The sequence below is a fragment of the Indicator indicator genome, chromosome 3 (genome assembly GCF_027791375.1).
Source record: "Indicator indicator isolate 239-I01 chromosome 3, UM_Iind_1.1, whole genome shotgun sequence".
Classification (NCBI taxonomy): Eukaryota; Metazoa; Chordata; class Aves; order Piciformes; family Indicatoridae; genus Indicator; species Indicator indicator.
The window spans coordinates 6,714,753-6,965,712 of NC_072012.1; the positions used below are offsets into that span (position 1 = coordinate 6,714,753).

Consider the following 250,960-nt stretch of genomic DNA (forward strand, 5'->3'; position numbering starts at 1 on the left):
CACCTCCCCACATGCATGTACTCTTGCTCTGTTCAGAAATGTTGCCTGGGAAGCTTTTTGAATCTTTGCCCCCCCAAATTATAGTGGTTTAGAGGTGCACATGCACAGATCCACCCACTAAGTGACACATGCTCCCTTGGTCCCATCTGTACTGTGCTCACTGATCCTGTAAGTATGTTCCTGGAATGTGTCAGACTTGGAGGTCACAGTGCCCATGAACATGCCTGTATCCAGGAGAAATGCTCCCTTTTGTGGCAGTCTTAACAAATGTCCCTTTCTCACATATCAAGAGAGGCAAATTTTGCAAACCAAAGGGATGATATTCTGGGCATTGTAGGTACATCTGATAACAACCAGGGACTGTCTGACCCACTGATTTTTGCATGGTTGGCCTTGTCATGTCCTTGAGTGCTGACTCTAAAGTCTGTCCTACAGGAATTATATGATACTTAGCCAGAGGTGAGGATGCTCCCACAGAGATGCACTATTGATAGGGAGATGGAATGACTTAGCTGAAATCATTCCTTTATCTTTCCAGTAAGTTGTGTCCTGATTTAGTAACATATTCCATTTGTGGATCATACTGTCTCCAGTGAGTCTGCATTACACAGCAATGCAAACAAATTCTTGATTTGCTTTCATCAAAGATCTGTCCCTGGTATCCTTTGATTTACTTCTTGAGATCTCCTCTGGCATGAACTGGATGGAAGCAATATTTTCTCCCCTTCAAAACTGAGCTGAGCTCAAGTACCTCTGAGAATATATAAGCTCTGCCTTCAGAGCTGGCTTCAGGCATTCAGGAGATTGACTGTCCTCCCTTTAATATATAACAGGTTGAAGATAGCTGTATGTCTTCATTTCAGTGAAATTGCTTTTTTCCCCTGCATTTCCTGGGAATCCATGAGGTGGTGCTCTCTATGTCCTGAACCAATATCAAAATGAAAAAAACTTGCTGTTTTTTCTTACTGTTAGACAAAGGGAGATACAGAGGTAGACGTTCTCCTTGTTTTTCAGCACCCAGACAGATCTCATTTGCCTGCAGGGACAGATTCTTACATTTTGCAATTTTTGTAATTGCATCGCAGACATCAGGGATGAGAACAACCTACTAATTACCCTTCACACCACTCCCCTCTCCACAACACCACTCCAAGCCTGTTGAAGATGGTTCTCTACAGCAGGAGGTGTGGTTTCCAGTGCATGGTTTGATATGGAAAAAAAAAATTGTAATGGGTAAAGAACTGATTTCATTGGCACCAGTATAGACTCTTGTTTGTTTGTTTGCTTGGTTTATTTTTAATCTTTTACAGAATCATTTTCTGCCCAAAATGCTGGGATTAAGAAGATGAGCACTTGAAGTTCCACTTCAACATGAGGAGGAACTTCTTCCCAGGGAGGGCCACAGAGCACTGGAACAGGCTCTCCAGAGAGGTTGTGAAGTCTCTTTCTCTGAAGACTTTCAAGGCCCATCTGGATGCATTCCTGTGTGACCTGTGCTGGATTCTATGGTCCTGCTCTGGCAGTGGGGTTGGACTCGATGATCTCCAGAGGTCCCTTCCAACCCTTAGCATCCTGTGATCCTGTGAAGTATCATGGTGCCAGCATGGTGGTAGTCAAAAGAAAATATTACAAATTGTATATTGAGAACAAAAGAAAATGCTCTTAAAGATGAGTGTATTGGATGATGGGAAATTCAAAATAGCTGCTCATCAGCAAGACAGGTAAAATAGGGTGTGCAATAGCATCAACCACTTCTATCTTATCCCATGTACAATCACTTGTGAGGTTCATACACTGCCAGGTTGCAAGACACTACTGGTTTGCCTAGGCTTCTGCCTGCTAAATTGTCAGCCATTAGGTTTAGCCAGCCCTACTGAAAGGACTGCTGCTAGGCTCTGTGAAGGAAGGAAAGCTTGAGGTTGGCTGAGCTTCTCAATGTCTTTGATATAAACCCTACATTTTTCATGTCAGGAATTTAGACAGTCTCTGGGCCAGGGAGGCACTGGTATTCCACTGGGCAGATTTTGCTTTCGCAGCTGTCCCATGGACTTTAAGGAGCAAGTCTGTCTGTGGCCCTCAGCCAGCAAAGCACTTAAATGGGAGCTCTCAGTCCATGAATCAGCCTGCTGATGAAGGAAGCAATGTACTTTGCTGGGCTGGGTCCAGTGTCTCTCTCATGTCCCCAGTTTGCATAAAGCTCTGTCACATCCTGTGAAGCTGTATTAATGTGCTGGATGGATGCTGCCTGGGACTACACTCCTTGCTTGAGTCATAACCACACTTTCAAAAAGGAATGAGTATATTTTGCTTAAAGTTAGCTACCACTGTTCTTTCAGATTGCAAACAGTGTGAGCATTATGAAAAGGAAAGGAGTACCTATGCGCTGTTCTGGTGATAAACACATGTAGTCTTCTTTACTCCCTGCATAATAAGACTTTGAGCTCAAAGTTGGCTGGAGTGGATCAGCACATAGCTAAAAACAGCAGGTGGGAGCAGAGGAAGAAATGGTTTGTACCCTTTTTGTTATAGATGGATCCCAGACCCCTAAAGGTGGCACTGCATGAGCAGCTTCAGTGAGCATGGCAGGATTAGTCAAGTGGAAACGTCCAGACTGAAGGTCTTACGGAGATGACAGAGACCAGCATAAGTATCAGCACTGGTGAACCCTAAATGTTGCAGAATAATAAAAGCATTTAATCTTTCTTTTCTTTGTGTGAAGTGAATTTCCCCATTCTCTGGCCAGTGTCAAAGCTGTGTGACCTGGGAGCATGGCACAAATCCCACCTGCCTCCCTGCTGTGCAAAGGCACATCCAGGGGTTTCCATCCCTTGTACTCAGCTCTGGTGAGGCTACACCTTGAGTATTGTGTTCAGTTTTGGGCACCTCAATACAAGAGAAAGTTGAGATGCTGGAGCGAGTGCAGAGGAGGTCAAGGAAGCTGCTGAAGGGCCTGGAGAATAAATCTTTATGAAGAGTGACTGAAGAAGCTGGGGCTGGTTAGTTTGGAGAAGAGGAGGCTGAGGGGAGACCTCATTGCTGTCTACAACTACCTGAAAGGACATTGCAGAGAGGCTGGTGCTGGTCTCTCCTCACAGGTAATTAGTGATAGAACAAAAGGGAATGGCATCAAGATGTGACTGGGTAGGTTTAGACTGGACATTAGGAAGAAGTTTTTCTCAGCAAGAATGGTCAGGCATTGGAACGTGCTGTCCAGGGAGGTGGGTGGAGTCACCAACCCTGGATGTGTTTAAAGGTGGTTTGGATGTGGTGCTTGGGGATGTGGTTTAGGGATGAACCTTGCAGAGTAGCATTGTTGGTTGGACTTGGTGATCCTAAGGGTCTTTTCCAAGCTGAATGTTTCTGTGATTCTGTGATTCTGATGAGGGCATGCCTAGCTCTGTGATGCAGAGAATATCTAAACACAGGGAACGAAGGAAAACAAACAGCAGGCAAGTGAACCAGACAGTGATCATTTCCCAGAGCACTGCCTTTTGCTGAATGGTGCTCTTGTGCAGATGAGCGGCTGGCAGTAGCTGTGTCGACAGATTCACGACCATCCAGTGTCACTGAGGAGCTGCCTGGGGAGTGCAGAGGGTGTAATGGTAAATCCCAAGGCATGTGTTCCTGTTACTGAAAGATGGCTGAGATGAGCCACCTGGGAGACATGTTGGAAACAGTCTTCTGACATGGTCAGATATGTGTGTGGCTGGAAGGCTGAATGAAATTGTTGAATGCCATTTTGATCAGTGCTTGCGATCTGTGAATAATTTGCTGAAGTTTTGACCTTCACGTGAGGGGCAAAGAACTCATGCTGTAGGTCGTGAGAAAACTTATCATGTCATTTGCTCAGAATTACATAACTGGAGAGGGTAACTGTTGCAGGACTTGCTGAAGGATAGATGCTCTTGGGCTCAAACAGGAAGCCAGCTGAGACAACAGAGTTTGCAGAGGAACACATGAAAGCATGATCTAGTGGGCCACAATGGCTGGCTCTGTGGACACCCCTGGAGTTGGCTGAGTATGTAATATTGGCTTGTTCTTATACTAGCAGGCAGGAGCTAACAGGAGCAATGTGTGGGGGATTTACACCCTTGTGTGTATGCATGCAAGAGAGAGATGGTGACATTCAACAGCATGCAGTGGTTCTTCAGGTCTGCAGTCTCTCACCAGCGAATTTCTGTCCTGATGTCTGCCACTTAGGCATGTGTGCAGCTGAGGCTGTTAAGATCATTTAAAATAACATAATAATAAAAAAACACAGCAGAAGAGAATTTCAGGTAGCCATGCAGACCTCTCCTTATCCCAAGGTAAGCTAATTGCACCAGTGTCACTTCTGATGTGTTTGAATAATTTTTCCATAAGGCTCTCCAACACCGGAAGCTCATGGTAGCTTTAAGGAGCTGTTTTCTCTGCTTCACTCTCCATGCTGCTGAAAAGGCAGTGGGATTTTTGTTCCTCATCTCTGATTTGAATATTTCTGGAATGTAAAACATGGTTGCAGGTACTATGATCCACAAATGGGCACTGAAAACCAAAAAGACTCACTCTCACTTATGGACTGCTCCCTCATACTCATTAAATAAGACAGCTGAGTTGGAGACATCCCTGCCATGCAGTGGGAAAACCAGGCTTGTTCCAGGGGCATTGGGCTGGCACAGAAATCAAAGATCAGTGTGAAACACCTAGACTGTAAGAATGAATAGGCTGCAACTTTGCATGACCCAGTAGTTGTTTGCCAGGTGTCTGAGAGACGGCTAGATGCACAAACCCTGTAAAACTGGAGTCAGAGAATTGAAAGGAGGGAGGCGGCAGCCAGGGGAAGTTGCCTAAATCAGGGAATCTGAACTACGAGTAATAATTTTGTGGCAGTTTTAAGCTGATGCCTAGGAAAATTTTCCACAGATTGAGTAGAAAATTGGTAGAATGTAAACAAATTGCCACTGGATGTAAAGGGAAAATAATGATAAGGTCTAAATAATGCCATTGGTCAGATAACTAACATAAAGTTAGTTGTCTAAACTAACTTTCTCTTTTTGGCTTCTTGGCTCTAGCTGATACTAGCTAGTTGCTTCTGCTGGTTTGCTGACCTTGGCTGTGTTTCTTTGTGGCAGCTAATTACTAACAAGCTACTCTCTGCTTTTACTCTCTCTCTTTTATCTTGTACAGGGGGGAAGGGAGTGGAGAAGGGGAAGCTGTTGGTAACCCCCTGCTTTTGTCCAGGGGGGTTCTTCTGTTGTTTATAAATTGTAAATATATGTAAATATTGTATTTTTTGTACATATTCATTGCATTCTATATTTCTAGATTTTAGTGTGCTTGTAAATATAGCTTCATTTGCTTTCCAACTGAGCTGGTCTGGCAAATTTTATTTTGGGGGTATTTTCTCCAAATTAGTTTGGGGGTAATTTTCAACCCATCACAAATTTATGTGAAAGAAATGGGAGCAAAAATGCTTAATTAGGTGCTTTGGGAAGACAGACTATTTCTCATCACAGTGGCACACAGCAGCAAGACTCAAAAGGCAAATTCAGGATCCTCAAGCGGTGCTCAAGACAGATCTGTGCAACAGGTCTTGCTCCTAGAGAAGAATGGTCTGTGGGACATCCAGTTACAACTATGGGTAGGTGTTAGCTGTTGTTTTGTTCTGCTGTGCAGGATGATGGACTGTGGGAGGAGGTGGGAGGTTGTGGCGTGGCCCTGCTCCGTGTGCGTTGCACAGCTCCAGCTTCCCTAAGGAGGCACATTTCCTGGTTAAGTGAAGGGGCTGAGCTGTAGAAGCAGGTGGGAACAGAGATCTATAGCACTCCGGTCTCAGGGCCTCGGTTAAGTCTCAGAGAGTCTGACTGCTAGCTGGGGCTCATCAAAGAGAAGGAGGCAGAGAAATCACACACCTGTTATAGACTCCCTTTCTTTTCTGCTACACATCCCCAGGACTAACTGTGTTTGAAAATACAGCTTGCAGGCTTCTTTCGCAATGATTTAAAAAGGTAATTTTACCTCTGTAGAGACTTCAGTTTTCCAGCCCTATTTTTCCCTAACTTTGAGTTCACCATTGATGTTAATTAGGAGTTTCTTGGCCTCGTTAGCCTGGTGTTCTCCTTTGTTACAGAGAACAATGAGGGTGACCTTGCTTGCCGGGTGGATTTTCTCAGCTCTGACAGTCTAATCATTAATGTCTTAGGAACAGAGGTAGTGATCTTACAGGGGAAACTTAAGTCGAGCTATAACAGCATCACACAGACAGCTGTCAGTGTCAGCTGGCATAGCTCCAGTAAGTCAAAAGTAGATATGTTTCTCATAAGCCATCCTGTTCTCACACAGCACATGCTCTAAGTCCACATGTATTTCATGTATTGGGTGCAATGGAGTGAAGTAATACTTTTGTTGCACGATAAGGAAATACAACAAATGACTACCTGTGTAGCTAAGCTGCAAGTGGAGAACTGGGTATACCAGAAGTAATAACCAGCGTTTGATAACCTCCATTTTATTATCCAGAAAAGTGGAACAGTGACCAGTGCACTGACCCCCAGTGATCTGGTTTCAAATAACAGCTGACAGCATAGTCAAAGTTATATTGGTGGCTTCATTCTACTCCCTATTCACACAGTCATGAAATTGAAAAATCATTGACAACTGTAAGTAGGAAGGGACTTTTGGAGGTCAAAAACCTGGAGGTTTTTAAGGCCAGGCTGGATGGGGCTCTGAGCAACCTGATCTAGTGTGAGGTGTCCCTGCCCCTGCCAAAGGTCCCTGCCCATGGCAGGGAGCTTGGAACCAGATGATCTTTGAAGTCCCTTCCAACCCTGACAATTCTATGATTCTATGTATTCCAGTTCCCTGCTCAAAGTAGGTCCAATCAGAGCAGGTTGCTCAGGGTAATACCCAGTCAAGTTCTGAATCTCTCCAAGGATGAAGAAGACATTACCTTGCTGGGCAACCTGGTCAATATTTGACCATCCTCATGACAAAAAATCCCACCACAGTGTGCTTAAAATACAAGCAGCATTCCAAGGGCAACAGAAACCCAGGTAGAGAATAATAGTTCTGTGTCTCAATACCAGAAAGCACCAGAAGACCCGTGTGGGTCAGTCTGCTTCAGGATGCTGTGACTGGTCTCACCTTCACCAGCATTACACACACTAAGATTTACAGAACTCTATAAACACAGGAGAATGGTGAATTTGCCCACAGTATTTTTTTAACAGAGTGCTGTGAAAACAACATTTTAAATTCCAGCATGTTATTTGGCACACCAAGCAGGAGTCTGACAACAGAGGAGTCGCCATGGAGCATTCATGTTGCAAAGGCACAGATGTGGGCAGCAGAACCATACGCAGCAGCCAGCCGCAGTAGCAGCAGGCTTCTAGAAAAGGCAGGCCAGGAGCTGCTGCTTTTTACTGGCAAGCACAACAAAAAGTATTGATGTTGTTTCCAACCATTTCGATCGCACACTTCAACTTTTTTTCTGCAGTAGATTTCTAAATAGCTATATCCTTGTAGGTACTTCTGAGCGTTACTTAGGAATAATGTATACACACTGCAGATTTGCCACTAGCAGCAGCCACGAGCCACAGAAGGCAGCAGATTATTAAGAATACACAATACCAAAGCTGTGACTCTAAATATCAGACAAAATGCTTACATGTTGCTGAACATGCTGCCTAACATCAGAAACATGAGACAACAGCAGAAAGCCATGCAATGCATTTTGGCAGAAGCACGCAAACAGTTTGTAGCTTTGTCCCCTGAATGCCATGCTCACACTTACATTATTCTGTGTCATACTACCTTAACTTGTTTTAAGCATTTCCATCATCTGTGAGGTAGGGAGGGAAAAACAGAATAGTTAAGATACAATAACTTGTAAACAATCTCATGTGTGAATGGTTGAGACTTCTGCCTCAATTTATCTAGGCAGGGAAATATAGTAAAGCCAGGTGAATGATTTAATGGGTTACTGAGGAGCTAGATGAAAAAAACCCCTAGGATTAACAGAGGAGAAATAGTGACAGAAAATAAAACAAAACAAAACCCAAACCAACCCATACACATAAAAAGCAAAGATTTTTTGTGCCTTACTGCATTTTCTTTTTCTGTCATCAAAACATCAGCAATACCTTTTGATCAGTAGGCAATTTAAAATACTGTGTTAGTCTGTCTACTTTAAAAATGCTGGAATAAAGTTGCAAAACTAATGAACAAGCAAGAACAAATCAGAACAAGGAATTTGATCAAAGTGTATCAGTTATCATCTCAGTATGTACAGGTCCACAGAGCTCTTTCTCCTAGATGAGAAATTACAGTAATAAAATAAAAACAGTACATCTAGACTATATTGATACATTGCTCATATTTCTTGATTATATTTCCAAAATCATAGGTAACATTTGAAAGACATCAAATCTTCCTCCAAATGGCTTAGATTTTAAGGTCAGATATGCCTTGTGCCTTTAACTCTGCACCCACAAAAGATCTTGAACCCATGGTGACCTGAGAAAGCCAGGGAAACCTAAAAAATATTTTGAATCTCAAATGTTTGTATCTTCAGTCACCTACTCCTTTAATTTATTGTGAATTTTCAGTACTTTGCCTAAGTGTATAAAACTTTCAGGTCTGATGAGGACAGATACTAAAAGTCACTCACAAGATGAAGGAATTGTATCAAGGAAAAATGTGTCCTTGCATACCTACGTTGTGCCACTGAACAACTACAAAACTGTAACAAGCATGGAAGAAACAAGAGTCTCTCCTGAGGGAGGAGTGGCAGAATAATCAATTGGCCTGAACTTCTGTTATTTGAGAGGAGCCTTCCATTTGGTTTAGCTGAGCTGGAGTTAATTCTCCCCAGAGCATCTTTCCAGTGCTGAGTTGTGCAGTGCTGTAGCTGGGTGTTGATAACACAGCAGTGTTTTGGCTACTGCTGAACCGAGCACCTGGGCTGTGCTTTTCCAACGTTTCCCCACCCCAAAAGTATGCTGAGGGGTAGGCAAGATCTTGGGAGGGTACACAGCCAGGCCAGCTGACCCAAACTGACCAAAGGGGTGCTCCATGCCATATGACATCAGCTCAGATATATAAGCTAAGTGAAAGAAGGAAATGTGGGGACACTTGTTGGTGGCATCTGTCCTCTAGAGTAACCGCTCCATGTGTCAGACCCTGCTTCTGGGAGTGACCCAACACCGTCTGCTGATGGGCAGTAGAGAATAACATCTCTGTTTGCTTTGCTTCCACATGTGGCCTTTGCTTTTACTTTTCATTATTAAAATTGCTTCTATCTTTTTCCAGGCCTTTTGTTATATTTTCCCTTCTCCCCCGTCCAGCTAAGAAGGGGAGTGATAGAGTGGTTTTGGTGGGCATTTCGTCCTCGGCCAGGGCTGAACCACCACAAGCCTCAAAGGAGATGCTAAAATAGATTGAATTTGAGACACTATCTTAAAGCAATCATTTCTTAACTAAGAATATCGACCAATGGTTCCACTATTGTTTGAAAACTGTTTTTAAAAGAATTTAAGAACTTTAAAGTGGATCTGACATATAAATCACCATATAAAATATCAGAAGTGTATTTTCTAGCTGGGTCTAATGCAGAAGAATTTTAAAATACAGAAGATAAATTAGAGTAGCTGGAAATATCTAAATGCATTGATGAAACGATCAGCATGTGCCTGGTGAAAATAAGCAGTATATCAACTTTTCTAAAGATTACAGGATCACAGGATCACAGGATGTTAGGGGTTGGAAGAGACCTCAGGAGATCATCGAGTCCAACCCCCCTGAAAGAGCAGGACCATAGAATCTAGTGCAGGTCGCACAGGAATGCATCCAGACAGATCTTGAAAGTGTCCAGAGAAGGATACTCCACAAGCTCTCTGGGGAGTCTGTTCCAGTGCTCTGTGAACCTCACAGTGAAGAAGATTCACAGTAGGCAGTAAGAAAAAGAAAAAAAAAAAAGAAGTAGCTGTATGAGTGTGTGAATATATATATTAAACAGAATTTGCTGGATTTCTGTCTTTCTTGGAAGCTGTGACTGTACACTGGTACTGGATTGCCTCCATTGCCTTATCTCCCACCACTGTTTAGGCAATGAAACTGAGCAGAGAAGGATGCACACACTGGTTGAGCACAGAGATACAGAGCACAGTGGTTGTCTCCTTTCTAGCACTGGAAAACGAAATGAGGTAAAATAGCTTATTAAGAAAGTGATACTGACATAAATTTACTTTCCCCCCTATTTTACTTTGATCTTTCTTCATTGTGAGAACAAATAATCAGGAATTTGTCGCAACATCATTGTGCTTGGCTCCCTGCCTCCCTCTGGCACATCCCAGTTAAGTGGAACTGATGCAATTTCATGCAGATTAGGTGGCAGTCATTACAGTTTAGCAGCATTCCACAATTGGATACACTTGGGAAATATCCTAGGAAAACTGAGACCTGATGAAGGCTCCCACACTGTCCATGCTCTGCCTTTCCCCAGACACTTGAGCTTTCCCTAGGATTGCCCAAGGATGTCCCTGTCTGTCCAAGCCGCCTGGGGCACATCGACCATGCATCTGCCAAGGGACGTGAGCCATGCAGTCCCACCCCTGGGATGCTGTGGAGAAGACCCAGGGGAGCTTGAGTGCTTATTGCCTGTCCCATGGGCTTGGTTTAGGCTTGCCATCCCCAGGGAGATGAAGGCTTAGTTATCACCCAATAAGCATAAACCATACATAAGTAGAACCAATCTCACCACTCAAGTCTCCTGGAAGATCTGCACAATTTTATTGTCCTAGGCAACATCTCCTCTCTGCAGGAGTCTCTCCTGCCACCCACTTAGGTTAAGGACTGTTTCCCTTCTATATGTACGTAAGTATCGTGTAGCCATAACAGGATTTATTTCTGGCCCTTATCTGGTTAATAAATAATGTTTTCCTTTGATCAGAGAAAAAGCTCTTGTCCTTCCTTGTGCTCCTCCTTGGCATCTTTCACTGAGGAATGTATCTTTCACTGAGCTTTACTTTCTACATCAGTGTCTGCCCCAGAAGGTACATACAATATAGCTTTTTAAGCAGGTTAGGAGGTGGCCCTATCTTGAGCAAGTCTAGTTGTGGGAATGATCCAGCACTTGGTGGTGAACTAGGAAGACCAATCTCCAATTTATTTTCTTTGTTAAACCATGACAATACTCATGAGATATTGGCAGGCTTGGGGCCATCTGGGAATGTACCCACATCCATGTTTCAGCTGGAATCAAAGCAGCATTTCTGAGGGGAATTTCCCATTTACTGTTCTGCCCATCTGATAATGGGCAACCATGGGGTTGTCCTGGTTTCAGCTGGCATAGGGTTAATTTTCTTCCTAGTAGCTGGTACAGTGATGTGGCTTGGATTTAGTCTGATAATAATATCAATAATGCTCTGATGTTTTAGTTTATGATGAGCAGTGCTTACAAGAAGTCAACCTCTCACACTGCCCTGCTAGCAAGGAGAAGGGGGGTGCAGAAGTTGGGAAAGGATGCAGCCTCTCCCAAAGGGATATTGCATACCTCATGCTGAACAACAAAACTGCAGGGAGTTGGCCAGGGTGGTGGCTGGCTTGAGGACTGGCTGGGCATCAGTCAGCAGGTGGTGAGCAATTGCATTGCACATCATTTGTTCAGTATATCCTTTCATCATTATTTTCCTTTCTTTCTTTTCCTTCTTTCTATCTCTTATTATTTATTATTTTATTTCAACCCAGGAGTTTTAACTTTTTCCAGATTGCCTCCTCCACCTCACTTGCAGGGAATACGAGGCTGTGGGGTGCTTAGTTGCCTGCCAGATTAAACTACCACAAGCATCAAGCAGGAGCTCAGCTTGAATAAAGTCTTCTCTCCTCCATGCCACTGGCACAGATATCAGGTCTCCAGCACAAGCCATTTCACCCTGCAGTGCTGCTCCTACTGCTAACACAGATGCTGCCTGAGTGAATCCTGTTGACTTGATTGATCCTGCTTAAATCAATATGAGTGTTTGTATGAGCAAAGCCAATATATCTGGCCCTAAGTGGCATGTACTCCACCACATTATTTGGGATATAAATCAGCTGTTTGGGGCAGCAGTAACTGTTCTGTTACCACTGTGAGTTTTTGAAAAATCTATTAAACCCACTGAAGAAAGTCCATATTTACAGTGAAATAACTGATGTTAGCACCTGACTGGTTTTATTTTGATGTGTAGAATCACAGAATCACAGAAACGTTCAGGTTGGAAAAGGCCCCAGGATCACCAAGTCCCACTCTACAAAGTTCACTCCTAAACCGTATCTCCAAGCACCACATCCAAACCACCTTTAAACACATCCAGGGTCAGTGACTCAACCACCTCTTTGGGCAGCACATTCCAATGCCTGACCACTCTTTCCCTGAAAAGTTTTTTTCCCAATGTCCATTCTAAACCTACCCAGTCATAGCTTGAGGCCATTCCCTCTTGTTCTATTGCTAATTACCTGTGAGAAGAGACCAGCACCAACCTCTCTGCAATGTCCTTTCAGGTAGTTGCAGACAGCAATGAGGTCTCCCCTCAGCCTCCTCTTTTTCAAACTAAACAGCCCCAGCTCCTTCAGTTGCTCCTCATCAAATTTATTTATTCTCCAGGCCCTTCCTCAGCCTTGCTACTCTCCTCTGCACTTGCTTCAGCACCTCCACATCTCTCCTCTATCGAGGTGCCCAGAACTGTACACAATACTCGAGGTGTGGCCTCACCAGAGCTGAGCACCCTTGCTCTGAAGCTATTATAATGGGAATCTTCTGTCTTTTGGGATCCTTGAGTTTAGGGTTATAGGAATAAGTAATCAAGATCATTATAATCCCTTTCTTCCAAATATTGTGTATATGTGTGAATTATGCTCATAGTTACATAGCTGTATGCCTGCATATCATTGTTTGTACCCAATGACACAATATTCTTTTAGCTCTTTTAATGGTTAGTGTAAAATTCTCCATGATGTATACTACAAGTAGTAATTTTCACCTAGAAATGTTGATGGCATCTTGCCTATGGCAATGAACAGGTTTTAATAGAACAATAAAGCATGTCCTGTCTTCCTAATTAGTCTCCATTGATTAAATGTGCAGATTATTTACAAAAATCCTAACACAATGGAAAGGAAGAATAACTAATGCAATGGCTATGTTCCCAGGATCCCATGTAATTCATCTTTACTAAGCTAACTGAGCCTCTATAATCTCAAGACATTTATGAAGTAATAGGGAGAAAGCTTTAGGTTAAGTATATTTAATATAAAAATTACTTGCTTAATTTGTTTCTTAAGATGATTTTCCCTTATTCTTGAGGCAAAAAGAAAGTGCTCGCTGACTTAAAGCCACAGACATCTTGCAATATGATGTAAGACTCCTTGTCAGATCACTAATGGAAACAATCCTGATGATGCTGAGATTTTGTATCTTATAATTAAATATCACAGTCCAGCCCTTCTACTACCCATTAATGATTTTCCAAGTAGGCAATGATGAGATCTCAACAAGAAACCTGCGAGCAATGAAGAAAGACTTCAGGGCTCTGGGATGAACAGTGAAGGGATCAGGAGCACAAGTACTATTTGCCTCTATCCCACCATTAGCTGTGTTTATGACGGCACAAACGGGAAAAGCCAGCAGATGAATGCCTGGCTGTGGGACCGCTGTCATCGGCAGGACTTTGGGTTCTTTGATCACAGGCTACTTTACAAGACCCCAGGCCTGCTGACTACAGATAGGAAACGCTTGTCTCAAAGGGGAAAAAGAATCCTGGGGCAAGAGCTAGCAGGGCTGGTTGAAAGGTCTTTAAACTAGATACAAAGGGGGATGGGGACAGAATGAGACTGTGCAGAGAGAATACCAACGTACACAGCATGAGCAGTGAACAGGGGAAACTGGAGGCCACACCAGACAATAAGCCAGCTTCACTGGCCAACCCAAGTAGTGTTACATGTGCATCAGCTGTTTCCCCAAAGGAGAATCAAAAGATCAGTCTCCTAAAGTGTCTATATAATAATGCACACAGACTGGAAAACCAGCAGGAGGAACTAGAGCTCAGTGTCCAGTCAGAAAGTTATGATATCAAAGGAATGATTGAAACATGGTGGCCCAACTCACATGACTGGGGGATTGCTATTGATGGATACAGGCTATTTTGTAAGGACAGACAGGGTAGAAGAGGAGGAGGACTTGTGCTCTACATCAAGGAGAACCTTGAATGCATACAAGTCAACTATGGTAACCTGTGGAAGCCCTCTTGAATGCCTCTGGGTTAAAACCAAGAGGGTTGTCTCCAAGGGACATCTTACAGTAGGCATCTGCTATAGACCTCCTAACCAAGACAACTGAGACCAGCAGGAACTGTATGAAGTTTAATGAGGCCAAGTGTAGGGTCTTGCACCTGGGAACACACCACCCAGGAATGTAGCTCAGATTAGGAGCCACCTGGCTTGAAAGCAGCACTGGGGAGAGGGACCTGCTAGACAAAAGGCTCAACATGAGAGAACATAGTGCTTCAGTGGCAAAGAAATACAACAGGATGCTGAGTTGTGTTAATCAAAGTATCACCAGCAGGGATAAAGATGTCATTCTCCCACTCTACTCAGCATTGGTCAGGCTGCACCTTGAGCACTGTGTGCAGTTTTGGTCCCTGCTGTACAAAGGGGATGCAGACAGGCTGGAAAGGGTCCTGAGAAGGGCCACAAGAATGGTCGGAGGACTGTCCTATGAAGGAAGGCTGAGAAAACAGGGTTTGTTCAGCCTTGAGAAGAGAAGGCTTAGGGGAGACCTCATAACCATGTTCAGGTACATAAAGGGCAGCTATCATGAGGAGGGAGACTCCCTTTGTTTTGTACAAAGAGTCAATGGTAAAGACAAAGAGTGATGGGCACAAGCTGCTACTGGGGAGATTCGGACTCTATGCCAGAACAATTTTTTTGTCATTCAAACTATTAGCATAAACTCCCAAGGAAGGTGATGAATTCTCCTACATTAGGCAGTTTCAAGGCCCAGATTGACAGGGTGCTGGGCCCTCTCATTTTAACTATATTCCTACTCTGAAAGGTTAGGACTAGATGACCCTTGAGGTCCCTTCCAACCTGGTATTCTATGAATCTATGAATCCCTGAATCCTCACGTGCTCTATCTTACCCATCACAGCAATTAGTGAACTACATATCATATAGTTAAATGAAGGCTTTCCCTTTGGAGCTGGTGATGTAATGACTCAGCAAGGCATCATCAGAAGGCACTTGCCAGTGCTAAGGTTTTTGCACACCTCTGTGGGGATAGGCTTGCCAGATTAATACAAGGTGCTATTTTTATAACATCCAGAAAGTTTCTGTGGTATATCAGAGTGCCCTAGCTGCTTATTTTAGATGACAGCAATTCATATATTTTTCTTTAGCACTTTTTGTGTATGTGCATATTCTAAAATGAAACTTTCCTGTGAAGCATTTTATAGAAGAAGGGCTCCCAAACTGAGATCATCAGAGACATTTTTATCAGGCACTTCAAGCATACCTGTGAATTAACAGTCCCCATACCAAAGCTAAGTAGCAGCCACAGCAACAGGCTGCCTGGGTATCAGGGAGTGCTCTTAGTGTGTAATTTGGGGCAAAATGAACACCCAGATTTGTGCCCTGTTCTCTTCTACCCAGTTGGGGTTCAGCCCTGAGCAGTGTCAAGGGCCTCTGGAAGGAGACTGTGCTCTTAATTTGATATGGTCTTTTAGTTATCATGGTCATTTTTTTCCTCCCACTATGGGAAATCTCACCCTTTCCCCTCTCCACTCAGTCATTTTCATTCTTGGAAAGAACTTGTCCAAAAGACAAAGTGCTGATACTGGATCACATGAATGTGACTTGCAAAGCCTGCCACTGGCAGAGGGGCTGTGTCTTCCATTCTCTTGGCTCTCCTTAGATCTGACCATGGTGTTTGGAGGGTTAGCCTGAGCCCATGAACTGAGCATTTCACCCTGCCTCATGTCTCCTTCCATGTTCCTGATCTGATGGGGCAGATCCTGACTACAAACATGTGAAGCAGTGGAAGACAAGGTCAGAATCAAGGATGTTGAACAATTTCTAGAGGGAGAATGGAAATTACCACCAAAGCCAGGCAATTTCACCAAAGATGTCATGGTTAACACTTGGCTTTCACAACATACTCTTTGCACTTGTGAATCTCAGAAGGATACTGTCAAGGAGGGTGCACTGAAGTAACTTGGAAAAGATGACATTGGAGCCAACAAAGCCACTGAAATAGATGTGGGTTTTTCTGAATCAGCTGAATCAGCTGACTCTCAGCCCTCCTTGCCACTAGAGCTGCCCTCCCTCTCTCCCGTTCTCTCTTGTCCTGCCCTCTCTCTCTCCCATTCCCTATCACCCTTCTGTGGTCCCGTATCAGATGCCCATCCCTGCTCACCAAAGCACTTACCAAAGTGCCTTAACTGGCATATAGTCCCAGGTATCACTCAGCAAAATGTAGCTGCATCTGCACTTTTCTAAATGGGGATGGATTAATTGGATGCTTAAAAGCTTTTCTGGATGGAGACCTGCACTTTAGAGCCAGATCTACCTTCATTGCTGGAGCCTGTAGGGAGGAGAAGGCAGCATTTTTCTCCTTGTCCCATGCTGACTGGAAAAGAGATAGGCAAAAGAAGCAGAGAGAACATTGACTTGGTTTCTGCCTCAGAGCAGGCAACACACCCCTGTCAGGAAAGCAGGAACTGGAGCATGAAGCTCTGAGCATCTGCCTGGATACTGGAGCACCCTAACAGCAAGGCTGAGCTGAGCAGTGTTTTGGAGAAAAGGTTGCCCTATTGACTTTGGAAAAGAAGAAACACCTAAAAACTCAACATCTTTTATGCAGACAGCTATTAATAGTATTGGTAATATTAGTTGTAACTAGGATAACCTGCATAAAAAGCATTGTTAGGTTTTTAGTAGGAACTTAATATTAGTAGCTTTTTTGTGTGCAAAACACGTCAGTTGCGCAATGCAGGTGTGCTGGGATCTCCACTGCTTAAGCTATTAAACATCCTTTATACTATGGAACAAAAGCAGCACCTTGTGCTTGTTATTATATAATAAGATCACAGCACCCTACTGAAAAGAAAAACGTCTTATATGTTTTCCCGAATGAAGCTTATTTCTGTTGTCTTCTCAGAAAAACAACAAAGTTTGAACTTAGTTCAATCACATCTTCAGTTTTCACCCCTTCATGTTATTATAGTCAATGCATGATTTAAAAAAGATCTGCTCCTAAAGTTATTTCTCCCATCAAAAGGTTTGGTTTTGTTTCTGAGATGTATGTCTTACATGGTAAACTCAGGTTTGTTATTAAGGACAGAGATCTCTTTACTGAACCACTACAGTCAACAGGAATGTCAATATTTATCTCTGTGGCAGTTGGATGAGGTCCCTTTTAGTTTCTTTCCCTTCTAAGTTGCTGCTTTTGTTTTGTGTTTCCCTAGATTCCCAGCATCACTCATAGCAATGTTGAGTGGAGGGTTCTCACCATGGCAGCTGTACAATCGTTTTTTTTTTTTCAGCTGCAGAACCAGGAAAAAAAAATTCTATCAACCTTCTAGAATGCAATCCTGAAAAAAAATAATTTTACAACAGCAAATAACACAATATGAGGGACACAGTATAAAAGCAGAGGAAAAATGTCTGTCATTACAAAGGGGAAGAGTCAGATACCACAGCTATACTTCCCTGAGCCAGCGCTCAAAGGAAATGTTCACTGAGGTCAAAACCATACTGCCACATGCAGGGTTTTGAGCCAAAGCCCTTCTCTTACCTGTTCCCTAGCTCCAGCCAGAGGTCACCCAAAATAAGATGTTCTCCAGCTCTCCTGCTATGACTATTTTACTTTTCCTTGCAATTGTACAAAGGCTCAGCAGCTGGGAGAGGAAAAGCTGTGTCTGAGTGACTGCAGCCTGGTACAGCCTTTGGTTGAGGCAGCACCATCGGGTTTTAGCTTGGTTGCAATAACCATTGAAGCCATTTACACCATATTGAAAGAAAATATTTCAGATACATTCCCCCAAAATTCCGGGCGGTGTGATGGACGAATGGTGGCTGCCCTGACAGAGGGTAGTAGTGGTGGTTTCTCTCTCTCCCAGGGAAGGGACAGGTGGAGCCAGATGTCCTGTACCATCATCAGTACACCTGAGAGGGAAGAGGGAAACTACCACCTAAGTCCAAACTATTTATCAGATAAAACAGTTGCTAAATTTGACCCAAATTATTGAAGATTTGTCATGATCTCAAATTGCATGTTTTAGTTAATAACAGAACTAAAAAAATATGCTGCTAAATGCTTCTCACCACCTCTCAACATCAGCCATGAACACTGAAATCACCACTTGCCAAGACAGATCAGGACTGGGAACTCTACACATGCACACAAGAGGGCTACTGGGGCATCCGTCAGCTCCACCAGCATGGTGGGCACGACACCATGATGGTATCAGCTGCCTCCCTACAATCCCTTCACAACTCTGTGAGCCATGCACAACCTGAAGGATGTGCTCATCGATGCTATTTCACTAACCTCACTGGTTTAGGTTACAAAGTCCCAAGGCTGTATGTTAGCTTTGTTGTACACATTATTATTTTTTTATCTAAATCTTCTTTAAATATTGGGCAGACTTTTCTCATAGATGAGTAGTCATTTCAGCCAGCCTGGGAGCTGATTTACAGTTTGCACTTTGTATACTTTCTGTTATGAGAAGCGACTGAGGGAGTTGGGGCTATTCAGTTTGGAAAAGAGGAGGCTGAGGGGAGACCTCATTGCTCTCTACAACTGCCTGAAAGGACGTTGTAGAGAATCTGGTGCTGGTCTCTTCTCACAGGTCATTAGTGACAGAACAAGAGGGAATGGCCTCAAGCTTGGGAAAAATTGGGAAAAAAACTTTTCAGGGAAAGAGTGATCAGGCATTGGAATGTGCTGCCCAGGAAGGTGGTGGAGTCACCAACTCTGGATGTGTTGAAAGGTGGTTTGAATGAGGTGCTTGGGGCTATGGTTTAGGGGTGAACCTTGTACAGTAATCAGTTGGACTTGGTGATCCCGGGGTCTTTTCCAACCTGAATGTTTCTGTGATTCTGTGATAAAACTGAAAGGCTTATGTCAAATACCATGGGGGTAGCGTGATGCTGGAATGGGTTGTCCAGAGAAGTTGTGGATGCTTCATCCCTGGAAGTCTTAAAAACCAGGCTGCATGAAGCTTTGAGCAACATGGTCCAGTGGGATCTGTACCCCTGTCCATGGCAGGGGGATTGGAACTAGATGATCTTTGAGGTTCCTTCCAACTCAAGCCATTCTGTGATTCCGTGTGTGTGTGAAATTCATTCGTACAGGGGCTTGTTCAAGAACAAATTGATTTTAAAGCATTTACAGGGTATATAATGTTTCTATGTCATGCATTTCCAAATCTATAAATTAGTTTACAACACAAAGGCTCCTTCAGAAGCCATCTAAACAGAACAGATAACAGAGTACTTTCAATCTCCTTGTTACACTCTCTCAGATAACTGCAATTCAGATATGATAGGGATTGTGAGTAATCCATTTCTAAAGGAAAATTATTATACAAGGAGAGGCTCTCAGTGCAATGTTCTCCTGCAAGGCCAAGCTATTCTATGACAAATGAAGTTTTCTAACCATCAGTATGCATCACACTAGATAAGGGGTCAGATTCAGGTCTCATACTAGTATAAATGAGGAATCACAGCTATGCAGGACCAGAATAAACTCACGTTGATGAATATTGCATAAATGCCACAGGTAACTGTAATGCTATGGCCATTGTAATTAACTTAAGAGAGTTTCCACCCCATCAGAACAGATGGCTTCCAGATGACATTTCTGATGTCGTCCTTCTCCTCTGGATGGCCTGGCCAACAGAGGGTTTTTCTGCACAGGGACAGAGCTTTCCCTGTGCCATCTGAGCACAGATTCTTTGAATATGCTCCCAGCACTTTGTGTTTTGGAGAGCTACCATCTTTCTGCTTTCTTCAGTAGGAGCTAGGAACTGCCAGCACTGCTCAATGCTAGCCTCTCACTGCACAGGGCCTGGGCAACAAAGCTGGTGAAGGGTCTAGAGAATAAACCTTTTGAGGAGTGGCTGAGGGAACAGGGATTGTTTGGTCTGGAGAAGAGGAGGTTGAGGGGAGACCTTATTGCTCTCTACAACTACCTGAAAGGAGGTGGCAGTGAGGTGGAGGTTGGTTTCTTCTCCCTAGTATCACGTGACAGAGTGAGAGGAAACAGCCTGAAACTGTGCCAGGGGAGGTTTAGACTGGATATTAGGAAAGACTTCTTTACAAAAAGAGCAGTCAGGCATTGGAATAGGCTGCCCAGGAAGGCAGTCCTTGGAAGTGTTCAAAAACATGTGGACATGGCACTTTGGGACACAGTATAATGGTCGTGGGGGTGTTAGGTTGACAGACTTGATGATCTTTAAGGTCTTTTCCAACCGGAACATTTTTATGATTCTAAGATTCTATGATTCTTTGACCCAGAAACCATGTGGATCACCTCTCTTTGGTCAAAGCCAAGCCCTTTCTCCACTTGCAGCAACATCATGCCTGCAAATTCCCCCAAACTGAGCACTTAACCATTACCAAATGTAGTAGGCAATCATTGAAAATGTTCAAAGATAAGTAATGCAACCCTGGGATAAGCATCTAAGTTCCCCTGGAATTGCAGGCTGGTGTGGATGTGAAGGAGTGCTGAGTCTAACGAACTGACAGCCAGCTGGCGTGTCACAGCTACTCCTGTTCCCTGCTGGCATCCCTGTGTCTGCATTTTTTTCTGTGGCATTCCTGCGCTCTCTGCAAGCAGCAATTTAATATGCTAACAGTACGAGGTGTAAAATATAGAGCAATGGCTGTGAACTGCTGCCCTGCTCTTCTTCCCACTATTCATCCCACTTGGCTTGCCTGCGGCACCTGGGTAGCTAACTCTGTAATTTGGACACTGGTAGCATATTTCCTCATCTCAGGAGAAACAGAGACATAATCAGAATTTAGAGTGACTTCTAAAAGGCGCATATTTCAAAGGCAAAACTGCAACATAAAGCGTTCAGAGACACTATAACCCAAGTACCACCTCTATGCAGAAGGGGGAAGGGAAAAACCATTCTTCTTAACAGCCAGTGGCTTCAGACCAAAGGGTCTAACTCAAAGCAGCCTTTCCAACTCCTCGTATCAGAGGGAGGAAGACCTAGTTTCTGTTCCCCCATGCAGTGAGCTCTGAGATATTTATAGGAAGTGGAATGCCCTCCACAGTGTAGGGCAAGGAAGGTCACCCCAGCACAACTGGGGAGGTGCTACGCTTCGGACCGCTCCCTGTATCAGGTAACCAGCCAGGACGGCACAGCCACAGTCACAACAACCCACAGAGAAATTCTGGCTGTGGGATGATGGGGTTGTCCTTCAACACAGGTACACATGCCAGAGGATCAGTTTGGGGCTGGGTGGATGGTGGCACAGCATAGAAGAGCTGTGTCTTGCCCTTCTCTTTTACTTTATGCTGGGACCAGTCTTCTCAAAAGTACCTGACAATATTGGGTGCATTAAACTTCTCAGCACAGGAGCTGATTTTGTTAGACATTCACTTTCTGAAGGTCAATGAAAAGTGGGTTCCCCTAAAGCCCTTTTGAAAAGGTTAACTACCACCAGCCTTTTGCACTGTTTTCTTCTTCAAAGTACCAGAGCAGCAGCATCATTGATGACATGTGTGAAGGGAGAAAAGTCCTTATCCCAGCAAGAAAGGGTGAAAAAAAGGAGAACTATTAGCCCAAAATTCTGGAATGAAAGAGGAGGGAGATTTCAAAGCAACCCAAAGAAAACTTGCATCCAGCTCAGCGGAAATGCCTTAGGTCTAAACTTCACCTATTTCTCTGCAAAAGGCAAGTTAGTGCGGCAACTTAAAAAGTGCTTTAAACAAAGGGACTCCTAAAACTTGCTTTGTCATCAGAAAGTGATGAATGGCAGCCAGGAAGCACAGGAAGCAGTGGTGTGCTGGAGGAGTCCCCCTGGCAGAGCCCCATTACTACCACTGCCCCAGTGCAGCATGGAGGCAGTTGTACCAAGGGCCATGCTCTGCTGTTTGCCAAGTGTTTTGCACACTCCTGGTTGCAACGGCTAATAAATAACCCCAAAGTCTGGACTTGAATTTTCTGTGACTTCTTTCTGCCTCAGGTTGCATTTCTTTCTTTAAAGTTTCAGCATAGCAGTTCAGCAGTTTTTGAGAACCTGTATTGTTGCCTAAGGAGTTTCTGACTCTGAGAGGAGACAAAATTCATCATCTTTCCTGTGGCTGTCACAGTAGTACTCAAATATTAAATAAATGGTATTTGGATGGAATTTTTCTGAATTTTGATTGTGAAAATCACTCATAAAGAACTTGACAACAAAATACCAGTGTAGACCTATCCCAACATGGCTGTGCTGATGCAAAGCACTCTGGGGTCATAGTGTCATGCCATGATGCTGTAGTACCCCCCTTTCAGGGATCTAAACCTCCCCAAAGCATTCACAAAGCAGGACGTAATAGGTAGGCAGTTTGCAGCTTGAGGTGAGAGATGGGAAAGCCAATATAACGCAGAAGGACCATCCACAGAAAATGTGATGACCAGGATGTATCTGAAATGCAAGCCTGCTAAACTCTGCACAGAATGTAGAGGAAATGCTCAGCTCTTTCTGGCTGTTGGAGAGCTACTTTTACTCAAGAGCGTTTCTATAGACTCCTGATGTTTTCTACCCTTGTGTTCCAGGCAGACAGTTATTGTTCCTCCTCCCTTCTGCTGGGCTGAATCTCCCCAGGTGGCTATCACAATGAAAAGTCTGCTGGGACATCACAGAGTCAGGAGGGAACCAAGCCTTGGTCCCTGGCTGCAGTACTCATTCCTAGTCAAGGCTGAGTCCTTTGGCCATATGGTTCTTCACATCTGTAGTGTGCTGTTTGGGCTTTTGGGTATAATTTCACTCCCTAGAGATTGCCAAGTCTCCCTTCCATGTCTAAATAAAAATCTCCTACAGGTAGGTCTTCCCTCTGCATGGGCAAGAGAATCATCGAGGAAATTCCTGTGTTTGCCCAGAAAAATGCTTATTAACAGATTATATTTGTTTCTTTTTAACACTGTCATAACTTGCTCAGTGAACTGATGTGAAGAAGTTCTTCTCTTGAACTGGCTCTTTAACTGTGCTGCTAACAAGGTAGGTAGGGTGCCAGGGTAAATAAGCACATTCAGGGCTCTCTGCTCTTACAGCTGGAGTTTGCCTCCAGCTGCCAAACTAACACAGCCACAGTGAAGCCTGCAATGTAGACAAACATTTTGCTACTGACCTAGATTTCAAGTCAGCTTATAAAAAAATGTGGACTTATGCAATATAAAAGACTTTCTGATGTGTTTGACTTGATATTGCAGGGTATAACATCAGCACTATGCAGGTTTAATAAAGCACATAGGAAACAAAAGATGAAGAACTGCTTTCCCTGAGCACCATTTGACAACAAGCCACCACCATTAACCAGGGTTGTTCCTAGAGGGGATGTATAGTGATTCTTCCTAAAAGAATCTAAACCTAAAACTGTTCATCAGCAGATGCTACATTAGATCATGGCTGACAAAATCTGTAGCTTGCACAAGAATCAATGTTAGGTTCAGATGATGAAGAGAAGGCAGCCATATGAGATCTGTTGCTTGGTTAGGTGGCTCTGCTGTTTTTAGGCACTCTAAACAGTGTCAAACTCCACAGAAGAAGAAACAATGGCTGCTCTAGGTAAGTGCTATTTCTCCTCTGAAGGATTTAGAGGCCAAACAAGATGGATGAAACCTCAAGTTACAGAATCACACAATCAACCAGGTTGGAAAAGACCTCCAAGATCATCAAATCCAACCAATCACCTAACTCTGCCTAATCAACTAGACCATGGCACTAAGTGCCTCATCCAGGCTTTTCTTAAACACCTCCAGGGATGCTGACCCCACCACCTCCCTGGGCAGCCCATTCCAATGGCCAATCTCTCTTTCTGGGAAGAACTTCCTTCTAAGATCAAGCCTAAACCTTCCCTGGCACAGCTTGAGACTGTGTCCTCTTGTTCTGTTGCTGGTTGCCTGGGAGAAGAGACCAACCCCCTCCTGGCTACAACCTCCCTTCAGGTAGTTGTAGACTGCAATAAGATCTCCCTGAGCCTCCTCTTCTCCAGGCTAAAAGTTCTGAATTCTAATATCTGAGAAGGTTAATGAGACCTTGGACAGCTAAACAAGGGTTGCTGAGGTGGATGCCGGAGTGGAGGGTGATAGTTGTGTGCTATCTGCAGTCTTAGTATCCACATATCACTGAGGACCTTGAAAACTGGGAAAGATGCAAAGAAAAGGTGTAAAGTCCACTGCAAAGTGGACACCTCATGGGGACAGATTCAAAATGCACTATTTTTCTAGCTTATAGAAAAGAAGACTGAAAGGTCTTGACTAGAGTGAATCAGGGAGAAAAGTATTCTTTAATCTGGTAGAAAAGGATGAATGGTTGAAAGCTGAAACCAGATACATCCGAAGAGGAAATTAGGCAAAACATGTTAATAGCAAGGCTTGGAAACAAGCTGCTAAGGGAAAGAAAGCAGTCTGCAGCACTTGATGAGGATGTCAAGATGATTTTTGAGAGAGAAAATTTTCCTGTACATGTGCTATGTTTCAACCAATCCCAATATGGGCACAACTGGGTGAGATTTTAAGAGCTGTGATAAAATCTAGCTGTATCTTCCAGCTTCAAGCTCCAGGACTCTGTACAAGCCATCTGGGACTAGGCAGGACATCTGGAGGCATGCCAGCTGGGAGTCTGTGCAGGCAGAAGAGGCTCCTGTTTTCCTTCTCTCGCCATCCGACAGGATAGCTATGCCAGGAACCAGTGCTGGGATTTACACCAGCCTAGCAGGGCAAGCAACTCTGGACACTGAGCCAGACTGACATGACTCAAAGTGGGCGATGCCTTCCTTGAGGAACATGCCTCCTCATTCTGAGAGAGCTGTCTACAGTTTTTCTTAACTGAAATATGTTTTGTTCTCCTGCCTCTCTCTTCCATCTCCCCATCTTCCACAGAAATAAATAATGATTTTGTACCCAGTGGTGCAACAACATCCTTCAAACGCCTATCAGAGAGCTTCACCCACACTCAGTTGGTGAGGTGAGCTGTGCATGCTCTGTCTGTGTCAGCCCTGCAACCTGGACTAGCCATGCTGTGCTGCAGCTGTGCCTTTGCATCTAGCAAATGGTTTACAATATCATAGTAATATTTTCAATTGGTGGCAGGATTGAGCTCAGCAGCACTAAAAGGCATAAAATAAGATGGATATGATGTCACCCATGGCAAAACAATAATCTCCACCTTCTTTGAAGCTGACTGCTGCTATTTTTCAATCCTTTAAGTTGTCAGTCTCATGGCAAGATGCTGGCAAAAATTAACTCCCACACTTGGCCATGCATGGAATGATGCACAAAATGCATCTCTTTGGGAAGAGGAGAGCCAGGCTGGAAATAAGCAGGAAATGCTAATAGCTTATCATGGTGCTTCTAGATGTTTTCAGAATAGAGAGTCCTTTACTCAGCATTTAAAGAAATTATCAAAATCTCCATACTTACTATATAAGAGCAAAATTCTGAACAGTGATGGTAGAATAGCCCTTGGAGAAAAAAAAGACCGTGGTGGAATTTGCAGTGCTTTGCATTATTCCAGGCTGCATGTTTGGGACCCTTCAGGATTCAACTGTCCTCCAGCTCATGAATTGTTCCCAAGGAGTAATCTGCACTGACAAACTGCAGATCACCCATGGATGCTCATATGGCAATTGTCTGGTGTCACAATGACAAACTTAAGATCCTTCTGTCTTTCCAGCCCACATTCTCTCTTCTGGGATCCCTCTCATATATTGTTTTTTCTATGACTTTCCAGGGAAATCAGCTAGTGTAGCTGCTCCTGGTATGCAAAAGTTACAAACAGAAGAGCTATTCCTTGAGCAATATCACTTACCAATGTGTGGTAAGCACAGAAATACTTCCTGATTTTAATTTTTTTTTTGAAGAATTTTTTTTTTAGAGAAGGGTAATGAGTGGTAAAACTAATGAGTAAGTTATGTGTTTTCACAAAGGATGGAGAATGAGTTACTTGATGGAAATGGAAAAGCTTGATTACAGTCTCTGTCATGAGCCCCTACCACCTTGGCTATGATATACTCCATTGACTTCTCTATAATTGTCCTAATTAAACAATTAGAAGTGAAGGGCAAATAAAATCACAGGAATCACAGGATTGTTTCAGTTGGAAAAGACCTCTAAGATCATTGAGTCCAACCATCAACCTAAGACCACCAGGGCCACTAAACCATGGCCCCAAGTGCCATGTCTGCTTGTTTTTTTAACATCCCCAGGGCCAGTGACACCCAAAGGCCATATTTGCAGGCAGTTAAAAGCATAGCATTTTGGCTGGTAGAGATGAGCACTTACATCTCCTGAATTAACAACAATTAAACAAAACCTTGCTGACCTGTAAAATAAAGAAATCAATAGAGACATCAGGATAAAATACCTGAAATTGACAAAGAAAAATGGAAAGTGGAAATTAATGACAACTACAAAAAACATCCAAACCCCAATGGTTTTCATAGCCTTCCAGGACAACCAGGAAAACAAAACTTATGAAGACATTATTCAAGCTACAATTGAAAATAAAATTAGATGCTTCAGGGCACAGAGATGACAGGTAGAATATCTGTGGCAATAAGGGATGATGGAAATCACGCAGAGAGAAATAAAACAAAGGATGCATGAGGCAAGGATGCAAGAACTGCAGAATACCTACTCCAACAATACAGTCTTTTGCTCTCACTAAAAGAGAAAATCAATAAACTCTGTGTAGGAAGAAAAGCTTATTAAATCACTGACTGTCCAAATGGATATTCCTGTTGGCAAACACATTGCTCTGTGTGACAGATGGACACCAGAGTCAAGAGGTCATTCACTGAAGTGATCAGGCTTCATAAAATCTAGATTTGTGAATGTGGGGCGTTGGAGCCCCAGTGAAGTTAGTGCTGTCAGGTGATTTCTGCTCCCTGCAACACTGCAAGCTCATTCACTGAGCATTGAGAGCGTTGCAGCTGAGAGAGATGTGGGAGGGAATCTTGCAGCTCTTGCCCACATGACAAATCTGCACATGCCCATGACCAGCCACCTTCCAGCATCTGCCCCTGGAACAGTGATAGCTGGTGGCCACGGTGGTCTGCTCTGTGTCACCAGTGCTGGTGGTTCACTCACTCACCCTGTTCTCCCAACATGGAGCCTGGCAGTACAAGTGGGATGAAACCACAGAATTACAGAATCAATCAGGTTGGAAAAGACCTCCAAGATCATCAAGTCCAACCAGTCACCTAACCCTAACTAATCAGCTAGACCATGGCACTCACTAACTGCCTCATCCAGGCTTTTCTTAAACACCTCCAGGGACATAGACCCCACCACCTCCCTGGGCAGTCCATTCCAATGGGCAATCTTTCTTTCTGTGTAGAACTTCTTTCTAAGATCAAGCCTAAACTTTACCCTACACAGTTTGATACTGTGTCCTCTTGTTCTGTCACTGGTTGCCTGGGAGAAGAGACCAACCCCCACCCGTATACAACCACCAGCAAAGGACTTCTGGACCCTGGAGTCATAAAGGGTTGGAAGGGTCCTACAAGGACCAACTAGTCCAACTCTGCTGCTGTGGGCAGGGACATCTTTCACTAAGTTATACTGCTGAAGGTCACTCCTCATTTGGCACATACCAAAAGCAACAACAAAACATCTAATTTGGAGATTCTGTGTTTCTCCCCTTGTCAGGCAACAAGGTGTAGCTTAATTCAGGTTTTGCTCTCCCTGTTAGCTATGTTACTGACAGGTCCCTGGTCCCATCAGCATTAGCCCACTGCTTCCCTGTGCTCTCTGCCCCATCACCTCCCCAGGAATTCCCCATGGGTAAGTAGCTTCTCCTTTCCTCTGCACTGTAGCTGACTCTTTTTTGCAAGATAAAATGCAGAGCTTACTTGCTCACCTGGTGAGCATGAGAGGGAAAGGAAAGGGGCTTTCCATGGAGAGTGGTGGACTATAACACTTCAGGAATGTGGATGTCATCCTTACCTGTGCATCTGAGTAGACAAGCCTGAGGCACAAAGAAACCAAGTCCCACAGGACCATGTCACAAACCCAGTGCCCCAGCCTCCTGTATACTATGGCACCTTCTACTAAACCAAGGGAGCTCAAACATGTTTTCATGGACCTGCAGCCCCCTCACTTCATGACGTGCACAGCGGGGTGGAGTTTGTTGAGATCTAGAGAGGGCAGCCATGGAAATGCCACTTCCCACAGCCAGGCCCTTCTGCAGCTCTCCTGCTCCCCTGTTTCTTTGCCAGCAAAGCTCACACTGGCAGTAAGATTTCTGTGTCAACCCAATGCAGAGCATCTGCATTTTGTTAAGTACTTCTCACGTTAAATAACGCCTCATTCTGATTACCTTTTTAGGGTAGATATTTATTTACTTTTTAAAGCACACTGATTTTTTTTTTTTTCATTTGGGGTGGGGACACAGCATTGCTCTGCCCCTAAAGGGCAAGGCTGAGATCCTGGATGCTTATGGAGAAGTAGCCTTTGAGGACTGGCTGTCAGTGTCTGGACATCCCCACCTCTCACATGCCACAAGTCTACTTCTATGGATTGAGATCTACTCAATTTGGTCTCAAGGAGCAAAATGTTTTTCTGCTCTTTTTTTAGAGTTTTGGGTTGGAGAAAGCAACCTGGGATACAAAGTGCTTTTCCCGGGATACAAAGTGCTGGATCAGGTTTATGAATACTTGAGGCTACTTGCGCTTCACTTCAGACTGAGGAATGACAGGGGATCAAACTGAACACTGGATCTTTGGTTGTTAAAAATATATTTAGAGATGCCTCCTCCTTCCCAAATTGATATGGAGAAAATCTTGTTGCTTGTTGCCTGCAAAATGTGGAGAATTTTTATGTTCCTGCACATTTTCTCCTGAATGCTGACACATTAGAAGAAAATAAAAATGTACATTAATAACAGAATGCACATGCAAAGATAAAATTGAGGTTCCCAAACTTGATGCAGATTCCTTTAGATGGCTGTTAACTTTTGGATGTGAATGGATTAAAACCAAGAAAAATATTGTGAACTGTATTTCAATGCAAATATTTTTGTTTAAAAAAGAAAAATAATTTGTGTCTGTAAGTCAGTTGTGATTTGTAAGCAGTCTTTGTTCTCCACCATCAAAAATAATATTTATATCTGCAAGAAATGCATTTCCACATTAAATAGTTGATAATAAATTATTAAAATTATTTAGAGCTTAGCAAAATTCTCTTTCTTCCTGAAGTCATAAATTATTTGTTTTCCTAACAGAAAGTAAAGATTGATTTTATTTTGCTGTACTCACACAGCATCATCCCCTTGATATTGCTCATTTAGAAAAAGAAATAGAAGTTGTTGGATTTTGTTTGTTTTTTTCTCCCCAGAAAAATATTTATTTGGGGAAAAGTGGAAATTAACAATGCTTGTATCAGGATTGGCAGGACTCCAATCAGGAACAGGAGGTCTCTATTTATAATTTTTTAAATTTATATTGCAGTTTCAGTTTTGTGTTTGAAAGCAATGCTAGCTATGATCTGTGCATACGACACACTTACTGAACCATGAAAAACAGTAGAAAGCAAAAAGTTCAGGATGGGCTGTCTCCTGTGTCAGCCAGCTTTGCTGATGTCTGCTGTGCAATTTAATGACCTGCTTGCTCAAGTACCAAATACCATTTGAAGCTTTCTACAAGAGTTGCACACTGAGAAAACAGAAGGCCAGTGGCAGCCTGGGCTGCACCAAAAGCAGCCTGGCCAGCAGATCGAGTGAGGTGATTCGACCACTCTACTCTGCTCTGGTGAGACCTGCATCCAGCTCTGGAACTCTCAATACAGGAAGGACATGGACCTGACAGAGCAGGTCCAGAGGAGGGCCACAAAAATGATCAGGGGTTGGAGCAGCTCTGCTGCAAGGACAGGCTGAGGGAGCTGGGGTTGTTCAGCCTGGAGAAAGAAAGGCTCCAGGGAGACCTAACAGCAGCTTTCCAGTTCCTGAAGGGGGCTACAGGATGGATGGAGACAGACTGTTTACAAAGGCCTGCAGTGATAGGATTGAGGGGCAATGGCTTCAAACTAGAGGAACAAATTCTGCACCATGAGGGTAGTGGAACACTGGAACAGGTTGCTCAGGAAGGTAGTTGTGGCCCCATCCCTGGAGGTACTCAAGGAGAGGCTCAATACGGCTCTGCAACTTGATCTAGTGGCCCCTGCTCACTGCAGAGGGGGTTGGCCTAGATGACTTTTGGAGGTCCCTTCCAACCCAGACCATTCTAAGATTCTGTGAAAACACATTGCATGCAGTGGAGTGGCAGGGAACCTTGCCTGAGGTAACTCGTCAAAACCAAACTCAAGAGCCATACACGTGGTTTGGGGATTCCAAATTTACTCATGTAACTGACATGCAAAAAAAATTATTCATAAGTTATTCAGGTGCCAGAACTTTTCATATTATTTGCCTACTGACACAGAATAAATCAGTTTGGGCTGTATTAAATCACCTTAGTTAGTAAGTTAAATATATCATGGGATGATTTCTCTGGAATTTGAGTGACATGATGCCTGAGAGGAAGTTTGCTGTATAAAGTTACAAAAGGCTCGACTGTTCAGCCTGCTCTGCAGTCCAGTTATAGATACAGAATATTTATACAAAATGGCACAACCCAGCCTTTGAAGAAATTGTCTTGAGATGCTCAAGAACTAAAAAGACGGCAACAACCTGGTTTTAATGAAATCAGTGAGTCAGACAGACAGATCTGGTCTGGTCTGAGCCTGGTGTGGTCACTGCCACTATACAGCAGAACCAAGGAGTACAAGAAGTCAGTGGAGAAAGAAATCTTTCTGACATATTCTGTGCAGAAATACTGTATTAAAATAGTTTGAGCTACCATTTTCAGAATGACAGATAAATCTAATTTTAGGGGAAAAGCAGAACTGACACTGATGGATGAACAGATGGCAGGAGGGATTGAGTGGGTGTTAATCCTATTGCTGTATCTGAGCTGAGAGCGGACCTCATCCTCCAGCACTGATGACTCAGCAGAGGGCAGATATTTAAGGAAATGTCCTGCTCTGTTTACTTAAAGAATTTGCTCTAGACATTTAGTTTAGGTGAAAGACGCAGGATCGAGTGCTTGATTACAGCTACAAGGTGTTAGGAGGTCCCCTGCTCCCTCTCCTGCCCCTGAGGAAAACCCCACAGCAAACAGGAATCCCTCCAACGAAGCACTGCATTTCCCATTTGAGGAACTGCTATTTGGAATCCATCATTTTTCAGTTTCTCTTGGCAGTAATGTCTTACCAGATATATTTGATGCCTAATTTAACTTGGTGTTCACATGTCCTTATGTTTATGAAATGTCTTTGTCTCTCAACAGGGCAGATGCAACCACAAAATCTTGCTCTTTGGCTTAATTTCTAAATACATTTTTCTCAATCCAGGCCAGCCTACAAAACTTATGTAGTAATTTACAGTTTTCAGTACCTATTGTCCTTGCCCTAAAGGGTAACTGTTTTCTCTAGCTCATTGGAAGCCCTGCTGAGGAAAACACTCTGAAAACTGCAAAGGTCAAGAAGAATTTCAGATTAAGGTTATGTTGTGCTGTTATTTAAGTAAACAAAGGTAAATTCCAACAGGAAGGATGAATTTAGACCCCATGCCATGTGTATTTACTGCGATGAGGTAGAGCTGGAATGGAAAACTTCTCTTCTCATTGACAGGAGGGACTGTGCAGGAGTGATTCAAGAGGATGTGGAAGAAGATTTACCAGAGGGTGCTGGGATGGGTAATTAAACAGCAGAGACAGCAGGAAAAGCCCTAAGAGCAGAGACTACTGAAGTGTATGGAACATTCACACAGCCTGCCAGAGCAGGTCTTTGTTCTGCCTACATCAGCATATGAGAACAGGACACATCCTCCTCTCTAGTCCTGAGGCAAGTGGCACAGCATGATGTGCATCCATCCTCATCTCCCTAGCCCTGCCTCCCTCCAGTTCCCTTCATCCAAAATTATCTCCTCACTAGCACCTCCCGACTCTGGGCCATGCTCTTTTCCAAACCTTGTCCTATGGATAACTGTCCAGAACAAGTCCGAACTGGAGCAACAACTGCACCAACAGTACACTAACAGCCTGGACAACTAGGGACAGCACTTCAGCCCCTCTTCATGCACAGCTTATTAACATAGTTGATCACATCCTGGGCTGCGATGCCAAGAGAAGCACAGCCAGCAGGTCGAGGGAGGTGATCCCCCCCCCACTTCACTCTGGTGAGATGCCACCTGGAGTACAGGAAGGATCTGGATGTGTTGGAACATGTCCAGGAAGGGCCACAAGGATGATCAGAGGGCTGGAGTTCCTCTCCTATGAGGACAGACTGAAAGAGTTGGGGCTGTTCAGTCTGGAGAAGAGAAGGCTGCGAGGAGACCTCATTGTGTCCTTCTAATATCTGAAGGAGATCTACCAGAAAGCTGGTGAGGGACTTTTTTAGGGTGTCAGGTAATGATAGAACAGGGAATGGAGCAAAACTAGAAATGGGTAGATTCAGATTGGATGTTAGGAAGAAGTTTTGCACCATGAGGGTGGTGAGACACTGGTGGTGGACGCTGCCCAGGTGGAAGCCTCATCCCTGGAGGTTTTTAAGGCCAGGCTGGATGTGGCTCTGGGCAACCTGATTTAGTGTGAGGTGTCCCTGCCCATGGCAGGGGAGCTGGAACTAGATGCTCCTTGAGGTCCCTTCCAACCCTAACAATTCTATGATTCTATAGTTGTAGCCAGGCAGCTCACGTCAATGCGGAAGATGAGACAGGTTCACCCTTCTCTGATGGATGAGTTGGGTGACATGCTTTTGTATTTCAGGAATCTAATCAAAATTAATCCTCCTGGCCCCTTTAAAAGCCATTGGATGAAAATAAGTATTTCTAGAGGATACTTAATCCTCAGACCATTGTGGATATTTCATGCCCACTCAGGAATCTCACATGGCAGTGGGCACCTCCTGCACATCCAACAAAGCATGAGTTGTCTGCACTCTACTCTCCATTGAAAAGTCCTGACTACATCTCCCTTGACACAAGAGCTCAGGTACCTCACACTTGTAGACATCTACATGCAGCTGGCTTCTTCTGGATCTGAATCCCACCTGAACTGTGGCTGTGTCATCATTTGCCACACTATTGCAGAAGAGGCATACTGAGGATGCAGGGCAAAATCAGATGAAGATATGTCTCTATTGCAACTATCTGGTAATGTGATTGAAGCTTGTATTCAAGGATAAACAAGGATAGCTTTGGCCCTTCTGCTACACAGTGAGATTTACAGAAGTGGCATTTACAGAAGTGGCAGGTGCAATGATGTAGATATCATTCACCAGTACTGTCCAGCATCCAGATGCATTTATTTATGGATACAATTAACCTGTGCTACTACTTTTCCTTTACTGTGCCTGTACAAGCTAGCCTGAAGCTAGGTCTGACCCTTCTGTGTGCATTTTGCTTCCATTTCTGTTGAAACAGGGAGCCAAGCAGAGCTAACCATGCTGGATATGTGAAGTGCTGGCCAAGAGAAATAGAGCTGTAATCACCTCACTGGTGTGATGTACTTGTAACCAGCATATGGACTCCAGATCTACACCAGACTGTCTGAGCCTTGCCTGAACTTAGGCACTGTCAGAAAAACACAAGAGCATCTTCTAAAGTTTATTAAAATGTGATTGAACTGTGAGAAATGAAGAGGAAAAAGGAATGGCTTCTTTCACAAAGCAGCTCTGCTGTTCAGGAAAGTAAAAATAAAGCCCAGAATGGAGTGGGAGATACATAGAGCGAGACACTAATAGGGATATTTTAAAATAACCCTGTGGAATGAATGGAGGATGAAACCGCAACATGAACTGCAAAGAGAACAAATTCACACGGAGATGAACAAAACCAGGGAAGTTAGGCTCACTATCTTTACCTTGTGTGAAGGTTTTATTATGCCTACAGGATAAAAAGGAGCTTGAAAGGGTTATATATCTCATGAAACACATCTGCTAAGCTTCTAAGGGTTATGCTGCAGGTAGAAGATATTGTTTATCAAAGCCTAAATAATGTTCTCACTTTCACATATAAAGAGGAACCGTAAAGTCTGGGAGTGAGATTCCCCAGAGGAGACTCCTGACACATGAACCTCATTCACTGCTGGCAGGGCTGGGAGCCTATGCCGAATTCTGCATCAGTTCGGCTACTGACGTTAATCTATACTCCAAGTCCTGTCAGAGCATAGATATCCCTTAGTGCTTAGACAGAAATAAAGCAAAATATAGACAAACCAAATAAATGATTGCTTTCTATGCATTGTCTGTACTAGTGATTATAATGAGACTGTTCCTCTCAAGGGCTGGGATAAATGAGCCACATTCCCTTTCATTCTGGAAATGTCCTAGGGCTTAGAACGTTCTCAGCTTAGTGCTTACAGAAAAATATTACACTGATAGATTTGAGAATTTAGGTCTTTGTTTCCAAACAGCAGAAGAAATCATAGAAACAGGTTTCTCTGCAGTTTCCCACCAACAGACCTCCAAATGTTCTCTGGAAAATAAGATTTTCCATGAAACACTCAGCTGCTGTGTCTCTTGGTAACAGCAGATAGGACATCTTCTGCAGACCCTCCTCAATAGAGGAAGATGTCAGCCATGTTCCTCATTGTAAGGTACCCAGGAGCCCCATGACAGAGCAGATTTATCAGTCATAGAATCGTAGCATCATTTCATTTGGAAAAGACCACCACTGCCATTAAGCCATGTCCTGAAGTGCCATGTCTGCAAGTTTTTTTAACACCTCCAGGGGTGGTGACTCCACCACCTCCCTGGGCAGCCTGTTCCAATGCCTGACCAGTCTTTCCATAAATATTTTTTTACTAATATCAAATCTAAACCTCCCCATGTGAAATTTCAGGTGATTTCCTCTCGTTGCATTGCTTAGTAGGTACTAGGGAGAAGAGACTGACCCCCACCTCACTACAACCTCCTTTGAGGCAGTTGTAGAGGACAATGTGGTCTCCCCTCAGCCTCCTCTTCTACAGACTAAACAATCCCTGTTCCCTCAGCCACTCCTCATAAGACTTGTTCTCCAGACTCTTCACCAGCTTTGTTGCCCTTCTCAAGGGATACGTGCACAGGTGTGTGCATACCTGTGCTCCTACTCTCTTGCCTGAGTAACGACCTCCAGCATCTTTGCCTGGTAAAGCTGACTGCAGTGGAGCTGCCATTTGGCATTCCAGCCCAGTCTTCCCCATCTTCCCTGGTGGCACTGAATCCCACAGGCTGCCTTTTGGTAGAGCACTGTTCTGTAATCTCCCTGCTCTCTGTTCACAACCATCCTCTTTAGTTCCAGCACGTGACAGGGCTGGATTCAATCCAGTGAATCGAAAGCTTGACTTGCCATTAAGAACACACCTTATTCAGGTTCTGGAAACGCCAGCACTAGGTCTTGGATATAAACCTTTTGCTATAGAACAACCACCCTTGAACGTGTTACAAAATCCTCCTCCAGGTACATGGAGCACAAAATGGTTCTTTCAAGCAGTTCCTTGTGATGTTCCACACTCTCATTCATCTGCACTACAGCAAACAGCACTAAGGGGTTTCTCACAGGACCCAATGGGGTGTCACACCATGTATTTGGAAGGTTTGTCTGCAAGCCCTCAATATTTATTTATTTTTTTTGTTAGTCTGTTGCCTCAGTGGGTTTATAAGTATTTTAATTGATTCAAATACATTCACAATATTTCTGGATTAGGTTTTAATTTTGTAATTAGTGTAAATACATATAATCATGTAATTAGGCTGTGTAATTACAATGTGTAATAATAGTGTAGTGCTGTTATATGCCTCCTTTTTAAACACAGAAAGGGAAAAAAGCATGCCTATAGCTCCAGAACATAACTGCAGGTCTCAGAGTGTCTGTAAATATTTCTTTACAGATCTTCCTATTTTCCTTGTGCAATCATGTAAGTTTACATACAGGAATATACACTATTGTGAGGCTGCCAACACAAAATGGTTGTGCTCAAGTGCACATATCTAAAGGCAGATGTTGAGGAAAGATGAGGGATTTTAGCTGAAGATGTCATTACAAAGCTCATGGATGCCCTCTCTGCAAAGATCATGCTGCTTTTATCATATGGCCTAGCTCTCCCTTTTTTTTGGTGGAACTAGATGCTAGCTTGATCCAGGTCTCCTCAAGGTCGGTGAAAAAGCTTCCAGTGGCTTTGGCAGGGTAGACTCACACTCCCTGTGAAGGTGATCCCACTCTGTGAAAGGCTTTAAAGCTCCTTGTATTCATGGGAAATTGGTCTCTTGTTTTGTGCCCTCACCCCTCCTCTGGTAAAGTCAGATTAGTTAGATTCAGGGGTGTAAGGCATTAGATTCATGTACTTTTCTAGGACAGAGCAATGTGTCTCAAAAAGACAGGGTTCGTGGATCCCAAATGGATCAGACAATCTGTTCCACGATGCTGAAGAGTACAATTCACAGAATTAAATGGGATTAGTAGTTAGTGACTGACTCACTTTGAAGAGTTAGAGGAACGCCTCCAATGTTCATCTACATTTTCCTCTTCTGAAGAAATCCCTAAACCAGGCAAATGTTGCAGGTCTGCCTATGAGACACCCTTCAGTCTCAGCTGTGGAAACAATCCCCTGTCTGTCACTGGCTTCGTACAGTTAATGAACAGTTTGCAAAACATATCCCATCCTTGAGAGCTGACAGACTTGTTAATAATGCCTTATTTAGATTTGCAGAAGCATGACCCAGTTTCATTCAAACATGGGCACTGCAGTTAACAATGATTAATGCGAACAGGTGCCAATGCTGGAAGGCTTCTGAGCAGTTACCTGAGTGGAGACCCCTTCCTGAACAGTGCTTCACAAGAAATCATGCAGCTGGCTCATACCTTCCTTGCAATATGCATGGATCACTTCAAGCATGTAACAGTCTTTCCTAAGGCTCTGAGATGTTTCTATGGTCAACAAGCAGCCACACCAATGTAACAGCTTGTAGCCATCAAGAGAGAATTTGGCTCTCCTTTCCTCCTCTCCCTCTGGAACCCACAGAGCATATATTATGCAACAAGGAAAGCAAATGTCACTCTAGTCTTCAAAATGGGCAAGAAGGAGGACCTGGGTAACTACAGACAGATCAGCCTCACCTCCATCCATGGAAAGGTGATGGAACATCTTATCCTTGGCACCGTCTCTAGGCATATCGAGGAGAAGGTGGTCATTAGCAGCAGTCAGCATGGTTTTCCCAAGGGGAAGTCATGGCTGACCAACCTGATAGCCTTTTATGAGGACATAACCAAGTGGATAGATGATGGTAGAGCAGTGTATGTGGTTTATCCTGATTTCAGTAAAGCGTTTGACACTGTCTCCCACAGCGTCCTTGCAGCAAGACTGAGAAAGTGTGGTCTGGGTGATCAGGTAGTGAGGTGGATGGGAACTGGCTGAAGGAAAGAAGTCAGAGTTGTGGTCAATGGGATGTAGTCCAGTTGGAGGTCTGTAACTAGCAGAGTCCCTCAAGGGTCAGTACTGGGACCAGAACTATTCAATATATTCATCAATGACCTAGATGAGGGCATTGAGTACACTGTTGGCAAGTTTGCTGATGACACCAAATTAGGTGGATTTGCTGATATACCAGAGGGTTGTGATGCCATTCAGTGAGACCTGGACAGGCTGGAGAGTTGGGCAGGGAGAAATTGAATGAAATTCACAAGGGCAAGTGTAGAGTCTTGCACTTGGGAAAGAACAACCCCATGGACCAGTATAGGTTGGGGACTGACCTGTTAGAGGGAAGGTGAAAGGGACCTGGGGATCCTGGTGGACAGGATGACCACCAGCCAGCAATGTGTTCTTTTGGCCAAGAAAGCCGATGGCATCCTGGGGTGTATTAGAAAGGCTGTGGTCAGTAGGTCCAGAGAGGTTCTCTTCCCACTCTACTCTGCCCTGGTGAGGCCACATCTGGAATATTGTGTCCCGCAGTTCAAGAAGGACAGGGAACTGCTTGAATGAGTCTGGCACAGAGCCATAAAGATGGGAGTGGCACACCTCCATTATAAGGAAAGGCTGGGCCTCTATAGCTTGGAGAAGAGGAGCCTGAGGGGTGACCTCATTCATGTTTAGAAAGATGTGAAGGCCAGTGTTGGGAGGACAAAGTGAGGCTCTTCTCAGGGATGTCCAATGATAGGGCAAGAGGCAACAGGTGTAAGCTAGAGCATAGGAGGTTCTGTGTAAACATAAGGAAAAACTTTTTCATTGTGAGGGTGACAGAGCCCTTGAGCAGGCTGCCCTCAGAGGTTGTGGAGTCTCCTTCTCTGGAGACATTCAAAACCTGCCTGGATGCATTCCTGTGTGACCTGCTGTAGGTGATCCTGCTCTGGCCTGGGGGTTGGACTGGATGATCCTTTGACGTTCCTTCCAGCCCCTAACATTCTGTGATTCTGTGTGTTTCTGTGAGCTGACGTCCTCACTAAGACAACAGGAATGTTCAGGTTTTTTTGCTCTGTGAGCTCCAACATGCAGCCCAGCAGCCATGAGGCAGGAGGATGGAGCCCACACCTGGGGGAATGGTCAAAATATGGAAGGCAACTGGACCTCCTTCATGTAGTGGTGATGAGCTGTTGGATCAACTCCCATACACTGCACATCATTAGTAAGAGCATCCAGGAGAACAGCCAAAGCACCCTCCTGTGCCACAACACATTTGTTGCTAATGGATACTATACAGTCTTAAGGAGAATAGAAGTGCACACAAAACATAGACTTACAACTTAATATTCCCATTTTCAGTCACTAGAATAAAAACCTTACTTTTGTGCTGCTATTGTGTTAGGAAAAAGCCTCTTCACCTCTTCCCAGAGTGAAAATAATTGTGGTTTGGACAAAAATCTGCACTTCTGTGCGCTGAAAACTATTAGTTTCTAACCAATTAATACTTGTTTTGTTACTTAAGAAGATGTGGATAGAATGATACATATTAATATGTTCTTTTAGACTCTTAAAGCTTGAGGTTTCCAATACTACTAAAATGTTAGACATGCAGACAGCCTACAGTGACATCCAGAGAATTAAGTTCAGAGCGAACTCTATTAGCAAAAAGCAGGTGTCCATCAGCTGACAGAGCATGAGAACCACCAGGGCTGCAGGCACCTCCTGAGGGAAATGGCAGCATTTTGTTTAGAATGTGCCTTATAATGGTCAGTGAATTTCCTTTATCATGATAGCCTCCCAATCACAGAAAGACACAAGTGGCTTTTCCTGCTCCTGGCCAAAGTAATCTGGACAGTACCAGGGTGGTAGATGTCGGTGCAGCAGCACTTTGCAACGGATCCCTAACTGATCCAGAGGCAGAAACAGCTGCTTGTAGAGAAACCCACTAATTTCTCTGCTTGCCAAACTGTTCTCCTGCTGTCTTGGACCAAACATCTCCTGAAAAACTGCATGGAAACCACTTAATATGTGGATTGGGAGAATGGGGAAAAGTTCTCCAAGCAATTTTTTTAATGAATTGGCTTCAGTTCCACGATTTCTGTTGGTTTCTGCAGTAATGGGGTTTGATTTCTGCACATTTGCTGTTCACAGCTCAACCTGCTTGTTCTGTTTGGGCTATTCTGAGCAGCTCCATCTTCTGCTTGCTTCTCTTGCTCAGAGGATGGTTCCTAATTTCATGTGGTATGTTTTATTTCTTCCTGATCAAATATCCAAAACTTTTGGAGAAAGGAGGAAAAAAAAAATCAAAGATTTCTCACTAATGAGGTGAAGCCACACAGAGAAAACCTCCATGTGACATGCAACATTTTTGGTTGGATTTTCTCTTTCTTGGAATTTGCTGTGAGTTAGCCTTTCACAGATATAAACACTTGCAGCAAACAAAGACTGAGACACTGGAACAGGTTGCCCAGGGAGGTGGTTGAAGCCCCACCCCTGGAGGTTTTTAAGGCCAGGCTGGATGTGGCTCTGGGCAACCTGATGTAGTGTGAAGTGCCCCTGGCAGGGGGGTTGGAACTGGATGATCCTTGGGGTCCCTTCCAACCCTTACAATTCTACGATTCTATGATATCGCTGCATGAGTTTTATTTGTATGTATCTTGGTGAATGCTTCTTACTGATGATCTCCATCAGCTCAGCCAGAACAGTTGCTATAGCAGCTGAAGTTTCCGATTCCAATGGCAATCCCTCAATGTGAATGGGTCCTTCGGAAAATGCTGGTCAGTGAGACACAGCTTTTTCTCTCTAGAGTACAGATTCTAGGGCTGCTGCTTGCATAAGTGAAAAACTAATATTCCTGAGCTGACCAGAGTGGAAAGGAGCCAAGTGCAGCATTAATGAGAACACAGCACTAATGAGAGCAGCGCTCAGCCCTGGCTGATTCCTGCCTGGCAGCTGGGAGCAAGGCAGCCACCTGCCAAGACACTCAGCACCATGAGGAGCAGGTGTCACCTTGGCCCTCCCGGCACTTGTGTGCTCCCACCATGTCCTGCCTTGCTATATATAGACACACCTTATCCCCTGCATTTGCTAGAGAAACGTGTTGGTTTGGGATGTACAGCCACGTGCAGACACAAGTTCTGCAATGCTGCTTGCCCTCACCTCTCTGAGCAGGATGGGATGAGATTGGTGCTGTTCCCTCTCTGACGCTCTCTTACGCTATCTGAACAAAACATCACCTCTTTCAACTTCCTCAGTTTGATGAGAGTTAATTTTACAAATGGTCTTTACAGCAATGTGCACTTTTACTGTATATTCCTTATGAGGAACTCCAACCATTTCAGAAGTGTTAACTGAAAACTCCTTACAGAATATTGCTGGAGGCAACCAAATAGTGCTGGAGCCCCAAGGGAAACAGTCTTTTGACTGCCTGCTCCTCCACTCTGGCCTTGAGGTGAGGACTCAATCTCTGATAGAATACCCAGTTCTTCCTGCCCTGGTGAGACCACACCTGGAATCTGTGTCCAGTTTTGGGCTCTGCAATTCAAGAGAGACAGGGATCTGCTGGAGAGAGTCCAACGGAGAGCTACAAGGACAACTGTGGGACTTGAACATCTCTCCTGTGAAAAATCACTGAGAGCCCTGGAGCTGTTTAGTCTTGAGAAGGCTGAGAGGGGATCTTATCAACGTCTATAAATATCTGAGGTGTGGGTGTCAAGATGAAGATGCCAGTCTCTTTTCAGTGGTGCCTAGAGATAGGACAAGGAACAACAGGTACAAGCTAGAACACAGGACATTCCACCTCCATATGAGGGGAAACTTCTTTACCATGAGGATGACAGAGCACTGGAACAGGCTGCCCAGAGGGGCTGTGGAGTCTCCTTCTCAGGAGAGTTTCAAAACCCACTTAGATGCATTCTTGTGCAGCCTGGTCTAGGTGATCCTGCTTTGGCAGGGGGGTTGGACTGGATGTTCTCCAGAGGTCCCTTCCAACCTCTACCATTCTGTGATTCTGTGATTCTGTGACTGATTCCATTCTCCTCCTGTTCTGCTTTTCAGACGCTTTTGAGCAAAAATCCAATGTTCACTTTGAATCTAGGGAACTGTAGTTATTCCAGCACTGAATTGCTTCTCCCTTTCTTGCACCTAACTGCACTTCTTTTGATTGCAGAGGGCTAGACAAGCTCTCAATGCTGTGGACAGCATTGATGCTGGAGGACACTTGGTGCTTGTTCATCATGCAAAATAACACAACTCAGAGGACCCTGAGAAGCTGCCTATGTCTGAAAGGGAGGATGCAGTCATGACAGGGGTTTAATTCTCCTCTCAAGCCCATAAATCCTGCAGTCTCATCTCAGTCAGTCTTCAGTAACACAGTTACAAGGCTGTGAAGACCTGTTCTGCCCAGTGTCTGTGTGGGCCACAGTGAGCTTAGCAGATCTGTGCACCATGCTTTGTTAGGTGATACACACAAGGCCAGAGACAAAAATAACCCAAATCCTCTTTCCTTGATGAAAACACCGTCTCAAAAGCATCCAGAGGAGGGAAATGACACAGAAATTGAAATGCAGAGACCAAGCCAGCAGCTCAAAGCACATTCACTTGGCACAAGGTGCTCTGTGGATATTAGCTGAGTCCTAAACCAAATATGTCTGTGTCAGCAAAACACTGTGCTGAGGCACATCACTTCAAGGCTTGGTGCTGGCACAGAGCCACGCTGTTGTAGCTGCCTCCAGACCTGGAGCAAGCAGCACCCCTCAAGGGCCAGCATCTCCAAACCCCTATCACATCACCACAGCACTACTGTGACCTCCTTCTTGCAAGCTCAGGGAGGCACGTGCATGGAAGAATATGCTGCCACAGGCTAAGTTCAGATGTACCTAATGCTCTCTTGAAACTGTCTCAGCACATCATGAAGTAATAGAATGAAGAAGATTTTTCCATTGCACCAACAACTTTGCATTCTGCCTTTTTTTTTTTTTTTAGGTACTTTGAACTGGGAGTTATCTATCTCTTGATGTAGTCGACCTCTAAATTTAGTCAACTGGACAGATTATAAGTGAGGCTTCAGGAGAGGAAAACCATCTTCACAGTTATGTTAGAACGAAGATTACAGGCTTGATTCAGATCTTGATCACACTGCTGTGGGCACTGAAGTAGTTTGTTGCAGGTATAGCACACATCAGGTGATGGGGATTTATCCTGGGTGCTCACTCCGCTGGCAAAATCCACTCAGACCTCATGGTGTCTGCTGGAGGTGCTGGATGTGGGTTCAACCTAAAAGGTGACTGAAGCATGGATGGAGCTTTCAGACAGACCAGTCCAGGGATGCAGCAGTGGCAAGGCTGCATGCCATGGCATTTACTCTTATCCCATGTTCTCCTCAGCCTTAAGATGAGAAAAGCTGCATCTTCAAAATGCTGAATTTCCTAGACAAGCTCTTCACTGCCTTTTTCTCTTTAAAGGAAACTTCTGCAAAGTGTTGAGTGATGATATTTGTGAATACAGCTTTTTGCTTATCTGCAAAGCACTTGAACTCTTGCACACTGCTCATTAGAAAAAGTATCTATTTCCTAGAAGCTAAAAGAAGTTGCCCAGGCATGGCCAGTAGCCCATTTAGTTTGCCAGCTGCATCATGACTTGTGAACCTCATCTCACAACCTGGTAGCACAGGCTCTGGTAGCATTTGACACATTCAAGTTGTGATCTGTAGATGAGAATTGATTATTTTGTACACATCCACCTTCAGAAAAGTTTCTTACAGCAAGTGCTGAAATGATAGTATTGCCTATGAAGACTACAATCAGTAGAGGGTTCTACCTTGTTTATCTTTGGTTGAACATGGGAAAAAATTCTCGAAAGCACAGCCTGAGATCCTATCAGCCAGAACTTAATAGGCAGTGCCAGTTCCCCTGCATGTTTTGTGAGCTCCCCTCACAGCAAAGCTCTGAGTGATAGGTACTGGCTGTGTCTGTGTTGCAAAAATGTTTAAATATAACTGCCAGGTATACAATTTTTCAGGTCAATGGCTGAAACAAGCAGTGTTAAAAATAGTTTGGGGCTGAACTGAAACAGAATGTTTACAGTTTATTTTGAAAAGGGGATTCCCACTACTTCCTACTGTATTGTTTTCTTTAAACTGAAATCCTTCATCAAATACCTTGTGAATTATTTAGATACTTAAATAACCTTTTTATTGCTCCTTTTTAAATGAGATGAATGTTGCATGAGTGGTACAAGGAATCAGTGATGAGTAGGTTTCATTGAACAGAATGTGTTCTCCTCCTGCATGGCCAGAGTGTAATAACCCAGCTCCTTTGCCAGAGCCCCATGACACCCACATAGCAATACACTGTTTCTCTTATACCCATGCACCTTCTGTCCACGATACCCATCTTTCTCAGATCCTCAGATCCTTCACTAGTACTTCACTCTCAGGACCTTCCCAAACTCCCACACTTTCCACATGCCTCTTACAGCCTCTCTCCTATGTGACTTTTGGTTTCATATAAATATATATCTACACATGCATATACAGAAATACTTGCTGTGTTTCCAGTGTACGCTTAACTAACTAGATTTAGCATGACAGATTGTCATGGATTGAATTGAACCTGCTGCTGTTACCCATACCATGCCACAGACATGCCAGCTTCAAAAATGAAAGTGCTAACTGGAGCAAAGTATGATGAGGCTTGAAATTCAGATTGCAACATGGGAGGCTTCCTGTTCTGGTTGCTGTTTCTGGGTTCTGGCTTCTTGGGATGGGTCTCTTTTCTGCAGGCATGGCAGCGGAATGGGTGGGAATCAGGTAGCTGTGGGGTTTGGCTTTCTGTTCATGATGTTTTGTTGTTCCTCCATTTCACTGTGCTGCTTCTGCAAGTAGGCCAAGCCAAGGTAATCATGCACTGTATTATTAGATTATTAGCTAAGGTAATTACGCATTGTGCTTATGATATCTTATGTTACATTAACCTCTTATTTCTTTATCTCAGCCCTGCTACTCTTCCCCTCACTTTCATGTTGGGAGAGCAGGCAGTTTAGCCTAAACCATTACACAGATGAGCAAGAAACAGCAGGCAAACCAAAAATGAGATTTGTGCTGACTTGATCAGCCAGAGTGCTGTTCAATGCTGAATTTCTTGGCTTTGCCTTAGTGGGATCACTAGCTAATGCTCTCTAGTTTTATCCAGTCATTAGTCTTCAAACACTTCTGGGAGTTTGGTATTTCTAGGATGTGAATCAGCTCTTTCTTAAACTTTATAGAATCATAGAATTGTTAGGGTTGGAAGGGACCTCAAGCATCATCTAGTTCCAATCCCCCTGCCATGGGCAGGGACACCTTTGATGAAATTTGACAGAGGGTTTAAAAGTTACTGGGCAGTGGGGTAGGGAGGGATTGGTAAACAGGTGGGGCAGCTAAGTGGTGCAGTTACACAAAGGAATTATTTTAATGGGAAAATAAGAAAATTTTGCATTCAGATATCAAAATGAAATGTAGTGGCAAAAAAAAGAGAGAAAAAATCCAACTAAAGCTAAGGATTGCATTCAACAGACATTCATTAAAAGGCTTTGCTTGTCAAAAATAGCTTCAGAATTGGGTTTGTCTGGTTTAAGAGCCAACTGGCACACATCGTGCCACAAGGAATCATGGTAACACTACTGGAAACTAAAGTCAAATTTTGGAATATATTGATATTCGTTGAAAAATCATTCCTTTTCCTAGAGGACAGGGAAGTACAACAACCACAAATGTCATCCTTGCTACTGGTCTGAAAGTATGTGAATTTAACTCCAGAATTTGGACATGTTGCAAATCTAAACAGGGAGCTACAGTTACTTGACTGTGTTATCCAAACATGTAGTGCAGCATATGAGCGTATGATCTGTCACTGTAGTGCCAAGGCACAAATTCTTTCTTTAGATGAGAATACAAGTTAAAGAGGGGAGCAGAGAAGGAGGACTGTTTTTATCTTAAATTGCCATTCCAACTGGGAATTGGAAGCTAATCTGTCATTAGAAAACAGCAGATAAAGCAAAATCATAATCACTGAGAACTAAGTTTCTTGGAAACTTGGGGAAAGAAGGGTCAAATACTAAGCTAATTCACTTTGCTAATTCAATAGGATTCAAATGCTGAGCTGGAAAGGGAATGAAAAGAGACTGCTGTATTTTCAAGGCACACATCAGCCAGCAAAAGTTGACCTCTGGCTCTATCACACAGCCATGCCAAAATGCATCAGCTGTCATGGCACCCATATCCAAAGCATACCCAATCTGCAGGGACAGTCTTGTCAAGAGCAAGCCACTATCATGCTTCAGAAGAGACCTCACTTTTTGGGTGTGTGATATTCACAGAAGCATAGAAAACATCCGGTTGGAAGAGACCTCAGAGATCATCCAGTCCAACCTTCAGCCCAGCACTGAAGGGTCAACACTAAACCCTGTTCCTAAGTGCCAGGTCCATACACTGCTTAAACACCCCCAGGCATGGTGACTCCACCACTGCCCTGGGCAGACCATTCCAATGTTTGAGAACCCTCTCTGTGAAGAAATATTTCCTAACATCCAGCCTGAACCTCCCCTGGGGCAGCTTGAAACCATTTCCTCTGGTCCTGTCACTTGCTACCAAGGAGAATAGGCTCCCCCCTCCTCACTCCATCCTGCCTTCAAGTAGTTGTAGAGTGATGAGGTCTCCCCTCAGCCTCCTCTTCTCCAGACTGAACATCCCCAGCTCCCTCAGACACTCCTCATAAGCCATGTGCTCCAGGCCCTTCATCAGCCTCATTGCCCTTCTCTGGACGTGCTCCAGCATCTCAATGTCCCTCTTGTAGTGAGGGGCCCAGACCTGAACGCAACACTCAGGATGTGGCCTCCCCAGTGCTGAGCACAGGGGGATGATCACCTCCCTGTCCCTGCTGGCCACAGTGTTTCTAATCCAAGCCAGGATGCCATTGGCTTTCTTGGCCACCTGGGCACACTGCTGACTCATGATCAGTCGACTGTCAACCAGAACTCCCAGGTCGCTCTCCGAGGGATTTGATACTGACAACCTGATTTTCAGAGATGCGTGATGACAACCTGATTTTCAGAGAGGCATGCCTAGGAAAATGCCAATTCTGAAAATACTTATTAGATAGCTAAAGTTAGGAGTCCAATGATGAAGGCATCCCAAGTTAGGTATATTCTTCATACACTTCTGAGTCTTCCTAGTTAGAATTTTTTTTAATACAGGGTTAAGATATATGGAGGTTTTTTGGTTATTGGCATCTGTCCCCTCTCAGCTGAGTCAAAACCAACTTTTTTTTTTCACATACTTCAGCCATCAGTCAACCTCCTGATTCAACTCTCAGTCATTTTTCATCCAATATGTGCTATACTTGAGTCAATGATCTAGAAATGAAAAGTACCAATTACCTCAAGCTGTCAAAGCTAGCCATTTCACAAATTCCATTCCTAGAAAAAAGGCACAAAGCATTAACTAGACTGGACAAGTGATGAATTGCCACATTCTTCCCCTGTTAAAAAAATGAAATTGGTCAATGCAGCAGGCTTTGACCTGAGTGATAGTGATAACACCCCACATATACTTATTACATGATAACATCTCTAACATTCACTACCTCTTCCCAAGCAGTCTATGAATGACAATGCCATTTATAATGCTTTTACTGCTAGAGTTTAAAAAGTAACACTAGTTATAAATGGAAAGAAAAATAGAAAAAATCCTCCTCACTCATTTTTTTCCTTCAAACGATTACTGGGGTTTTGGGTTTTTTTTTACTGCAATGCTAGTCCTGGGATGATGAAAGTTGAAGGTCCAAAATCAATGTGAAATCAAGACATTTTCTAAGCAAATATGATACAGTGAAAAGAGAGACAAGAAAGGCTAGGAAAACAAAGAAAGGAGAACAAAGGTGGAACTCAGGCACAGCCCAAGAAGCATGGCTATAAAAAAACCTGAAGTATTTAGTATTATTTATTATAAATGTCTAGTTTGGAAGAGATGACACTTTCTCTATCTGCAACTTTTTCAGTGAGCACAACCCTACTATAGGTCTAGAGAAACACAGGCTGATAACTGTCATTTCACCTGTGATTTCCACATGAACCACCAGGACCTACACTGTTGGTTGTTCTGTTTTCCTGCTGGACCTCACAGCACTATGACTTCCTGGACTTCTCCTCACATTTCTTCCCTAAGTCAGATCTAGACTTTCTTTAGAAACAAGGACAATTGGTCCTTTCCAAAGTGACATGCTGTGAGAGCCAGAGACCAAAGCAGTAACATTCAGACTTCCTCTTTGCACTCAGCTCCAACTTTTCCAGAAACTTCCAGGTTGTTCTTTCACAGAATCACAGAAAGAAAACGTCTGGTTAGAAGAGACCTCCAAGATCAACCTTCAACCCAGCACTGAAGGGTCAACACTAAACCATGTCCCTAAGCATGAGGTCCACACACTGCTTAAACAGCTCCAGGGATGGTGACTCCAGCACTTCCCTGGGCAGACCATTCCCATGTTTGAGAACCCTCTCTGTGAAGAAATATTTCCTAGCATCCAGCCCAAACCTTCCGTGGAGCAGCTTGAAAGCAGTTCCTCTAGTCCTGTTGCTTTTCACCAAGGAGAAGAGGCTGGCCCAAAGGTCAATATTACCCTATCCACAAAAGCATTTTGAGACTGACGTTACATGAGCACATACTTAGTGTCTGTCTGCAAGGACATTACCTGCATTGAAAAGCAATGGATGGCTTTCAGCTGGACTTAAGGAAGAAGGTTTTATATTGGCAAATTACTTGTGATCAGGATGTTTTACAGAAATGGTTCTGAAATATGAAATCCTATCAATTCATGCTATATCATCAATAGTGAACATTTTTCAGAACTTTTGGGGTTTTACCTATATTTGTGTCTGAGAACAACTTTACTATCTCTAACCTTTATGAGAACTGCTTGACAGATGAGCAGACACAGCCTTGGATGCCAGCTGTTCACTAGAGTATAAAAGATTTATCAGTGTATAAATCTGCTGATCTTCTGGCATCATTGTAAACACACCACTTCTAATCATTGCATAGAGCCCTTTTAGGGATTTATTAAAGATAAGCTTGTCAATCCCCTTCAGGAAAATAGTTGGGTTGATGGTTATATGGGAAGATTTCTTGTACTTAATAATGTCATCTTTGCCCATATGTGCTAAGAATTAACGTCTACAGAGCAGCAGGGAGTGTAGTTATAAAACTGAGGCAGAACAAGGGAAGACAGTTTTGCTCTTTAGACAGCTACTAGATTTGCTCTTTAGATTGCTGCTTGGAGGTGCTGAACACACGTGACAGTGACAGTGAATGCTCATAAGTTTTCAGCTATCATTTTAAATTCAACAATTATATGCTGCAGGAAAGTTCTGAAAGGGCACAAAAATGCAGCCTTAACACTGATAAAAAAATTTATTCTCCCAAGCAATGTTGCTCCTTAACCCCATGGCGTTGCTTCTTCCTATACTGCCAAATCTTGCATTGTTACTAAGACTATCAGCAGGTTGAGGGAGGTGATTCTCTCCCTCTGCTCTGGTGAGAAACCACCTGGAATAACGTGTTTAGCTTTGGGGACGCCAGCATAAGAAAGACCTCCTTGAATGAGTGCAGAGGACGGCCACAAAGATGATCAGAGTGCTGGAACGTCTGTCCTATGAGGAAAGGCTGAGAGAAGAGGGATTGTTCAGAATACAGAAGAGAAAGCTCCAGGGAGACCATATAGAAGCCTTCCAGTGCTTAGAGGAAATCCACAAGAAAGCAGGAGAGGGACTTCTTACAAGGGCATATAGTGATATGACAAGGGGTAATGGGTTTAAACTGAAAGACGGTAAATTTAGATCAGAAGCGGAAGAAATTCTTTCCTGTGAGGTTGGTGAGACACAGGAACAGGTTGCCCAAAGAATTTGTGGATGCTTCTTTCTTGGAAGTGCTCAAGGCCAAGCTGGATGGGGCTTTGAGCAGTCTAGTCTAGTGGAAGACGTCACTGCCTGGGACAGAGGGGTTGGAACTAGATGATCTTTAAGGTCCCTTCCAACCCAAACCATTCTTATGATTCTAAGATACAACTTCTGTGATTGTTCTCCAAAGTATGGCACTTCATACTTTGTCAGCATGGCTTCTGCACTCAATTTCCAATCAGCTCTTTGACAATGTTTTCTTAACATTTGAAACACATTGAATGATTTCTAGTACACCACCATTTTCACTATCAGGCCAATATTTGTCTCTGTACAATATATGACATCTGATTTTATTGCCTTACCAGTTTTATTTGAAAGGGGTCAGGCAGTTGTTATTGTCAGAGTGTTATGATAGATCTTCAAAGGAAATGTGAACACATTTGATATACATCAAACATTCAAACACCTGAAAAATGTTGTTTGACACTGTGCTCAGCGATTAGTATAAGATTCATGACCATTATAAAAGTGTATGAATTGCTCTAATGGGTTCAATTTACTCCCACTCTCTAAAAATCTTATTGCTTTCACAGGATTAATAAACCCCCCACTGCATAATCACATCCAACATGCCCACTCGAAAAGCTTTAAGGATTTCGGTTCAATAATCTACTCAAAAATAAAAAATAATGGTAATAAACATTTTGTATAAAACGAGTCCTTTTTAGTTGTGCCAGTTTAATTTGGTGTCTAAATGTGCTGTTCTTGAAGTAAACATTAAATAACTGAACTGTTATGCTCTGCAGAGATCCCAGATGCACTCATTTTAGCACACATTTATGTAACACTGATGTTTTTCTCAATCCAATTCTTACCCAGTCTGCACTTATCTTTTACATACATTATCATAGAATCATAGAATTGTTAGGGTTGGAAGGGACCTCAAGGATCATCTAGTTCCAAATCCCCTGCCACAGGCAGGGTACCTTACACTATGTCAAGTTGCCCAGAGCCACATCCAGCCTGGCCTTAAAAGCCTCCAGGGATGAGGCTTCCACCACCTGCCTGGGCAACCTGTTCCAGCATCTTACCACCCTCATGGTGAAGAATTTCTTCTTAACATCCAAGCCAAACCTACCCATTTCTGGTTTTGCTCCATTCCCCCTAGTCCTATCACTATCTGACACCCTAAAAGTCCCTCCTTAGCTTTCTTGTAGACCCCTTCAAATACTGGAAGGCCACAATAAGGTCTCCTCAGATCCTTCTTTTCTTCAGACTGAATAGCCCAAATTCCCTCAATCTGTTTTCATAGAAGAGGAGCTCCAGCCCTCTGATCATCCTCATGGCCCTTCTCTGGACATGTTCCAGCATGTCTATATCCTTCCTGTACTAGGGGCTCCAGAACTGATTGCAGTACTCCGGGTGGGGTCTCACTAGAGCATAGTAGAGGGGGAGAATCACCCCCCATGACCTGCTGGCTATGCTTCTCTTGATGCAGCCCAGGATGTGATTGGCTTTCTAGGCTGCAAGTGCACACTGCTGGCTCATATTGAGCTTCTCATCCACATGCACCCCCAAGCCCTTTTTGTCAGGGCTGCTCTCAAGCCAGGTTTTGTTCAGAGCAATACAGAACTCTCCCAGGGATACCACTGAGAGATCTTCCCTGAGGCTGGATAATTATGAATGGCAGGGTGTGTGGGAGAGCATGAGCAAATTCTTAGGCTGCTGGTCTCCCCCAGTGGTTTGGAATTTCACCCCTAAGCAAGTGCAAAATCCTGTCAGGCTGGTGAAATGTTTGGAAAGTGTCTCTTGTCAGCCCAAAAGTTCCTGAAAGACAGAAATCACTGCAAAGTGTTGGGGCCTGGCCCATGCCCATCGAACCCTTTTCATCACTGTCCAGAGTGCTCAGGGGCAAGAGAAGATCTCTGAGTGTACAGACAGACCAACAGGCATGGCAACTGCATCAGAGAACCAGCTTGTGCCCTTGCAGGAAAAAAGAAACATACAGGGAAAGCAATTCATCTGGCCTTGGAAGATGACAAATGGTGGATGAAATGAGTAGCAGGCCCTGGCAATGCAAGGGAAGTCTCTCCTTCTCTGTCCAGGCTTGTGTTTCATCTGTGAATGAACTGTCCCATGAGGTCCATCAACCCAAAAAGGACACGTCCTATTCCCCACCTGTATGGTCCCATGTTTCAGCCACGAGGAGCAGGTGCTTCCCTGTCCAAGGGAGAGAAACTGAGGGCTACACACCACAGCATACTCTGTGGTTTCACTTGCATGACTGTGGGGGGAACATGAGGAAGTGGGATGGAAAACCCACTGCAGTCCTGACTGCACAAGTCTGTGAATTACAAGGAAATTCTCCCTGGAAGAATGCTGCCTCAGGTTCCAGTGGAAAGTAGATTCCTACCACAACTCTTTGCACTCTATCCACTTCTTTACATAGAGGGCAACCATTCTTCCTCTCCTATCCCTTCTGAACAGCTCATAGCCATCGTTAGCTACACTCCCATTGTGGGATCCATCCCACTAAGTTTCTGTAATTTTCAGTGTCGTAGCTTTGTAAATGATTCACTGGAAATAGAATGAATATGTATGCAACCTGTCTGTATAATCTTGCCATTTCTAACCCTTGGTGCCTGTGTGCTTTGGAGCAGCTATCCCCCTACACACCCACCTGCAATAAAGAATACCTGCTTGATAACTTTGGACATCGTGTTTTCACTATGTCAATAGTATTGCTTCCAACAGGCTGTAGGCTTTTTTTTAACAACACAGATCTCCAGATCTCTCCAGGCTTTGTGTGGACTCATCTTGACCAGCCTGTTTTAGGTTGCAGGGTCGACATCCCTGGAGGTGTTTAAGAAAAGGCTGGATGAGGCATTTAGTGCCATGGTCTAGTTGATTGGTTAGGGTTGGGTGATTGGTTGGACTTGATGATCTTGGAGGTCTGTTCCAACCTGGCCGATTCTGTGATTCTGTAATACTTAATGATTTCATCCCCCATTCCCATGCATTCATGTCACTCCACTTTGTAATGCTCAACACCTCTGTGCCTGCTGCCCAAGAGAATTTTTCAGCTGAACACAAAGCTCACACAATGCATTGAATTCCCTGTGTTGTTTAAGAAGCATCCTTGTGAGGCTGTCTAGCTTTTTGCTACTAGCATGCCTTAAAGTCCCCATACTTGGTCCTTCATGTCATGATTTTTTAGAAGGAATAGCAATTTCTGTAACCGAGCTATTGTATAATTGTACAGAATGTAACAACAAGAGGGATTCATCTTTCTACGAGACAGCAGTTCACCATGTTTTCCCTTCCTTAATCAGTAGGGAACCAGGGCTTCTTGTTTATGGTATCCAGCTCCTTCATTTAAGTAATTAATGCATATGCTTAGGACTAATTTTACTTTCTCATTATCGAAAGTAGAGCTGGAAAGGAACTGATGGATCACCTGATATATCAATCAGCACTACTGTGAGATTGACCTTTATTTAATAAGGTATTTTAATCAGCTTTCAACTTTTAGTTTTGATGCTTCATTTGCCTCCCCTTGAGTATCGTCATTTAGCACACTGGTAAGGTAGTTCCCTCATAAAATGCTTTTAACAAGGCTTAGTCTCAGAATACATATTTTAATAGTAATTCCACTACTATTTAGCTTTTCTGCTTCGCCTTCTACTACTCAACCTAAACGTACTTTATCAACAAGGTCAGTCTCATTCCCCTCCATTTAAAAGACAGAGAAACTGAGAAATTGTATGATAGATACAAGCTCAGTAAGAGAACCAGAAATCACTTCCAGCTATTCTGAACACTGCTCCAGGGCTTTTGCCTTGCTGCCACTCAATATTAGTAGGAAAACTGAAGCAGTTTCTCAAGTGTGTGGCAGTTGCAACACCCCTCCCCAGGCAGGACAGACATCGAGGTCAGGCTTGCGAGGAGATGATCTTTATCAGGTTTTTACCTTTGGTGCCTTCGAGTCTAAGGTCCTTCTGTTTGCTTGGAGAACCAACTAACTGAAAACTGACCACAGTCAAGCCAACAGGGGTAGGTATAAATGGAGTTCTCCTATGGAGAGGAGCACTCTTGCTACTCTTGCTCTTGCTCCACAGAAGCAGCCTTCACAGATTGGAACTTCTTCCCTTTGGAACAGAACCTAAGGAACCTCACTCCCCACCTCAGTGAGTACAGATACATCTATATCCTGGATATCCATGGGAAATTTTCCTCTTATGAGTGAGTTGTGTGCATGTTTTGGATCATCTGTCCAAACAGTGAAATACTCCAACTAGTTTAATAGTTTAATTAGTTGTGCAACAGTATTTTCCCAACCAACATCTGAATCTTTAATTTTACTGCACTGGAAGGAGAGTAGATTTAACTGTAATAAATCATTGGCTGTTAGGCCCCTGTTTTGTCTGCCTTTAAACACAAAAGTAAATATTTTCAAAGTGAGGACATGGAATTATCTTCTAAGTCTGTATTGAGGAACCTTGACGTCTGGTCTCACCCACAGTTTCTACCAAAATTATAAAAATATTTTGATTTTCTGCCTGCCTTAGTTTGAGGAGGTTCTGTCCTCAGAATGGATGTTCTCACAGTTCCATCTCTGATCTCCAACAACGGTGTCCAGTGTCCTGCACAAAATAATGTGGACTACTGTGGAGGAATGGGTCCAAAAATCCTTAGGCTAGAACTGTTCTGCTTTGTGTGACAGAATTCAATACACTTGAGGCAAGAGTGTGTGACACCAAGGCACTACAAAGGGACATCCAGGATTTGGATCCAGTCCTTGGATGAAAGCTCATGCCTTGAGCTTAGATCCCACAGCAGTGCTATGACAATTGTCATCCTGGAGAGATGAAGATCTCTCTGATATCACCACAATGAAATCTCCATGTTTATTGTTATCCAGTGTTTGAGAACCCTCTCTGTGAAGAAATATTTCCTAGCATCCAGCCTGAACCTCCCCTGGGGCAGCTTGAAACCATTTCTTCTAGCCCTGTTGCTTGACATCAAGGAGAAGAAGTTGTCTCTCCTCCCTCCCTCCCTTCAAGTAGTTGTAGAGAGCGATGAGGCCCCCCCTCAGCCTCCTCTTCTCCAGACTGAACATCCCCAGCTCCCTCAGACACTCCTCATAAGCCATGTGCTCCAGGCCCTTCATCAGCCTCATTGCCCTTCTCTGGACGTGCTCCAGCATCTCAATGTCCCTCTTGTAGTGAGGGGCCCAGAACTGAACGCAACACTCTGGATGTGGCCTCCCCAGTGCTGAGTACAGGGGGATGATCACCTCCCTGTCCCTGCTGGCCACAGTGTTTCTAATTCAAGCCAGGATGCCATTGGCTGTCTTGACCATTTGGGCACATTGCTGACTCATGTTCAGTCAACTGTCAACCAGAACCCCCAGGAGGGGTCAGGGGGGCTTTACCAAGAAGGGACTACATGATGTAGTAGTAGACAGGAGTAGACAGGAGCATAAATGGTGTGCTGACTGGATTTGTACTCTTTGCTACCATTGAGGCTGTTGGCAATTCTTTATGCATCGCAGCTGACACAAAAACTTAAATCAGTTATCAATATTAATGATTATTCACCTAATTTTGAACAACTTACCCCAAGTGTTCGTGACTGTATGCCACGAGAACTCTGTGCGAATATCAAGGCTTTATAATTTTGCAGCAGTTTGCACATGCATTGTGACCTGAGCTATTTTCCTTTTGAAGAACAACAACAGACACACGCAGTGCCAAGCATTCTCATGGTAGGACAGGTGCACTGCTAGCCTCCTGTCACTCAGTGTCAGATCCTAGGCCTTTTGCAGAGGGTTTTCTGTTGCAGCAGCAATCGTGTGGGTAGACTGTTTCTGTTTACAGAAGATGAGTCTCTAGCCAAAGGCATACAAATTTTGTGCAAGACTGTTTTTCTTTTACAGAAAACTGCTTTGTCACCAAGAAACAACTTCCCCTTAGCTTCCGTCTTTAACCATGTTTGTTCTGCAGCGACTGCACTTCATACAAATGCCAGCCTTCAACAACCCTGATCAAGCCCTGACAGCACCAGTACGAAGAATAATGAGGACACGTCAACCAACGGGCAAGTCCTGGGTTGGGCATACTGCATTGAGCTCTCTACCATGGCTGCTGGGAGCAATTGGTGTAGTTTGAGTCTGTGTGAACTGCAATCACTGCAAGGTAGATGACTCTTAAAAGTTTCCTGTCTAGCTCCTGTCTCCTTTTACCTACTTTAGTGCTAGGCTTGGAACTCTGGGAAATCTTTAGTGCAAGTTGCTTATCTGTAATTATATGGGGCCCCAAAGATGAGTCAAATGTTAAACATAAACACTTTGTGAAGCTGTTCTGTCCATCAGAAGAGCCACAAATGTCCACAAAATGCATCCACCTGCTCTGGCTGATACTACTTCACAGGATAGCTTCTTCTTATGAGGAGAGACTGAGGGAGATGGACCTCTTTAGCTTGCAGAGAGGACGACTAAAGAGTGACCTCATTAATGTTTATAAATATGTAAAGGGTGAGTGCCAAGAGGATGGAGTCAGGCTCTGTTCAGTGATGCCCAATGACAGGACAAGGGGCAATGGTGGAAATTGAGGCATAGGAAGTTCCATGGAAACATGGGAGAAGTATTTTCCCTGTGACGGTGACAGAACACTGGAACAAACTGCCCAGGGGGGTTGTGGAGTCTACCTCTCTGGAGATATTCAAGCCCCACCTGGATGCATTCCTGTGTGACCTGGTATAGGTGATCCTGCTCTGGCAGGGGGGTTGGACTGGCTGATCTTTCAAGGTCCCTTCAGCCCCTAACATTCTGTGATGCTGTGATTCTGAGCGTTCTTGTATTTCTCTCTCACAATGCAGACTGTATTTTAACTTTCTTCCATAAAAGCTATTGCCTTGCACTCTCAATTTCTTTTGAAAACATCTCATTTGGTCTCTTCACCCTGTAGCCAGAACTTTAATTTTATGTCATTAAAACATTAGAGTTGATCATGTTAAATGATGTCATTACACAATGTGTGAAGGCTTCTACCTGATATGGATGGTACACTCAAAATGGTGTTGATGATGCTTGAAGCTAAGAAGAGTTCTGACTGTTTTAGTTATCACACCGCATGCCATTAGTCTAATAACACACAGGCCTTTAAGTCATCATTAGTGCCTACAAATTAAAGAAAACACATGTAATACTGTTCTCTCTCATCTTTTTGCTAATGGCATAAACATGATGCAAGTCTTTTTGGATATATCTTTTTTTTTTCTTTTTTTTCCCCCCTGTCTTCAGAAGTAAGTTTTTTAAATGAAAAAGGTATGGATTGTTGCATAAAATTTGCATGATTAGGAAATTGCATTAAATAGACTATAACCTGAAGGACATCTGCTGAACTTCAGTTGTATTTCTCAGACCTGAAAAGCACATGGTAGTTTACTCTCACACCTAAGCAAAATAAGCAATGAGTAAGCACTATTTTCATCATGTAGTAAAACCTGAAACTTTCTTTTATGGCAAAACCACAGCTGTCTCCTGCCGTGAATAACTTTAACAGTCAAATTCCTTACTTATGAACATTCATTAGCCTATGTAATATACAGACCTGTCATCCAAAGCAGAGAGCAGGTGGGCAATTCAGCATGGTAAGGCTGCAGAGAAGTGCAGCTTGCTCTGTTTTTCACCTCTTTACCATCCTGTTGTTTTTGCATATGCTTTTAACTGTTTCCCTGTCACCACTGCTCAGAAACAGCTATGGTGCCAAGGATGCACACAGCCATCACAGTCTCTCATTAATGAGCCTGTGGGAGCTTATCTGCAGCGAAGCCTCCAGACAGAACTAATACCTGATTAAGAAAAGAGCTGCCCAGTTGCCTGATCACTGCCTAATAATTTCTTGTTCCTGAAGTTTTTTCCATATTAGTGAACACTGTTGTGACTCTTAATTTATTGTCTCTTCCCCTTCACTGAGCTACCACGTAATGATACCTACATGTGTGGGACAAAGCCCCAGCAGCAGAGGAAGAGCTGACAGAGCAAGTTGGGGGTTCTTCTTCAATACAGTGTTCATTGCTTCCCAGGTACTTTCTCCTGAAAAGCATGACGGAGCCATGACTGCCCCTTGGAAGACAGCAGCAACACAGGGACTCCTCCTTGAGAAATGGACCATCCCCATCCATAGCTGCTAATCTAGAAGCAGGACCCAGCAGAAGCCTTGAGGCAGACCTCAGGTAGAATAGGGAGGGGGAAGAAGGAATGGGGAGGCATTTAATATTCACAGCTAATTATTATCAGGGCTTTGACTTCACATTGTAAGAGTAAGTTACTGAGGGTGAGGGTGGTATTGCTTATATCCTTTTCTTCTTGTCTATATGGGAGGCATTCATTCTTGCATATTTCAGTATTTTTGCATCCTGACCATTTCTAATAGACACAAGGATGCTTTACATGTGGACTAATGCTGATGAGTAGTTCTCCAGTATCTCTTAACCTGAATGAAGACAAGGGGATGTAGCTTACAGGTTAAGTGTCAAAGTCCTCATGCACACTCAGTTCATGCAAGGGGTACAGGAGAGTGTTTGGTGCCAACTCAAGGACAAGGGTTGGCTTTAATGTTCTACTTGCTTCTTCATCATTATAGTGTAAGTAATCAACATCCTTTCTAACCACAGACCATGGCCCCAGACAGGTTCATAAGGCCAATGACTGCCAGGATTACAAAACCTGCCTCACAATCTTGGCCATACAAACCAAAACTTTTCCTTGTAAACACTCCAAATGACTCTCATCTGCAAAAATGCATGAGGACTACCTACACATCCCAGTGTCTGTTTCAGACCACAGCATCTTTGGCAGAAATCTCTCCTTGGTTTGCAGAGACATCACCAGAGGACTCTGATTTCTGTAGAAGACCACCAGAAGGAATCAAGTGCTTGTGCCTTGTTGTCTCAGTAGGATGTTTAGATGTGCCCTGCTGTTGCTTAGCAGGAGATTTTTGTGATGATGAGGGAGAGGATGACCTTTTTAGAAGACAAGTTGCCATTCTTTTTCTTTTCATTTGGAAGACAATTTAAAAAGTGATGAACATTAGGCTTGTCTGTGAAGGGCTAAATGGGGTGGGTCCATTTCTGATGAATCCTGGTTTGCTTCAAAACTAGGAGTGTGGTACATTCTTGTGTTTAATCAAAAAAGAAAAAAAAAAGCTGCTGGATGACTTTGTCCAACATGCTGTGGACCAAATGTTCTGGCAGAAACTTGTGCCAGTGATATGAGAGGTGATGAGTCTTCAGAAGCTATGTTTTGCTCATAAGGCACCAAAACAGATGAGGTTCTCTGTTACAAGTAGTTGTTGAGTTCATGAGCTCTGTATGATATAGCTTGGTATAGCATCACAGTGCTGATGCAAAAAGTACTTGTGGCATAGCTGCGAAATCCATTCTGATCAGTATTTTAATTTTAAAATGCAGATGAATATTAACCTTACAGAACATGGCCATGGGGACAGTCCTTGAAACAATGCCCTGCAGAACAGATGCACACGTGCAATTGCAAGCAACATACACTGCCCTTAACCCACAACATTAGTAGGTTCTAACATGGTCTGGAATAGCATGTGAAGTTCAATCTTCCAGTCCAGTTGTCTTTGGGATGAGTATACTGACTGCAATTCCCCAAGGTGGCCCCACTGTGCTGGTGCTTTCTGATAATGGTTCTTCTGGAGCAAGAGTGAGACCAGCTATTTTTGTACAAGACAGGCTGCCAAACAGCTTTTGATTTCCAGTCCAGTGGTGAAGGGCTCCTAATACCTTTGCTATTACTAGAAGCAGCCTACAAAATTGCAGAGGTGGTGGATGCGCTGAATGCAGAATCCTGCATTAGGGGTCACTCAGTGAAACTAGTAGGGGATCAATTTGAAAGACATAAAAGAAATACTTCTTTAGCAGCCAGTAGTGAGCTTCAAGAACTTGCTGCCAGGCAGCACTGCAGAAGCCAACACTACCAGCATGTTCATAGAATCACAGAATTGTTAGGGTTGGAAGAGACCTCAAGGATCATCTAGTTCCAACTCCCTTGACATGGGCAGGAACACCTCACACTACATCAGGTTGCTCAGAGCCACATTCAGCCTGGCCTTAAAAATCTCCAGGGATGAGGCTTCCACCACCTCTCTGGGCAACCTGTTCCAGTGTCGCACTACCCTCATGGTGAAGAACTTCTCCCTAACATCCAATTTGAATCTACCCATTTCTATTTTTTTTCCATTCCCCCTAGTCCTATCATTACCTGACACCCTAAAAAGTCCCTCACCAGTTTTTTAGGGTGTCAGAAGGGATTAGATCCAGGAGCAACAGGCCCCCTAAAAAGACAAAACAGGGACGCACCCTCCGTGGTATTGTGGTAGTTTTAGGCTGATGCCTAGAAAATTATCCACAGATCTTAAACAGAAAGTGATAGAATGTAAATAAATTACCATTGGATGTAAAAGGGAAAATAATGATAAGGTCTAATTAATCCCATTGGCCTGGTATCTAACATAAAGTTAGTTGTGTACACTAACTCTCTCTCTTTTTGGCTTCCTTTGCTTTGGCAGATACTAGCTGGCTTTTGCTTAGCTGTTGCTGTCCTTGGCTGCGCTGCTTTGTTGTGGCTAAGTACTAACAAGCGACTCTTCGTTCTTCTTTCTCTTGTTCCCTGTACAGTGGGGAAGTGGGGGAAGAGGAGGAAGCTGTTGATAACCTCCTAGTTTTGTCCAGGGGGGTTCTTGTGTTGTTTGTAAATTGTAAATACATGTAAATATTGTATATTTTGTACATATTCATTGCATTACATACTTTAGATTGTAGTCTTGCTTGTAAATACAGCTTCATTTGCTTTCAACTGAGCTGGTCTGGCAATTTTATTTTGGGGGTAATTTCAACCTACCACACTATCTATGACATCAGATACACTGCTGTAGATGCTGTGGGAGTGCAAGGGGAAGGGGCTTTAGAAAGCACCTAGGCTTGCACATGCTCACTGAACAGCATCCCTCCCTCTTGCAACCGTGTGATAAAATACTGGCCTGAGACAGTTTAATGTTCTTAATCTAGAAATGTGGTTTATTCCCAACCCAGAGCAAGAATATTCAGTTACTACAGCACCCTAGATTTCTGTGAGCTGGCTAATGAGCTCCAAGCAACACAATCAAACACAAACTAGGCTTCTTAATTCCTGGCTCTGATCCTTAGCCCACCAGTGCCTTCCTGTGTAGGTGGTCCCATTACATAGCACTTTGCCAATCTCTCAAGCCAACACTCCCCCCTTACCTTGTACTGTGCCAACACATAGTGCCATATTGCAGCCATTCATATCACAATGTACAATTCCAAAGGAACCAAAATGAACAAATCTTGCATGGCATACAGAAAAACATGGAGACAGTGAAACTTAAAAGCTAATGAAACAATGTACAATTGGGTAACAGAAAACCACCCCATCTACAGCTAAAAACTGTTAAGAGCAAGTCATGAATTGTGCAGCAATACTGACAATTTCAAGCTTAGATTTTGGAGGTTGAAAACCAAAACTTTCTCTGCCCCTTGCACTTCTTCTTTCCCAGCAACTTAGGAAGCAAGCCAGCATGCCAACTTTTAAGTATGAAATAAAATTAAACCAATCATTGCTTTTAAGCGATTGCCCTTGAGGCCACCCAGTAATAGTGTTTCTAAAGCAGTCCTACCTTTGTTTTCCAACTTGAGCTCCTCTGCTAGCAAGCTGTCTTGTCTGTTGCCAAGCACAAATGCCAGAAATGAGAGGATCAGGGCATCCAAGATTCCAATAATAGCCAGGATATATGCCCAGCGGACTGAACAAGCCCCCAGCGTGTACTTGTCTGTCTTTTCACCACACATCCGTTTTACCTCATCTGAATCCCAGCCATCAGGAAAAATCATACAACCCAGGACGAGACAGGCAGCTTGGAGACAAAAAAAAAAAAAAAAAAGAAAAAAAGAAAAAAAAAAGGAGAACAATGGGATAATGAGACCAAACTTTGTTTTGATGAGAACCTACACAATTATCACTAAAGCAACACACTTTTTTATCCTGAGCTTCAAAGCTAGTTTACTTAAAAACAAGTCACAGAATTATATAGTGTGATTTAAGTATTCAAAAGAAAAACCTAAGATACAACATTGTAGTGTTTTGAACCACATATGTGTGTATATATATATTCCCCACTGACAAATATCAATTGTGAATTTTGCGTTAAAAAAAGAAAAGTTACATCCTGAATCCCTGGCTAGTTTTTGTACCAGCACACATACATTTTCCTGGTGAGACCAATTTCTTCATTATAAACAAGAGGGGAAAATTACTAATAATCTAGTGTCATGGGTTGAGTTTTAGTCTGCTGCTATTCATTCCATGCTGCTGTCATGCCAGCTTCAAAATGAAAGTGCTGCATGGAGCAAACTATGATGGGGCTTGAAATTCAGTTTGCAACATGGAGGCTTTCTCGTCTGGTTGCTGCTTCTGGGTTCTGGGGCTTTGGGTGTTGGCTCTTTTCTGCAGGGATGGTGGCGAGATGAGTGTTAGTGGGGTAGGTGCTGATATTCTTTCATGCAGTTTTTTTCCTCCTTGCATTTCACTGATCTTTTTCTGCAAACAGGTTAAGCTAATGTAACCATGCACTGTATTATTAGATTATTAGCTAACAGAGCATTTATGTTACCTCATTTATCTCAAACCCAAGTTCTTCTGTGTTACTTTTCCCTCACTTCTGTGTTGGGGGTGCAGTCAGGTTAACGTGGTTTTGCTTTAAATCATTACATCCAGATATTCCAAGGAAACATCAGATTACTGTCACATGGTCAGGCAAACAAACCAAAGAGAAATAGAAGAAAAAACTATTTCTGGCAGTCTACATGCTCATAACACCCATAGGCAACAGCAAGGGGATTTTTTTTGTCAGTCAGCAGTACCCCTTTAACTGAAATATGTTTTAAGTGTAAGGTTTATAACCACTCAAACCACAAGCAATGACAATGTTCTGAAAGGAAAAATAAGCTGTCAGCATTGCTGTCCAAGTCTGATCTGGTTTACCTAAGGAATCACCATGCGACATCTCAAACCCTACAAGCGCTAATCCTTGACCTGCATGGAAAGCCAGATGACATTGACCGCCAGCTGCTCCAGGCTGGGGCAACTGTACAAGTGCTGGATAAGTACAAGCACTGCCATTTTACATACCTCTAATGCCCACAAAACAAAACCACTCCTGAACTCAAACTTCCTTTTGACAGCAATGCAATTGCTGTAGAAAGACTTGAAAGTATGCCTGCAGAACTCATCTGATGCAGAACAAAACCTACGCCTGAGGCATTTGACAAATTCTTCCTGAGCAGTTAATTTGTGTGAAAATATAACTGCTTATACTGCTTTCAAGGACAATTAGGCTTAGAAACAAGGGCAATTAGATAAGGACTGATTTACTCAGAACATGCAGGTTGGACAAATTGTAGTTGCCTTCTGCCTGCCTTAACTCATTTACACAATTTCATAAAATCTTCCAAAGATTTTGGAGCAAACTGTACAATAACTTTCCTTCCTGAGGTGTTTACACATATTTCCAGGAAGGCTATTTGTCACAGTCAACACATAAGTATTGCCCTCACAGTTGTGAGGGATTTAACTGAAATGATGCATCCAATCTGGATACTTCTGGTGTGGGTGAAAAGGTCTGAATTTACCCAGGCAAATGTTAACAGATCTTTACTGTGTAACAGCAACTACCAAAGCTAGTTTACACCTCAAAATGAGAGGAAGCTTAATTCTTGCTTAACGATCAACAGATCTGTATTTTTCTTTTAAAGTGTAGGATTAGCAAATACCACCATCTTTGGTATTTTTTGTGGTTATTTTTTTTAATTACATAGCAAATCAGACACGTGTCCTTAGTGCTTCCTAAAAATATTTTAACTTTGTTCTTTTCCACCTAGGTAATTAAAAATACAAACCCTTATCTCGGGAACTCAGTACAGTTTCCCAGCTGAGTTCCCGGATTTCCAATTAACTCATCTTTCCTTCATTCTCTTCCTGCTTGTTTTGTTATACTTGCTTAATTTTCTGGAGTCATTCTGTTGATTGCAGTTGGATTTCTCTTGGGTATAAGACACACTAATCTAGATCCCTTTGCTTAAAGGCAGATGTCTAATAAAGACCATTATTATTATCTCTGTTGCTTACAGAGTTCTCTGGCTTTTTGCTAGATTACTGCTTTGTCAGCACCTTCAGATGCAGGAATCATACCTTACTTGTGATGGTCAACACAAGCAAGATTAGACAACCCTGAGTCTTCACTTGCTGAGGGAACGTTTTGCACTGAATGCCTTTAAGAAAACAGATGTGTTCAACAATAGGAAACTGGTAATGATTCATTTATCAGCTAGAAGGCTGAAAAGACAGGTGTAAAATCCACCTACAGATCTGCTTTGTTTCACTGGGAATTTTTACATTTTCATCCTTCTAAAGAGGATTACAAGACTTTTTCTGCAGAAGGAAATGACTTTTCAGCTTTATACAAATTGTATAAATGGGAACCATTTCAGTGAAACTGCTAAGAGATTATGTGATAACACAGACACAAGTCCCGTATCTCTGTCTAAACTGCCGCTGTCTCTAATGGCAATGGGACTGAAATGGAAATGTAGCAAAGGCTACTACTGTATAACTACCATGCAGTTCTAATAAATTCAGAAACTTTGGGATTTGGGAAGCTCACCTACTGAAAAAAAAACTTCTATCATCAGTTCCTATGCAGTTTTTGATTCAAGTAATGAAAAAGTTACATCTGTATTGATTGAAGGTAGTCCTCTGTGTGGGAGCTGAGTACACCAGACTAGCACCAGCTTCCTCAGCCTGCAGACAGCCCAGCCTAGGACCTCTGCAGCTAACCAAGACCTTCCATGAGTAACAGAGGGAAACTGACAAGCAACTGATAGTGATATCGACACCATTCAGAACTGTCTGGGCAACCGTAAAACTTACAGGATTTGCCACAACATTGTTTTCCCTTCAGTTGCTTGAGAAAGCTCCTAAGAGGAGCACTGCCTTTATAAGGATGGCCCTGGTCTTCCTCCAGTCCTTCCTCTAATTTTCTTACAAGATGTGGCCTAACAAATTTCTTCTCCTACACACTGGAGTCTGATGAAGCTTTTCAAATGTTTAAAAAACTAGTAGTTTTTAAAAAATAGTTAAAAAAATAGTAGTTAAGCATGCTGGGTATATATTTACTTCTTAAAAGCTTTTTTCTCACATAAACAACTAACAGAAACTGTCACATGGTTTTCCTTTAGGGCTCTGACTGACAAGACAAATTATTCATACTGAGAGAGAATCCAGGATTTTGCCTCCTGGGATGAAAGGATGCAGATATGACACTTTCAGAGACTGGAAACAGACACTGAATTGTTGCTGGCACTGACAAACTTGTGACTCTGACCAAGCTAGTATTATCACAGCTTGTGCTGTGCATGAGCTCAAATGGTAATTAGCAAGCAAGTAAGTTGATGATCCTATGGTTGTGCCAAATATGGTGACAGATTAATATTATATCATTGCATGGAATGAGATTCTATTTATAAAAAGCTGTTATACAGGAAGCCAGCACTGAGAAATTCCTGCTGGCAGGACTCCTCTCTCATCTTCACTCTTATCCTGACAACATACTCAATTTGCTTGCATGTAGAGTATGACAATGGCAAGTTTCCTGATAAAAGAGTAAACAAAATGGAATGGGAATTACACTGGCCAGCTATTTTCTTTCCATATACACACATGCAAGAGCCTCTAAGTCTCTGTGGTTCCAAAAACTGAGAGGTTTTTTGCCTTCAGAACTTTCTCTAAATGGTATTTACAAAACCAACAATCTGTTAAACTCCACTAAATTGAAAAGAGATTTGCCAGCCATGTTGATGGAGTACATTTCTAGAACAGGGCTAATGAAATGTGAGGACTCTGGCAGGGCACACACATTAGGACAAGTCTTTCAGGAGCTTGTACCTGGAAAGGAAAGAAAGGCTGAGTGGAGGTAGATGAAGACACAGGGTCAAATGCAGTCCTGAGTGAACACAGAGGCTGCACACCCATGCAGCTGAGATTGCTTTGAGTGATATGGATTGTACTAATGACTGACGTAATGATTCTCTGTGTTTTCACTTGTGTTCTGGCTTGAAGTAAATATACAACTTTGAAGTAAATTCCCTGATTTTTTCCATCTAATGATTCCATTACAGAAATGGTTCTGGTGCATATAGAACAGATTTTCTTGGAGGAGCTTAGAAGCTCCTATCCAAAAGTTCTTTTGTGGTGGATGAAGATCTTAAAATTCTGACTCAACGTGTAGCCTTCATCACCACAAAACATGTGCCTAGGAGAAGGCTCTTCAACAGAGCTTCCTTAACATCTGGAATTGTTCTCATGCAATACAAAGAGGCAAACACCACATAAGATTTCTTATTTACTGCTTGCTTTGAAGACATCTAGTCTTCAGCTGGAGAGGTTCTTCAGAGATGTGCCAACTGGCTCCCTAAGGAAATTACACAGCCTGTTAGTTTGTGCCATAAGCAAGATCAAAAGATAGCAGCAGGATATCTTGGTGGTGGTGCTCATATAGGGTTGCTAGCCACCTTACTGTTGGGTATGAGATAGCCAGTGAGAAAAAGTGGCACCAAAGTCCAGATTCGAGAGCAGAAAAACTGCAATGATAAAATTATATCTGGACTTTTGTGCCCTTGACTCCCAAGCAGGACAAGGGAAGTGCCCTGTGGAATTATTCCAGGACACTGGTGTGCCATTCTCATTTAAGATGACACACACAAAAGCAGACCTTCCTAGACAGGTCCAAAGATACTCCTCCCACTGCCCAAGTGAAGGAGCAAAGGTTTGTGGATTAATCTTTCTGCAGAAAGCTTCAAACAACATATATAATGGGGATGTTTGCTCCAGGAGACACAACTAGTGCTCATTTAAACAAAACCCCTAGAACTATAGATGATGAGGATGTGAGAGGTTTCTGTAGTAAATGCTTTTAATTTGCATATTCTCTTACTTCACATCATCTTGCTTGGTATGCAGACAAACCTAAACCTCTCCACAGGATTATGAATATTTATAGACAGTGCTAAGGGAGAGAAATAGAAGGAAACCTCCCACTGCATCCCTGTCATAAAATAAAAGACCCAACACAATTATGGACACTTGGCTTATTAGGGCACCAACATTTTCATGCCAATTCTGATAAGAATATATGTAGGAACATACAAAGAGATGTGTGTATTTCCCATGCTGATTTCAAGAAAAGTAAAGATTAAGATCAAATATTCAGTGACTGCACAGCAAAGAGGAAGAAAATAATATTGTGGAAAGCAGTAGGTGCTATACTCAGGGAGAGAAGACTTACCACAACCTGGCTGAATCAACAGATAAGTGATGTATTTTGATGCCTGCTAGTTATGCTTAGACAGTAAAAACAAAAGAATTTGATCTGTTGTGGCAAGATGTGAAGCTGGATCACATAACTATGGCTGACCAACAGCCATTCTGAAAGATAAGCACCAAAGAGCATGAGTTCTTCAGAAAGATGGAAACAACTGGGAAAGGAATGTTACAGGTGAGGAATGTGTTAAGCTGCACATACATAGAAAAGAATAGTGAAGTGTGATGGTTTGGCTCTGGCTGGGGGTCAAATGCCCACCAAAGCCACCCTATCACTCCCCTTCTTACATGGACAGGGGAGAGAGGAAAATATAACAAAAGTCCTGGAATAAGATAGAACCAATTGTAATAATGCAAAGCAAAAGCAAAGGCTGCATGCAGAAGCCAAAGTAAACAGAGACGTTATTCTCTACCGCCCATCAGCAGACGGTGTTTTGGTCACTGCCAGGAAGCAGGGCTCTAGAACATGTAGAACATGTAGCGGTTACTCCAGAGGACAGACGGCATCAATAAATGTTCCCACACTTCCTTAGCTGATGTATCTGAGCTGATGTCATATAGCATGGAGCACCACTTTGGTCAGTTTGGGTCAGCTGGCCTGGCTGTGTCCCCTCCCGAGATCTTGCCCACCCCTCAGCATACTCTTGGGGCAGGGAAATGTTGGAAAAGAAAGACAGGGACAACCTTTTTAGCAGGGCCTGTTGAGACAGGAAGGGGCATAATGGTTTTAAACTAAGACAGGGTAGATTTAGACTAGATAAAGGAAGACTTTTTTTTACAGCGAGGGTGCTGAAACCCTGGAACAGGTTGCCTGGGGAGGTGGGTAGAAGCCCCATCCCTGGAAATATTCCATGTCAGGTTGGATGGGGTTCCAAGCAACCTCGTCTAGTTAAAGATGTCCCTGATCACAGCAGGAGAGCTGGACTAGATGATCTTTACAGGCCACTTCCAACCCAAACCATTCTACGATTCTGTGATAATTATGGGAGCATTTAACTTTCAAGTTTTGATCATTAGCCACAATAATTAAACTTTGAGATTAATACAGTTCTGTGAATAATTAAGGTTGTTATGAGTGTCTGACAGGTGACTCAGAGGACGCACCCTATTCAGTTCTTGCTAAAGAACACAACAACTTCTGGTGTTTCAACTAGGGTCATATGCAATAGGTACTTACAGTGCATTGTCCCAGGGATTATTAATGGATACAGGCCTAATCACCATGTTGGCAAAACATCCCCAGAAATGTCATGACTATGAATTGCTAACAGCTATAGCAGGGGTAGATGAGTAACTGATGAAAAACAAGTAAACTGAAGGCTGCAGAGGGACTTTTTACAAGAATGTCCACCGATAGGACAAGAGGAAATGGATTTAAATTGAAGGAGAACAGGTTTAGATTGGATCTTAGGAAGAAATTCTTCACTACAAGGGTGGCAAGACTCTGGAATGGACTGTCCAGAGAGGTTGTGGATACCCCCTCCCTAGAGATGTTCAAGGCCAGGTTGGATGGAGCCTTCAGTAACCCGGTCTGATTGAGAGTCATCCCTGTCCATGGCAGGGAGGTTGGATTAGATGATCTCTAAAGCTCTTCCAGTCTAAACCATTCTATGATTCTATATACAGCAAGAGATAAAATAACTTCCTTACAATGAGGCAGCTATGGGGGGTGGTATAGCTAGAAGCCCACAGGAAGTTATGTGTCAAAAGTTACATTTACACTGTTTTACCTCCTGTGGTGTCCACTGGCCCTGGGACTGACTGATTTTTTCCCCCAATATTTCTATTTAAAGTGTCTAAAAGAACATGAAAACTTTTGTTGCAGCACACTTGAGTTCTGCTAACATCTCTTTGTGTCACAAAATGTGTGTTATCAGCTGAAGGGCCATGCCCAAAGGACTGGGGAATGACAAAGCAGGTGCTCAGAGGGCCAAGGACCTGGGAGTTAATCATCATCGAGGCAGATTGGCTATGTGGCAATATTCAAAATCCACTTTTTTTTTTTTTTTTTTACATGTTAGAGCCAACCGAAAAAGAACTGTGTGAGTATTAAGGACCTACTTCTTTACATTTACAACATCTTGGTTTTTATTTTTGTCTGATCACAGTTATATAATGCAGTTTTGGCTTGGCTTGGTAACAAAATTTACTATTGAAAGGGTTTGTTTTGAATGCTGTCACAGAGAAGTGTTACAGCTTTCTAATTTAATATTAAATTCTGTTTGCAGAACTTGGTCCTTAGCCAAACCATATCAAACTACAGCATACTGAAATGTACCAGATTTAATTAATGAATAAACTCAACATAAATGCAGTGTAGGCTACAGCAGACAGACTGCAGAATGGCTGCTATTGTGAATGGCATAGGCTAGGCATTGCTTGAGATTTATACAGCACCTGGAATATTGTGTCCAGTTTTGGGCTCCCCAGTTCAAGAGGGACAAGGATCTGCTGGGGAGAGTACAACAGAAAGCTACCAGGATGATTAAGGGCCTGAAGCATGTGCCCTATGAGGAGAGGCTGAGAGCCCTGGGGCTGTTTAGTCTGGAGAAGAGAAGACTGAGAGGGGATTTAATAAATGTCTATAAATATCTGAGGGCTGAGTGTCAAGAGGGAGGGGACAGGCTCTGCTCACTTGCACCCTGTGATAAGACAAGGGGCAATGGATAGAAACTACAGCACAGGAGGTTCCACCTCAACATGAGGAGGAACTTCTTCACTGTGAGGGTCACAGAGCACTAGAACAGGCTCCCCAGGGGGCTGTAGAGTCTCCTTCTCTTGAGACTTTCAAGCCCCATCTGGATGCATTCCTGTGTGACCTGTGCTGATTCTATGGCCCTGCTCTGTCAGGGGGTTGGACTCGATGATCTTCAAAGGTCCCTTCCAACCCCTAACATCCTGTGATCCCTTGATCACAAGTTACTGATACAAGAAGTGAAGCTATTTATGATTTTGGCAAAGAGAAGGAAGAGGTGAAAATAATCTTGCTTTTAGTGACCTTAAATAAAATAAGAATAGGAATAAAAATTATTCTGAAACTAACTGCTTTTAAAAAAATGCGTATTTCTGAGGGACAAACTTTGATAAGCTAAAGAAACTACCTAAATTAACTAAACTGAAGAGGTCCATACTTAATCGTGGAGAATGCCTTGAATTTCTTTCAGACAATGATGTATACTTCCTGAAGTGTCCTGACAAGATGATTAAAATTCCAGCGGTACTTTCAGCTGTCTGAAGGAAAATTCTGCTTCCTTCAATCCTTATTACCGATCTCCCAAAAAAGCCTTGGAAAAAAAAAGAAGATGTGAAGAGAAACTGCATAAATTATATGAAAAAGTACTCGTTAGCAGGAAGAGACTAGATACTGCAGGTCTAAAAGATAGCTTTCCAAAAGTCGAGCTGTGCTAAATTTTTTGAAGATCAAGCAAACAAAATTGCATTTAGGTTAACAAAGAATGAAGCAGAAATGCAGATGTGAAGTGGGTCTGAGGCTAGGACCTTATTTTTTTTTCTTCATTTTACAATGAGGAGGGTGATTATAGAGAACAAGAGGACAATGCTCTGACAGCTGCACATGAGCTTTTGGAAAATGGGAACTCCTGTCTCCAAGCTCACAGCAAATCCAAAATGATTATAATGTGCTCAAGCTAGAGGAATGGATCCTCCAACTCAATACCAAAAAAAAACCAAACCAATGCATTAAATAGCAAAGCTGGCAGAAAGGTTTTTAAAACAAATTTACTGTTGAGACAATGGAGAACAGCATACCTGCTACCTAATTTTCAGGGGGAAAAAAAAACGTAAACAACATTGAGAACCGAAAAACACTCACCTATCAGTTTGACCTCAGTTCTTGGAGTAATTATTGAAGGGAAGAAAATTAAAGACACAGAAAAAAATACAAAGTAGGGCAATCTTAGCATGGTTCCATCAGACAGCTAGGGAGCAGTGACTATAAAAGAGAGGTAAGAAACATGCTCTTCAGAAAACATTTAATACTGTGTCATATAGAAACATTTATCAACCTAGAAAGTAGATAAACATGAGAATTTAAGGTGCTTATGGTATTTGTTCATGGGGAGCTGACATTTTGTGCTTGAAGAGAAAGTCTCAAGCTGTTGTGAGGCTATACATTGGGCACCTTGAGGATCAGTATTTAGTGTTTTGATTAGGGACTTTGGTAAGAGTAAAGGTTTGGTAGTGTGATCCACTTACGGGAGGCACTATAAATGCAGAAGACTATTAGGACAAATGGTAAAGGAGAGAAAACATACAAGTAAGTCGATTAGCTCTTGGAGGAACAGAAAAATGCACCCATGAAAAAGGTAAACCTGAACATTGGCAGAGAAAGTGTTCTCAACAAAATGCAAGCATTAGAGCCATCCAGTGCTGGTGTTTTTGGATCTTTACAAGAGTGATGCTTGGAATAACCAGTTAATCACAGCAAGGTTATTTTAAGATATAACGTGGTACTTTAGGAAAGGTATTGGCAGGATGTTCTAGCTGTCCATGATAAGGGCAACAAATCTGGTGGTTTAGTAGGTCTGTGTTCTTATGAGGAAGCTGAGAGACAAACATCTTTGCAGTTAATACAGAAGGGTATCTAAGGCGAATACCAGACAAAAAATTAGCAGCTAGAAGAAACTACAGAAAGCTATGATTAAAATGTTGTCTATATCAAACTAAGAGGAAAATACAGCAGAATAAATGAGGTTATGAGGCAAAGAAGGAGCCCGCTACTGGGTTTTCTCACAGTGGTCATTACAGAAATTTGTCCATTCTCTTCTTCATTAAAGTTTTTTAAATGTGATGGCAAAGAAAGAAGGAAGTGATTTGCCTTTTTTTTTTGGTCAGTCATCATCAAATCTCTTATGGCTTCCCTGTCAAACATCAAGCCTAGTTTTGTACTTGGGAAATGAATGTCTCCAGCTTGTTTTCAAAGCAATTGCAAACAAATCTTAACATGCTGTGGATCGAGGAAGTCTGAGAGTAAACCAGCCACGATGTTCAGGGTAAACATGGCAAAGATCTCCTGGCAAAGAAGTCCAGGAGCTTAGAGTTCAGTCCCAGGGGCTTTCTTTCTTCTGGTTTCTGGTTTGGGGTATTGGACTCCTCTGCTTTGCTGGCTGCTGGTTTTGATGCTGCCCTTTTCCGATTGGTGGCTTGTTTGCTGGTTTGCAGTATTGTACATTGTATTACTACTTCAATAAACCCTCCTTTATCTCAAACCACAGGGCTGTTTTGTGTGTTTTCACTCACTCTTAATCATGGGAGTAAGTCTTGTTAGAGAAGACTGTCCTAAACCAGGACAGGAAGCAAGAGATATTCACACAAAAAGGGAATTTCTGCAACTGAGTCTATACTAGAGTCCATAATAAATACTACTGTTTCAGGCTTTTGCTCCTGAAAAATAACAACTTCACAGCCAGTAAATACTTGCAGAAAAGGAGGTGATAACCTTTAAAAAAATATGTAGTGTTTGCTAGAAAAAAAAAATATCTGTGTGCTTTATGGTGCTGGTGTACTCGGTATAAACACAAGAGAATGGATCCCAGAGAGGTGGAAGAGCTATTTAATTGCAAGGGCAATCTTGGCACCTGAACAAACAGATATAAACCATCCAGGAATACAGTAGAAGGCAGTTTTGAACTGTCAGAGGAGAGGTTCTGGCACAAGCTCAGTGGCTGTAGCCAGCCCAAAAAGTTTTAAGTTGTTAAATAGTTGTTAAAGATGGATTTTTATAGAAGTATTTAAAAAATTAAAAGGTCGGAATGTGTTTCTCTGTGAGGTTAAATTCAGCTTTGGGCTTTTATGATAACTGCAAGAACTTAAATATGTTACACAATGTATCTTCAGACATCACCCATCTGGGACCATCAATATTCTCAGCATGTGAGCTTTGAAGTAATTCTGGAGCTGGACACAAGAAAAACACAAACAGAATCCATTTGAGCCTTAGGGCAGGAGCAGCACCAAAGGCAAACTTCAGGCTTGAGCACCATGGCCATTTTGCTGAAAAGCTTCATATTCATTTTGCTTTGACATAAATATAGCAAGACTCTCTGCCTGGACAAACCCTGCTCTGTAGTGTAGTCAGAAAACTACCTTTTCTCCTATAGTTATACTCTAAGCTCAGCTCAGCTTACATCGTGTAACCATTGAGTTTACAACCAGCAAGACTTCGCTACAGTGTTACTGAACTCCATCCATGCTACTGCAACCCCTGGCTGAGGGGGGTTTGTCTGTGTCTCACCTGGTACGTGCTATGGAGTATGCAAACAGCAATAGCATATTAGCAATGGATTAAAGAATCAGCCCCCACAGACTACTGCTTCAGAGAAAGAGCTGGTGTGACATCCTGGTCTTGTTCACAGTTTCATTTACATGACTGCTTAAGGGTATTTCACAGTCATGACTGGAAGTGTCTGGAAAATGGGGTAACTCACCAATCCAGTACATCAACTGGCATTGATCTACAATTGACTGTATGATTTCAAGACAGCCACCATGAATTCAACCAACTTTTATGTGTCCTCCTCTTTGCTGGTTGTCATGCTGTGAAAGGGACATGAACAATAAAACCAGTTGCAAGGGGAAATGAAATAAAAGGACAGAAGGAGAGGAAAAGTATTCTTGAATGTGCTGAGCCTCTCCTCCATCTCTCTCTCCACTGTGCTAACACAGAACACTGACTCAGCACATTGGGTGGCAGATGGGGAGCAGCAAAACACCTGCAGAACAAACAGCTGCTGGGAAAGTGCCTACATCTGCTCTTGGTCACCAGCCAGATGGAAAAACTTCTCCTATGGAAGTGGACTGAGAGATTCAAGAAGTTGTTTGGAAGTGGATAAGATAAATAGCCACTGGTGAAATTTCTCTGCCTTAAGCTGAGAGGCAGGTTCATGGTCATTGCTACGTTCTCTACCAAAACATGGCTATGATCCTCAGAACATAACCACAGAATCACAGAAAACATCCAGTTGAAAGAGACCTCAAGGATCATCCAGTCCAATCCTTGACTCAACACTGAAGGGTCAACACTAAACCATGTCCTTAAGTGCCAGGTCCACATGCTGCTTAAACACCTCCAGGCATGGTGACTCCAGCACTGCCCTGGGCAGACCATTCCAATGTTTGACAATCCTCTATGCAGCATGGTAAGGACATGTGATTTAATGTTCAATGAGAAGTGTTGTAGGTATTTGGCCCCTGCGTGTGGGCATGAGTGTTATATTCCCTTTGCCCTCACTTGGAGATTTGTGGTCCCCATTTACTTCAGTAGAGAAAGTGAAGTTTCAGAGGCAGTGACTGAAGTCAAGTAGAAAGATGATGTGATGGACAAGAAAGTATTTTGTCATGAGCAACAAAAAAGAAGTAATTGAATGTATTCGAGACAAAGGAGAAGGCTTTTGTTCCTCCTGCCTTTTGTAAAGCATTAATATTTTGCTAGAAATTACCTATAGTTCAGCAGATGCCACGCTTTCCTTGACAAGTGGGAACTGTACTCATCCTCTCTGAGACATTGGCTTATCCTCCAAGGATTAAAATCTGTTCAGAACAGACTAGTTTCCTCAGGGCTGGGGATGCCTCAATATACCCTGCCAGAGGGCTCCAGCTAGCTCTGTATGAGAAAATCTAGCTCCAGACTTGTTTCATTTCTCATTTTAAAATCAGCAGTCTTCCCAAAGACCGCCTGCACCCTGTTCCCCATATCCTCTGAATTAGGGGACTCATTCTTGTACCTCAGAGCAGTTTGTGGGATAGGAGAAAGTGAGACAAGGTTTGAAGAACCTTTATGCTGTAGGCAAGTGGAACTGGGTAAATGCAAAGCTAAGGGCATGCAGAGAGGAGAACCTTAATATGTGGAGGAGACAGGCACCTGGGAGGGAGCAGTGTGGGGCAGTGTCCTCTGAAAAGGGAGCATCCTTCTTCTCGAATTGGAAATGTTAAGGTTTAAGTAAAGACATTAGAATCATTTAAATCTACTTTCTAAAGCAGTGCTTTGTGGCAAAGGGACTGGCACAAACGCAAGACAAGTTCTGAAGGGATGATAAAGGCATCAACTTTTGTATAGTTCCTTTCAATGCCCCTGAGGCACATGCATATGTCTTTATGGCTCCACAGCTTGTCATGAGCTATTCTTCACTTATCTCTGGTATAGCTCTTCCTGATCTCCTAAGAGCTGTGCTCAGAAGAAAAGAGAAATGGACAACGGGCCCAGAAACTGCTCGACTGCATTGCTTCTTCATTAAAGCTGACATTTGGCAGTGAGACTTTACTGCCTTTCAGGAGCTGATGTTTCATCGAAGCTAATAGCAGCAGTGGAGCTAACAGCAGCAGTGGTATCACAAGTGGCAATGCCTCTCCCACTGAGCATTTGAGCTTTGGATTGCGGAAAAGAGCCCTAGAAAATGAGAGCTGTAACACTGGTGAAGTTTTTATCTTTGTCTTTTTCTTATTAAAGGGAAGACGACCCTTTTACCTATGGTCAAGCATACAAGATTGCTGAGCCTCCTCAAATCACTGCTTTTGATGTGCCAGAGTTGAGGAAAAAAAAAATTGTGGAAGAAATCTGCACAAATGTTGTGAATATCTCATTATATTGTATCTACATTGGCAAGCACATCTCATCTTCATTTGCTATCAAATCTGTCTGATAATGGTGTGTCCTGTTCTGTTCAGTATAACTGCGACAGTCCTTGCTTTGGTGCTTTGGTAATCATCATTCTCCTACTGATTCCTAACTGGAAGGGTTAATTTTGTTGTTTTTTTTTTCCTTACTTCTACAGAAGTGTATTTCTGTGCCTTTTTTTTTTTTTTTCAGTTTTGCTGCTTAACCCCAAGATTTGCACTATAAAAAAAAAAAAAGTTACCATTATAGTTGTCAGCAATCTTTGTGTGCACACACATGCAATTTTGAGACCTGTCTAGGTTTATGATATAAAGGTGTAATACCTTTTGGAACATTTCTGTTAAGTCCAGCACATATACTATTCTAGTCCTGCAATACCTCCAAGGTTGTGGTGGTTTGGCCGTGGCTGAGGGTCAAATGCCCTCCAAAGCTGCCCTATCACTCCCCTTTCTAGATGGATGGGGGAGAGGGCAAAATATAACAAAAGGCCTGGAATAAGATAGAACAAATTTTAACAATGCAAACCAAGGGAAAGGCTGTGCACAGAAGCCAAAGCAAACAGAGATGTTATTCTCTACTGCACAGGAGCAGATGGTGTTGGGTCACTCCTAATACATGTCAAAGTTTCTCTGGAGGACAGATGCCATCAATAAAGGTCCCCCACACTTCCTTCTTTTATTCATCTGAGCTGATGTCATATGGCATGGGGGACCCCTTTGGTTAGCTTGGGTCAGCTGGCCCTGCTATGTCCCCTCCCAAGATCTTTCCCCTCAGCGTACTACCGGGGAGAGGGAATGTTGGAAAAGCACAGCCTAGGTGCTTGTTCAGCCAAAACACTGCTGTCTTATTAACAGCCAGCTACAGCACTGCAACACACAGCACTAGAAAGATGCTCTGAGGAGAATTAACTCCAGCTCAGCCAACCCAAATACAGTGGTAAAGAAACCCTTAGCACAACCAATGCAAACAACCACTCTGGTGCTGCTTTGCAGCACTGAAGCCTGGAAATCACAGGAAGTAGGTCTCCCTCTATTTAAAATTGTTGGCATATGCCCATTAATATACCACTGCTGGTAATTTCTGCTTTAGAAATTAAGATGTCTGTAGGACTGTAATAATGTAAAGCAAAGTGACAACACAAGTGTCGTGGGTTAAGTTGAATCTGCTGCTATTTGTACCAGGCTGCTGTCATGCCATCTTCAAAATCAAAGTGCTGGCTGAAGCAAAGTGTGATGGGGCTTGAAGTTCAGATTGCAACATGAGAGGCTTCCTGTTCCTGTTCCTGTTGCTCCTTTAGGGTGTTGGCTCTTCCCTGTGGGGTGGCAGTAACACAAGTGGGAGTGGGTAGCTGCTGGTTTTCTGCTTTATGTTGGTTTGGGTTTTTTTTCCCTGCACTTTATCTGCAAGCAGGCTAAGCTAAGCTAATTGTGCATTGCATTTTTTAAGCTTTTAATCTCAACTCTTTATCTCAGCCCAGAGTTTTCTGTGTGTTGCTTCTTGTGTCGGGGGGAGACAGGTGGGTTGACCTGTTCATGGCATTTTAACTCGTTACAGCAAGTCAAAGGGAAAATCAAAAAGTTCCACCAACATCCATGAGACAGACATGGGCTGCTGGCAAAACTAAGCACCTGCAAAATTGGGTGTGAGGACTGAGAAGTTAGAAATTAGCTATGAGGCCTGAGGTAACCTCTGAAAGCCCAGAAGTGTGTGCTGCCCAGCAGCTAACTATGAAGGAAGCTGAGGAGATGTGTTTTCAAGAGGAATAAGATAATTCAACCCCAGCTGGATGGAGACAAATAAAAGAGGAGTTTAACAGGGATTACAATAACTGTGTTTTCTTTCAAAATTGTTCATAGGTGTTGGAGGCTCACATCCCTTTTACAGTAAATAAATAATGGCTGAAAACATGTAACATAGAAAACGTGTAATAGAATTGTTTTCTGAAGCAATTAGGTTTTTTAACTCTCTTGGTAGTCATCATACAATCATAGAATCAAAGAAACATAGAATCACAGAAAGGTTTGGGTTGGAAGGGACCTGAAGGATCAGCTAGTTTCACCCTCCCCCTCCCCCGCCATGGGCAGGGACAACTTCCGCTAGACCAGGTTGCTCAAAGCCCCATCCAACCTGGCCTTGAACAATTCTAGGGAGGGAGCACCCAGCATAAAAGAGAAAAAAAATCCACAAGAAACTCAAAAGGGTCCTGAATGCATGAAGCAGCAAGTATTTCCATCACTACATTGCAGTTGAAATACAGCATGAGATATTTCAGCACTCAAATAAGGACACAGAAAAGTGTAGCATCTGACACCTGGGAACACAGAACCCAGGAATGCTGGGAGATTGGGAGACATCTGGCTTGAGAGCAGCACTGGGGAGAGGCACCTGGGGGTATTGGTGAGCAAAAGACTCAGCATGAATGAACAGTGTGCTGCAGTGGCAAAGAAAGCCGACAGGATGCTGAGTTGCATTGATCAGGGTATCAGAAACAGGGATAAAGATGTGATTCTCCCACTCTACTCGGTGCTAGTCAGGCTGCACCTTGAGCACTGCCTGCAGTTTTGGTCCTCACTATACAAGGAGGATGTGGACAGGCTGGAAAAGGTCCAGAAAAGAATCATGGGGACTGGAAGCCCTGGCATATAGAGGAAGGCTGAGAGAACTGGGTTTGTGCAGCCTGGAGAAAAGAAGGCTTAGGGGAGACCTCATAACCATGTACAAGTATATAAAGGGTGACTGTCATGACAGAGGAGACTCCCTTTGTACAAAGAGTCCCGTGGTAGAGACAAGGGGTGACAGGCCCAAGCTGCTACTGAGGAGATTCCAAATGGATGCCAGAAAAGGCAGCCTGGGCTGCAGTGATCATGCATTAGTGCAGTTCACTGTCCTAGAGGTTATGAAGCTGATGAGAATCAGAATCAGGACTCTATAAATTTTAGGAAAGCAAACTTTCAGCACTTCAAGGAGTTAGTAAATAGGACCCTATGTGAAACAGCCCTCAGAGGCAAGAGAGCAGAATAGAGTTGGCAGATCTTTAAGGACACTTTCCACAGAGTGCAAGAGACTGCAATCCCCAAGTATAGGAAATCTAGCAAGGAAGGGAAGAGATCAGCATGGCTGCATCAAGACCTTCTGGTCAAACTATAGGGCAAGCTGGGACAGCACAGGAAATGGAAGAAGGGTCAGGCATCCTGGGAGGAGTATAGGGACGTTGCCTGGATGTGTAGGGAGAAGGTCAGGAAGGCCAAGGCACAGCTGAAACTGAACTTGGCACAGGATGTAAAGAACAAGAAAAGCTTCTGCATGTACAGAAACCTGAAGAGGCAGGTAAAGAAAGCTTACCTGCCTTGATGAGCAGCAGTGGGGAACTAGGGACAATGGATGAGGGAGGTGGTTGAGTTGCAATCCCTGGACATGTTTAAAAGCCATGTGAATCTGATGCTTGGGGACATCACAGTATCACAGTATATCAGAGGCTGGAAGGGACCTCAAGAGATCATCGGGTCCAACACCCCTGCCAAAGCATGGTGTAGTGACAGTCTTGGTGGAGTGGGTGAAGTGGCTGGACTTGATGATCTTGGAGGTCCTTTCCAGCCTGGATGATTCTATGATTCTATGATCCAGCATAGACACATTATCTAAAGACCACACTTCAGCCCCACCTTGGAGAAAACCAGCTCTGGAACAGCCCTGCCTCTTCTCAGGACAGGCAGACTCTCCCTGCATTGTCACGGTGGCCTGCGGGTCCAAATGTAGTGGTGCCAGCACACATAGGATTGGTTTGCAGAAGAGAAAGAAAGAGCAGCATTGTTAGAGCTTCACTTTCAAATACATGAAATTCACTCATTGTTCTTTTAAAACGCACCAGACCTGAGCACAATGATTTCAGGCCCCATACATAACACTGTTTTTAGTGTCTAGGATCAAAATGTTTGGAACATATTCCAATTGTAGGCAACACTTTCAGATGCAACAGTGTACTTTATTTACTGCGTATATGATATTGTATCATTTGCTCAGGAAAGATTTTACATTAGGGATGATGCTGATGAAATGCATGCAAGGTATCTAAGGTTTGTAAATACATATGCACAAGATGTAATGGCTGCAAGCATGAATATGAGCTTCAACAAGGCCATGTGCCAGGTCCTGCACTTGGGTCACAATGACCCCAAGCAATGCTACAGGCTTGGGGCACTGTGGCTGGAAAGCTGTTTGGCAGAAAGGGACCTGGGGGTTCTAACTGACAAGCAACCGAATATGAACCAGCAGTGTGCCCAGGTGGCCAAGAAAGCCAATGGCATCCTGCCTTGGATTAGAAATGCTGTGTCCAGCAGGAGCAGGGAGGGGATTGCCCCCTGTACTTGGCACTGGTGAGGCCACACCTGGGGTGTTGTGTCCAGTTTTGGGCACCTCAATGCAAGAGAGATGTGGAGGTGCTGGAGAGAGTGCACAGGAGGGCAAGGAAGCTGCTGAAGGGCCTGGAGAATACATGTGATGAGGAGTGACTGAGGGAGCTGTGGCTGTTTAGTTTGGAAAAGAGGAGGCTGAGGGGAGACCTCATCACTCCTTACAACTACCTGAAAGGACATTGTGGAGACGTTGGTGCTGGTCTCTTCTCACAGGTAATTAGTGATAGAACAAGAGGGAATGGCCTCAAGCTGTGATTGGGTAGATTTAGACTGGACATTAGGAAACATTTTTTTCAGAGAAAGAGTTGTCAGGCATTGGAATGTGCTGCCCAGGGAGGTGGTTGAGTCACCAACCCTGGATGTGTTTAAAAGTCATTTGGATGTGGTGCTTGGGATATGGTTTAGGGGTGAACTTTGTAGAGTAAGATTAATGGTTGGACTTGGTGATCATGAGGGTCTTTTCCAACCTGAATGTTTCTGCAATTCTGTGACCAGCAAAACGTTCTTTTCCCTGTGCACTCCAGGTAGTGTTAACTACTGAGAATGTGCTTCACAGTGTGAGACTCTAGCACTTCAGTACATTTGGCTGGGAAAGCATTTGCTAAGTAAAGCCACATATAAATACCTCCTTCAGCATCAAAGGCTGCAGCTGAGCTTAGATTTTTCTACAAATACAATGTAGAGAAAGGCTACATGTATAAGCCATGGAGTACTGAGATACTGACTGTCAAAATAAAGAAAGAAGAAATTCATTTTAAATTGGATAACCATTTCATTGAAAAGCACGTTGGTGTAATTTCCCTTGGATATGCATTCACTGTGAGCCCATCTTTTTTCCTATCAAAGTCAAGTGTAAAATTGATTAAATGGCACCAGGGTCAGCCCTTCTGCATATATTACAAAGAAATAGTGAGTTTGTTTCATGAACTTCATACAAAAATTGTTAAAAGACTCAATTTTTTAGGTCCCTTCACTCCATTCAAAGTGAACAGTTATTCATGGGGACACATAGGACATTTTTGGTATTTTAGCATCCAGGTTCAAGATGCAGAACCATAGAATCATAGAATTGTTAGGGTTGGAAGGGACCTCAAGGATCATCTAGTTCCAACCTCCCTGCCATGGGCAGGGACACCTCACACTACATCAGGTTGCTCAGAGCCACATCCAGCCTGGCCTTAAAAACCTCCAGGGATGAGGCTTCCACCACCTGCCTGGCTAACCTGTTCCAGTGTCTCACCACCCTCACAGTGAAGAATTTCTTCCTAACATCCAATCTGAATCTACCAATTTCTATTTTTGTTCCATTCCCCCTAGTCCTATCATTACCTGACGCCCTCAAAAGTCCCTCACCAACTTTCTTGTAGGCCCCCTTAAGCTACTGGAAGGCTACAATAAGGTTTCCTCAGAGGCTTCTCTTCTCCAGACTGAACAGCCCCAACTCTCTCTACTTGTCCTCATAGGAGAGGTGCTCCAGCCCTCTGATCATCCTTGTGGCCCTCCTCTGGACACAGTCCATCATGTCCATATCCTTCCTGTACTAGGAGCTCCAGAACTGGATGCAGTACTCCAGGTGGGGTCTCACCAGAGCATAGTAGAGGGGGAGAATCACCTCCCTTGACCTGCTGGCTATGCTTCTCTTGCTGCAGCCCAGGATACAGTTGGCTTACTGGTCTGCAAGTGCACACTGGTGGCTCATGTTGAGCTTCTCATCCACATGCACTCCCAAGTCCTTTTCTTCAGGGCTGCTCTCAAGCCAGTTGCTGCCCAGTCCATATTGGTGCTTGGGATTGCCAAACACTAGACTTCAAAGATTCTAGTGTAAGGGTATCCATTGCCCCCAGTTCTTGCCTTCCCCAAACTAGTGCAGGAAGACTACAACCTTTTGAGTCGTGTTTGTTCCACAAGAGGAGGGTTGGATATAGCCATGGACTGTGGTGGGAGGTACACAGCTGGCTATGCAGCTCTGTCAGTCCTTCTTAGTTCATCACCTGGAGTAGATCCCTCTCTAGTAGAATTAAGGGGCTCAACTAGGACAAGGGGAAACGGATTTGGACAAGGGAAAACCGATTTAAATTGAAGGAGAATAGGTTTAGATTGGATCTTAGGAAGAAATCCTTCACTATGAGGGTGGCAAGGCTCTGGAATGGGTTGTCCAGAGAGGTTGTGGATACCCCCTACCTAGAGATGTTCAAGGCCAGGCTGGATGGGGCCTTCAGTAACTTGGTCTAGTTGAGAGGTGTCCCTGCCCATGGCAGGGAGCTTGGATTAGAAGATCTCTAAGGTCTCTTCCAGCCTATATGATTCCATGAGTAGGGGAAACTATGCCTTTAAATATTTGCCTTTGATCTGCTGACACAGTCATTATCTGTATTCAGCAGAGATTCCATGCAGATGATCATTATGGTCCTCCGGCTCTTTAAAAACTCATGGGAAATTAGGTAAGGATAGATACAAAATTGCAATTGATGATTTTAAGCACATGGGTTTGGGGTACCTCAAACACTCACGAAGGTCTGGTTCAGCTGTCAAGCTCCATAGCTACATAAGAGGTTCTTGATCTTAATATCAAACAACATCAACATAATTTAGGAAATTTTTTAGCTCCACTCAGTAATTAATTCTGACATGAGTAAGAACAACCAGCACTCAAATAGGCAATGACCACAGAGATTAAAACATCTACATTGAACTATTCACATCCCATCTGTAGTCAGTGGAGCCATGCTCAATACCATCAGTGAAGTCTAGGTAGCAATTTACTCATCAATTGTACATTCCTGCTGCCAAGTGAGCTGAATAGCCCTTCAGGTTCCACTGACTATATTGACTACACCTCCAGTAACTATCCTGGGAGTTACTGGACACTGAGAGCATACATAGCCCTCCTCACCAAGACATCTAAATCGAAGTGTGACACCAGTGAACTAGAAGATACTTCCATATTCTTCCAGAGTGTATTACAATTTCTTTCCACGCTCTTTCTGAAGTCCTTTTTCTAGTCTGTCTAAAACCATGTTTCTCCAGAGTAAATCCATGAAGTGCCACGAAGAAATCATAAAGTAGGTGAGGAAGGCCAGAGCAACCATGCACCAACAACAGCTCTATCTTTAATTAGAAATGTATTCATCACCCTAAGGGGTTTTGTCATGCCTCTTTTCTGTCTCCCACTCCACTGTCTAGGGACAGCCCACTGAACAGTCCACCCAGCAGATTCATATCTCTCCATCCGGGTGAGTAGATGTTGTGGAGGACTGTGTCAAAGGCCAATCCAACTGCTTCGCTTAAGATTACAAAAATGTAAACCAAATATTGATAAAATATTATAAAAACTGTATTTTTGATAACCAAGCATCATAATTTTTTCCTGGTTTCATTCCTCTGTTGGTTAAGAAGTACTCCTCTGTACTGGCTTTGACCAGGACACACTTAATCTTTTCCATATTAGTTTACAATGGGTTATGATTTGGATTTGTGCTGAAAGTAGTGCCAATAATCCAGGGAGGTTTTATTTGTTGCTGATCAGTCCTTGCACAGAGTCAAGGCTTTTTCTGCCCCTCACGCTGTCCAACCAGCAAATAGGCTGGAGGTGCACAAGCAGCTGGAAGGGGACTCAGCTGGGATGCCTGACCTCAACTGACCAGAGGGATATTCCATACCATATGACATCATGCTCAGCATATAAAGCTGGGGGAAGAAGAAGACAGGGGGGGATATTCCGAGTGATGGCATTTTGTCTTCCCAAGGAGCTGTTATGTGTGATGAATCTCTACTTACCCAGAGATGGCTAAACACCTGGTGAATGAATTCCTTGTTCTTCTATGACTGTGCTTTTGGTTTAACTGTTAAACTGTCTCTTTCTCTCAACCCATGAGTTTTCTCACTTTTAGACTTCTGATTCTCTCCCCAGGCCCATCAGGGAGGAGAAAGTGAGAGGCTGTGTGGAGCTTAGTTGATTTGGTTAAACCACAACATCCTGTAATTGTTTTAAAACACAACATGCATGTAGTGTAAATGCTACCATTTTTATGTAAACTAATAAGAATACATTGCTTTTACTCAGACCAAAGCTTGCCCATGCGCTCTAACATTTACCACAACACAAAAGCAGTAAGATTTAACATCAGAAATTTCTACCTGAATAGCAGAAAGTCACTGTAACCAGGGAAACCGAACAGTGGAATGGACAGACTCTCATTTCAGCATGGATGGGGTGAGAATTAGTATGATTATTACAGGACACTGGCTTCTGAACAATAGCAATTCATTGTATGTCAATATTGTTTTTATTTTGGTGGTGAGGAAGAATTCTCTGTCTGGAGTGAAGTATTCAAAAGCAAGGATTTTGGCAAGGGCTGTATAGAGTTTCTACATGAATCACATTTGCTGCAGGTGAAAACACCATTGTTAAAGAATGTGACTTGTGTTATTCTTGTCTGGCAAGTGCATTGGGATGATGCTTACAGCAGAGTCCTCTGCTAACAGACATAGGATTACCAGTGTGAGCCATTTTCCTTCCTCTCTGCAACTGTCAGCAGTGACTGAATCATGAAAATATATTTAAAATGTTCTTGGCAACCACTTTTACAGCTGGTAATGCAGGGAAGGATGGAAGTCCCACTCTTACAGAGGTTTAGAGACTGTTGTCCATAGCCAGTGGTGCTTTCCTGTGACAGACGTACACAGGCAGCAATGCTGGCAGCAATTTGACAACCAGAAAGGCAAGATTAGGGAAAATAACAAATACTGTTTGCATATTATTTCAGCCTTCTCTTGCCAAACAAAGCAGGTTCTCCCACAGCGATCTGCTGATGTTAGGACAAGGAGACAGACCCTTCCCAGCAGTTTCTGCCTCTCTGATGGTTCACCAAGAGGTCCATATCTGCTCTCCTCCCACCACAGGCTACCTGTCACCCACAGCACGCTTTAGAGTCTTCAGTTTGTAAAGGACACCTGACTGTGGGCACAATGGCCCTGTGTGCTGCTGAGGATCAGCAGTAGCCTTTGGCCAGTAACTGATGCTCTTTGGCCAGTAACTGATGCTCTTTGGCAGAAACCAGAGCTTCAGGTGCAGTTCCTAGCACTCCAGAGAAGTCCAGCTTACTCAGCGGTATTGTCTGGCCTCTCATGAAGCATCCAGGAGGACAGCTTCTCATCTAAGTTGTTGTCTGCAACTCCTCAAAACGAAATAAGCAATTCTGATCAGTAACTCATCCCATGAAGCTCAAGGACTAATTTCAGGATGGTAAGATTCACTCTTTGGAGGTACAGACCTTCGCTCTCCCCATTAACTGTTGAGGAAGCTTAGAAACACAATTGTACTAGATTAACGTTCTCAGAGCAAAGCCCATTGAGATGGCTTTAGGCCTTAGCTTTCCAGTCAGCAAAATCCCAGCTATTTAATTCACGCTGAAATAGGCAGTATTTACCATACAGAGGGCTCCCACAGCCTTCAGATTACATCTGCCCTTTTGGGACGTTTTCTTGCCAAAAGCAGCTATCTGAGAAAGCTAGTCAGTCTGGTTGCCTGAGGAAGCTACTAGTCTACAATTTAGTAGTATTTCCAAAGAATAAAATATACATAGTGAAGTCTTTAAACTTCATATTCATCTTTATTAGTTGTGAGAACAGCAGCTGTATGTCTGTCAGTATATGATTGGAATGTTTATGTCATCAGAAGATTCCAGATTTTCCTCTACAAACACCTGAACATTGATGTTTTCAGAGTCAAAATTTTCTGAAGATGCCAAATGTTTGTGCCAACATGAAAAACAGAGAAAGAGGTACATGGATTAAAAATGTTTTGGACAGGGCATAGGAAGAAAGAAGCCTAGATTTTTTTTTTTTTTTTAATTTTCATTATCTGTGACCTTAATTAGAATAAGTCCAAACTCTCCTCAGGAAGGCAAATTCTCAAGCATGCTCTTCCCTATCTAATTGAGTTTTTGTAAGAGTAACATGCAAATACAAGACCTAAACCTTGAAAAGTCTCCTTAGCAAGAAGAAAGTTTTATTAGTCCCTAATGCAGAAATACATCTAGGAACATGGCTTATTTTTAGCTTCCTGTGTCTTAAAAGCAGTGACAAGAGGCAAGGTGCCTTTTTCTGTCCCATGCAGGCAGCTAACAGGGGTATTCTTTGCTAGCAATGCCCCTTGAAACAATTCATAGAGGTACTTAGAGGAAAAGGTCCTTGAAGACTTAGATTCAGTATTGCACATATTTGCAACAACTAAAACATTAAAAGTATTTTTTCTTTAACCAAGTTGTTAATTTTCCTATTAAAATACCCTAAAAGTAAAGTAACAGTTGTGTAATTTATCATTAAAAAGGTTTTTAATCTGAATCAGTTATTTTTTTCCTTAATTTCTCTTGCCTGTCAACTACAAAATCCAGCAACTGATCAGAGCTGCTAAGTCCTTGGAAGCACTTGGACTCCATGATCTCCAGAGGTCCCTTCCAACCCCTACCTTGTAATGCCTTTTCTAAGCTTCCATCAAGCTTCATGATGAAATTTGTTCATCCATAAACAGTTAACTGTAGAGTTTTGAGCTGAATTTTTTAGACTGGTGTGTCTCTAGGAGAATTTAGTGCATGTATTCATTTGCCCAGACCACACATTAATCCTCAGTTTATTTTCTGTTCAAGCTTTGTATAAGAAACTGCACCTCATACTTTTAGATGCCTGCATTTGAAAAACAGAATTCTGTAAGGATCTAAACTATAGTGTCCTCAGAACAAAATCCTAGGTCAATGCTGCACTATCCCAACAGTGAAGTCTCTCTGTGCAATAGCTCACATTTAAGAGCTTTTTTGATGTCTCCACACTGACTAGTGCAAACATCATGCATTTAACTTCAGCAGAGTAATTTTTTCTTCTAAAATAAAAGTTCTATTTAGAGGCTCAAGATTACTACAAGAGCCATCAGACCAGTAGATCTGTTGTGGCTAGCAATATCACTCACACTTAGAAAGCAAAGGTGCCTTCTGAAAGCAAGCTTTCATTCTGGCTCTCCCAAGTGCAGGTACACATTAATCAGATTTTCTTAGTAGACAGGGTCATATAGGATGAGTCAAGTGGTAATGAAGAACATACTGAATTAAAAATCAAGACCAAACAGAGCTGAGATTTCATAGAATGAGTATCTCTCCTTACGACTTGTCGTGTAACGAGGATGTCCATCAGAGAGCTACCAAGATGATTAAGGGACTGGAGCACTGCCCTGTAAGGAGAGGCTGAGAGACCTGGGACTGTTTTTATTCTGGAGAAGAGAAGACTGAGAGGGGATTTAATAAATGTTTATAAATATCTGAGGGCTGAGTATCAAGAAGGAGGGGACAGGCTCTGCTCAGTTGCACCCTGTGATATAAAATACAGTAGAGGAGGTTCCACCTCAACATGAGGAGGAACTTCTTCACTGTGAGAATCACAGAGCACTGGAACAGGCTGCCCAGAGAGGTTGTGGAGTCTCCTTCTCTGGAGACTTTCAAGCCCCATCTGGATGCATTCCTGTGTAACCTGTGCTAGATTCTATGGTCCTGCTCTGGCAGGGGGGTTGGACTCAATGATCTTTGGAGGTCCCTTCCAGCTCTGAACATCCTGTGATCCTGTAATGTTCAGTCTGGTCTGGTCTTCAATCTGGAAGACAACTGGGGATACAGTTTAAGGCATTTAGAAATACCTGTGAATGATGGGATTTTTTCTGATGATCATATGTACAATAAGAAATTGTGCTTCTGCTGCTCAAAACAAAAATGCAGATTTTCATCCTGTGACTGCTAGTTTGAATTGTGAGCCTTCTCTTTTTTTTTTTTTTCTCACATACCATCCCATTAACCTGAACAGTGCTATTTATATCTCTGCAAGGCTCGCTAGTCTAAGCAAGAGTTGCTGGATTAGGTTGGTTGTTTGGAGTGTGATTTTTACTTGAGGTGCGTGGGAGCAGAGTCCTGAGATTGCACCAGAGACATGCTGGCTTGAAATGCCAAGGAAAGAGCATCTGCTGAATGCTGTGAAAAGCAGATAAAGAAATAAGGGGGAGAGAGAGAGAGGATGAATGAGCTGAACGATAAAATAGTCTCATAACAAGCCCCAGACATTTGAATATTTATTTTGAATTATTCTGGTTTTGATAGCCCCCAAAGAGCACTTTTAAGTGCTTAATTTGCTTTGCTCCATTGATTTTAATTAATCTTGCCCTAGGCTTTCAAACTTGATGAGCACGGAGAACATAAGGGTAAAAAAACCCCACAAAAAGCAGCCTGCTTCCTCACTGTATAATATTTCTTATTCCTTAACTGCCTCACTGCATGGACAACCACAGTGGGGATATGGCAGCCCTTGACATGAGCACTTATCACACCATGGGCATCACCTTTCTAGGTAGGCATATTGCCTTCCTGAGCTGAATTTAAAGCAGAGGACAAATATCTAATGCTGCTATCTGGTGGATGAAGCTGATCCACTTCCTCTTCCATCTAAAAGAAAAATGTACACCTGCCTGTAAGCTCTGTGTTGGAGGCACGAAGCAACAGAACCATAAAATCATAGCATGGTTTGGGTTGGAAGGGATTTTAAAAGGTCAGCTAGTCCAACCATCCTGCAATAAGCAGGGACATTTTTAACCAGATTGGGTTGCTTCAAGCCCCATTCAACCTGACCTGGAATTTTTCCAGGAATGGGCAACCTGTGCCAGTGTCTCACCACATTCATAAATACTTTCTTCTTTATATCTTATTTGAATCTGCCCCCTTTCAGCTGAAAACCATTACTCCTTGTCCTATAGCAACAACCCCTGATAAAAAGATTGTCCATATCTTTCAGGAGCATCTGAGGGAGCTGGGGTTGTTCAGTCAGGAGAAGAGGAGGCTGAGGGGAGACTTCATTGCTCTCTACAGCTCCCTGAATAGAGAGGAAATGGTTTCAAGCTGCCCCAGGGGAGGTTCAGGCTGGATGCTAGGAAATATTTAAGCAACTGAGAATTCAAAGATCTTCCAAAGCTAAGGTTTACAAGTTATTTTCTTCCAGCAACTTCCATTAAAGAAAAGAGAGAGAAATCTCAGAGAGACTGAGACCTTTGTGACATGGTTTAGTAGTCATGAGTTCTTGGGTGACAGGTTGGACTTTGATGATCCTTGAAGTCTTTTCCAACCTTATTGATCCTGTGATTCTGTGATTCTTTGGTCTGACAGCACAGAACTGCCACTGTGAATGGATGTGCCATAGGAGCAGAACCTGCAGCGCAGACACCCTCTTTTCATTCTTCCTAATTGAGCAGAAACAACAACTAAACAATACCATTACCTTTGCCAATAAAAACAATGCCATCACCTCTGCCAAACCCTAAGTGTGAACACATCACCTCTTCTTGATTCAGCTGACGGCAGCCATCCCCAAAAAGCCACTGGTCCCTCTGCATGCCCCACTGAGCTAGGCTGCTGTGCCTCAGGGGGAACACAGGATGACTTCCTCCTGGGCTGCACCATGTGAGGCAGGGGGTGCTCCAGCAGGACCAGGATGTGACGAGAAGCTCCAGCCCACCATGCAGCAGTATGGTAAGGTCAGTTATCAACTGTGATTTAAAGCTTGTCCTCCTGAAGGGCAAGACACTGACCATCATTAACTTATCAGTGATTAAATTGTTACTCAGAAGCCATAATTTGACATTCAAGACTTCTCTAATTAATACTGTTGCATTCTGCATCTTGCCTTTCTAGGGTATATTATTAGAAGGTCACATGTTTTAGATAATAATTAGTTAAATGTTTTGTCTACAAATAATCGACCTAAGATTTATAACATTCTGAATGTGGCTATCTGGATAAGCCACCCTAAAAAACAGGAAAAATACTTTGCTTTAGCAAAGGAAGATACTGACAACGTATACCCACAAGAAACTTACAAAGAAACCCATAGAGTAATTAATTAAGAACATCAATCAGTTTTGGACTACCATACAGTGTAGTAATCAATCATTCTAATTAAAAGGAACCATGCATTCTCCTCCTGTGTTCTACCTCAGCCCATCTTTGCACATGCAGCTGATCAAAGCCGTGATGTTTCAAAGATGCTGAATACAGTCTCCATAGCCTTCATTGAAGAATTTCACAAAGCAGCAATATCCTCTGCCTGGAATGAAGTGCCTGACTTCTTACAGAAGCTTTTGGTTTTTGCTCAGGAGGAAATGATCAGGAAATTGTCCAGCTGCTCCAGCTCCTGTGTGCTGTATAAGGCAAGAGAGAAGACTTGACTGCCTCAGAATGAGGCTCATCCTCATCCCTCTGGGACAAACCTGGCTTCCTCTGTACACCCAGACAAGTGGCACCACTCAGTAACTGTCCTTCTGTTCACCTGCCAGTGCATCTCCATTCTTCCTAGCACCTCTTCTTCAACAGTTGCCAATAGCAGATTGCACAGAAAGAAAGGAAACACTGAGCAGGGCATATTGCAGGTGAGGGATTTCTTGAGGCAGAGGCAGTATTTAATCACTACATTGAATTTTTCATGCCATGCATGTCTCCAGTCCCCTTTTCAATCATGTAATGAGTAGATGTGAGTTCTTCCTTAATATAATCTGCTTTGTTCTGCAATTTGCAGGGCAGTCTAATACTAAAATGATAGGAAAGAATAAAATGGTTTGGGTCTTATTATAAGCAGGGAAACAGTTTTGTTACACTCGTCAATGTGCTGCAGTTTTCTAAGATCAAAGAGGGCTGCTACTTTCCTTTTAGGAACACAAGGAAGAATAAAAAGTACTTAAAATGCATTTGTAAAGTAGCTATATCTTCCTTTCCTAAAGCTGATCCTGGTATTTTTAGTATCTGCTCCTTAGCTGACAGTTGCCTCTGCCTGTCAGCACAAAGTTTCAAAGGATGTCTGGCTTCAATGATATCTAATGTTGTTTTAATTTAAAACAGAGCAAGACAAGGCTGTAAAAGTGTGAATTAAGTCATCCGGACAGGCATAAATCAAATGCTGTAGCAGGGAATATTTTTCTTGAGTAAGGAGAATAAAAGGCAAATATACAGGTCACAACCATGACTCTTGCAGTCCTTAAACTACTGTTCAGACAGAGGGACTTGGAGGCATTTCATTTTTCACCATACTGCAAGATAGGGGATGGAAACAGAAGCATCTGACATGGTTCTGCAGCACTTTCAAAGAGCCACTGACAGAGTTCTGTTTGAGATACGTAAATTATGGTATAAAAGATAAGCAGTGACCTGGCCTGCAAACACTGTGGAAACAGACGCATCGATAAAGAGTTGCTTCACTATGTGACAGAAGTTTACTCTCAAGTGAGACAAAGTCCTAAACTGAAATTAGTGTGATAATTATGTATGACCTAAAATAACTAGAAAACGGACAAATGGAAAAAAACGAGAATCTTTAGAGTAATCCAAATTAGGAAAAAAAATCAGGAAAAACTCCTCAAGAGGGTCCCAACAGATTGATGTGACTGCTTGGAAATATAATACAGCCACAAAAGCAGTGTCTATGTGTCTATGCTCAGTGTGAACTTCTGCCTATAGAGAAAGTTAACATGTTTGACCTCACAGGGAACCAGACAGTCAATTCTTAATCCATACAGTCCAGAGGTAAATGAAATGCTCACTCTTGGTTTTAAGAGTCTGTCTGTTCTGAACTTCCTATCACAAAGGAATGTAGTTTCAATACGAAGAGTTCAAACAGGGATAGTGCAAATACTAATGCACATAGGAAATAAAGGTACAAAAGATTTATTGCATAAGAGACAAGCTGGAAAACCTCTGACTGTTTAGAGAGTAAGTGAACCCAATCAGATATAGTGAAGAATATTGTTCTCTGCCCTGTCATAATCACAGAATCATCCAGTCTGGAAAGGACCTCCGAGGTCATCAAGTCTAGCCATTTCACCCACTCTGACAAGTCTGTCACTACACCATGTCCCCAAGCACCAGATTTAGATGGCTTTTAGACATGTCCAGGGGTGGTGACTCAACCACCTCTCTGGGCAGCCCATTCCTGTGCCTCACAACCCTTCCCATGAAAAAATTTCTCCTAATGTCCAGCCTAAACCTCCCCTGGTATGGCTCAAGGCCACTCCTTCTTGTTCTATCTTTAGTTACTTGTGAGGACAGACCAGCACCTACTTCTCTCCACCCTCCTTTCAGGTAGTTGTAGAGAGCAATGAAGTCTCCCCTCAGCCTCCTTGTTTTTTGTAGACTGAACAGCCCCAGTTCCCTCAGCCACTCCTCACAGGACTTGTTCTCCAGGCCCCTCACCAGCTCAGTCACCCTTCTCTGTACCCACTCCAGTGCCTCAATGTCCTTCCTGTACTGCAGTGCCCAGAACTGAACACAGCACTCGGGGTGTGGCCTCACCAATGCTGAGTACAGAGGGACAGTCACCTCTCTGGTTCTGCTGGCCACACTATTTCTAGTACAGGCTGTAATGCCTTTGCCCCCTTGGCCACCTGGGCACACTGCTGGCTCATGTTCATCCTCCTGTCAATCAGTACCCCCATGTCTTTTTCCTCCACACAGCTCTCCAGCCATTCTTCCCCAAGCTGGTAGCATTGCATGGAGTTGTTGTGGCCCAGGTGCAGGACCTGGCACTTGGCCTTGTTGAACCTCTTACAGTTGACCTCAGCCCATCAGTCCAACCTATCCAGGTCCCTCTGTACAGCCTCCATATCCTCAAACAGATCAACACTACCACCTAATTTCATGTCACCTGCAAACTTACTGAAGGTGCATTCGATCCCTTCAAACAAGTCATTGATTAAGAAATTGAACTGCACTGAGCCTTGGGGAACATCACTTGTGACTGGTGGATTAAGTCAAAACCAAAGTAACACTCCAAGTATTTTGAAGGCAGCATTTGTCTACATCTGAGGAAATGTCTTCTTTTTAATTAGAAAACAAAATGGCTAAATAACCTACAGATGTCCTTATTTCAAGGTATCAAGTAATCAAGAGCTGTACAGAGTTAACAAGTGGATCAATTATAGAGCTAGTATCACACACCGACATTAGGTAAAATAAAAGAGAGATACAAACTTTGATCTATCTTCCTAAGCCAGCCATTAGCTTTACCACTGTAAGATTTTTACAGGTTCAGGGCTTGCTAGAAATGTACATGACAAAGTGGGGGTATGATGGAGACACAACTGAATTAGCAGAGAATTGTGCTTCTGCGGCACAGCACAGTGCAGCACTCCTTGGACTTCATCATCTTTGAGATGTGATCCTGCCACACTGCTGTAGTGCTTTGCCTAACCAGAGTGCTAACACCAGCTTCACACAGCCAGGGTGAGTCTGGTTGCAAGCACTGAAGAAGCACTGCTCCACCACCATTTCCACATCAGCTCTCTGCCTCTACCTCACTGCAATGGTTTAGTGCAAGGGCTAACTGCCTGCTCCACCAACACAGAGCTTCTTTTGATGCAGCCCAGGCTGCTATTGGTCTTCTGGGCTGCAAGCTCACACTGTGTGCTCATGTCCAGCTTCTCATCCATCAACAACCCCAAGTCCTTTGCTGCAGGGCTGCTTTCTATCACCTCACCCCCCAGCCTGTATTGATAGTATTGACAAGACTTCCCAGGTTTGTCAAAGTGCACGCACAGGTCTCTTTTTATTGCACGGGTTCACAATGTTTTGAGTTAGTTCAAAATAATTTCTTCACACTAGCTCTGATGGGAACAAACTATTCTAAACCAGGACAGGGAAATCTCAGTGTGAAATACCCCAGCATTCAAATAGCTGGTCCAGTCACACTCCCAGCCCTTTAGCACATGTAGGTGAAAGCCCCCACAGCACTGCTCCACATCAGAACAATTAAGCTGTCTACTGAAGGCAGCTTTATTTGAACCCTCACTTCTACTCTTTCTTTGTATTCACATGCAATAACCACTGGAAAATAGTGATGGTGAATGGTGTTAAGTCTGGCTGGTGCCCAGTCACTAGTGATGTGCCTGTGGGTTCAGTACTGGAGCCTGTCCTCTTTAATGTCTCTATCAATGATCTGGACAAGGTGATTGAGTGCACCCTCAGTAAATCTGCAGATGACACCAAGCTGAGTGGCTGTGTTGACCTGCTAGAGGGTAGGGAAGCTTTACAACAAGGTCTGGACAGGTTAGACTGATAGGCAAGGCTAAAATTGTATGAAGTTTAACAATGCCAAGTGCCAGGTCCTCCACTTGGGTCACAACAACTCCATGGTAAGCCACAGACTTGGGAATGGGTGGTTGGAAAGCTGCGACTCTGAGAGGGACCTGGGAGTATTGGTTGACAGTCAACTGAGCATGAGTCAGCAGTGTGCCCAGGTGGCCAAGAAAGCCAGTGGCATGGTGGGTGGGATTAGAAACATGGTGACCAGCAGGGACAGGGAGGTGATTATCCCCCTGTACTCAGCACTGGTGTGAGTACACAACCTCAAGTGTTGTGTTGAGTTGTGGGCCCTTCACTACAAAAGGGACATTGAAGGGCTGGAGTGTGTCCAGAGAAGGGCAACAAGTTTGGTGAAGGGACTGGAGCACATGGCCTATGAGGAACATCTGAAGGAACTCAGGGTGTTCAGTCTGGAGAAGAGGAGGCTGAGGGGAGACCTCATCGCTCTCTACAATTTCCTGAAGGGAGGCTGGAGCGAGGAGGGGGCAGCCTCTTCTCCTTGGTGTCAAGTGACAGGAACAGAGGGAATGGTTCAGGCTGAATGTTAGGAAATATTTCTTCACAGAGAGGATTCTCAAACATTGGAATGGTCTGCCCAGGGCAGTGGTGGAGTCACCATGCCTGGAGGTGTTTAAGCAGTGTGTGGACTTGGTGCTTAGGAACATGTTTTAGTGTTGACCCTTCAGTTCTGGGTCGAAGGTTGAACTGGATGATCTTGGAGGTCTCTTCCAACCAGATGTTTTCTGTGATTCTGTCATCTTGAAAACCAATGCATTTTATGGGTCAAACCTGCCTATGGACAATTTACAGGTAGAGTTTTACTGGAGTTGTGGCACAAATGGTAGGTACACTTCCTACCACAAAAATAAGCATTTTCCCCAGTATTCTTAATTTTTTTTTTTATAACATCTTTTTTTCCCCCCTCTCTCCCCACACACCATCCTTGTGCTGGCAGTTAGTCAAAGGCATGCAAGAATGAATTGCACCATCGTGGCATTTAAATTATATCAATACTGAAATGCAGAATATTCCTTTTCTATTTTATCTCTAAATTGAATGCTTTCACAGAGAGCCACTGTTATCTGCATTACAATTTGAGAGCTACATTAGTAAATCTTGAATGCTCTGAATTAGAGTATTCAACTTGTGAGATGGATGGATGAATTCCCCAAGAAAAAATGTATTAAAGCTGGAGATATGGCTTCATTTGGAGCTAACATGAATTTTGAAGAGTAACTGTGATTTAGAAACCAAGCTTAAATTTCTGAGGGAACCTGCATGCAGATGAATGTTAGCCTCCTTACTTTTAAAAGTAATTTTTAAATTTTATTTTATTTTCCTGTCTAAAAACTATGCCTGCAAAATGAGTCTCCAAGTATCATTTCTCTGTCGGATGGGGAAAGTGTCTAAATATCCACTTTTATGCAATCATTGGAGCAGTCTGAAAAGGCTGCATGGGAGTGGAGAAGGTTCACATCTCTTTTAGGGCACAGTGTAAGTGCACCAATAATGCTGCAAGCATATTGACGGGGCACACAACTGCTAAAGAGCTGTATGGTTCCAGAGAAAGGAGTTATATCTTCTGAGAGGTACCTCAGGACCATAGGACTTCAGTGACACAGCAACTACTCAGCTCCCCACAGTCATCTGCAGATTCTTTTGGCCTTTGACCAATCTGCAAGCTTTCAGATTTACAAGCTGCCGCAGTTGTCACTGGGACATGCCAGGGACTGTCATGCTCTCTGCTCTTTGTTAATGGGACCAGAAAGGAAAAAATTCCCCCACTTTCAGAATATACACATAGCAATTTAAAAGCTGTGGAAAATTTATAAAGATCATGATCAAACTGTCTGAATTTGGGACAGATGAGTTCTGAAGCATGATCTGTATTTTCTTTTTTCATATATAGGTGCTATTGGCTGGCAAATATACAAAGGGCAGACCTTTCCCTTTAAAGCTGTCACAGAGAGACAGTTTACTTCACTGGGGCTCAAATGATTATTGCCATGATCCAACTTGTAGTATGAAAGAAAGGTGTTCCCAAAATGATGAAAAAAAGGCCAGAAATAGTTACACACACACACAAAAGTCCACACCAAATGAAATAAAACTTAGTTCATTTGGGAAACTGATAGAAGTTATTCTACTAGGAAAAATGTGCCTCCAGTACCAGATTACTTGGTAAAGCTGACCAAAAAACTCTCCTCTGTGCATAGCAAAGTTCTTTATCCAAAGAAGCTTGCAAAAGACCAAAGGAGTTTGGGGAGAAAAGCCCAGGAAGGCTGTTTGCAACCTTGTAATAAGGTGGATTTGAGAACCCCAGATTGATCTGACTGCAGCTGATGAGGGATCAAAAGCACTTGCAGCACAAGCAGCCTGCTTTCGCTTGGCTAAAGGGAGGTCAGGTCCGGGGCTGCCAGATATATCTACCTTCCAGATATATAGACTTCTATTGCCTCTCCTCCAGCTATTAGTAGCAACACAGGAAGATGCAGGCAGATGCTTTTTCCAAAGCTGGAAAACTCAGGTATATGTTAGGGTAGTGAGACACTGGAACAGGCTGCCCAGGGAGATGGTGAAAACTCCATCCCTGGAGGTTTTTAAGGCCAGGCTGGATGTGGCTCTGGGCAACCTGATGTAGTGTGAGGTGTCCCTGACCATGGCAGGGGTGTTGGAACTGGATGATCCTTGAGGTTCCTTCCAACCCTAACAATTCTATGATTTTATGATTGTAATTGATGAAAACTCAGGTTGAGTAGCCCTAACATGCCTCTACAGCTTTCACGGCTAGCAAAAAAAAAATCCAATAAAATACTTTAATTTTGACATATGTTCAGGTAGATCTGACATGACTGGCATGGAAACAAAAAGAAAAAAAATCCTAACTGGAAACAATTTTTGCCTCTTTGCAGCAAAACTGGTGAAGCACAGTCATAAAGAAAACCTTAAAAAGCAACACACAGTTCAGTTACAGTCCTGAATACACTGTGATTCAATGTCAGAGACAACACTGAAGTAATGGCAGACATAATTCTGAAAGCCGGGCTGTGAAACCTGTGAAGTGACAAATGCCCAGGAGAGAGAAGTAAATTAAAATCTAAACTGCTTCTCAGTTTACTGCAAGCAGACGCTTGAAGAAAGTTCAAAGCTTACCATGAGTATTCTCTTAAATAATAGTTTTTAATATCTAGACTTTGTTTTTAATTGAAGTGAGTATTACATTGGACCTCCAATGTGATCCAGGGGAAGAAAGACCTTGACTACATTAAGGGAGAGAAACATTCCTATTGATAAATCTTTACCTCTTCTGTTAGGAGCTGTGGGACTGCTAGAGCCGTCAGGCTCAAACTAAGAAAACACACAAACACAGCACAGCAAGGATGAACAATGTTAAGGTGCAGTTTATCATCTGCAGTCTTATCTTCCCTGATAGGGGGCAATGGTGGAAGTTGAGGCATAGGAAGTTCCATGGAAACATGAGGAAAAATGTTTTCTCTGTGAGGGTGACAGAACACTGGAACAGGCTGCCCAGGGTGGGTCGTGGAGTCTCCCTCTCTAGAGATATTCGAAACCCACCTGGGTGCCTTCCTGTGTGACCTACTCTAGGTGATCCTGCTCTGCAGGGGGGTTGGACTGCATGATATTTCAAGGTCCCTTCCAGCCCCTAACATTATGTGATTCTGTGATCATTATGGGGATTAGTAACTTAAAGTCAGAGCTAAAGTACCCTGCACTGTTGCATGGTACTAATGCCTTCACTGGAGATCAGTATTAATACTTCATAGATGAAACTCCCATTTGAGCCAGTACAGGAAGAAAAGCCAGTGGGGTTACCCTAACTAAAGGATTTAGTCTGCAATACACCATCAGAAAGACCGTGTAATACTGACATTATTGCTTTATCTTCTGCATTTTGAGGTAATGTTTTGATCTGGAGGTTCAGGCAGAAAATAAATGTTCACATGGAGATTGTTAACAACACGTAGAGAATGGCTACCAAACCTAATTTGTTAACAGTTTTGCAAGCACCAGTTCTAACAAAGCTTAGTTTCCCACTGGTTTATGTCTCTTGCTTGATTGGTTTTATGACTGAATTATAGTGAGATTTTCTGTTGTCCCTTCATTCATATATGTACAATCTCCTCCTGCAGAGTAATTTGACAGCAACATGCAGGCAACCATTTGAATGCACATTACAGCCCAGACTCACAAGTGACTGGAATAAGGCTGTGGATATCTGAGTCACAGCATCTCCTCTGCACAGCCTACAGCTGTCTATGGAATCTGTATAATGTTGATTCTCTTTGGTACCTTCCACCTTTTGTCCAATATGGTTGAAACTGGCCATGGGATTGGGAAGTTCTTGTTAGCAGAGGGAAGATGTGTAAGTATGCTTGTCAGTGCAGTCCAGGGTGGTGTGAGAATGAAATAATCAGGAGAAAGTCTCCAAGAGGAGTATGTTCCAAGTCTGCTGAAAGGTGGAAATATGTAAGTAAGATCCTCAGGAACTTAAGATGTAGAAAACCATGACACATTTCACCAGGCCTCCCAGGGCAGAGTTGTGTAACTCCAGCTGAGCCTAGCCACAGTTCTGCTGTGAAACTACAGTTGCTGGCCTAGAGGATGTTATTCTGTGGCTGATGGAGGCCCATGTGGCTGAGTTACAGGAGGCAGCACTTCACTCAAGCTTGCCCTCCCTTCATATCTCTAATTGTTTTTCACCTCCATCACCCTTTTGCAGTCTGAGGACTTAGCAGGTTTCTTTCCCTCCTGTAAATCTCCTGATGTCCTGTATGATTAGCACCTCAGCTCACCTGCTAGACTTGGCATCACTGAGCAAAGCCTCGCTCCCTCCTCTCAGCACTCACTATTTACATATTTATAACCATGAATGATGTCACCCTTTAGTCTCCTCTTCTTCAAGCTAGAGCCCCAGCTCCCTCAGTCTCTCCTCATAAGGGAGATGTTCCACTCCCTTAATCATTTTTGTGGCTCTGTGCTGGATTCTTTTAAGCAGTTTCCTGAGGTCCTTCCTGAACTGAGGGGCCCAGAACTGGACACAATACTCCACATACAGCCTCACCAAGGCAGAGTAGAAGGGGAGGAGAACCTCTCTCGACCTACTAATCACAGCCCTTCTAATCCACTCTAGAATGGCTTTCTTGGCCACAAGAGTACATTGCTGGCTCATGATCAACTTCCCAGTCACTAGGACCCCCAGGTCCTTTTCCCCTTTGCTGCTTTCCAACAGGTTAGTCCTCAACCTATACTGGTCCATGGGGTTGTTCTTTCCCAGCTGCAAGACTCTACACTTGCCCTTGTTGAATTTCATTCCATTTCTATGATTCTCTGATTCTCCCTGCCCAACTCTCCAGCCTGTCTAAGTCTGGCTGAATGGCAGCACAAGCTTCTGTTGTGTCAGCCACTCCACCCAGTTTTGTGTCATCAGATGTTCTTTAATGTGTGATTAGGAGTTTTGTTAAACCAGGTTACAGTTTTGAATTATAACCTTTAAAATGTGGTACTCAAGTTGTTTTAAAAATACAGGTCTCTTTAGTTATGCGGAGTTTTGGCTGCATTAAGGTTTCGAATGCTACAAAGAAATAGACACCTTGTGCTACTTCGCATTGGGTTTGGATGTATCTGAAAGGACATTCCTTCCCTGTGAAAGCAAACAGCTTACTTGGGGACAAATCCTAAAAATAGTCAAGGTGGCAAAATTCCACCTTGACTCCAGAAAGTCAACATTTTTAACTATTTCATATCAATAATCAATGGCTTTGCTGTTGATCACTAGCAATTACTGATCTGAAAGGACAGAAATTAAAGGTATAATGTTCACAAACTGTTTGTGGAGAGAAAGGAAGAATTTCAGGTAAATTAAGAGAGTTTCATTGCAAAGTCAGAAGGATACGATTTTGAAGGTCAAATGAAAGAGGAAAAAGTAACATGTCAGATAATCCATTTCTCAGACTGGGGAGAACAAATTCTTGTGAAGCCTCATTTGGCTCAGTAGAAGTATTCCTGGTATAGGGTAGCGTTTCCTCCTGTTACAAATATCATAATCATACTTGTTAGTCATAGATGAAATGATGTAAAAAGAACAGGTATTTTCCCTTCCCCACAGATTTCAAAAAGCTGTCAAAAAGATATTTTATCTGTTCATTAGCTCCCATCACAGCCCAATTACATCAAATTACAGGGAAAGAGTGGGGGTTTTTCATGATTGCACTGAAATAGAAGTCCCGTGTGACTGCTCTGGTGAGACCTCACCTGGTGAGCTGTGTCCAGCTCTGGAGCCCTCAATACAGGGTGGACACAGACCTGATGCAGCAGGACCAGAGGAGGACCATGAAAATGATGAAGGGGTTGGAAGTCCTCTGCTGCAGGGACAGGCTGAGGGAGCTGGGGGTGTTCAGCCTGGAGAAGAGAAGACTCCAGGGAGACCTAGTAGCAATATTCCAGTACCTGAAGGGGGCCTACAAGAAGGATGGAGAGACTGTTTACAAAGGCCTGCAGTGACAGGACAAGGCACAATGGCTTCAAGCTAGAAAAGAGTAGATTTAGACTGGATGTTAGGAATAAATTTTGCACCATGAAGGTAGTGGAACACTGGAACAGGTTGCTCAGGGAGGTGGTTGGGGCCCCATCCCTGGAGATATTCCAGGTGAGGCTCAACGGGGCTGTGGGCAGCCTAATGTAGTTGAGGATGCCCCTGCTTACTGCAGAGGGGGTTGGACTAGATGACCTTTGGAGGTCCCTTCCAACCCAGACCATTCTGTGATTCTGTGATAATTTGAAAAGAAATTGTAAGAATGCAAGATCTTATACATCTATAAAGTAAAAGTACAACTTTATACATCTATAAAGTAAAATTAAAATTCGGCACATACACAATTAAAGTTTCTCAGGATATCTCTTAGGATCCTGTCTTTGATTTCTGTCAAAGCATTTAAAATCCTTGCATTCTCTGTCATTTAAATGGGAATTTTAAGCAGCCTGAAACTAAAATATTTTATTAGACTATTATCTACAGACTGAAGAATTAAAAGATCTGCTTCTGCATCACAAAACTTGCTGTGAGTTACAGTGCAACACTTTATGTTTTGGATAACTGTTTCTCTCAAGACACCAAGGTCAGATGTTGTATGGTACTCCTCTATATTTCAGGAAAATGTGCTTTGCCCTCTTGGGAGCATAAGAGGTAGAATTCCTATCAATGTGAAGCAAAACCATCCATAACTCTATAGGAAAAAGACTCATAAAATTCATTATTAGATGTCCCAAAATGTATTCATTATGCAGCTAATTTACTCTGAATGCAAAACACAAAAAAATGTTTCAAGTAGAAATTCGAGGTTTTGTTATTGTAAATTACACAAGTGAAGTATATTTCATAAATGGCTTTTCTAACATAAGCCTTTGTTGCTTTCTTGACCATTATGGATCTGTTCAACATCTTCATCAATGACATTGATGAGGGGACAGAGAGTCTGCTCAGCAAGTTTGCTGATGATACCAAACTGGGAGGCTTGGCTGAGACACCTGATGGCTGTGAGGCCATTCAGTAAGACCTGGGCAGACTGAGAGCTGGGCAGAGAGGAACCTAATGAGGTTCAACAAGGATAAGTGCAGAGTTCTGCATCTGGGAAGGAACAATAGACTGTACCAGTACATGTTAGGAGGTGATCTGCTAGAGAGCAGCCCTTTGGAGAAGGACCTGGGAGTCCTGGTGGATAACAAGTTATCCATCAGACAGCAATGTGCCCTTGTGGCCAAGAGGGCCAATGGGATCCTGGGGTGCATTAAGAGGAGTGTGTCCAGCAGATCCAGGGAGGTTCTCCTCCCTCTCTGCTCCACTCTGGTGAGACCTCACCTGGAATATTGCATCCAGTTTTGGGCTCCTCAGTTCAAGAGGGACAGGAATCTGCTGGAAAGAGTCCAACGGAGAGCTACCAGCATGATTAATGGACTAGAGCACTGCCCTGTGAGGAAAGGCTGAGAGCCCTGGGGTGTTTAGTCTGTAGAAGAGAAGACTGAGAGGGGATTTAATAAATGTCTCTAAATATCTGAGGGATGGGTGTCAAGAGGGAGGGGACAGGCTCTGCTCAATTGCTCCATGTGATAGGACAAGGGACAACGGATAGAAACTACAGCACAGGAGGTTCTACCTCATCATGAGGAGGGAATTCTTCATTATGAGGGACACACAGCACTGGAACAGGCTCCCCAGAGAAGTTGTTGGAGCTTCCTTCTCTGGAGACTTTCAAGGCCCATCTGGATGTATTCCTGTGCAAGATGAGAAAAACCTATTCATAAACAAAGCAAATACATTTAAATGAATATCCACATCCTCTGAAAATGCTCAAAAGTAGACATTAGTTCCTTCCTAAGAGAATATCCTGCAACTAATTATGTGCAACATGTGCAAAGGGATAACACAGATAAAAAACAATGCAACTGCAGACGTGAATTTTTGTATGCAATACCTGTTAGAGATTCAAGCTGTGTCTTTTGCCAGTAATGGATCTCAAAGTTGACAGAAATGTCTTAGCCCAAACAGAAACGTATCATTCTATAAAAGCCTGGGAAAAGCAGATATGACAAATTACATGGGCTAATTCTGAGCAGCCTGAAGTCCCAGCAGGTCCTGTGAAAAATGAGGTGTGCAGATTGACAATACAAGCAACAGAATGTCTCTCTCCAGAAATGAAGACTTCATCCAACTCTCCATGATTTTTATCTAAAGGAGGAGCATCTTACTGAGGCAAAGAGCTGTGGAAAAAGCTAGCAAGGATGAAATCAGAATAAAAGGGGCCAATGTCCTTCTGTTAATTACTGCACTTTGCAGGATATGTGGTTACTCCAGTACAACAATGTTTTGGTAAAACTGAGGTCTGGGGCTTCAGCTGGTGCCTGGGAAGCAAAGATGGGCAAGGCGAAAGTGGGCACCGGCCACTCACGACAGCAGGGAACCCAGCTCATTTCCCATGCAGGATGATGATAATGCTCTTACCCTGCCAGGAGAGGTTCTATAGTCATAATGTGAAGGACAGAAGCTCATTTACTCTCTGGCACAGCAAAAACCAGGCAAGGAAAGATGAAACAGTTCTCTCAGGGTGATACAGGAAGGGTAGGGCAGTGATAAAAGGACAGTTTTCTCTTTAATCCTTCATTTTATTGCCTGCTTTTGGCATAAAGTGGCACAACTTTATTCTCTGGAAATTTATGTTTTAAGGTCCCCTACACTGGAAAGGAAACAGAGAAAGGAGCAAGGGCAAACACATGCTAATATTCCAGAGGAGGTCAGAAAGAAATGCAAACTAATAAAAATGATGATACTACTAATAATACGATATGTGAAATAACTACAGCTGACATATGATCTATTGATTATAAAGCCTTTCATATGACAGGATGTCAGCCAGCAGAAGGAGGAAATCAATACCTCATTTAACAGCAAAGAACGAGTCAACCTCCTCCAGGCCACAGAGAGACTGTGATGTTTGAACAGAGACAATATGAACTTATTTGATCTCATTTTTTTTGAAGAAGGAAAGATTAGTTATACTAAATAATGTGCTTCCCTGAATTCAGGAGGGAGGAGGGGTTGTCATGTAGCTTCCGAGCAGTTAAATCAGCCCAGCCAAGTAACAGCTGTGTTCATGCATTTCAATGCATCTTTCTGTGATGTCAGGATTTTTGGAGGAACCAATGTGTTCCAACAACTGCAGATTCCAATAAACATGGACTTAAGTACAGATAACAAAGGCAGGAAAGGTGATGTTTTCAGGGCTTCGATATTTACATACACACTGAGAAAATGCAGGTGCTGGTCTCTTCTCACAGGTAATTAGTGCTAGAACAAGAGGGAATGGCCTCAGGCTGTGACTGCGTAGGTTTAGACTGGACATTAGGAAACATTTTTTCCCAGCAAGAGTGGTCAGGCATTGGAATGTGCTGCCCAGGGAAGGGGTTGAGTCACCAACCCTGGATGTGTTTAAAGGTGTTTTGGATATGGTGCTTGGAGATATGGTTTAGGGGTGAACCTTGTAGAGTAGGGTTCTCAGTTGACTTGGTGAGCCTGAGGGTCTTTTCCAACATGAATGTTTCTGTGATTCTGTTCTATCCCAAAAAGTTGGATGTCTGCCACTGGGAGCTGATAAGCCACAGACATCATGCTTATGAGGAGATCCTGATGGAGGAATGCTCTTCACACTGTACATCAGCACATTTCTCTGGAGAAGAGCAGATGATAGTCCTTGACTGATAGTCCTTGAAGGGTTTCCTTCAGGTCCTTATGAGCCATCAGAGAATTCACTGATTCATTGTAATGTGAAAATCATGTAACACACACAGGCACACAGAATCACAGAGTGATTGGTTGGACATGACCTCTGGAGGTCCAAACTCCCTGCTCAGGCAAGGCCAGCCAGAGTCAGTTGAGTATCTCCAAGGACTTCAGAACCTCTCTGCACAACCTGTGACAGTGCCCAGTATTTCACCTCTGTGTCTGGAAGATCATGGAACAGATCCTCTTAGAAGTTATGTTGGGGCACAGGGAGGGCACAGAGGTGATTCAATGCAGCCAGCATGGCTTCACCAGAGCAAGTCCTGCCTGACCAGCCTAGTGGCCTTCTATGATCAAGTGCCACACAGGGATCAGGGCAATCCCTGGTACCAATACAGGCTGGGGGATGATGGGATTGAAAGCAGTCCTGCAGAGAAGGACTTTGGACATGAACCAGCAACGTGCGCTCGCAGCACAGAAAGCCAACTGCACCCAGGGCTGCATCAAAACAAGTGTGGCCAGCAGGGCAAGACAGGAGATTCTGCCCCTCTGCTCTGCTCTGGTGAGGCCTCGTTTTGAGTAGTGTGTATAGCTCTGGAGTCCTCAGCACAGCAAAGACATGAACCTGTTGAAACAGCTGTTGAACAGCCCATCCAGAGGAGGGCTGAAAAATGATCAAAAGGATGGAACACCTCTGCTATGAAGAAAGACTAGGAGCATTGGGGATCAGCCTGCAGAAGAGAAGTCTCCAAAGGGACCTTATTGCAGTCTCTGGAGTACTTAAACAGAGCTTTTAAGAAAGGACAATGTTTTTATCAGGGCCTCTTAGACAGGACAAGAGGTAATGGTTTTAAATTAAAAGAGGGAAGATTCAAACTTGGTTTAAGGGAGAAATTTTTTACAATGTGGGTGATGAAACACTGCCACAGGTTGCCTAGAGAGATGGTAGATGCCTCACTCCTGGAAACATTGCAGGTCAGGATTGGACAGAGATGTCCATGCTCATTGTAGTGGGGGTGGACTAGATGACCTTTACAGGTCCCTTCCAAGCCAAAACATTATATGAGTCTATGATTCTATGACTTTCTGGGTCACAGGAATTTTCAATCCAAATACTTTAGTTCTAGGATCTTTTCCTCTAAGAAATTGTCTCAATTCCCAAAAACTAATCTTTGGTGAAAAGAGAACTCATGCTTTTGTAAGGGGAGTGTAGAATAGCACAGGGAACACAGGATGAATGCCAGACTACTGCATGATATTTTTATAACAGGTTTGCATACAAAGTATCTACTGCTTCGCCAGTCCAAAATACTGAGATTCATGAAGGACCCAAAGGGTGATAATCCTATGGACTGTGGGTTGTGATCTGTGGACGGCTTATAAGTAGTCATACTTGCCTTGCTTCTCTTTCTAAGAAGAGAATAAAGTGATAAAAAAGACATGAATACAGCAAAGCAATGTGTAAAACTACATGGGAAAGCTCTTCACTGCAGCAGAAATATTGCATTTTCATGCATAGGAACTACAAGTCATCTGCAGAGAAAACTGATTCTCTACAGCTTCACAGAAAAAAACAAGGAGCTGTACATGTAGTCTCAAAGGGGAAGGTTTACTGTGAGCATTCTTTCCATCTAATGTCTCCCCTGCTTTTTTGTTCTGTTCCCTCACTCTGGCTCCTTCTTCTCAAACCTGAGGGAAGAGATCCTTCAAAGGCATGCTGGTTACCAAGGGTGCAGGGTGTATGTGTGAATGCGCACCTCAACAGGACTGAGGTCTGGGTGCTCATCTCTGGAGGTCAGCTGCGGGTACCTTGATTAAATTCATTATTTTATCTTTGCTCTTACCATTTGACCTTACCATAGTGTAGCTATTGCTATTTCAGTTACCAGGATGGTGGTACTTTGGCTTCCAGTCAATAAGACAGGGTTCAGGGAGGCATTCAAACAATTCCACCACATTCCTCTTTTTCTGTCTCCATCTCCACCCTCAACACGGAGCTTCTCTCCTGAACAAAGCCAAATTCCCATTGTTTCTTTCCAGGAACTGGAGTTAATATTTCTTCTTTACTCTGTTATATAGTGTATACCTTGTTTTATTAGTCCTACCAAGTATTTGAGTATTTACATTCAGGTGGCTTTTATTTAAGGTATGATTTACTACCAATACAGTGATCCCCTGACAACACACTGCTGTAAGTGATGTTTTCCTCCAGCTGTGTTGACAATCTCAGCAAAGAGACAAACATCAAAACAGCAGGAATACTAAGTAACCTGTTAATCAAAAATATCGACAGCAAAAATTCACTGACAATGGATTTTGGGGAAATCCACACAGTCACTGCTAAACCCTATTCTCTGCTTTAAAAAGGCATCCATCTCCAGAGCAATACATTGTTCATTAAAAAGAAAAAAAATCCACACTATGGAGAATTAATTAATCCATAATTTCAATATGCAGAGATGAGGATAAAATCTCAGTATAATGTAAGTATACGTTTTTATCCTGCTTATTTTTGGAACATGCCCAACAAAAGAGCTAAATTGTTCTTGACTTAAGCAAAAATATATATAAATTTAAGCTCACACTCCTGACTTGATTTTAAAGCTTTCCTATTGATACAACTGTTTTCTAGAAGTACCAAGTATCACATCCAGAGTACTGTATCTTCTCAGTTTTTGGTACAACTAACTATAATTAAACTGTACCTGCACCTTTAGGAGCCCAACCATGTAATCGGCTCACTAGTTGTAGGGAAAACACCAGGTCTTTGGGGACCTTGAAAAGGCTCCAATATCTTACTTGCCTTTTATTAGCAATCAATTACCTAGAAAAAATGGTGACCTCAAGAGTCTGTGTTCCCTGGGTTTAGGCAAAGGCATGGGCCTAAAGAGCCTTCTGGTTACCTGCTCTAGGAATAGTCTCTGGGAGATAGCAGGGCGCAAGCCCAAAGAAAGCTTTGGAGCATCATCATCTGGAAAAACACAGTTTCTCCAGTAGCTGCAATACTGCAAAAAGCAACACATTGGTGCTCAGTAGTGCTATGCACCACTTTTTACACTGTTACCATCCTCCAGCACTTTTATTTAAACACACCAGCATCAGCTGTATGTGGCACCAGTCACTGAAATTTCATTAGCACGCCTCTTTGGTCTCCAAGACATTTTGAAGTTAGGTGAACTCTTTACATGTTGACTATTTTGGCAAGCTATATTGTTCTACAATTTATCAGTTGATAACTTTTGCTGCCTCAAAGTCATTGTGTTTTCCCAAGTGAAGAACCTTTGGCTGAGCTCTGGAAATCTACGCATTTCACAGAAATGAAAAGTTATTAAATCAGTACTGCAGGGGAATGCAGAGGAATGATCTGTTTGTAATTCTGGGAAAAAACAATTTAGAACACTGCTTTTAAAGCTTAATGAAATTACTTAAAATCTATCCCAAAACACAACCAACCTTTTTCATCTGGTCTCCAAGGATTTAGTTTATCTTTCAGATCTAGTTGCTGCAAAACACTGATAATGCAGAAATTCCACGAGGCGTTAAATCTCCATCTACCAGTGGCTTGCAGAATTAATCAAATTACTTTTAAAGTTAATGCAGTCTGTGAGAAGAGTTTAATGATATTCAAAACCTTCACAGTAATAATTACAGATTAAGAGGGTCAGTCAGTTGAGAATTAATGCAAAAAGTGCACAGAATGATAATCTGAATTAATCTATCACACCATGAGGAAGGCATTAGGGGAGTAAGCCGTTCCATTCAGAAGAGTGAAATAAGCTCACATGTGTGAGAATTTGAAGTAAAGGATGAATTTGAGGCTTGAGCTATCACAGTATCACAGTACATTAGAGGTTGGAAGGGACCTCCAGAGATCGTCTTCTCCAACCCTCCTGCCAAAGCAGGATGATCTAGGGTAGCCTGCACAGAATGCATCCAATGGATTTTGAATGTGTCCAGAGAAGGAGAATCCACAACTTCCCTGGGCAGCCTGCTCCAGTGCTCTGCCACCCTCACACTAAGTTTCTCCTCATGTTGAGGTGAAACATTCTATATTTAAGCTTGTACCTGTTGTTTCTTGTCTTATTATTGTGCACCACTGTAAAGAGCTTGGCCCCCTCCACTTGACACCCAGCCCTCAGATATTTATAGACATTGATCAGATCTCCTCTCAGTCTTCTCTTTTCAAGACTATTATTGAGCTATGCTAGAGAAGAGTAAAATTCCTGTGGTGTAAGGTTCTTTTTAATGAACTGCTGAGAAGCAAATATGATGTGATTATAAAATGTTACAGTTAATCCCTTAGTGGTCTTGACATTTTCTAAAGGAAAAGGTGCAAATACTCTTGGAAGTCCCGTGATTAGGGAGCATATTCAGCATATGTAGATATAGTTGTTTTAAAAATAAGTCTTGGTGTTTTGTGTGACACGCAGTTTATATGGGTAGAGGTTAACTCCCTCATTGTTATCATTTAATCTGAAAGATACAGTAAGATTTTCCAAATAAGAATGTTGTTGTTGCAGCTATCAAAGCTAAGGACTTGCTTTGAAGGACTGTCTGTAAGAAGGGTCAAGATCTTCCTTTTCCAGTAGCTTTTTACCCGGACTGAGACTGATAAAAATGGGCTGTAAGCAACATTAAGTTTTCTTTTAAAAACTGAGCGTGGAAATAATTTTAGCCAAAAATTAAAATAAAATCCAAATTTGTGATACTTCATCCCTAGATATGCCTCCTTCTCTCTAACCCACTCCCATCACCTTCTTCACATCAGTTAAGCCATGGAGGAGACTGTGCTGCAATGTCGGTGCAGGTTGGTTTGATGTTCTGGTTCAGATGTTATCACAGGACCCAGACTAAAAGCTTTGATGATGCATGTTCTATAAGATCCAGAGCTTCCTGTGCAATTGCTGGCTGGGCAGAGACACAGCTTCAACTCCACTCTTAGTTACAGTCTGCACAAGTTCGATCTGTTCTTGCAGTTCCTATCCCTACAAGTCATAGAGCTACTTAAACATCTGCTAATGAGCCCTATTGTCAGGTCAGTGCAGAGAAATTGATCAGCAGAAGTAAATCAGAATTTCTCCCTGGTCAGCTTGGCTTCATTCTCAGGTAAGGAGGGGAGGGCATGCTTTTGTTCTACCCTGTTCAAAAAAAAACAGTCTGCCTGCTTCAAACTGCAATCAATATTCACTTAAATGTACAGATACATCAGTTGCCACATGCAGTACATTAAATACATAATCATACTTCTTTTATTGAGAGTACCTCACTATCTAGGCAAGGTGGTGCTGTTTCTGCTTCCTGATTGTCAGAGACAATTTTTTATATAAATAATACTGCTTTGCTTGATCAAATGTGGTTTTAATTAATTTAGAATTTGGTTTAGGGTATTAATTATCTGTGTCAGTGCAGTGAAAAGAACCTAAGTCTGTTTCAGGGCTGCATTTCTATTATTCTGTAACATATTCCTGGATCAATTAAGTCTTGAAATAGCAATGTGATGGACAAAATCTATACAGCTAATTGCAAAAATAGAACATTATTATTTCAATTAAACTTTAATATTGTTTGAAATTCCTGATTTAAAAAATGTATACACTGTGAACTATGCAGCATTGCTACTGCGTATGCAGCTTGCACAGAAACACAATGCTCTTGAGTTCACTTGAAAACTGAATACAATCTTTACAGGGTTAATACCCTGTGTAGCTACCACATATTCCTGCTATTTCCTAGAACAGGCAGCTTTAAGAAAATGATTTCTCACAACTCATTTCCATTTCACAGGATCACAAGATTTTAGGGGTCAGAAGGGACCTCTGGAAATCATCGAGTCCAACCCCCCTGCCAGAGCAGGACCATAAAATCTGTCACAGGTGGCACAGGAATGCATCCAGATGGTCTTGAAAGTCTCCAGAGAAGGAAACTCCACAACCTCCCTGGGGAGCCTGTTCCAGGGCTCCATGACCCTCACAGTGAAGAAGTTCCTCCTCATGATAAGGTAGAACCTCCTGTGCTGTAGTTCTATCCATTGCCCCTTGTCCTATCACAGGGTGCAAGTGAGCAGAGCCTGTCCCCTCCCTCTTGACACTCAGCCCTCAGATATTTATAAACGTTTACTAAATTCCCTCTCAGCCTTCTCATCTCCAGACCAAACAGCCCCAGGGCTCTCAGCATTTCCTCATAGGGCAGTGCTCCAGTACCTTCATCATCCTCACAACCCGCTGTTGGACTCTCTCTCCAGCCCAACTGTCTGTCCAAGTCTCACTGAACAGCCTCACTGCCTTCAGGCGTATCAGCCAAACCTCCCAGTTTGGTATCATCCCATTTGGTTCCTCCCATCTGTGCATGGGCAGTGTCCTTTGGTGGTAGCTTTGGGGGTGTTCTGGATGAAGGCTGATGTCTTCCTCTTAGTTGTAGTTTTCACCTCCACCTTCTTGCACATGCTCTTTTGGTTATGTTTCTTCCATTTGCTCACATCTGCAGGAACAAACTGGTTTTCTCCCATTATCTATACATTGTCCTCGATAAGCATTCCACAGAGCCTCCTTTGTATAAACATTACATTGTTGTTTGACAGCTTGATCCTGCATGGTAAGCAGGCCCCAAGCTTCTAAGTACAAATTTCACATTTCCAAGATTAATGTCTTCCCTTCTTTCATTTCACCAATTAAAAGCACGTTGTGATATATGGTCATCCTGTCCCTCAAACTTCCTGGCTTCCATACATTGATTTAGTTCCTCTTATTTGGGCTTTCATACATTGATTTACGATAGGTAAATGTACAATTATTCTAAACAGATTAATATTAAAAAGATTAATATAAAACCTCTCCCTAAGTAGAAACAATAAGCTCTTAATTCCAGTGCCAAAAAGCCTCCTTTTTCATCAATTCAGCTGCACATATGCATACATACCTCGGTTTACTCCTAGTCACTGCACAGCATGGGTCAGAAAAAACAGTCTATAATTCTCTCCACAGCCCTGGCATCAGCAGGCTGATAATGAATCTTTCCCTTAAAATATCCTGAGATTTTTTTTGTTGTGATGGTTTGGGGTTTCTTTAAAGTTGTACCACGAGTTCTGTGCATTGTAATGCTTATTTATACAACTCTTGTTGTTCTTCTACCCGATTCAGGGGCCACTGGGTGACAAATGAAGGCACGAACCCTCTTCAGCTGCATAGCAATGAAATTCCAGAAATGCAGAGATCAGAGAATCTCAGAAGTCCTCCCAGAAGTCCTTTATTGCTGTGTTGCAAAATCCCTAGCATTAGTCTCAGAGTCCCACTTAGAGAAGAAGTCCCAGAAGCCCTTAACAGATGAAGCAGCAAACAGAAGTCCCGAGCGTATTCCTCACAGCATCCCTACCCCAAAGCCCTCACTGAATCCCTAACCGAAGCCCTTGCCAGAAGAAGTAGCAAACCAACAGAAGCAGAAGTCCCTAACAGCCCTAAATGAAGCAACTATTGCTCAGAGTGGCTGTTTTTTATAGTCTTTGTTATCAAACCTTTAACCAGTAAAACCAAACCACATATATAAGCTAAAATCTTTTCCCAATAAGAGGTGCCAGCATGTCAAGGAGGTGGCTTCTGCAGCATGTTCCAATCAAAGGGTGCCAACATGAGGATGTTTTTGTTGGCACACATAGAAGGTTATTGTTTTGCTCTAAGCAGCTCGCTAAGAAATTGGTCAGCTAAGGAATCATGCGCTCCACACATGGCCAGCAGCTGCCCTCAAAACAGTGGCTGCAACAAACTCTAAAACATTTGAATGCAGAATTCACAAGAGATGGCTTTTTGTACTGGAAGATAAATGAGTGAGAGCTGAGTTTTGTATCATTTGTCAAATATATGTAGTGGAAAGGCAGGGCAATGGCAATATCACACAACCTATAATATTCTTTAATGTATTTGGAAGCTAAGTCATGGAAGTCATGGAAGCTAATGCAAGAACCAGAAGGAAGAACTGCCCATCATAAGTGAAGATCAGGTTTGTGATCACCTGAAGAACCTGAAAGGGTTCAAGTCCATGGGACCCGATGGGATACACCCAGGGGTACTGAGAGAACTGGCAGGTGAGGTTGCTAAACCCCTCTCTATTATATTCCAAAAGTCCTGGCAGTGTGGGGAAGTCCCCACTGACTGGAAATGGGGAAACATTACTCCCATTTTCAAAAAGGGTAAGAAGGAAGAACCAGGGAACTACAGGCCAGTCAGTCTCACCTCTGTGCCTGGTAAGATCATGGAGCAGATCCTCCTGGAGGCACTACTGAGACAGAAGAATAGTGAAGAGGTGATTGGGTACAGTCAGCATGGCTTCACCAAGGGCAAATCCTGCCTGACAAACCTGGTGGCCTTCTATGAACAGGTCACAACATTAATAGATGGGGGGAGAGCAACTGATGTCATTGACCTGGACCTGAGCAAAGCCTCCGACACTGTCCCACACCACATCCTGGTCTCCAAACTGGTGACACAAGGGTTTGATGGGTGGACCACGAGATGGATAAAGAACTGGCTTGATGGCTGCACCCAAAGAGTCAATGGCTCCATGTCCCAGTGGAGGCCAGTGACAAGTGGAGTCCCTCAGAGATCAGTCCTGGGAGCAGTCTTGTTCAACATCTTTGTTGGTGACATGGACAGTGGCATTGAGTGCACCCTCAGCAAGTCTGCTGATGGCACCAAGCTGTGTGGTGCAGCAGACACGCTGGAGGGAAGGGATCCATCCAGAGGGACCTTGACAGGCTGGAGAGGTGGGCACAAGCCAACCTCAGGAGGTTCAACAGGACCAAGTGCAGGGTCCTGCATCTGGGTTGAGGCAATCCCAAGCACAAATACAGGCTGGACAGAGACTGGCTAGAAAGCAGCCCTGAGGAGAGGGACTTGGGGGTGCTGGTGGATGAGAAGCTCAACATGAGCTGTCAAGGTGCACCTGCAGCCCAGAAAGCCAACCAGAGCCTGGGATGCATCAGGAGAAGTGTGGCCAGCAGGTCAAGGGAGGTGATTCTCCCCCTCACCTCAGCTCTGGTGAGACCACACCTGGAGTACTGTGTCCAGTTCTGCAGCCCCTATTACAAGAGGGATATGGACATGCTGGAACATGTCCAGAGAAGGGCCACAAGGATGATCAGAGGGCTGGAGCACCTCTCCTATGAGGACAGACTGAAAGAGTTGGGGCTGTTCAGCCTGGAGAAGAGAAGCCTCTGAGGTGACCTATTGTAGCTTTTCAGTATCAGAAGGGGGCCTACAAGAAAGCTGGGGAGGGACATTTTAGGATATCAGGAAGTGATAGGACTAGGGGGAATGGAATAAAGCTGGAAGTGGGGAGATTCAGGCTGGACATGAGGAAGAAGTTCTTCACCATGAGAGTGGTGAGAGTCTGGAATGGGTTGTCCAGGGAGGTGGTTGAGGCCCCATCCCTGGAGGTGTTTACGGCCAGGCTGGATGAGGCTCTGGCCAGCCTGTAGTGTGAGGTGTCCCTGCCCATGGTAGGGGGTTGGAACTAGATGATCCTTGTGGTCCCTTCCAACCCTGACTGATTCTATGTTTCTATGATTTTGCAGTCACTTTGAAGACATCATCAAAATCCAAGCTATCATATACTGGAGGGACACTGCAGGTGGAAGTGCTGATCTGCACAAGGGTATGGAGGCTCTACATAGAGACTTGGATAGATTGGATCAATGGGCCAGCGTTAATGGGATGAGCTTCAACAAGGCCATGTGCCAGGTCCTGCACTTGGGTCACAACAACCCCAAGCAATGCTACAGGCTTGGGGCAGTGTGGCTGGAAAGCTGTTTGGCAGAAAGGGACCTGGGGGTTCTAACTGACAAGCAACTGAATATGAACCAGCAGTGTGCCCAGGTGGCCAAGAAAGCCAATGGCATCCTGCCTTGGATTAGAAATGCTGTGTCCAGCAGGAGCAGGGAGGGGATTGTCCCCTTGTACTTGGCACTGGTGAGGCCACACCTGGAGTGTTGTGTCCAGTTTTGGGCACCTCAATACAAGAGAGATGTGGAGGTGCTGGAGAGAGTGCAGAGGAAGGCAAGGAAGCTGCTGAAGGGCCTGGAGAATAGATGTGATGAGGAGCGACTAAGAGAGCTGGGGTTGTTTAGTTTGAAGAAGAGGAGGCTGAGGGGAGACTTCGTTGATCTCTACGACTACCTGAAAGGACGTTGTGGAGAGGTTGGTGCTGGTCTCTTCTCACAGGTAATTAGTGATAGAATAAGAGGGAATAGCTCAAGCTGCAACAGGGGAGGTTTAGACTGGACATTAGGAAGAATTTTTTTCACAGCAAGAGTGGTCAGGCATTGGAATGTGCTGCCCAGGGAGGCGATTTGAGTCAGCAACACTGATTGTTTAGATATAGTGCTTGGGGATATGTTTTAGGGGTGAACTTTGTAGAGTAGGGTTCTCCTTGGACTTGATGATCCTGAGGGTCCTTTCCAGCCTGAATGTTTCTGTGATTCTGTGAAAACTGACACTAAAAATTCCTTTCAAAAATTTGTGTCCAGATGGCAGAGGAAAATAAACCAGGTCCTTGAGGTACAATACTCTTTGTAATCTCCCTTAAAGTGGAAGCAATCTCATCTAAAGTAAGACTTCTCAAGTGGGTTTGGATCCAGAGGAGACACATGTAACTGCTGAGAGAGCTGGAAGCAGGAAAATGCCCAAAATGTTGCTAACAAATTGTTCATGCAGCAACTGCACTATGCCACAAAACAAGCACAGGTCTTAACAAGCAAAACATCTTCATCCATGCCCAACACTTTAAAACTTGCAAGTTCATTTACAAATAACTGTTTGTCAAGGTCTATTTTTCACTCTTGGTTTAAAGAAGCTCTTGTACTGTAAGAAGCAAGGAAATATTTGTTGTACTACACTACCAGACTTTGTTAAAGTAACGTATGCGTACATACACCTTCAGGATTAGTCATATTGGAAATAAAGGTTTCAAGCCATCTTCTTAAGAGAGACCTTATCAAGGGAATCACTGGGACTGACTAGGTCTCAAAATATTTTTTTTCACTGACCTAACTTATATACATGCAGCAAGTTCCCTCAGGTAAGGGTTTGGGTGCTTAAGGGATGCCTGGATTTAGACAACATCTAATGTAAAACATAAGTGGCTCAATTTACCTGTGCTAGGATGGCTGATTCACTACATTCCACTTGAATGCTTGGAAGCTTTTTAATCTTAACTACAGAGGTAGATTTTTATGGGCCACAAACTGCTACGACAAACCCTAGAAGCAATCTATACCATAGTAAAGAATGCTATTAAGCTTAACTCGTCTTTTCTAAACATTAGAACATTAGATATACACACAAAGTGGCGAAAATACAAGGAAAATGAAGAAAATACAATCACCATAGAGAAAGTTTATTACAAGCATAACTCAGCTAGCAGGAGAAGCAGGAGTGAAGGTGACATGCAATATCAGCCTACCTGTGCAAGGTTTGCAGCAAAATCACAGAATCACAGAATGGCTTAGGCTGGAAGGGACCTTAGAGGTCATCTAATCCAACCTGGATATTCAGCAATTTCATGTGAGAGAGCTGTTCACTGAAGTTGCAAGTTGTGAGTGAATGGCTGGCTGCGGTGGGAAACCACTCCTACGCCAACCTCATCCCTTGTGCCACAAAGTAACTGATACAGGCATGGTGTTCACTTACAGGAGACCACCAGCATCTCAGTTACAAGAAACAACACATAAAACCCAGTTTTCACTGCAAGAGAAACCACACTGCAAAAAGGCTTTCTCCCATCAATGTCTCATGTATTGTTCATACACACCCAAGTCCAGTGCAGAAGCATTAAACACATCTTCAGGGATGCTTGAACCACCTGGAGAGGGGAAATGCAGTCAGGCTTATCTGCATGTGGTTTCTTCTCTGACCAGGGAGAGAGAAAGGTACAAAAGCTGTGCTGAAACCATCCTGCCCCAGTTGCTCAGCCCGTGCCAGTTCAATGGCACAGGCCAGGGATGCCACTTTGGCCCTGGGACATTGTGGGAGAACATTGTGGGATAACAGGAATGCAAGTTAATTTAGCGCACGTTGGGAGAAAGTTTGAGATGCTTACATTATCTCTGTGAATGAAAATCTGCAAAACTGGTCTGCCAAGTGGGTGAAGGAGGGAGTCTTGTGAAGATAAAAGATGGCCCTGTTTCAGCTAAAACTAATGAAGCAAGGCTGAAACAACAAAATCATGCAGCTTCAAAACACATTTTGAAAGCTACAGTGCCTAAGTGAAGACCTTTGCCTAATTAACTGCAAAATGAATACTGAAGCTGATACCCCTTGGTATGATAATGAGCCAAATGGAGTACCCGCTAAACAGATATGACTCAACTCCCCACCCAAATCATGCTAAACATCACCTAGAAGGCAGAGACAGCTGAGATAAGGATATAAAAAACCGTGAGAGGAATACCTCTCTGTGGGGAGAGACTGTGGATTTAGCAGAAACAGGCAGTGCTCCTTTTCCTCCATCCAAGACAGGGAGGCTTTCTTGGTAAGAATTGCACATTTGATATACAGCTTAACTTTTGCCAGCATTCCTATTACTATTATAGCACATTGCACAGATCCGCATCTCTGACTTTCTTGGATGTTACCCAGGATTTATGAACTCGAGCTCAACCACTAGGATTTAATGCATTTATCACTGACAATCCCAAATCTGTTGTATCTGTCACTTTAATAAATTAAACCCATCAATTATTTTAACTTTTTTTGAGCCTGGGTCAGTGCAAGTCCTTATTGGGACACTGGAAAAGAGGGAAACGTTAATTATACAAAGCAGTTTCAGTAAGGATCCTGGAGCTCTGAGACAGGCAATTGTCAGGGTCTCACACCTAATGGTACAGAGATGCTGTCTCCTGAATCCTGCCTGGGCTGTGCCTGGAGAGCTTTGTTGTCAGCGGCTGGAAAGCAGACAGGGAATTGGACAGTGCAGGCAGTACCCTGCTCACCTTCACCAGCCATGGGTTAGTGCTAGTGTCGGCCTGGCTTGCTAGAGAGCTTATTAAATCTTCTTGCTAGCCAGCCTCAGAAAACAGTGGAAAACCTCCTGGAAGAGGGCTTAAATGCCACCTTTGAAGGGCAATGCCTTCCTGCTCCTGTTGTCCTCATGGCTGCCTCCTCAGCACAGCAGATACTGGCTCTGCCTGCAGTGCAGTAAAGGCAGACTTAATGTAACAATAACACTAGCAGTACATATCCACTGAGAACGCTGCCAGCACTATATATCGTGCATGGGATCTTGACTTGGAAAGGCATTTTGATGAGGTTTAAATAATTCTTTATACTCTGCATATTACCTATTCAGAAACACTGACTATAATCTAAATTTTCTTCCTGACTGTTCTCCTAAACAGTTTCCACTAATATAATAAAGCAGCCCAGAAAGCACTCGAGCATTTTGAAGGCTTTTAAAAGCAACTTGGCCTGTTCCCAGGGAAAAGCACTGCCAAAGAGTGGTGCAAGGCTGAGGAAAGCCTCATACCAGCTCAGTAGAGGTCAAGAAATCGTTCTACCCATTGTTTCCTGATGGCAAAGGAACTGACTTCTGTATTCAGCTGCAAATACAGAAAGCTGGGTGGATCCCCCAGCAAGCTCAACACTACCCTGTTTCAGCAAGTGCTGGGTCAGGGAGGTTGGACAGCTGCAGATATCAAAAATTTTCCTTTTAAGGGGAAATTTAACATGACCCCACACAGATCTGGTAACACTGGGCTTCTTACTGCATTAGATGTCAAGAAAGATGGGGATGGGTGATGGATCTTGTTGTGGCATGTGGTTGTTGCACCCAAGAACACACTGTCTCTTTGCACATGGAGGGGAGTCTCAGGTCTGCTCCTGGGCACCAGGAGCAGCCAGCCAGTAAATGCTGCCAGGCAGTCTGGGGGGACCTGCAATTACACTCCTTGACACAAAGCCAAAGAATGGTAACAAAAGAGACCTCTGGCATTTCAACCTTCTTTGAGGGAAAAAAGCCAAGAGACATGATATTTTCTCCGTAGAGTGACTGTGTTCAGAAGAATAATGCTGCAATCTTCCTTTACTTTCAGCTCTGAGCCAATTATCCTGCCTCCTCTCTGCAAGTGTGCCTTTGCTGCATATTTTACTAAAAAATGAGTTGGAGTAGTTTCGGTTGTGTTGGTTGGGAGTTTATCATCACATCTCACTTGCTGAGGAGACCAGCTCCAGTGTAGCTAAGTTCGCATTGGGACAGGGAATCATGGTGGAAAGGACCAAGAAGGAGCTCATTTGGAGGCTTTTTGAAGCCAGGAAAGCAGCAGAGTTGTGCTAAGAGCTGGCAGTCTCTCTAGGCTGAACAAGAAGCCTCAGGGAGGGCAGTTAATTGTAACTGGTCCCTTCCCATTAGAAGACCCATTACGGTGACCACAAGGGTAAAAAGCCATTGCCAGGAGGCATTTGGGGACCCAAATGGAGTTCCCCCACAAACGTGTAGCTAAGTGTTCAGTTGCCCCAGGAGCAGGGCACTGATAATTACCCTGTACTTCACAGTATCACAGTATATAACAGATTGGAAGGGACCTCAAGAGATCATCAGGTCCAACCTCCCTGCCAAAGCAGGATCACTTAGGGTAGTCCTCACAAGAATGCATCATGGCTCTCCATTGGATTCTCTTCAGCAGGTCTCTGTCTCTTTTGAACTGGGCAGCCCAAAACTGGATGCAATATTTCAGGTGTGGTCTCACCAGGGCAGAGCAGAGAGATAGAAGAACTTCCCTAGACCTGCTGAACATACTCTTCTTGATACATCCCAGGATCCCATTGGCTCTCTTGGCCACAAGAGCACATTGTTGTTCCATGGAGAACTTGCTGTCCACCAGCACTCCAAGGTCTTTCTCTGTGGAGCAGCTTTCCAGCAAGGCAGCCCCTAACTTGTATTGGTGCATGTTGTTATTTCTCCCCAGATGTAGGACCCTATTAAACTTCATGAGGTTTGCTTGCACCCAGCTCTCCAGCCTGTCCAGGTCACGTTGGGATGGCTGCACAGCCTGACAGTACTTGGCCCTGGTGAGGCCACAGCTTGAGTACTGTGTTCAGTACTGGGTCCTGGAGCATGTCCAGAGAAGAGCAGCAAGGCTGCTGAGGGGTTTGGAGGGCATGTTGTTTGAGGAGCAGCCAAAGGAGCTGGAGTTGCTTAGTGTGGAGAAGAGAAGGCCAAGAGGAGATCTATTGCTCTCTACAACTACCTTAAAGGAGGTCATAGTGAGGCTGGTGATGGTGTCTTCTGAGTAACTAGCAACAGGATGAGAGGAAATGGGCTTAAACTGTGCCAGAGGAGGTTTATATTGGACATTGTGAAAAACTACTTTACTGAGAGAGTGGTGAGGCATTGGAACAGGCTATCCATGGAGGTGGTGGAGTTGCCATCCCTGAAAGTGCAAGAAGAGTGCAGAAGTGGTGCTTCAGAATATAGTTTAGTGGTCGTGGTAGTTGGGTTATGGTTGGACTTGATCTTAAAGATGTTTTCCAACATTAATAATTCTATGATTCTGTGATCTTTGGGAATCCCACAGAAAAGGAAACCTCAGAGAAACTCAAATTGTCCTGAGATTTCTGCACCTGAGACCAATACCAAAATGCTCCACAGATGGGAAGGGTGACAAATCAAACTGCTGTGACCAGAAAACACAATTGAGGTTAGTTAACATGGTTAGAAGTTGGCCTGGAGCACGTCATTAATCTGTTATCCAGAACACAAAAGTGCAGAATGTGAGCTCCCTCAGGGAGGAGATTTGCTTTAGCCAGAAGGTTTAGCAGGATGGCTGCAAAATCTTCTCTGGGCAGCTCCAAGAGAGTATTGCAGAGCCAGGCAAGGCAAATCTTTACTTTTACTGGCATGTTTGGAAAAAAAAAAAAAATCTAACTTGACAGCAGTAAGGCAATTGATGAACTAGATTATCTCACAGCTTTTTATAGCCTTTTGAATACGTTCATCCACTATCTTGTCTTGTAATATATGTGGCTGCCTTTACGCTCTGTGTTTGTGCAGTGCCTGGTTCTGCCACGTCATTAGGGCTCCTGTGAACAGCAGCAAAGCCAACAAATTATAAGAGGCTGTGACAGAAACACAGCCTTTTACCATAGCAGAAACTGCCCGTCACTGGGAGCATCTTTATAGGTATATTATAGAGCTCTCTGCAGGCTGTGTGTGAGCTGACACAAAGAATAAACCTTTCCACTGCTCACTTTTGTACCTCCTCTCAGAATTACAGTGTGATTGATTCTCTGCAGACAGCTCAGAGACCTCAAAACCACTTCTCAGAAGCTCCAGACAGTACAAGGCATGTTCACCTTGCTAGGTACAAAAGGTGTTGAAGCATGTTCATTGGGCTCTCTCTGCTGGGAGCCCTCCCACCTGGGCTGGACAGCAGTGCAAAAAGCAAAACAGACCTCTGGAGACAGCAGGAGGATTTTGATGCTTCTCTTCACAGCTTTAATTTCTGTCTAAGAACTTAGGAGTCCCAAGCCAGCCTCAAACTCTTCTTATGATTGAAGATGCTGTCATCCTTTGGGCTTAAACGCATCTCTGAAGTTATGCAACTGATCTTTACGCTTTTGAAGTGAGCTGGGAGCTAAAATTATACAAAGTATGGTCACATCCATTTGTACAAAAGAAAAATTATGTATGCTTTCAAATCAACTTTTTGTTAGTGTAGAATTTATCAGTTGGCCATATCTGTATAAGTCATTTTTTCCAGAGAGAGAAACTTCTTTTTTTTTATTTCTCAGACTATACCACTTTTCCTCCCCTTTTTTTTTCTGAACTCAGTAGAAATTAGCAAGCTGGATGTTATCAGGAAGCCAAACTTTACTTGAGCCTTGGAACAGTCCTACAAAGTGCTTTATTCTTGGAAAAATGCTTTGATATTGACGTCTGTGGTCAGAGATAAAGACTGGCCATAGTAAAATATAGAGTATAGAGTAAAATGAAACCCAAGGAAAAGTGAAAAACAGTTCTGGGAAGGGAATACATCTTAAACTACAGCTGCAAGCCACAGAAATAAGTAAAGAGATGGACCAAGCAAACAAACAAACAAATGAACACCTCCAAAACACACCAAAACCAACCATCAAAACCAAACAAAAACCCAAACAAAGCACAAAAAACCCCAAAACCAAACCAAACCAAAATCTATCAGAAGCCTTGTAAAGGACAGTATTTTCCTTCCATTTATATACTGCACAAATGAATTTATGGGTGAAGTGTTAGATTTACCCTGGAACATTTCTGATCTCACTGTGCTGCTCATTTTCCTGTATTTTTGTTATAGTCCTGCAGCAAAAACATACACAAATATTCAAAAGGAACTTTCATATTGCAGAAGTACAAGACAAACCTCAAGAACCAAGACTCAAGAATAACTATAAGGCACAGGCTTCACCTAGCCTTTAATATCAACTGCATACTCCAACATAAATAGTATTGCTATTTGAAAAGTACAACCTTGCCTGTTTTTCTTTCCTGTGCTCCCTGCCAGTTCAGTCTTCCCCAGCTCTTGCCTCTAGTGTTAAACACCAATTCTTTTGCCTCCCTGAGGCAGCAAGTGCCCATCAGGTTTGTGCATTGGGGCAAGACTCAGCTGGGTAGCTTAAATACTGGTGTAGTGTAGTGCCATAGTCAGTTGGAGATTAAAAGCCACCTCTCTCTAAATTTCTGCTTCAACTCTTGGGATGTTCTGCAGAAAAAGCTGTTTCCAGGCAATAGTGCTACAACAGTGGAACAGCCATAGGAAACAGCCAGCAACTCACTTCAAGGATCAAACAGTCCTCAAAGACTGAATACCCATTTCACTACACACTCTTCTCAACAAGATAGAAATCAAGAGGAAAATTTCATCTAAGTCTCATCATAATTGAATGATGTGGAACTTAAATGTGCCTACAAAACTGCATGTGCAAGGTCCTTCCTCAGTTTACCCAGTTCCCATTCTTTGCTTAGCATTGTCCATTTGCTGCTACGTGCTTTCTTCACCCTTTCTTTTTCTTTCTGATTCCTGTGTATCTCTCCTCATAGCTGCACAGGAATTTAGGTTTCTATTAACTTTGAAGAAACATACATTCCACTGGTTTTGATGGGATAAACTCTGGATTGATCGAGACCAATGGAACACTGCATAAAAGCAAAAAAGGTTTATAAAACAGAGGGAGTAGGTACCAGCTATGATCCTCTGTCCTGTAAGTGCAAATTGTAACTGCCAGGAGAATTCCCTCATCCTTTTGTGCACAGTTGTCCTCACTCATTAAATTGCATCTGAACTAGAGACAATTCTTTCTGTAGAGATTTTAATGCAACAAAGTCCCTGCAAAGAAGCTGGCAAAGGAGGAGAATATTACATAGGAATTTGATGGCAACATCTGATACAATGCATGAAAAATCCAATTCTTTATAAACTTGGTACTGAACTAGAGGAACGGGACCACTTTTCCTGATAATAACCTGCCATAGAGAAATTGTTCTCTGTGGCATATTGTGGTACTCTCATCCTCTTCTATTTAGAGCAAAGACAGTTTCCACAGAAAGAAGTGGTTCCTTGGGACAGATGAAACATTATTTTGGGTCTGCAAAGTGTTAAGGAAGTATCTCCTTGTGTTTTCTACCTTCTGCAAGGCATTTGCAGAGAACTGGAGATACGTGACTGTAGGTTTTTTGGACCCAGTTACCAGAATTACACAGTATATCTGGTTGGAAGAGACCCCCAAGATCATTGTGGGGAAGAACAGGCCAGTTAGCCCCACTTTGGAAAACAATGAAGTGAGTCCTCTGGGAACACATTTCTGTGCACATGAAAAGAAGGTGATGACTGAGAACCCAGGGTAAATCACACCTGACCGCCACCTATATTAAAATAACTGGGCTTGTGGACAAGGGGAGAGCAATGGATGCCATTCCAGCAAAACCTTCAGCACCATCTCCCACAATAGTCTTGTACCCAAGTAGATACAAGATTGATGGACAATTATATATAGGAAAGGAGCCAGTTAGGTGGTGAGGCTCAAAGTGTAGTAGGTAATGAGTTGCAGATTACTTGGACACCTCTGACAAGTGTGGCAACACAGAGGTATATCCTGGAACACAACCTGTTTAACATCTTTGCCAACCATCTGAAGAAGGCAATGGAGTGCCCTTTGGTCAGATTTGCAGAAGACACCAAAGTGGGGGATGAGTTGATACAGCTAAAAGCAGGACTTCCATTCAGAGGAACTCAAACTGGCTCGAATTCAACCTGGACAAATGCAAAGTCCTGCACATCAGAAGGAAAAAAAATCTTGCAGTGCTACAAATGGAGGAGTGACTGGCTGGGAAGCAGCTGTGGGAAAAGCCCTAGGGTGCTGGCACACACCAAGCTGCACATGAGCCAGTGGGAACAGAGAAGGCCAAAGCATCCTGGGCTGAATGGAGCACAGACAGTAAAACCAGTGATTATCTGATTATCTCCCTCTGCTCAGCACTTATCAGACCACATCAGCTATACAACATTCAGTTTCAGGCTTCCCAAAGCAAGAACAGCATAGATAAACTAAGAGTTCATAGGTAAACATAGAGTTCAGCAGTGGTCACCAGGATGGCTGGGGCTGGAACAAGTGCTCTGTGAGCAGAAGATGAGGACTTGGGGCTTTTTTCATCCTGAAGAAGAGACAAGTACCCAGGGACCTGTTAACAGCCTCCTAGCACCTAGCATCAAAGAAACAGGAGATGGGGTTTGCACAATGGAGCATGTTAGGAAGACAGGAGATAATGGGCATAAGGTGAAATATGAGAGGTTCAAAGTGAGAATCCTTTTCCCCATGAGGGCATGAAGCAGTGGGAAGGCTGCCCAGGGAGACTGCAAAGTCTGTGGATGTTTTTCAAGACCTGGCTAGATAGAGCCCTGAGCAACTTTGTCTAACCCCACAGTTGACTCTGCTTGGAACATGAGGTTGGACAAGAGACCTCCTGAGGAGCCTTCAATCTGTATGATCCTATGATCTATCTCCATAGATGAATTGCTACTAAATGGAGTATCTCCACATCTGAAGATACCAATTCTTATTACGTGGCTGGAAAGATTCAAATGCAAGTGGCTTAGATGGAGCAAGAAGGTGGCAACAAGGGGAAGTGTGTTACTGTCCACTTTGTCAGGACAGCTGCATGGAAACACAGGACACTTCACAGGAGCTACAGCCAGAAAAGTGAGTAAAAAGTTTATACCAGGTACAACTTGTTTGTCCTCAGCCTTTCCTTCTCATTGTGGGAATAAGCCCTGACAGGGTTACCCAGGGTTCACTGAATCAGTAAATTGGCTTAGATGGTTGCCAGTGTGGATCTAAGAATATCTGCCCTAAATTTTTTTAGCACTACATATACTACACTGAGCCCAATTGCTTTCCAAAGATTACTTTTCTCCCCTGAAAAGCAGCCAGCTGCACAAGGCTGCTTGAAAGCAGCTATGGCCTGAGCCAAACTGATTTTTAACATTAAATAATGTTTCTAAATTGCTTTGGGGTCCACAGATAACTGTTCTTAGGAATTTGGGTGGGAAAAAAAAAAGGGTTTAACCTTGCAAAGACCTGAGACATACAAGCAGTTCTTAGTGATACCATCTCTAATTTTCAGTGGGACCACAGACTTTTGTGTGATCATTATCAGATTATCAATATCAGCCTGCCATCTCCAAACTTTTGAAAAACATAAATAAGTCCCATGAAAAAGAATGTTAACTTGAAAACCATGAGACACGAAAGATTCTTTTAACATGCTAATTTTCTAATCCCATTTTAGGTTTACTTCATAAACACCACTTTGAAAACAAAATAAAACTAAGGTCTTTTAAAAAGTAGAAATTGGCTTTGTGATGGTTTGTTCTTCCAAGACAAGGAGCCTCAGTACAATGTGACAGCAACTTGAGTGCTGGTAACATAGCAGTGTTTTCCTCAGGGTAAAGGCCTGTTACAGAATTACAGAAAATAACCAGTTGGAAGAGACCTCCAAGATCATCTGGTCCAACCTTCAACTCAGCACTGAAGGGTCAAACTATGTCCCTAACTGCCAGGTCCATATGCTGCTTAAACACCTCCAGGCCATACCATTTCAATGTTTGAGAAATCTCTCTGTGAAGAAACACTTCCCAGCATCCAGCCTGAACCTCCCCTGGGGCAGCTTGAAACCATTTCCTCTTGTCCTGTTGCTTGACACCAAGAAGAGGCTGCCCCCTCCTTGCTCCATCCTCCTTTCAGGCATTTGTAGACAGCCTCCTCTTCTCCAGACTGAACAACCCCAGCTCCTTCAGATGCTGCTCATAGGCCATGTGCTCCAGGCCCTTCACCAGCCTCTCTGCCCTTCTCTGGACACACTCCTGCATCTCTATGTCTTTCTTTTAGTAAGAGGCCCAAAACCGAACACAGTATTTGAGGTGTGTCCTTGCCATCTGGGAGATGGGCTGATCTCTGACAGATCAAATTAGGTTCAACGATACTTGAATAAATTTCTGACAGACAGTACTGCCAGTGATAGAGAAACTACAATATTCTTCAGCAAATTCTTCCAGAGCTTTGGTATTTTAAAGTAAAACCTAATTCTCCATGTGTTCCATCTAAACAAATTGCCTCATTCCAGCCTAAAGGGGATATGCAAAGTCTTGTTCCTGGGAGAGGCTGCAGCAAAAGACACAGGATATTTTTGGTGTGAAACAACACACAGATTCTATCAGGCATTTCTTCTCTGGACTTAAGCAACCAGGTTTCTCTGAAGCTTTCCTATTACACCACATTCTCTTGCTTCTGAAAATGTGGTGCCCAAATCTGGACTGATTGCTTCACCCAAGTTTTCAGTAGTTCTCAGTGGCACATTTAGTTTGTCATTTATTATACAAATATCATGGCTCTGCATCCCACAGTAGTGGTTGTATTTTTTTTTCTCTGGAGAATGATAACACTGTTGACTTGTGTTCTGCTTGAGATCTGCTGCAACTCTTAGATCGTTTTCTGCCACCCAGAGGACTCTGCTGCTGTGTTTTGGACTACTTGTGTAATGAAATCACAATAAGCAGGATCCTCCTAACACATACATCACTGTATGGAGGGACTTGCACCTGGGGAATGTTAAAACATGAAGATCAACTGGACAATCCAAACAGTGTGGATACTGTTAGGAGGTTGTATGCATTGCATACAAATAAAAAAGTTACTGGGTTTAAAAGTGCATGAGTGAAATGCATGATACAACGTAGGTGAAACTCATCAGATGTAGGTGAAAGGAAACTGTGGCTGGGGTTGGTTTTGTTTTGGGCTGCTGAACAGCTGGGCTCTGCATGTTCTGGCCAGTCTCCTGCAGAGTCAAGCTCACTACTTGACATGCTGTCTGGATAAAGAAATTCAAGTGACAAATTCAGTGCCAAGTAATTATTTTCTTTGTAAGCAGACAAGCTCCATACCTGGAAGAGCTGAAGTAGAAAGAAGACCTGGAAGAGGCACCTGTGCCTAGAGGGCGAGCAGCCAGTGGAAGAGGGAGGCATGATTTGCAGGTTCACATATTTCAGAATACTATCCCAATTCTAAACCTGTCTGCCAGCTTCTTTGTCACACCTAGATTTTCTTAGGATTCTCCTTATTTCCCCATTCACATCACTGATGTAAGCACCGAGCAGTTTTAGGCTCAGAACAGTCTTACAGAGCTCCTTGCTGGAAATTAAACCATGGACTTCATTCTGTGAGCATGGTTATCAAAGCCAGTGCTCACCTGTCCTGCCACAGCTTCCCCTAAATGAGTGATGTCCCTTGCTTTTTCTCCATCTTCACAGTCTCCTGTCTTTGTCCTAGGAGGGAATTACTTTGTTTTGATGTGGTTGTTAGGGACAAACTGATGTTGGCTTTTCCCTGACACTGTATTATCTCTGTATAATCCATTCCAAACACAGGAAAGGACTTTATAACTAGGTAAGTGAATTAAGCAGCTATTTCCTACCTAACCTTTAATGCTTTATACTTACAGTTCATAAAAATATTTAGGCACCGACACATTAATGTGTTTTTCTGATCCTTTTCTTGTCAATGCCTAACATAGCTGCTCCTCGTGCAAATTAAAGCAGATAATTCCCTGCAAATGAAGTAAAAATCTAAGACTTAGTTTGCAAGGCCAATCACTCACAGAAAATCCTGGAGCAACCTTTTCCAAAGGCTGAGGAGGCTTTGGCTCCAAAAATTACAACTCTGATTTTGCCCCAAAACTCCTTTGAACATTTATTATAATAACATCAAGTACTGCATCGTCCCTAAATCTTTCTGGTGAGCTTCCAGAGTCTCAAAACTCTATTTGGAATGTACATACAAAATATTTAATTAATCCAGTAATTTATTTATAAAGCATTAAAAAGGGTCAGAGGTAGTTCATAGGCATGTAATAAAGAGACAAATAAGTGTTAACTTGTATGTATGAAATCAATCTAATCTCCAAAGAGAGCATTTAATTAGCATTTCTACAAAGTCTCTTGCTCTCTCTACCATCACATTGTAAATGTTATCCTGTTCAGCCAGGCTGGGATAAGATGCAGCACTCTACTACAGCAGTAACTCATAGTTTGTATGCCAGAATGCTGGGACTTTTATTAATATAATGACACATCCCTGGCAGAAGCTAGGAGAGATCATGATTTATACTGAAAAGTGAAGTCAGAATTCTTGCTCAGAGAGGTTTCAAGATAAATGATACACTACCCTACAGGCTTCTTGCCTTAAAGAAATACTGCATACATTCAAGGTGCAATTTATTAGGTCGTTTACACAGCAAACAAACAAAAAAAAATCTCATGCTAGCACTCAGACATTAAAATAGTGCTCAGAACCCACAGTCCTGACAAACACAGTTCTTGTGTGAGATGGGAGAAGACCTGCCCCAAAACCTGAGTGTAATGGCTTAGCACAGGGGCTAACCTGCCTGCTCCTCAACACAGAAGTGAGGGCAAGAGTGACACACACACAACTCAGGGCTCAGATAAGAGATAAGAGTTTAATGTAACATGGATATCATAAGCACAATGTATAATTACCTTAGCTAATAATCTAATTAATCTAATAATGCAATACATGATTGCCTTAGCTTACCCTGTCTGCAGAAGCAGCATAGTGAAATACAGAGGGGGAAAACACCCAAAAACTAAAACAAAACAAAATAAAAAAACCACAACACAACAAAACAAACCACCAACTAAAAAAAGGTCAGCATAAACCAGAAAAACAAAGCCAGCAGCTACTTGACTCCCACCCATTCTGCTGCCATGCCTGCAGAAAAGAGACAACACCCAAGAAACCAGAACCCAGAACAGGAACCCTCTCATGTTGCAACCTGAACTTCAAGCCCCACCATACTTTGCTCCAGTTAGCACTTTCACTTTTAAAATTGGCTTGACTGTAGCATGGTATGAATAACAGCAGCAGGTTAAATTCACACTGAGATCTAATCGATCTCCCTAGAGATGCTGCAGGATCCTCCCACTGAATTACTTCTAAATAGCCAGAGCTACTTAAGCAGAGCAGAAGCATTTCAAGCTGAACAAGCTAGGGACATTCCCAACCAAATACTGGACTACTGCAGCACCCAGGTATCAGGGAAAAGACAAGAAGATGAAGGAAGACAGGCTGAGAAAGCTGAGGTTGTCCAACCTGGAGAAAAGAAGGCTCCATGGACACCTTAGAGCAGCCTTCCAGTATTTGAAGTGGGCTACAAGAGAGCTGGGAAATTACTTTTTACAAATGCATGGAGTGACAGGATGAGAGGTAATGGCTTCAAACTAGAAGAAGCTGGTTTTAGATTAGACTTTATGAGGATTCTTTCTCATGGGGGTGGTGAGGCACTGGAATAGGTTGCCCAGAGAGGTTGTGGAGACTCTAGGCCAGGAGGCATTCAAAGCCAGGTTGGATGGGTCCCTGAAAAACCTGATCTAGCAGATGGTGTTCCTGCCCATGGCAGCGGGGTTGGCACAAGATGATCTTTAAGGTCCCTTCCAGCCCAAACCAGTCTGTTATTCTGTGATTGTGATCAGGAGGATATGTCTCCAAGGCGTCCACAAAACCATAGTAAGCTCATAGGATGGGGAAAGTCTCCTAAGAGACTTCTGCCCAGACAAGGTCTTTCAAACCAAACTCCAGGCCTCTCTCCAACCTTCAAAGTATTATTTTCTTTTTAAAAAAGTGTGTATTTTTGTCTCACATAATAACACAGATGATAATGATGTAGTCTTTTTTTGCAAAAGTGACTAAACAGCATTATGTCAGTGCCAAGGATCTGGGGAGTCAACAACAACTAGCGCTGAGTATCATAAATTATTGTTTATTGCTAGATAAATAAACTACTGGCTTTGAAAAGGGATAGATTTGTATGGCTGAAGCTTAAAACAGTGTTTATAGTAGCAATTTAAGCTCTTAAAAGATAGGCTTTAAAAAGAAAAAGACCCACACTAATGTACCTCAGCTGCATTTCTGCAGAATAGTCTTAAATCATTAATGCACCCTGTAATTTATAAACCCAAGGAAACCAGGCTTTCAATCACAGACCCAGATACATGTAAACTTCATGTATGTTATGAACTCTTCATATATGAGATGTCTACCTTTAAAATTAAGAAGTGGTTTCCTACATGCAAAGAGTATAATGATTCCATGTACCTGATCTTTTTCCCCTGAAATTCCACTTTATTTTTACATAGTCTGGGAATATGAGTGATTAAAACAGGGCGTGGAATACATTAGGAGTGAAGAAAGAAAAGAAGAGGTATGAACCTGTTGCACACATAAAGCCACAGATGAAAAGTCCACCTATGCATGCAGCGAACATCTAGAACTCCCAATGAGAGGACTAATTAATGAGTCCACCCACCAGACCAGATGAGCATTATTAGCTCTGCTAATCTGGATGTAAGTGTGAGCAATAGCTCATTAACAAGAGGTGAGAGGCAGAATTAGAAGATCCCTTTGGGATCCTTGTGATCCAGAGTGCTCTCAACAATATTTGAGGGTGTCAGACTGCCGAGGCCAACTTTGGAGACTCCTATCTCAGGGTTGAGTGTGACTCTTCTGTCAAGGAGAGATGGTTGTAATGATGCTAAAACCATTGACATCACTCACTGGATGCCTTCATTCAGGCTGGGCACAAGGTAAGGTGACGGGGGTGTATGTGTCTCCTGTAAGAAGCACGATAATCTCTATGTGGAATACCCCTCTGCCCACAGGGCAGTGCCACTGTATGTTGCCTGTATTAGATAAAGGATTTCTAAGTGTGTCATAACAAATGACTAGGAAATTGAGCCTACATGAGAGCTAGCTTGCCCTTTTTAATGCTGAACAGTGGCTTAAAAAGATATTGTTTGCTAATATCTTGGGGAAAAATGGTGTGCTTTTGGTGGAAAAACTTAAGAAGTGTAGTGGTCAATAACACCATTACTTATTTACAGATACATAACACCAACAGGGACCTCTACCTTTGTTCTACAACCTTGCATATATAGAGGAAAATTAATCCCTTTTATTTGTGGATATACAAAATAATTTTTGAGGACAGAAAAAATAATCCCCTCTGTGAAGACATAAATTGGTCTGTGCCTCTGTTCAGCCGAGTTCTTTATCCAGCCTCACAGAAGACTTGAATGGTAACAGAAATATAGAGTCACAGAATAATTTAGGTTGGGTTGGACATCTGGAGATCATCTGAGTCAATCACCTACTCAAGACCTCTTTGAAGCTTAATCAGATTGTTCATTTGTCAAACAGTCAAATCTTGTCCATGTCCAAGGATGAAGACTCCACATCCTTTCTGGGTTCCAATGTCTGACCGTTATGACTGTCAAGAATCATTTCCTTATATCCTCATTAATTTCCCCTTGCTGCAAACTGTGTCGAGTGCTGTTCACATTTTTCTATGTACCTCAGAAAAATCCAGCCAGGCTTTCTCTACCACCCTCCTGATGGCAGCTGAACACAGGAATCACACACACACACCCCCACACACACCCCTTAGACTTTTCTTCTCCAGCCTAATAAATCCAGATCCTTCAGTCTCTCCTCATAAGTCCCCTAATCACCTTGCCAACCCTTCCACTGGGCTTACTCCAGTATGTCAATGCCAGAGTCTCTGTGTTACCCTTTGGAGCTTCACCTTAGAGACTGTGTAACAAAGGAAGCCTGATGAATAGAGGGTGGTAATCTGGTGCCTCTGCTGATACTAACAGAGCCCAGTACCCACCTCACCTTTGCAACCACAGGGGTGCCCCAATGGTTTATGAATAGGAGGTGGCTGGCCACTGGTAAGGCTGGACTACAGCTGAACCTGTGGTCTGTGCACAAGCTCTCCTGTGGCTATTGCCAGCGTGGCATCATGGAGCCAGCTCTCTCAAATGTGTTCACCAGACTAGCTGTCATCACCTGATATTACCTGCAGTTTGGGAACCTGGAGGCTTCCACATGTACTCAAGCCTTTGAGGAGTAGCTGTGTAGCCCCACTATACCATAGTTTGGCTTCATCCCTCTCCACATGCCTGCCCAGCTCAGGAGCTTGGGTAGAGCAGTAGGAAGAGCTTTGCTTGCAGAAGAGCACTGCTGGTTCAGCTCTTTTGTCCCTACTCACGCAGACCAGAGTCCACACTTCTGGGCCAAGAATCTGCTTGCCTTGCACAAAGCAATCACTGAAGCTGTTTGGAGTGCTGGAAAATTCTGAATGAAGACAGCTTTATAGGATCTATAAAGACATATGGCCATAAATTTCTCCCTATCACATGAATGACTAAACATGAGCTGAACCTCCATTTCACCTTCTTCTCCACATTGCACAGCCACTTTTCCTGCTTCAAATCATTATGCATACAGGCTTTTTCCCAGGGTTTGTATTATAATTTTTGAACACAAGATTCCATTGAAGAACAAATTTCCATTTGGTATTCTGATATAATAGAATAAATAATTTCTGTGGTAATAAACAAGTTCTTACCAAAGTTTCCTTTGTGTGTAAAATGTATTAAAGAATTTTAGGAAACACTTAATTTGATTAACAGTCTTCTCTATTAATCCTTTGCTCAGTCACTCAAGAGCTGCATTCATTTAACAGAAGCTTTGCCAGGCTGCCTGCATGGACATGGATCAATAGTCCAAAAGGCAACCATACATAAGCTTTGATTTGTGAATTTATGATCAAGTAAGGAAGTCCATCCAATATGAATCCTGATTGAAACCACTGTGCCTACTTTTCTAGATTACAATAATTAAAACTGAGCTATTAACAGAGGATGCAACCTCATTTTACAATTTTAATGCTTCTGACTGTGGGTAAGTTCAAAAGTATTTTAAAATTTGGATGCTGTCCCAAGTTTTAGGCAAGACAGATCCAATTAATCCTGGCAGCCATTTTGGATGTTCCAGCATGCACAGCAATATTACACAGTCATGCTCCTTTGAACAAAGTGCTTCTTCATAAAGCCACCACCACTCTTCACATAGCTGGGGGAAGGAAGTAGGTATATGATTCTACCTCTTCCAACATCCTTGCTGAACACTCCCTCAAGAAGTAGGGGCAGACAAAAGACAAAACTCCATCACTCCACACATCCCCCCTCCCTTCCTTTCCACTCAGACTTAACACACTAAGCATTATGTCATGTGGTCTGGAATAACCTTTTTGTCAGTTGGAGTCAGCTTTCCTGGCTAGGGCCCCCCTGTGCTTATTTAGTGGTTCAGTCACCAACCCTGAATGTGTTTAAAAGTAGTTTAGATGTGGTGCCTGGGGATATGGTTTAGGGGTGAACTTTGTGGAGTAGGGTTCTCAGAATCACAGAATTATTGAGGCTGGAACAGACCTCTGAGATCATCAAGTTCAGCCTATGACCTAACACCACCACATCAACCAGACCACGTCACTAAGTGCCACATCCAATCTTAAACATGATGGTTCCACCACCTCCCTGGGCAGTCCCTTCCATGAAGAAGTGCTTCCTAACATCTGACCTAAACCTTCCCTGGCAGCTTCAGGCCATGCCCTCTTGTCTTGTCACAAATTGCCTGGGAGAAGACTCTGACCCCCACCTTACTACACCTTCCATTCAGGTAGTTGTAGAGTGTGATAAGGTCCCCTCTGAGTCTCCTCCTCCCCAGGCTAAACAACCCCAGCTCCCTCAGTCTCTCCTCATAAGACTTTTTATCTAGTCCCTTCCCCAGTCTCATCACTCTCCTCTGGACCCACTCTAGCACCTCCATATCCTTCCTGAAGCAAGGGGCCCAGAACTGCACACAGCACTTGAGGTGAGGCCTCACCAGTACCAAGTACAGGGGCAGAATTCTATCCCTAGTCCTGTTGGCCACACTATTCCTGATAGAAGCCAAGATGCCATTGGCCTTCCATGCCACCTGGGCACAATATTCTAGATGCGGCCTCACTGGGGCATCCTGGGGTGTATTAGAAGGGCTGTGGTTAGTAGATCAAGAGAGGTTATCCTCACTCTCTACTCTGCCCTGGTGAGGCCACATCTCCAATACTGTGTCCCGTTCTGGGCCCCTCAGTTCAAGAAGGACCTCAGGGAACTGCTTGTCAGAGTCCAGTGCAGAGCCACAAAAATGATTAAGGGAGTGGAACATCTTCCTTATGAGGAGAGACTGCGGGAGCTGGGGCTCTTTAGCTTGGAGAAAAGGAGACTAAGGGGTGACCTCATTAATGCTTATAAATATGTAAAGTGTGAGTGCCAAGAGGATGGAGTCAGGCTCTGCTCAGTGTTGCTCAATGACAGGACAAGGGGCAATGGGTGGAAATTGAGGTATAGGAAGTTCCATGGAAACATGAGGAAATTTTTTTTACTGTGAGGGTGATGGAGCACTGGAACAGGCTGCCCAGAGGGATTGTGGAGTCTCCCACTGTGGAGATACTCAAAACCTGCCCGGATGCATTCCTTTGTGACTTGGCATAGGTGATTCTGCTGTGGCATGAGGGTTGGACTGCATGATCTTTCGAGGTCCCTTCCAGCCCCTAACATTCTGTGATTCTGTGAAAAAAAGACATTTAAAAAGGATATCTTCCATGGGGTAGCCTAGATTGACAGTAATGGATATTTTCTGCAAATAGCTTCTTGAAACCACTTACATGTGTTTAGGTTTGGAAATCAACTACAGAGCCTGCACGTTGTGAAATACAATAGATCTTTGTACCAACTGTAATTGTCTGTTTATCTGCATGTCACTGAGTATCATCAGACACTCATATAGCCAGTAGAGAAGGGCTGAGAAGACAATAATAAAATGTCAAACCCAAGTCAAACTATGTCAGCACAAATGTTATGTTGCAAACCAAAATAAACTGAACATGAAGTCTTTGACCAGCAGGGAGGGTGAGTTTGGAGAACCCAGAAAATCAAAGAGTTTTTGGGATATTTCTAATTACTACGAGAAACTAAACGTTAAGAACATGTTTGCTAATCTATGCTCATTCTTAGCAGGTATATATGGTAGGCAATCAGGTAATCAATAGAAACACAAAACAAGTTGCCAGCCAGATTTTGGTGATGTTGGGTCAATCTAGGAAGGGACAAACACCATTGAAACCAACGCCTCCATCACATGGTTTAGCAGACTATTTAGTAGTTTCCTCAGGGGCTTCAAAGATAGGCTTGGTCCTGCCTGTTCACTGCCAAGCTCTGACAAAGAGGGACAAATAAAGCAGCAGTAGATCTGACATCAAACCTCCTATGCTCCTGCTCACCCATCTATTGTGGATGACTATAATGTTACTCCTGTGGTGTTACTCCTTATAAAGGCACCAGTTGCAATTTACACATCTCCCTCTCCATAGCTATTGAAGTTGGAGTTACCACAGCTTTCTTCCAAGCTGTGCTGAGGGCACCTTTCCTTTGAAATAAATATACCTGTCACTACCTCTGTCTTGCAGGGAGAAACAATGTTTTCAGCTGGAAATTTCTTGTATTTCACTTCAGGGCAATATTTTTTTAAACATCTGAACTTTAGATGGTTTTGGGTTTGTTTTTTTTTTTTGCTAGGAGGAAGAGACATGGAAAGACATCCTTGGAATGCTGGAAAAAATATTTTCACCACCTTTTGAAAGGGAAAAGTGCTGAAGCTTAAGGTAGGAAATCAAATCCTTAGAGAGACCAAAGTACATTCTTAATTCAGTTAAAAATACCAATTAATCCCCCTTCCACTTTGTACGAGAGTCAGCTTCCCTTACTGATATAACTTACAAAACACTTATTTGACAAAACAGCCCTCAGGTGCTGGAAGGCTGCTATCAGGTCTCCCTGGAGCCTTCTCCTCTCCAGGCTGAACACCCCCAGCTCCCTCAGCCTGTCCTTATAGCAGAGGTGCTCCAACCCCCTGATCATTGTCATGGCCCTCCTCTGGACCTCCTTCATCAGGTCCATGTCCTTCCTGTATTGAGGGGTCCAGACCTGGACACAGTACTCTAGGTGAGGTCTCACCAGAGCAAAGTGGCAGAATCACCTCACTCAGTTTGCTGGCCACACTGCTTTTGATGGAGCCCAGTCTGCCCCTTGCCTTCTGGGCTGCAAGCTCACATTGCCTGCTCATGTCCAGCATGGGACATGGAAGGAGGCTATCAAAAAGGTAGGTAAATCCAATTTCAGAGTTAGACCAGCTGAGGAGTACTAAGCTGCCTCATTTTTCTTTTCTTATTAAGTCAACAGTTCTCACTATTTTTTTTCATTATTATCTGACTTGTGAGTCTCATTATTCTGTAACACTCAGCTTCTCTCATTTTAAAGTTTGTTTCCCTCCGAGAGGAAGGAAAAGTAAATATGAGTTCAAAAGCAGAGTTATTTATAAAGTTATTATAATCTCATTACTCTGAGCAGTGTAGTAATTTTTTAAGTTCCTCAGGGTTGGCTTTAGCAGTCCCTGAATGTCTAGGAAAAGAAACTATTTACTGGTGTGTGATTCATCATGGCATTAATTTTTCAAATGCACATAAAAATAAATCCCTAGAACTATTTAGAGCCAAAGTGCTTTCATAAGTGATTGTATTCAACAATAAATGCAGCTATCTATCTAAGTGCTATCAAGGGGAAGACAGATGATAACTACTACATTACTACATACTGTCATGATTTTGGTTTGGTCCCTAAAATACCTATGTCTGGTTTGTGTACATGAAAGCCACTGCAGTCACGGGGCCTGTACTGCCTCTTCCAGGACACTTGTGAGCAGTGGGAAATAGGACTGTTTATGTGGAGAAGTGGGGTGCAAGAGAAAGCACCAAATTATTTTGCAGCAAGCATTCTGCAACAATCTCATATGACATCTGGGTCAAGCGGGGACCTCTGTCAAGTAATTACAAGAGTTTGGGGTTTGTGCAGAGCACCAGATCTGATCTGTCTCACAACAGGCCAATTTTACCAGGCTGGAGATGTCAATACAGCAGAATCACTTGTTGGCTTTTCCAGTATTAGTTCATACTCTTATGTCCTCCCATGCAGTTTTAAATCATATGAAACAAATTCTATCTCCACCTTCCTGGAGCCTCTGTGCTCCAGATGATTTCCTGAGGTGATGAGCTTCTGATGGAGCAACCTTGGAAGAACCCCACTGCACTGCTGAAGGTGAACATTTGGCTGGACACTGAAAATGAGGGGCTGAGCCCCACATTGTATTAATGCTGTGTTTGATGAATCTGCTTTGGGGTAAGAAGCAAGTTACATATCACCTGTAATGCAGAACCACAGCTGTGGCATGAAATCAATGAAGCCCCCAGCCCCAGACCTCTCTCTGAGATCACCTGACAATGCTCACAAAGATGACCAAATGCCCAATATGGATTAAAAAGCCTGAGACTAGATTATTTCATTTTACTAAATATTATATGGAATAATACTTCCATTCCTGTTTGGTCTTATCTGTCTGTGTTAGCTTACGGACACACAAGAACAGCACTTAATGTGTATTTCTCTCACTGTATGCTAACTGTCTGAGCTTCTCCTTTAATCCCTGTGAAACAAGCGAGTTATTTTCACTTCTTCCTATTGTTCAGGAAACAAGAGGATTCACTTCCAGCCAATACAAACGCAGTAATAAGGGGTTTGGGGTGAAATGATTTCTATATTCTGCAGTTACTATGGTTACCATCCCTGCATGTGTGGCTAAAAGAAATAGTGGGGAAAAAAACCCAAAACGTCCATATAATAAACAAAAGGAGATTCCTGACCTGCTAAAAATACAAAGTATGAGTTGAAGAATCTGAAAAACTTATTTCTCCATGGTGACAAAGAGAGAGGAATGTGTCCATGACCCTGTTGATAAACTTAATTATTTAGGTATTGAAAGCTGCAGTAGATTTTTGTCCCATCTAGAACTGGAAAGGTAGATGAAACATGATCCACTCTCATGCTCCAGCAATCAGCCAGTGTCAGTGTGCCTGGGAATAAGGGGACAACAGTTGCTATTTTGTCAGTAGGAAGCTAACTCCCCAGGGCCATGAACCACAACATGATTTAGGGCCCAAATGCCAGCCTGTGCAGCCTGTCTTCCTCAGAAGGAAGAGCTGGAAGGTCAAGCCCTGTTATGGATTTGCCCCACAGCAACAAAAGTACTTGGTAGCTATAGCTGATCAGCCCACGAATATAATAGTCAACATCAGGCCAAACCCTGAGAGGTGCAAGCATCTGAAGTTGTTCCCCACAGTGAGTGCTCTTCTGGTAGCTTTACACAGCTCAGCACCTCCTTGGAACCTAAGCATGACCAAGATCTCCAAGCTAGACTCTCCCATGCCAGCCCTGTGAGGAGATGGATGCAAACTTCTCTTGAGGCACCTGACCCATCCTGCCTGGAGAGATCCCTCTACAGTAGAGGGGAATGTAGCTGATGTTTGTGGGGCTAGGGACGTACCTCACTTCTTCCATATCTAGTCCAGGCCATGGAGATTAGGCAGACCTCTGAGGGTGGTGGCAATCAAATCCTCAGGCAGGAAGTGCTCTTCCCCTTGAGAAATGCTGGTATTTGGCAGGAGGTAACTGGAGACCAGCTGGAGCAGAGAAAGCAAAATGAATTCTGTCTCTTCACTTGCCCAGGAGGAGGAGACCTGAGTTCTCACCTTTCTGCAAAGGGTAAGCCTTTATATAGCCATAACCACCGTGGAGGAGGTGGGAAGGTTTCCTGGGATGTGAGAAATGTGAGTCAGTGCCCTCAAACTCTGACCCATAAGCCACTGCCTGCTTAGATGAACATTTAAGTATCGCTGCAAGTAGACAGAAGGTTTTTTAAAAATCTTCAGCATTAAAAAAGGCACACATTTGGAACTTTGTCCAGTTGTGCACTCTAGGAAAAATGATGAGTTAATGGCTGACCAGTCCCTGGGTAGCTAACTATCCACACCTGAAAGTATCTTATAAATGCATATAAATATCTAAAGGGTGGGGGTCATGAGGATGGGGCTGGGCTCTTCTCAGTGGTGGCCAGTGATAGCACAAGGGGCTACAGGTACAAACTAGAACACAGGAGGTTTGAACTTAAAAACAGTTCTTTATTTTGAGGGTGAGGGAGCACTGGAACAGGATGGCCAGAGAGGTTGTGGTGTCTCCTTCCCTGGTGTAATGGTTCAGTGCAAGGGCTAACCTGCCTGCTCCCCCAACACAAAAGTGAGGGAAATGTAACACACAAAAACTTAGGATTGAGACAAAAAAAAAAATATATATATATATATGTTTACTGATCAAAACCAGATAAACATAGCACCAAATGCACAATTACCTCAGCCTATTTGCAGAAAAGGCATGCTGCAGACCAGCAGCAAGCAGAAGCAAGTGAGCCAAAAGCCCAAGCCAGAAAACTACTGCCCCATCCCTCCTTGTCCTACAGCCATCCCAGTGGAAACACAACACCCAAAAACCTGGAACCCAGACACAGCAACTGGAACAGGAAGCCTCCCATGTTACAATCTGAACTTCAAGCCCCATCATACTTTGCTCCAGCCAGCACTTTCATTTTTGAAGCTAGCATGACAGCAGCACGATATGAACATCAGCAGCAGGTTCAACTCAACCCATGACACCTGGAGACTTTCAAAACTCGCCTGGATGCATTGCTGTGCAACCTCATCTACGTGTACCTGTGCTAACAGGTGGGTTGGTCTAGATCTCCAAAGGACCCTTCTGTGATCCTAGAAATTAACTCCATTACTATGCCAGTGCCATTACTGGGCAAGAGAATAAACTTCTTTATGGTACAAATGTACAGAATTCAGAGTAAATATAAATTTGTGAATGGCTACAATCTACAAAATTAAATGCAAGCAACAGTGAGTGGAAGGGAAAGACTGGAGTCCTCCTGGGTACCAGGAGGCAGCTGGAAACAGAACCTATGGGATCCTGAGTCACAGTCTGGCCACTGCACACTGAAATGATGGAGATTTTCACATCTGGTATAGGGTAACGGTCCACTTAGAGTGATAATGCTGTGGAATAATCCAATTTATTTGAAACCTAGATGCTAGCCTAGTTGCAGAAGGCAATAGCATTATTATCCTGTACCTTCTTACTCTTGTTTTTTCTATGTGTGCATCGCTGTATTGTAATATTCATTGTCATCGCTGGAAAAAGTGCAAACGGAATACTACTGTCCTACAATATTGAAAAAGGGTTCCTAATTATTTTATTCTATAATTATTGATTTGAGACTGCAGCACCAAGAAGGTCATTGCATCTCAGAGTGACCTTCTTCAGAAGGCCACCCACATCTTGGGCTGCATCAAAAGATGCGTTGCCAGCAAATCCAGAGAGGTAATTCTACCACTTTGCTCTGATGAGACCTCACCTGGAGTACTGTGTCCAGGTCTGGAGCCCTCAATATAGGAAGGACATGGACCTAACAGAGAGGGTCCAGAGGAGAACCACGAAAATGATCGGAGGGTTGGAGCAGCTCTGCTACGAGGACAGGCTGAGGGAGCTGGGGGTGTTCAGCCTGGAGAAGAGAAGGCTCCAGGGAGACCTGATAGCAGCCTTCCAGCACCTGAGGGGGGCCTACAGGAAGGATGGAGAGAGACTGTTTGCAAAGGCCTGCAGTGACAGGACACAGGGCAATGGCCTCAAACTAGAGAAGGGCAGATTTAGATAGGATATCAGGAAGAAGTTCTTCACTACGAGGGTGGTGGAACACTGGAACAGGTTGCCCAGGGAGATGGTTGAGGTCCCTTCCCTGGAGATAGTCAATGTAAGACTCAACAAGGCCCTGGGCAGCCTGATCTAGTTTGGGATGTCCCTGCTGACTGTGGGGAGGCTGGACTTAAATGACCTTTGGAGGTCCTTTCCAACCTGGACCATTATATGATTCTGTGATTCTTTGCATATGTGACCTACAAAGGTCAATTGAAAGCAGAGCAACATTTGAACAGCAAGTTCTTCCTTCAGTGTGCATCTCAGAGGTATGGTACAATTTCCAGAACAAACGACAAGAAGTCCAATTTTGTCATCAACACATGATTGGCATATGGTGTTGTGAAATGTGAGGGAATACAATAGAATAAAAGTGTAAATGCATCCTGAATTCCCCAACACTTCCCTGCTGTATCCTTAGGGCATTTCAAGATCTGCCTTGGAAAAAGGCTTTGCATAATAATCACTGCTATGATTACAGTGGTGTTTCACATTATATAATATGTACAATTCACCTGTTAAGCACTGCAAGAATAATTATTTGCATTTAAATTTTAAAATATACCAGGACTTCTCAGCCTAACAAAGCAGCACCACCAGTTTTCTCACCAGCTCTTCAGTAAAACTCCCTTAAAAACAGGAACATTCTGTAAAATTCCCTCTAAATAATCACCAGTTCGTAACAGCAATGATAACAATGACCCCAGGGATGTAAGCAGCTCATTAGTTACTGGAACCCAGGAGCTGAGTAAAACCAGTTTTAGGAATAACAAGAAGAACAAAGACCAAACACCCACCATATGTAAGAGAGACTAAATTTGGCTCTAATGTGGCCTTGCAGGCCAATAAAGAAACAGCAAGTTGCAGTACAAGTTATTAGAGACAAAAATGATCCCATGAGGATCCAAGGAGGAAATCATCGGCATCACGCAACTCAGTATGCTCTATAACCCAACTGAAGCCATTGACAACAGGACCCAACAAAGAAATAGAAGAAGGAAAATAACAGAGAAATGGAGAGGTATTAGAAAGTTTTGTGCATGTGGAATTTTAACAATTTGAACTTGTATTCACTGTGACAATGGTAACTGGAATAATATTAACTCTTTTGTCAGTCTCTTAAGAACTTAAAGAAGACTACGTTCTTGCCTTTACATCTAATGTGAGTTTCTTTTGCATCTTAACAAGATTTCCAGTTTAACAAGCTGGTATGATTTCAAGCAGACTATTCCATGGCTTGGATCACAGAATCACAGAAACATTCAGGTTGGAAAAGAGCCTCAGGATCACCAAGTCCAACCCAGAACCCTACTCTACAAGGTTCACCCCTAAACCATATCCCCAAGCACCACATCCAAACCACCTTTAAACACATCCAGGGCTGATGACTCAACCACCTCCCCGGGCAGCACATTCCAATGCTTGACCACTCTTCCTGGGAAAAAGTTTTTCCTAATGTCCAGGCTAAACCTACCCAGTCACAGCTTGAGGCTGTTCCCTCTTGTTCTATCACTAATTACCTGGGAGAAGAGACCAGCACCAGCCTCTCCACAACATGTTTTGATGGAGCTGTAGAGAACCATGAGGTCTCCTCTCAGCTTCCTATTTTTCAAACTAAACAGCCCCAGCTCTCTTAGTTGCTCCTCATCACATTCATTCTCCAGACCCTTCCCCAGCTTCCTTGCCCTCCTCTGCACTCACTTCAGTACCTCCACATCTCTCCTGTACTGAGGTGCCCAAAACTGGACACAATACTCAAGGTGTGGCCTGACCAGAGCTGAGCACAGGGGGACAATCACCTCTCTACTCCTGCTGGATACATTTCTAATCCAAGGCAGGATGCCATTGGCTTTCTTGGCCACCTGGGCACACTGCTGGCTCATACTCAGATGCTTGTCAGTTAGAACTCCCAGGAAATTGCTAGTTTTCCTGAGGACACCCTGTCACCAGAGTGAAAAATGCACCTCAATCACCACATCTGTGCTTTCTTGGTGAAATTAGGTGCTGCCTTCCACAAATTCAGACTCACAAGCTGCAGATAGACATGGACAACCCTTGTATCAGGGTTAACACTTATGCCTCAAATAACAAAAGCTAAGAATATGGTGCTTCTTTTTGCATATAAAAGGCAGAAAAAAAACAAGCAATGAGATACAATTTAGGGCTCCACTCTTCTTCTTACTGATTTATATTTTGCTGAACCTTATTTATATATGTTCCATATATAATTCTCCATGAAAAATAATGAAGTTCTTTGAGCCCTAAATCAGCTTAAAATAATACGGCAGATTTAATCATAAAGTATACTTTTGCAACCTCCCAACACAAGCAGAACTTGAATTGTTTTTATTTTTTCTTTTCAGCAGCATCTATTCTACTAATTTAAAAGTAGTATGCAAGACTAAGTATGCATAGCAGTAAACTGTAATTCTGAATTCATTAAGGAATAGTTAGTGATCTGTACAAATGCTAATGCAGTTTAAACTTGATATAACCTTTCTAGATTTAAGTAATCAGTAAATAAAATGTTAATAAAAACTTCTAGACTGTATCTAGATTTCTTTTTTCATTAATTACCTTGCTCTTATAGGAAGAGCAATAAATAAAATCAATTTCTCTTAAAGAATAGAGTTTCTAGTAAAGCAAACATTGTACAGGCACCAGTACAGGTTAGGGGCTGCCCTGCTGGAAAGCAGCTCCACAGAAAAAAACCTTAGAGTCTTAGTGGACAGCAAGTTCTCCATGGGATAACAATGTGCCCTTGTGGCAAAGAGAGCCAATGGTACCCTGGAGTGCATCAAGAAAGGTGTGTCCAGCAGGTCTAGGAAGGTTCTTCTCCCCCTCTACTCTGTCCTGCTGAGACTACACCTGGAGTATTGTGTCCAGTTTTGGGCTCCCCAGTTCAAGAGAGACAGGGATCTGCTGGAGAGAATCCAATGGAGAGCCATGAGGATGCTTAGGGGACTTGAGCATCTCCCCTGTGAAGAGAGACTGAGAGCCCTGGGGCTGTTTAGTCTTGAGAAGAGAAGACTGAGAGGAGATCTGATCAATGTCTATAAATATGTGAGGGGTGGGTGTCAAGTGGAGGGGACCAGGCTCTTTTTGGTGGCGCACAATAATAAGACAAGGAACAACAGGTACAAGCTTAAATATAGAAGATTTCACCTCAACATGAGGAGAAACTTCTTCACAGTGAAGGTAACAGAGCACTGGAACAGGCTGCCCAGAGCCTTCTCTGGACACATTCAAAACCCATCTGGATACATTCCTGTGCAGACCTAGTTGACCCTGCTCTGGCCGGGGGGTTGGACTCAATGATCTCTGGAGGTCCCTTCCAACCTCTAATGTACTGTGATACTGTGAACTAACAGCAAGGGGAAAGAAGTTTGAGGGGGAAATTCTCATTCATACAAACTATGAATGCAAGAAAAGACACTGTGTTCCTGAACAACAATAACAACAACAAAAATCAGCAGGTAAATAATATTAAATATTGAGAAATGTCACAACCCTGGTCTATGGAAAAACATCTGGGCTGTGAGGTTCAGTTACTAACTGCAGAAAAAATGTTGCCTTGTTAATTGAAAAAAATCACCGTTGCTTTTTGTAGAAGGAAAAAGCCTAACCTATAGAAGCAGGGACTCCAATGTGTATAAACACCCATCTATATCCACACAGTCTGCCTCTGCCCTATCCATGTTGTGAAATCTAATGCCAGGCATTCAGGATATTTTGTTTGCTTTGGTGAACAGACAAGAAACTTACATGTCTGATGTTTTTTATGATAAACTATACAGCTGTATTTTTTCCTGCAAGCCCTGCAAAAATAATCTCTGATACTTTGAATGACTATGACTTGTATGCATAAAAAAAAACCCCACAAACAAACGAATCTCAAGCAGCCACCACACTCAGAATACAAGCTAAAAGGAATAAATGTGGGTCACCAAAGTGAAGGAGAGGCCATGAGCATCTCCTTTAAGAAGCTGGTGCTGCACCAGAGAAAGGAGTGTGGCTCTGCAACACATGGGGGACTGCTGCAGAAAAGAAAAGGTTGCTTCAGTGGAAGGATAGACGTATTGGCAACGACATTAAAGGATCAATGAAATCTTCCTCCACCTCCCACACAATGAATCGCCTGCAGTGCTACAACAGAAACCAACACAATAAATTTCTTGAGTTTTGCACTGGCTGCTGAAATCTGAGAGACATGATGAGTTTTTGATCACCAAATCATCCAGTAATACAATTAACGGAGTCATGGAGAAAATAAGAATGAATCCTAACCCACCAAACTACGTGCTAGCTATATAGAATTTTGAACCAACACATTATTACTAAATTGACATACAGTAATTATTGCAGCAGCAATCCTAGGGCTCCAGTCTGCCAAGGAAGCATTGGCTGGGGTATGAAGAAAGGAGAGACGAAGGGTTCCCTTCATTATTAATTAGCTGAATATGGAGTTTATACAGCCATGATAAATCCTTTGAGCAAAATCATTCTGCCAGTCAATGCTCTACTCGCTAGTATGAGCAATCATGTATGGAAATAATTTCTTCCATATTTTCTTAGTTCTAGAGATGATGACAATTTTATTGTCATAAAGGGAAATTTTTTACTGCAGCATGCACTGAGCAGCAACATTAATCGTAAGAAAGAAGTCAGGATTCCCCCATGAGGAAGTATTTTCCCCTAAAACACAACATTAAATTGCAGCCACAACTGTGAAAAAAATAGATTAGCGTGGTTTCTTTTTTGCAGCATTTGTTAATATAATTCTAAGTTGTTTGTCTGAAAACAGCACTACATTTCACTGCTTCTTGTTCAACAAAGATATTTGATTAGCAAGAAGCATGTTGCTCTTGTGTAACTTAAAGCTGTATTTAGAATTATGCATTAAAATCTTTTATTGATCTCCTAGAGGTGCTAATTTGAGTCTCTTTTGTAACACAAACCCAAATTACATTCTGATCAGGTTTAAAGTGTTCAATCAAGGACTACCTAGCAGCATTTTTTAAATGAGATGCAGTTTGTGTTCAGCATTTCAGATCAGCTATTTGATTGAAAGTCAGGAAGAATTCCCAGTGATGTAGCATCTCTCTTCCTTTGCTGGGCATCTAAAATGCATCTAGCATTCAGCTGCTGCATAATGTTGACAGATTGTTTTGTTCAGTCCAGAGCACTTTGACACTTAATGTGTACTATGGTGGCTAACTTAAAGGGGAGCCCTACAGTACAGCTTAAAAACATTTACGTAACATTCTAAACACAACTTCCTCATAACTAAAGACTGACAGGTTCATTAACAGAATGCAAATGTATCATCTATCATTTCTACTGCTAGTCTTCATAGAGAAGTGAGAAAATAGGTTATGATGCTCAGATAAGCTCAGAGACCCAGTGTGCAAGGTGATGTATATGCAGCCCTGAAATGGACCTTGTCCTGAAGTTTATCATTTATACTTGAAAAGAGAGTTGTTAGGCAGATACTTCATTTCCATCATATCTCCGATGCCAATAGTAAACAGGGAAACTGGGACCAGTCTTGTTCAACATCTTCATTGGTGACATGGAAAGTGGCTCTGAGAGCACCCTCAGCAAGTTCACCAATGACACCAAGCTGTGTGGTGCAGGAGACAAACTGGAGAGAAGGGATCCATCCAGAGGGACCTTGACAGGCTGGAGAGGTGGGCACAAGCCAACCCCAGGAGGTTCAACAAGACCAAGTGCAAGGTCCTGCATCTGGGTTGGGGAAATCCCAGGCACCGATATAGGTTGGGCAGTGACTGGCTTTAGAGCAGGCCTGAAGAAAAGGACTTCAAGGTGCATGTGGATGAGATGCTTAACATGAGCCACAAGTGTGCACTTGCAGCCCAGAAAGCCAACCAGATCCTGGGCTGCATAAGGAGAATTGTGGCCAGCAGCTCGAGGGAGGTGATTCTCCCCCTCTACACCACTCTCGTGAGGCCCCACCTGGAGTAGTGCCCATTTCTGGAGCCCCTATTACAAGAAGGATATGGATGTGCTGGAATGTATCCAGAGAAGGGCCATGAGGATGATCAGAGGGCTGGAGCACCTCTCCTACAAGGACAGGCTGAGTGAGTTGGGGTTGTTCAGTTTGGAGAAGAGAAGGCTCCAAGGAGGACCTCATTGTGGCCTTCCAATATCTGAAGGGGGCCTACAAGAAAGCTGGGGAGGGACATTTTAGGGTGTCAGGTAGTGATAGGACTAGAGGGAATGGATCCAAGCTAGAGGAAGGGAGATTTAGATTAAATGTTAGGAAGAAGTTCTTCATCATGAGGGTGGAGAGACACTGGAACAAGTTGCCCAAAGAGGTAGTGGAAAAGCTCCATCACTGTGTGTTTTTAAGGCTGGCTGGATGCAACTCTGGGCAACCTAATATAGTGTGAGGTGTCCCTGTCCATTGCAGGGGGGTTAGAACTACATGATCCTTGAGGTCCCTTCCAGCCCTGACAATTCTGTGATATTTTTACCTCTCCTAACTCCATACTCTAGTATTAATTACTCTAACGTTCCATACAGTCAATGGAGAGAAATACACTTTAGGGATGCAGTTCATCTGCTCTCTGCTCTACTTAGAGAACAGCACAAAGCCTCCAGGTTCAACAATGCAACTTTGATGGGCAGCTGTTGCATGCAAAAACTACTTCAGCCAAATAATGGTCTCAGTGGTTTAGTCTGTTTATTCAGATTTAGATTAACTCATCAGAAAAAAATTACTACATGGTATTATAGCTACAATATAAAATTAGGCAATGTCACATGAAAATATCTCCTGGTCAAAGAAAAACTCTAGCCTCAGTGCACACCACATCCCCTCCTCTAGAGCCAGCTGATACCTTCAGAGACATCTCATGAACTGCAGAGATACAGCCCTCGTGTCAGTGACAAGGCTCAGGCTACTGTTTCTAAACAACTTCTGATTCCTCTAGACACCTTGTGGTGACAGACTTTGCTCAGACTTTGCCACCCTTTCACAGTAAGTGGCAATTAAACTGTGGGTTTGTAAGTGACATAGAAGTCTGCAGATGTCTATTTAGATTCCTCCCTTCAACCTGGATTCTGCCCATTTTCTAAGGTCTTCCCGAGTATTTCTGATACTTCCTGCCATTACTAATTTCCTAACTGCATAGTAAGGAAAATGACATGAGCTTTCTGGCTGATTTGCTAGTGTTCACTCCAATGATGATTACTGGCAAATAATACATCTTGTGTCTATGAACTTCATTTCTTGCTGCCTGCTGGGCTTAACAGCTAACACTTGCCTTCCTCCAGTTCCCAGGCAGGTAACAGCTGGCCTGGAGAAGAGGGGGACAATTATTTGTTGTATGGCCCAGAGCACCTTCCTCCTCTCCAGCCTAGGAGAGATGAGGCTGCAAGAGTGCTCAGCCTGTGAGGAGCAAGCCCATGGAAAGAGAGACCGGGCACTCCAGGGGCTGCCACACATGGGCAATTATGAATCAGAAGCTGAAAGATAAGTCTCAAATGTGGCCACATCAACAGACCTCAGGTTGGAGCAAGCACAAAGGAGGGAAATAGGAAAAACATACAGGCCACTAATTGGTATATGGCATTTCTTTCCTCTTGCCCTCTGATTTAATGTGCAAAAGTAAAAAAAAAAAAAAAAATACTATCACTGTAACTGCCCCATCAAAACCAACAACATTGCCTACCTACCCTCTTCCATCATGACCTTCTTTAAATGTTCCACTATGATGGGAAAACTGAAAGACAGCGATTGCTGCAACTCCCACAGAAAGGTCTGTAGTTGGTTTGGCCCTGGCTGGGGACAAATGCCCACCAAAGCTGCTCTATCACTCCCCTTCCTAGATGGACAGGGGAGAGGGGAAAATATAACAAAAGGCCTGGAATAAGCAATTTTAATAACACAAAGCCAAAGCATACAGAGATGTTACTCTCTGCTGCCCATGAGCAGAGTGTTGGGTCACTCCCGGGAGGCAGGGTGTAACACGCATAGCATTTGCTCTGGAGGACAGATACCATCAAAGAATGTCCCCACGCCTCCTTCTTTCACTTAGCTTATATATCTGAGCTGACATCATATGGCATGGAATGCTCCTTGGGTCAGTTTGGGTCAGCTGGCCTGGCTGTGTCCCCTCCCAAGATCTTGCCCACCCCTCAGTGTACTTTTGGGGCAGGGAAATGTTGGAAAAGCACAGCCTGGGTGTTCGGTTCAGCAGTGGCCAAAACTCTGGTGTCTTATCAACACCCAGCTACAGCACTGCAAAACACAGCATTAGAAAGATGCTCTGGGGAGAATTAACTCCAGTTCAGCCAAACCAAATACAGGTGTAATTATTAAGCAGGTGAAATCCTTTGCCTGTACCGTGCCAAAAGCAGGCTTTGGTGGGGCAGCACACTGCCAGCAGGGCCTGTGTCCAGGGGGTGAGACTGAAAGAAGCCTTTTCTCCAAGGTCACATCGCCCTGCCTGAGCAGCATGTGAGGTGGTGCTGAGCCTTACTAGGGAGGAATGCTGCAGCATGCCAGGCACCAGCCTTGCTGCTGCTGAGAACGTCTGGAAAACACGGCAGGATAACTCCAGTCCTTCAAGGTCACTGGTTGCTAAATGCAAGACGATGCAGCCATATGCCTCATTCGAACACTCATTTCCCTGCTGGAATAGTGGAATGGCAGCGTGAGCAGGGAGCACCAGGGTTGGAGTTCCAAGTATGAGAGAGAACTCAAGAAAAGAAAGCCCTGTATTGCCCTGCAACTGAATGTGGCTCTTCCCAAGCCTAATTGAGATAGTACTTTCAAATAATGAAATTAAGATGTGCCAATTCAATTTGTATTTTTTATTAACTGAAAGTCTATTGTTCACCACCTGACAGTAACATTCCAGGGCAAGAGGGCATGGTATGAAGCTGTGCCAGGGGAGGTTTAGGTTGGATATTAGGGAGCACTTCCTCACAGAAAGGCTGATTAGGCCCTGGAATGGACTGCCCAGGGAGGTGGTGGAGTTGCCATCACTGGAGGTCTTTAAGAAAAGATTGGATGTGGCACTTGGTGGCATGGTTTAGCTGATGTGGTGGTGTTAGGTCATAGGCTGGACTTGATGATCCCAGAGGTCTTTTGCAGCCTCAATAATTCTGTGATCCCGTGATTCACTATTGCATAGAAACGTGTGTGAGAAATGCTGGAAGCACTCTATATCTGTAAGCAGAAGGCTAAACTCACCCTTAAGCTGACTTCTTCAAAACCAGAACAAGCCTCACCCAGCTACAGATTTAGACTGCAACTTATGGAGAAGGCATCAATCCTAGGTAAAAATGGTGCTCACATGAAAACTAAGGAAAATCTATTTGGTTTAATTTACTGCAGCACCACCCTAACCTGCCTCCAAATGGAAACTGCAGACTGCCAAAGTTTTGACATTTGAACATTTTAAATTAGTTGACACACTAGTAATTTTCTTGGTATCATCCTAAATAATAATATATATTGAGACTAAATTAATTTGGAAAGCAGCCAACGACTAATTAGGGAAAAGTTAATTATGCACTTGTTATGAAATGCACTCTATTTATGACAAAATGTGTTGACTTTAAGTCAATTTTTATATTTACAGTGAATTAAAAGTTTCCACAGAGTGGAAGTATTTATGCTAAGGACAAATTGTCTGGAGGGGAAAACAGAAGAGGTCAGCAAGTGCCTGCAAGCCCCAGCTGGCAGTGGATCGGTTCGGTTGGAACAATCCCATTGCCCAACCCATAAAACTGCTTTGCAGACTTCCAGCACTGTGGAGAAGGAAACAGAGGAGGGGCATCACCAGGCACTGGTGTCTTCACCAGGCACTACCACAACCAGCTAGCAACATCTGAAAAGATGCAGATGAATTCCAACAGATGCCAGTTGTGCCTTTGCAGTGAAACCTGAGAGCAAACCTCTGGGTTGCCAGGGGATTCCCTCAAAAACTCATCTTGGGGATCAATCCCATTAATGACTGTAACCAAAAGCAAGACAGTGGTAATAACTTGCTGATGATACCTTGTTAAGCAGAGTCCTGTCAGTTCAGACAAGAGCTGGGGTTGCACACAGTAATAACCACATGACCTCAAGGTCTCAACTATTAAAAATGGATGGAAATCAATTGTGCAAAGTGCAAGGTCATACAGAAAGGGACTAATAAAGAGCATTTATAGTATAAGCAGGGAGTTCATCATCTAAAAATGGTAGAGGACAGACACTTCAATGTTTAGACAAACACTTCTAGATACCGAGAAGCATTAGCTGATCACAGAATCACAGTAAATCACCAACATGAGGCAGAAATATTTTTTTTTTTTAAATTCTAGAACATATTAGAAGTACTTCCACAGAGACAAGGAAGCATTAAAGGCATTGCACAAAGAAATGATGAGACCTCCCTGACAATCTTGTGTATGAGAACACAGCATGCTCACATGTTAATGAAAAATGAACTCAAAGCAACCACAGAGATGGGGCATTTATGTTGCTATCAAAGATTAAGTGTTTGACTTACACAAAGAGACTCCGAGAACACAGTTTGTTTGGATGGCAAGCGGCAGTAGAGAGAAGATGATGATTATTTGGTATAAATACAGTAGTGGGGTAAGAATTTGCATATTTATTGTCAGGAAAGACAAAGAGCTAGTAAAGAGAGAGGCTACTATAAGAAAACAAATAGGTATAGGTATATTGCTAAGATGTTTATACCAAAAGTAACAAGGTCACTTCTCATCAACATTCAATGTGTTTAAGTATCTTCAGTAATCTACCTCAACTCTAAAGCAGTCTCCCAGTCTACTATGTCTTTCTGACTACATCTACACAGAGCCTGCTCTGCTCTGTTCTTCACTAACTGAGAATGAGGGTGAATAAGGACTTGGAGTCTGATGTCACTGGAACAGAATCCTGGGCCAGCTGTGGGCTACAGACCATTAGCAGATTCAAGTCAGCCCCGGCAGCTGACCCAAGCTGGCTCATAGGTGCATCACAGACCATAAACGTGGGCTAAATATAAGCACTTGGACATTATGGAACTGAAGCTATAAAAAGTCTTTTAGCAATAGGTTTTAGTGCAATGGCAAAGCATACCCTACCTTGTGACATGAAGGGTTGGCCTTGCATAACTCTCAATAGAAGGAAATGCTCTTGCTTTCAATGTGTTCTGGTAGAGATCTTGTTCCCACCTCTTTCTAATTTTTCCAGAATGCTCTTTTAATTAGAATTCAGGAGATAACTGAGACTGAAGGTATTCCACAAGAGGCGATCAAGCTTCAGACAACAGACTTTTTTAATGAAGACTTTGTTTAGTTGCTGTCATTTCAAGAGTAGAATAGTTAAAGGCAGCTGAAATCCATGGGCAGAAGATGCCCTCTTTGTCCAGGCTAGCTAACTGAACAACAAAACATGCTGCACCCACAGCTTGAGACAACTGCCAACAGGTATGATGACCCAAATCCTGCTGGGCCCCACACTGCTCACCTCTCCATGTTGAAGAGCCCCATAGTAACCTGCTGACTTCAAATGCTGCTTTTCTGTGACCACTGATGCCATATTCACAGCTTTTTCAGTGTTTCCTAAGTAACCACAACTCAAAAGCATTGTAATGGTCGTCTGGTCTCATGGTGACAACACTCATAGGTTTCTTTGGCTTGGTCACTAAATCAGTAGTGCAAGCCAAAATGTCTTTGCTATCTGGACTAGCCCAGGTGTGTCCATGGCTAGCTGCAAGACCAAGGTTAATTGTTTAACAAGGCCAAGCACCAGGTCCTGCACCTGGGTCACAACAACCCCATGGGGCTACAGGTTTGGGGATGTGTGGTTGGAAAGCTGAAACTCTGAGAGGGACCTGGGGGCACTGGTTGATAGTCGACCGAACAAAAGTCAGCAGTGCCCAGGTGGCCAAGAAAGCCAAAGGCATCCTGGCTTGGATTAGTAACTGTGGCCAGCAGGGACAGGGAGGTGATCATACCCCTGTGCTCAGCACTGGGGAAGCCACACCTTGAGTAGTGTGTTCAGTTCTGGGGCCCTCACTACAAGAGGCACATTGAGGTGCAGGAGTGTGTCCAGAGAAGGGCAGAGAGGCTGGTGAAGGGCCTGGAGCACATGGCCTACAAGGAGCATCTGAGGGAGCTGGGGTTGTTCAGTCTGGAGAAGAGGAGGCTGTCTACAAATACCTGAAAGGAGGTTGGAGCAAGGAGGGGGCAGCCTCTTCTTGGTGTCAAGCAACAGAACCAGAGGAAATGGTTTCAAGCTGCCCCAGGGGAGGTTCAGGCTGGATGTTAGGAAATATTTCTTCACAGAGAGGGTTCTCAAACATTGGAATGGTCTCAAACACCAGGGCAGTGGTGGAGTCACTGAGCCTAAAGGTGTTAAAACCACATGTGGGCCTGGTGCTTAAGAACATGGTTTAGTGTTGATCCTTCAGTGCTGGGTCAAAGGTTGGACTGGATGATCTTGGAGGTCACTTCCAACCAGATGTTTTGTGTGATTCTGTGACGTAAGACTGCAGCACAATCCCCAGGCTGCAGAGCATCCAGTGTATAATTCTGTCCTGAAATATGTGAAATTTTCATTTCACGGTCTGCAGTGTTTCAAGTTTTTCTTTCTACTTTAAATGTGCTCATTTTATAAAGCACAAAAGTAAACTTCCTTTCATAATCCTGCACCTCACAAACTCCCACTGCAACCTCTCTGGAAGCAATGTGAACTCTGCACTCCTCTGCCTCTCTTTGGGGTTTCTCAGAGAAATTACTGGATCTGAAAGCACTTTTCCTCCAGGTAGACTGACCCAGTCCTTTCTCTTAAAACAATAAATTACTTGCCTCTGGTAAAAGAAATGCTACTGCCATACCCAGGTTGAAAAATTTCTGGTTCATCCTGACTGCATTCAGCGGCATCCCCACCCTTGCTGATGCTACTTTAAAGATGCCTATGTTGCACACATCTCCTTCCAAACCCTTCCAACCTCACTCACAAACATTAATTCAACTGGCATATATGGTCATCAGCAAGGATCCAGTTTATAGGCTGCTTTTCAGAACAATTTGTACTCTTCCAGTATAGAGACTACAAGACAAGAGATGCTTCAAGCATTGTAGCTCCTGTGATGGCACGATCTTCCCAAAGCTGTGAGACAGAGCAGTTGCTGTAAATTGTCATTACTTACAGCACTGGCTGTGGTTCAGGCAGCTGATGTCAGTGCACAGACAAGGGCAGAATGAGATGCTGTGGCTGCTTAAATGATGCCAAACAGGCAAGTAAGTGCCTGGAGGAGGGAGAAGCACTCCATGCCTCTTGGCTTTGCTTCAGGCTGAGACTGGCATATGCCAACAAGAAGAAAGGACTGAATGATGGAATGACTGTAGCACAGACAGGCATGCCTGAGAAGCTCTGGCATAGACAGCAGCATTGCACTATGCACATACAAGGTGTCCTAACAGAGAGGTTGTAGTTGTAGGTGCACCCTCCAATAACCTGTTGGCACTCCATTTTTCCCTCATCTGCTATACTGATTGGAAGGCACAAGCTAGCAAGTTAGCTCCATGCTGTGGTCTCACTCCATTAGGTAATAAACTGACCTTTTCCAAAAGATCATAGAATTGTTAGGGTTGGAAGGGACCTCAAGGATCATCCAATTCCAACTCCCCTGCCATGGGCAGGGACACCTCACACTACATCAGGTTGCTCACAGCCACATCCAGCCTGGCCTTAAAAACCTCCAGGGATGAGGCTTCTACCACCTCCCTGGGCAACTTGTTCCAGTGTCTCACCACCCTCATGGTGTAAAACTTCTTTCTAACATCCAATCTGAATCTACCCACTTCTCTTTTTGTTCCATTCCCCCTAGTCCTATCACTACCTGACACCCTAAAATGTGCCCAAATCAGTGTTTATTTGATGATGGCTGATGAAGAGCATTTTGCACTACCTGTAGTAGTAGTAAATAGTGGTACTTGTTTACAAATCAGGCTAATTATGGAACCATCACATGTACTGTTTTATGAGCTCACTAGTGAACAAGACAGACCTGCTGCAAGATTAAAAATCAGAATTTGGCTATAAACCACCATTGAATATTTACTCTATCTCTATGTATTCAGAACCATACCGGTGGAACACAGAAAGGAGAACTGTGAGAGGGCGGACTGATAATTATTTCTCCTTAATTAGGATTTGATCTTTTGTTCATTAGGGGGATGAAAACAAGTCCAAATACACACATTCCTATTCATTTGGTAATTCTAAATGACATGGAATTAAAAGCAAAGCGGTGAATCCCACACTCAATATGCACACATAATTCCCATAAGGATAATGGTTATTTTGCTGTAACCAGCCTGTGTTTTGAATGCTTAATTTCCATCACAGGTTTCTATTCAACTAGACCTATTGGAGGCTAAGAGGAAGGAAGGTGAAATGGAGGTTAAAAAATTGCCCTGTGCAGTGCTTTCCAGAATTGCTACATCTATGTCTGCCTCCCATAAGAGAGTTAATAATGTAGACCTTAGTTCATTTTACAGAGAAGTGCAATTCTGACTAATACCAAGAGTATCAGAGAGCAAAGAGAAGAACCGGTCCCACGTGCGGCACACTCTCACCAACACAAAACACCGCAGAGAGCTGCAACACTCCTTGATTGAGGGTCTGTTGAGAAATCACAGAATCACAGAAACATTCATGTTGGAAAGAGCCTCAGGATCACCAAGTCCAACTAAGAACCCTACTCTACAAGGTTCACCCCTAAGCACCATGTTCAAACGACCTTTAAACACATCCAGGGAGGGTGACTCAACCACCTCCCTGGGCAGCCTATGAAGCTCGTGTGCAGTGTCACCAGCTTGCCTGAGATGTCTGAGGAGTCTGGTCACAAGACTGTACCTGTCTACTCCTTTATCCTCTGATACTTCCCTACTGCAGCCCATGGAGAGCACATGCAGCCACTGATGGGTAATACCAACCACAAAGTGAAAAGTGTTTCTCAGCAAATTAAAGGAAACTTCCCCCCCCCCCATGCAGTTTGATTGCTGACTAACTGAAATTTTGCAGCCAGCACTGCTGCACAGAGGTTTTTCTTTGCTACAGAAGTGCCTTCTCCCTGCAGCAGATTGAGACTAGTTTTCCAAATGACAGACTCAGTTTTTAAGACTACCAGGACTAATCATGTCATAAATCAAATTAAATGTAGATAAATGCTGCAATCATGTGTCCCACCCAAGATACCTGGGGGTGCAGGGGATGCCAGGACCCCAGGGCAGAGAGGGGCATCTCCAGAGAGTGGGAGAGAATCACTGCTCAAGTGCTCTCAGCAAAGAAAACCAAAAATAACCTGCCAGGTATTTCTACAGGGTGATGATGCAGCTGAAACAGCAAGTTTGTGATTTTTTTGAACCTAGCCATTAGACAAAGCTGGAGACTTTCAACGGTGGAAAAAATATCTTTCTATCATAAAAGCTCTAAAGTCAACAAAAATACACCAAAGAGGAGTGATCCTGCTAGGAGGTATCTGCAATTCACTTTGATGGCTGATCACAGGACATGATCCAGGCAAGGGTGCCTATCAATTTTAAATAGTATTTTCTGGAACACATGACTGACTTCTCTGATGGACTCTTGTTATTTTTGATACAGTATGCAAGCTTTGAGTGAAACCCTGCTCTTCATCTTTGTGCAGTCCATCAACTTGAACTTCACTAGCTGAGAAAAACTGCTAGGATTTATCCTCTGGCCAAACACCTCCAAATCATTAAAAATACAGACGCTGACTCCTCCCCTCCTATATTAAAAGCAAATATAAACCTCAGATCAGACAGAAATTAATTAATAAAACTAAACAAATCTCTACACAAAGCCTGAGTGGGGAAGGATAAACCTTTTCAAGCCAAGGTGTGTGACCATTGATTAAACACTGGAGCTGATCAACCAGACCAGTACACTCCCTGGGCATCCTGGAAGGTATGTCCAAGGAGAGAGAGAACAAAGGGAAAAGCAACAAAGGAAAAAGCATAACAAACAAGGATCTCATTAGAGCCAATGATGGGTATACACAACTATCAGCTATCACATGGCAAAAAAAACCCTACAGTATCCTGGCTGCAATTGGTTTTATTGCCCCTTGAAGTCAAGTTGATCACTATCTCCTAGCCTGACAGACTCCATGGGACTCCCAGACAAACCAGGATGCGTGTGAGGATGTCCACCCAGATGAATACTCCCTCCTGAGCAGAACCCTGCAGCCCCTGACCCCACACAATGTTGCAGCAAAAAGACCCCCTGATTGGGATCCCCTTGAGCTACCCATTCCCATACAGCACTCAGGATCCTTGTTCAAGTGACTGACTCAACTGTGCCTGAGAAGTGCCACCCTGCGTCGGATGAAAGGATGGTAGCAGCAACAGCAGACAATGAACTTGGCCATGTTTATTGTATTTATCACAGAAACACCCAATTGGAAGTGACCTCCAAGATCATCCTGTCCAACCCTCAACCCAGCACTGAAGGGTCAACACTAAACCATGTTCCTAAGTACCAGGTCCACACACTGCTTAAACACCTCCAGGGACAGTGACTCCACCACTGCCGTGGGCAGACCATTCCAATGTTAGAGAACCCTACCTATGAAGAAATATTTCCTAATATCCAGCCTGTACCTCCCCTGGTACAGCTTGAAACCATTTCCTCTGGTCCTGTCACTTGCCACCAAGGAGAAGAGGCTGCCCGCTCCGTGCTCCAACTAGTCCACTGAAAGCACACATCCACTGAAAGGTGTTGGGGTGCAGCCCTCAGCAGGTCAGCACAAGCAGGTCTGCATGGGGGGAATGCCTGCTCTGCAGTGATGCTGGGCAGCTAGAGAGAAGCCTGCACCTGCAAATGCTGGCCACACTAATCCTGGTCTGAGAAAACTCATTTTCTCAAAATAATCAATTGGCATGAATGAAAGCCTGGTGTGGTGCCATGCAGAGATACGATAGGAGGCTGGTGTTAGTTTTCTCATTTGTCTTTGGTATTTTCTGAAGAAGCCTTAGAAATCAAATATATTTTCCTCACTATGTCATTCTTCCTCATTTGAGGAACATTGGTTCATGGTCCTCACTGACCTAACAGGATCCTGCTTTTGCAGCCTCTTCCTGGACACCAAAATAAAATACAATGTCATCAGAAAGATGCCCATTTAGAGACTCTACACTCTCTGGCCTGCAAGAAGAAGTTGATAAGAAAGGAAAAAATTAATAATCTATTGATCATTTGACCTCATAATGTGCTGTTTATTAGATATCTGAGTAAAACAAAAAAAAAAAAACACACTGTATGCTCTTGAACAGAAATTACTTCAAGACTGCTACAAACCCCATTTGCACACCAGTGAATGTGAGGACACACCAGAGTTATTGCTCCTTCATTTGTCGGAGCAGGTACTTACATGCATGTATGCAAGAATCACAGCCTGGCCTTTCAGACCTGGAGGCTGCTGTCTGACCCTACTCACTGCCAGGGGTATTCTGCTCTCCATGACAAGCCACTCACTGCTCAAACACTGACAACGCTATCAAAGAAGGTTATCTTTTATGCACCCATCCTCATGATACACGAGCATACAGGTGTTTGCTCTGGAGTACAAGAAATAAAAAAGAAGGGGCAAAGAGAAGTTACTAAGGGCTATCAAATTATGGTGGGTCTTCCTGGTATCTAGGTCCAAATTCTCTGTCTCCTGTCCTTTGTACTACACAACCTCCATGGAGTTGTTTGCAATAAGCACTCAGTAAAGTGGACTGGATTTGGTTCCAGAGAGCATTTGATCAAATAAAATAAACTATTTTCATAGGCAATTAAGACAAATCACTCAGCTTTTCATTAGACCAGTGATTAGTCTCTCTATCAAACATAATATACTGTGCACATTTCTCTGTAACAAACTGAAACTGTGTTTTCTGTAAACATTTCATAGGAGTACATGATCACCACAGCCTGAGTGAACAGAAAAATCTGGTAAGACAGATCTAATAAGAAATTAGATGGGTGAATTACGGAGAAGACAATTTCTGTAAAAATAAAATAAATCTTCATATGTTCTGTGAATTCTGACAACTTGACAAATACTTTCAAAGATAAGGAGTTGCCCTCTGCTTTTCAATATTAATGGAGTGGAAGAAATACTTGTTTGACATCCAAAAGGGAATCAGGATATGAACACAGAAACATCATTTTGCTTTTCCTTTAGCCCTGGGCAAACTCTAGGTGTGCAGGACTGACTCCTCCAGCTGCACTAGCCTGTGAGCCAAAGGAGACCAGGGGATACAGGGGACAGCACTAGAAATCTCAACCAGAAGTGGATGTCCAAAGCTGTTGGGTAGGGATGTTAACATTGTATTTTGAGTAAGTACTGACTTCACTGGAAATACAAAGAAAAACACTGTGTTCAGATATATCTATAGAAAACCTGTCACATTCTTAGCACATTTTAATATATGAATACAAAAAATAGCATATTTTGTATTATACAGAAATATCAAGTAGGTAACCTAAACCTCCAAATGACATAACCAATAAATCTAATTTAAAGAACAGCGAATATAATCATACACTCTACAGGATTCCAACTTCACTGTATCTGATCAGCCATGGTAAAATGCTACTACCTTTGAATTTTAAAACTGAAAGTTAACTACTGTGGACCACAAAAACTACTACCAGGTTGGTACAAAGCCTATTAAGATATACCATCTGTGTAAACGTCTGTCCCTCAGCACATTTTATTTATAAGATAAAAAATAATGGACATGATAGGAGAAATCCTAAGAAATAATTAGGAATTGAAATTTGGGGTTATGTAGGGATAAAGATTTTTAAATAAGAGTATCTAAATACATGTGTATACATACATATACACACACATGCACGTTTAAGTACAAAGAAAAGCACAATGATCTTGCACTGTAAATTAGCATCCTTGTGATAAAATCTCTTTCTAAGCAAGAAGGATTCTTCAATGCCATGGTTAAGTCATAGTTGCTACAAGTGAATGGCAGTCATATAGACCAAGAAGCAACAACCAGATACCCCACCACAATGATAACACCACTTCCTGATGCAAATATAAGACTTACAGTATAAGATTTTGAGAGGGTTTTGGCTTTGACCAACTGTTTGTTCACGCATCAGCTAACACACGGCCTGGTGATGGTCAAGGAGAGCACAGCAGTCTGCTTACATCAACTGTAAGGTCAAGGATACTATAAAACTAAAGGGTTTAGTAACCTGACAGTAAAAAAATACTACTCCTTTTTTGTTTTCTAAAGTCTAGTCTCTTTATGAATGGTTTCACACTTGCAAGTGCCAGAGCACTGGAGGTACATTTATTGTATAGATTATAATAGATTACAATTGGTGCTGGTCTGCTCCCATGCTTTGGCTGAGTTATGGGTAGGTTTTTTTCTGTTGAAAGGTCTTGGTGCAATCACAGACAAGGATAGCATGATGATGTACAACGTGCTTGGCAGATTGGTGCACAAGAAAAAACTTGCTATAAACTAAAGAAGACAACAGGCAATGTGTAACGTCAAGGCAGCCACCTCCTCAGCAGCTCCTTCCTGCAGCTCAATCATCCTAAAACTATATGAGAGTATTTTGAAAACACTGTATTAATTGCAGCTGTTGGTAGTGTCAAATGAGGGGTAATCTCAAAAAACCTATTTCCTTTCCACCATCTGTTGTCCAACTGCATGGCACTCCCAGAGAAGTGGTGAGTCATGAAGTCCTGCTGCACAGATGTCCTCTGGCAGCAGTGGGGCTTCCAGACACAGCAGAAACAGTAATGTCCCCACATTAAAAACAGAATTTGGTAAGTATCTGATCAATATTTAGCTTCTTTTGGAAATTAATCAAGACCAGGATAAACCCTCTCTATCTGCAAAGGAGAATGTGCAGAGATAGCAAAAGGAGAGAAGGTGCGCTCACAAGGGTTTGCTTCTGCATCTCCTCCTCATCAGTGGAGCGTGATTTCACATTTCAGCACACAGGTGAACACAATTCACCAAAGACTCTAAAATATCCCTCTATTCCTACTTCGGCTCTACTCCAGCCTCAACTTTGTGCTAAATCTACAGGTTGAAGGTGGCTGCAGCCCACTGCTGGCCAGGGCACTGAGTGGCCAGCTGGCAACAACCCTGGCAGGGGCACTTCCATGTAGAAATTCCTTGGAAAATGGCTACACAGCTAGGGGGGGAAGAACAACAGAGCTTTGTCACAATTTCTAACCTGATTTCTGAGGTCTGCAATAAGATCAGCACACATTCTCCTGTTCATCCATTTTTCCTCTAGACTCGCAGTCTCCAACAAAGCAGGTGAGCTCCTAACTTTCAGCTGACATTTGTATCCACTCGGGTGAGGCAACAGCTGCCCTGCGCTGATCTGGGACCTTCCTACTGCCCGGTAACCCCACCGGATTAAACCACCACAAACACAGGCCAACCTCTGTGATGCTGAGCTTGGAAGCCCTATGAAATCATTGTGGTTGCCCCTATCAAAGAGCCCTGCTAACAATGTCCCACTGGTAAGGATGCTGCAGCCAGGAGTGGGAAGGGAAGATAGCAGGATCTCTCCTTGAGGATATTGGGCTTGGAAATCTGTATCTATTAATTAGCGTAACTACAGCTGCATTTTTCTTCTATCACTCAACAAAAGAGCGTCTAATTTGGAACAAGACTTTGATACTTGCAAAACTGAATATATAAGCAAGGACTTTAGTAAAGTTGCTCTGTTAGGAAACTTCAACAATTTTCTAATTGCTTTAAATTTTTGATGGCTGAGAAACAAAAGTTGATTGACAGGCCCAGAGATAAGCAGAGAAATGCTCAAAAAGTAGTAAGTTATTAAATGTTACTTTTGTGTAACATTTCCCCAATTATCAAGCCTTTCATATTTCCAAGTGAAGGAGGTAATGCTAAAATCCTCTGCAATCAGAAAATTGTTTTCTGTATAAGCCACACACTATCCTTCTGCCTGCCTGTAATGTGCCCTGACTGCTAACAGCTATTAATTATTTGTACTTGCTCATCCGATGCAAACTTTTTGTTCTCCTATAAGCAACAAAGCTCTGTATTCTTCTTCTTGGTTTTTTTTATCATTTTAAATAATCTGCTCCACATGCAACTTAGAATTTTAAAAGAGGTCCTTGCACTATTAATGCTGTTCTTCATCCATGAGGACATAAACTTTCAGACAACTAGGAGTCAAAAACGGCCTCTTGTGCAGTACTTTCAGTAGGTAGTATATGGGCTGTTCTGGTACCACAGTATCACAGTACATTAGAGATTGGAAACGACCTCCAGAGATCATCAGGTCCAATCCCCCTGCCAAAGCAGAATCACCTAGGGTAGTCTGCACAGGAATGCATCCAGGGGGTTTTGAACGCTTCCAGAGGCAGAGAGTCCACAACCTTTCTGGGCAGCCTCTTCCGGTGCTCCGTCACCCTCATTCTAAAGAGGTTTCTCCTCTGTGTTCAAGCTAGTACCTGTTGTTTCTTGTCTTAGTGCACACCACTGAAAAGAGCCTGGCCCCCTCCACTTGACACCCACCCCTCACATATTTATAGACAGTCATCAGATCCCCTCTCAGCCTTTTCTTCTCAAGACTAAACAGCCCCAGGGCTCTCAGTCTCTCTTCATAGGGAAGATGCTCAAGTCCCCTAAGCATCCTCATGGCTCTCCATTGGATTCTCTCCAGCAGATCCCTATCTCTCTTGAACTGGGGAGCCCAAAACTGGACACAATGCTCCAGGTGTGGTCTCAGCAGGACAGAGTAGAGGGGGAGAAGAACCTTCCTAGACCTGCTGGACACATTTTTCTTGATGCATCCCAGGATACCATTGGCTCTCTTTGCCACAAGGGCACATTGTTATCCCATGGAGAACTTGCTGTCCACTAGGACTCCAAGGTCTTTCTCCATGGATCTGCTTTCCAGCAGGGCAGCCCCTAACTTGTACTGGTGCATGTTGTTATTCCTCCCCAGATGCAGGTAATTAAAGGCTTGCCAGCCTAACAGTGATCCCAGGGTAAATAATGAAATGGCTGAGAGGGACTTGATTAATAAGGAAACAAAGATGGCTAATGTAATTATCCCAGTCAACACAGGCTTAGAGCAAGCAGATTTTGTCAAACTAATTTGACTTTTTATGGAGTTTCAAGTTGCTCAAAATAACCATGATGGTATAATAGACTTCTAAAAGCTGCTTTAGAAGGTGTTTACTACATGTTTTGATTAACCTGAACAATATAAAAATCAACATGACATACATTAAAAGGATTAAAGCCTGAGTAATTGATCATTCATTAGGGAGTTGTTCTTGAACATGTGTTTCCAGTGGGATCCTAAAGCCATCAGTTTTTAGCCCTATTCTTCTATATATTTTACCACTGATCTGCAAGAAACCAAAGAATCTTTATTAATAAGGTTGGCAGATGGGGCAAAACTGGAGGAGTGACTAGGTAAAAAGGAGTCAGAGTGGCACAGAGAGGACAGAATTGGTTTGGGAACCACCACAACCAACTGTAACAGTCAGATGGAGATCATGCTGCTAGCAGAGGGGTCTCTATTCGCAGAAAAAAATCTGAAAATGGGTTTTCAGCTGAGCAGGCATTTGAATAAGATGTTCTGCTAGAGGAATAAATATGATGCTTCTACATGGAAATGCTGAATGGGGTAACAAGCTTTTACCTTAGCACTGATGCTCACTGTTCAAAAGAGATGTTGAGTAGTCAGAAGGAGTTCAGAAACAAGCCAAAAGAATGATGAAAGAATAGAAAAACATGGTTCATGTGAAAAGGTGTGAGATGTTCAAGATATTTAAGATCAAAAAGTATCTCCTTATAGCCCAAGACACACCATATCAAGCACTAACTGTATTTAGAGGGTTCCCTCCCCAGTCTGGAAAACAGACCCAAGAACTGGAAACCGAGTCAGGGCCATCTGTTCAAATACACAGTGCATTCTCTCTTTGCATAGGGAAGATGATTTATAACTGGAACACCTTTTCAGTTGTGTGCTAAATGTTCCCTCACTAGAAACTGAACACATCACAGGACTCTTCTCTGAAAGGTATGTCCTAGTCAATCTGAACTCATTTCAGAAAAACATGTCACCTGTGTTATCCAGGAGTTTAGCTTAGCTGAACTTTGAGTCTGAAAACCTATCAGTCTACAAATGTGTCTATTTTTGAGGCAAAAATGGTAACAGTGATACAAACTTATTTTCAAAAAAAACCTTTTTCTCTATTTTCCTTCTCCTGTAAACATTTCTTTCTCTGTTGAAAACACTTCTTTTGCATCTACACCCAAAATGTTAAGATGTCATTTATATACCAGTGGTTCTGAATCCCAGTGTCAAAAAGACTGCAAAGTCCTGATGCAGATGAACAAAACCTGCATGTTTCACAAAAAGGACAGAAAAAGGGATGCTGTAGACAAGAGATAATAGTTGTGACCCTTGCTCCCAGGCTGTTCAAAAAAGTCTGCTATAAACAAGGTTGGATAGGCTGCCAAATGCCATCTTAAAGCTATTGTTATTATAGAGTTCATTTAGATTAATACTGATAACAGATTAAATGCTTTTTATCAATACTCTTTCTACTTGCTCTCTAAGCAAGCTAATATTTTTGTCCATGTGTGTATTTATAGCAAACTCGTACTTTAAGTGATCTTTAGCAGCTGAAATAACTACCCCAAAACATTGTATCACTAGAGAAATCAGTGAATTGGGGGGGCTGGGGGGGAATCATTAAAATTTGCTACATAACCTGCAGAAATTGAGCAGAGTTAACAGATGGCTCACAGTATTCTTTCGTCAATTAACAGCTAAAGAGAAAGAGCTTACCTGGGGGAAAATTACACTTTCTATTTAAACTTGGAATATTTTTATGCAATAATATAGGGGAAACTCAAGCAGGCAATCAGCAACTATTATGACTCGATCCCTCACAAGGGCCAAGTCCTGGCCTGTCTCTCAAGATCTCATCTTTATTTTATGCTAAATGTTGCTCCTTGCTCCCAGTAAAGCCACTCCAAATGCAAAATCCTGAGATAAAAAGGTGGTGAGAAAAGATATAAATATGTGCAGAACAGAATAAATTCACATCTAAACTGCAGGTCAGGGAAAAAAAAACAGCTTCTGCAGAAGGCTCATCACATCCACTGCCTTCCCTTTCATACCTATCTTTCCACTTTCATTCCCAGATTATTTACTGTTTAATAACTCATTCAAGGCCTTGCTTGAATGCTTTGACGTTTCTTGTTTGGATAAATTCTCTTTGGACCATACTGCCTGACCTGTATGCATTACATCTGACATGGAACTCTTTTTTTTTTGCCCAATATATTCTCTTTTACTCCCAAATTCTCACAAATTTCAGTTAAGTTTCTCAAGACCATCGCTGGCTCAGCATACCAAAATTTATCAACATGGCCGTTGTGGGACTGAAGATAAATTTCAATGAGGGTATCTCTGTTATATTTTCATTTATGTCACTGAACACTATTTTGCATCCAGACTTCTAATGAGTGAAAACATTCTAAAAACATCCAGCAGAACTGTGCAGTCCCCATGCAAACAAATTTCTGAGATAAAAAAGTTAGGAATTTGATCTGTGTGGTGACACTAAGATCACAGCTTGGTAATGACTTATTTGTGACACTGTCAGTGATATCTTTGCCTTATTAAGCTTGACTCCTGCTGTGGTTAAGATTTTGTTTCTGCTGTTTGCAGTGCAAGATTTCATCCGCATTAATTATCCTTAAAGATTTTCACTTTGAACACATTGAATTTCTGAACACTCAATGGCCGTTGACTTTGTTTCTGATTAATTTCTCAAATACACTTGAAAGTGCATTTTTCTGAAGATTTTCTGCTTCCTTTCATATTTTCAACCCCTTTTGGATGGTGTAAATATTTTCTTCTATATTGATTTTTGAACTTTTTCCCTTCAAGAGATGCTAATTATTTTACTAGAGTTAGCTGAAAGTGTCTCATCTATTTTTGTTTAGGAATCTCAATGCATATATTACTATTATGCTCCAATAACCTTGCCCACTAGTATCATTAAAGCAAACAAAAATACAACAGTATTTTAATTAAAGATAACAGTTTCTGTTGAATCCTTTATTGTTGTATACTTTCCACTGCTAATTATCCTAGAATAAAACTAAGATTCAGATTGGATGTTAGGAAGAAGTTTTAAAACCATGAGGGTGGTGAGGCACTGGAACAGGTTGCCCAGGGAGGTGGTGGAAGCCCATCCTTGGAAGTTTTTAAGGACAGGCTAGGTGTGGCCCATGGCAGGGGGATTAGAACTAGATGATTCTTGAGGTCCCTTCCAACCCTAACAATTCTATGATTCGATGATTCTAAGAAGTTTAGGCTTGCAAAGTCAAGCATCCCATAGACAGGAAATGCTAAAACTAAGATAGCCAGAGATGCCCAATTCAAGCTTTTTCAGCATTTTAGTGTAAATAATGGCAGTCATTACACATTACACATAATGATATATTAAATATTCATTAAAGGTAAAATATATTCAGCAACAGCCCTGCATCTAGCTGTACAGAATCACAGAATCTATTTGGTTGGAAGAGACCTCAAAGATCATCTAGTCCAACCCTCAACCCAGCACTGAAGGGTCAACACTAAACCATGCCCCTAAGCATCAGGTTCACACACTGCTTAAACACCTCCAGGGATGGTGACTCCACCACTGCCCTGGGCAGACCATTCCAGTGTTTGAGAACCCTCTCTGTGAAGAAATACTTCCTAGCATCCAGCCTGAATGTCCCCTGGGGCAGCTTGAAACCATTTCCTCTAGTCCTGTCACTTGCCACCAAGGAAAAGATCACTGATAAAGGTATTAAAGAAGACAGGCCCCAGTACTGAACCCTGGGGGACACCACTAGTGACTACTCACCAGTCCATTCACCACCACTCTTTGGTCCCAGCCATCCAGCCATTTTTTATGCTTGTTTTCCAGTGCACAGGGACAGCTTGTTCCTGTGTCTTGAAGATTTCTCTCTCGAGGAATGCCCAACCTTAATGGACTCCTTGTCCTTCAGGAGTACCTCCCAGGGGATGCCACCAACCAGTCTCCTAAACAAGTCAAACTCTGCCCTCCAGAAATTCAAGGATGTAGTTCTATTGACTCCCCTCCTAACTTCACCAAGAACTGAAAACTCCACCATCTTGTGGTCACTTTGTCCAAGACAGCCACCAACCTTTACATCTCCTACTAGTCCTTCTATATTTACAAACAGCAGGTCTGCTAGAGAGCCATCCCTTGTTGGCTCATTCACCAGCTGTGTTAGGAAGTTATCTTCCATGCACTCCAAGAACCTCCAGGACTGTTTCCTGCCTGCTGTGTTGTATTTCCAGCAGATATCCAGTAAGTTGAAGTTTCCCACAAGAATGAGGGCTTCCCCAGACACCTATAAAACAATTCATGAACCTTCTCATCCTGGTTGGGTGGTCTCTAGCAGACCCCCATCATGACATCTGACTTGTTGGCTTTTCCCCTGGTTCTCAGCCACAAGCATTCAACTGTAGCATCCCCATCATCACCATGCCTGAGATAGTTGAGACCTTTCCTGACATACAGGGCCACCCCACCACCTCTCCTTCTAGGCCTATCCCTTCTGAAGAGCCTAAAGTCATCCAAGACAGCACTCCATATATGGGATTCATTCCACCACGTTTCCATCAGGGCAATAATATCATAGTTTTCCTGCTGGATGATAGCTTCCAGCTCCCCTTGCTGAGTCCCCACTCTCCATGCATTGGCACAGATACACCTCAGCTGGGACGTCTTTGTGTGGGGCAGGGGTCTGCTATCTGCTTGATAGACCCCAGGCACTACTATAAGTCCTAGCTTGTCAATGACCCTTGCATCTTCCTTATTACATGGTCCACTGTCCCCTACCTCCCCTGAGATAGAGATGGAGCCATCACACCATCCCACATGTGTTCCAGGCTTTCCTCCAGCAAGACTGGTCCTTCCCCTTTCCCTCTTCCAGTCTAGTTTAAAGCCCTGTCAACAAGCCCAGCCTCCTCCCTTACAGACATTTGTGCTCCAGAAACATAAAAGGTATCCTGGCATATGACTATTATCGACTCAAACAACATGCAGCCTTTTGGCCAGGATGGATCTGGATGCTTTGTAAATATTTCTGGTTTCTATTGCACTGTAAAATTAAGGAGAAATAAGAAATGAAATTTGCTTTATTTTCTGTAATTTTTTGAAGGAAAGCAAGAGGGAGAGAGAGTAAATTCATCTAACTAAGCATTTTACTGATCTCCATTGACAAAAATAAAGCAAAATGTAGAATTACTTTTTATTATTATTTTTTCTTTGCTTATTTCTCCTTGCTTTTACTAGCAATTCTATCCTGCTTCTGAAAAAGCTTCAACAATGAAAGATCCACATACAATGTCTAAGTAATTCACTGTTTGACTGAATGCCTGAGGTGAAAGCACTTGTGTTCTGTATTTCACTGCATTTCAAATGTAGTTGATCTATTTCAAAAACTAGATTGTATCTTCTAGATATTAGTAATTTACCTCTCTGTTGCATGACAGTTTTAACGTCTTCAAGATGTTTATCAGCAGCTTGCCACCCGCACCTGCCTATTTTGTACTTTTATCAATAATCTTCTTTTAAAAAGTAATACTAATAAGTAAATATTGACTTCTGCTGAGATGAGTATCAACATTTACTGACCTCGGGGCAGATATTTACCAAAGCTACCTGCAGTCAGTGATTTCGTTATGGAACAATTACTCTTGATGATCACAAAAATACAATTTTATACATGTGCATTAAAGTCTCACTTACCCACACTGCATTAGACTGTAAGCCTATCCAGAAATTGATTTCCAGGCCGCTCCATCTTACTTTCTGTTTACAACAGCACAACACTTAGTTCTCCTTTAACTGAAAAGGAACCTCACTGAAGAGGAAAGGATTAAGAAATAGGTAAAGAGATTTCATGAGAGTCTGCTCTGTTCCCATTTCCTCAACAGAACCTTTTCAGGAACAAAGGAAAATGAATATTCTGTTGTTGGAGAGACTATCTTTTATCTCCACTCATCCTGTCAGTAGCCACAGTTCTAACACAAACACATAAACTCAGGACCTGCTTCTGTCCACAATTACTCTGGTAATCAAAAAGGTCTACAAAATCTTCTAAGAATTAGAATCCTCCCTTAGCAAAGCTGAAAATTTTCAGTGCAATCTGTGAAGTAACAGAATTCCTGATTATAGATTATTTGCATAGCAGAATTTTACATGAATCACGTTGCTGTACATGCCTGAAACCATCTTCCTTCCATCACCAATCTTTCCACATAAACTACAACTGAAAGCATAATTAATGTCAAAGAACTTCAAAGAGTATTTTTTTTAATAGAATGTCCTACAAAGTTAATCACACTTTATGGGAAAAAATAAACTGCTTTTCCCAACCTCTGATTCAGACAAACAGACCCCTAAATGAGCTAAACTGAGGGGTGATAATATGCTCGTGCAAAAAGATGTTCCATTTCTCTGTATCAACTTGTCCATGGCTGTCACTTAGTGACTAACTACTGGAATGTTTACAACCATAAGTGTAAACCAGACAATGTATGACAATGTTTATACAAATTATCTCCTCCTTGCCTCAGTCAGTCTCTTCTGAACTGCTTCCATTGCTGCCTGAAACACCCTTGCCTGGTACAAACCCTTTAGCTGTCATGACAAACCCAGGTTGCCATAATGAACTCCAAATAGTTCTCAGAGCCTGATAATCACTTTTGTCAACTTTGTTAATGCAGTTTTTCTCATTTCAGTTCAGTACTTCTGGTTTTACACCAGGATGAGGAAGACTCCAGCCTGCAGTTTTTAACCATCACTAAACCCAGAGCGCTCATTTACATTTTTGTTCTTTCAATCTCTCAAGTCTCCAGACTAAGGGAACAAAGCATGTTACCTTCATTGGTGAAAAGCTTCCTCCTCTGACATCTTGTCATTTACTGTGCCATCTCATTTATATTCAAATCTTCTCATTTACATCCTGACATACAACTGACTTTTCCTCTGCATTTTAAAAGAAATCTGTTCACCCGCTTTCTTATGTTCATCTTTGAATTGGTAGGCAAATCATTGCCACATTTTCCTCCCAGAAAAAAAATATCTACAGAGTCTACTATGGTGTCTCACCTTCATCCACCTCCTCAGTACTCTATCACTTCCACTGTAATTCTCAATGTAAAATACTTCTTCCCTTTGACTGGAAGAGAGGATGTTTTGACCACCTGTCAGCTCACTCCTGGGCTTCAAATGTGGCTGAGTTTTTTGGGGTGCAGGGATATTATGGGGGTACGTGTGTGTGTAAGTAGGACTGCATAGCCATGTGTGTTTAAGGGGAACCATAAAGGTGAAGAAAGAGGAGGACATCCCACAGAAACAATCCCAGGGTATGACCACATTTAACAATGCAAGTAAGAGCAGAGCTCTAATAAAAACTCTCAACTGGAACAGTAAGCAAAGCAAAGCAATTTGTGTGTCTTGGGCACACTAAGAGTTCCTCCTATACACAAAAAAAGACTTTGGTTGATCTGACCATTTGCTAACAGAGACAAGATATAGAAACACCACAAACATCAGCTGGGAAGAAACGATACTCGGGACACAAGAACAAAGTAAGAGTCACTGGCTGCCCATTTGGATTTATGCTTTAGGGACTCTGTGGTCATTCCCTTTCTGTCAGTTACAGAGCTCTCTCCTGTATGTGGATGTGTTCCTGGGTGATCTACTCTAGGTGATCCTGCTCGAGCAGGGAGGGGGGACTAGACAATTGCATTCTGTGATTCTGTGATTTTTTGGGACCTAGGCTGTTGGGGACTTTGAAAATGCTACAGCCTTCTAGGTGAACAGGACATAGCACATTTTTGTTTTAAAGAAGATGAAAAAAGATCACAAAACATGGAAAACAAAAACAGACAAACAAAAAAATTAGCTACTCTGATTGGTATAAAAAGGATACTACGGGGAATAAAGATAAGTTAAGCTTCAAGAGACTTGTCTAGCACAGGTCTAAGATGCTTCTGGTTAATAACCAGGAATCATTTTCCCAATCCCAATTTGCCTGCAGAGGGGCAGCAGGGGAATGACACTGGAGCACATCAACCCATTCCCCTTCCATTCTGCAATATATGACACAGTGAAGAAATACATAACTGCATTTAATCAGTCTCTGGAATCATCCAGAGTTTTGGCTAAGAAAAAATATGGTAAAATCAGACCAGAAGCAGAGAAAAGATACCTCACAAAAGGTTCAACAGGTGATCTTTTGACGTACCTTCCAACTTGGGTTATTCTATGAGTTTATGAAAATTAATTGAAATTATTCTTATCCGTTACTAGAGACAGATGATATCCTAAATCCACAACTGGTTCATACCATTGAAATATAAAAATGGACAGAAGGGATAGAAGAAACTGTTTTCACAGCTGGACACAGACTACAGCAATGTAGAGTGACACTCCCAGCTTGGGAAGGGTACCTGCTGCATATGACAGTCTTAAAGGTGGAGTATTACACAGACTTCTTCTCTCATGGTACCTACAACTGATATCCTAACATCAGCTACAAACGGTTTCTCTGCAACAACTGAAATATTTAAAATCAATCTGAGATAAACTGACAACTGTTAATCTGAACCTAAAGCCAAAGGACTGAGAGTTGTACCAAAGCCTGGCAGATTTTTGAAGCTATGTTATCAGCAAAACAAAAATATTTACTAAAACAAAACATGGGTACTCATATCTGAAAGGCTAGCATTTTTACATTAGTAATTTCCTTGGCATCCTTTCTGTCTTGGTTCAGAAAATCCAATACAAGGAGGGCTTTTTTCTGTTATTTTCATAATGTCCCAATTTCACTACATATTGCTGTTATTAATTCAAGACTTGTTAGAGGCCAAAGAAATTTAATTTCATTTCCACTTCAAATTTGAATTCTTAAACAAAATACATCCACCTGTTTGGAAGGGGGAAAAAATTAACTTCAGTCTTTCCATGGCGTATCCGTGCTCAGTGCCTATCAACAGGCCTTGTTCCTAGATTCTCTTCACATTAACAAAGAAGAGCATCCTAGAAAAGCAGTAGGAAAGAACTATGCATGGTCATTCACTTGTTCCTTTACTGAAACCTGAGCTGGTCTGTTTATTTTTTTGAGAAACCTCACCTTTTACTAAATGCCTGTTCTTTAAAGAAGTCCTTGTTAACTGAAGCCTTCATCTCCCTAAAGGTACAATTTCGAAACAACAGTCAAGGTTATCCTCTTCCATCTATTCACTCAGAGGATGTATACTGCATTCATAATGATGATCAAATCCACCATGAAATCCACAAACTGAGCAGTTCTATCTTAGGGAGACCTAATAGCAACCTTCCAGTACCTGAAGGGGGCCTACAAGAAGGACGGAGAGAGACTGTTTACAAAGGCCTGCAGTGACAGGACAAGGCACAATGGCTTCAAACCAGAAAAGAGTAGATTTAGACTGGATGTTAGGAACAAATTTTGCACCATGAAGGTAGTGGAACACTGGGACAGGTTGCTCAGGGAGGTGGTTGGGGCCCCATCCCTGGAGATATTCCAGGTGAGGCTCAACAGGGCTCTGGGTAACCCAATCTAGTTGAGCATGCCTCTGCTTACTGCAGAGGGGGTGGGACTAGATGACCTTTGGAGGTCCCTTCCAACCCAGACCATTCTGTGATCCTGTATGTGACTAGCATGTGCCTTGAGACAGGCACAACTCAGATGAAATTCAGCAAACATACTCTAGAGAGGACATAACTAAAACCTTTCTGCTTGGTGATTTGGTGTAAGTAACAACCAGCACACAGAGCACTTTGGCAGTGATTACAGTTCCCCAACAAACCCCAGCAAACATTTGAAGGTTACACAATTCTTCTCAATGGAAAAGAGCAGTGATCACAAACAGCAACTGCCATTTATTCTAAATAGCAGCCCAGGTCATGCAGCTGGCAGGAGCCTTCCCTGAGGATGGGAAACACCCATAACTGCCCCTCAAGCAGCAGCCTCCAGAACCAGGCTGGCAGACAACTCAACTGTTGCTTTGTTGTGATGGGCGTGAAGAGGAGACACTGGTGCAGGTTTGGAGAGGAAAGCAGGGTGACTTAATCCCAGAACCCCACTGCAATCCTGAAGGCTCCCAAGACTTGATGTCATGTGGCAGGAGAGTTACCTGAGGCACCCAGCATGCAAGTTGTGACTGTGTTTTGGAACACAGGCATGTATACCAGGAAGATACACTATGTGTGTTGGTGCTTTGTGTGCACCAGCAGCCCCCTCTTCTCCTGCCAAGGGTCTAGCTGCTCTGTTATTAGTCCACTCTGGTATAGTACAGTGATGCGATGTGATCCTAGGTATGACTGCTACAAACACAGCTAAGCTGTGGGAAAGGGCTGTCTTGAGAAGCAGAGAAAGCTTGGCTCAGGAGCTGTGTTTGGGTTTAGATCTCTCAGACTTTGCTGGGTTATACTCTAGGGATGGGAGAACCTGGCCATGTTCCATGCTGACCCTCACTGACACACTTCCCCAAATGATCTTAAAGCTGTCTCCTTACCACAGATGTGTCTGGTATTCAGCAACGGGTTGCTGATCTTGGCTATCCTCCCTTCACACATTGTATGGATTCTGCTGTTCCAGATTTCAGATCTATTGTCAGTAAGAGAACACTCAATTTGCAGGGCATTTCAAAATCTTTGAAAATAAATTGTGTTTGACAACTGCATAAATGGAATTAGCAATGTGGCAAACTACATGATGTCTTCATGGACCACTCTGATAAGCAAAAGCATATGGGCTTTAAGAGGTAGAGGCATCACTTCTGCTTCCAAAATTTTTACTCAAACATTGGAGTGCTAATGCACCCAGAGACAGTCAATTCTGAAGGCCTCTTATGTGCTTTCAGAAAATTGTACCTTACAAAAATCTCAGGATTTCCACTGGCTAGCCAAAATAGTTACATAGTAACTGGATATGAAGTCATAGAATCTTTTCAGTTAGAAAAGTCCACCGCTAGGCCATATCCCCATGCAGAACATCTACATGGCTTTTAAATATATGTAGGGATGGTGACTCAACCACCTCCCTGGGTAGCCTGTTCCAAAGCCTGACAATTTTTCCTAATGTCCTTCCCTAGTGTGGCTTGAGGCCACTTCCTCTTGTTCTATCACTAGTTACTCGGGCAAAGAGACCCTTCAGGGAGTTGTAGAGAAGGGTGAGGTCTCCCCTCAACCTCCTTTTCTTCAGACTAAATGACCCCAGTCCCCTCTGCTGCCCCTCATGATATTTGTTCTCTAGGCCCTTCACCAGCATAGTTACTCTGCTCTGGACCTGCTCTAGCACCATGATGTGTCTCTTGTAAGGCATGGCCTCATCAGTGCAGAGTACAGAGGGACAATCACCTCCCCAGTCCTGCTTGCCACACCATCTCTAATACAATCTGGGATGCTGCTGTCCTCCTTGGCCATCTGGCCACACTTACAACAACTCACTTACCTTTACCTGAACTCTGACAGCCCTTTCCCACAGCTTAGCTGTTTCTGTAGCAGTCACATCCAGGATCACATCACATCACTGTACTGTTACCAGAGTGGACTAACAAAAGAGCAGCTAGACCCCTGGGAGGAGAAGAGGGGCTACAGTATTGGTGGCCAAGCTGCCTTCTTCCATGTTATCAGTTAGAGGAAAGGGTGGAGCCAGAAACAGACATATCACGCAAATCAACTTCTGGTTTAGTGGCTGGTGCTGTCATGAGGGTTTGTGCTTTCATGACAACAGGACACTCTTGAATGACTACAGCCTGCCAGGGAAGTATGGGATCCACCTGTCTAGAAGAGGCAAGGGAATCTTTTGCAGCAGGCTAGTTGACTCAGTGAGGCAGGTTTTAAACTAGAAGACTTGGGGGTTGGGGTCCAAAGCAGCAATGCCATTGGCAACCAAGGGTAGAGTAAGTTAAGCCAACCACAGTAGCAATCTTAGCTGCTTTCCAAGATGAGAAGCAGATCAACCACCTCAAGCATATGTATACCAGTACATGCAGCCTGGGAAACAAGCAAGAGAAATTAGAGCTCCATGCCCAGTCAGAAACTGATGGTATCATAGGAATAACCAACACGTAGTAGGACAACTCACATGTCTGAAGGATCATGATGGATGGCTACAGGATGTTTTGTAAAAACAGGCAGGGAAGAAGAGAAGTCAAGCTTCATGATAAGGAGAACCTTTATCAACATAAACTATGGCAACTGTGGAAACCCCATTGGGCCAACATCAGAGGGATCGTCCCAAAGAGAGATCTTACAGGAGGGATCTGCTAGCAACCTCCAAACCAAGACTGTAAGGACAGTGAAGCAATATTTGGGTCACTTAAACAAGCTCCAAGTCAACAGAACCTGATTCTTATGCATGACTTCAACTACTCATACATTTGTTGGAAAAGCAATACAGCAGCTCACGCATCATCCATCAGGTTCCTGGAACGTGTAGAGGATTGCTTGCTCATGCAGATGTTAGATGTACCAACCAGGAATGAGGCACTGCTGGACTTGCTACTCACAAAGCAAGCAAACCTGCTTTGCAGTACCTCAGTCAGCGACAGCCTTTGCTGCAGCAACCATAATATTGTGGAGCTTAAGATCCTATTGAGGACACTGAAGGTTAGAAGTAGAACCAAGGGTTTAGATTTTAAAGACCGAACTTCAGCTTGCTCAGAGCTGTGAGGGATGCCACGAGAAGCTTCCATGCAGGATAAAGAAGCCTGTGAACACTGGACATTTTTCAGGAATGCTCTCTTGGAAGCACAAAACCAGTTCAGCCACTCTAAAGGTAACGGAAATAGGCAGAGCAAGAGACACCCCCTTGGCTTAACTGTGAGCTGTGAGTCTGCTCAAAATGAGAAGAGTAGTGGGCCAGAGATGGAAAATCAGATAAATACACATTGAGAACTACAAGAACATTGCCAGGACATGCAGTGATGCTGTTAGAAAAGCAAAAGCTTAGCTCAAATTGAAACTGGCCAGAGATGTCAAAAATGAGAAGAAAGGGTTCTTCAGGTATGTAGCCAATAAGCAGAAACAGAAGGAAAATCCTGGCCCACTGTTGAACAGGGCAGGTGAATTAGTAACAAATAATGCTGAAGAGGCAGAGGTTCTCAACACTTTCTTCACCTCTCTCTTTTCTGGTGCCGTTGGGCCCCTAGCCATGAGAGTAAAAGTCCAGATTGACACAAACACAAACCCACCATCATGGAAGGAAGAGTTGGATCTTTGATGTCTCTTCCAACAAGATACACTCTGTGATTCTATGGCATACAAACTATTAGAGGAGCTTGACCCCTACAAATTGACATTATGGGCTCTGACATTATCCAGCCAAGGGTGTTAAAAGAGCTGGCTGATGTTGTTGTGGGGCCATTCTTCATAACCTTTGAGGAGTTGTGGAGAACAGGGACATCCCAGAAGACTGGAAGAAAGCTAGTATCATCCTCATCTACAAGAAGGGCTTAAAAGAGAATCCAGGAAATTACAGGCCCACCGGTCTTACTTCAGTCCCTGGGAAAGTTATGAAATTAAACTTCCTAGAGACCATCACAAGTCAAATCAAGCACGTGACTGGGAAAGCCAGAATGGCTTCACAAAAGGCAAACTAAGCTTGACAAACCTGATCACCTTCTACAACAAAGTCATCCAACTTGGTTGACGTGGGGCAAGCAGTGGATATTTTCTACCTGGATTTCTCCAAGGCTGCCATATGAGGAAAGGCTGAGAGAATTATGTTCAGCGTCGAGAAAAGAAGGCTTAGGAAGACCTTATGACCATGTTCCAGTATTTAAAAAGTGGCTACAAAGATGGAGAGTCACCTGGAAAAGACAAGAGGTAATGAGTACAAGTTACTCCTAGAGACGTTCCAAATACCACCCATTCACCACCATTTACAGGTAGAAAAGATGAATACAGGTGAGTAATAAACATACCCCACATGTACCTTCTGAGTACTTCAGCTGTTTGCAGAAATCTTTATTTGCCTATACACAGAAAACTCATTAGTTACATTTGAATTGTTAATAAAATCAGCTGTTAAAAGCAGACCACACAAAAGAAAGAGCAGATGGATTAGCACATCTTCTTTAACCACTATTCACTTTTAAAATATCCCTGTACGGAAGTGACAGAAATTAGCTGTGTTCAGTAAAAGCAGTAGGGAAGGGCTAAACAAAGAAAGCTCTTGCTCACTTTGGCCTCTCATAGCCAGACTAGAGTTTATGCTACCTACAGAATCACACAATGTATCTGGTTGGAAGAGACTTCAAAGATCATGCAGTCCAACCTTCAACCCAGCACTGAAGGGTCAACACTAAACCATGTCCCTAGGCACAAGGTCCATACACTGCTTGAACACCCCCAGGGATGGTGACTCCATCACTGCTGTGGGCAGACCATCCCAATGTTTGAGAACCCTCTCAGTGAACAAATATTTCCTAATATCCAGCCTAAACCTCTCCTGGTGCAGCTACCACTACTCAGGTTCTCAGGTCAAAGGATAAATTAGGCAATCATGTAAATGACTGCAGTACAGACCTTTCACCCATCTGCCTGCAAACACAGAAGAATTAAAATCAAGTTAAAAGCAATCACTGTTATTTCAGCCATCTAATGTATCTGGAGCTTCTAACATCTCACCATGGTTTCAGTCATCTTACCTACTTCAAATACAGTCTCTACAAAAAAGCAGGGAGTGAAATAAGCTCCAAGGACTGTCAATGAGCACAGGAAGTTGCATTGTCCTTTCATAAGGGAGCCTTGATGAAGATGTTAGTTTGTAAGTAGCACAACATTTCAATAAAGCTTTTAAAACACTTTCTGCAGCTCAACAAAGAAACACATAAATGCCTATCATTACCCTACGCCATCTTGCAACAGAAATAGATTCAAATTGTTCTGATATAAAAAGATAAATATAATTAAAAGGAGAAAAGAACAGTAATAAGCACAAAGCTGCAGCACTTAACAACAGAAATGCATGCATTAATAAATCAGTGTGTTCTGTTTTTTTTAGGGTCGTATGTGACATTCAGAAGTCCCTGTTCAGACTTTGGTCTCAGACTCAGATGTTGTTTGGTCAAACATGAAGAAGCAGGCAGATCCACAGTCCAGCAAAGAAAGAAAAGTGTAAGAGAGAAGTAAAGGCTTGGAGAGGAAAAGCTCCTCAACATTCAGCAGCAGCTCATCAGCAATGCCAGGACAGGCATCCTTCACCAGCATGCTCTCAGCAGCCCAAGCAGCAGATACAGTGCAGCCTAACGACACAGTCTCTAAGACAGCAGGATCCAAAATTGGTCAAAGACTTCAACACAATGGTAAAAGTTTTGCAACAGACTGTGGCAGAGAGTGAATGCAGGACATTGTAAAAACTACGCCCAGTTAAGAATTAGCAGTTTTACAGTTGGTAGGGACTTCTCTTCAGTGTGATACTTCCTCAAGAAGCAAAGACTCACAATGATCATGTTCACCACAAAAGCTGGATTTAGGGATCTCTACACACTAGGTGACCTTTCGAGGACTCCTCTAACCCAGACAAATCTGTGGTTCTGTGAAAATTATTTGGGGTAGATACTGACCATACAGTACCTAGCACACTGTTGGCGTCACTGAAACAGTAGAGATGAGTCAGCCAGGTTGGGTTTTTTAATACTGCCTCATGTCAAACCTCAACATGTCTGTAGGGTGCAACCCAATAGGTGGGCCACCAGTCAGCTGAATTTATGAACTGCATTAAGAACTACAGGACTTGACTTCAAAGGATAGAAAATGTTATGCTCTAGTTATCAGTTCAGTGGCATCAAAGTTAACTTAGTATGTGGGCCACACAATCAGGCCAGCATTCATAGAAACATCAAATTAATCACAGTTTCAAATGGCCTGGGAAATGGAAGAACATTCCAATTACATTTCCTTTATCAGGATTTAGCCAAGCAGACTGATCAAAACCGATAAACACTGTACATCTGGTCTATCTATCAAGCATATGTAGTACTAACAAATTAACAAAACAGAAAAAAATCCTAAAAACAGAGTCACTCATGCACTGATGAACATCTGTCACTTTGGAGCTCCTTAGAGCAACCTTCACTGCATCTATTATGTCAGCAAACTGAGAGTATTTTTTATCTGGAATGTAACAGATACTAATGTAAATGGGAAAACAGTGACAAGTAAGTTAGACTGAATTAATTACTGAAAAATGCAGGCTAAACATACTAATAATACGAATGTGACCTTGTGATATGTCCACAGTCATGAAAGGATTAAGGATAAAACTTTCCTCTTTTACAGTTAATCTGACTACATTGTTATCACTGTTATGATACAGAAAAGCTTCCAAAAATGGCTAAAGGCTGTAGCTCTTAGTCATGTAATTACAGGTAGAGTTACTTTCTTTTCATGATCAAGAAATTTAATGCTCAGTTAGGAAAGCATGCACATTACAGGTTTTTTTTTTCCTTCAGAAGTCAATAGCAAAGACATTTTAGACAGGCAAAATATGGGTTATAGAAAGCTTCCATTATTATCCTCATGCAGAGAAAGGCAATGCAATACACCACACTGAGACACCAAAAAATTCTTCAAATCCCTACAGAAGTCAGGAGGGACAAGTATTAAATGTTCTAGTGGAAAGTGTCCCTGACTATGGTAGGGGAGGTGGAACTACACGGTCTCTAAGATCCCTTCCAACTCAAACCACTCTGCGACTATGATTCTACACCTAGGAAAAGCATAGAATAGAATAGAATCAAGAAGGCTGGAAGAGACCTCAAAGATCATCGAGTCCAACCTGTCACCCTAAACCTCATGACTACCTAAACCATGGCACCAAGTGCCACGTCCAATCCCCTCTTGAACACCTCCAGGGATGGTGACTCGTTCATAATTAATGCAAAACAGTACACCCTGCAAGTTACAAGGCAGGAGGGGAAAGGATACAAACAATTAAAAAACAACCACTGAAAAAAGCCTTTGGCTTCTTTTTGGTGGACTTTCTATTCCCTCCTTAAGAGTCAAACACAACAATATGTACTGCAGGAAAGTGTACATAAGAAATTTCTCCTCCTTGCCCAGCTTGCCTGCAAATGACAGGCAGGATTGCTCCCTGTCTGCAATGCAGGGGCAGGAGCACAGCCAGAGGCAGTGTGGCCAGGGGGCAGAGCTTCACTTCAGCCACCTCAGCAGCACAGCACACACACTGGGTCAGCAAGTATTATCTTGGAGACTCCTGTGTGCTGCCATGAATGACACCCTTTTGCACTGGAAGATAGTCTTATGTGTGCTGTTACCCTGGAGAAGGAATGGCTTTTCTGCAAAACATAAAAGATGCCCACTCTTCATCACAATGCAATCAAAACCATTCTGAAGTTTTCCACAAAAGGCAGAGATCTCCTGGGACAGCCAATATTGTGACTGTCAGGGCATCATCCTGGACAGGGAGGAATTTCTAAGACAAAGGTATCTAGACTTTTTACAGTCACAGTATCACAGTATCTCAGAGGTTGGAAGGGACCTCAAGAGATCATCTTCTCCAACCCCCCTGCCAGAGCAGGACCATAGAATCCAGCACAGGTCACACAGGAACACATCCAGATGGGGCTTGAAAGTCTCCAGAGAAGGAGACTCCACAACCTCCCTGGGCAGCCTGTTCCAGTGCTCCATCACCCTCACTGTAAAGAGGTTTCTCCTCATGTTGAGGTGAAATCTTCTATGTTCTAGTTTGAACCCATTGTTCCTTGTCTTATCACAGTGAACCACTGAAAAGAGCTTGGCCCCCTCCACTTGACACCCACCCCTCAGATATTTATAGACATTGATCAGATTCCCTCTCAGTCTTCTCTTAAGACTAAATAGCCCCAGGGCTATTTAACTCAAGGGAAAGATTCAATAGTGGGTGCTCAGCATCTCATACAAGGGACTACTCCTGAGTACTCCTCTTGGTAATTCCTGCATTTTCCCAATTACCTTCAGTTTTGTCACAAGAGGCACTGTGCTACACCTGGCTTGATTTATTGCAAATCTAATGAAAAATCTCTTTGTTAAAATGTCCAGCCATCTATATGGATTAGCATGGAATTACACCATGAAGTTAGTTCACCAAACAATTTTTCCCAAGATGTTTCTGCTGATGGATTTGGAAATGCCTTTGCACAGGTTACTTCTGAACCAATCTTGTCATTAAATCCTATACACAGGCACTGAAAATGCCTCCTTGCTGCTGCTCATTATCAGACAAAGCAATTGCAAACCTTTTATGATGTGAACTGATAGCAGCCAAATCCAGAACACGAGTGATCCATGTAAATCAACAGCTCCCAGCCATGTCATTATAGATTAGGGATGTGAGAGACAGCATCACTAGCAAGCAACTAGGAAATGGAGGAAAAGAATGGAAAGTGTCACCGTTTACTGATTCTCTCACCAAACAGCAGGACAGATGCCCTAACAAAACTGTCTACTCAGGCAGATAGGCCACTACAGTGCACCATTAATGGAAAAGTCCTTATGATTGTGTAACACTCACCTATTTGTAAGTTCAGAGGAATGCAGCATGTGTGATTTATCTAATTGTGCTACATGGGAATCACGGAATCACAGAATCATCCAGTCTGGAAAGGACCTCTGAGATCATCAAGTCCAGCCACTTTGCCTACTCCACCAAGTCTGTCACTACACCATGTCCCCAAGCACCAGATCTAGATGGCTTTTAAACATGTCCAGGGGTGGTGACTCAACCACCTCTCTGGGCAGCCCATTCCTGTGCCTCACAACCCTTTCTGTGAAAAAATTTCTCCTAATGTCCAGCCTAAACCTCCCCTGGTATGGCTCAAGGCCACTCCTTCTTGTTCTATCTTTAGTTACTTGTGAGGACAGATCAGCACCTACTTCTCTCCACCCTCCTTTCAGGTAGTTGTAGAGAGCAATGAAGTCTCCCCTCAGCCTCCTTGTTTTTTGTAGACTGAACAGCCCCAGTTCCCTCAGCCACTCCTCACAGGACTTACTTTCCAGGCCCCTCACCAGCTCAGTCACCCTTCTCTGTACCCACTCCAGTGCCTCAATGTCCTTCCTGTACTGCAGTGCCCAGAACTGAACACAGCACTCGGTGTGTGGCCTCACCAATGCTGAGTACAGAGGGACAGTCACCTCCCTGGTCCTGCTGGGAATTAGCAGGGCTGGAGAGCATAGTCAGTTGAGAGGTTAGATGTGCTCTGTTACAACACCGCTGACCCCCAGCAACCTGCCCCAAGCCGTCAGTGCCATTTGCAAGTGCTGTGTTATCTACTGCAGCAAAGCTGGGTAGCCAGGAGCCTCTTTGTTTTACTTAAAAATATCTTCTTTTTTTTTTTTTAATTTTGCTTTGAACAGATTTCTAAAACTTAACATGACAAAAATAATATGCATGTCCTAACATAAATGGTTTTCCATGACCTTTCATCACTTTAGGGATTTGCAGGAAAACAATATATTGGAAATGGAGCCAGGAAAAACAAGTTCAAATCAAGTTTTCCTTAGAAGCCAGCACTTTATGGTATACTTTTAAATGCTGATAACTGCCAAAACCCCTCTTATGCAATGAACAGTTGAGGTATTTTTAAACATACAGGCAATTATTAGTAGTACTTATTCTTTTGCCATCTCAGCTGGACAGACAGGTATTTCACTGACCATTGAGGACAGAGGAATGAGGACACTGATCATCGTCACCAAAAAGCAGTGTGAAACAGATATGCGGGCAGGATGAGTGAGCGGCTTGGCACCAAGGTGACAATTGGAGAATTTTAGCAGCTGAATTAGGTGCAGAAAATGGCTGCATTTTTAGGTTAAGTTGAACTATAAACAAAGAAAAGTTTGTTATGATTGATATGGCAGGACAGGAGCTGCCAGCATCCTTCCACCTATGAAATCTCTGGCTTGCATTTCTTTCCTGCTGGGAAGCACACATCAGTGGAAAAAACTGTCCTACATAGCACAGTTAAAGTGTGTTCATACCACAACCAACAACCAGATGTTGAGATATTTACCCTGGAGAGTTATCTCACATAGTGACCAGACTACACTGCCTTTTGTACAGTCTGATTCTTTGCCACTTCTTGTCAAGAGGAACATACTGCTTGCAGCAGCCAAGCGAAGTCTGGCACCTTGATCTCATAATTCAGGCTTGAGTGCAGCTCTGCCCCTGAGGGTCTGCTGAGTCATATTCCTCTGAGAAGAAGGGATGGAGAAGAGCAGAAATGGGAAACAGACCTCTGAATTTGCAGCCAAGTCCAGTTGCTGTTGGCTCATTCCTCCTACAAAATGAGAGGGCAGAAGCCATAGGTAGGTTCTGAGGGTCCATGAGCTTTCAGTTTTCTGGTCAGAAGCCCAGCAAGTGCTGTACCACGGAGTATCTTTTCCTAACATACCTCATCTGTTGACTAGCTTCAAAAATTATCAAAATAATCTCAAACTGCCAAGTACTTACATAGCTTCCCTCCTCACCTTGAGGTCTCAGGCATGAGAACTCTGCCTCATCTTGCTGCAAGAGCACCCACCCCCTATCTTCTCACAAACCTTTGCTCCCAGGCCATTGTGCAAGTTGTCTTTGCTCCCTTACAAACTCTCAGCTCCATGGGAGCAAGCGAACATCTTGTACCTCTTCAATGGTCCAGTGTTTCTGCAACAAGTCTTTCCTTACAGCCCACTGGCTATGCCAAGGCATTGGTAGGTAGAAAAACCACACACTCAAAAGTGGTCTCTAACCTAGATCTGAACTAGAAAAACTAGAAAAGAAATAGTAACTGTAGTGGTATGTTTAAAATTGTGAAACATGAGTTGGTTAGGAATCTGATGGATTGGCAGGAGAATCCAGTTTCTTTTCTTCTTTAATTCGAGCTTGAATTAATTCAGGGAAACCCTGTGGGCTACATTAACCAGGTCAAACTAGGTGTTCAAATCAGTCCCCTTTGTCCTTGCAGTTTGTGAAAACCAATGAAGATGGAATTTCCAGACGAAACAAAAAGGCACTTCGTTCTCCAGACCAGATTCTAGCACAGAGACCAGACTGAAGATCAGAGTCCAAGGTCTTAGCAACAAAAAAAAGCACTTCTCCCCTCATACTGCAGTGTTGTGCTATTCTCTAGTCTCTTGCATGGAGCTAAATAAGGTCTTTCTGGCGTTGCAGACAGATAGTGTGGTACTTTTTCAGCCCCTTGTGCATCAAACTCCTGCAGAACACATTACAGAGGTCCCTGACCCCCTGCCTGCACATGAGAGGATTATCATTTGAGAGATTTCACAGTAACAGGTTTTTCATTACATAGCTTTACTGTAAGATTACCATCAGCTTCACCACAGCAGTGTGACCTTAGGCAAACTTGGAATTCATCTCCATCAGGGTCATTCAATACTAAATAATATCTCATTGAAAATACAGCATTACATTCTGGTTAATCTGAGCCATATTTTCTCGTCAGGGTCACTGGCTGTGTTCTAGCTAATACTCTGCACGACAATGCTCCATTTAGAGGAGTCTTTGGCAGTTACAGCAAAGTTAATCTGGTTATTAAGAGAGTAGAGCTATAGGCTATGGACCTGAATATCTCACATCTTCCCTAAGTGACCTTGACCCACTCTCAGAAAACCAGCAACTTCAGATTGAGACTCTTGAGTCTAAACTGTTGGTGTAAGTTTTTCTGAACCTCCTTTTTTTCCCTCTTTAAGTAGCAGCAGAGCTGCCCTTTTCTGCTGGAGTTAAGAGCTCATGGACATTTGCAAAGTGCTCCAACACTCTCAGAGCACAAGCAAAGCAGGGGTGAGAAACATTTTTCTTCCTAAGGCCCAAACAGGTTTTTAGCAGATTACATGTCAACCTCTTGTTCTCCAGCAATCATTTTCACAGAAACCAAACCAAACATGGCATGATCTAGGAGAAATGAAACTGCAGGTTTCAAGTGCACCACAACTATGAAGTACCCCAATGCGATTTAATAACATCAAGAAATGTTAACTATCGTGTTCCACAGCATAGCTAGGTACTAAGTAATCCACATAGCTGACTCCTGGAAGAAACTTCAGGATCTGCTCAAAGCCAGAACTAGTACCTTTGCAACGTATCAAAATCCCAGTTCTAAACTAAGAAATTCAGACTTGTACCTCACTGTTTGACTTGAGAACAGGTTGCCTTCCACTTGGAGCTGAAACTCCACATGCAAACAATTTTACATTCCTACTCAAATTGCTTTAGGTCAGACAAGTAGAATAAACATAATTTAGGATTTTTCAGGCATTTCTAGAATTGTTTCCTAACTGTAAAGAGAATGCACTTTTTTGAAAACAATCTCTTAGTCATTCATCCACAAAGGCACTCAGACCTTTTGATACTGTAATAATCAAATAATGAAACAATTGTAGTTAACCAGGTTAGGAAAGCTGATACTGTACATTTATGGCAGCTATTCAGCACAAAATTCTAGGGGCATAGGCACAGTGGAGAAGAGATGACTGGATGCAGAACCAAGCTGTGCTACAGTGACACAGAGAACAAGGTCAAACAATTAGAAATGAGGGCCATGGTGCAAGATTATATGCAATTAGCACTAATATCTCTTAGCAAAGTTTGGGAGAGCATTCTTTAAAAACACAGACATCAAGCCCAAAGAGCCTTCCTAAAACCACTTTCAGGCAGTGCAGGTCAGTGGCTGGGACTGGAGCACACGCCAGGAGATGGAGACTGTTCTCCCAGCTGTCTGGGGCACTCTGCTTAAGTCACTTCTGTTCTCTCTGCCATTGCTTCCCTTTTTACCTTGCCTGTTCCAAACACAGAACTTTTTGGAACATAGTGGTATTTTTGCACATTGTTCTGGACACGGTTAAGCACAACAGGGCTCAGATCCCAGTTGGACACCTGTGCTGCACATCGTGGGTATACCACAAAGAGAACGGTACAGCTGCATACACACAGCACCACGATTTATGTGGTTATCTCAAGATCACCTAGGGACTACTCCAGCAAGCAACCAACATCACAGACCTACTTTTCCTCCATGCACATGTTCCTACAGCCTTATCTGCAAGTTTAATACTTTCTGAATTTTTGATTCTTCCATGTTATCTCAACAAGCTCCCCACAACTTAGCACAGCTCAGAGTTTGTTGGAATAACATCCTCTTCTGCTCGGAAGACTCTAAGAAATAAAACTCAGAACATTGCTTGCCTTCAGTCCTAGGAGGAGTGCAGATGCAAACTTATGACTGAAAGCTTCCCTGATCTCTGCCACCAAAGGGATACCCTTCCCCTCAGCAAACATTCTTTATCATGGCAGGCAGTAAGTGCCTGTAACTGGTGCCAAATTGAGTAAGGCCTTCCCTTTTGGACATTTGCCACAAATCCTTTTGGCCAATTGGCATAACAGAGTCAAAAGAGAGAAGAGATTTCTTGGGAAGGATTATGCAGAGAAATAAAAAAGGCATGAGAAACCTAGGGAACACAAGAAATTCAGGGATGAAGCTGGATGCAAGATACTCTCCTTGCTGCCTCTGTGGCACAGCTGCTGAGGCTGGAAGGGATAACACTATTGTTTTCAGCTCCCAGAACGCCAGTGCTGGGGCCAGCTGGCTGTTGTAACGCATCTGACACACAAAGCAGCCAAGGGCCTCACTCATGCTGCAGGTTGCACCTACTCTGCTGTCAGCCATCATTAGCTCTCTGTAATGAGGAAAAGGCAACAATACCATAATGGAGATAGGCTACAGAGGCAGAAGTTGTTAATAAGTAATTAAGTGTTCTGACTGCAGTTTCCCTTGCAGTATCATTCTGAGTAGCCAAAGAGAGGCAAGTGCTTCTCTGAAACAAGGAGGAGCCACTGCTCTGATGAGCTCCAAAGTCTGAGTTCTAGCAAAACTGGCCAATTATCAGAAGAGGGAAGACAAATCCCTTGGTCATTCTGCAATCTTGATAGTTCAATTAACTGAGACTTGAGCTCCATGCTTCAGAAAGCCCTTCATAGCAGCAAGCAGCACAGTCAATATGGTCAAGTACTGACACATCAGCAAATACTCAGGAGTATTTCAGCAAATGGGGAGCCACAGCGGTCATCAAAACTACCCTCTCTAAGAACTGAAAAGAAATAAATAGGCAGAAATATCTTAATCTCTCTTGTGAACCTGAAACTCAAATGTACATTCCTCAAACAACTGTTCAACATCTGTAATTTTACCCGTTTCATAAAACTAGAACACAGCTTTCCATCTTTGGGCATAGTGTTTGGCTGGCACACAAAAGCTTACTAGCCTTAAAACTATACGGCCATTTCATCACTTCGTCCGCTGAATCTCCTACAACATACACCAGTGTGAAAAGTAATCCCCAGCAAATGCCGGCTGTAGCAAGGGATTTTCTGCTCCACTACTTCTGAACATCTCCAAGCAAACACTGGACAAATTGCACAAGAAAGGGGCCACTGTCATTATGAATATTTCATCTAGACAGCACAGCTTGGAGAATAGAAAGGAAGAAAAATCACTTATCAATTATTCTTTTACTCAGTGCCACTTGTTCTTCAATAAAACACTGCAGAGTTATTTCTCCTGCAATCAGAAGGAGGAAAAGTAAAAAAAAAAAAACTCCACTCTAGGCAAACTATTTTTGGAAACTGAAAAAAATCACATTCTGCTTTGTTGGTTTTGGTTTTTGTGGGTTTTTTAATATCTGCTTAGAAATTTTTTTATAAGGATGCAAGCCTTGCAGCTTATTAGAAAGTATACAATTAAGATATATTTTAAAACCTACAAGAGTTGCTTTTTTTGTAGTAATCTTTGCTTTTATAGACAATTGCATAGACAAATTTATCTCTCTTAGGCAGGTGTTTTTCCAGTGTCTACCACTTCCCTACGTGCTAGCATTTAACTGCCATCAATTTTCATGTAGATACATTTACCCTTTCTGCCATTTTTCTTTCCTCCACATGAAATCTGTTTTTTTTTAAATAGCATCATCATCCAACCCTGTCATTTTTCCTAGATTTCAAAATTTTTCTCTCACTACATAGTTTTCCTGCTTACGTGATAAGTTACTCTTTTCCTGCAAAATAAGTACATCTGGGATTGTTTAGCACTGAAGCACAGGCTGCACTTTCTAGAGTAACTGTAATTTTGTCCCTCATGTCCCTCAGAATTTCAGCAAGTATCTCAGGTATTTTGTGATTTATCAAAACAAAGAAAGAAAGAAACAAACAAACAAAAAACCCCACACATTTTTTGGAGATCTATGAGCACATAAAAATATCATGTCAACCTTCAGAGTTGTAGACCAGACTCTGGAAATGAGAATCTGAACATGCAAATCTAAACCGCAATTGGCCCTTACCAAATGTATTTGGGTTTTGTGATTTTATATTGCGATTGTATTGTCTGGACTCATGATTACTCATGGTTAGCTGACTCGTGCTTAGTTTACAGTAAGATTTAAGAATTCAAATATCATCAACAGTTGCATCTGAATTCACATTGATACCAGTTCTGCTTCCTACTATGTAACACATCTTCGGCTCTGGGGACTGCATTCCCACCTCTGATCTCTCATCCTCGCTACATCATTCCCATCACTTCCCAGGGACTGCAAGGACAACAGTTGCACTTCAGAAGTCAAGTTGCTGAGCTCAACCACTTGCAGAACCAGTGGCTCTATAAAAAGCTGTGCCTGAACTGTACCAATTTGTTTAGACACAGGTGACAACAGAGCAGAGGAAGGACTGGATTCCAATCTGGGCTCTGCCTCTAATAAACAACACAAGAATGGGCAGACAGCAAAGCATCCTGTTATGAGCTGCCAACACCAACAAAACTGGAAGAGTGATGACCATGCCTATCCTTATGTACAAAATAATTTGAAATGGTTGCAAGACACTATATAAATGCTAACCATGTATTATTAGATATTGCTCCTACTTTAGGACACAATCTCCCTCACAGACATTATGCACAAAACCTTTTGTAAATCAGTCACAACCTTTTTTTTTTTAATCACAGGATATCTGGAGAAGATAAACTCAATAACCCATCTCCTGGGAAGGAAAAAGAATAATCCTGACTCTGACAGTAAATACTCACTGTATCTCACCACGGTTTCTAGCAGAAACTAATATTAGTATACTTGAGCTCTGTACAGCAATAGTTTGGTTTATGTTAACCAGTAAAGCTAGCTAATGGTCTTAAAGTCAGTAGATCTGCATGTTCATTTTAGGAAGAAAGTCTCCCAAACCACTTTCAAGATTCAAACCAGGATGCTAATGGTCAGGCAATCCTCTGACTGGAACTTCATATTGGAATATGTCATGGCCCACAGAAAGACCAAACAATCTCTGTTAAACCTACCTGCAAAGGAGCAATTAATACACAACAACAGACATACCTAGGGAGACTACAGGTTTCTCTAGCCTTGAACAACATTCCCAACTGCAGAAAATCTCAGACGTTTAGAAGCAGGATGAGTATAAAGCATTCTTCCCCCATCACATTGTCCTTACTCCCACCAATCTCAGAATGAATCAATGACTAGCGTGCAGAAGAGTAAGTTCAAAAGTCACCACTGGATCTCTTCTCTCTTAATTGTCAAATCATTTTCTGAAGCAACCTGTGCTTCTGCCTTCCATATCTTTTGACAGTCAAGCGGAACTGTTGTGCTGTATCCCTACACCAGAATCACAGCACCATCCTCTGCACCGTGCAGGAATGGGGAGCAGGACAGAATATTGCACTGAAGAGTTGAATCATCATCATCATAGAATCAACAAGGTTGGAAAAGATCTCAGAGATCATCAAGTCCAACCTATCACCCAGCACCTCATGACTAACTAAACCATGGCTTCAAGTGCCACGACCAATCCTTTTTTGAACACCTCCAGAGACAGTGACTCCACCACCTCCCTGGGCAGCACATTCCAATGGCAAATCACTATTTCAGTGAAGAACTTTCTCCTCACCTCGAGCTTTCAAAGAGGGAACATAAGAACATGCTCTCCTTCCATTTCCAGTGAGCTGTCCTCCCTGTGGGACATCCATATTTTCACTTCTCTGTCTTATGGGAAAACTCATAAAAGACAAGATCACGTCAGCAGGAAGTGAAATGAATGCTGACAGAAAGTTTTAACAGCCACAATGAACGTCAGGGGGTGAGTACAAGTTAGTTTAATGAACAGCCCTCCACTAAGAAAAGCATTTCTCCATGTATCTCTTCCTTGGACACTGCTGCAGAGTTCTCTTCCCTCCCCCATTTCTCAGCAACCACATTTGCATAACCTGAACTATATGCCACAGTCATCTCAGTTACTCCTTGCACAGAAGCGATTACCCTGCACAGTCACCCCAGTTAAATGAATCAAGGGAGCACCCTATAACACACCCTCATGAGCTCCTATGGGCATGAACACTTTATTCTCATGTATTTTAGGCCATAAATTAGAGATGACAGCAAAGTAATCAGGAGAGTATCACGCTGTGCCTCTTAATTCTCCTGGCCCTCCACTGATTATATAGGAGAAATCCAAGCAGACATGGAATTAAATCACTTCCCTTACACTGGACTCGCCAAAGCTGTTCCTTAAATGACAGATTGTTAATAGCTCCCTTAATGATATCACCCAGTATGTCATAAAATTTGCTGCCAAAATACAGATTTTTTAATTTATTTTTTTTCCCATCAGGCAGAAGCATTCCCTGGCTGTGGAGCAGAACTTTCATGGACAAAATGTGGCTCAAGAACTAACCTATAAAGGGTTCTCAGTGCAGAAGGTAAGTACCATCCAAAAACTCATTTGAGGAATAGAATTTCTTTCTTGGCACTGGTTTCCTGGAACAGTGCTCCCCACCCCGTCAGATTTTTCTAAGTATTTGTGATTGAAATTATCCATCCACCATCTCTGAAGAAGCGAAACTCAAAACTTAGGAAGAGTATCCAGATCTTTGTCAGATCACTGCCCTTGGATGAAAACTTACCTTCGTGTTGCTATCATGCTTTTTGGAAAGCAAACTCTTCACAGATGGATATTAACACTAGCAAAGGAACTTCTGTGACAGCACAGGTTATTTACCTGGAGTTTCCTTATTATCCCTTTACTTTGAGGCTCACATCAGTTTTCCTGTCAGAACCACAAGTGACAACTAGAGCATACATAGCATGAACAGCCTCTTAGAATTTCTAAGCACCAGTTTGCAGGTTTTTGTCTACATTTGAGACACCAGGAATCTACCTTGCAGCAATGTATCACAAATTACTGCCCATTTGCTTTTAAAATATTACAGTGGAACCTACTTTAGGCAGCCATCAACCATAACTGCACAAAGGGTGCTTAATTACCTATTCCTGCAATTCTTTGTTACCTGTATTTTCTCCTGAGCATGCCTCATGTGAGAATTCAGTTGCATAGATTGTTTTCAAAAAGCATAAATACATTTCTAAGGAAAATAATTTTGTAAATGGAGCCAATAGTGAAGAAGGAGAAAGTCCTCCTTCTTTATCAAGACTTGAACTAGTGGAGAGCACTGAAAATCTCAAAGATTGGGTCCTAGTGACCACAGTGAGGTTGCCCCTCTTCAACCAGTTGCAGAAAATCAGTGTTGGCTGCTGTCCTCCTAAGTCACTCTGTAAACAGATCCTCTACATATGCCGTCTTTCCTGCATGCCACCATCTATATCTCCTCCAAGACATCATAGCTGAACAACCAGAACACAGTTAGGAAGAAGGAAAAAGTGAAATGCTGAATCTTGTGGAACTTAATGCTAGCACACTCAGCTGCACAGTCTGAGGGTATGGCTTAAATATCTTTGGTAACTCCTTGGGTATCAACTGTACTTCTGTTCCTTGCAGCAATTCTTGCCAACAGAACACCCTACTGCACACCAGTATGCTGGGGATGCTGAAAACTAGTGGTCTGGACAATCCATCCGTTTTTTAAGTTCAAAAGACAATCACTGTGGTGGCAGCCGCTGGCACTGTGAGTAAATGAGCCACAAGATACATATTTGGATATGCTGCAGCTCTTTTCTGAAAGAAAAAGTCAAAAAAGAAGGGTAACACTGCTGAAGGCTGAAGTGATCAAATAAATAGGATCAGCTAAGCCTTGCTTATCTGTCAGTCATAGTCTGTATGACAGCCTATCCATGATGATCATGTCCTCAGTACTTGCTCAGGTTCCTGAACTGACACATTTCAAGCCATGTCATCTTCTTACGTTGTGCAGTCATTTTGGTCTTGTCATCCAAGGGAAAAACCTGTTTTGGCCAAATGTGCTGCACTACACGTACTTCCAGAGCATGGAATGGAAGGGTAAAATAATCTCCATTAATTTTGTTCTGGAATTCAGAATTGCACTGCCATGATTGCAAAGTGACAGACGTCAAAACCAAGCTGAGTACCTCATTAATGCAGAGATAAACACACAGAATATGCTGTTTGGAATGACAAACCCAGTACATTTTCTATGGATGTCACTATTTATCGTCATACAGATGGTTGCTCACAGTGATGTACATCCACAAATATGTTTAATTTTGATTTTTTTCCTATTCTAGACAGTACCCATTTTTCCTTGTTTACACTGATTATTACCTAGAGATGTTGTACAAAGCAGACCCAGAATCTGCATGCAATCAGTTCTTTACAGGAATAACAGCCCATGTCTGTGGAGTATTCTTTAAAGAACTATCTCCCTCTCATCTTCCAGCCAGAAAAACTCAAGAAAGGTGAAATGGCTTACCCAAGGTCACACAACAGGCTATTTGTAATCTTAATTGCACAAACACTTTACTTTCCCTCCAATGGTTTTTGATTACACTGAAAGACAGAAATTGGATCTTACTGTTTGCTCTCTGGAGAGCTGACTCACACTACATGACCCCATACTTCCACTGCACTTTCTAAAGAGTGATGTTATACTTAATATTACATCTTGCTCTCTAATCTGCAGCTAGAACAATACATGCTTATACATGTTACAACATGTGACGATTTGTTTACTAGCTATAATCATTTCACTCATGCTAACTCTTACTAAGCTCTGCAGTACTATACTGAGTATTAACTCCCACTCTACAATTTGTCACTGCATCCTCATGTGGCTCCACGCTAACACTACGCTAAACACCAAATGACCATACAGTCATTCATCTTTAAGAGACTTACCTGGGTATAAAATGGATTGCACAAGGCTCACTTTATGTTTAGACCATAAAGACAAGTTTTTTTCATCCTGTGTTTCATCTGTTTCTTCTGTGTTTCATCTGATGGTACAGTAGGATACTGAACACTGCAAGTGTGCAGTGAGAGTTTGATAGAAAGTCATATGATGCAAGAACCAATAGCTCCTCTAATGTTGAATGGAATAGACACAATGGGATTATTTGCAAGGGTAAGATTGCTCAGCACCAAGTCAGGATTGCTGAACCATCCTTAGAAGTTAACTCTGGTATGGATCTGCTACCCCGTTGTTTATTGTAATGCATGTGTTTGTATAAATAATGAAAAGGAGTATACAGGGAATATTTGAATGACATCTGTCGTCTCAGATGGGTGGGTATTTCTTCTCCATTTCAGCTAAGCCAAGAACTTAAAATATGTTTCTGACCCATCAAAGCATGTGCTTAAATCCTTTGCTCAGCTGATGGATTCTCTTGAAACAAACAGGCAGTGTTTCATTAACGCTAAGTGATTTTTAGACCAGCACAATAATACCATAATGCTGAAGAGCTCTAGAAGAGCTTGAGAATCACAATTTAAATACATTATTTTACAGAAGAAAAGGAGCCTTCATTTGCAATGACTTTCCTTGCTCCTATTCTCAACTGGGTAAAACTACATACAGACTCATGACCTATGACAATGCCTGTTGAGGATACAGCATCAAAACCTTAAGACACTCCAGAACCTAATATAAAAATATACAAAAGCACATCAAGAAAGAACTATGGAACTCATTTAATCATCCCTAAACTCAATTTTATAAATCCTAATTTAATAAAATCTAATGTATGAAAGCATAGCCTATATCTACATTATCAAGTTGTGTATTGCAACACAATTACAGATCTAAGATCTAAAACAGTGCTTGGCCCCCACTATCCACATGTTCCAGAAGTTTCACTTCAAATCAACCCTAGTCTGTTCTGGTGGAAGGCACTCATGTTAGCAGTAAAGTGCATCCTGAGGGCATCTGGTTTGGCTTATTTAGAAAGAAAACCAGGTTGCATATCCCAAGATTGCTCCACAATGCAAATCAAATCGTAGTAAACTAGGACAAGTGGAAGATTAACTTTAAAAATGCACTCCTAACCAAAACTAAAACACTCCTACAGTCAGCCCCACAGATGGTCTTCTTGCAGATCACTGGTCAAAGCAGACAGGTTTGGCTGGCTGCATAGTCACTCAGTCAACACCAGGATCTCTGAAGGCTTATCCAGACAACAGAACAGCCATGCTACCTATGCATGGTGGCTCTATTCAAAAGAGCTCATAACAACAGCTAACCAGGTGCCTCAGAGCAGGCTGGCTTCATAACCACAGAGGACAGGGTTCAGCTTCAGACAGTGAAATCCAAATGAAAACGTTTTACAGGCAGATTAAAAGTCAAAGCTAGGGTTTGATTTCCCCGCAGCACATAGTGACTAATGCCATTTGAGCTGTTCTACTGCTTCTGAGACATCCCTGTGCAGTGACAGCGAACCTGTTGAAGACCTATACTCTTCTGAAAAACAAGTTAAAGGTCAGACACAATCCTTGAGGCATTTCAAGCACAGATACCTGGATGCAATCAACTGCTTTATGGCTTGGCCTCCACAGACTGACATCATATCCTAAGACCCTGAACACTCCTGGCTTCATTACAGAAACACTTGAATAGCTTTGCCAGAACCAGGTTAGGTCTGCCAAGGCCGACAGTGATACCACTCTACTGCAGTTTGACAGCCTAAGCCACACATGTGTAGTCTGGTATTTCATTACATGTTCTCTGCCACATCCTTGCTATTGTATCTATGTTCACCCATCATCTGATGTAAAGTAAAATGGAGATGTCATACACTTGGTTCAGACTTGATTTGGGGAAAAGCAGCCCAAAGGAATTAAAAGAAAATACACTTCTTGGGAAGAGACACAAATGCAGCTCCCAGACAACCACCCTTTTGCTCGGCACAATTCCTCCAACATACCATACAATTCAAACTGAAAGAAATGTTGTGTTGTATGTTTTACATATTTACGTTTACATACATTACATATTTACAGCTATTACATATACACCTTCCTAGGTTCACATATGAGCTCACTGAATTCAGTAAGGCTAAATTTAAACCCAGATACTTCTATCTGCAGCTCGGTCCCTAAGGGTGTAAAATCCCAAACAGAGGGTTTTAAGTATGCATACTGCATGCAAATGCTTTCATAGAAATGTACAAGATCAAAAGCGCTTCATTTAAAGCTCCAGGTGTTCCTTATATGCAGTTAGTTGTCTGATGCATTGAATTTTGTTTATCCCATTGACAAAGAGCTTCCTCCTCTATCTCCCTCTCATGCTGCTACAGGAGGCAGGAAAGGAGGCAGCAAGGATGGATCAGGGAACTCATCACTGCTTCACTTCCTGTCCTGCATGAGCAAAGACAACTGATAAACCCCTTCTTTCCACAACATCCAATGCATTTGGCACAAACTTACTCACACAAAAAATGAGCCTCCAGTATGTGGCTCAGTATGAGTATATGAGCAAAACTAAGAGATTTTACATTTCTTAGCTGTTTAGGGCTATTGTTTATGTAGCAGCACAGCACCACAAAATAGTCAGAAGCAGGGGGCGATAACAAATGACAACTTCTCAAGGAAACACCCTTAGCTGAACCAGATCTCAGGGTAGCCATAGAGCTGATAATTTCTAAACTCGAACACTTGCTATTTCAGAGTACTTGAAAGATTTGTTTTACAACTATGTTCACTTTTAAACATCAGTATTTAGCTGACAAATTGCATTTTCTTGAAGGAATTTAAATATCCAAGTCACATGAAAATGTTGAATGCAAAAGGAAAACAGAAAGCACATTATTGCAGCAGCTGTTGGCAGTGTTTTAAGAGTTTTACCGGGAATTTAAGGAAAACCCTTGCTTGCTTTGTCAGAATGCCAGGCAGAAATAGAGCCCCACTTGAAAGATCTGCAGATCTTGGTCACTGTCTATTTTTAATCCTAGAAGCCTAGAAGGAGTGGTGATGTTTAAAAAACAGAACAAGTAGGAGCAGAATTGAAAAGAGCATTCACCTAAATGAATTAGTTCTGAGAAATGATGAAGAGAGGATCAAGGCAAGCTGTTACAAACACCACATTCTGTAATCTCTTGCACACACTCATCTGTTTCCAGTGTACAGCAGTATTACGCCAAATCTCCCTGTAGAAAGCTGTTGAAGACCCTTGCAGCTCTAATAGTTAGAAACCTTCTTTAAATTTCCAGGCTGAAGTGATTTATATCCAGATAATATCCATTTGTTCTTGCCTCACCATTAGCCACAAGTTTAAACATCGTTAGTTTTCACTCTATGGTGCATGGACTCTGGAGGGGTTCATCAACTACTTCTGAGATTCTTTTAAATGTCACGAAGCAAAGTAGACCTAGCATTGCTCTAACAGGGCATGTAGAATCATCTTTGTAAAAAAAATAGAACATCAAATCAAAGTGAAAAATCACTGGTTTAAACAGTTCTTTTCCCTTCCTCTTGTTTTGTAGTCCTTCCATGTGTTTTCAGATAGCAGTCATGGACATCTTATCAACTTTCCCCTCTCTACATTAAACTAACCAAGCTTTCCTAGTTTTCTCCTTGCAAGAAACGTCACCAGTCACTGATATCCCTTTTTGCAGTGATTGCCCTCTCAGTCAGAACTAGACATCAGTCTTCAGAATCCTACATGAAGAGCATTGTGTAACGGTATCAGCATTGCCCTAAATCAGCTGCAAATACTTGTCAGGATGGTGTAAGCCCTCTTCGCAGCCACATATTGACATCCCATTGCCATCCCTTGGTGAACAGATATATTTGGGTTATCTCCTCACTCATTATCTGTCTTTTCATCCTGCACCAAAGAGTCCATGCCTCACTCCCCAGGTCGACAAATGGTGAAGTGTCAGCTTTGAAATGACTGTTGGTGAGACAGCTTATGATGCCATACTAGTGAATCCAATCAAACACAAATGCCTGACAGGAACCAAACGCAAGCAACTGAGGCTGGGAAAGCCATCTGCATGCTTGAACTGTAGTTTTCTAGTATAATGACCATGAATTGCAATTTCAAGCTTTTTATTTCACTGGTGTTCTAATATGATTTCACCAGCAATAGGAAGGCTAAATACTAAGACACAAGAACCAAGTAATTAACTTTCTTCAGAGGAACATAAAGCTACAAGGATGAATAATTTTATTTTCAGGGCAAGTCTAATAATTCTCTTATGGAATTAATCTTAAAAGTTTCAATTAACTCTTTGCAAAGCTACATTGAATGTCTCTCAAATAAAGAATGCTTAACAGTTTTATAGTGTTCAAAGATGTGTCAGCCAAGCTGAAGATACCTGGGGGAAATCTCGTTTTGAAACATGCAGTCTATATCAGAGAGAAGATTCCTTTATGATTTTTAGGCTCATGGGTAACATTCTTCCACTACCTCTAGGTGAAAAACTTTTATGTGGCTTGTTCTACATTTTTGATCATGTCTTCCTCTTTCCAAAGGATACCAATATCTTTCTTTTTCAAGGTTATTAGCAAGTCTAGTTTCAGAACTAACTACACTTCATACAAATTTCTTATCCACAGATTTTTTTAATTGTTAATTTAAACAAAGAAAATCAGAAATTAATGCCATGGCACTGAGTAGCAGTTATAGATTGGTTGAAATTTAAGGACTTAATCCCATGTCACCTTAACTTTCCTAGACAGGTAATTCTTGAGCTTCTCATTTTGAAACTTTGCTGCGTATTGGTTATCTCTACATGGACAAGGAACATTCCTAGACATTCAAACCTAACTGTCAACACCATAAAATTTTTAGAATTGTCCCACAGCATGTGTCACAGGAGTGTTTTTAGTCAGTTTCAACTAACAATCTTCCAAAATACTGCCAGGACACAGCGTACAAGTTAGGACATGCCAGGAACAGTTCCCTATAGGCAGTATGAGTCTGATGACCCAGTTTTAGAAGATGAAAAAAAAGTTACAGCATGAACACTGGCTGGCGTGCCAGCTGACAGCATCACAGGGTAGTTCAGGACATGTGTCACTGGCAGGTATAGGCATAGCCACTGTAACCCTCCCTTGGGCCCTGGCAAGCTGAGGAGGTGACTCCGTACAGAAATGTCTGAGCCTAACTTTGAAGACTGTTCATCTCCAAGAAGCACAGGATCATTTATGTAGGTGTTTCATGTTTACATGCTATCACCTCAGCTGTTGCAAAACAACCCTCCCCAAGACTCCTCTTGTCCACATCAAGAGACTCCATGTTACAAACAAATGAAGAGCATTCACTTTTCTGCAGCCACTCCAGAAGCCTTACAGAGGAAGGGGCAGGAGGTCAGAGGGGAGGAAAATTCTCTACTGCTAGTCTGTCCTTCCCTCCTCCTTGCTAAAATCTTCCCTGATCTGAGAAGATGGTGTCCTGTCATATTCATACTTCTGCTGCACACAAAGTTCATCACCACTAATAACATATTGTAGCACAGAGGTTGCAGAGGTACAGCCTAGCACAGCAGTACAAGACACACTCTGGCCAGGTTAATCACATGAGATCATTTACCTTATTCCACTAACTTCTACAAGGCACCTGACTTTTGACTTCTAGGAGTAAACAAAAGAACCTCCTAAGGTTTCACAAGCAGCATTTTCTAAAACCCTCAACTCAGAATATTTATCTTTGACCTTGCAAGGACATCCTGCCTAGCTTCCTTCTTTATAAACTTTTCTCTTCTGAAAGGTAACTAGAAAAGTAAGAAAAATTAAATGTGTGACAACTCATCAACTGTAACAATTTATTTCAAACCATTTATTCGGTAGCTCTCTCCTGATACAGTCTCAATTGCTTGATTGAGTAATATTTTCTGAAACAGCACATGATGTGCTTGTGTCAAAGAGGCTCTCCACAGAATCCATCAACTACCTTTTTAAAATCAATGAAATTCATAAATGTGCATCTGGCTTCTCAAGAAGAAAATAAAGGAACCTTTTCCCTTGATCTGTATGACCTTCTTATTCTAAGGCCAGCTTGTTTCAAGTCTTCTGCATCTCTGAATGCCAATGTGAAGATAGATTATATCTTAGAACAGATAGATCTTGAAGCCTATTATATTATCCTTCTTAAGCATTCCAGCCATAATCCTCTCTTAGGTAACTGGGATTTGCACACTGTTCCACACAGTAATGCATATTCTAGCTATTCACTCTGTCACGCTGCTGCTGCATTTTTAACAGAGCTGGTAGCAACCGATGGTATCGAATTCTGCAGACTTTTCAGTCTCTAGGCTTGTTCATGTCTCTTTTTTCATTTCCCCATTTCTGAGAAAAAATTGTTTTTATTTTTTCCTTTGTGATGCCTCACTGGTATGACCCTGCCATTCTTCATAGCTGGATATTGTTAGTTTTCAAATATTGAGTCCACACTGTCTGATAACACCACAGATTTTCTGTTCTGTTATGCTTGCTGTCTTTGTGTTTGCAAGATTAAAGCTAATGCTGTTTATACCACAGTGCTAAAAAGGTTCACTTCTCAAAAGATAAAATAACTTTAGTGTTTGAAATCTAGCTTTATTTTATTCCATGCATTCTGATGACCATAATATCCATACATATCTCCTCTTGCTGGCTTAATTTTCCCAGACAGCAATTTTCTTCATTAAAATTTTATAAGGAATTTTGAAAAACTCAGCAGCACCCCTATCCTATGCCAGTGACGTCCCTTCAGGTGCAAGAAAGTAGAGCTGTGCCAACACCAGCTGCTTTCCAAAATCCCACTCCCATTTCTCTTTCCTAGAAGCATTCAAGTTCTCGGCTCCCCACATTTCAATAGGTGATATTCTCCTCTTTTAAATTAGCTCCCTTTTGTTTTTTCTCTCCTCGTTTCTTCCTTCCTATACATCTTTTTATCAGTGAAATGGAATTTGTCCTCAAATTACTTGGAAAACTTCATGCATTTCCTTTTACATTTTATTATTCTGTTACCTTAGTGTTTTCAAACGGTGGACCACAGCCCTCAGGATATCCATAAAAGGCAACTGGGAGAGTTTTAAGATGCTGAAAACTTTTATTACACTCTAAAACAAAAGAAAATGTCTCTTCTCCATTCCCCAAACACCTTTATCCTTCAAAACCAATTTTTGCTATCAAAATCTCAACTCACTAATACAAATAAATGATACACATTTCTATGTGATGCATTTTAGCCAGGTTCCCTCAGGGACCAAAACTGCTGTGGCTGTGTGATTTTGAGCCTGATGACCAATTCCAGCCAAATTTGACTGATGCTGTAAGCCTCCTCGACACTAAACTTCTGCAGGTTTTGTGAAAAAGATGGTTCCTGAGCAGAGAAGAAAGGATCCCAAATTCCCACTAGTGGAAAGACAGGGATGGTTTATCCTTTAACAAATCTAAGTGGCAACTCGAAGACATCAAATAAACACACAAACAGCTTTCCTCCAGCTATAACACATGCTATAACTTCCATTTTTAGAGCCAAAGCATTAAATACGTGAAAACATTTACTTCAAACAAAGCAATGAAATAAAAAAGGCTGCATGGCCCTATCATTCATTTCACCCACAATTTCCTAACAAAACCTTCAGTTCTTCATTTTTCCAACCTACCCAGCTAACTTTCCGACTCACCTTAGGACAGGAGCACTTCCCAAGCTGGTATGGCAATACTCATCACAGCCAGTGGGTAGCCTAAGGATGAGGGAGTCTCTGGGAATCTTTGATAAGCCCAAGAGGAAACTTTCCCCTGGAGCAGAATGGCATATTGGCAGCATGATTTCTCCTCCAGGTAAAAAGAAGCACATCCCCCAGGCCTGCCTGAATTAGGAGATGAACACATAGGCTTCAGGAGACAGCCTATGTGTTCACAAGCAGTGCACTTTTTTTTTTCTGCTCCCTGCCCACACTTAGCTCCAGCACCCGTTTTTCCCGAAATGTAGAGGCAATTCTCATTTTACCATGGTCAGAGGTCTCAGCATCCCTGATTTTTCAGAATTTTCTCCCTAAAGGGTGGATACCCACTACTGCTCACAGACCACTAACAACCTCAGTCACCTCACCCTGCAGGCAGGGTTGGGGGCATTAATGCTCTCATTCAAGTCAGCCTTCCTCTTCCTTTAGCCTTCCATGTGCCTCTCACTTTACATTAGGGGTTAACATGATGGGAACCAAAAGCTGGCAACAGTATTGGTTAAGGTCCTTGCCTCTGGTGAGTTAAGTCATGCCTCTTAGAAAAAGGTATCCGATCATATGTAAAGACTTGAAATTAAGGTATCACAGAAAACATCTGGTTGGAAGAGACCTTCAAGATCATCCAGTCCAACCTTTGACCCACAACTGAAGAGTCAACAATAAACCATGTCCCTAAGCACGAGGTCCACACACTGCTTTAAACACCTCTAGAGGTGACTCTACCACTGCTGTGGGCAGACCATTCCAATGTATAAGAACCCTCTCTACAAAGAGGAAAAACAAAGAAACCACTGCAAAGATAATTAACAAATGAAACCTAACAGCTTACAAATGTATACATCTCATGGCTAGTGCAAAATTGTGCAACGTTAGCTTCCAAACACAGCATTTGTCAAGTTAAAGAGTACTGCATGAATTGAAATCTCCCTGGATGTAGGTCCTCATACACCATAATCTGTCAATTTTTAATCTTCTTTTGAACAGCAAGAAAATTTATCCTTTCACCTCTTCTTCTTTCATTTATTTAAATCAGTCCTGAAATTCTTTCTGCTTTATACTTGAGAGGGAGTCTTGAAAGATGTTTGACCTGGACATATCAGGCACAGAAACCACTGTGGGCAATAGCAGTCCCATTTTTGCATACACTTTTAGGGACCATATTTGACATCAGTGCAGCACTGCAGTGAGAGATCCCATGCAGATGCCCATCTACCCACAGCCCCTAATTTCTCTTCAAAGTAACTGTTTTCCATAACACATAATTTCCATATTTCTCCTATCAGTAGAATGTCTCCTACACTTTGATCCCCAGAAGTATTACGATGAATTTGTTTTATTAAAATACAGGCTGTTGAAGCAAATCCAGGGTATTATGACATCCAAGTCAGTCTACAAAATACACTACCCTTATTATTAAAAAAAAAAAAACAACCTATAATTTGTTAAATAATTTTTGCCACCTGCAAAGTGCAGCAGCCATAAATGCATATTACTCTCTACTAATTTTTAAGGATACTGAGACTACAAGCAAGATCCTTGTCTGACTCCCACTAGACACCCTTAGACACTGGTCTAAGACTGGGGCTTTTTTCTAGCCTTCTGAAATTTACCCCTATACCAAGATCTGACAGACAGCAGTAACAAAGGCTCCAAAAGCATCAAGGTCAAGCCTTTTGAGACTCTTATATAAAAGTCACCTGGTCCTGCAGACTGATTTCAAGTATAAGTACAACAGCACATCTGCAATTTCACTTTTTCCTTATGAAACAATTCCCTGTTTTGAATGAACTTTTAAATGTGATAGCTAATAACCTCTCTGCTCTCTATGGCTGCTCTAGCTCCAAAGATTTGGCAATTGAATAACATGGTCCAGGGAAAACCTGGGGAGCTACAGACTGATACCTGCATCCCATAAATAGGTAAGAACTAGAGAAAACAACAGAGTAAGTTAGCATGTGCACAAACATGACATATTTGTGTGATGAAAGTAAGGAAGGCAGGATCAATACATCTATTTTATGTATTTTTTTACTAAACCATGGAAATTTTTGTTAACAAAGCCCACCTGGGTTTCCAAAAGGGATCTGATAAATCTGTCATACATTAAGTCTTAAAAAAAATAAAGTCCCTGAAGATAAAAATAAAAGTCCTTGCAAGGATAAATAATTAGAACCAGATGGTAGGAGAATACTGTCAATTTTCCAGGCAGAGAGAGGTCAGTGATAGAGTCCTGCAGGGATCTGTGCTGGAACGTGGGAGTTGCTCTGTTATTTATAAATGAGCTGGAAAACAGGATAAATGGTGAGGTGACAAAATTTCCTGCTGCTGCTCATTCAGGGTAGCTAAGATAAAGGCTGACTATGAAGAAAGACTTCACAATAATGAATGACTAGGCAATAAAAAGGCAAATTAAAGTCAATGTAGATAAACAAATAAGAAGTCATTTCTTTGAGGGGGAAAAAAAAAAAAAACCAACTACACAAAATGACATGCTCCAAGGTGACTATTACAGCTTCAGGATTGAGATCTTGGGGTTGTAATAGGTAGTTCTGCAAAAACATCGGCCCACTGTTCACTAACAATGAAAGTGAGCATTGGAAATTACTAGGAAAGGAACAAAGAATGAAAGTGAGAGTATTATTATGCCACTGTATAAATGGCTGATTTCTCAGCTTTAAATATTGCATGTAGTTCTGGTCCCACTGAAAGGATAACGGAAAGCAGAATGGAAACAGCTGTGGGCAGGGCAGCAAGGATGATGGCACAAGGTAATGACTAAGATTCATGACATCACAAAAACAGGTAACTGAAGGGGTACGGCAAAGATATAAGCAGGACCAGCAAAGGGAATGTGTCTAGGAGTCCCCTATTCACAGCCTCTTCCAATACATGAGCTGGAGGGACAAAATGGGCAGGTTTAGAACATAAAAAAACCCTACTGAATCTTCACACACTATTCACTAAGCTGTGGAATTACTTGCTCTGGGGCACTGTAAATGTTAAAAGTTTACGCAGGTTCAAAAAGTGACCAAAGTCATAAAAACAAAATTTCAGCAAAAGCTTTTAAACATCAAGGCTTATCTCAGGAAATCCCTGAACAGGAGTGCTAGAGGGCAGAGTACTCAGGCCAAAACAATCTTTTGCTGTTCTGGTGATTCAACAGTCAATGGAGTTAAACCCACCTGGAGGACAGTCACAAGCAGTGTCTCCTCAAGGCTCAGTACTGGGACATGTCCTGTTCAATTCCTCTATCAATGACTTTACCGAAAGGATCAAGTGCACCCTCACTAAGTTTGTAGGTGACTTGAAATTAGGCAGGAGTGTCCATCTGCTTGAATGTAGGGAGGCTCTACCAAGGGACCTGGATAGGTTGGACTGAGGTCAACTGTAAGAGCATCAACAAGGCCAAGTGCCAGGTCCAGCACCTGGGGCACAACAATCCCATGCACTGCTACCAGCTTGGGGAAGAATGGCTGGAGAGCTGTGTGGCAGGTAAGGACCTGGGGGTACCGATTGACAGGAGGTTGAATATAAGCCAGCAGTGTGCCCAGGTGGCCAAGAGGGCCAACAGCATCCTGGCCTGTACTGGTTTTTCACAGAAAGGGTTGTGAAGCGCAGGAATGGACTGCCCAGGGAGGTGGTTGAGTCACCATCCCTGGACATGTTTAGAAGCCATCTAGATCTGGTGCTTGGAGACATGACGTAATGACAGACTTGGTGGAGTGGGCAAAACGGCCGGACCTGATGATCTCGCAGGTGCTTTCCAGCCTAGGTGATTCTATGATTCTGGGGACTCACATTACACACTGCTGGACTGGATGGGCCTGTGATTTGACAAAGTACAAACAACTGGCCTGGGCCTGGGTTTAGGCAGCCCCTGAAAAAAACATATATATTTGTTTCATCCTTCTTGTCCATGGGACACTTCTATGCCATTCTTTTGCTTTTTCAACTTTTTCTTGTAACTTGCAACATCCTAGTGAAAAACAAAGGCGATGACAAACAATGGGGTGGGGGGAGGGAGGCAAAACCAAAACACAACAAAACTGAAGAGTTTAAGTGATGAAGGAATAAATCTCAAGAAATAGCTCTATTTGTGAGGTTTCTTGCAAACCTGAGATGAAGGGTAGATCTAGGCATACCTGTGTCAGCTGGGGCATTGGACCAGCTATCTCCAGAGGTCCCTTCCAGCCCCTACCCTTCTGTGATTCTGCAGCAAAGCGCAATAATAGCTTATTCTAAACACTTTTCACTGAAGTGTTTGTGTTCATGCAGCTACTCAAACTAAGTAAGTGTATGTGCGAGTGTTTGCACATATTTTGAAATTGCAGAAGTGGAGGCTAGGTGATAGAGAATGAAGGTGTCAAAATTGGCTTTCAAGATGCCACGTGTATCCTGACAGCTCATTGAGCAAAAAAAAAAAAAAAAAAAAAAGCAGCCTAAGCCATGGCAAAATCATAAGGGATTCTAATGTATGTTGTCTTCATGTACACAAAGGAAATAATTCTTTTCCTAGGATTTTTCTGGTTAATCATGTCATAGACTTGATTAGACAGCAACAAGGTCAAAAAAAATGCATGTCTTAGACATTGTTTATCTATTCCTTATTTTAAAAAAGCACCTCTTCAAGAGCTGTATCATGCTGACCATTTATAATGACTCATGCAAGACAGAATGTGATCAAAATCTTTCTTTTAAAGAAATTAGCTCCTAAGCTTTTATTTGCAATCCTAAATCAAGCATGACCCCATGTCAAACAATTTCTTCTAAGGAGAATCAAATCATATAATACCACTTAAAACTGATGTAATCTAACTGAATGCTAACACTACTAAGGTTCATAATAGGAAGCAAAATCAAAGCTATACTCACATATTTATTTTGATACTTCAAGTTCTGTTTTCTTCCTCTACTACACAGAACTGTATGCATATATAGATGATCTTACTATATTGTTACCTGCAAGAAAAGCCTCTTAGGGTTATTATCACCTATTATTTATACTCTCAAAACTCTAAAATAATAAGTAGCTTGCATACTTGGGGAAAACAACTTGTTACAACTCTCCTTTCTGCATATTTTATTCCAAGTTTTCCTTCTGCCCCACAATCACCGTTTTCTTTAAAGGATGAAACCTGAAACAATATGGATTTTTTGATGTTTTCTCACCCTTTGAGGAAACTTTTTTGAGATAATACCAGTCATGAGCAATCAGGTAGATGCTGAATCAAGGTACAACATTCAGCAAACAAAGTCAGGCTCTTTCAACACCCAACACCACTGCAGTTCTTCATGAGCACTCACATACAAACCAGGAAAGATGGCAAATGACCACTTGGCTACACACGTGTTTTCCTGTTATTTTAATTCTGGAGGTAAGCAGTCTGAAAAGTGATTGTGCTGCTGTACAACTCCTTTGGTTGACTTTTAATGCCAACAGTGCATCTATCAGCTCTGGAAATGACAAAAATTTCATGTTATTTTGCCTGAAACCGTATCTTCAGTATCACACGTGAACATGTGCACCATGGTTTAGACTCGTTGAGCTCCTGCAGATCAGCTGCATGCAGTTATTTCTAAGCATTATTATTCACCTGTGTAGAAATGCATTAAAGGAATTCAATTCATTTTTTTCTGCCTTGCACTATCTTCTGTTGGCACGAAGCATGGGACCATATAAATAAAACATCATTGCCTCTGATGCTGGAAAGCATATGGTATTGCAAAATTGTGATGTGCTACTGCATACTGGACATACAGACTGAACAAAGCAAGGTGAGGATGCATCAAGACAGTGACTATTCATGCCACCTTTTACCAGTGGAGCCACAAGGAGAGGAGATATCTGAAAGCGTAAGTCCTTAATGGGGCAGAGGAGACATCAGAGGTGCAAAGATGAAACACTGCTCCACCTGGAGCCAAGCGACATGACTGCGTACCATTAATAGGACCACATCAGAATGCGTGTTAGTGAACAGATGAAGTAGCCACCAGCATCAAAGAGGATTCCCAATACAGAGATAATGCACTCAAACCTAGTCTCTCTGGAATAGGGGTAAAAAAAATCTACCAACCTAAGTGTCTGTAAATCAATCCTCAGCTGATAAAGAAGGAAACCATAGGGAAGCTTAAGGGATAGCAACACCATAAAAATATATACAGCACGCATAAAAGCGGTATGAGAGAGACACATACTTAAAGCTGTTTCATACAACCAGAAATTTCCACTCAAGTCTCATGGACTAGGTAGCAAACTAAATAATGCTGAAGCTGCTCAGCAAACAACTCAGAAAAAATTATTGCTCAGAAACTGAATGTAGGTCAATTAAGAGGACTGAAAAAAAGTAACTGTGAGCCCATTCTGGAGCCATTTTGCTGTTTTCCTTGCAGCTTAGTCCTTCAAAGACAGGAGTTCCCATTTCCAGGGTTTTATCAGGAGGACAAGTAGCAAGCATGCTTTGATTTTAGACTTTTTTTTCTCTCCCAAATTATTGAAGAACATCAAAACTGGTTTTATTATTATCTCAGCTGCACAGACCATTCTTCTCGTCTGCCTTCCAGCTGCACACAAATCACCAGTTCTCTACTAACTCAGGGGGAAAGCTGTGTTGGAAATGCAGAAAGGGATGTCCTGGTGTTCTCCCTCTTTCTTATCATGTGCTTTCCCCAGGGAGACACTAGATATGATGGGGAAAGTCAAACGAAGTCGGGAGACCTCCTGAGTCAAAACCAGCAACTGATTTTTTTTCTTTTCTCCTAACGTACACAGAAAAATAAAGCCTGTAAACAGAACCCAGCCAACACTCCTGCATGTAACATCCAGTCACCTCAGCTGCCCTTCCAAGTTGGCCAGCAAAAGACCTCGCCACCCCCTCCCGCTGAACCGAGTGGGCTCTGCCTTGACCAGGTGGAAACCTGGGCTCACAACTAACCTCCAACAGGCTGGCAGTTGCCTTCACCCACCCTCCTGCTAGAAGCGTCTCCACCGCCCCCACTGCCATTTTCTCCTGACCTTTCGCGACAGACCAAGAGCTGGAGAACACCCTGGGGCTGCCGCTCCCCCCTATCCCTCCCCGGGGCTATTTAGCGGTTCACAGGCCGAAGCTGGACAATTTCTCTGGGCAGCAAACAAGGGTCTGAGGGCTGCGCCTGACATCGGCCCACACCCGATGGTGGGGCGACCCGACGCTGAAACTGGCAACTGCTCTGCAGCGCTGATGGGAATTCCTGGCTCTCCCCGATCATCCGGTGGAGCACCCAGGGCCCGTGCCGCCCGCCTCCCCGCCGACCCCTCCCAGCCTGGGCGGCCGCCGGCGCCGCAAGTTTCTCCAGAGCCGCCCGCACCCTCCGCGGGGCCGGGTTGGGCGGCGACGAGCAAGCCCCCTGCGCCTGGGCCGTTGCCCCACTCACCTGAGGTCAGCTGCATCCAGGCACAGATCTTGTAGACGGTGGCTGTGTTGCAGAAGAAGAAGAGGATGAAACAGACGATGCAGGCGATGATGAGCATCATCGAGAGCCCGATGAAGAAGGAAGCAGCTTTGAAGGCTCCCGAGGGCAGGCTAGAGAAGTCCGTGAAGCTGCCCCGGCAGGTGAGTTCCCGGCTGAAACCGTTGCCGATGCAGTAGTGGAAGAGCCCGAAGTAGCCCGCCTGCGGGGTGTCCACGCCGTCCCCGATCCAGTACGGCTGGATGAAGCACACCACGTTGACGATAGCAAAGCAGATGGTGAAGATGGCCCAGAGCACGCCGATGGCCCTTGAGTTCCGCACGTAGTTGGTGTGATAGATCTTGGCCGCCTCCTGAGCCGGCAGCATCCCCGCTGCTGCCGCTCCTGACGAGCCTGCTCCTGTCGCCGCCGTCCCTGCAGCCGCTCCGGGCATCCTCACCGAGAAGATCCTCCCTCCCCTTCCTCCTCCTCCTCGCCTCTCCTCCTCCTTCTCCTCCCCGTTCACTCTGCTCGACGCGACGCGCTCTGCCGCCGCCGCTGCGTGCGAGAGCCGGCGAGCCCCTCCGCAGGGCTTCAGCGGCTCCGCGCCAGCAGCAGCACTAACGCGGCCCGCGGCCGCCTATCGGGGCGTAGCGCTGCCGGTCGCCGCGCACCGCCCGCCCCGCAGCTGCCCGCCTTCCTGCCGCCACCCGCGGCTCCCTGCCGCGCCGGGCACTAGCCGCCAGAGCGCCCGCCGCGGGCTGGGTGACGGAAAGGAGCGCGGCTCCGATGCCGTTCTTGAGGAGAGGCGGTGGCGAGGGGCCGCTCGCGCCCTTTCGCCGGGCAGGCGGCAGGCGGGAAGGGCGAGCCCCGCGAGCGCTGCCTTAGGCAAGGTTTGCACACAGCCCCGCACCGGCGAGCTGCTGGGGCCGCTCGCGCCCTTTCGCCGGGCAGGTGGCAGGCGGGAAGGGCGAGCCCCGCGAGCGCTGCCTTAGGCAGGGTTTGCACACAGCCCCGCACCGGCGAGCTGCTAGGGCCGCTCGCGCCCTTTCGCCGGGCAGGTGGCAGGCGGGAAGGGCGAGTCCCGCGAGCCCTGCCTCAGCCGGCGTTTGCCCACAGCCCCGCACCGGCGAGCTGCTGGGGCGCCTCTCTCGAGCAGGGCAACAGCTGCCTAGCGGAGCTGCTCCCGGCACCGCTCATTGTGCATGCCCTGTGAGACACCTTCAGGCGAGGGATTTAAAGTTTAAAACCTGGGGGGGATGTTGCCGTTCACAAAACACCAGCCCGTCTCCAGCCGGAGGCTGTAGCTGCTGAATGCCATGTGGGGGGCTGAGCAGCCTCCTCCCACCCTGGCACAGGTGGGGCTCGGCAACGCTTGTCCCTCACCTGGAGCAAAGCTTTGAGCTTGGGGAAAGCAGAAATCATCATCAGCTCTTCCTTAGCTCAGGTGGTGGGATGGTGGCCACGGAAAAAAACAGCACTGTGAACACAGAGCAGCCATGGGGTTGCGGTGGCAATTACCAGTGGGTGGGTGAGGTGGCACTGGTGGAAAGCACTGGTCAGGTGGCTTTGGCCTAGGACTCAGTGCATTGAGCATGCTGGCATGCAGCAGTGATTAGCATATATTGATAAATTAGCATCTGCTAGTAATAATAATTCCTGTTCCAGTGACACTTGGATTTGCAGTGCCCGACCTAGGCATGGAGCCTGAGTTAATAGCAGTAATGGATGGTGCATATCTACAGGTCTCTGAGGGTGGTCCTCTGGCAGGACATGCTGGCAGCCAGAGCTGCAGGAGGTTCAGGCAAGCCTCAGGCTGCAGCTCACAGAGGCCGCACACAGTTAAATATTAGTAGTTCTTGACAATGCCCAGGAGCAGGAAGGCTTGTGTGGAAATTACTCCTAGCATTCCTTAAAATGCTGTCACCTTTCAGACAAAGTTTGGTTTCTGCCCCATTACTGCCACAAACTAAGCACAGCCCAAAGGAGCGAGCATGCCACCCTTTTCCAAGTTTGCCACAGAAGGGCTAGGAAGTTGCAGCACCTGCTAACAGCTTTTCAGGCCCCTGTGCTTGCACTGGGCACAGAGTCAGAGCTGTTGCTGAGGGGTGGGAGCACGAGGGGAGCCACCTCAGGGCAAGGCACACTGTTACTGCCCTGCACATGGGAGTGCTCCCCTCATGTAGGGCTATGGGGTGGCATACGTGGAATGAGCAGACACAGGCATCATGGGCGGCGTGGTTCCCAAATACTCACACTTGCCTCGCTTTCTTAGGGAAATGGGTCTGAGACTGCAAACTACAGCTACAATTCCTGGAGATCTGGTTCCCATCAAGTGTATTTTGTCCAATGCTGACAGAGGAGTCACATATGATCCGCTGCCTCACCATGCTTCTACTGCAGTTCCTACACTTGACCAGACTGCTCATATGCTGCCTTCAGAGAATAAATGAACTTGCTCCCTCCCTTGGTCACTCCCTTCAGTCCTTGGTCCTGTTTTCACAGAATTACAGTACAGTAGGGGTTGAAAGGTCCTCTGGAAATATCTAATCCAACCCCCCTGATAAAGTAGATTTGCCTAGGTCAGGTTGCACAGGAATATATCCAGGCAGGTCTTGAAAGTTTCCAGAGAAGGAGACTCCTCAACCTCTGTGAGCAGCCTATTCCAGTGCTTTATCATCCTCAAAGCAAAGAGTTTTTTTCTTTATCTTCAGGTGAAACTTCCTGTGTTCTAGTTTGTGCCTGTTGCCCTGTGTCACAGGGCATCACTGAAAAGTCCCACCCCATCATCTTGACACCTACCTTTTTAGATATTTGCAAGTACTGAGAAGATCTCCTCTCAGTTTTCCCCAGGCTGAGGCTTGCTGGGCTCCAGGACGCAGTGCAGGATGCCAGTCTTCCCTGTTCTCTAAGGGACTATCAAGCATGGAAGTGAAGACAATATGAGGCAGACTTAGAAGACAACGAGGAAGCCTGAAGATGCCCAAAACAAACAATTTAGGAGAGCTGGAAAGAAGTTCTGAGAGATCAAAAAGAATGTAGGTAGTAGGGAAGGGGTCTCAGCCAAACACAAGATTCAGTGAGAGTGGCCCTGTGAATGTGCACACAAGAAAGATTAAATCTGGAATTAGTATGGCAGGAGGAAGAGATACATACCAGGGAAAGAGCAAGGGGAGGAGAAATGAGGTGTTCTGTGGAAGAAGTGTCCCAAGGAGTTGAGGAAGCCAAAATACTGAGACTGGAAGAAAGAGTGGGGTAGGGAAAAGTGGGAGCCAGTCTGGGCAAGAAAGGGAAAGACCAGAAACAGGGCAAGAAACTAGAATTCTACTGAAAATTGAGTAAAAGTGTGGGAAAGGAGACACAGTTGCCTGCGCCCAGGCAGTGTCTGGTTTGAATGTCCTCTCTGGCCTCTGGCACCAAAAGGGCACAGATTTCACACAGACTCTAAGTGATGCCCACTAGTCCTACAGTTCAGTGCACTGAAAATGGGAATGTGGTACTGGATGTCTCTTTTGGGGGGCACCTGAGTCACTCTGTGTCCCTCTCTTTGAATCCTCTATTCTCACTCTTGTGTATCACAAAGGCTCAGAAGATATTTTGATGGTTGTTATATTTCTGCTTCATGGTATTAGAAAATACCTTGTTTCTGTGAGAGAAGGTTGGTGTGTTCTTAAAAGGCAGATGGGACCTCATTTCTCAAAGCAGAGCTCCCATGGATTTCATTTGCAGCAGTTCTGCAAATGAAGCCTCAGAAGGAGCCATACTGAGTTGCTGCTCATCTATAAAAAGTTTTAAGCATCTTGGCCTGGCACCAGAATAATTCTGTGGCAGAAGCAGGGATAGTCTTCAGCTCTTCAGGACAGCTTTCATCATCTTAATCCTCAGAAGATTATCCTTTCTCTCCAACAACCCTGTTGTACCTCCACTATTTTTCTCCCTGGGAATTAACTGGATGCCAGACCTGTGACTGCCATCTAGTCTCATCTAAAAAAGGCTGAGTCTTAAGCCAGGATTTTCACCAAAAACTTCTTCAACAGGTGAAACAGGATTTCCATCATCCTGATCTTTCTGGAGAGCTGGTGCTGCCTCATGCACCTGATAAGGCAGGATCTTGTTTACCAATTAGCACATGAGCATACAACACAGAACAAAGGGGATGTCAATCAAGTGGCATAGACAGCTCTTTTTTTGGCACATCCCCTTCAGTACTGGATTTTACAAACATAATATTGGGGTTTTAAACATTTTTTGTGTATGTGTCATTAAAAATAAGCAAATTTAAGGATAATTTATGTACTCTTTAAAAGTATACTTTGTGCCCCAAATTGGCCTGGACCATACTGTTGATCATTTTATCTGACCACAAATGGACTTATTTTCTTGTACATACACATCACTACACAAAACAAAAAATTAAAGCTTATGATTTGGTTAACGTTTTTAATCACAGCATTTCTCTTTGGAACTAGTAAATTATTTGCAGTGGTGGAACTGCGATGGAGAACTGCTCAAGCATTTTGTTTGGCATGCCATGGGAAAGGGCTGAATGTTGTGCTGGGGAAACCCTTGGATACAGTGGGTAAGAACAACAGATAAATGCAGTTGCTGAGCTGAGGATGATGTCTGGCAAGAAATGCACACCTGGGAATTCATTGATACTCGTGTGGTGTGAAGCTAAGAGAATTGTAGTGGGGAGAAGGAGTGAATGCATGGTTGGGGAAGAGGACTTACACAAGGGAAAAAGAGAAACCTGTGTTAATTAATAAATAGCAGAAAAGATGTCTGACTATGATCAGTTTGCTAGGGTGACAGTTGAGGGAATTAGGAAAAACTGTTGAGTGCATGAGAACACGCTCACCCAGACACATGCAAACTCCCACAGGAGGGAGATGCCCCTCTTTAGGCACATGACTGTCTCTTGCCTACCACTCCAAGCCATTTCCCCCATCCAACCCTCTTAAAATTCAGTTCTGCCTTAAAGTCTTTTTTTTTCTTTTTCTCTCCACTTCACAGATAGGTCTAGCTGCCAGGTAGCTTTGCCTGTCTGTAGCTGTATGTAAGGGTACATGAACTGCTCCATCTCTCTGGGACTTTGAGGTTTCTGTGGCATCACACACTATCATCTTCACCTGCTGCCTACCAACAACTGGTAATTTCACTCTGAGCCTGCTTAAATAGCTACATTAACAATTAATACCTTTAAATACAGCTGATATGAATATATAATCTAATTTTGACCTGCCTGTATCCTGAAGCTGGAAGAGGAGGAAGGCAAATCATAGTCATCTTGAGCCTGCTCCCACTTCTGTCCAAGCATATGTGGAGCATCCAAAGCAGAAGCTGAAAAAACAGGAAGACTCCACTTTGTACCCCACTTTACTGTGCTCACTGTGAGCTGAAGCTGGGACAGTGCTGAAGGCCAATCAGGAATTTTTGTGCCATTTCACTGACTAGCAAAATAACCTAAGCATGTTTTGGGCTTGATTACAGCTTAATGGGGCATCAAAGCTGGTAGGTAGTATCTTAAAATACATGTCAGTCCAGATCAATTTTTCCTTTGTGCTATATTGTCTGGAGCTAGCTGCAAACAGCAGCTGCTGTGTTTACCCAGAGCAGTAGAGTGATTCCATTTAAGCCTGAGTCCAGGGCGGTGGAGGGAGCACTGGGAGCCCAGACAGTCCTGGTGTGCAGCCCTGTTGTCATGACAACCCACAGGCTCGTCACCAATGAGATCTTGCTGTCTATCAAAAAACATTAACTTCTACGTTATGTCTCTTTTATTATGAGTTCTGTACATTTTGGGTTTCTTTCCTCCCAGGGCCCAGCTGCACTGGTGAAATGTTCCATCCTGGGGAACGGGAAATGGCATTTCTTTCTGTTGTGTTTACAACTGTGGAAGAAGCACAGCAAAGGGATGGCTAGAATTACTAATATCAATGTCAGTGAAACTGCTGTTGCTGTCATTGTTTCAGTTAGCAACGATCCAGTTTAGGCCTACTTAAAAATTAAAGAGTAACTTGAAAAATTCACCTCACATCTTGGAACTTAGTCCTGCTTTTGATGGTGATAGCAGAGTGGGGGTGCTGTGGGGCACCCATAAAGCAGGGCAGAGCTGGGAAGTGGAGCATGGCCATGCTGAAACTACAACCCAAACAGCCTCCAGGACTAAATATTCCAGTGAACTGGGGGATGGAGTGCCATCAGGAAAGAGTCACATATCCCCAAGTCTACCCTGAAACAAGGTAGTTGTCTGCAAGTGACAGAAGTCCACTTCAGTGGGCAGAGAGGCAGCTGCTGAGAGAGCGGTGGCCAGTCACAAAGCAATGGCTGCAGTGAAGGGGAAATGATGAAGAGGAAGGTAAGAACCTGGATTGCCTGTGGAAGCAAAGATTGAAAGGTCCCACCAGTTTTTTTAAAAGAAAGAAAACCACGGAAATGGGACTGAGTAGTAGGGTTCCCAGTGTCAGCAGAAGATTTCATAACACACTATAGGTTCACCTGCAAAAAGGTGGAATGACCAGTGGCTGGGAGAAAGCAGGTGGGATTATAAGTGGCATGATGAAGTAAGTACAGGGGAAATGGGAATATAGTTACTGAGGATGAAGAAGAAATCTGAGCGCACTCTGACATACAACTCAGCTAAGATTTGCTTTGGCTTCCTTCTCTCAGCCTCTCTAACTTGGAGGCATTGCAGAAACAGCTCTGAAACACACTGACTAAAATAAAACACTTTAAGGGCCACTTTGGAGCTTGGGATCTAAGCTTTCCAATCCCTGACCACCAAGAAATGCTTCCTTTGGGGGTCTGCTAAGTTATCTTAACAATGAGAAGGGCATTCTGCATGGCAGCATCTAAGGCCTCTCTGAGCAAGTCATCTCTTTCCCAACAGCAGCCACACAGTGCAGCACTCTGCATCACTAATACAGCCTGTTTGTCAGTGCTGCTTATTAATCCAAACAGAGCTTTCAGGTGGCTCGTTGTGTTATACTGTTCAGAGACACCATCAGAGGCTCCTCCTGAAGGGATGGAAATTTCTCCTCTCTTGCTGTAGCAGCTGTTTGCCATAGGTTCAGTAGATTCAGTACAAAAGGCACAGTGAAACACTGTGCTGCAGGCTATGTACTGTATAGCTGCAAAGATAGCTGCAAAGCTATGGCTGGTGTCTAGACATGCTTTTCATATAATAAAGCTTAGTTAAGACATGGCTCCTAGACTGGAAGTCACATGGAGAAGGACTTAAAATTTCTTTAGGCCTGCCTAAGTTTAAGATAAGTACATAAACGCTTCTGCCAACAAGGTTTCCTTTCCAGGCCCCCAAGCATCATGCAACTTTACTACCATCAACATTCAGCCTTTTGGATAAGGACTATACCACAGAATACCACCATGGTGGGGGTTGGAAGTGACCTCAGGAGTGTAGTCCAGCCCCACTGCTTAAAGCAGGGTCACCCAAAGCAGCCTGTCTAGGATCGCAATGTCCAGGCAGGTTTGAAATCTCTCTGGAGACTCCTCCACAACCTCTCTGGACAGCCTGGTCCAGTGCTCTGGCACCCTCCCAGGAAAGAAGCTTTTCCTTATGCTTAGGTAGAACTTCCTGTGTTCTAGTTTGTGTCCATTGCCCTTGTCTCATCACTGGGCAACTACTACTGATATACATACATAAATGTATGTGTGTATATATATATATATATATAATATGCTGAACATAACATTGATGAGGCTTTCAAAAATTGTACCTGCCAGTGCTGAAGTTCCTTCTCTGCTGTTAATGAGGTAAAATTGCTGCAGTTAGCACCTGATTTCAATGTTTTCAAGTAATCTTTTTCACAGTGGAGAACGGCTAAAAATACTTTATCCGCACACTGGGTGGAAAAAGATGCTTTAAATAGATTAACATTCTAATCCAATTAAATCCATGTTACATTTATTTCCACATATTTTTTCTTGAGGGGTTAAACAACACATCAGTGAGGATGTAGCAGGAGAAGGACCTTCTGATCTCCAATAAATCAGAAGCTGGCCAGTTCCTTTACCCTAGTGACAAGCCAATTAGGATGCTGCATAATGTTTCTTCTTGTTTCTAATTTTGGAACTATACAACAGGGAAGCAAAAGTAGGTGATATTAACTCCTCTGGCATTGATCTGCTAGAATCCTACTCCTCCTGCAAACTAACATATTTTCAGGAAAAACAGGGAAATTGCCACTGTTCTAAATGTAGGTATTAGGGACCGTGCAGACCTTCCTAACACATAGAGCCTGATCAATACTTGGATAGAGGAATCTGCAAAGAAATCCCAAGAGCTGCAGAGAGTGGTTTTGATGCTGCTGCTGATATTCCAGCATAAAGTGAGCATTCACGCTGGCATTATACAACATGGCATAACTAAGTCTGCTGTGTTTCCAGGAGGTTTTACACTAAAACGTTTAAATGTATCTCAGTGGCCTGCCAGTAAAATCAGCATCTTGACCTGAAACAAACTGTGGAAATTATATGGAGAAAGGATGCAATTTTTCTCTATCAGAGTGTCTCTGTGGCATATTACAGTGTCATTCAGAGATATCACACCTACCACAATCAGTGTGGTCACATTAGCAAGATGCTAATGTGATTAATTAGCCCCGATGACAAGCAGGTTATACTAACCTGGGCACAGCATCATGCTTAGGTACTTAACTGCTTAAGTCTCCAGAGTGCTTGCAGCTCACTTAGGTTAATATAATCTAGTGATTTAATAAGCATATAACCCATTTCATTGTTGAAGCCATTAATAACAGTATTGACTTAACACCAAACCCAAGGCAGACTCCTGTGAAGTGCTAAAGATATACACATTCAATATATCAGTAATCTACAAGAAGCTACTCTTTTAAAGTGTTCCTTACCACTCACCTATGCATTCATCATCCAGGAACATCACCTAAACAACCTTTTCTCATCTGGCTATGAAAGGGCATGAAAAGCCTTAAAAGAGTCAAGATATAGGAGACATATCTCTGGTGTTATCTGCAAGGCATGCTATCCTGTAGTAGAACAGAATACATTAAATTTTACAAGATTGTTCCTTGATAAGTCTGTGTTAGGTGTTACTCATTGCTGTTTTATCTTCCATGTATTCATTAAAAAAAAAAAAAAAGTTTATTTCCATATTATTCTAGGAATTAAAGCTTGGCAAACCAATGTGTAACTCCTTCAGTTCTCTTCTCCATGTTCCTACTCTTCCCTCATCCTTTTCTAAGGGTGACACTATATTTGTCTTTTTACAATCTTTCTAATGTTGTTCTAAAACTTCTTGTCCCCCATGTATACCATGATATTGCTTCAGCCTCTTGCCTGTAAGATTTACAATTCCCTCAGTAATTTCCATAGGCTCCTCTAATCTGTAAACCCATCTAAGAAATCTTTAAGCTAGTCCTATTCCACAACCCCAACCAAATTTTAGTCCTCATGTCATCTGTTATAACTGTTGTAAATTTTCCCTTTCCATTGAGAATCAAAATAACACTTTCTGTAGACTCTTGGCCTTTCTTCTGATGCTAGCAGACTTCCGTTTTATCCCCAGGCTGCATTTGAATAAATGTTTACTTCACATCTACTGCTGAAAAGATCTTTGTCCCAAAAACGTCTTTAAACTAATTTCTTTTCTTAATGGTGGTACTGAGGTAAACAGCTGTTGAGTGGAGCTTCAGGAGTTTCACAGTGGGAAACTGGCAATATTACAGGCTTTGCATAAAATAAGTGTGTGTACAACCATGGGGAAAATAGATACAGATGGCCACTAAAATCGAGAGGCTAATGAAAGCAATGAGCAGTAAACAACAGGAGTTTGCACTGTATATGTTTTATCCAACATACTTCTTGCCAATTATATGGGCAATAGGAAGGAAGGGCATTCTGATTTTGGTTGAAGAATGCAATACTGGATACGTAATTTTGGACTATCTTGCCCACAATTTTCTAAGTGACTTGGATGGGCTCATTATGATGTGTACTGAAAACCTTTTGAAAGACAATGAAAATAATCAAGCCCAACGTTTAAGCACACTGGAGCAATATTTAGTCACATACCCCGTGGATCCTTGTTAGATACAATTCTAATTAATAGCTTCAGTATCTGAAGGAGGCAATAAACATCATGTTAATGAAACTTACAGTACAGGCTAACAAGTTATAATCACCACTAACAGTAGAAAAAAATTAAACAGAATTTATGTGAAAGAAAATGTCAGAAAATATCATCTGGGGAAATACACAAGTTACTGTGTCTGCCAAAAAAAAGAGTCTCCATAAAGAGGAGAAAACTGTGAGGAGTGGTGTTTTGAAAGAGAGGCATTTATTTATAGGGGATAGAGTTGTGAGAATAATTGATTTTTTGTTTGTTTGGTAGCCAAAATGAAAATAAATTAGTTAAGACTAATATCCAATCATATGCATTACTCACTTTTCACATATATTTACCATTTATTAACACTAAACATAGCTTCATTCTAAACACTAAACAATGCTTCATTCATTTTAGAATGAAGCAGTAGCAGATAAACTCAAGACCATCTCATTTTGAAAATACTGAAACAGAGCACTTCTGGTTGTTTTGTTGGTGTTTTTTGGGTTTGAGTTTTCCCTGATTCTATTATTCAAAATTAATTTCTCAGCATGTGAATTGAGTTTTGATTCATGATGTGTCTTTTTGAGAAATAAATGTAAACAAATTCATTTATGAAACGCAGGGTGTAACAATTCACCCAGAATGCCTTACTTCTGCCCCAAAAACTTGTGGTTAGTTTTTGGGGTGTGTAGTTAGGAAAACATCTCACAGTTTAGGAACTCTCTCTCAAACTACAAATCACATTTGGTTTTGTGAACGCCCTGCAGGAGTCACTAATGGGTTGCAGCCCTCATTTTACAGTACTGGTTTGGCCCTTGCCAGCCCCTAGGGGTGGAGAAGATGGACAAAGTGGTTGAGGGCCATCAGCATCATGCACCTCTTCCCTGCTGTGCCAGGGAGGGTTTTAGTGCAGAGTCATGCAGGATGTCTCTCTGCAGAAGCCTGCAGTGGGCAGAGGCCAGAGCTGGTGATTGCTCTCAGCCCACAGCACCTCTGTCCCTGACACTGCCGTGGGAAATATGCTGGCTAAGCAGATGTAAAGGTCTGGCATGCCTAGGCTGGGGAGATCCAGCAGAGGGAAGCTTTGGCTGTTTCAAACATTGCATCTTATAGTTGAAAACAATTCTGAGCAAAAAGTGGATGTTTCCTTTGTAGTGTTCCTTGCTGTGCCCGACCTGGGAGCCCCAGTGCTAAGGACAGTAATTTGTCAGAAGCTAAGTGTGGGTCTTGAAATTAGATGCTGCACTGGAATATTAGGTCTGCTCTGCAGAGTTATTTGTGCAAAAAAGGGTCTTGTGACAGCCTATGACAAGATGCAAAAGAAGGTTTAGAATATCATATAATAGTAATTATTTGTCTAGATTCAGCTTCCAGATATTAGATTTGTTGTACCTTTGTCTAACGGATGACAGAATTCTAATGTATCAGGTGATATCTTCTTCCCACATAAAGACCTTGATCAAGGTTCTTCCTACTCTTTGAAAGAGCCAAGCTGCCAGAGATGCTTAATCATTGGAATGTGCACTTTCCAGGTTTTGGATTACTTGCCTGTCTCATTTCTGAATCTTTGCCAATTTATCAATAACCATTTGACTTCCAAGATGGAAGAAATGTCCAGGCAGGCCCACAGCATCATTAACTAGGAAACACAGAATGAATGACAGAAAAAGTGAAGCATCTGGCTGAGTACCACTCAGCTGTTTGGTAACGTGGTGGATACTCCTGCACCTGCTGAGGCAAAGGGCTGCATTTCAGTGAAGCTAAAATGTTCTTGCTTCCCAGTCCAGCCCTGTGGCAGCAGTCTTATCATCAGTGCTTTTGTCCAGCTGATTAAGCTATTGTGACCCATGAATATTTTCAGTCCTGCTTATCTTAATGCAATGCCCCAGTCTTCAAAGGGAGAACTGCAATTTATGTTTACAGCTGTGTTAATCTTTGTCTGACTCTGTTAAAACAAGTCATGTAAAACCCCATCTCTATCAAAGGCAGCCAGAATCTTGTCAGTGACTGCAGCTGGCTGCAGTAGGGTTTAGTTGGTTGGTTTGGACTCTTTTGCCCTGCCATGTGTGTCCAGTTTACAGAGAGCTCCAGAATCACGTTGTGTGAGTCCTTATCATCTACTATTCTGCTAGTGTATGGATTTTTGCAAACTTTGTTAGCCTATCTAACAGTCCCTATTTTATTAAAAACAAACAAACAAAGGCACAACAACAAAAATCCCAGTACTGGGCCAGGCCCTCATCAGTGCCAAGCTTTCCAAAGACACCTTCTTCCATCAAACATTCTCTTCAAGAAATACCCCATAAAGTGTATTGGTTACTTTTTAATCCACTTAATACTTGCAATATTGATGTTGGATAGTGTTAACTTTTAAATCAAAATGTCACACAATAGAAGATTAAATGCTATATGGAAATCTCACTCTGACACACTAATCTGACAAAACCCCATTTCCCATTCTTTTGCTAGGAATCACTGTATCATTGACTGACCTGCAATTTCCTGGCCATCCATTTAGCATGATTAAAGAATGGCAAATCAGTTCCAAACAGTGTTTCCATCTCTCCAGGATCTATAAAGAAAAATTAACATTAGAAGTCTGCAGAGTTTGCTGCTTTAAGTATGTGCTTAGTAATCTCAAGAATGTTGGGAAAGCTTTGCAACAAGTATAATTAAGTCCCCACTCTTCTATAAAGCAGACAGATGGAATGAAAGACCCCACGACAAATCACTTCCAATTACTTGCAGACAGCTGCTTTTGTACAGAGCTCACTTGGATTTTCATCTCCTTCAGTCTGTTCCCAGGGATGTCAGATGCATCAAGAACTGTGAAGTCACAGAATCACAGAAAACATCTGGTTCTATGTTAATTAGTTAGGAAGTGATCTTTCTCCTGGGGAACTTTCCTCCTGGCGCTGGAAACAAGTTAGGAAGAAGTTCTTCAGTATAAGGGTGGTGAGACTCTGGAATAGGTTGCCCAGGTGGATGTGGATGCCTTCTCCCTGGGGGTGTTTAAGGCCAGGTTGGATAAGGCCTTTGCCCTGAGCAGCTGAGTCTAGTTGTGGGACATCCTTGTCCATGGCGTGGAGGTTGGAGTAGATGATCTCTCAGGTCTCTTCTAATCTAAGCCATTCTATGTTTCTATGACCTTTGGAGGTCCCTTCCAACCCAGACCATTTTGTGATTCTGTGATCTGATCATTTGACCCCTTACTTATTCCTGCCATATACCTTAACACCATAGATAACAATGAAATGAGTGGTATCTTCCTCCCACAGGTGCTATAAAATTTCATATACATCCTGACAAATACAAAATAGAAGCTCCTTTTTTTTTTTCCCCTTTTAAACATATGTAAAATATCATTCCAAGGTAAAACTGAACCAAAAGCTTGAGGGGACTAAAATATGAAAGGTGGAAGAGTAGTGTCACTACTAGATTTGTAGGATGAGCAGTATTAACTGAATTATGTCAACAAAAGAAACAGTAATCCTCCATAAAGCTATTTTCCTAGGATCACTTCCAGAGATCAATTTTTACAGAGACCATTGTCTTTGAAAGAGTCCCACTCAGAGAATTATACATTATAATAATGCAGTGTTTAGATGTTCTCGAGTCAGACAATGCATTAAGTCTAGATAACAATTTCTTATGGTTGTTGGACCAAGTTTCAATGCACAGCTGAAAACAACAAAAAAAATTTACCCTTGTAGATTAAGTATTAAAGAAATATTATTAATATTATTTGAACAGCATTACTTAATTTCTCTATGTACTAAGTACTATGTGACATTTATTTTTACAAATTTAAGTAATAAGTTATCTACATCACATAAGAACAATGGAAAACATCTCTGATTTTGGGATGCACATGCAGGAGAAAATCAAGTGGCAGTCATGCTGGTAGCCCAGTTAATTAATGGTATTAATTCGTTACAAATGGTTCACATAGAGGTCAGAACAGCAGTGAAAAGAAAAAAATATGCTTTAACCTGAAAGACCTTGTATCCCAAATCTGTCTGATTAGCAAAGATGAGGCTACAGAAAGACTTGCTCAATCCTCAAGACAAACTCAGTAAGAGATGTCTTCTTAGACCATTGAATAAATGCAGATGATGATTCACTGGCTAGAAGTTGAAGTCAGATAAACCCCAGCTGCAAATAGACTCCAAAAAGCAGTGACAGAATTTGAGAGCTGTATGATTTCTGCATGTGACAGACCCTGCAGATGGCAAATAGAAGTCTTCCTAGACAAATGTTTTCTCAGATGCTGTTCATTAAGGACATCTTCTGGCCTGAACTGTGAAGGTCAGGCAACTCCCACCTGGATTTATAACGGCTTGAGGTTCACATACTATTGCCCAAAGGATATATTTTTATTTTCAATGCACACTTACATGGGATAGAACATTTTAATAATATTGTTATATTTATTTGTATTAAATAATCTTCAGGATCGTGGTGCTATGGTTCTCCCTCATATTCCTTGCTGGTAACATCCTACTGGCAGCAGTTCTCTCCTTGTTGTGACACATGCTGCTGCAAACCCCAAACCCAAACTTTCCATATTGTGAGCAAAACATCCCATTTTCTGAATTTCCAGACCTGCTTCCCTTCAGTGGGTGCCTGCAAGTCACACTTCCCCTGAATTCATGCCCTCTGCAGCTGTGCACTTGCTACAGATTTGCCAGATTCACCTCATCTTCAGAGCTCAGGAAGTTATTTATGAAACAAGCTACATGGAAAAGTGAAGGTTAAATTCCTGATTACAAATCAAGTTCTGGAAGGGAAACAACACATAACAAAAGCAACTTCCAGTGTACTTGTCATTGTGCGATTTCTCTGAGGCATGGAAGCCAAGGAAACAAATCAGCAGAGCTCTGCTCCTTCAGTGATATCTTAAGTAATCATCATCTTTCTCATGTTTCTGTCCCCCCTGTGACAGTGACAGTTGTCAGGTTGCCTCTTGAGTGCAAATGAAGTATCAAATAATTTCCTGGGGACTTCAGTTCCCCTTCCTCCTTATCTTCTAATTTAGGGAAACTTAACCATGTCACAGCTTTGATTAGCTCTTCTTTACTGAGAGAATGCAAATGTTGTCACGCTGGTCTGCGACCAGGATGTGCTCTCTCTGCAGATCCTCTATGCAACATTGATTTCTTTTGTGTACTTTACCCCCCCCAGCAGTTATGCAATGGATATCTTTTTCTTCATTTTAAAACATCTTATAAATCACAGCTGATAAAAAATATTAATTGTGGAATGCCGTGGATAGGCTGTCAGTATATGAAGCTTCATTGGCTTTTTGCAAGAATAATATCTGACATATTAATTGTAGAGATAACCAATTTGCTGTTCAGAACACCTCCTTCCCACTGTTTTGTCCTTCTTAGGCACTGTTCACCATTTTTAGGGGATTTTGTAGTCTGCAAAGTATTTCCTCATAATGTCAGAGAAGGCTTTGGTACATACACAGAAGCTATATTCAGAGTTCAGTTTTGTTGCCCACAGTGGGTGTAGTGGGTAACATCGACTAAAAAAAATGGTTTCACCTTCTGCTGTCATCTCAGAAGAGTCTCCCAAGGGTCTTGAGTAGTGTTTGCCCCCCATGTTTCTGACACCCTAGGCTATTTTACAACCTATTTGTAGGAAACCAAATATAGACCACTTAATGTTCGTTGCTGCAGAAGAAACTAAAGCAGGTATCTCTTTTTGAAGATAGATGGAAATCCAGGTACCTCTCTAAAGAAACTAATTCCCACAACTAACAACAACCTCAGAACCCAGAAACTTCAATGCTGTAGACTTTCATTCTGAAGTCGTGTTATGAAAACTTTCAGTGCCTTGTATCTCTGAGCAGAGAAGTGTTGAGCTTGTAAGAAGAAAGTGGCTTTTCCTATTCATTAGGTTTTCTAATTCAGGCAGGAGTCTGACAGTCAATGGGGTTCACTGGAACTACCTCTGCAGAAGCAGTAGTGAGGATGAAGAACTGTGTTAGACCACAGATCTGAGCTTAAACAACAGTTATTGCTGAAGCTCCAGCTTATTTCTGTTTAATGTATAGCTGTAGGCTTTTAAAACAGGGGGGGAAAAAGAGGAGGGGGAGGGGTGGGAAGTGACATTCTGTTCCTGAACAATTATTTACCACTTCACCAGTGTTACAGCTGGAGTAGCTCTGAGTCAATTTTAAGGCCTCTGATTCATACACTTAACAGTTTTACAACAATCAAAAGAAATATTTAAAAACAAGGGCTTGACCTTAACAGCATTTCAACTGCTTTATACCTTGAAGACAATATAAAATTGCCATTAAGTCAGCCTTGGCAAGAGAAATCTTTGGTGGCATATAGGCACAAAGTAGTCATTTTGTGTTATCCTCCCTCCTCTGGCACCATTTAGAGCATGACTAAGAAACATCAATCCCCACCATTTTGCTGAGTCCATTGATTGTAGCTGTGGGGCTCAGTGGTGCCCACTCTCATTTTAGGTACTTTTTAAGCTACTCTGAGTTGTTCTCGGAGATGATACTAAGGCCTCTGGAGGTAACCTTATCTAACATCAGCTTAAAGTTGTGCTGTCACTGCCCTCACCAGTATCCAAGAACTGGAGCCAAGTCCTCAGTCCATAGAGCAAAAGATGGTAAAGTCAGAAGCAGAGCAAATAATGAAGAATAATGGAATCTACTTCCAGAGGACATGGATCATTAAGCTGATTAAACTAGCAGATGGTAAAGGAAATTCAGCTTAGAGTTCTGTAAAATAATTAGTCCAAGACTGAGGAAACAGCCCAAGAAATAGGTGCTAAATGGAACAATCAAATAAGACTGGGAACTTATATGAAAACAATAATTGGAATTTTCATGCCAGCTAATGCCTCAGAAAGAAAAATACACCTACTGTTGTATTGATAAAAGACAAACTACAAAAAGGTGATGCTTTTCTATGCAAGACACTTGTCAAGTGCTGTTTCAGATATTGCAGGCTAAATCGGTCCCTGCACACATCAATAGGTTATTATTACCATGGAGTGGGTACAGGCTAGGTCAACAATGATTGCACTAGCTCTGTAAAACAGACTGTTAAGGAAAGTTAAAGGAGGTGTGTTTCTTTTTTATTAAAGAGTCTTCAAGGAGATGGAGCAGAAATTTTTGCAAGTTAAGGACTTGATCAATAAAGTCAATGTAGATAGCAGTTTTAAACCAGTATGGGGTTAAGACCCACCTGGAGTACTGCGTCCAGTTCTGGAGCCCCTATTACGAAAAGGATCTGGACATGCTGGGATGTGACCAGAGAAGGGCCACAAGGATGATCAGAGGGCTGGAGCACCTCTCCTATGAAGATAGATTGAGAGAGTTAGGGCTATTCAATCTGGAGAAGAGAAGGCTCCAAGGAGACCTTATTGTGGCCTTCCAGTATCTTAAGGGGGCCTACAAGAAAGCTGGGGAGGGACTTTTTAGGGTGTCAGGTAGTAATAGGACTAGGGGGAATGGAGAAAATTAGAAATGGGTAGGTTCAGCTTGGATGTTAGGAAGAAGTTCTTTACCATAAGGGTGATGAGACACTGGAACAGGTTGCCCAGGGAGGTGGTAGAAGCTTTTAAGGCCAGGTGGGATGTGGCTCTGAGCAACCTGATCTAGTATGGGTGTCCCTGCCCTTGGCAGGGAGGTTGGAACTAGATGATCCTTGAGGTCCCTTCCAACCCTAACAATTCTATGATTCTATAAGACTGTTTTCTAGTAGGAATGAAACAGACAACATAGTATAACAGGGTAATGCACAAAATGAATTATAGGAGAAGCTTATTGGTATCTGAATTGTAATATCACCGTTTGTGTTTTTTAACTTCTGTTCTGGAAATCCACCATCTCCTGTCTCCTCCATATCACTGAAGCTTTGGAACCAAAGTTAACAGAACAAAAATCAGTGCTTGGTAAGATCCTGTCTAGAACTGATCCTGGTTTGAATATCATCAGGAAGAGAATCAGATGACTAGTACAATTATAATGGGTGTACCTTGCACTCATCTGGTGCTTGGTAGGTGTATAAAAATAGCGTCTTGTATGCTGGAAGGATAGCATAATGCTGTGCTGGTGGAAATTTCTGTGCTTAATAAAGCAGACCCTTTGCAGTTTCACAGCTATGACCCAAAGCATCCTGAAGCATGAATTCATGCTTGGCAGAGGTCAAGAGGACTGCAGCTGAGGCAGCTGTGAGCAAGAGATGAGGAAAAGGGAGTGTTTTGAAAATTACTCTTCACTAACTATGATCTTGTCCTTGTTGGCAAAACCAAAATCCTTTAAAGCGGTTGGATGCTTTGTGGTGCCATTCAGGCAAGATACTTTTCAAAATATTGTGAATTGAGTCCAGAGTCAGGCAATGATGAACAGGGTGCAGCCGGGTTTCTGATCCTGTGGACTGATTTGCTCTTGTTTTGCCTTGATTAAAAATATCATGATGTAATTTGTTCAAGAGGAGACAGATTTGCAGACACAGACTTTAATTAAACTACCTTTAAGTCAGTTTTGAATTCCCAGTTCACACCTCCACAGTATAAAGGCACTGATTCAGGAAGGAAGAGAATCTGCCCAGCAACAGTGGACATCCCAGTAATATTTCCTCTCTTCTTTGTGCTCTTTTCACAGAATCACAATTTCTCACAACATTCATTCTCAACATTCATTCTTGGAAGCCAGGCTATTCCAGAGGGAGCACAGAGACAAAGTGAGGGCTATGTGTGTTTAATACATGCACATAAGTGGATCTTCAAGGTTGTTTCTTCTGTTGTCTGTCTCAATCTGCAGGTTAATGTAAAGTAGGCTTTCTCACTTTGTTCTTCAAGTAGCTTTTGCCATCCTCAGTTCCTTTTGGAATTAACTTTGAAGCTAGAGAAAAATAATCTTATAAAAGCAGTATCACCAAAAATTAAACGGAGAACTTGTTCAGAAGAAAAATCTTTCCCATTTCTGCAGCATTTTTAATATTATCTGCATGCCCTCATTTATGTTATCTGCAGCAGGCTTATCACTGAAGTCTGAGAAGGTGTAGGTAAAGAAACCCACACAAAGAAATAAATCACTTTACACACACTTCTTAAAAACCCAGTCAAAGCTAGTGTACCAGAGTTTCAATTTCTCCTGTTCAGTTTTTGCTTCTGCTGTGGGCTCCATGACTGTGAGATTTCATCCTTTAAGACTTTCATGCGATTTTGTTTTGCATAAGCATATTTCATTTTATATGAACCAAATTCAAGCTGTACGTTTAGCTGTACGTTTTTCATTTTGAAGTCTCTGGGCTATTAACTCCCAAGGAAATAAGCAGTAAAAGTTGATTTTTGTCTTTGTGTCTCAGAATGGGATCTCTGCATTGAAGAAAATAAATAATGAAGTCCAGACACAAATAGTAATGAAATCATGTAAGCAGTTCACATTCTTTTATGTATTCCTTGCACATTGAAAGAGTCTACACTCTGATTTTGGTGCTTCAGGTTTTCATATCAGTTTGCATCTGTCTCATCACTGAGTCTTAGAGCACTTGCAGCAGAATTTGCATCTTAAAGGTTCTGAACAGAACTGCAGATAGCAATTTTTCCAGCTCCTTGGGAGAATGATCTTATCATCCACAGAAGTCAGTATACAGGAGATTTAATTGGAAAAATACACACAGTAAATGCATTAACCTGCCTGTTCCCCATCACCATCAATGCAGAAGTGAGGGAAAGTAACACACAAAAAGTCTGGATTGAGATAAAGAGTTAAGAGTGTAATGTAAAATAAGATAACACAATCATAATGCACAATTACCTTAGCTTAGCCTACTGGCAGAAAAAGCACAGGAAAAAGCAGGGAATGAAAAAAAGAACCAGAATAAAACAGAAAGCAAATCCAGAAAACTACACAATTCCCACCCGTCTTGCTGCCATCCCTGTGGAAATAAAGCAATACCCAAGACCCAGAACCCAAAAGCAGCAACCAGAGCAGGAAGCCTCTTGTGTTACAACCTGAACTTCAAGTCCATCATACTTTGCTACAGCCAGCACTTTCATTTTGAAACTGGCATGAGGCAGGATGGTTTTGAATAACAGCAGCAAATTTGAATTCAACCCATGACAATGTGATTTAGGAAAGCTAATAATTAACAGAAAATGCATTAAATAATGTTAATAAAGTTAATAAAGACTGTAACTTGCAGAATTGTCTCTTCTGAATTCCTATCACTGCTGCAGTCATGCTCTAGCTTAGAAAGACTCCCTAAAACCAGCTGTAGTTCCCAGAAGTGAGAAGTCACCCAGCACAGCCAGAGTGCACTCTTCTGCAGCCTCCAGCAGCCACCTAAGCATCTCTCTGAAGGGCACAAAGGGTGAACCTGAGATCCTTATAGGAAGATAAGGACACAGAATATCTCATGTTGGAAGTGACCCATACGGATCATCGAGTCCAACTCCTTGGTTCTTGCAGGTCTACCTAGAAATAAACCCTGTGACTGAAAGCATCAGCCAGATACCCCTTGAAGCTTGGTGCTGTGACTACTTCAACTTAAATGTCTTCTCCACTCCTTGGTCTGAAGAACTCAGTGCCCCACAAAGAAAAGGGAATGAGGTGGGAGAGGAGAAGAGGACTTAACCTCCTGAGTACTCAGATCCTCAAATCCACATGGGTAATCCCACATCTTTTGGGTATGGTGTGATGATCCTACCCCCCGTAGCTTTTCCTCATTGAACAAAGTCCCCAGTGCCAATCGATGCCTCTGCCTTTTGTAATTTCTAACACTCTACAGCACTCCCAACATGTTTACTGAAAATAGTTGAAAGAAATATAAAACTAAGGAAAACAGTATTTCTAATAATATTTAGCATAATACACAGAATTGTTCCTATTCCGATGGAATGCAACCCAAATCTTTTCATTCACCTGAAGTAACTGAAATTTCTCTTTGTCCCCAGAGCTCATAATTTTTATGCCTTGAAGCCCTGTTCAGCTTTGGTGTGCTCCAGCCTCAGTAAAGCCATACTGGGAGGAAATAAAAGATGAAGTAACCTACCAATCAGGCATGCATCGTAATTGTTATTAGTACTGCCATCTTCTGTAATTAATACAAACTGCAAACGAAGGTACATACAATTCCTGCTGTAAGAGAGGACAGCAATACCTCCTAAAAGGATTACATTATGAGGAACTGATGTGGAAAGATGTCATAAACAATTTATTTTTCAAGAAAAAAAATGCTGCAACATTTGGAGTAAAAATTTAGGTAGCTTTGGGTATTAACTATCTTCATACTCTCCTGTACTCTCATAAAACTGCCCTTTGACATGCTCTTTTGCACTGTAAATGCAGAGTTTCTTTGGCTTTAGATAGACAGAACAGGGGGTTAGAGGTGCAGGGTGTGCTATTGCCCTTGTTCTGGTTCCTGAGGGAAAGGAAAGCGCAGTACCCTTACGTGCTTTTTCTCTAACAAGACCAAGCTGTATGTTGGGATTCACTGAGGAATAATTGCTTTGGGATGTTTCAAAAGTAGTTTTTAAGTGAAGGATGGGAAGCTACTTCTTCCTGGACATACAATGAATCTAGCAGACACTTTAATATGTTTATTAGAAGGCATATGAGGCAGGTGAAGCGGTAATAAATATCCATGCAGAGAAGGATCATGCATATCTGTGGGATGGAACCCAGTTTAAAACATCTTTGAAAAATAAGTGAAGATTCATTGCTTTCTCCAAAGTTTTACTTCTGATTTATTACAGAAACATACAAACCAATTTTATCTCTAACTTTAATCTCTATATGTCTGGAAAAGTGCTTGAAGATCTCTCTGCCTTTCAGCAGACTGTAATCTGTTTTAGGCTTGGGGAGTTTTTACCTAGTGGTGGTGGTGCCTTTTCCACGCTCCTTTCCTCAAACAGATGAATTAGTTTCCCCTGGGGCTAGAAAACAGTAAAAAGTGCAGAGGTTCCATTTATTTTTATAAGGCATCGTGCATACAAAACCTTAGGAAGCACAATAATTGCAGCAAGGGAAAACATTGTGAAGTGTGGCAGTATAAAATCAGAGGAGATAGAGGGCCAATAAACTACGGAACATTCAGGTAGGAGTAAGGCATGACATGGACTAAAGCCTTACAAGGGACTGAAGCACTTTGGAGCTGCAATTTTACAAGGCAGGATGTGTTAATGAGGAAAGCGTGTAGTAGCCTGCAAAACTATCATGTTTGCAGTTGGTGTGACAACAGCAGTGAACTCTATGGGAAAGAAGGTCCAAGGTTACAGCTCAGGCTGGTCTGAGGTCTAAGGAGAGTGACAATGCAGAGGTCAGTGGGAGTCAGTGGAGCGCTTTGCACAGGTACCACCCATTAGCCCCAGTAAGGGACTTCAGGATGATCAGGGTTTGGGGTTTTCTGTAGCTGATAGGAAAGTAAGCAAGATCCTTCAAGAGAGCAATATAGACCTGAAACTATACTGACAGGTCTGACAGTAGCCAGGCAGAAGGTGAAAGCATCCACAGAAGCACAACTGGAAAATGGCAGAAGTGGTTTATTAGGAAGCAGATTAATAGGGAATTGTGTAAAATGTAGCAACTTTGAGGATAAGAATCAGTTTTCCAGGTGAGGATGAGTCCAGAATGACAGGTTTTTCTTAAGGTGTGGGAAGAGATGATTTAGAAAGGTGAGACAAAGGTGGGGCTGTGGGGATTTCTCTTGCCAAATGTGCTGCTCTTTCTGGATGCTGAGCTGAGGAAAATGAACCTATCCAAGTTTGCAGTGAGCTTAGTGTGGGAGAGGGAACAGACTTATCTGAAGATTTCAAATTGGTTAGTGTCAGCAAGTGGTAATGAGAAGTGGAGGTGATAATAGATACTATGATAACCATTCTGTCCAGGTAGAAAGAGATGAGAAAAAGACTTTAAGACACAGACTAAATTTTCTGATTTGGTGCAGCCACTTGGTGCCACATTAATGCAAATGAAATGGAGAATTAAACCACCACTATATGAAGCGGTCACTTTCAGAGAAGATCAGCATTTCCTGAAGGATAAAAGCAGATCTGCATATGGCACTAGAGTAAAAGGAAATCATGGCAAAAATGGTGCACTTTTATCTGGAGCATTACATAGTGCCATAAAGGCACATCAGCTGGAGGAAATGCCCTTTGGCCAGCCTGAGAAAAGTCTCATAGTGAAGTTCTCTTAACCAGAATAGGATGTGGTGCTACATCAGGAAGCTGGAAGGACGTAAGACTTCCCTTGTCCTGCATACGCAGGATAATTTAGTTAGGATGCAGTGGGAACTTGAACTCATGAGCATGATGGCTTGCTAGAAGAGTGTACTTTCACAGGTAACTCTTGGTGCTCTTTTGTGTCTGGCAGCAGATGACAATAAGCAAAGCTCTCTCATCCCTTGATACAGTGAGAGCACTCAGGCAAACTGCAGTGTGATCAACTAAGCCTCAATGTGCTTCTGCAGATCACACTCCCATTCCAGCTGCAATCCCTTTGGCAGCCAATAGCACCTGCTCCCACAGCAGGAGACCTCACAGTGCCAGAAATCTTGGGTAGCATTCACTGAACTTAACCACCCAGTCAGCTTTTACATCCTCCATTAGCTGAAGTACTTTTCTCACTCTTGGCAACTCCTTTCCATCTTCTGCTTTGGAGAAGACTGCAAGTGGCCAAACCAAAAATCTACTCCAGTACTGAAACAAGTGACTATAAGCTATGTATGAGCTGCAGATGGCAGGATCATATATTACACACTGCAGCTATAACTGCAGCAAAGAGCTCCCTCTGAGCTGCCAACTCTTTATGAAGTAGTCAGTCCCCACTGCAAAATGGGGAGATCTGTTGTTGCATTCTGCTTTTGTGGACCCTGATTTTTATTCTGCATGCACATGGCACTTTGCACACAATGTGCACATTTGCTAGAGAGACAGGTGCCATGGCAATTTCATTTTCTTTTGAATTTAGGAGATATATGTGCTCTTCCTTATATGAGTGAAAGCTGGCAGGAATTCAAAGATACAGTTGATCATCTCTGGGAATTCCCTGTAAACTCTTGTCTCAGGGAGCCAGGCTGCTATGGCTGTTTATCCAGGGAAGTGGCACTCCAGATGGATTACCTTTGTGGACATCAGCAGTCTGATTGGATTAGGTAAGCTGTCTGCACACCTGCTCATTTCATTAACCTGGCATGAAATGACCCAGGCATTAAATGACCCAGAGACATCCTAGAATATTCTTCCTCACCATTACACTCAGGTGCTGAGTTGCATTTCTAGGTGGAGAGGGCAGCATGACCTGCAGCCTCAAGTGCAGCAGAGCAGGGAGAATGCTGCAACACTCAGCTGGGGCTATGTCATCTGGTGCAATTTCTGGCAGTCAGAAGCAACATGCAAAAACTTTAGGTCAAGAATGGCATCTGAAATATTTAGCACCCCTTTTCAAAAGGTGGATGAATAACCAGCCTGGAAACAATAAACTGATGGATGTTTCACTGAAGACAAACAGGCTTCTCATGCTCTTCTTCTGTAGATTTTTCCCTCTCTTTCATAGTGTTTCTAAAAATGCTTAGGTTACAGAAAGTATACAGCTTTCCTTTAATAGGAGCTACATCTCTGACACAGATGGTATTCCTACTTTCTGGATTTTTTTTTTTTTTTACCCTCAAAGACTTCTGCTCCACTGCTTCCCTCTTTGCTGTCAGACTTTCTGCAAGTTTTTTTGGGGCCTATCTTTCTTCATTCCAGAAGGAATGTGTATCAGGGTGCCTAATTTATCTTTTATTCCACCAAACACACTCTTTACCCAATTTTACTACTCCATTTTCTCTTCCTGACCTCCATTTCTCTTCCTTTAAGTCTTCCTTCAACACCTCTTAAGGGTTAGGGCCAGGCTGGCTACTAAATCAATGACAGATGAGAGCACTTGTCATTAACCCCTCTGCCTTCCCCAAAGGGGGAAGGAAAGGGAACAAGGGAGAGAAACTTATGGGGTGGAAACCTAAACCAACCTTTTTATTTAATTATGACCCAATGTGACACACAAGATTTAGCGGTGACCTTGGTCTCCAAGTATAAGCAAGACCCTTTCTGCATACTGATCCTGGGTAGTAACCATAAATATCAATGGCTGTCACTGTTGGAAGCAGATGCTGTCTGCAAAAAACCTCTGCCATTAACTTCTGAAACTGCAGCTCCTTAGAAGGAACTGAGCTGAAAAGTAAAATCACTGAACAGAGAATTGGTTCTGTTCTAGCTCAAACCAGGAAAATACCTGACTTCAACTCTCTTCCAAACTAGCAAACTGGCTATTATTTTTAATTCCTTACTGTCTTATCTCTTCTATTTCATTCTCTTTAGTCTTTGCCCATTTCCCTTCTTTAACCATCACCAGGAAGCCTTGCAACATGAGGAAGACCATTTAAAGTGCAAAATAGTGCCTATTGAGGAGAGCCACTGTAGTGTATGAGATAATCATGGTCCCAGGATCACAGGATGTTAGGGGTTGGAAGGGACGTCGAGAGATCGAGTCCAACCCTTCTGCCAGAACCACCATAGAATCTAGCACAGGTCACACAGGAATGCATCCAGATGGTCTTGAAAGTCTCCAGAGGAGAATACACAAGCACTCTGGGGAGCCTGTTCCAGTGCTCTGTGACCCTCACAATAAAGATGTTCCTCCTTATGTTGAGGTGGAACCTCCTGTGCTGTAGTTTATATCCATTACCCCTTGTCCTATCATAGGGCACAACTGAACAGAGTACCTGTCCCCTCCCTCTTGATAGCCAGCCCTCAGATATTTATAAACATGTATTAAATCACCTCTCAGTCTTCTCCAAACTAAACAGCCCCAGGCCTCTCAGCCTCTCCTCATAGTCCATTAATCATCTTCATAGCCTTCCATTGGACTCCCTCAAGCAGATCCCTGTCCCTCTTGAACTGGGGAGCCCAAAACTGGATGCAATATTCCAGGTGAGGTCTCACCAGGGCAGAGTAGAGGGGGAGGAGAACCTCCCTCAATCTGCTGGACACACTCTTAATGCACCCCAGGATCCCATTGGCCCTCTTGGCCACAAGGGCACATTGCTGTCCCATGGATAATTAATTTGTTATCCACCAGCACTCCCAGGTCCTTCTCCAGAGGGCTGCTCTCTAGCAGATCATCTCCTAACCTGCACTGGTGCAGTTTATTCTTCCTTCCCAGATGCAGAACTCTGCACTTACCCTTGTTGAACCTCATTAGGTTCCTCTCTGCCCAGCTCTCAGTCTGTCCAAGTCTCACTGAATGGCCTCACAGTCTTCAGGTATATCAGCCAAGCCTCCCAGTTTGGTAGCATGCTGAGAACAAAGAGATAGTAAAAAAATCATTAACTACATTGATGATTCTGCAATACTAGTAATAAAATTGGATGTTAATAGTTGGAAGACAATGCACAGATTTACTCTGAGTAAATTCACTTCTATCCAGACTGTGTATCTGACAGTTGTAGAAAGGCACAGATATTAACCGTGTTCAAGTAAGTATTTTGGGATCAAATAGGCAGACAGAAGAGGTGTTGGCACCTTCTCAGAACTACCTCCCTGACAGGTAAGGAGCCCATACAGATCTGGGAAAACACTTTCTCCAGAGTGACATTAACAGAGTGATTGAGCCAGGAAGGAGACAGGTTACAAACAAAAGATGTTTGCACACTGGCAAAAGCAGACAGAAAGTTTGGGGAAAAGGGGAAAGGTGGAATCTGCAAGGAAGTGCATGTGATAGTTGAACTCGGATGAGGTTTGGGGAATGATGGGGAGGAGATGGGAGATGAATGCAGAGATTATCATGTTCTACTGAAGTTATCACATGATTAAGATGTTTGTCCTGGACCATAAATATGAAATCAATCAGACTGGGCTGCCACTAACACTATGGTAAAAACGTATGGTTTTGAAACCAAACATTACACCAGAAGGAATGCTAATGGCTGTATCAAACAGCAAGTTGTGACTGCAATAGGATTACTTGATGGTTTCAAGCCCGTAAGATAATGAAATAACCCAGGTAATGCAGCTGATGTTCTGGGCAAGACTGAGAGTCTTCTGTCATCAGACAGCTGAAGTCTGGACTCAGGCAACTTGGAAGCAAATTCAGATACTCTGAAACCAAGTGCCTGCTAGAGCTCCCCTGTGGGATGTCATCACATTGCATATAGAGAAGATAGATGTCACATTTGTGTTACTGTGTTTGGAATATGAATGATGCCAGAAGAGGACTCTTACCTTTTGTTTTCATCAGCTGGGCCTAAATCATCCATCATGACTGCCACTGATGGGTTTCTGGCCAAGGCAGCTCTCTGTGGCCAAGGTTACATCACAGAGTCTAGGCTCGATGTAATGCTGCTTGTTTGGGCATATCTGAAGTCACCTGCCCTGACTGGGAAACAGGGAGGGCTCAGCCATCTGAAGCACACCTACCAACTTCAACTATTTAGCAATTTGGTGAGTCTGTAGCTCAGAGGTTTTTGCATTTTTACCAGCCTTAGTTAGAAAAAGAAGGGTATCATGTAAATGGCAGCACTGGGTTCTTTCTCAAACTAGCAGAAGTAATTCTGATCAGGAAACCCAAGGCTTTACCCTATCCGAGTGCTGATTTTTAAACTGATTTTAAACAAAAAAAAATTAAAGAGAGGAGGAACATAAAAGAAATTTTACAATGCCAATTAATAAAATAATAATTCTTAGTCAAACCTCCACCTAAGTGAGATGCAGTTCATGTCTACTTTGAATGCTTTGATGAGGGTTCTGAGCATCCTCCCTATCTCCTCTCAAGGATTCTTATTCCTCACTCACTCATGGTGACAGCAGTGACTTTCTGACCTTCTGGGACCCAGGATCAGCAGATGGAGAGAAGTGAGTAACCACAATCATGAAGTGATGAGTAGCAACATCTGGCAAGTGATTTGCTTAGCCAGTGCTCTGCCTTACTTCACTCTGAGCTTTATGCATGCAACCAGCACCATAAACTTTGGTAGGTATGTGCTGGACATCTTCACAGAGAGTGGAAGCCATCAAGACAGCTTTAAATTGCACCAATGGATATTTACCCATGTTTTAGGGTAGTGTTTCTCAGCCTATTAAATGAAAGACCATCTGGAAAGAATCCACAGACCATTCTGTACAGCCTTGCTGTAATTGTATTCATGTTCAGCTGATTAAATGCTGGTTGCATTTTGCACACCCAACTATACATTTTCTTCTATGCAAAACAAAGCCAACAAAAAACAAAACAAACAAAACAACACACAAAAAAAAAACACCAAAAAAACCCTACACTGTGCTGTAAAGAAAGTCAATCTCGGGCTGATGGTTTCAATGACCCTTGCAGTCAGTGAGAAACACGTGCCTATTGCATGAGAGCTCAACACATCCAGAGCTCGACTTCAGGGTGACAAGTTCTTTAAAGAGAATGTTGGACAACTTGCTTGAAATTACAGAATCACAGAATGTTAGGGGTTGGAAGGGACCTTGAAAGATCATCTAGTCCAACCCCCTTGCCAGAGCACCTAGAGCAGATCACACAGGAACACATCCAGGTGGGTTTTGAATATCTCCAGATGGAGACTCCACACCCCCACGCCCCCCCAGGGCAGCCTATTCTGGGTTTTGAGGTTGCTTATAGCCTTCTCAGAGGTGGAAATGAAGATGGAGTTAAAGACCCAATTGACATCAACTATGGAAAACTTTGAACTGATATTAAGGTAAAGGAAATAAAGGAAAGGAGTGACTGAACACAAGGTGATGTCTCACAGTTCAGAGTATAATAAATCAAATGGAGTTAGCCCTTGGCAACCTCCTCCAGGTGACCCTGCTTTGAGCAGGGGAGTTGGAAATTATCTCTAGTTTCCAAAGGTGCTTCCCATCTCACATATTCTGTGACCTGAGTGCTGTCTGCGTACTTGTACATCTTCTCCACTTGGGAACAAATTTCCACCTGAATGATAAATCAGACTTAAACTGAGGAGTTGCAAGCATAGGATGTCATGTGTTATCACATGATAACACCCTGCTAGTTTGGATGCTAAAAAATATTCTCATTTCCCTCTTTTCAGGTTGTTGACAAAGACTCAGAAGAAGCCAAGATTATTAAACAATATGTGAAAAATGCTCGTGATTTTTCACTCACAATCTGAAGTGACTAATCAAAACTCCAAAATCATGAAATAAGCCTTAAAAGCCATGAGATTTTTTTTTTTTAAAGAAGGCTGTTTGTTTGGGGGTTTTTTAATGCTTATTTGGCCATACATACTCTATGAGAAGCAACCAGCTTTTCCCACTCACTGGAAATTATTCAGAAAGGTAAACTGACCTTTTGCTGCTACAGAGATTCCTGTAATTACACACAGTCACTTTGGTGTGGAACCCCTGTTTTCACCAGAAATCTACTCATTTACCAGCAGCCTACCAGTTTTCAGGTGCCCAGCATTCCAGGCAACCAACCACCTAGAAATCCTAGATGAATCAGCACTGCATATGACAGCCATCCTCAAGGTATCCTCAAGCCATCCTCCTAGCTGTGAGCACATAACAGCTTCCTTAACAGCTTTAATTTCCAGCTCCTCTTACAGAAAGTGGTCATTTGTAATGCAGAGGGCCACAAAAATGATCAGGGGGTTGGAGCACCTCTGCTACGAGGACAGGCTGAGGGAGCTGGGGGTGTTCAGCCTGGAGAAGCAGAGGCTCTGGGGAGACCTAATAGAAGCCTGCCAATGCCTGAGGGGGAAGGATGGAGAGAGACTGTTTACAAAGGCCTGCAGTGACAGGACGAGGGGCAATGGCTTCAAACTAGAGAAGGGCAGATTTAGACTGGATGTTGACAGGGGATTCTTTACTGTGAGGGTAGTGGAACACTGGAACAGGTTGCCCAGGGAGGTGGTTGTGGCCTCTTCATTGGAGATACTGAGGGTAAGGCTCGACAGGGCCCTGGGCAGCCTGATCTAGTTGGGGATGCCCCTGCTGACTGTGGGGAGGTTGGACTGGATGACCTTTGGAGGTCCCTTCCAGCCTGGACCATTCTATTATTCTCCCCACATCTACAGTCAATGCTTGTGAGAGGGTTTGGTAATTCCTGTTTTGCAGCTAAGTTCACTATGGCTCCCACAAAAATCAGTGCCTACTGTTGCAGGTTAAGGACTAACTGTAGAACCATAGATTAGAACTCCCGAGGGGGTAGAAAGTCCCCAGAGGGAAGCATCGGATGCTGCATTACGTTATTCCATTCCTCTTTCTGTATTGTCCCTATATAAGGAGCAGACTTTCTGGTCAGCTCTCTCTTGGCTCCAGGCATTTTGGCTCCTGGCTGCTGCTTTCGGCTGTGTGGGAGGGAGGCCTGGCTGGTGGGAATCTATTTTTTGCTGCCTCACGAAGCACAGGGCTAGGCCATAGCCAGCTCTGATTGTATCTATCCTTTGCCCTTCATACCTTTTGTGCTTTGTTCACTTTTGTAAATATTATTTCTATTTAACTTCCAATTGTGTACAAGGGTTTTTATTTACCTCTTTGGGGTAAATTCTACATTCTGTCCTGAGCTGGGTAGGCTCAAACCAAGACACATACAAAAGGAATTGCAAAAATTGCCTTGGTTTTAGACGGTAAAAAAATAAGTCCTCAACTGTCATTCTTCTGAAGTTGCGCACTGTCTGCACCATTCCTCAAGTTCTGTGTAGCAATTTAATACATGCATAGTATATTTCCTGGCTTCCCAGGCGTTCCCACATGTGACTTTCCTGAACCAGAAGGCTGCTCCAAGCACCACAAGACAAGGCAATTCAAGCACCAAAAAGGAGGACAATCTGGTGCCCTTGAACACATTAACAGCCCAAAGATAAGCTTTACCTCTCCAAATATCTTCTATGCTATGAAAACAAAGGTGTGGAAAGCAAACAGCACATCCCAAAAAACCCAAACAAACAAACAAAATAACTTTTAGCTCTAGAAATAAAGGAAAAGGGTTGGAATGTTGATAAATACTGGCCTTAAACACATCAGGCTTGGAGATCTTTCTGCAGTAACCAAGCAAAGAACTTCAACCATCCCAGCAGCTCCTCATCAAACCAGGGCTGCTCAGCTCTTCCCTTTTTATACCCAACAGCTGGGTCTGGGTCTCAGTGAAATTACTTGAGCTGGGAATGCATTTCACTGTTGCAGAAACAATCACAGAATGGAGGGGATTGGAAGGCCTCTCTGGAGTCCATCCAGTCCAATCCCCACTGCTAAAGCAGGGTCACCCACAGCAGCTTGTCCAGGATCACAGTGGCCAGGTGGGTTTGGAATCTCTCCAGAGTAGGAGACTCCACAACCTCTCTCTGGACAGGGTGTTCCAGGACTTTACCGCCTTGATCTCATTAAGGTTTATAAAGACATTAAAGGTGAGTGCCCAGAGGATGGAGCCAGGCTCTGCTTGGTGATGCCCGATTACAGGACAAGGGGCAATGGGTGGAAGTTGAGGCATGAGAAGTTCCATGGAAACAGGAGGAAATTTTTTTTCCTTGTGAAGGTGATGGAACACTGGAACAGGCTGCACAGGGGTGTTGTGGACTCTCCCTCTCTAGAGATGATCAAAACCCACCTGTGTGACTTGCTCTAGGTGACCCTGCTCTGGCAGGGAGGTTGGACTGGATGATCTTTCAAGGTCCCTTCCAGCCCCTAACATTCTGTGATTCTGATTTCTGTATGTGCATAATATGTTTGTATTTCTTTCTACGTATGTAAAGAATCAAAAACCAAAGCAGCACTTAAACCTTCTCTATATTAGCCTCTATCAATTAATTCCATGTTTCTCATAATTTATGTTTTATTTTATGTAACAGCCTGTGCCATCTAGTTGCCTCTGTTTCTCACGGGCTATTGATGCCACAGCTACTGTCACTGCTGTGATGGATGTCAGCTATCTGTAGGCAAAGTGTGAGCATTGATTTGTGTGTAGATGAATGAGCTGTGTGTATGAGGGGGTTGTTGGCAGTATGTCTGTACATGGTCGTGGAGAGACCTTCCTGTGACAGCTATGTGCACGGCATATAGAGTAGAGCAGATCCCACCCAGAGAAAACTGCTAGGCAGACCTGATTGCAGCTTTCCACCCCACAGTGAGTGAGGCAATTCCTCTTTTCCTTCTTTGCCTCTTCATATGACCCACATCTGAGGTGAAACCAGCTAATTAGTCTGCTACATTGCATCAAGGTCCTGTATCCCCAACATCCCCATATCCTCCTAAATACAGAGTCAAGTCTGTATGCACAAATACCCAAGCTCTCCTACCCTTTTTGGACATACTCCTGCTCAGGCTTCCTATCTTCTCTATGAAGAAATGTAGGCTTTTATGTAGGATTTTATCATAGAATCACAGAATCATTTCAGCTGGAAAAGACCCCTAAGATCACTGAGTCCAACCGTTGACTAACACCACTGTGGCCAATAAACTATGTCCCAAAGTGCCATGTCTACATGGATTTTTTTACCACTTCCCCGGGCAGCCTGTTCCAATGCCTGACCACTTTTTCAGTAAAGAAATTTTTCCTAATATCCTGTCTAAACCTCCTCAGGTGCAACTTGAGGCCATTTCCGCTTGTCCTATTGCTAGTTACTTGAGAGAAGAGACCAACACCCACCTCACAACAACCACCTTTCAGGGGGTTGTAGAGAGCAATAACGTCTCCCCTCAACCTCCTCCATACTAAACAAACCCACTTCCCTCAGCCACTCCTCATAAGACTCGTAGGGTTTGTGTGCCAAGCTCTTCCGTATCGGCTTCAGGCTGACTTTGCCGATCTCTAATTAATCACTGGCAGCCAAAGATGCAACTGTGCCCTGCAAGGACTACCTCTCCACAGTAAGACTCTCATGGAGGTGTGTTGGCATTGTTGCTGCTTATTATTAAGTACCATCAGATCTGGTGCACTCCACCATCTCAGAGTAAGCCCTTTTTAGCAATAGTGCCTGAGGCTGAAGGGACCATGATGAAGATTTCAACCCCAACCATCAATTCCCAGTCAGTGATCTCTGGGCAGCAAGGCCATCCAAAACAATCTGTAGCCCCCTTGGAGTCATGCCTCATTTGGTGTGTTTAGAGCCAAGAATTCTGCAGGAAACTGGGCCATCTGAACAGTGAAACAGCCTGTTACACTCTTTAGATACTATTTACCTGCATGGTGGTGGCAAACACAGACACTTGTATTTGGCTTTTATGCAGAACAATAAGGAATCAGGCAGAGAACTAATTTCTCTCTCCTAGCCCTTTCATACCCATTTCTACTGAGCCATCTTGTTTTGCTTTCTAGCAGTCATTCTTTTTCTTCTGACCATATTTGATCACTCTTTTTTCAATGCAGTTTCCCATTTGATTTCCTTTTACAGGTACATGTGTGCCCTGACATCATAGACAACTACTGCAGTCCCCACTGTCTGAGCACCATTTTTTCTGTCTCTGAACTTGTGAACCATATTAAAAATTCAAGATTTATTGCAGTTGTTTCAAGAATTCCTGACAGACAGATGAGCATTATTTCAGAGGAAATAACAACTCTGTAGTCAACCTGTCCTATATTCCCCTTGGCGCTCACTCCCCGGGCCTGAGAATATTAGAAGTGAAAGAAAAATTGCTCACAATTAGTAGATTAATGAGACTGCATATCTTTTTGGCATGCATGGAAACCTCATGCAATTGAATACCAGTGCCTTCTCATGAGTGTTAAGCAATTTTGAGATTATTCCTCTTGGAGGAACTATCCGAATTCCTCCAGCAACACAAGTTCAGCCTTCTAAACCCATAAAGGTCTTTCACTACTTACCACCTGCTTTCATAGTACTGGTAAACAGTATTCAGAGGAGTGTGGCAGTGATGTATACTCATATCAAAGGATGAACTCTGTGTGACTGTTTTATTGGGTTCCCTCAGCCAGGAAAAGCAACTGGCACTTCACTAGTCACTTAGGTGTCCTTCAGCAGGTAAGGGAGGACCTTTCTCTCTCCTCTATTGCCCTACTCCTAAGGGACACTGTTTTCCCTGGGTCACATAGAGAGGATCAGGAATGTATCTCAGGGTGGAAGCACGGGCGTCCCATTCACAAGCTAGTGTTCCTCTCTTGCTATGTGATCAATGGGAAGTCAGGAGTGTTCAAGTCCAACCAGAGCACTGAAAATGCCCACCTAAGTTCCCAGGAGGTGTGCTCAGGAGATCTCAGATGATGACTTGAGCTCTTGGGCTGGTTTGCTGCTAGAACTACCTTCAAGAGCTCAAAGCACACGAGCACCATATCTAGAGCACTAGCTCTAGACAGACTGAACATGCCAGCCACATGTACTTGTACCGCCGCACAGTAATTTGCTGAGATTAGGGTTTTCCTCAGGGAGAGGACACACATTTTTAGGGGAATTCCAAATTAATAGTTCTGTGCTTGTTCTCTCCCAGTGATGACTGAGGAATGATGAACACTTTTCTTCAAGTATTTTCTACTGATGAGCCCAAATTAGTCCTCTCTGAGCCCTCTGCAGCTGTCACAGGACTGAGAGAGTTATCTCCAAGACTGGATCAAGATTTATTCGAACGGAGAGGGAAGGAGGAGCTGAACTCACAGCTATGCTGTGCTACTTTACCTGACTGTGCTGTATCAATGGCTGTCCTATCAACTGCACTGACCATCCTCTATCCCTGCTAGTTCAGAGTTAGTGTGAGCATTTCTGTGCTTACCTCAGCAACCACAGCAGAGGCATTCCCTAAGTCCTACTGTGCCAATGAGATGATATTCAAACATAAGGTTAGGTACTTGGCCCAGGAATTGCCAAGAGAATGCCCTTTGGTTTTATTTAAAAAAAAGTTTACTGAAATGAATTTATTTCATCAAACTTGCAACTGCCACAAATCATAGAATCATAGAATCATAGAATCAAGAAGGCTGGAAGAGACCTCAAAGATCATCGAGTCCAACCTGTCACCCTAAACCTCATGACTATCTAAACCATGGCACCAAGTGCCACGTCCAATCCCCTCTTGAACACCTCCAGGGATGGTGACTCCACCACCTCCCTGGGCAGCCCATTCCAATGGCCAACCACTCTCTCTGTGAAGAACTTTCTCCTCACCTCCAGCCTAAACCTCCCCTGGCACAGCTTGAGACTGTGTCCTCTTGTTCTGCTGCTGGTTGCCTGGCAGAAGAGACCAACCCCCTCCTGGCTACAACCTCCCTTCAGGTAGTTGTAGACAGCAATGAGGTCTCCCCTGAGCCTCCTCTTCTCCAGGCTAAACAGTCCCAGCTCCCTCAGCCTCTCCTCATAGGGCTTGTGCTCAAGGCCTCTCCCCAGCCTCGTTGCCCTTCTCTGGACATGCTCCAGCAATTCAACATCTTTCCTAAACTGAGGGGCCCAGAACTGGACACAGTACTCAAGGTGTGGCCTAACCAGTGCTGTGTACAGGGGTACAATGACCTCCCTGCTCCTGCTGGCCACACTATTTCTGATGCAGGCCAGGATGCCATTGGCTCTCTTGGCCACCTGGACACACTGCTGGCTCATGTTCAGGCGCCTGTCAACCAGTACCCCCAGGTCCCTTTCCACCTGGCTGCTCTCCAGCCACTCTGACCCCAGCCTGTAGCTCTGCATGGGATTGTTGTGGCCAAAATGCAGCACCCGGCACTTGGACTTGTTGAATGCCATCATGTTGGACTCTGCCCATCTGTCCAGCCTGGCAAGGTCCCTCTGCAGAGCCCTTCTACCTTCTAACAGATCAACACCTGCTCCCAGCTTGGTGTCATCTGCAAATTTACTGATGATGGACTCAATCCCCTTATCCAGATCATCAATAAAGATATTGAACAGGATGGGGCCCAGCACTGATCCCTGGGGGACACCACTAGTGACAGGCTGCCAGCTGGATGTGGCACCATTCACCACCACTCTCTGGGCTCGGCCCTCCAGCCAGCTCCTAACCCAGCGCAGAGTGCTGCTGTCCAAGCCACAGGCTGACAGCTTGGCCAGGAGTTTGCTGTGGGGGACAGTGTCAAAGGCCTTGCTGAAGTCCAGGTAGACTACATCCACAGCCTTTCCCACGTCCACCAGGCGGGTCACCTGATCATAGAAGGAGATCAGGTTGGTGAGGCAGGACCTGCCCTTCCTAAATCCATGTTATAAATAAATATAAATATATATATATATATAAATAAATAACCATTTTGATCAGAATAATTACTGACAATCCAAGCTATGTCTAATTTCTATGTGTGATTTGTATCAGGTCCTTGAAAAATGATTGCTTTTCGACTGGAAATTAGTTTGAGACATGATAAATTTGAAATGTTGATTAGCACAAAGGCAGCAGGTGTCTCTTCATCCTTGCTGTATGCTGCTCTGTTGACTGCAATTGTTCTGCTTTCTGCTGTTTCTACAGGCTGAATTAACGCTGCCTTACCCCACAGAGGAAACACTTTCTGAAGAAGGGAGTATGGAGAGAGGAAGCTATGCTGTGTTGCTCATGGTGGGGGTGAGCACAGGTGCATGTGAGAGGTGAGAGTATGGACACTGCTGGACAGATCTGGGGCTCCATTTTTTTAATGCAAAGAAAAGAGGATGTTTTGCCCTCTCTACTGGGCCCTGTCCCACTCCATGTTCACTATCATAACTACTGACAGGTAAATGGAGGAAAACAGTGGTGGGTTTGAAACTTCACACTTTTGACTATATTAGTATCATTCAGTGCTATCAGTTAAATCTGTTCTGCTTGATGATTACAGCTGCAGATGTCTTACCAGTCTCTGCTTAGATTTACTTTCAAACATAACAGGTATCTTGTCTGACAGGGGTCACAGTGGCTGTCTATGGCATGTTTGAGCTTTCTGTGTTTAAAAAAAAAACAAAACAAAACAACACAGACAGAAAAGAAACAACCAGCAGGAAGACAAACTCAGGACAAGGCAAGGGAGACATCAGCAACTGCATTAGGCCAAGATGTAAGGAGACAAGAAAAGACAGTTAGATCCAGCACTGGCTGTCGCTGTTGAGCTGCATACAGTTCCTGTAGGACACCTTTGTGACTGCCATGCTGGTATTCCTCGTCTTGCCCCTTTAAATTTCACACCCCTGTGCTAAGCTTTCCATACTGCCAACAGACTGATCAATAGGTATGTGTGCACTGTATTACCAGACTGTCTTTATGCTGTCTATGAAGTATCACCAGGCTGTGTCCCTTCCTAAGAGGGGAGGATTTTGAATGGGTTTGAATTCTCTAGCTGGGATTATTGGGATTCTTTGTTTGCAGGAGTTAGCAACTATGCTATCTCCCAAATGCAGCTGATAGAGGATGCAGCAGCTCACAGTCTTTAAGGCACTTGGTAGTTTCAATGCAATATTTGCATTTTTAAGTCTCCATGTTGGTTTCTAGTGAGATGTTGTGTCTCCCAGGCAACCAGCAGCAGAACAAGAGGACACAGTCTCAAGCTGCGCCAGGGGAGGTTTAGGCTGGAGGTGAGGAGAAAGTTCTTCCCAAAGAGAGTGGTTGGCCATTGGAATGGGCTGCCCAGGGAGGTGGTGGAGTCACCATCCCTGGAGGTGTTCAAGAGGGGATTGGACGTGGCACTTGGTGCCATGGTTTAGATAGTCATGAGGTTTAGGGTGACAGGTTGGACTCGATGATCTTTGAGGTCTCTTCCAGCCTTCTTGATTCTATGATTCTATGATTCTAAGTTCAAAGTCCTGCTACTACCATAGAATGTGTTGGGTGTCACACCAGTTCCCTTTGCTGTCTGCTAACGGCGACATTGCTCAGCAAGATTCTAATTATTATCATAAGGGTATGCTGAAGGAGAGAGTGTCTGAACTTTGAAGAGTGCCTAGTCAAGGACCTTCCTGATAAGAGGAAGTCACAAGCAAGAGGGCACAGAGATCCAAACCTAACAATTAGCCACTATAGTAGGCAGCGATGGGAGTCATTCACACTGCTTGATAAGGATATGTGGATATAATCATGTTTATTTCAGTAAGATTATCTGATACAGGACCTTGTCAAATGGGATGATAAGGGGAAAGCCACAAAGCAAACAGCCAGACACATACGCCTAGCAGACAAATGCAATAGAGAGAAAGACAAGAAGCCAGCAAGGCATCCTGGTTAGAAGGTGAAAATTACTAAACAGAAAAAATGGTTTGCTGAAAAAATGATAACAGAGAAAGGTCTGCCAGCCTGGAACCATAAGCCTGGGAACTAGAAACAGCCTTGAAAAGTGTTGCTGCCTTCTTAGAAGTGCAGGAAGGGTACTCACAAACTGGAGAACAGAGAAGGGGCAGGCAAAAGCATGGTTCCTCCTCCCATCTGTGATATACTTTTGCTCCCAGCATGTTTCATCCATTCCTTGTGTTTGGCACTGACTTGGCCAGCTAAAATTGCAACACCTCAAGTGATACGGGAGTATGTATTCATCACTGTCCCAGAACACCTCAGGATGTCTCAGCTTGCTCTAACTTTCTGTCTTTCCTCTCATTCTTTTGTTTTGTCTTTCTTTTGCCACTTGAATGATATCAAAAGTTATCAAAAGGTAACTCTGAAAGACACATTTAGAAGGGAAAGGTCAAAATTACCCACCTTTATCAGCAGTTAATTCAGCTTTTACAAAAGGCAGCCTGGGTTTGCCACGAGTCCTTCATTTGTGCTCCTGGGAGCCAGCATTTTAAAAGAAATGTCACAGGCCTGTGGCATTTAGTTGCTGCAACCAGCCCAAATTGAATGCATTCAGCCAAGTGCAGTGAAGGCTGAGACCTGATGGAGTGCTCAGAATGACATGCTCAGGGTAGATGTTCAGATTTTGCCATGAATAGAAACCTCCAGCCCCCTCCCCAAACTCTGCCAAAATACATGCAAATATTGAACCAAATGGCAGGTGATCTCAGCACTCCGGGGAAACAATCCTCCTTTATCTTCAGCACCACACATCTGCTGAAATGGAAGCTGAGCCTATTCTTTCTACATTACACCTATTTTTTTTTTCCTAAATTACTTTCTTCTCATTGTGTGCATCTAGTTCTGGTGTCCTCACCATAAGAGGGACATAGATCCAGAGGAGAGCCACAAAGATGATCCAGGGGCTGGAGCACCTCTGCTATGAGGATAGGCTAAGGGAACCAGGATTGTTCAGCCTGGAGAAGAGAAGACTCCAGGGGGACCTTATAACTGCCTTCCAATACCTGAAGGGAACCTACAGAAAGGCTGGAGAAGGACTTTTTACAAGAGTGTCCACCAATAGGACAAGGGAAAATGGATTTAAATTGAAGGGGAATAAGTTTAGATTGGATCTTAGGAAGAAATTCTTCACTACGAGGGTGGCAAGACTCTGGAATGAATTGTTCAGAGTTTCTCCCTGGAGATGTTCCAGGCCAGGTTGGATGGAGCCTTGAGTAACCTGGTCTAGTTGAGAGGTGTCTGTGCCCATGGCAGGGAGGTTCAGTTAGATGATCTCTAAGGTCTCTTCCAGCCTAAGCTGTTCTATGATTCTATGATAATTTTGCATATTTGCAAATATTTCTGAGCAGTGTGGTGGTAAGGCCTCTTGAAGTGTCAAGCCCTGAAAGTTTGAACTGTTACTTGAGAAACATCAAGAAAGTTTGAGAATAACTGAGGATAGTCTAGGGCTGTGTCTTAACACATAGGCGTAGTGTCTTGCTGATGAATAAGCTATTTAATTCTCAGACAGACATTCCCCTTTTGAATTACTCAGTTCTTCAGATTACTATGGAAACACAACTAATCTTTTCAGAGGTCTGTTCTGAAAGAGGGAAGAGAGAAGAGAAGGACATTGATCTATGTATGGAAAAAAAGAAAGACCTGGATGCTGAATACTGACTTTAAAACTGATCTATAGGTTTATTATGTGTGAAAGTTATCTTAAGAAGACTCTTAACGCACAGCACATTAGCATCTGCCTTTCCTAGAGAGATACTTACTGACTTCATTGCTGTGGTTTTCTGGAAGAGATTGATCTGGGTTGTTTTGTTTTGTTGGGTTTTGTTGGAGTTGGAGAATTTTAGAGTTGGATACCTAAACCAAATAGAAATTAAAATCCAGTCCTGCACTTCAGAGTCAGTGCAGCAAAGCAGAACAGGAGTCTCTCCCCAGACCCAGCACCCCTCTTGAAAAACCATCTAGGCTGTCAGTCCAGTTACCAATACTTGCTCTTTCCAGAATCACTCTCCTAATTCGTATTACCAGAGAAGTGAATTTAGGTCCATCTGAATTATACACTATGGACCAGGCTGGATGCCTTGCTACCAGACAGGTTTTTGTGAAACACAGCTAAGTCAAATGCCACTTCCCTTCCATGGGATAGTTCTAGAAGAGGTGAGACTAGACCATTTAGTTGTCTCCTCTACATACTCTGGATTTTCTCTCTTTTTCCCCTTGCATCCTCAACTCTTTTAAATCAATTTGAGTTACTTAAAAAAAAAGTAAATGTTTCTCTAAGTTGCTTGACCCACCTACCAAATATGCTCTTTCTGTTCTTTCTGTTACTTTATTGTGTTTTGATTTATCCCCTAAGGATGTAAGCAAAAATTAGAGAGACTGATTTTTTTTTTCCATTGGCTTTTAGTTGTATATTTATGTGTCTGCTAGATACAATTATTTAGCTCATATATAAATATATTCTAATATAAATATATAAATATAAACATTAATTAGTGTTGCCCTTTATATTTAGGGGAACTGCACTGTATTGTGTGGCCATGCATGCCTTGGAGATGATTTCCCAAATAAACTCAGATGACATAATTACAAACACACAGTTATCCAATCCAGGCACCACTATAACTGAAGAAGATATTTCCCACTTCATGGATGCATATTCCATAACCTCTGTATATAAGGGCTGAAGAGAATCCAGAACCATCAGTCGGGTACAGAAATCAGAACCAAGAGCAGAGAGCAATGGGAAGCCGGGATGACTTCTGAACTAAACTTGTATCTGTTTCTTAGATCTTGCTAAAATCAGAATTCACACCACGTTATTCATACTGACTTTGGTACAGCAGTATCACCCTCTGCTAGCAGAGACAGTTTTCAATATCATTGGGGAAAAAAAAAAAAACCAACAACAACAGTTCTGGCAGATTAGGCAGCCACAGATCCCGTATATGCATCAATAGCAGGTTTCCAGTGATAAAACTGCATCAGTTTAAAAGAAAATCACACAAGTCCAGTTCTAAGTCTTTCTGGTGTAATTGCTTTGGGAACTGAAAGCAATGGAAGACAAACTATATTCTAAATAGTTACTGACAGGAAAGGTTTCTAATCATTCAGGAGAAAAGACAGGCATCACCACCTCAGATTATGCACTTTCTAAGTAATCACAACAACCCATCAGGGAAAACAAGTCATTTCCCCGAGAAAGGCACGTGAACATCTTTTCAATGTTTAGCATGTACCACAACATATCCAGGTTTAACGAGTGCAGAATGGTATTGAACTTCCTGGACTACTTGTAGCCTACAACTCCGATAAAAGTGGTATTTTTTATATTAAATAATGTGGCATATTAATTAATAATTTCCATAGATCACCCCCAAAAAGATCGGATCGCAGTTTAACTGTAAGGGCTATTATAGTAAGATGCTGGATGCAAATATTCCTGTTCCAATCTTCCTAAAACCTAAAATGACCATTCATGTAGGTGAGAGGAGATCTGGAGCCACAGGCACCTTTTTGTGTGTTCTTGTGCCGGCATACGCAAACTTACTTCTGCTCTGAGCCTGCAGGCTGTCCTGCACCATGGCAGCATGGCACTGAACCTGAAAGGTTGCAATTCTCTTAGCAGGGTACATGTATGTGAGGGTGAACTTCATCTTAACTATAGCTGCGCAGCTTCTGCTTGGACATGGATCAGCACGGCCTGCAAATCACAGAAAACAGCTGGTTGGAAGACACCTCCAAGATCATCCAGTCCAACCTTCAGCCCAGCACTGAAGGGTCAACACTAAACCATGTCCATAAGTGCCAGGTCCACAAACTGCTTAAACACCTTCAGGAATGATGACTCCACCACTGCCCTGGGCAGACCATTCCAATGTTTGAGAACCCTTTCAGTGAAGAAATATTTCCTAACATCCAGCCTGAACCTCCCTGGGGCAGCTTGAAACCATTCCTGTTGCTTGACACCAAGGAGAAGAGACTGCCTCCTCCTCACTCTAACCTCCCTTCAGGGAGTTATAGAGAGCAATGAGGTCTCCCCTCAGCCTCCTCTTCTCCAGACTGAACAACCCCAGCTCCCTCAGACACTTCCCACAGGCCATTTGCTCCAGGCCCATCACCAGCTTTGCTGCCCTTCTCTGAACATGCTCCAGCCCCTCAATGCCCCCTCTTGTAGTGAGGGGCCCAGAACTGAAGACAACACTGAAGGTGTGGCCTCACCAGTACAGGGGGATGATCACCTCCCTGTCCCTGCTGGCCACAGTGTTTCTAATCCAAGCCAGGATGCCATTGGCTTTCTTGGCCAGCTGGGCACGCTGCTGACTCATGTTCAGACGACTGTCAACCAGAACCCCAGGGTCCCTCTCTGAGTCGCAGCTTTCTAATCCCACATGCCCAAATCTGTAGCTTACCACGAGGGTGCTATGACCCAGGTGGAGGACCTGTCAAAATTCACATCAGTAGTAGGTCT

The 250,960-nt window shown here is 43.0% G+C and overlaps 1 protein-coding gene across 1 annotated transcript; it reads right to left on the bottom strand.

The window, feature by feature from the left end:
• Nucleotides 1-55,017: 55,017 nt before the first annotated feature.
• Nucleotides 55,018-208,659, bottom strand: LHFPL3 (LHFPL tetraspan subfamily member 3). The gene is made up of 3 exons (XM_054399733.1): nt 208,191-208,659; nt 61,300-61,536; nt 55,018-55,127 (listed from the first exon to the last, which is right to left on the bottom strand). Exons 1-3 carry the CDS (start codon nt 208,657-208,659, stop codon nt 55,018-55,020), a joined length of 816 nt encoding a protein of 271 aa, XP_054255708.1.
• Between the last annotated feature and the right edge of the window lie 42,301 nt (nt 208,660-250,960).

Bases quoted from the DNA above. Each gene is read 5' to 3' on its own strand.
- LHFPL3 (XM_054399733.1), bottom strand. From the start codon at position 208,659: ATGCCCGGAGCGGCTGCAGGGACGGCGGCGACAGGAGCAGGCTCGTCA. The intron at 61,537-208,190 runs GTGAGTGGGGCA...TTTGTCTCCAAG, and splicing joins CTGGATGCAGCTGACCTCAG to CTGCCTGTCTCGTCCTGGGT. The intron at 55,128-61,299 runs GTAGGACTGCTT...TTTTTGTGTCAG, and splicing joins GCTCAAGTTGGAAAACAAAG to CTGCGATGCATAAAGAATTG.